At 42.1% G+C, this 255,760-nt stretch overlaps 3 protein-coding genes across 4 annotated transcripts; 1 reads left to right on the forward strand and 2 right to left on the reverse strand.

Moving 5' to 3' along the window:
* Positions 1-27,739: 27,739 nt before the first annotated feature.
* Positions 27,740-42,275, reverse strand: LOC147892168 (uncharacterized). Its single transcript, XM_087388582.1, has 5 exons — positions 41,946-42,275; positions 38,311-38,388; positions 28,277-28,362; positions 28,083-28,182; positions 27,740-27,850 (listed from the first exon to the last, which is right to left on the reverse strand). The coding sequence occupies exons 1-5, from the start codon at positions 41,973-41,975 to the stop codon at positions 27,740-27,742; spliced, it is 405 nt and encodes a 134-aa protein (XP_087244708.1). The 5' UTR covers positions 41,976-42,275.
* Positions 42,276-82,772: 40,497 nt separating this feature from the next.
* Positions 82,773-212,247, forward strand: LOC147892169 (NAD-dependent malic enzyme 1, mitochondrial-like). 2 transcript variants are annotated; one of them, XR_015542419.1, is made up of 20 exons: positions 82,773-83,045; positions 99,163-99,259; positions 150,703-150,821; positions 178,885-179,052; positions 180,459-180,587; positions 180,817-180,877; positions 190,695-190,798; positions 190,901-190,984; positions 203,040-203,146; positions 208,569-208,680; positions 208,787-208,900; positions 209,034-209,099; positions 209,261-209,333; positions 209,467-209,553; positions 209,666-209,720; positions 209,860-209,931; positions 210,788-210,850; positions 210,948-211,062; positions 211,194-211,392; positions 211,770-212,247. XR_015542419.1 is itself a non-coding variant. In XM_087388050.1 (19 exons), exons 1-19 carry the CDS (start codon positions 82,875-82,877, stop codon positions 211,263-211,265), a joined length of 1,869 nt encoding a protein of 622 aa, XP_087244176.1. In that variant the 5' UTR covers positions 82,773-82,874; the 3' UTR covers positions 211,266-212,247. The 2 variants fall into 2 exon arrangements, 1 of the variants encoding a protein (XP_087244176.1); XM_087388050.1 differs by having other exon boundaries at positions 211,194-212,247.
* Positions 212,248-225,166: 12,919 nt separating this feature from the next.
* Positions 225,167-225,860, reverse strand: LOC147892170 (protein SRC2-like). Its single transcript, XM_087388967.1, has one exon. The coding sequence runs from the start codon at positions 225,812-225,814 to the stop codon at positions 225,263-225,265; it is 552 nt and encodes a 183-aa protein (XP_087245093.1). The 5' UTR covers positions 225,815-225,860; the 3' UTR covers positions 225,167-225,262.
* Between the last annotated feature and the right edge of the window lie 29,900 nt (positions 225,861-255,760).

Consider the following 255,760-nt stretch of genomic DNA (forward strand, 5'->3'; position numbering starts at 1 on the left):
GGGAGAGAAGGAAGGAGTCTCTCATATACACAATGGGGGAATACACACAAATGTGGAGGCTGAAAACAATTTTCCTCTTCTTAGTTGTGTAAGCCAAAAAGAACTCTAGTACAAAGAAATAGAAGAACCCTATATGTGGGTCTCAAACCAAACTCAGCTAACTAAGGTGTCATACTAACTGACCCACGAACTAGAGTACATAAGGATAGCTGTCATCCGGCTATTATTCATGGGCGGTGTACCAACCACATCTGCAACTAACAAGTTGGTGACATAAATGCACAACGGTCACCCTAGCATATCATGAGTGGAGCTCGATATCTCAACACTCCCCCTCGAGCTCAATCCCAATTCCTGCACACCAAGTAGGTCTTTGAACTTGCGTAGCTTCTCTGCGCCTAGTGCCTTTGTGAATATGTCAGCTACCTGATCCTCTGTGCTCACATAAACTAGATCAATAAGACCTAGTAAAACCTTCTTCCACACATAGTGATAATGCACCTCAATGTGCTTTGTTCTAGCATGATAGACTAGGTTATTTACCAGTGTATACTGCTCATGTTATCATAATAAATGTCAACTAACCCATCTCTAGACTAATGCATATCATAAAGTAGCTTATGCAACCAAGCTACCTCACATGCAGCCATTGCTGCACTCCTGTACTCAGCCTCTATGCTCGACAAAGCAACTGTAGGCTGTTTCTTGCTGCTCCAAGTGATTGCAGTACTCCCAAAAGAGAACACATATCCACTGGTAGATCGTCTATCAGAAATACTACCAGCCCAATCAGCATCAGTGTATCCATGCAACTGTATCTGAACCCCAGCCTCATAAAATAGTCCATACTACAATGTGGACTTCACATACCTGGGTATGCATCTAGCCGCATCCAAATGCGGTTTCCTTGGAGCCTGCATAAACTGACTTACCAATCCAATAGCATAGCTCAACAAATCTAGCCTGGTAATAGTCATATAAATCAAACTTCCTACTATGCACCTATACATAGTAGGGTCTTCCAGAAGCTCACCTGCATCTGGGCTCAACTTCACATTCTGCTCCAAAGGAACTGAAATAGGCTTATAGCCTGTCATCCCATATTTGGACAGCATGTCCAATCCATACTGCCTCTGCAAGAGCCGTATCCCACTTGGTGATCTAATCACCTCAATGCCCAAGAAATGACGCAGCTCTCCCAAATCCTTCATCTCAAACTTCTACTTCAATAGCATTTTCACATGAAGGATATCTTCATCACTATCACCACCTGTGATGATCAAATCATCAACATAAATGACAAGTATCATAATACCTTTCTCTGTTTTTCTCACATAAAATGAGAAATCTGCCTTGGAAATCTAAAAGCCAATAGTGACAAGATACTGTCCTATCTTATCAGACCATGCTCTAGGTGCTTGCTTCAAGCCATACAAGGCTTTCTTCAACCTACAAACAAACTCAGGATGAACAGCATAAACATAACCTGGTGGCTGCTCCATAAAGACCTCTTCTTGTAAATCACCATGCAAGAAGGCATTCTTTACATCCATCTAATGTAAAGACCATCCCTTTGATGCAGCCATAGCAATGACTACTCTTACAGTTGCATCCTTGCAACTGAACTGAATGTTTCTTCATAATCAATGCCATATGTTTGTGCATACCCCTTGACAACTAATCTTGCCTTGTATCTGTTCATAGAACCATCTGCATTGTGCTTCACCTTATAAACCCACTTATAACCAATTGCAATCTTGTCTTTAGGCAAAGGCACCAATTCCCATGTAGTATTTGCTTCCAAGGCATCCATTTCTTCATCCATGGCTTTCTCCCATTTTTCTTTTCCCATGGCTTGCTCAAAAGAAGTGGGTTCTAGTTCCTGTATCACTTTGACCATATAGTCATAGTGAATGGCTGTAAATCCATCATATTTCAGCCTATCCACAGGATACCTAGCTCTGGTAGACCTGTGCAGAATAGGCTCACTTCTAGGTGCTCTCAAAACATCCCTAGTCTTCCTTACTCTAGGTGTAACAATAGAAGGAATACCCAACTCATCATCAATGCTATGTTCTGAGCCACTGGATTCACCATCCACATAAGAGTGATGTGCATTCACATCAAACATGGGCTGATCTACCTTCTCTTTTCCTTTTCATGTGAACTTACGAGTAGGAGGGTTATAGCATCTATACCCTTTCTGCTGCAGAGAATAACCAATAAAGATGCACTTCTCAGCTTTTGGATCCAACTTGGACCTCAACTCATCTGGCACATGAAGATAGGCAATGCAACCAAAATTTTTCAAATGAGAAATATCTGGTTTCCTACTAGAATACATCTCCTCTGGCATCATGCCATGTATTGCTGCAGTGGGAGTCCTGTTCATTATGTAAACTATTGTAGCAACTGCTGCAGCCCAATAATAATCTGGTAAGTCTTTTTCATTTAGCATGGCCTGAGATATCTCTCCAATATGCCTGTTTTTCCTTTCTGCAAGTCCATTTTGTTGTTGGGTATGACTGCATGAATATTGCTGCTTTATGCCATGCTCCTGTAGGAACCTTGCAAACTCATTTGAGAGGTACTCTCCCCCTCCATCTGACCTTAGGCATTTTATTTGCAGGCCTGTTTCTTTTTACACCAAAGCTTTAAAAGCTTTGAAATGCCCAAACACTTTACTTTTCTTTTTCATAAAATACACCCAAAATTTTCTGCTATAGTCATCAATAAAAGTGACAAAATAATGGCAGCCTCCAATAGATGCAGCTTTAGTAGTCCACACATCAGAGTGGATTAATTCCAATGGCTTCTTACTCTCTTGAACATGTCTAGGAAATGGTTTCCTTGCCTGTTTTCCAAATTGACAAGCTTCACATACCTTATGCATTTTTGCAACCTTGAATTTAGGCAATCCTGCAACAATATTTTGGGCTTGCATTAACTTAAGTCGCTGTACATTAACATGACGAATGGGTTTCTGCCAAATATCAATATATGCAACTACACCGGTCCCATGTGCAAACGTTGCTGCACTCAATTCAAGCATGTCCGCATCCAATGTAAACATCTTGCCCTTCTTCTTTCCTTTTGCTATCAAGCGACCATTATTTTTCATATCCTCAACAAAGCATCCATGAGGATTAAATCTGACCTGCAAGCCCTGCTCAACCATTTGACCAATAGAAACCAAGTTCTTGGTGATATTCGGGACATGAAATACATCAGACAGGTATTTCTTTTTCCCATCCTGCATAAACAAAGGAATTTCACCAATCTGCACAATAGGATGTGTAGTATCATCACCAGTCTCCACAAATCCTAGTCTTTCCATTTTCCTTGCATCCTGCATCCATTCTGCATGACCTGTCATGTGGTTTGATGCACCTGAGTCAACATACCACAAATCATGGCTTTCTTCTACACTTGTCACAGAATTGGTCATGTGCTACACCATAAATAGATGCTCATTTCTGTCATCACCCTGTCTACTAGAAGATGCATAATTCCCTTGCTGCAATTTTCCATTCATGATGTCATTTTGCTTTTTATAGCAGTCTTTAGCCATATGGACCATTTTACCATAGTAGTAGCATTCAACATTGCTGTTTGCATTTTGGTCTCTCTGCCATCCACCACGACCTCTTTGGCTTCCCTTTCCTCTAGAGTTACCATGCCCTCCTCCATAGGACTGGTCTTCTTGAGTTTGCTGCATATTCTGATTTCTACCATAGCCTCCAGATCGGCTTGCTCTACCTCTACCTCTACCTCTTCCAGCATTTGAGTAGAAGATAGTTTCTTTTGAAGTTCCTCCTGAAGAAGATGCACCACCATTTCTCTGCTCTTCAGAAATTAGAAGAGCAAACAACTCCTCAAAATCAGGAAATTTTTCACGGACGGCAATGGATGTCCAGAACTGTGCATAATCTTTTCTTAGAACATTCAAGGTCACAGAAACTAAATCATCATCTTCCACTGGTGACCCAATGGAAGCAAGTACATCTGCAATTTTCTTCACCTTCATGTGGTAGTCATTGATGCTCATATTTTCTCTCTGCACATTGTGCAACTCCTGCTTGAGATGCATTTTCTTGGCTTGTGTATTTGTGCTGTACATTTTTGCCAAAGTATCCCATGCCTCCTTTGGCATACTTGCCAAAGGAGCATATATTGCCCTCTTGCCACACCGCGAAGGGCGTCTCAATCTGAGACAATGCACTCTTGCACTTTCCGGCTATGCTACCTATAGAGATTTGCTCCCAACCTCCCAAAAGGAAAGCAACACTAGTCCTCTTACCAGGACACCGCGAACTTGGTTTGCTTTCTTGAGCTCCTTACCACGAACCAAGCTCTGATACCATGTGAAGATAGTGGGAGAGAGGGAAGGAATCTCACTTGCAGCTTTCTCACATACACAATGGGGGAATACACACAAAGGTGGAGGCTGAAAATAGTTTTCCTCTTCTTAGTTGTGAAAGCCAAAAGAACTCTAGTACAAAGAAATAGAAGAACCCTATATGTGGGTCTCAAACCAAACTTAGCTAACTAAGGTGGCATACTAACTGAGCCACGAACTAGAGTACATAAGGATAGCTGTCATCCAGCTATTATTCATGGGCGGTGTACCAACCGCATCCATGAGTGGAGCTCGATATCTCAACACTCCCCCTCGAGCTCAATCCCAATTCCTGCACACCAAGTAGGTCTTTGAACTTGCGTAGCTTCTCTGCGCCTAGTGCCTTCGTGAATATGTTAGCTACCTGATCCTTTGTGCTGACATAAACTAGATCAATAAGACCTAGTAAAACCTTCTCCCACACATAGTGATAATGCACCTCAATGTGCTTTGTTCTAGCATGATAGACTAGGTTATTTACCAAGTGTATACTGCTCATGTTATCATAATAAATGACAACTAGCCCATCTGTAGACTGATGCATATCATAAAGTAGCTTATGCAACCAAGCTACCTCACATGCAGCCATTGCTGCACTCTTGTACTCAGCCTCTGTGCTCGACAAAGCAACTGTAGGCTGTTTCTTGCTGCTCCAAGTGATTGCAGTACTCCCAAAAGAGAACACATATCCACTGGTAAGTCTATCAGAAATACTACCAGCCCAATCAGCATCAGTGTATCCATGCAACTGTATATGAACCCCAGCCTCATAAAATAGTCCATACTACAATGTGGACTTCACATACCTGAGTATGCATCTAGTCGCATCCAAATGCAGTTTCCTTGGAGCCTGCATAAACTGACTTACCAATCCAATAGCATAGCTCAACAAATCTGGCCTGGTAATAGTCATATAAATCAAACTTCCTACTATGCACCTATACATAGTAGGGTCTTCCAGAAGCTCACCTGCATCTGGGTTCAACTTCACATTCTGCTCCAAAGGAACTGAAATAGGCTTATAGCCTGTCATCCCATATTTGGACAGCATGTCCAATCCATACTGCCTCTACAAGAGCCGTATCCCACTTGGTGATCTAATCACCTCAATGCCCAAGAAATGACACAGCTCTCCCAAATCCTTCATCTCAAACTTCTACTTCAATAGCATTTTCACATGAAGGATATCTTCATCACTATCACCTGCGATAATCGAATCATCAACATAAATGACAAGCATCATAATACCTTTCTCTGTTTTTCTCACATAAAGTGAGAAATCTGCCTTGGAAATCTAAAAGCCAATAGTGACAAGATATTGTCCTATCTTATCAGACCATGCTCTAGGTGCTTGCTTCAAGCCACACAAGGCTTTCTTCAACCTACAAACAGCATAAACATAACCTGGTGGCTGCTCCATAAAGACCTCTTCTTGCAAATCACCATGCAAGAAGGCATTCTTTACATCCATCTGATGTAAAGACCGTCCCTTTGATGCAGCCATAGCAATGACTACTCTTACGGTTGCATCCTTGCAACCGGACTGAATGTTTCTTCATAATCAATGCCATATGTCTGTGCATACCCCTTGACAACTAATCTTGCCTTGTATCTGTTCATAGAACCATCTGCATTGTGCTTCACCTTATAAACCCACTTATAACCAATTGCAATCTTGTCTTTAGGCAAAGGCACCAATTTCCATGTAGTATTTACTTCCAAGGCATCCATTTCTTCATCCATGGCTTTCTCCCATTTTTCTTTTCCCATGGCTTGCTCAAAAGAAGTGGGTTCTAGTTCCTGTATCACTTTGACCATATAGTCATAGTGAATGGCTGTAAATCCATCATATTTCAGCCTATCCACAGGATACCTAGCTCTGGTAGACCTGTGCAAAATAGGCTCACTTCTAGGTGCTCTCAAAACATCCCTGGTCTTCCTTACTCTAGGTGTAACAATAGAAGGAATACCCAACTCATCATCAATGCTCTGTTCTGAGCCACTGGATTCACCATCCACATAAGAGTGATGTGCATTCACATCAAACATGGGCTAATCTACCTTCTCTTTTCCTTTTCATGTGAACTTATGAGTAGAAGGGTTATAGCATCTATACCCTTTCTGCTGCAGAGAATAACCAATAAAGATGCACTTCTCAGCTTTTGGATCCAACTTGGACCTCAACTCATCTGGCACATGAAGATAGGCAATGCAACCAAAAATTTTCAAATGAGAAATATCTGGTTTCCTACTAGAATACATCTCCTTTGGCATCATGCCATGTATTGCTGCAGTGGGAGTCCTGTTCATTATGTAAACTATTGTAGCAACTGCTTCAGCCCAATAATAATCTGGTAGGTCTTTTTCATTTAGCATGGCCTGAGATATCTCTCCAATATGCCTGTTTTTCCTTTCTGCAAGTCCATTTGTTGTTGGGTATGACTGCATGAATATTGCTGCTTTATGCCATGCTCCTGCAGGAACCTTGCAAACTTATTTGAGAGGTACTCTCCCCCTCCATCTAACCTTAGGCATTTTATTTGCAGGCCTGTTTCTTTTTACACCAAAGCTTTAAAAGCTTTGAAATGCCCAAACACTTTAGTTTTCTTTTTCATAAAATACACCCAAAATTTTCTGCTATAGTCATCAATAAAAGTGACAAAATAATGACAACCTCCAATAGATGCAGCTTTAGTAGTCCACACATCAGAGTGGATTAATTCCAATGGCTTCTTACTCTCTTGAACATGTCTAGGAAATGGTTTCCTTGCCTGTTTTCCAAATTGACAAGCTTCACATACCTTATGCATTTTTGCAACCTTGAATTTAGGCAATCCTGCAACAATATTTTGGGCTTGCATTAACTTAAGTCGTTGTACATTAACATGACCAATGGGTTTATGTAAAATATCAATATATGCAACTACACCGGTCCCATGTGCAAACGTTGCTACACTCAATTCAGGCATGTCCGCATCCAATGTAAACATCCTGCCCTTCTTCTTTCCTTTTGCTATCAAGCGACCATTATTTTTCATATCCTCAACAAAGCATCCATGAGGATTAAATCTGACCTGCAAGCCCTGCTCAACCGTTTGACCAACAAAAACCAAGTTCTTGGTGATATTCGGGACATGAAATACATCAGACAGGTATTTCTTTTTCCCATCCTGCATAGACAAAGGAATTTCACCAATCTACACAATAGGATGTGTGATATCATCACCAATCTCCACAAATCCTAGTCTTTCCATTTTCCTTGCATCCTGCATCCATTCTGCATGACCTGTCATGTGCTTTGATGCACCTGAGTCAACATACCACAAATCATGGCTTTCTTCTACACTTGTCACAGAATTGGTCATGTGCTACACCATAAACAGATGCTCATTTCTGTCATCACCCTGTCTACTAGAAGATGCATAATTCCCTTGCTGCAATTTTCCATTCATGATGTCATTTTGCTTTTTATAGCAGTCTTTAGCCATATGGCCCATTTTACCATAGTAGTAGCATTCAACATTGCTGTTTGCATTTTGGTCTCTCTGCCATCCACCACGACCTCTTTGGCTTCCCTTGCCTCTAGAGTTACCATGCCCTCCTCCATAGGACTGGTCTTCTTGAGTTTGCTGCATATTTTGATTTCTACCACAGTCTCCAGATCGGCTTGCTCTACCTCTACCTCTACCTCTTCCAGCATTTGAGTAGAAGATAGTTTCTTTTGAAGTTCCTCCTGAAGAAGATGCACCACCATTTCTCTGCTCTTCAGAAATTAGAAGAGCAAACAACTCCTCAAAATCAGGAAATTTTTCACGGATGGCAATGGATGTCCGGAACTATGCATAATCTTTTCCTAGACCATTCAAGGTCATAGAAACTAAATCATCATCTTCCACTGGTGACCCAATGGAAGCAAGTGCATCTGCAATTTTCTTCACCTTCATGTGGTAGTCATTGATGCTCATATTTTCTCTCTGCACATTGTGCAACTCTTGCTTGAGGTGCATTTTCTTGGCTTGTGTATTTGTGCTGTACATTTTTGCCAAAGTATCCCATGCCTCCTTTGACATACTTGCATCTTGAATATGCACAATCATAGAACCTGAAATATTAATAGATAGCCAGTACATAACTTTTCTGGCTCTCTCATGCCATCCTTTAAATGCGTACAAGTCCTGTTGATTGGGAACATTAGGAAAAACTAGTCCTTCTTTATTTCCTGTAATGAACTCCCAATAGCCTTTTCCCATAAGGAAATTCATCATTCTAAACCTCCATGCTTGGAAGTTGTTCTTGTCAAGCTTTTCAGTGACAATCTGTGAAAGAGAATCAGACGCCATTATAGAACACTGCAAAATATTCTGCCACTGCAAAAAACACAGCTTCTGGCTCACAAGGGCAAATCTGCAAAACTAACGAAAGTGGTATTTGACCACACAGTCACTTCGTAGTGACGATTTTGCATGAACAGGCAATAAGGATGATTTTGTAACTCCCAATATCTCTATAGACAAGCATATGATGCAATTTTTGTGGCAACTTTTCACCGACCTATAGAGCAGTGGTCGCACAGCAAAAATAGGGCCTTTTTCTCAGTGCTTTCAGAGAACTTCCCCCTCCAAAACGGGCCCTGAAATGGCCTCGAATCAGAAAAATAAAGTCACCCGGGGCTATGCCCTTTTCCGCAGCATATATTGCCCTCTTGCCACACCACGAAGGGCGTCTCAATCTGAGACAATGCACTCTTGCACTTTCCGGCTATGCTACCTATAGAGATTTGCTCCCAACCTCCCAAAAGGAAAGTAACACTAGTCCTCTTACCAGGACACCGCGAACTTGGTTTGCTTTCTTGAGCTCCTTACCATGAACCAAGCTCTGATACCATGTGAAGATAGTGGGAGAGAGGGAAGGAGTCTCACTTGTGGCTTTCTCACATACACAATGGGGGAATACACACAAAGGTGGAGGCTGAGAATAGTTTTCCTCTTCTTAGTTGTGAAAGCCAAAAGAACTCTAGTATAAAGAAATAGAAGAACCCTATATGTGGGTCTCAAACCAAACTTAGCTAACTAAGGTGGCATACTAACTGAGCCACGAACTAGAGTACATAAGGATAGCTGTCATCCAGCTATTATTCATGGGCAGTGTACCAACCGCATCTGCAGCTAACAAGTCGATGACATAAATACACAACGGTCACCCTGGCATATCACCAATGGATCTCGATATCTCAACACATACTTGATGTCAAATGGTTTAGAACTATCTACAATGGTCCCAATCCTATAGTCAAGAGAGACAGTAGTGGTTGTTCATCTCCTCAACCTAAAATGGCATAGGAGATACTCACACATAGTATACATAGGAGTTATAAGTCTTTGCTTTTCACGTTGTTCTTTACTGATCATCTAGAATACAATCGGGCTCAAAAACTTCAACTTCATCCACAATTAAAGGTGGTTCTTCATAAATAGGATGCATTGGCAATTCTCCTTTAAAAGGTTTTAAGAGATGAATGTGAAAGGCGTTATGAATTTTCCAATGATTGGGCAATTTCAAACGATAAGTCAAATCATTTATCTTAGAGATAACTTTGAAAGGTCCAGCACCAGCATACAAATGTGTTGATGCCAAATCTTGCATCATAGTCTCATGCTCAAACATCTCGCCTCCCAAAAGAAATCCATCATGTCCTCCATACCCTCGTCCTCCTCTAAAGGATCATTTGGCTCAAAGTGTGGTGGTGGTGCATGCACTACTACACACAGGCCTTATTCTCACGGTTGAGCACTGACATTTAGCACACACAGGGCGCTAATCGTCGGTATGCAAAGCAAGTTTAAAAAGTGTCGCTATATAGTGACACTCGCCAGACTCGTATAAGGTCGTTATATAGCGATGTTTTACAGAGAGTGTTTTTCCCCATACTGACCTTAAACATAGTTTTACCCAATGACAAAAAATTTTTATTTTTATACATGTTTGATCCTTTGAAAGAATAAAAGTACAAGAGCATGTACATCAAGTTTGAAGCTCATATATTCATGTCCAAGTTTGAGATGATGAAAATCAATGAAGAGCATTTACATCAACGGCTTCATCTTGAGCCAAGTCTAGTGCGCCAAACAAGTCTATCTCCAACTCTATACCAAGTTGATCTCCTATATCATCATCGTACTCTGGCATTATACGTTCACCTAAGACTTGACCATCTTCTTCAATAAAGTCGAGTGATTCTTGATGATCGTCATCTTCTTCCTCAATATCATGATCTCCATCTTCCCTCCCATACGATGTCATTATGCACATCTTCCTCTTGGCTCATATTGTGATCTTCATCTTCTTCGCTAGATCCATTTGGATTAATTGGATCCAACATTGGTAGTGGCATCTCCATATCCACATCTCTATCTTCAAAAATTGACTTACTTCATGATGTAACTTGGATCACATACCACCATTTTGGATCAAAACGATCTGGATGAAAAACCAGCTATATTGAAGATGGGTACCAAATGCCATCAATTATATGAAATTATGCTTAAGTACATGTACCAATGGATATTTAAAAATGAAAGATTCAATTAATTAAATCATTTTAGTATGCACTTGCTCACAATGCTCGGGAAGAACAAAGACCGTCGTAAATAGTTCTAAACCATTTTACATCAAGAATGAAAATACCAAATCATCTAAAATCAATTTCATAGATTTTGTGTATGGTCCCACAATAATCCAACTGCGAGGAGAGAAGATTGGTATTCGAAGCACTTGCTCGGCTATCTTGTGTCAAGTTAGCCAGGACTCCACAATCATACGTGACTCTCTTTAAATCAATGTGTTCCACACAAAAATGTCATTGGAATGTCTAGGAGCTCTGGAAATATCAAAGACCCGCACTCTTATCCATAAGATCTGTAACTCCTCTATCAAAGGTGCCATGTACACGGCCTCAAACTCGAACATCACGTGTGCATTGCCCCTAAAAAAAGAATCCATCATGTCCACCATACCCTCATTATCATCTGGCACATCCAGGAGACTATCCTCCTAAAAAAAGTATGAAGGTATATGCACACCGTCCTTATCATGTCTCAAGGTTTCGTGTAGATATAAGATCTTGTCTCAAGATTTCATCTCATGTACGCATGCAATATTAATCCACAAACTCAAATAGCATTGACTTTCCGATGATCCATCACCACGTGCACCACCAATGGTGGGTACTGGTTTGGGCTCCTCCCCATACATCCTCAAGTGGCGCATGACAATATGGCATTGATGTCATACTTCTCGCTTGCAATGAGTGCAATGACAATACAACCTCTCTGTAAGCCACTCTATACTCCTGAGCATTGGGGCATCATCTAACAAGCTTCCACTCGTCCCTTCCATCTGCACACCTCCAAAATCACAACACAAAATGCAAGGAAATCCATTAAGATCCAAAAAATAGCCACCCATGAGCTCCTTCCCTCTCTTCTTAGATCAAGAGTCCTAAATCATCGCTATATAGCAACGCTTTGCCCTGTTTTGTCGCTATATAGTGATGCTTTTAGGGTATAAGTATATAGCGACACTTTTAGGGTATAAGTGTTGCTATATAGCGACACTGAGGGTATAAGTGTCGCTATATAGTGACACTTTTAGGATATAACTATCGCTATATAGTGACACTTTTAGGGTATAAGTGTCACTATATAACGATTGACTAGTGTCGCTATATAGCGATGCTGGGGGACTAAAACTTGAAACCTTGTGCAATGTCATCTTTCACAACTCTATTGAGAGAAAAGCAAAAATCTCTCCTTCCACATTATATTTGGCGACCTCGCTTTCCTCCTCTATTCCCCACACTCCTCACCCCTACCAAGCCCCTCTCCCAACACTTGTACTTCCTCTCCACCCTTCTTCCTCTCTGCTTGTGTGAAAGGAAGTTTTTCAAGAAGGTGTGCTTCTTTAAGCAATGTAGGTTCATTTTTTGTGAGATTTCATTTTGTGAGTGTTGAAGCATGTTTCTCCTTGCATTGCTAAGCCTATGTGCTAATTTTCATGTTTAATTTTCAAAGATTAAGGACAAAAAATGAGATTTGGTGAAATAAAGAAGACTCACCTCCTCTTTTTGGTATTTCTCTTCCTCCTCTTTCCCTTCCTTTCGTGCTTTCTCCTTGTTTGTAGGCTTATGTTTGTCCTCTCAATCCAATCCCTTTGGAAAGTTGCTTCTCCAAACTCCTCCTGCCTCTAACTAGTTATCTAAAAAATGGTATGTTTCCTCTCTTTTGTAGGGCCAGTCCACGAAACACTGAGCGGGACTTTTCTAGGTAAGAAAGTGCTTCCTCTTTTTTCCTTTTTTTATTTCCATTATTTGCATTGGCTTGCAGCTAGTGCTTTAAGCGCTAGCTGCAATGATGGGCATAGGAACCCTTTCTTCCCCTCTCTTCTCTTATTCCCTCTTCTTCCCCTCTTTTCCTCCCTCTTTTCCCCCTCTTTCCCTCCCTCTCTTATTTCCTCTTCTTCCTCTCTTTTCTTCTTTTCCCCTCTTTTTTTTCATTCTCTTTTCCCCTCTCCTTCCTCTTCCTTCTCTTCTTTTCCACTCTCTTATTTCCTCTCTTTCATCCTCTTTTCTCTTCTTTTCATAAGCATATGCATTTGCCTATGCCTATGCCTATGCCTATGCTTATGCTCATATGCTCATATGCTTTTCCCCCCTGTTTTTTCCTTCTCTTTTCCCCTCTTCCTTCCTCTTCCTTCTCTTCTTTTCCCCTCTCTTATTTCCTCTCTTTCATTATCTTTTCTCCTCTTTTCATAAGCATATAGATTTGCCTATGCTTATGCTCATATGCTTATGCTTATGCATGAGCATATGCTCATATGCTCATGCATAAGCATAAGCATATGCTTTCTCTCTTTTTTCCTCTCTTTTCTTCTTTTCCCCTCTCTTTTTTCCTTCTCTTTTTCCCTCTTTCTTTCTCTTCTTTCCCTTCTTTTCCCCTCTCTTATTTCTGCTCTTTCATCCTCTTTTCTCTTCTTTTCATAAGCATATTCTTTTGTCTATGTATCTCCCTCATAAGCTTATGCGTATGCATGAGCATATGCTCATGCATAAGCATAAGCTTCTCTCTTTTTCTATTTTTTCCCCTCTTTTCTTCTTTTCTCCTCTCTTTTCTTATTTTCCCCTCTTCTTTTTCTTCTCTTATTCTTATGCTCTTTTCCCCTCTCTTTTTTCATTCTTTTTTCCCTCTTCCTTCCTCTTCCTTCTCTTCTTTTCCCCTCTCTTATTTCCTCTCTTTCATCCTCTTTCCTCTTCTTTTCATAAGCATATGCATTTGCCTATGCTTATGCTCATATGCTTATGCTTATGCATGAGCATATGCTCATATGCTCATATGCTTTTCCCCTCTCTTTTTTCCTTCTCTTTCCCTCTCTTCCTTTCTCTTCTTTCTCTTCTTTTCCCCTCTCTTATTTCCTCTCTTTCATCCTCTTTTTTGTTATTTTCATAAGCATATGCATTTGCCTATGCTTATGCTCATATGCTTATGCTTATGGTATGAGCATATGCTCATGTGCTCATATGCTTTTCCCCTCTCTTTTTTCCTTCTCTTTTCCCCTCTTCCTTTCTCTTCTTTCTCTTCTTTTACGCTCTCTTATTTCCTCTCTTTCATCCTCTTTTCTCTTCTTTTCATAAGCCTATGCATTTGCCTATGCTTATGCATGAGCATATGCTCATATGCTCATGAATAAGCATAAGCATATGCTTTCTCTCTTTTTCTTTTTTTTCCCCTCTTTTCTTCTTTTCTGTTTTTCTCCTCTCTTTTCTTGTTTTCCCCTCTTCTTTTTCCTTCTCTTATGCTTATGCACTTTTCCCCTCTCTTTTTTCATTCTCTTTTCCCCTCTTCCTTCCTCTTTCTTCTCTTCTTTTCCCCTCTCAGTATTTCCTCTCTTTCATCCTCTTTTCTCTTCTTTTCATAAGCATATGCATATGCTTATGCTCAGTTGCTGCAATGGGTTGCCTTCCCACAGGTAAAGAGGCGAGATGCGCATTCCACATAGGAACAAAGCCGTGGTTTATTGAGATGGAGGCCATGGGAGTGACGGTCGATTGGGCTGAGGTGGCTGCTCACACGGTATAAGTCTACTCCTACTTGTAATCTCACTTTTTAAATTGTTTTATTCTATAAGTTCCAATCTCATTTCCAATTAATATGGTTTCACTCTTAGAGTGCAAGCTTGAATGTCCCATCAGTAGAGGTGAGCGGTGATGATGAGGGATTTGGCTTACATGGCTTCGACGAGGGCCAGGGATGAGGCATAGCTCACGAGGGCCAGGGAACAGGCCAGCACAACCACGACGAGGACGATGATTCGAATGAGGAGTAGCAGTAATAGTATTAGTAGTAGTTTGTATATACTTCCGCATGTATATGCTTCTATATGTTGGATCGTTTGAGCGATTTTGTATCACCCTTTTCGAAAGGGAATTTTGTAACAAATAATGTTGTATATCTTTGACATGTATATGCTTCTGTTGCTCGGCTCGTTTGAGCGATTTTGTATCACCATTTTCACAAGGAAAATTTTGTAACAAACAACATTCTTTTGTAATTACTAAAAAATAAACATTAGTGGGGCAAAACAAGGCTTGCTGTGGCCCTGTTTAGCTCCACTAATGTTTTTTTTTAGCTTCTATTAATCATCGCTATATAGCGACATTTACCAGTGTCGCTATATAATGACGTTTACTAGTGTTGCTATATAGCGACATTTATTACTGTGGCTATATAGTGACACTTATATAGCAATCGTTCTTTTCCGATGCTAATAGCGATGTAAATATCGACCTTTGTGCCCATCAAAAAAAACTTTTGTGTAAAAAAGGTCGGTATTTCCGTCGAAAAAGGGCCTATGCCTTGTAGTGATGTGCTCCTCGCTGCTCTCTTCATCCTATATAATCATGCAAGGTTAGTGTGTGCCATACACACAATATAAATCTTCATGAATTACGCAAATACCATTGGTTTACCAATGATGCACTAGCATGACAACCAATATCCTCTTTTGGTGGCACCTCTCCATACATCTACAAAAGTGGCACATGACAATATGGTGATGATGATGAACCTATCACCTGCAATGCATTGCAAGGACAAGGTAATCTCTTACAAAGCCACTCCACACTCATGGAGGTGTCCCCCATCTGATGAGCTGTCACTACTCATACTCTCTACCTAAATACATCCAAAACCATCCCACTTGAAAGTCAATTCAAGCACCCAAATCCCCCAAAAACCCCCAAACCCCCCTCCAAAATTCTAAATCCTAAACCCTCTTAAACCCCCTTAAACCCCCCCGAAATCCCCTCAAAGTCCCTTAAACCCACCCAAACCCCTTCAAACCTTCCAAATACCCTAACCCTGTTGAGAGTTGTGGTGCCATGAGCATATGTAGAGCTAAGGTATGAGTAAAGGGCAAGCTCCCACATGGCATGGAGGAGATATCCCACACGTGAGCAAGCAAATGGATGTAAGTACCCTCACCTATAAAAGGGAGGTTCATTTGAACTAATATCAATCAAGCACTTTGCACTATCTCAAGATTCTCTTTATGAGTCCAAGCTAACCTATCTTGGAACCTAATTGACTTGAGGTACATATTATGAGCACTCTCTGTAAAGAGAGTGGGAGTGAGGTAAGGAGTCTCACTTGCATCTTTCTCACATACACAATGGGGGAATACACACAAAGGTGGAGGCTGAAAACAGTTTTCCTCTTCTTAGTTGCGAAAGCCAAAAAACTCTCTCTTTTTCAAAAAGGAATAGATGAACCCTATTTGTGGGTCTCAAACCAAACTCAACTAACTTAGGTGGCATACTAACTGAGCCACTAACTAGAGTACATAAAGATAGTTGTCATCCAGCTATCATTCTGAGTGAGAGATATGTTTAGAGGTTCTTAGAGAATTCCGAGAGAAAGAGAGAAAGGATCTAAGATCTTATGGAGATCTAAGCAAGCTTCAAGACCTTTAGCACATGGGTTGGCAACCTAGCTACAAGGTAAGAAGGCTTCTACTACCATCAACAAGGAAGCCTTCTTCAAAGGCCCTCCTTCAAAACTAAAGCTCCTACAAACTCTAACGGCTCCTACATCGACATACTCATAGCAGGCCAGCTGCCTCCCACCATTAGTGTATCCAAAGCCTCTCAGCTCCCAACTGTCAATCTCCAAAGCCTCCAGCCCATCAATTTCATCTGCATCTACTACGAACAGATCTCCTCCCCTAGGCCACTGAAGCATATAGGGAATTGTTGTGCAAATAAGAGAATCCCCCAGACACTCCATCGACTGCAACCTTAAGCCCCTGGTAGCCCGTATGCACCAGGCTCCTACAATAAGCTACACCGCCAAGGAGAAGCTATCTTAGGCTGGGCAAACAAGTAGCAATGGATGCAACAAAATCGTCTGTAGCCAATCACGTACCACGACAAATAGCCAGGCATCATTCCAAGTGGCTCCTATAGTCTGAGCTTCAACACAATTCAGCAAAGCGGCTCCCTAGTCCCGCTCCCAAGCACTCAACGAAGCAACGGATGACCACAGCCCCGTGCACTCATACGGCTCCTAAAGTAACCAAATCAGTGCTCCTTGATGCCCCATAGCTAAAGAAGCGCCAACAACAGCCAGCCACGCAGGCAATCAGCAGAACGGCCGCGCATTGAGCTCCCACGGCTGCAACCTTGGTTTCTAGTGTCGCAGATTCAAGCAACGAGGAAGCGACTTTGGCTTCTTAAATCATGACGCCAAGTACCAGAGAAGCTGGCAGGCAAGGTGTTTCTTCTTAAGAAAGCTAAGAAAGCATTCTAGTGAAAGCCAAAGTTGAAAAAGCTTTGGGACAACATTTTCTCTATCGCTAGCAGGCAGCATGACAGCCATCACAGTTGGGCAAATTTCCAAGCAAAGTAGTTCCTTCTTCGTCCTATCAGCACAGAGGCCCTTATGAAGCATAGTTTGAAATTCTGCATGTGAATCCTTGTGCCACATCATTGAAGGTCCCCTTCTTCACAGAAACTTTGACAAGCCATAACTTGCAATAATCCAGGAGGAATCTGGACACGCTCCAAAAAGAAAAAATGATCATCTTTTTGAGCTCTACATGCTTGTCAGATCAAAATCATTGTTAGCAATTAGACACTGCCAATATTGAAAGAAATCAATTGGTAAGACCTTTGCAACAAATGGAAAAGCAATGCATGAATGCACAAAGCATGCCAAAAGCACGAGTGCATGAGATGACCATAGCATTGAACATGTCATCCACACAGAAAGCATCAAGGCACAACAAAGCATCATGCATCAAGCTACGTCAAGAGAAGAAGTGAACGGAATTGACATGAAGCAATGAAAAGCAAAATTCTTGCCAACCTTGCCTGTATTTTGTAAATCAAGCTTGACCACCTAAGAGTAGCTATGAAAGCACCGAGGGGAGGTATTTACATGTAAAAACCACACTTGACCACCTTAAGTAGCAATGCATGCACTAAGGGGAGGTGATGGATTTGTAACTCACATCTGACCACCTTGCAGTAGCCAAAGGATCATGGCACCAAGGGGAGGTGTTGAGAGTTGTGGTGCCATGAGCACATAATTAAAGGCTAAGATATGGTATAGGAAAGAATTAAAGTAGCCACCCTAGGATGTGGACTACATGATGTTTAGATGTGGATTGAGAATATCCACAAGGAGAGATGTGGATGAGAGGATCCCACATGGTTTAACTATTCTAAAGGACCTCTCTATATAAGAGGCCTATCATGTATGGTTGAGTACACACACACATTGCAAGAGATATAGATTTGCTATCTCCCTCTCATGTCTTATTTAGTGTGCTTTGATCCTCCTTAGTTCTTCTGTTGATCTTGTGCACTAGACTAAGTACGATCTGCACTTTGTCAGAGGTTGCAATTGATAAAATCATCTAATGTTTAGAATTATGTCAAAGCTACTAGGGTTATCCAAAGTATGTTCTTGGGGGTGGGGGGGGGGGGGGGGGGGGGGGACATAAATAAGCAACAAAAGTAAGGTTTGGGGTTTTGGAATTAGGCATCTTTCTCCCATTCTTTCCTCTTCCTCTTTCATTCATCTTTCCTATACCAAAATTCCTCTTTCTCATTAATAAATAATCCGTTAGAGAAGGGTTGGATGTTACATAGTATTGAGAGCTAAAATGGTAGCATTCGGATAGACACATAATATGAATCCCACACTTGTGTGTCATTTCTAATGTTGTGGGGCAAGGATAGATATGTGGTACTAGGTACAAATATGCTTCACTCTGAAGTACCATTGAGATGCCTGGATGGCAACTTTCAGACATTGAGTAATTTGATACATGTGAGCTTTATGATATCAAAGTAGAAAGAACCTTTGGGATTGAGTAGAAATTATACATAAGACTAGTCTATGTGATATTCGAGGACCTTAAGGAGATGAAGTTGAATTATTATCTTGGCCTAGTGAAGTATTGCAAGGTTAATGAAGCTCATATGTGAAGGCATCATTGAGAAGATCATCGTGGAGAATGATTCATATTTATCACAATACTATCAGATTGCAAGTAGCTGATTTCAAAGAAGTATTTGGCTAAGGCAATAACATTCAATGTCTAAGGATTTGCCTAAGGCAATACCATTCAATGTCTAAGGATTTGGCTAAGGCAATAACATTCAATGTCTAAGGATTTGGGCTGAGGCAATAACATTCAATGTCTAAGGATTTTGAAGTGTTTGGCTAAGGCACTAACATTCAATGTCTAAGAATTTTTTGAAGAAGGCTTTGTGTATAAGGCAACAACACTCAATGTATTGGACAATATAGAAGCTCATTATGAAAGAAATGTAACTATACATAATGGCTTCAAAACCATGTCAAACTATAACCATTATGAACATAATGGTGATGTGATCACTAGTATTGAAGACATTTAAATGTTGAAAATTATATTTTTAGAGGAATTGAAGGCATGACAATGCTCAAATTGATAGCATGTTCACTTAAATATAAGGCATATCTTGTGTTAAAAATAACACATAAGGAGACATGTTAAGTCTCAGCACCCACGTGAGAAACTCACATCCAAATACTGATACATGAATGAAACATGGTTAAGGTGGCAAGCGAGTGATGCATGGAGTGGAGCATGCAAGAAGCTCCATTGGAGTGAAGTATGCAAGAAATCGTGCATGGAGTCATGCATGCAAGAAGCGGTGCATGTAACAAGTAGTGCATGGAGTCGTGCACGCAAGAAGTGGTGCGAGGTAGTTGTACAAGCAATATTGTTTATGGCCAAGGTGGCAAAGGATTCTAGTCTAAAGGCAATTCCATATAAGGAGAAGCAAGGAGAAGACCACTTTGAGGCTACAACATCAAAAAGTGATGGATCTACTATGAGTTACTGAACTCAAAAGGATGGGCTAATTCATGCACCTAGCTACAAGTGTGAGTGCATATCAAGAATAGAGAGGATAAGAGTGAAAATTATTGAGCCAAGACACACACTTGTCTATGAGCATGGGCATATACGAAAGCCAAAAAACACAAGAATAGAAAGCCTGTGGCCCAATCCATGCACATGGCTAAGAAAGTCCATGACCAAGGAGCCACTAAATAGTATGGCTCCCTAAAATGCATAACAAAGGAGACTAGAAAATACTAAAGACCAAAGAGCCCATGACCAAAGTCACTCAACTAGGAGGTTCCATAGGAGGGCATTGCTACATCGTATAGAAGTGAAGTTTTAGGGTTTCAAAAGGGAGGATGATGACAAGAATTCTTACAACCACTTGCAACAATTCCTTTGAGTGTGTCATCAATGGGTGCATGATTGAGGTAGACTACATGAATTATTTCCCCTGTACATTGAGAAAGATAGCTCAGTTGATGATATGACTAGTTTCCATTGGAAATTTTTAGAATTGGGATCAAATGTATGAAGCTTTCCTTAATTGATTCCGCTCCAAGAAGTGAATGAGGGAGATTTCTAGATGAAGCTCAACACTTTGAAGTAGAGACAAGGAGACTCTATCCAATATTTTGTCCTAAAGATGAGGGATTTGATGAATCAATTGAGCCACCTACCAAATGACTAGACTATGCATACCAAACAAGTAAGCGAGATGCTCAAGGGACTCCTTTCATGGATGAGCTAGTTGAAGAGATAGTAAATCAACAATGTATCATGTATTGTATGTAACACCCTATAATTTCAAGTCCATTGGATAGGTAGAAAGTATCAACAAAGTTTTAAAATCAAATATGCATAAAACCATAAATGCTCACCACAAAAATTGGGACTAAAAGGTACCCCAACTAGTTTGGTCTTATAACGTGACATATAAGGAAGGTCCATGGTATCCCCCTTACTTTCTTGACATATAAGGAAGGTCCATGGTATACCCCTTACTTTCTTGACATATACGGAAGGTCCATGGTATACCTCTTACTTTCTTGACATATAAGGAAGGTCCATACTCCTTACTTTCTTGGCATTTACAAAAGGTATAGAGTATAAGAAAGGTATAGGGTATAGACATTAATTCTTAACATTTAAGAAAGGTATAGAGTATAAGAATGGTATAGGATATAGACATCAATTCTTGACATTTAAGAAAGGTATAGACCTTACTTTCTTGACATAGGATATAGGGTATAAGAAAGGTATAGAGTATAGGGTATAAGAAAGAAAGGTATAGGGTATGGGTATAGTATAGACCTTACTTTCTTGATATAGGGTATAGGGTATAGACCTTACTTTCTTGACATATAAGTAAGGTCCAAGGTATACCCCTTACTTTTTGACATATAAGAAAGGTATATGGTACAAGGTATACCCCTTTCTTGCATGTAAGGAAGGTACAAGGTGTATCCCTTACTTTCTTGACATATAAGAAAGGTATAGGGTATAAGAAAGCTACAAGGTATACACCTTACTTTCTTAATATATAAGAAAGGTACAAGGTATACCCTTTATGTTTTTGTGTAAGAAAGGTACAATGTATACCCCTTACGCTTTTGTGTAAGAAAGATACAAGGTATACCCCTTACATTTTTGTGTGAGAAAGGTACAAGGTATAACACAATTTAGGTGACATATTAATCACTCTAGATAGCCCTTGAACACAATTTAGGTGAAATAAAATCTATTGAGTAGTGACTATACTATATTCTTCCATGGATTAGCACCAAGAGAAAACCTATTTTGACACTCTATCTAGGAAAAAATAGCAAAAAATATATGATGATTAGAAGGTGATAAATTATAAATTTAAAGAAAATGATAGTTTGTTATCTAACTCTTTCCATGAGATGTTCCCTAAGAATTTTCAAGGACTTTAATAAGGACTTATTAAAATGGTTAACATTGCTCATGCATTCCAAATGGCTAGCTCAGAGATCGAGTGGAGATTGCACAATCCAATTCATCTTGGATTGGAAGCAATGATGTATGCTATGTGGTTTTTAAAGGAAGGATAGAAATTGAAGCAAAATTGTGGTGAATCCAAGCATAGGATAACAAAAAAGTAGAGAAGATAGGAAAGAGAAACAAGCAAGTCCTTTTAGGCTGTCCTTTTAGGCTCAAAGAGTGTAATGACTACTCTAGCATGACTTGAATCCCATAGAGATTTTGGAGCGTGAAATTATTCAAGCAAGGTTTGGAAGAGAATAAGTGGGTGAATGTGATGCAAATTAAAGGTGATATTTGTCTTCTCTAGTGCAATTCCTACCTTCCAAGAGTAAGAAATTCAAATTTATTTCATTTTTTCATACACTAAAAGCATATAGAAATATATATAACCATTAAAATATGCATACACTTAAATATCATTCATTGCATTTGTTCCCTTATTTTATTCCCTTTTATTTTATTTTATCATTATGGGCGATGAACCACAACCACACACTAATGCACTCTATGCATAGCTAATGTAAGAGCGAGAGCATAAGGAAATTCTAGAAACAAAGATCAAGAGTGAGAAGAGAAAGCCTGCATCTAAAGTCAAAAGCATCAAACATTGACACAATCGATATAGAGAGGGGAGGGTGTTGCATGCACAATAACACCTTGGGAGGAAGGGGGTATTGAGAGGACAAGAAGAGGAGGAAGGGAAGAAGAGAAGGTGAGGAGGAAGGAGGAGTAGTAGGAGTCCAAGGAGGTGGAGGCAAAGGAGGAGGAGTAAGGGGAGAAGAGGATGCAAGGAGGAGGAGTAGGAAGGATGAGGGTAAGAAGGAGGAGGACAAGATGCTGAGAAGGGGGAGAGGAATAGGCAACATAGGAGGGGGAAGAGTTGGTGGGGAGAGGAAGCAACACAGGAAGAGGAGGAGAGGAGGCAGCCAAGGGAGGAGAAGGAGGAGGTAGTTTCGAAGCAGGAAAGGAGATGGCTAAGGAGGAGGAGATGCATGAGGAGAGAAGGGGGAGAGGATACCTGAATGGCTGAAGAGGGAATGACCAGCGATGTGAGATCATAGGGAGGCATTATAAAAAAATTCTAGGATTTTCACTTTCATCTTCTCTTGCTCTTTTTCTCTCTTTTATTTTCCATTTTCAATACTTTTCCTATATAAGGTGCACTCATCCCCTCTTTTTCATTTGAGTGTAGTTGAGGACCTCCCACCTATTGCCACATCCAAAAAAGAATTCATGCACTAAGTGAATTCTTTGACCTCAAACTTGTTGCAACTTTTTTAAACTTTCCAAAATCATGCAATAGGTGAATTCCCTCAAAGGTGTTGTAGTAAAAATCACATTTATGAAGAATTTTCAAAAAGCTACCATTTGTTTTTTCTCATGCTTCTTCCAAGGTGTTACACACGCAAGACCTTTTTTCCAAATCACTTAAAATTTTCACTTTTTAATTTTAAAAGCCAAAAAACTTTTTGTCCCTAAGGTTTCTTCCACCAAGGTGCTATGCACAGGACACCTTTTTTTCCAACAATTATATTTTTAAAGAATTTCTTGCTTGCTTAAAGGTGTTACACAAGCATCACCTTTCTTGACATATAATGCATTACGTATTTTCCACTGATCTAAGTCTATGAGCAAAAAATAATTGATCTTTCAAATAACAGTAATGTTCCATAGAATCTTGGAGCCATGTTTACAACATGCCACTCATCAACACTCTTTAGCCTTGTCTTCTCAATATAAAATCACCTTTTGTAAAACCTTATGTTTCCATTTCTTAGTAGCTTGCTCAATATACTTGTTTCGGAAAGGCTAAAACATTCCCTTAGATTATTTTAAAATGTGCCCTTCTAGCTCTCGAATGATGTGTAAACTATAAGAGATGAATATACTTGTTCCAATTTTTGGTTAACTTCTTAATAAGCTAAAACTTTCTAGAATAGAACTTTTAATTACTACTATTGTTCATGAAATTTTGGACAAAATTTTGCATAAACATTTAACTTAGTGCCTAGATTTTGAAATAATGATGTCCAAACTTACTAAAAAATTTAGAGTCTTGGTTAAGCACTATTATTTTGTCAAGCCATGGCCCATGATGTACAAAATTTCCTGATGAACATGTGAGCAATTTACCGAGTTGATAGAGTCTCTTTACAAGGAATAAAGTATCCTTACTAAAGTTCTCCAATATGGTCCAATTCTTATCATTTTGGCCTACTTTAGTGGGTACTCTTGTAACAAAGTCCATCAATATCTGGTTCCAAGATTTAAAAAGAATAGATAAATGCATTATTAGTCCTAGAGACTTCCCCTTGTATCTTTTAACTTTTTGACAACTGATGCACTCTGTAGCAAATCTACCACATCCTTTCTTATGGTTGGCTAAAAAAATTTCCTTACTCTAACCTAAAAATAGAAGTCACATCTCTTTTTTTCATACAAGGGTAGTGATCATTACATGAGTAGTTTGATATATGGTTCCAATTATTCTCTAGCTTAGTCCATATATAAAAAAAGTAAAGTATTTCTGCATCTTTACCCAGGGGATATTTTATGTGAAGAGCTTGGGTAACCATTTGCTTGTTAGGGTGCACTTTTGATGCCTACATCAAGAAGACCCAAACCACCATGTTGTTTCGACAACTTCATCAGCTCCCATGGGATATAGTGCATTCGCCTCTTGTTATCCACTTCCACCCATAAGAAGGCTCACAATAGCCTTTTGATCTCATTCCAGTGCATCTTTTTACCTTGCCGTTCTTAACATATCCAATACATCCATTCTTAATATATCCAATACATCATTGACTATAGAAATTGAGTGTAATATTTTCAATGCACATAAGATAAGTATTGTTCCTCATCATAATTTTATTTAGTGTAGTATGTTCAATGCATATATGATAAGTAACATTCTTTTTTTGAACGAAAGAATGGTTGCTCCATATGATAAGTATGGTTAATGCACATGTAATAAAAAAAATTCTTTTTTCTAGACCAAAGAATGGGTGCTCCATATAGAGAACACTACTAATTCATATCAATCCTCTTTTTGATAATTCTTCTATTTGTCTCTGTAGCTCTTTTTGTTCAATCATGTTTACTTATATGATGCTTTGACCATGATACAATTTTTCCTAGTGATCTATGATCATCATGCCTAATCCAAGTGGAAACTCTTCTAGAAAGGAAATAAATTTTTTAGAAATGAACTTTTTGTGAGTGGGTTTAGTCATAAGATTTGTTGTTGTGGTTGTATTCACCATGTCAAGAAGGTATTACTCCCTTGACTTGAGTATGATTCAACAAAGGACTAGTTACTCTTTCATTTGACTCTTTAAAAATAGTTCTTACTCATCCTTCATAGTTCACATTGATGGGAATATTATTTATTTTAGGATTGGTGTCTTTAAGCATACTCAAACTAATATCAACTCCATATAAGGGCATCGATAAGAATCCAATCTATGCTCATAACGTTTCATTGATATATCTAAAATTTTGACATCTCTATATTGTTCTATTTGGCTTGATAAAATCAACCTTTACTTTATACTGTGAGGGTATGGAGTTTAAGTTCAACTATTTCAATGCCCTTTCCAAAAATAACGTCATGTATACTACTATTTTCATGCATAACAACATGTTCTTTCACATTAATACAACATCATTTTTATAAGAGTATGAACATTATACTTGCCTCCACCACCAAACACATCCACTCTTGTGTTACCCTCTTGATTGGTTGATTCATCCTTGACCATGTGGAACTTTGAAATTGGTCTCTTATTTTTTAATGTTAGTTTATTGTGATATAACATGTTACAACATGGTCACTACCCTTTTGGAATCTTCACTATTTTATTATTCATAGTATTTATCTTTTTTTTCATTAGTTGATTGCTATATAACATGTTACAACATAGTCACTATCTTCTTGGAATCTTGAATATTATGTTTATTCATAGCGTTTATATTTTTCTTACCAAAGCCAAAATTAGGTTTGTAAAAATTACAAACTTTTTGGACCTCTACCTTCTTTTGGAATATTCTTCATTCTTTAATAGTGCATTGTAGTGAGATGGTAGACTTAAGTGTGGATGGAACATGCTAATTTTTTCTTTGATATTTGACTTCAAAATGACTACATATTGTGTTTTTTTATCATTCTCATTGATCTTTACTATTGTCTATAATTGTAACATTAACTTCATATTATTTCTTTCTCTAAATTTCTAAAAGTACCTCATCGTTGCCTAGATCTAGCTTAAACTAAGATAGTAAAAGTGTCCTTTCTAATCAATATTAATGTCCAAGTTTTGGTTATTCACCCTTGAAAATTAATCAATTGATCCCCAAGGGTATGGTGCATGCATTTTCCTTCCCATGTGACATTAAAGTTTAGCTTTAAAAAGCACAAGGTTTTCTAGTAATTTGTTCCATTTGCTAGAGCTTTGTGTCTTAATTTTAGCTTTTACAGCTCTAGGCGTTCTGTGAGCAATGCTCCCTCTCCTTCCTACACTCTTTACCCCTTGCTCCCCTCCCACCCTCTCCTTCTCCCCTCCCATCTTCACCTCCCCCTCCGCACCCACTCACACCCCCTTCCCTTGTTATGCATGCAACACCTCCCCCCCTTGTCCTCCCTTCCCTCATATTCTCTCCACACTCCCTACTCCTCCCCCCCCCTCCTCCCTTCCTCTCCAGCTTCACTACTCTACTCTTCTCCTACCTTAGTCCTTCCTCAATCCCTCCCCTTCCCCCTCCCACCTCTTCCTTCCCCCCCGCCTTCCTCACTCATCTCCTTTTAATAGTCATAGTGAGTGGTAGCTAGAGGTGTCCTCACACAACCAATGTAATGGAAGTTGAATGTGTCATTGCAATTGGTGCAAAAAGGCCAAATTTGCCTCCTTTCAACATATGCGAGAATACTCCTCTACAACCTTAGGGCATTCAACTATGCTCTAGGAGCTTATCACCCAAGTGCTTTGACCTTTCAAATTTATGAATAATACACATTAGCTCCCTTCAAAGCGATTTCAAACTCATAAACCTGACTTGCAGTGCAATCACATGATTGGTATTCCCAATCCAAGGTGTTATAATAACTTTTATGAAGTCGTTTGAAAAAACCGCCTTACCTCTGCATCTCCCATGGATACCTTGTTAGCAAATTCTTACATACCTATCCAATTATTGTGTCCTTATTTAGACTCATATGAAAACATTTAAGCCCACACTTGGAAGCAAGTCCTATAATTTTGCAAGTAAGCACATGGCCATTCTTTAGGCTTCATTGCTCATATAAGTACGACATTTTAATCCAAATCGTGCGCCAAATGTGAGCTCTTTCAAGGATGCTTGGGAAAATCAAATCTCATTTCTTGATCATGATACAAAGAGCCCCTATTTCCACCAATTTCTTTCAAGATGGAGTGTTTACAATACAAGCAATAAAGTGTTGCATCTTTTGCTAGACTATAACCATACGAGCACCTAAAAATCTTCAAATCTCATTAGGGAGTATGTCAAAATACATAAGCAACGTGCGTTCCAAAGTTATTAGTGTCAGGTTTCAACGAGAACACTCCAGTCATAATGCACATGTGCTTGTCATGTTTTGTGTTCAGATGTTAGTTTACCTTGGGTATGAGCTCCAAGATTATATTCTTTTTCATCTTTCAAGGTTCTCATCTCAATCTTTTATGCTAGTCAAATGACTTGCTATGTGTGCCATAGAAATGAAAAGCGATCAAAGTGTTAAAAAGAAGAAACATTAGCTCAAGAATGTTGTTTAGTTCACAATTCTCAAAAAGTTACAACAAAATAGCAAAGATCTTCAGTTCTTAAAATTGAGTGAACAAAATAAGAAAATTTTCTTTGACAACTCTAGTAAGTCATATTTTCATCTTTGTTGAGAAATTGCTCGAAACTCTGATCATTGCTTGGTTCAGTTAGCATCCTTAAAAATTTCATGATAGTATCATCATTACGCAATATCTGTGTCAGCATAGCAAATCAATTTTGTTATATTCTGTCAAAATTTTGTCAAAGGAATGTTATATACATTGGAGCCTCTATAGAATTTAGGAAAATGATATATTAAGTAACGCTTCATTGTGAACGCTAATCCAAGAGGAAAGTTCATCTTTGGTAAAAATCGGTGCACATTAGGGAATGTTGCATGCAAATACTTCTTCAAAATGTGCCGATGAGTGATAAACAAGGGTACCTCTGCTTTTAAAGAGAAAATCCGTCGTCGCTGATAGTTAATCTCTTCTTCAAGCTCCATCAATTGGCCAGCCTCATCCTGTAACATAGCTTCTGATATCCTACAAGAGAATAACATTCCATTCCATTAACGTTTACATCTTTCCTAAAACCTTTATTTCAAAATCTTGCTAGGCATATTCTTCCAGAGATTACCTTTTTTCTTCTTCTAACTGGCTCTCATGTAGCTTTTGTTCTTTAACCCAAAATTGGATCTCCTTTATCATTGTTTCAGCATCCTCCTGACCATGATGATAAAAAATTGCAATATATAGCTCTTTGGAGAATTGAGTATAACGTGACATTTGTGCACTAGAAATATATTAAAGATGGAAAATAGGATCAAGTTCTTCTCCTCTAAGAGGGATCAAGTATATAGATAGTTACATTAGAATTTTGTAGTTTGCAAGAAGTTAATATTCAACCGTTTCAACTTTGCCCAGGGGATTATTGGGCTCCACTTCTCTCAGATATTCTCTCCAAAAGATCAAAGAGATCTTATATTTGTTTAAATCCTTTGATAACTCATTGTAATTGGTGGGATGAGATGATGTACAAGGTTGGTACTCATCGTTGTCGAAGGTCATTACTTCACCCCCGTTTGAATAAGATCAAGGTCTATTTAGTCTTTAGCATGCATTTTACGGGCAGGCTGCAGAGTAGCAAGGCTCTTGAAGACTGGATTGAGCCATTTTTAGCATCTCTTATGACATTTAAATACCATTCAGCCCAAGAGATGGTATTGCCTATTTTAGCCCCATCCCCCCCCCCAAAAAAAAACATTAACACACCACTTATAGCCATTCTTGGACACAATGGGGCACCCAGTCGCATACCGCCGCGTATTCTTGTTACATACATCGCCTCCAATGTACATAGACCTCTTGTTTTGATCCTACCCTATGCAAAATGTCAAACCTTCTTGTTGTGAGGTGTATTGGTAGCAAGTTTTAGGTTGAGTCGTCTACATCCTTCAATGTTGCCAATGTCATAGTGAGAAACTAATACTATTTCTTGTTCCTACGATCAACGCCTTGTCCTCCCTCAAACCATGGAGGAACAAGTATTCTAACCACCTATGACCATGTTTAGATTTGATTACCATCAAAATCGAGCAGAATGCCCAATGCCTCGTCCTTCCTCAACCAAAAAGGGTCTCAATTGCATGGGGGAACATCAAGGATATAGTGTATGTTATTTTGATTAACAACTAGGATAGTTGTATGTGACTGCACTGCTTCACTTACCTCCTTTATGAGATTCACCACCTCCCCTCAAAGGACAAAGCATCATATATAACCCATGTTATTCACATGGCATAATCATTTCCTTGCACTGTTTGCTCACCAAAGGGGCTGTCTGTTGTCCATGTGGTAGCCAATCTGTTGCCAACATGAAACCAACCAAACCCTGTACTAAGGTACTAGAGATCTTGGGTTTGTTTCAACCCGACATAAAATCGGCACCATCCGCATCATGGTTCTTGATTCCTTGAAGAGTGAGATCCTTGTGGATGGTCCACGTTGATGCCCACTTGTAGGAATCCCTCCAACCAACTCTAGGGTGAGTCTATCACCTAGTAGTCTTCCATGGGTAATATCATCTTTCCTTGATTTGCAAGATCCCTTGTCTTCATACACCATAAAGGCTTTGACAGGATCATCATCTAGTCTTTCTAGCATCAAGAATTGGGCTTGCTTGGAGAAGCCTCATTGATTAGCAACTCAAACTTGTCAAAGTCTTTGTCGCTAATCTCAAGAATAATCTTGCAATAGGCATCGAGAGAGTTCCCTTTCTTTGTGTGGAAGGCTTTCACACTCCACTCTCAAACCAACTAATAGCACCTATACAAACACCGGTCCCAAACCAATCTACTCAAATCTCTAGAAAACATAATGAAAACACATACAGTCGAACTTCAGTCTAGTGATGCTTGCCATCAGAGCAAGCCAAGTACCTCCCAAAAGTACCATGGTCTTCCATGCCTCTATGTAACCTTTTAGTCATGGTCCCCCCGGTGAGCTCTTGCTACATCAAGCTCCATCTCCAGGTGTGTTCCCCCATTTCTGCAGGTGGTACTCGACCGGTACTTAGATCCCATGACTGAGCAACCTCCATCCTCCACCACGTAGGCTCAATCTGTGCACTATTGTTCTATGCCTGCTATGAACACCATCACCCCTAGGTCTGCATACTCTATCTCAATGCAACATAACATTGTCACTAAAAAGAATTCCTCGGTTACCATATTGGCAGATGCCGTGTCAGATGGTTCTTCCACTTCTTGTTTTCATCATCAAAAGAGTCCCCCTCCGTCATTCTTGGCATCCTTCATTTTCAACAGCTTTGCTTTGCCAATCTTGCTTTTGGCTATGAAAGCCTTCTCGTCACCATCGTCACTTTTGTCATATAGCTTCATCTCGGCTTCTTCTAGAAGCAATAGTGGACCCAGCTCTTCGAACGTGAGAAAAGATTGCTTGCTCCAGCCAACCCTAACAAAAGCGGCAAAGCGGAATAAAGAAAGGCCTTGAGATTTTACAATGAAAACTCGAATGCCAACTCACTCTTGTACATGAAGACGGAGCTTCCCTATCAGGGGAGTAACTAGCACAGGTTTCCCACACATCTGGTCAGCATCCAGAGCCCTGCCCAACTCCTCCGTCTTAATCCCTAGCCTCAGGTCTAAATCCTCTGAGATTAAGTTATCTGTAGTCCCGGGATAAACCCTGCTCCCGCAAGCAGCAAGTACAAGAATCTATTAGAAAAAATGCCAATCTCTTACCCAAATTGGTTCCTAATCTTGCCCCAAGATAGCAGCAACTCTCTTTCCTCTAGGTTTGTCACTCAACCCAAAATGTCTGGAATTCCTCCAACCATCAAGTTTTGCTGTCCTGGTGGCTTTCTCTGCTCCCTTGGACCTGAGGGTTTTTCGGGGCGCTGGGCAGCCACAGGCCCTTCCTTCCCACACCTGAAACATTTCCCCTCTTTGCAAAAAATGGCTTTCTACTCAGGGAAAACTGGGGTTTACCCTTGCAGGATTTTGGTACTTTGTTTCCCCTCGGCCTATAGAGAGAACAATTCAGATATGGAGAGAATACACACCGATATTCAACCAAACAAATTCATAAATAGAGGTGATTTATAAGTACAAAATATAGCCGAAACTGTGACAACACCATCAGCAAACAGACGCTGAGATAAGCCACCAAGAACAGCCCCTGTTTGCTGATGTAATTGTTGTAGACTTCTTCTAGATCAACACATGTCCTCAAAGGACTTTTGTGGCTCCTCTAATGAGTTTTCTACTTCTCTTCCTGTACACTGCAATCCGGCTCTTCTACAGTGGGTAGGTCTGCCCCTGCATGTGCTTCTTGACTGTCTAGCGACTCCTGCAGAATGACTGCTGTGAGAACCTCTTCTGCTGCATACAAGCACTCTCCTTTGCCAACAATCTGCTCGTCTACACCAAGGAAGAGGATGAAATGCCCAAAGACTGAACTGAAGAATGCTCCCCCAAGGGGGCCTTCTTATCAGGCTGGAACTGCCCATGAAATAGCCAACCGATAGGGCAGACTGGCCGACCAGTCTGTCACCAACCCCGACCCCTCCTACTGCTGACCACAGACCGGTCTATACCATCAGTCTATTGCTTCTTTGCCTGCCTATAAGGCCTGCCCTAGGCAGCCCTTGTTGGCTGCTTCTGTTGCTGGCCTTGCTGCCCACCTGGCAGGTTTGTATATCTGCTGCATTATGACCTGTATATGCTGTCGCAGATCTGCCATGGACCTGCATGTCAGCCGACCTGCTCCAGGCTCTCCCACTGTACCTTTTGTACCAGTTCAGGTGGCTTCTTTCTTGCTGTGTACTGAAGCAGCCTTGTGCCCATCGGCCAGCCATTGCTGCTGGCATGAGTGGCCCATGTGGTTGCCCTAAATTCAATACAAGATCTATGTGCTGCCCATGTGGCAGCCAACTGCGGCCCACATGGAATCCCTAAACCTCCCCTCTCTCTCTCCCCCGCCCCCCCCCCATCATATACAGTAAGTCATCCTCCCCAATGTCCTCCTCATATGGGAGCTCACAAGTGAAGAGATGACCATCATATTCCAACAGAAGGCTCTACGTCGCAGGTCCGTGTTGTGTAATTTTAAGGCTCTTTCGTCTCTCCTGTTCTCTGGCCATATCTTGTTCCAGGAAATCTTGGTTTAAAGCCAATCCCTTTCCCTAGGACGTTTAGATCAAGATAAAGGGGATTTGGGACAATGCATTAAAAGAACACAAAAGGGCGGCTCTTTCTAGAGCAAAGAGAAGACAGGTTCTAGAAGATCAACTTAAGGTTTTGACCTTGGACTTCTCTGAAGAGGGACAATCAAGACTAAGATTGATAAAGGAACATGTTAAGAAGGAATAGTCCATCATGATGCAGGAACAGAATATCTATATAAGAGGAGACAGGTTCTAGAGGATCAGTTTAAGGTTTTGACCTTGGACTGCTCTGAAGAGGGACAATCAAGACTACGATTGATAAAGGAACATGTTAAGAAGGAACAGTCCATCATGATTCAGCAACAGAATATCTATATAAGAGGGTGGTGGCCAGGAAAAGAAGATAGAGCAAATGAGGACATGTTCAGGATTATTAGAAAGAAAACCATGCAGAAAACATAACAGAGCTAAAGATGTAGGGCCGAGTCGTTAATTTTGAGGAGGAGGTTGTGGCCTCCCACTTCAAACAAATTTCTAGGGAACAATAAATTCTGTCCACGAGTAAATGTGTTGCTAATGTCACATGCACCCCTGCACTAGGGTGCATTGTGACACACTCGACTCACCATCAAGTACATATTGTACATCAATAGACCCCTACAGTAGGTTTTTTGTTGTATGCCATGGCCCCATTGTAAGCCCCAGTCCGGGCACGAGTCAGGCACGAGCTACATACATCAGTCTCCGAGCCAGGGTCAGTCAAAGTCCTCTGGTACCTATTGGAGAACTAGTTAGGTTAGTTGGAAGTCAGCCCAGTTTAGTTAGGAACAGTTAGGGCTAGTTTAAGTCATATGGCCAGCCTTTTGCTTCCATTTGAGGGCCTTCCAGCAGCCAAGTGAATACAGCTGGGTCGCCCTTGAGCTGACCAGGTCAGGTCATTTGACCCCACTTGTCAATCCAGGGGCTGCAGGTCAAGCAGTAAGTCGGCCCCCTAGCAGTCTATAAAAGGGGTTTTCCAGCCCCTTCTTTTCAGTTCCAGCCTTTCCCAGGCTCCAGCCCCTTTTGCCATGCCAATCCAGGTCCAGAATCAGCCCTACAGCACCCCCATCGGATCGCAATTCAAGGACTGATCTCCATGCAGCATCTCAGCAGAGTTTGGACAGCAGCAAGCTTAAGGTTTGGCAGTCTGTTCCAGCAAATATATTTCAGTTTACAGTTCAGCACTTCATCTCAGTTCATCTCTCCCAGCTCTCTCAGTCCATTCACATCCCAGTTCAGCTCTCTCACTCGCGCAGTAACTCTGCATGCCCGTGAACAGCACTAGCCTCATCACTAGGCTTGCATGGTGGTCTACATCGATGGTGTGGACAGCATTGAGGTCTTGGTCATTGTTCGGTGCTGCTTCTTAGGTCTTTGGGTCTATTCTAGTGTTCGCAGTGTCTCTTCAGAGTTGCTATGTGGGTATAGGGACCCAATCATTTGTCGACTTGCTTCTCTCTTTACCCTTGTCTCTCTCTCCCCTGTCTGTGGTGCATAACTGAAGACAACTAAAGGGTTAAAGAAGGTCTAGCTAAGATTACACACGATCATTAACCATTGCATGTTACATTGATATCGGAGCTTCGGTGTGTGATCCAGCTTTACTACCGCGAGTGCATGGTTATGTTGACATAAGGAAAGATCACACATCCAAGCACCATGATTAGGAAAGCAGAGAAACTTCCAAGAAGACAAAGACCACTAGAAAAGTACGCTTCTACCAAGCACTCAAGAGATGATGGAGAAGCATAATTGACTCCTCTTGACCCAGCTAGAAGAAAATTAATGGCAGCAGGAAGAAAGCAAAAGACAGCTGGACCAAACTAAGCAGCAATTGGGGAAAAAGGAGGCCGAAAATTCTCAAAAATCCAGGGATGTCTCAGATTTGAAAAAACTCCTCTTGCTGATGTGAAAGGAATAAGAAGGCATGTTAGCCATCGTGCAAGCTAGCTTGCACGTGTCAGCTTCCACACCACCAGCCTCTACACCAGCCAAGGTCACTCCACTCACCGGATCCACTCTGAAATTCACAAAGTACGACAGTAAGTGTGATCACTCAGCTACAGTTCGTTCATCAATTGATCGCACATTTCTCTCTTGCACGAATTCAGGATGAGCAAGATAAAATCCACTTGCAGCCCCTCATCTCACCGTTAAGGCAGTTACTTGGTGGCAAATTGGGCCAGTAGCCATATTGACCCTGTCACAAAGTAACTAATTTGATTAGAAATACATTTGTGCCAGATCTTAAGTCACGTTTTTTGCCTATCCATATATGCTTAGCCTACAAGATGAGTTTCTCGTCTATCCTAGAATGGCTCGCCTGTGTTGTCCTAGTAACAAGGTCATCACATTGGCACAGCAAGAGGGAGTGTCCGAAGACAATAAGCTAAAGCAATTCATCAGAGGTCTGGACTCCAACGTCCGTTTCCCAATACAGACTTTCGACCTGCTTACCTATGAGCAGGCATTGACCCTCGCTCAGAATTGCTGAATGGGGAAAGCCCAAGCAGGTCCAATATCTAAGAAGACCCCAAAAGAGAAAGCAAAGGAGAGCATTACAAGAGGTTACCTACAACCCGTCAAACAGAAACGGTACCAATGCGAAAACAATTGTTCTTTTGCCATCAAATAGCTAGACACAAGAAGAAGAATTGTCCAAAGTGGTTGGCAAGAAGGCTACCACATCACTCGCTTTGAGCGTCGCTTTTGCGGTCGCCGCTCCAGCTCCTCTGACTTCAGCTACAAAAGCAGTCTTGCTTAATTGAACCCAACACCTTCAGTGGTGTTTGAAGGTGAGAAGGAGGGCGACCTCAAACACCAAATAAGGCTCTTATCAGGGCTTATGGTACAGCTAAAGGGCAGCAATTTTATTGTGCCTTTTTATGGGAAGTCCCAAAGATGCCATCTCCCTATAGCTGGCCAAGAAGTTGGGCTACAATCACATACCTCGTTAGCTCGCAAGTTCACGCCCAGTTTACACACACAAATCATCCACAAGGCCACTCAATTCTCATTTTCAGCTCAAAAGACCTCATTTCAGCGGGATTTTCTGATTACACCTTTGCTTGGTTGCGATATGATTTTAGGGATTACATGGTTCCATGAGCATTCGCCTGTTTCAGTGACAGGATACCTTCACCATTATAGAGGGTCTTTCGGAGCCTAGCATCATTCACCAAGGATAGAAGCACTCCAAGGATCCCATTGATTTCATGGACTAAGGCATCCTCAAATGGCCATACATCTGCTGAAAATTCTGGGATGGGTATTACTTGGGATGCAGTTACTGCTAGTCGCACCTTTTTTCCAGAAGATGATGTAGCTCTTTTATTGCCATGCTCTCAGGATCATGTGGCTGATCCTGAGATGGATATGCAGAGTTGACATGTTGTGGCATTGTACAGCATGTACATACTTGTAAATCTGTAAATATGCAGTCATAAATACGATGCCTAACCTACAATGTACAGAGAATGTGTGACTTGAATAAATGGAAAATCATCTGTGCTTATATCCATAAGAAGCAGCCTGACATAGTTGCTTTGCAAGAACATAATCGACATGGTTTTGCTGGCAGCACACGCCATTTTGTGGGCTATGATATTTTCTATGCAGGTGATAATTCCTTTTATGGAGTTGTGGTGCTGGTCAAGCATGAATATCAGCCATTCGTGGTGTTCAATAACCCGCAAGGCAGGTGGATTGTCGTTCAATGTTTACTGTTTGTGGAGGTTTTTGACTTTGCTTTGTTTTATGCCCCACAAAAATAGCAAAGGAGAGCTGCTGTCTGGCAGGAAGTGCGAACCTATCCTTGGAGGCAAAATAACTTCTGTCTGGTGACTTTAATATTGCGTCTCAGCCAGTGAGCAAAACACATATATGCTTGTAGCAGCGGAAAGGATGCAGTGGACAAATTGCTTTCTCAGCATGCACTTGTTGATATGTAGTGCAGCCCATCAGAAGCCCTGTTGGCAGGTCCAGCCCCTTACCTCCATTCCTTTCCAATCTTGAAACGCAATTTTCCTGAAATGATATCCTAGACTGGCTTCCCTTTGCTACTTGTGCATTTCCGGTTCAGTTTATGGTCAACTACTTTTCATGATAGGGATTGGCTAGGGAAGCGCAGTCGGTTACAGCTAGCCAGAAATAGGGTTAGTCTTGTTGCACGTAGAGCTGTTGGGACTACAGGCAGAAAGAAAGAAAGAAAGAAAGTTGCAATAGGATTCGGTGATGGCATTTGTAACAGATTCAATCGGGCACTTGAGGACCTCACTCATCTTTTTATGGACTGCTGTCAATCCAAGAGGTTTGGAATGCTATCAAGAACAACACAGTTTTTTCCCCTTTAAGTTATACCCACAGTCTTTTTTACTTTGTGGGAGTTATCCAAACCCAAATATCTTTTAGGTATCTGTGAAAATCTTGATGCAAGACTTTTTTTCTGATATATTATAAACCCCACAATTTTCTCCCAAAAAAAAAAAGGAAGGAAAAGAAACTCCTCTCAAGGCTCTCTCCTTCTCAGTACATCTCCCTCTCGTATGCTGTACCATACCACTCAGTTTCCAGAAGACACCGTAGCAGTCCTCTACTGTTAGCCTGGTAGGATTCCCACCTATTGGGAGAAGTCAGCCCTTCCTACAAGCTCGGTACTACCTTCACTATGTGAATTCCACTGACTTTTAAGTCATTCTCATCTGAATAGCTCACCTGCACCTAGGCTCTGTTTCTCATAAGGAACCTTTACTGCACCAAGTCTCCAGCTCCACATGCCTCAGGGAGAGCTTAGATAGGCTAGGGTAGGCAGGAGAAGAACAGCCAATGGCTGCAGACTGCACAATAGTGCAAGAGGAACTGGAAGTGAGGGGGAGAACCGCTTGACATGAGAGGTGAGGGGGAGGGCTTAATATAGGGGCAGACCCCTGATCTGGCCGACTGCCAGGTCTGCTGGCCAAGCTGCTCCTAGCTGACTGGCCCTGCAGCCTATAAATGGCCATGTGCAGGGTTTTATCCGAGACAGCCTCCTGCAGCTTCTGCTACACCAAAAGGATTTCTTTTCCCCCAGGTAGGCCTAATATCTTCTGATGGGGCTTACAGGCAGGCTCTGCCCTTAGCAGAATAATTCAGCAACTACATTGTCAGCTGTGTTTTGTAAGCTTCTCCAAACAGTAAGTGGGATTTGAAGCAGTTTCTCTACCACATTTTGATACAGTTGCTAGACGTCTAATGAGATTTCTTGGGACTTCATGAAATTCCCAAGTTGATACCAGACTTTTGAGTGTTTTATGTTAAACCCTCTTCAAATATAGAGCCAATGGCTGAAGAGTCCTACAGAACAACTTTATTACATTTTGCAAAAAAATCAAGATATGAGTTGAAATACAATGATTAGAACATTTGTACACATACAATATCACAGTTTTGATAAAGTTTTAAAAATGATAGTGCAAATATCTATAAACTAAGCTTTGATATTCTTGGGGGAGGACAATTATTAGAAAAATGTTGCAGCCATGGTCAAGACTGTGTCTGCTTGGATAATTCATGCATATTTCAATATATTCTGCTTCTATGCCTGATCTAAGTTTGGAAAGAGTTCAGATTAGTAGTAGTTCTCTTGGAATTGTGTTTTTTTGGCAAGTCTAGCAATATAAAAGAGTTGTAAGACTCATCAGTGATGCTGGTGAAGGGTACTCCACATGCAAGGCACTTTGCCCTCATCGAAGGCATGTTTATTCACTAGAAAGGTGCTAGTCTTTGTAGAAATAGTAGCCTTTAGTTATGTTGTGCACGATGTGCTTTGCTATCACGTATTTTATCTTGCTAACATATCCACACAAGACCCCTCAACACACCCTCCAGGCTTTCATGAAACAGAGAGCTTAGATTGTGTATATATTCAAATCTGATTTAATATTTTGTAGAAGTATCGTGGGCCTAACCTTTAAATAATCTATCACTTTACCAAGAGGATTTGCAGCCTGGCATAGAGACTGGACGATCTCCCTTAGTGTCTTGACCTGTAGCAACATTAAAAGTAGTACTCATTAGACACAAAAAAGCGGCACTCGTTAGAACCTTCATCACTTGAGCAGAGTGAAAGACATGTTAAAAGTGTGCTTCTAGAGCTTTTAACCATAACAAAACTTCTCTCGGCACATATGATCCAATCAGGGTTTGAAAAATATAACCAAACCTGTACATACATGTATTAACACTAACTTGAAAAGTATCGACACGGTCCCTATTTTTTGATAGGTCACATCTCTTGGAGTGTCGCTGACACACCTCTGGGCCTCCAAATGAGGCGGACAAGGGGTCAGGGCACTATAGGTACAGAGCATGGGGTCAGGAAAACTATAGGTAGGGAGTATACCTGGACAGAAAGATTACACATGGTTTGCATCAGGATCGGAAGAATGACTGCACCTGGAAAAGCATCTGGAACAGCCATGATGACATGTGGAAATACAGCAGGTATGGTACACTGCCAGCCAGTAGGCGCCTGCTACAGGAAGACGTTCCAGTAAAACAGGTCGGGTTTTGCAGCAGACCAGGTCGGTTTTCCAGACTGACCGGTCGGCTATTTTGGCAGACTCTAGGTCCCTACATAACCTATGAATAGGTGGCCATTTTGGATCACCCCAACTCAGCAAACTGAAGCCTCTGAAGCCTCTGAAGGTCCCGTGGATTGTATAGAGGGTGGCAGATTCTTTCTTCTGTAGGACTCAGTCGGAGCAGTCTTCCTTAACTGTGATTTTACCCAGCACCATTGACTGGATGTTCGAGCTCATTTAAGAGCAGTTTTTCCCAAGCTTGGTGGATTGAATACATTGAGTACTATTCCTTCTCTATATGCTGTATTATGTGCATGAGTTCAGTGAGTGTTTGCTACTGTGTCCGAGGGAGAACAGTGAGTGTTTCGAGTTTATTCCGCACAGTTAGGGTTGCTGTCCAAACAGTCCCTAAATCTAACATGGTTTCAGAGCCTTGTCAGCGACTCCTGTGATACCCCTCAGGGAGAGAGCCCCTCTAGCGAACGAGGCGACCCCATTTCAGGAAGAAGTAGATTCAGTGTTTGATTCAGACGAACTCCCTAAGTCTTTCACATCCTCATCATGGATGTTCGATATTCAATTCCAAGCTTTGGAGAACCAGGTAAACTTGATGGTTCAAATTTTCCTTTGTAGAAGATGAAAGTTGTGGACACATACATTGGTGCATGGACCATCCTCACGGACATGTACAAATTGAACAGTCACCACCTCACCCGTAAGATGAGGGACTGCCAAGTGGACTTTATATTGCTCATCTTGAATCCGCGCTAATGAAAAATGAGCTACAAACTGATGAATAAATTACAAAATTGCTGAATGGTCACCACATTTACCATCATACTTAACAAAATTTGGAGTGGACCGAGTTAGTGGTGTTACCTTTGTCGATGACAAAGCTATGGCGGAGACGGCTGTTGTGCTCAAACTTGCCTGCATAGCGGCTAGCATCTGTTTATGTTGGAGAAGCATCGCCTCTCGGTCTAGCTTTTGTTGCCTCTCTGCATGGGCGAGCACTACGCATCGCAGTGCCTCCTCATTTTTGCATTCCTCACGCATCAACAAGAGCAGTTTTTTGAAATCTGTGGTTCCTCTTTCTTCTAGCGGATTTTCTGCTTCTTTTACCTTCAAACATTGTTTTGTCTGGTGCAACTATCTTCTGATTTCTTCTAGCTGGGATGAATGTTCTTCGAGTTGAGTTGCTATAGGAGGACTCGATTCTACTCTAGAAGATTTGCCATCACTTCTTGAGCACTTGGCGGAAGCGTATCTTGTTGGTAGTCTTTCTCCTCTTCAAAGTCTTCAAGGTTGAGTCCTTAACCTGACCCTTGCATGGCGCTTGATTGTGTGTCCTTTCCGGATCTCAACACAACCCTACACTTGTGATAGTCAAGCTGGATACAAACCGAAGCTCTAATACCAATGTAACATGCAACGGTAATCTAATCGTGTAATTCACAACAAGACCTTCTTTAAACCTTTAGCGGGGAATTAGCCTTCTTTACCATAGAGAGAGAAAGGAGATGAGGGTAGAGAGAGAATAGAGTCGACAACCGATTGGGTCCCTGTACATACTGAGAGCCCCCTCCCCCAATCAGGGGAGAATTTGCTTTATACTTGGAGAACTGAGAAATACAAAGAACACTCTTCGAGAGAGCACAAAACGCGCTTCTGCAGAGCTCACTATGCACACGTAAAGCAGACCCAAAGACCTGAGAGGCAACACCAACCAATACCGAGACCTTGATGCTGTCCACACTAACAATGTAGGACGCTTCTGCAAGGCAAGGGAGAGGCTTGTGCTGTCCACCGGAATGTAGGGTTACTGCATGAGTGAGAGAGTGAAAGCTAGGAGTGATAGATCTTATAAGAGAGCTGAGAGACTAACTTACATAGCTTGTGTCTGACTGTCCCTGGACAAGGGCTCACAAAGGGGTCACATCATACGACAAAATCTCCTATTAGGGAACTATTACGCACTAAAAAAGGGGATCCCATTCTGGCTCCCAGGGTCTTGAGGCCACGGTCTAGGGATGGGAGAAAAAGTGGCTATACCCATTCTAAACCCGTCCTACACCAATTGGTTTAGGATGGAAGTAAGGAGGACAAGGGGTAAGGGCACTATAGGCAGGGAGCATACCTGGACAGAAAGATTGCACATGAGGTGCTTCAGGATTGGCTGACTGACTGCACCTGGAAAAGCATCTGAAACAGCCGCGCAATCCATCCCCATGTAGACTGCCTCATTGCCTATTCATATAGTTTCCCTCTCTCAGCTCATCTTCCATTCCTCCGCTCACCTCTGTCATCATTGTCTCTCCTCAATCATCCTCCTTCCTTATCTCGCTCTACAGGAGACATCACCAAAGTAACAAACCATTGTAGAGGGACTAGGGGCTATTACCACCATGGCAGAGGGAACACAGGCGGCCACCTAAGCAGAGGTAGATTTTTCCAATCTTATACAAGCCAGCCTCTCAAGATCAACTTCATTCGTTTCTTCGTTACAATGTACCACCTTAATGGCTTTTCCAAGGATGGGGTTGGTACATGTCTTAGGCATGATTGGCGCTCACCATGGTGAGGGATATGATGGAGATACAATACATGACCCTCCATGATGGACTGCATAGGCCTGAATCTAGATCTTGGACACTGTGACACATATGGGACAGTCTCTCAGATTGTGACATACAGCACTACTCCACTTTGTATGGACACAAGTTGAGGAAGTCAACGCACAGGTCACTCTAGAAGGAGATGCATTGACCAGTTTGTCTATAATACAGCAACGTGCAGGTCCTCAAACAGAGCAACTCCCCAAAGTCAAGATACGACGTGCAAATCAAAGACCATGCAATGCTTTCAAAGGCTGAACAAATTACAGGTTAATTTAAGGACACTTCATGTACGTAGTGCCCTGGACCCAATTCCTCTGTACAAGCGGAATTTTGAAAGGAATAGTACAAGTTTGAAAGCCAAATCTTTTAGTAGAAGCGAAAGAGGAAAGAGAGAAAACCTACCGAGCTAGTCGAAGCGGATGAATCGACCATAGTAGACGGTCCTTGGTAAGAGAGAGTGAAAAAGGAATAGGTGAGGTAAGAGGGCACAATGTGGGTAGCAGCTTCAGTCGTAAAGCCTCCCAGAGAGCTAGACTGTGTTGAAGATCAACAGGGAGGTGAGGATGTAGTGGTGCCAACTGAAATGAAAGTGGAAGCTCCTCTGTGCAGTGCCGACTGTGGCAATGGATAAGATCCTCCTAAATCAAACCGGGAGTTATCTGCCATGATCCTCGTCACCCTTTTGTAACCGCAAAGTTAAGACTATGAGATGGCAAGAAGTTGCAGAAGAATCAAACTACAATGGGCTCAAAGCTTGTTAGTTTCTTTGGTCACATGACGGACATTTTCGAATAGCAAACATCGTCAAAATTTTGTACGTCGTTGCACAATTTCGGCTTTTGATTTTGCATGTAATTTTGGCGCTAAGTATGTCCCCCCATACATTGATAAATGTATATACATACGTATGGTTAAGATTGATTCATATGCATCCCATACATCAACTTGGCAAAAAAAAAGAGAGTGATTTCTTGTAGAGAGTCTCGGAAAAAATTCTCACTTTATATGTTGTAAATTCCAAATTTGAAACAAAAAAACTTATATTTTTTAACTTTGTTGTAAAATTTTGGCCTAAATTAAAATGTAATATGGAGCTGACATAAGCCTATACATGCCATATTGTGGCCTTCATGACCACAATACTTGTAGATGACATTTTTGCCATCATCCTTCATCTTCCCTTTTACTTTGACTGCATATACATGTTCTCTTGCACCTACCATGTTTACTTATATTCTCCTCTCCTGGCTTAGAAGCATTGCAATGGTATCATGGAATGAAAGAGCATCAAATTTAAGGTGGAGATTAGTGACCAGCTCACTGTACGTTTGTGACAAGCTCATGAGGAGTATTGCCTTGGCATATGTAGCTTCTACATGAACTCCCCGTTCCTACAACTACTTAACAATGGGTTACATCTTATTAAGATGTGTACCTAAGGACTCTTCGTCTCCCATTTGAAGTCCGAATACCTCCTACTTAAGCATAATTTTTGAATTCTTGACCTTGGGACAAAATTTTGTCTCAAGGATGCTCCAGTTCTGGGCCGCGGCTTTGGTCACGTCCACATGGTGGAAGTATTCAACTCCAACGGCTCAACTTGGAAGGCCATGAGCCTTTTCATTTTTGAGGTCCCAGTGTGCATCTTCTCTAGGCCCTAGTTGTTTGTTGGCTTCATCTCATCCCTTGCCACTACTCCCCACAATCCCTTATCCATAAACAATAATCGAACAAATGAGCAACTTGCTACCTTGCATAAGTCAATGAAATTTAGTTAGAGGTTTTATATTGCAATTTCTGAAGAACTCCTACACATTGTACTAAACACTTGAATTCAAAAATTTTAACTAGCAGAACTACAACCAATACCTTATTTTCCACAACTTGCTCATAAGTTATAGTTATTGAAAACAAACAAGAGATCTCCCTATCCTACTCTTAAACATGCTTGGGCACCCATGATCTTTACAAAGAAAGATTAGCTAAGGGGACGAACCCTTGAGACCTCTAGGACTACCTTACCCCAAAGCCTAGTCCATCTTGCAAAGGAGCATAGCTCCACATATAATTTTCATAATTGAATCTAACATATAATTTTCATAATTGATGTGCAACATGTTTTTAAAATTTACATTTTCTATATACATTATTGAGCTATATGACATTGAAGTGCTATATAGATTTATGTAAAAAATAACCCATGTTTCTACATAACATATATTTTGTGACCCATACGTTTAACCAATCAGATTGCACTATGTAGCATGTGCCATGTTCTATATAGCAAAGATCTTAATGATTGCTAGTATATAAAGCATGCTACATGATGTGTATAAGAGGTTAAGAGAAGTTGAGTGCTATATAGCTCATTAATTATGCTACATAGCACATAGATTATGTTATATAGCATATAAATTATGCTATAGCAAAAACATGAAGACAATTTAAGAGTTATAGCTCGGATGTGCCTCACATTGCAGCCTCATATGGCATACCTTAAAGATAGGTAGTAATATAATTTGCAGTCTACCAACTTCGTGTTGAACTTCAGGACTCTAACTAGAGAGAAGATGAAGGCAACAAGCTAGTTGTGTTGATATGAATGTACTATCAATGGTTCATTATTTAAGAACTTGGTGGCACTAAAGAATAAGAATCATGCTATATTTCAAGCCTATGGTTATTGTAGAAGTAGAGGCATGGGATTTTCCTTTTGAAAAGAGCTCTTAGTAGTTAATTATGTGGCAACAGGTATGGAAATGTACATGGAAAAATGATTTACTATTCCGAGAATATGGACAGAAGCATGGTTGAAATGGTATTGGGTAAACTTGGATAGGATAAAGGGATGGGGTGTGTAGTTCAATCCAACAATACACTTAGTATTTTGTGATAGCTGACTGGATGGTCTAAAGGGTATTGATAGCTTTGAAAAATACCCCAGCCACTACTGCTCACTAAAAAGGTCTTTTCAAGTCACAAAAACATAGACCCCATTGATTAGACATCAACTATGATGCATATTTTAGACTATGAGAAATAAGACGTCTTTCCTTTGTCATGAATGGAAATAATACTTTCTAAGATATTAAGGTACTTGCTCTTCAAATTTGAAGAAAATAAAATTATGGAATAACCTTATGTTGCAGAGTACAACCCATTATTTTCTTATATGTACATATATAAATAATAAGAGACCGTGTTATGATACTTTATAAATTGAAAGAAGGATGGTCGATAGAGGAGGAGGAGTAAGTATAATGCTAGATACTATTAATAGTTTTTGAATGGTGCATGTTATCAAAAGGACATAGATAGAACTGTGTTATGGCAATGAAGCCAACCTACCTCATCAAACATGCATTGTTCTAACACAGTTGTTTGGTGGAATGGTGGCGGGTGAGACAACATACATTTCTAATAGGTATGCAGTGTGATGGAGTTGCTAGAATTCAAGCACATGGTAGATAACTCTAACGAGGGATTTTACTGATAACATAAACTTAATGACTAGTTTGGAGTTTCTCTTCTACATATGTTTTTTAAAAGCAATTAGGAGTATTTTTTATAGATTGAAGCGTTTTTTTCAAGTATTTTGAATGGATGTGTCCCAGATACTTCATAGCTAGTTTATCACAATGAATAGTGGGAGTTTGAGTAGTTTGAGATATACTTAGCACATTATGATTAGTAGGATAACAATTGTATATAGACCTTCTTGTCCTCAGATTCATGTATATAGGTGAGATGGAGTAGTGGAAATTTTGGAATGACAGAAACGTACTTTCTTGAAGGTACCTTCACATATACATGACAATAGAGAGAATGATGTTCAGAATGACAAAGGAAATAGATTATGTTTACTAAGATGGTTATCAAGATGCTTCTGGGTTTTATGGAGAATTTGAGATATGTAATGGTTCATTGAGAATTCAATATGTTTATTGATCTAGCTACCAAGATGCTACTAGGCTTTATGGAGAATTTGAGTATGTAATTTGCTAAGTTTAATGGACAATTTGAGATATGTTATGGAGAATTTGGTAGAATGGTTCATTTGGAATTAATGGATATGTTCCAATTATGTTACATTAGTGTACTACATTGATGTGTATGGGATGATAAATGAATGAAGGTTAACATGGTTAAGACATTTTTCTATCATGGTAGGACTAGTAAGACAATGACTACAAACTATGCCAACTATGCAGTCTGTCATATGTATATGTATACTTTGGAATAGGTTGGTACTTTTGGGAAAAAGACTGATGTGCTATAGTTGGCATGTGTATTTTGATAAGTAGAATGATGTTTTGGATGGAAGATGTAATGTTTCTTGGGATTCACTTGTAGGATGGCTGGAATTAAGGAACTTTGATTGATAGGGTTGTTGGAAGAATGCTGGAATTTCTTAATGATTTGAGATATGTACTGGTCCATTTTATATTTATGATTGTAAGGATGGAAAGAACACTAAAATCTGATTGAATTAGACTATTGGGATCCTTGGAATGGGAAAGATTGCTTTTTTTGCCTACTTGGTACTTATTGGATGAATGTGGGGAGCATTGAGTAGAGGCTAGAATATTTCAGATACAACAGTGTCTTAGAATGATAAATACATACATGAGATGACTCAAAGTAGCATATGTTGATTTCAATATGCTGTTGGGTTTTATGTAGAGTTTGAGATATACAATAGTAGATTTTTTTAATTTAAGGTTAAAGGGATATGTCACCTTGGTGTACCACGTTGATATTAAGATATTTTTTGTCATAGTAGGAGTGGCAAGACGGTAGCTACAAAATGGTTCAACTATGTAGTCTAACATGTCACATTAGTATAGTACATTGATGAAGATGAGATAATAAATGGAGGAAGATCAACCTTTATAGTTTAATATATTTCTATCATAATAGGACTGGTAAAATAGTAGCTATGAACTCGTTCAACTATGTAGTCTGACATATGTATATGCATAGCATGGAATAATTTGGTACTTTTGGAAAGGTCATTGATTTGCCTACACTTGGCAAGTGTATTCAGGTAAGAAGACTAATATTTTGGATGAAATATGGGAGTATTTAGTGGGAATGTAATTAGCTTGAAGGATATATAGGATTAAAGAAATTTGATTTATATCGTTGCTAGACGATTGCTAGAATTTACTGATGAGGAAGCAATATTAGAATTTGGTTGACCTTGACTAGTCGAATCCTTGAATTAGGCAAGATTTCTTTTTTATTACTTGGTACTATTACTTATGAATGTGGGCAGCATTGAGTAGAGAAAAGATAAGCTAGATATGATAGTGTCTTGGTAGGAAACACACACACATGCACACGCATGTGCATGTGCACACACGCATGCAAGCATGCGCACAAACACACACATGCACACAAACACACACGTGCACTTGCATGCACGCGCATGCTCACACATAGTGGCATAGCCTAGGTGTTGCTGTAGTTGCTACTATAGCCCTTGGTTGGTCTACACGAGTAGCCCCTCTAGGGCCTAGCGTCATTGTTGCAAAGCAACAATAGCCCCAAAGGGGGCCTTGCACACAATCACAACACAAGCGCTGTTAAGGTTTGATCCTCATGGGGAGAAGTCTTCAACAAAGCGATGTTGTGGCAGCTTCTGGTTGGGTCCTTCGACGTGGGAATGGGTGGTCATGTGTGATTGGTGCATGTGCAAATACGTTATTGGTGATTGGACTATTGACATAGTGACTGGCCAGTGCATGGAGAGGCACATACATGGCAGTCAGGACTATTCTGGTAGCATATCGTAGCAGCAACAATTGAGGCAGTGACTAGCCTTCCATAAGACGACTAGCTAGTGCATTTCTTCCTTCCTTTTGTCCAAGCTCTCATAGCTCTTTGTCTGGGTCGACATTTCTAGACTCTGTGCCTCAGAGCTCTACTATAGGGTCCGTAGTTGTGTCATCTTGCTTAATGTACCGGCAACAACCCCCGTAGGGATGAGCCGCTAATCAGAATTTTTATTGTGTCATTCACAACAATGAATTTTTCAAATATCTCTTCGCTTAAGTTGTTGTATGTGATCATTGTGATAAAACCGGTTTAGTCGTCTGATTCATTGTGAAATCATCTTGCTTTAAATCATTCTGAATTCATTATTGTGTTGCATGCAAACTATAAGCTCATTACGTGAGTTTACTCTTTAGTGTTTATGGAGTTCACGTATTTCAATTGTTTTGCTCTTAAGGTATTGATTACCAGTATTGAGCATTTTTGTCCAGTTTATAGTTGTCTAGAGAATTTTGTCTATTCCTTGATTCTCCCCATATCAGCTCAAGGGGGGTTTGTTGGAGTTTGATCCTCATGGGGAGAAGTCTTCAACAATGCGATGTTGTGGCAGCTTCTAGTTGGATCCTTCGACGTGGAAATGGGTGGTCATGTGTGATTGGTGCATGCACAAATACGCTATTGGTGATTGGTCTATTGACATAGTGATTGGCCAATGCATAGGCACTTACATGGCGGTCAAGATGGTTCTAGTAGCATATCGTGGCGAGACAACAATTTAGGTAGCGATTGGCATTGCATGCAAACTATAAGCTTGTTACGTGCTTTCAAATCCATCAAGCACCAGCCCCCAAGGGACCTAGCACATAGGCGTGACAGAGAGAACAACCCACAGTTGGGGGCCTTAGAGGTCGCTACAAAAGTAGGAGGGCAAAGGGAGGGAGGGGGAGTAGAGACAGAGAGACACAGAGAGAGAGAGAGAGAGAGAGAGAGAGAGAGAGAGAGAGAGAGAGAGAGAGAGAGAGAGAGAGAGAGAGAGAGGGAGAGAAGGGAGAGAAAGGGTGGCAAGGGGATAGAGGGGTGCGGTGAAGAAGAGAGAGAGTACATGGAGGATGAGAGAAAAGAGAAAGGACATGCAAAGGCAGAAGAGAGAAGAGAGATGAAAGATGAGAGAGATAGCGAAGAGAGTGTGCTCACCACTTTTGTGCATGCGGGCAAAAACATGCTCGCCAAAAACTATCCTCCAAGGGGGAGAACATGGAGCCTCAAGGCAATATTATAGGAGCTTTCCCATTAAAGAGAGGGGAGGTCAAGTTCAAGTCCTTCTTGATTTCCTTTTTTATTTCCTTACCCAATCTAAATAATCCTATTAGGTTAATTGTGAAACATCAAGATAAATTAGCAAGACAGTTGCTAGAGTATCAACACATGTTAAATGATCGTTGACTATGAGGTTGAATAAATAGAAAATGGTGGAATCAAAATAATTCAATATGCAATGCTACTCTCAAAGGTGCTACAAACGACCCTCAAATAGCTTTTCTCTTGTTTGGGTTGGGGTAAGGTGTAATCTTCCCCCACCATATGTCCTTTCCTAGGCTTGCATCACCTCTAAGGCCTTGCCTACTTTTCTGAGTAAGAGTTTGATGTGTAAATCACTAACTTGTAGCCATTTCAAATTGTACTCTTTTCAAGGTGATATAAATGCTTCCATGTACCAAACTTCTTTGCACCTAATCTATTTATGAGCCACTTTACTAGATCCATCTGAGGTGCATTGCATTCAAAACTTCTCCTAGCTACTTCCCCACTTGTGCGTTTGATCTAAATTGCAAATCAAGAAACCCAATTTCGATTTTGAACTAGGGGGCTCACAATGCTTTCTAGGAATTATAGTGTAGCATTCATTCTCTCGAAACATCTAAAATCATGTTTAATCTTAAATTAATAAGAGTTGACATCCACATTATAAATGGTGCTTACATTCCATCTAAACTTCCAACATTGCTTGGGGCTAAAATTCTCTTTAGTTTCAACCAAGAACGAGTCACAGTGACATCTTAATGATGTATTTTACTAACCAATTGTAGTCTTAAAAACGTCTCAATGATGCATCTATTACCACAAGGAACCAATACATAATTATCTAACCAATGCAACCAACACAACTTTTAGTAGGAATTATAAACCAAACACTAAACAAAGCCAAACGCGTTCAAAACCTACATTAGATTGTACCTACATATCTTCTTAGTTTGCAAGAAAGGTCAACATTGTGTCACCAATAAACAATTGCAACGACAATATTTCCCAAAGGTAGTCATAAACCTTTAGGCTTTGCCTATTGAATACTAGTATTTATAACCTAAGAAATTGCTCAATGATTAGACAAAATACCAAAATTGCTATTGGCGAATTGTGATGGATCTCTCCTTAATCATATGTTCTATTACATCTCCATTGATGTGAATAGTTGCAAAGAAACCACAAATAGACCTATTTTTTTTTAAAAATTTACTTCCCAAGAACTAATCCCTTCGCTAGCTCTAATATAAGGTCATCATGCACTCTATCATAACGGCATTACAAATAGACCTATTATTGCTCAAAAAAACACTCCCCAAAAGCATTCACCTTCGTTATCTCTAATATAATGTCCCAAGTGCTCTACTATAATCTTAATCAATTATTATCACCATTGGCTCCTTTCATTATATAGCATACTCTACTATAAGGGAGACATTTGAGAATATTCTCAATATTTCCCTTGTAGCATAATCTACTATATATCCATGTTTCTACCTTCAGTAATTTATTTCTCATGTGATGTATTTAGCATGGAATTTTATACATTGGTCGCTACACTCCTCCATATCTTTGTAGGGAACCCCTTCATCAATCCTCCATTAAATTTTGCCAACAAAGAGCCATGATGGCATGCCTCATTGGTCATATCTATGAAGTCATTCTTCATCATTTCATTTAAATGGATTACTAAACCAAATCTTCTTTTTTTCCACAAAGTTCAAATGTATTAAAGGGCTGCTCAAGCCCAAAAAGAAGACCAAGTACAAAAATATGTAGAATCAAAATGGGACACACGCCCTCTGTCTACGCTGCATATGCAGCTCTGCATATGCAGCAGTGAAGATCACAATTTTAAGTGCACACCAACCAAGAGCAAATTTACACTGACAAACAACTGGGGCCTTAAGAGACAAGACCCATTCCCAAATCTCTGAGGAAACCCTTAGCCTTTATCACTATGGCCATCACTTTGCCATCACAATCCTTGTGATGATTGAAGGCCACACCACCACAAGTATTGTCACGCGGATGTAGGGCCAGCAAGTTGCCAGAGTTGAAGGGATCCGGGCATCCTCCCCCAAAAGCACCATCTTCCAATTCGCACCCAAGAAGAACTTAGCCATGACACTGGATTCATGCACTTCCCTCTTGACTTTGAACCAAATGTCACAAGCAATGGGGTAGTGCCACAGCAAATGACTCACAAACTCCAAAGACTTATTACACAGGGGACACATCAGGGAGACCAAGAGATGTTTTGCCAATTTACCACAAATGGGAAGCCATTGATGGGCCAATTTCCATAGGCAAAATGTGGCTTTACCTGGTACGCAACTCTTTCAAATGGGTTTCAGCCTTTGAGACCACCATGCCTACCACCTGGCCTCTTCGTGCATACCCCATTTTTTATTCAAATCCATGGGGGTCGAGCTATCCTACAGCATCTGTTGATAAGCCATCCTGGCTGTGATTTTCCTGAGGTGGGTCTTGCCTATCACCCATTGGTCCTCTCTCCATTGCCTTGAAGCTACCTTGTTTGTGGGCCACCCCTCCAAAATGCGGTCTAACACCTCTTGAAGAAGATCCTTTTTCCCCCAAGGTCAACGGAATCCACTCCGCTAGTTGCTCTGTAAAGAGCCAATCTGCTGCTTTTGTATCCCATAAATCCATCCACCTGTGCAACCCTTTTTTGGATAGACTCTTGGCTCTTATCACATCATGAAAACCAAACGGCTCATCGTGGAAGACCATGCTCCACCAAATTGACTTGAGGATGCTTGATCGTACCTTAGGCCCCTTTGACCTTTCCACGTGAGGAGCTTCACCCCCTCTTTCCATGCTGACACCAACCCTGCTTCGAGATCTGAGCCAACCACCTTAATCAAAAATCCAAAAATCAACCGATCATATCGAGAGAGATCAATCCAAGAACCCACACATTGACCTTTGCCCTTCTCAATTAAATCCTTAAGAATATCAACCCACAAAGAGCGACCATTAAAGAGATGTGGGAGACTTTTATAGATGAGGGCTTGATTTCTTAGCCTCATGTCTAGAATGCCAAGTCCACCCTAAAGTTTGGGGGACTTGAGGGGCTCCCACAAGATGTGGTGTAGTTTTCTCTTACCTGCATACTCCACCCAAAGGAAGGACCGCAACAACAGGCACTCAAAATTGTCCCAATTCGATTTGGAGAAGTGCCAAATAGTGGCTAGGTAAGTCGAAGTGGTTGATAGAAAATGTTGGATGACTAACACTCTTGCATTCCAGCTTAGCTAGAGACCATACCTTGCCTTTAGCTAGCCCTTGATTCTCTCCATGAACCAATTGAATCTTTGCTTAACTGTGACCCCAATGCCCAGCAAAGCACCCAAGTATTTGACCACTTTGCCTCTCGAGATCAAGTTGACTTGTAGAGAACTCAACCAGGCTAGAGGGGGATCTGGGTTGGGTCTTAGTGAAAAGATTTTAGCCAAGCTACACTGGGAGCCTAAGGATCAACAAAACCTACTATTACATCCATTAGACAAGTTACACTTGATCCTTCCTCAACTGAGCAAGTAATTGTGTGACTAGTTGGTTTCCTAAGGGTAGGGACACTCCCTTGACCTTGCCCGATCGCTTGAGCGAGTACATGCCTACGACCCTCCATTTAGACAGAGAATAGCAGGGGCGTTTCCAATAAAAGTAGAGACCATCCTAATGAAACCATCACCAAAACCCAACCGGTCTAGCATAGCAAGGATAGAGTCGCACCTCACCCTATCATATGCTTTATCAAGGTCAAAGCCAAAAAGAATTAACAGTACTTGCCTAGAGTTCATTGCATGGTCCAAAGCCAGAGAGATATTTAGAATATTATCAAGTATGTCATGGCCTTTCACAAAGCCACTCTACTCCTGATCCACGATCTTTGTGCACACTTCTCTAATCCTGATTTCTGATCCTGATTTGCTAAAGATTTTGCTATCAGCTTGTAGGCAATATTTAGCACTGTTATTGGGCACCAGTTGCCAACTTTGATATGGGTCTGCATTTTTGGGAAGAGCTTGACTAGGCTAACATTAACATCTTCAGATAGGGGGCCTTTGGCCATAGCCATACTGGCCATGTGTCTCATATTGTCACCCCACATGTCCTAAAACTCCTTAAAGAATTCTATCAGGATGCTATCTAGACTTGGAGCCCTGTCATTCTCCATGGTGGCTAGGGCCTCTTCTAGCTCCTTTGTAGTGAAGGGTTTGGCTAATAGACCACACTGATACTCAGAGACTTGGGGATGAATTCCTTCCATCAACTCTGCCACTTTTTGTATGTGCCAATGGTCACTCTGAACAACCTCCTCTCATACGATGGCACTTAGCTCCTTTCTAAACACCTCCGCAACATGCCAGAACTTAGTGACCAAATGACCTTCCTTGTCTAGTACTCTATCCACCAGGTCCCTTTTGTGTTTCTTTTTTTACTTGGGAAAAAAATATAGAGGGTTTGTTGTCCCCGACTGACAGCCATAGCTGTCTACTTCTCACTCTGTCCCATTCTGCCTCTTCATGCTCTCTGCCTCTCTGACCTATAACATTGCCCCAATGGCTTTCTATGCCAAGACCAAGTTATCTCCATCATTCTTCCTATTCTCCCTGAACTAGCGCTCAAATTCCCTCACCCTGACAAAAATTCGGCAAATGGCGACATCCCATTTATCACAAGGGTCAGAGAGGTCGGTCAGTTCATAATAACTTCCTGATCTCTCTACAAAACCTTTTAGCTTCTAAATGACTCTTCTTAAATTTGAAAGGGATATCTAGTGACCTACCCATCGCCATCAGCATGTTAAAGGACTAGAGCAATCAGCAGATGGTCAAAGATGCCCGTGCCCAAGGCCACTTCCCCATGCATTGGGCTCCTTAGCCACCATCCTTCCTCAAAGGCATAGACCATGTCTAATCTGGCAGCCCTGAATTCTTCACCCTTTCATCGATTTGAATAGAAAAACCCTGGCATACCTTCTAGGTCCATATTTGCATAGCCTACAAGGCCTTTGCTCATCTATAGGTGTTCCCATGCATCCCGATCCATGCCTACAATGTGTGGAACTAGATGTGATCTATATGCATCATTATTGGTAAAGTTCCAATCACCCCTAACCAACCAATTTTCACCTTCCATGCATGATTCAAGATGCTCCCAGCAGTTCTCTCTCTTGGGGAGTGTGGGGGCCATATTCAAAAGCTACTTGAAAGACAAACAATATCTAGATGCAAAAACAGCAACAATAGTGCCTTTGTCATCTCGATATAGCTCCTTCAAATTGAGATTACCTTGAATTAGTACTTCCACACCACCCTCACCTCTTGAAAATAATTGGCAAACACTTCGAGCCCTAGCCTCGAGCCCTAGCCTTCGACAATCAAACCACCACTCACATCATCTGAACCACACTTCAATTCTTGAAGTAAAAGAATTTGAGGCCTCAAATTTTCCACCACCGTAAGGCATCCTTTTTGTTTTCCTTTGTCACACTAGCCTCAAATATTCTAAGACATTAGTGCAACCTTGATGCCCTACTGCACCTGCCCGCACCCTGATTATTGAGCCAAGACTTTGTACACATTCTAAAAAATTTAAATCTCTTATCTTTCCCGGTGCTTGCCAACCTAGCCACCTCCTTAATTCTTTTAGAAAGACTTTTGGTTGCTAGCGGGTTGACATGGACCAATTCCATAGGTGTAGTAGACCTTTGCATTGGGATGATTTTGGCAAGTCGTCCTTCTGAGGCTTCTCTTTCAGAAGACACTTCCTGTGATTTGTGTTTGAGAGGTCTTCATCTCGCCATGCAAAGTGCCCGAGGCATCTCTGAGATATGTGAAGCAATAACAATCGAGTCTAGCTCCACCAATTCTTTATCCAAATTAGTGGAGACTTCATGCACCAATGCGATACCTTGCATTGGTTTTTCATTGGAGTCGATTCCTTTTTGCCCCACACCCTCCATTGTTCAGCAGACTGCTTGTTTCCCCCCCCCACCGAACCATGATCACCTTCACTCATGGTTGGTCGAATCAAATGGATTGACTACTTACCATTTGTCTGGATCAGTACATCTTCCTACATGTTAGATTGCGTGGGTGATGCAACCTTGTCCGCTCGAGCCACAGAGCTGTGTTCATTGGCCTCTCCAAACATTCCTTAGCAAAATGTGCCATCTGCTTATAGAATAAACAGGAATCGGGGAAGGAACCAAACCTGACCTATTGGGCAATCGATAAGCCTCTCAAAAATGTGACTTCAATGAAATATGGTACTGACTACATGCAATCCCATAGGATACATGCTCTTTTACGACCAAACGGAGACCTTGCAGTCAGAGGAATGAGAATAACTTTTCCTAGTGTGATTGCAATCCAATCGAGAGAGTCACCCAGCCATGGAGGCAAATTTGGAAAATCCACCCACACCGGGTAGTCATCATATTAAAACTCGTCCAGTGAAAATGAAGCACTCCAGGGGATAACAAGCACTGAAGCACCTGCAACATGTAAGACCTACCCACCATATCATTATGAAGGGTTTTCAACGCAAAGCATGCCAGGAAAAAAACTTTACCAATGAACTGCACCACATAGGTCGATGCAGGAATATCACTTGAAGACGAGGAATTACTGGAGCTCTTTGAAGTTTGGCACCCTTCCAATGAAGAAGAAGTAGGCACTTCCCCTAGCCAGCCACTTAAGCTCAGGTTTGATGTCTTTATCTTTGAGTTCGTATTGAGCCGAATGCTTTTGGTCTACCTGAAACCAACCCCTAGTGGACACTTCTCTTGCACAATGTGCCACTTCTTATGCAAAATATGTTTAGCCTCCTCATTTCTAGCCCGGTAAAGCCCTTCGACAGCTTCTTGGCTGACGCCTCAATGTAGGACATTGATTCGACATCTTCCTTGCCATGTTCCCACCTGTTGGGATCAAGTCTCTTGAGGAATTGCCTTCATCTTGGCTCATAACATTCATTTCCCATCACACACTTAGAACCCTAGGTGTTGCTCCTCCATCTTTTCAAGGAGCTCCTACTCCCATGTGCAAACATTGGGGTAGGTGGCAACCATCATTGGGCTACCTCAGTTCACTCACGTAGACCTAAGATGTCTTCTAACTACTACCAAATCATTAGGTCTTATGTAATACGCTAGTTCCATCTTATCAAATCCTTTTTGGGAACACTTCTTCAACGTAAGGTCTTAAAATTATTATGACTTAGCTAGGAGTCACTCTATAATAAGCAAGTTGCTGTATTGCCTCACATTTTAAAATCCAACTTTGGTCCATAGTAGAGGAAAGTCTCTTAGCAAGCATAATTGCTCTCTTTTATGGACACATTCGTATTTTTCCTTTAAGGCTATTAAATGATTTATTTTGTCTTATTCTTCATTGCTAAGAGAAAAGGTGGGTCACACAATCCCTAGATCTCTTGCATGGATCCACAACTTTTTTCCCTTTAAACTATTGAGATTCTTTTTTTCTTTTTTTCTTTTTTTCTTATTGTTCATTGCCCAAGAGAAAAGATGGATTAGACAACTTTTACCGTCCTCAATAATTTTCTTCCACTATATCTTGTTTAATACTACGGAGGTATTTTTCCATGTTAATGACCAATGTAACAAAATATATTTTTTTGGCGTTGCCCTTACTAACTCATCAAAGTAGCCTTAAGTTTCATCAAGTCTATAGCCAATTTAATGATTTTATGCACATTGCCTTTATTACATTTTATTAAAAGTCTTACCACTAATTATTTATGCACAATATTCCTATTGAAATTCTTACCATTAATCTTGTTGCTTGGGCTTCTCCGAACTAAGGATTGCATCTAATGTTTCCATAGGCAAAAATCCATTTGATAAGACTCCTATTTTAGGGTAGGATGGTGCCCTAAATTAATAAGACTCCAAATCAACAAGGCATTGTTTTGAAGTTTAAACCTTTAGTAGGGCATGTATCCACTAGCCATTTCTTGAAGATAGAATCTCTTAATCTGGGAAACCCCAAATTTGTGCCTTGTTATTGACTATTTGAGCTGAACCTACCATTCCACCATTTGTGCCTTGTTATTGACTATTTGAGCTGAGCCTACCATTCCACCATTTTTCATCTAGGTCTGCTTAGTTAACAAATTATCTTTATCAGAAAGATCAATCTAGCTATTGTCATAAGAACATCCTCTAACTCCTTTGCCATGTGATGTATCACAAAATAGCCCTACCATTTCAAATCACCCATGATTGCTGATGGCCATTGGGTTTCTTTCAATCCCTCCAATAATTCAACTCTCTCTAGTGAGACCTCAGTATCCTCTCAAGAACATGGATAGAACCTACTGAGATGTTAAGAGCCTCTTAAGAGCATATATAAATCCTAGTGAAACTTTGAGTGCACCTTCAAATATCTCTACTCCAATGAAGCTTCCTCCAAAAACTCTGAGCCACTTTGTGTACTTTAACTACCATCTTATAAGTTGTAGCTCCACTTGATCCTCTGATGGAGAGGAGGTCTTATCGGAGAGCAACAAAGAAAGGGAGAACACCGAAAATTGTGGGTGCTAACTCACCCAAATCAAAGTAAGCTCTTATTATGTATGTATGGTACAAAGGGGTATAGACTGGGGCATCGGCCTTTACCCCAACAACCTCCCACTTAAAGGCCAATGTGCCTTTAAGGGAGAAGATGGGCATCCTAATGTCATCCAACACCCATCAATACTCTGCAATGTGCAAACCGTTCTGAGGAAAGACTCTTTGAGAGAAGATCTACAGGGTTCTCATTTGTGTGAACCTTGACAAGTTGGATGCACTTGTCCTCAATCACCTCTCTAATGAAGTGATACTTCACATCAATATGCTTTGTCTTTGCATGGAAGACAGGATTCCCTGCCAACTGGATGGCACTCTGACTATCACAGTGCAAAATTGGAACCTCTCCTGCAATGCTCAAGTCTCCCACTAGACGAGTAAGCCATATTGCTTCCTTACATGCCTCAGTGGCTGCAACATACTCTGCCTCAATGGTAGACAAAGCCGTACATGGCTGCAAATGAGAGAACCATGAAACTGTACCTCCAGTGAATGAGAAAACATATCCTGTAGTAGACCTCCTAGTGTCTACATTCCCTGCAAAATCAGCATCTGCATATCCAACAATAGATGTGTCCTTCCTCCCAAAGAAAATGCACATGTTCTTTGTACCATTCAAGTATCTCGTGATACCTTTCACTGTTGCCCAATGCTTCTTGCCAAGATTTACCATATACCTACTAACAGCTCCCACTGCAAAAGCAATATCTAGATGTGTAGCAACCACGGCATACATCAAGCTTCCTACTACGGATGCATAAGGTATCTTTGCCATTTCATCCTGCTCCTCATCTGACTTAGGGCTGTCCGCTTGGTTGAGTTTCACATATGGAGGCAATGGAGTACTTATGGACTTCCCCCTCTCCATATTGAAATGCTCAAGTACCTTGCTAATGTACTCTTTCTGTGACAAATGAAGGAGTTTCTTGTTCCTATCCCGAACAATCCTCATGCCAAGTATGTGACTGGCATCACCCAAATCCTTCATGTCAAAGGTCTCATGCAACCTTTTATTTAAGGCATCCACATCCAAAGTAGATTTCCCAGCAATAAGCATGTCATCAACATATAAAATCAAAATAAGAAGGCTGCCATGTGATGCCTTCTTTGTGTAGAGGCAATGATCTGTCTCACTCCGTGTGTACCCTTGGGATCGCATAAATGCATCAAACTTATGGTACCACTCCCTAGGAGCCTGCTTTAGCCACTAAAGACTTTTCTAAAGCTTGCATACCAACCATTCTTTGCCCTGCACAACAAACCCCTCTGGCTGTTGCATATAAATGTTCTCATGAAGATCTCCATGTAGAAAAGCTATTTTTACATCTATTTGGACAAGCTCCGTGTCCTCTCTGGCAACCAATGCAAGCACTATATGAAGGGTAGTCATCTTCACCACTGGGGAAAAGATCTCATCAAAGCCAATACCCTTCTCCTGCTTAAAACCCTTGGCTACCAACCTTGCCTTATACTTAGGCAATGCATCTGCTGGAGACATCTTCAGCTTGTAAACCTATTTGCATGGCAATGCATGCTTTCCTTTGGGCAAATAAACCAAATCCCAAGTGGCATTCTTCATCAAAGAATCCATCTCTGATTGCATAGCCTTCTCTCACTTATGCTTGTCATTCCTAGACATAGCATCCTCAAAGCATGAAGGCTCACCACAATCTGTCAACATGACATAATCTAGAGATGGAGCATATTTCTGTGGAGGTCGTGAGACTCTAGTGGAACGTCTCAACACTTGCTCACCATGAGCATCTTGCTGTCCCAACTGGTTTTCCTACATAATCGGAGGTTTTCCACCTAGATGTGGCTCTCCCACCTCACGATCTATGGGCTATCCATGCCCTGCATCATGTGGAACAGGTTGAGCATGCCTCTCATATGGTGGTTGTCCATCCTCTTGAAACACCACTCTGCATATCTCAATAATCTTTTCTGGCTTCTTGTGCATCTTGTCCTCATTAAAGATAATATCATGGCTGCGTACTATCTTCCTGGCCTCTGGATCCCACAATTAGTATCCCATCTCGCTTGAATCACCATATCCAAGAAAAATGCACTTCCTTGACTTTGGATCAAGCTTGTTGCATTTTTCCTTAGGGATATGAACATAAGTTTCACAGCCAAATACACGAAGATGCCCATAAGATGGTGGCTTGCCTGACCAAATCTCTTCTAGCACTTTCCCATCTAGTGCCTTGCTAGGTGATCTATTGATAAGATGTACTGCTGTCTTGATAGACATAGCCCAAAAGCCATGAGGTAGACTGGTATTAGAAAGCATGCTTATAGTCCTTTCTTGAATAGTTCTATTCATCTTCTCAGCAACCCCATTCTGAGAAGGATTCTCAGGAGTAGTCAACTCCTGCTTGATGCCATGTAGCTCACAAAAATTCTTAAATGCATAAGAGGTATACTCTCCTCCATTATCAGTGCACATGCATTTGAGCTTCTTGCCTGACTGATTTTCAGCAAATGCTAAGAACTTTTGAAATGCATCAAAGATATCACTCTTCTTCCGAAGAGGATAGACCCACACTTTCCGTGTAGCATCATTAATGAAAGTAGCAAAGTAAGAAGTATCACCCAATGAGATAGTAGGCATAGGCCCACACACATCACTGTGAACCAACTCCAATGGTTTAAGCCTCTTCTTGCCCAAAGATTTTTTATTTGAAGACCGTGTTTGCTTCCCATACATGCAATGCTCACACATGCTAAAATCTAAAAAATTAAACACAGGAACATACTGCAAACCAGAAAGTATCTTCATTCCTGTCATGCTCATGTGTGTCCCAATCGATGATGCCACAAAGAGATGGATGGTTGCTCGATCACATTGATTACATTATCTCTTATGCCTGACACATTCATTGAGTACAACGTTCCATGCTTGGAACCTCTAGCAATCACAAGTGACCCTTTGCTAATTTTCCATGTGTTGTTGCCAAAAAACACATGATAGCCATCATCATCAAGCTGTCCCATACTTATCAAGCTCTTTTTCATGTTTGGAACATGCCTAACATTCTTGAGTACAAATGTAGAACCATTAGGAAGAGACAAGTGGATATCTCCCACTCCAACAATGTCACATGGATAATCATTTCCAAATCTCACGGTTCCTTTCCTTCCTACATCATAAATGGTAAACCACTCCCTATGTGGAGTGACATGGAAAGATGCTCTTGAGTCTAGTATCTAATTCTTGACAATGCATCATCACTAGTCATAAGAAAAGCATGCTCAAACATAGAGGCATAAAGAATGTCACCCTCATCACTATTGTTACTTATGGCATTCATTTCCTCTATATTGACCGTGGATTTGTCTTCCTTCTTGGGCTGTACATTAGCTTTGCCTTTGCCTTTATCGTTCTTCCATAAGTAGTAATCCTTTTTAAAATGGCCTTTCTTCCCATAATAGAAGCATTCCAAATCCTTTTTGGCATGGGATTTTCCTCTAGATTTGCTTCTAGACTTGCTTGTATTTCTATCGTGGTATTTCCCCCTGGAATATGACCTCCCTCTCACATTGAGAGCACTTGAACTTTTAGTTCCAGCATTGTTCTTTCTATTTACCTCCTGAGTGAGAAGGCTACTCTCAACATCACTACTTGTCATGCCTTCTGCACAAGCTGAATTGTTAATAGCAGTCCTAAAAGTGTCCCAACTTTTAGAAAGGGTGACCAATAAGAACATTGCCTTAACTGAGTCATCAAAGGCAATTTTCTGAGCTGAAAGTTAACTGAAAATTGTGTTAAACTCAGTTAAATGGCTAGACATTGAAGTCCCTTCTTCCATGTGAAGATCTATGCGTTTCTTCAGCCAATACACTTGACAAGCGGCACTCTACTTCTCATAAAGATCATGCAACTTTGTCCACACACCATAGGCACCACCTGCACTATCTTTCACATTGAAATACATCGATTTTGAAAGCGTGAGCATGATTGTGGAACATGTAAGCTCATCCAATTCCTTCCACTCTTCATCATCTTCCCAATCCTCTGGCTTTATGCCTTTGCGTTTTATAGGCTTTACTTGCTTCTTCTGCACCAGAACATTGTAGATTTGCTCCTTCCAATAGGAGAAGTTTGTGCCATCCAACTTCTCAATGTTAAACAATGCATTCTCTAATGCTGAAGCCATCACAATGGATGATAGAACAACCAGGATACCTTGCACCAATGTACCAAACTCAAGCCCAAAAAATATCAACCGCAATGACAATAGCCACACTCTCACTGTCACAAATACATGTTCTGTTGTAAGTGACCTCAGGGCATCCCAAAACTAGCCAATAGCTTTTGCACGGTAGCTCCGATGCAAAAAGTGTAAACAAAAGAAATGTAGCTTGTAGAAAACTCTACAACTTCCCAGTTTAGAGCAAGTCCAAAATCCTTACAGATTTCCTCATACTTGCTGTTGGATACCACCACCTGCAAACTTTTACTGCTGTAATAACACTCTGCAACAATTTTGGCTTGTTTTGAACTGTCAATATCTTCCCAACTGTAACTCGGTTGCCTTTGCTATAAACACAAAAGTTGTAGAGAACAATAGATCTACAAACTTCTAGTTTACTGCAAGTCCAAATTCATTATGGATTTTTTGATATCCACTGCTGAAGGAAGCCCCCTGCTCACTTTTTCTAGCTGTTGTCATAAACTATCAACTGTAAATCATGGGCATACCGGGCATCATAACTTTTTCTCTAGATCTCAAATTGAAAAGCTTTCAAAAACAAGATTGTAGATTGTCCAAAAAACTAAAACTTCTTAGTTCAACTTAGAAGACAATTCCTCATGGATTCTCTGATATTCACTTCTGAAAACAGCCACCTGCTCACTTTTTACTGCTGTCACGACTGCAAACTGCCAATCACCAACTTTTTCTGAAGCATTTGAGGCATAAACTCCAATGAAATAGCCCAACAATTCTAAAAATTATTGTCCAAAAAATTTCCTTAGTGGGAAGAGTATTGCACTCACAAAAAATAATCCCTTCTTGGGATACAAGACAGCTTCAAAAAAAACACTGCTCACTTATGCTCACTTTCTTAGCTAAACAAAGGCTCAGAATGCATCACTTGTAAGCAATCACTTTTAGCCAATCTTTGGCTTGATATGCATCAACTTGAAGGCATAAACCCAACTGAAATCTGAATGTACCAGCCGCCTTTGATCAACTGGAGTCCGCCACAAGCAAAAGACGTTTTTGCTTTCGGGCCCCAAAAAAGCAACTTCCAGTGACTAGAATTGCAGAGCAGTAGGTCGTTTTTGACCGTAGATGGATAATATTCCTTCTCCCCCGCTCAAACAAGGCAATAGATTGCTGGAACAGTCGAGGCAACCTGATATATATGGCTAAAATAGTAAAAACGAGCTAGTATATGTCAAAATACAACTCCCAAGGGTAGCCCACGGGCAGTAGGAGACTCCACACAACAAGCTCGGGCTCTTGGCATAGCAACACTGCAATGCTATAGTCTCCTTATTGGCTTCGCTCAACCAAGCTCTGATACCAGTTAATGGAGAGGAGGTCGGGAGAACACCGAAAATTGTGGGTGCTAACTCACCTAGATCAAGGTAAGCTCTTATTATGTATGTATGGTACAAAGGGGTATAGACTGGGCCATTGGCCTTTACCCCAACATCCTCATGTCTAGAAAACACTTGTATCCTATGGGTTTGAACCACAACAGGATTAAAACCATATTGCACATGTAATCTTCATCCGAGGATTTATTAAATGAGTTTTAATAAAATGTTAATGGAGTTAAATGTAAGGGGGAGAGGGGGAGGCATAAAGATAAAATAAAGCCTAAGAAACATAGAAGGTGTGGAGCATAAAGGAGAGAGCTAATGTTAAGAACTTATGAGAGATAAGGAGGGACTAAAAGGGGTGGTATTAAAGAAGAAAAGTAAGTTAAAAATTATCGAGATAAGGAGGGATTAGAAGGGGTGGTAAAGAGAAGGAATAACTAGTAACGAGATAGGAAGGGATTAGAAAGGGTGGTAAGGGGGGGGCGGGGGGTAATGAAGAGAAAATTAATGGAAAGCCTAGGAAATTCCACGTACGTGAGGTGAGATGTATAATTAACCTGTGAATCTAAGAGAAGACCGCAAATTAGTAGCGCAGTGGAAGAGTGGGAGTAGAGGTGAATTGGTAGCAAGAGTAGTAAGGGTGGATATGTGAATTGCAAGTAAGAGTAGGAGGGGTGAATCGGTAGCACAATCGAATCAAAAGCAAAGGGGCAACAGATGGCAATGGTGGACAAGGGGTAGTAGTTGAAGGCATGAGAGAAGAGGCGAGAAGGGGAGGTATATATAGTATGAGGGAGGTAGTGAGGAGGAGGAGCTATCGTGAGTCCAATAGGAGAGCACCAGAGACTATGTAGGTCAAGCAGATGAGTAGTCGTGGGGGAGGGGAGTCGAACAGTTAGGCGGACCGAGGGGAGGTAGTTAGGGAGTAGTCAGGGGTTGTAGTATAGGGGTTGTGAAGTGGAGAAGGGTAAGAATTAAGGAGTTACAGGGAAGGGGGTGTAAGAATTGTATATGTGTGTGTGTGTGTTTAGATTAAAAAGTCCCATCAATAATTGAGCCATACAATTAATTCCATCAATTGGATAAAAAGTAAAAAAAGGGAAACATATGAGGAAAAAATGTTTAAGACATCTAAGTTGAAAAATGTAACAAATAGAGTTTGCAAAAATTTCGATCAAAATTAAGAATCCTTAAAAATATTGAGTTTGATAAACATAATATTGAAAAAATATGTCGAATCCTCAGGCGATCCAAGTTCCAAGGTCGGGGTCCACTTACCTACCACAATCCAAACAAACTAGGTGTTAGAACATCAAAGTTACATTTGGGTAGACAAGTAATGCCTATTTCCCCCGGCTTGTTATCGTCGCTTTACCTAGGAATATAGACAACCATATCGATTCTTAGATAATTTTTAAAAAAATTAAGCTGCAAGTGTTTAAGTCACAAGTGGATAAGGAGTGAATGAGTGCATGGGTTGAGATAGGATTAGAGGAGGTATGGGATGAGATTCGTGGGCTTACTATGTGGGGTGGTTAAAAAGAGAGTGTAAAGGGGGTTTCACGAGGATAAAATGAAAGAATTATTCATAGTTGGGGAAGCATACATGTGTGTGCGTGTGTGTGTGTGACCCACCCCCAACCCAAAGGGTAAGACCACATGGTGGGGAGTAAGCCCACCATGTGGAACTTACTCCCCACCTACTGACAATAAGTGAATAAAAGTGAATCTGTATGATAAGTGTCAAAATGAAAAAATGATGCCAATAGTAAATGTGCAAACCATTTCTGCAAAATAGATATGAAAGTTAGTAAAAAATAAGGCGGATCACAAAATGAATAGGGATTATGCATGCTAAAGAATTATCCAGTGGATGTGAATTAACTGTATAGCACTAGCCTGACCAAAGGCTAGTTGGGAAATCAAACCATGTGTTTATATTAAAAAGTCCCATCAATAATTGGGCCATACAATTAATTTTATCAATTAAATAAAAAGTAAAAAAAAGGAAAAAATGTTTGAGACATCTAAGTTGAAAAACGTAACAACTAGAGTTTGCAAAAATTTTGATCAAAATTAAGAATTCTTAATAATATTGAGTTTGATAAACATAATATTGAAAAAAGATGTCAAATCCTTAGGCAATCCAAGTTCCAAGGTCGGGGTCCACTTATATGCCACCATCCAAACAAACTAGGTGTTAGAACATCATAGTTACATTTGGGTAGACAGGTAATGCCTGTTTTCCCTGGCTTGTTATCGCTTTACCTACGAATATAGACAACCATATGGATTCTTAGACAAAAAAAATAAAATTTAAGCCACAAGTGAAGTTTAAATCACAATTGGAGAAGGAGTGAATGAGTGCATGGGTTGAGACAGGATTAGAGGAAGTATGGAACGATTAGGTGGCTTGGTGTGTGGGGTGGTTAAAAAGAGAGTGTAAAGGGGGATTTCACGAGGATAAAATGAAATAATTATTCATAGTTGGGAAGTATACATGTGTTTGTGTGTGTGTACATATGCATATATCAAAAGCTTTGAATCTAATGTCTCTATAATTGTCCTTCATAATACGTATTAGTAATTCTCACTTATTAGCTTGATTGAGCAATCCTAAGCTAATTATTTACATATGGCTCACCTTCTATGTTAGTTTAGGCTATATCTCTTGATTCTTTTGCAAAAGCTTTGATGATAAGATTCAATTATGTGCATTGGTAGATTTTTTAATGAGTAATTATTGCTCTCTAGCTGTACTTTAGTTGTGTCAATTGATAATTTTGCAAAAAACTTTGATTATAATATTTAATGGTGTATTGGTACCTTTTCAACAAGTACTCATTGCTCTTCCAATATTGCTAGCTTCTATTTTTGCTTTTTATCACTCTATGTATTTTTCCAATAGGTTTGCAATAGCTAAGATCCTATATTTGTTGCATGTAATTGTTTTAGATCCATGTGTATATTCTCAAAATAAGGCTTTGAAATTCTTTGCTCTTTCTTACAAACCAATTGCCAGCCTTCATCATGACAAGGAAAAGGAGGATGGAGTGAAAGCGGGAAGGCTATCTATCTATCTATCTATGTGTGTGTGTGTGTGTGTATGTGGAACCATACCACAAATTTATGGGCTACTAATATCATGATGCAGAGAACAAAGGAAAGCAAGAGCAAAAGAAAGAGGAATAGGAGAGAGAAGAGAGTGGCACTGCATGGGGTCTAATTTGCCCCCTCTAGATGGTGGCTCTTGCTACCCATCTAGAGCATTTATAATTGATATTCCAAAAGCAATGATCCAATAATAGTACAACCAAAAGCATCCCTCTTAACCAAAGTAAGGGATTACTTTTTACAAATCCACTTGGGCTTGCTTTATCCAAATTTGATTTATGTTCGAAGTCACTTTGGGCTTGCTTCATCCCAAAATGGTTTATGTGACCAAGGAGCAACCGAGAAAATGACTAATTATGACATATATTTTTCCTAAATATAAATTATGTAAAATGACCCTTTAAGTTCAAAGCGCATTTTTAGTACTCTAAAATGCATCAGTTCATTAACATGAAGGTGCAGTTTGCTCAAGATAGCAAGTCTAGGGTTTGAAAAAGGAATGATCATCAATGCCACCCTTGATGGTATGTATTTGCTTAAAGAACTTGTTAGAGTTTCTCCAAAAGCTCACTTTGAGATGTTTTGATATAGATACCACCAATGTTTTCTCTCCTAGTTTGCAATGATATGTTACCAAAAGTAGCATTGTTTCTCTAATATTTAAAAAAATAGCATTATTTCTCAAATGAAATACTCTCTAACATCATTTTGCTTTGTCCTTGAATGCTATGCTAGATTCTTTGCACGTTTGTTAACTAATCATCACTACATATTGTAGTTGGCTTTTGGTTTGTATTTTTGTTTATCGAAGATTTAAAAATAATTATCTATTTGTTAAATAATGAAGATATTACTACTTGTCCAAAAAAATGCAAATCCTCCAATGATTACACTATCACAATATCCATGTAGGATACATAAAGTTCCTTTGCATTAAATCCATCTAGTTTTATACATATGGTGTACCTTTGTTCTTTTTTCATGTGGTTGCTTTGAAATGTGTTGGGGTTACGTTTCACTATCTTAACATAAACGCAACCTATCAATTGCTTGTTCTAACAATGAACCAATAAGTTTTTCATATTACCTTTCATTCCCTAATGGATTTTCATATCCTTTTGTTGATTTTGTGTCCTATTCCATGGGCATGATTGTAATTTTATAATCATGCATATGAGACTTCTTTACAAATTATTATACGCATGTTCTATAACATGTTTTGTGCACACATGCATGTTCCTAAATCCTTCGTATTAAAATCTATAAATAGATCTTTCTATAGCTAGGGTGTTAAAAGTTTCATTACTTCTTATTACTATTAAATTACTTAAGTGCAAAAGTGCAACATTAGTTTCTTCCTATGAACTTTATATTTGTTAGAATCCAAGAGCATGTGCCTAGCGTGCCCCCCGCCAAGACCGCTAGCACCTCACGGAAGTGCACAACCTTCATGGCCACTACGGAGGCTCTGGCATGTGTGTATGGCAGGTCCCCACCCCTGCCATAAGGCACCCTTGCCTAGCCAGCCCTCCAACCTCCACAAAAGGCAAGCTTGGGGGAATTGAAGATAGGAGGGGCAACTTGGACTATTTATGTCCCTTCATCTTCCACACACCTTTGTATGTGGGATAATTCAACCCTTTCTCCTTCTTCTTATCCCCTTTGTCCATGAGAGATTTGCACCTCCAACACCCCCCTCCAATCGATCATGGAGAGAGGTGGCCGGGGATCAGACCCGGGCTCTGATACCATGTTAGAATCCAAGAGCATGTGCCTAGCGTGCCCCCCGCCAAGACCGCTAGCACCTCACGGAAGTGCACAACCTTCATGGCCACTACGGAGGCTCTGGCATGTGTGTATGGCAGGTCCCCACCCCTGCCATAAGGCACCCTTGCCTAGCCAGCCCTCCAACCTCCACAAAAGGCAAGCTTGGGGGAATTGAAGATAGGAGGGGCAACTTGGACTATTTATGTCCCTTCATCTTCCACACACCTTTGTATGTGGGATAATTCAACCCTTTCTCCTTCTTCTTATCCCCTTTGTCCATGAGAGATTTGCACCTCCAACAATATTAGATTGCATCATTTGCATAAGTGTTTGTGTATCCTGGATTCTAAAAATGATTATTGAGTATATTGCACCAACTTTGGGTGCTTTGTTAAGCACATAGATGATTAAGATTATACTATATAAAGGTTTAAAGTTGGTATAAAAACCTCAAAAAAGTGTTGGGTTATTATATCTAGATTTTATTATATTTGGATCTAAAGGTGTTACAAAAACATCAAAAAAGTATTGGGCATATGTACCAAAACACAATTGATGTAGCTATAATGTTCTCTTTAATTTACAAATTTTATTTGTCACCCTCTCTCAACATACTCTTGTGATACACGAATTTGTGCCACTTCATTTAGATACCCATTTAGAATGAATTCTTTATACATAATAATTGCACGCTTTATCTTGGAATAGTTGCCAATGATAACTAAATAGTATAGGTTTTATCTTTTGATAATTGTGAATAAAATTTTTTATTGATTCATTTTTTGCAATTGGTGCATATATCTCCTCATAATATTCTCCATATCATTGTGCAACTCTTTTTGCAACAAGCCTATTGTTATTAAAACTTTTAATTTTTTTCATATTTTTACTTCATATTGTTCCCTATGTCCAATCAATGTCCTTGGAAACTTTGAATGTATTGTTTTGGGTGCCCTTTAACAAATGACAAAATTGTGTTAGCTCACATGTGTATATCAACATAGTCATATGCAAAGAAATGTAGCCATATGACACACAAATGTCTTCATCTCATCTTTTCATTATGAAAATATGTATTGGGATGGCAACTATTTATATAAGCTAGTTCAATAGTGCTATAAACCTATACTATGAATAGGCATGTTATAAGATAGAGGTGAGACAAAGCACACCACAATATAGCTAATTGTACATTGTGTACACTACATTACAATGAAGATAAGATGAATATATACATCATATCCACTAGGGTTGAGGCATGTTCCATGAACTCTTTGGTATCTAGTGTAACAAATAGCATGCTGTACATAATTTACAACTCAATCATTACTTCTTTCTCTCAAGTTGTGGCTAAAAAGTATTGAATCTCTCAAGGGAACATGCTATTGTGAAGATGCTAGCAACCGATTGGGCTTATCCTATTTTTATGAAGCTTAAATGGAGTAACTAAAGAAGCATATGGAACTATCTTGATTGACTTGCAAATGACTTATGTTAGGCCATAAGAGAATTGGTGCTAAGCTACCTAATGATTATTGTTGCTTTTGTTGTCATCCTCCTCTTAAATATAATATTTGCACCTAATTTGAAGTACTTATTATATTATTTTGGAGTGGAGTTGCATCATCTCTAAGACTTGAAGTTTGTTTTGCATGAATGAATATTTTGATCAAATAAATAAAATTTTGGAAGATTGGGTTCCTATTATTGATCACATATAATGAATATTATGATGGAAAGGACAAAATCTTGCTGCATTGGGCTTCTATTGTTTGACCTATGATTGTTTTACCTAAAAATAGAGTATATGTTTGAATTTGTTGAGAAGGGAAATAAGCTACAAAATTTTCTATGGATACTTTAAAACCTTCTTATGTATCTAAGGGAATGTTATTGAATTAATTTGCATTGTCTACTTTGTCACATATGATGTGATTTTTGAAATGTACGTTGTCTTGCTTTTTGAAGTATGATTTCATGTGATAACTGTTTGAAATATTCTATATCCAAACTTTTTTCTCTATATTGAGTCTCCATGTTGAGATTGTGACTCTACATTGAGATTGTGAATAAATTTAGCGGATCTTGATGCTGTACAATTATCTATTACTTCATTCTTCTTCAATATGTAGTATTGGCATTCTTCTTGTAGTGGCACTTAATATGTACCCAATTTTGAGTAGTCAATATCTTGACACTTCAAATGTACCCAACTTTTACATTGGAATATTATCTATCCATGTTTCTTAATTTTTGATTACAACGTTCTTTTCAAAAGCTTACACAACCTAATGTTCCTTATTGTTGAAGGCCTCACAAAAAATGTAATGTGAATAGTGTTGACACCTAGAGATTTATTATCAACTAAAAAGTGCCACTAGTAAGCAAGTAAATCAAAGATCAAATAAGTGCAAATCGCTAGCAAAACCTCAACCAATTCTTGACATCGAGCCAATACACATTCCATTTACTGAGTGCTGCTAGTGATATCAAGAACCATATGGAATCCATCTTTGCTACTAGAGCATAAGTCTCATCATAGTCTTGACCATATTGCTGTGCAAATCCTTTTGCAACTAGTCTGGCTTTGTATCTTTGAATGCTTCCATCTAGATTGTACTTCACTTTAAATACCCATTTGTTTTCTATGGCCTCCTTTCCTAGTGGAAGGTCGCATAATTCCCAAGTATTATTCTTGTACAAAGCATCCATTTCTTCATTCATAAGCAGTTTGCCATTCTGGCTTGTCTACTGCATCTTCGAAGTACACTGGCTCTTCTATAGCCATGATGATAGTCATAAGAGAATAGTTGGTGGTTTCAACCTGAATTGCTTTACCTTTCTGATCATATGTCAATTTGGCTGGTGGTTTTCTTTCCCTAGTAGACCGTCTAAGTTGCTGTGGCCCTACTTGAGGTGCTTCTGGCAATTCTTGCATTTCTTCATCAACCTTTTTTGTAGATGACTGAGTAATCGGTGAGTCTATCTCCTGTGTGTTTCAAGTTTTCCATTCTGATTCCTCATCAAAGATTACATCTCTTGAGATAATGACCTTGTAGTTGATGGGATCATACAACTTGTATGCTTTGCTTTCTTCACTATAACCAACCATGATGCATTTGCATGACTTCGCATCTAATTTCCTGCGATTATCATCATGTATGTGGGCGTATGCTATGCAACCAAATATGCAGAGATGCCCAATGGGTGCCTTGTGTCCACAGTGAATGCTTCATAAGGTGTCATACCCTGTATCAGTTCGATCGAAAGTTGAGTAAGCAAGTAGTTTGTAGTGGCTATTGCTCCTACCCGATACTGATTCAAAAGATGCTTCTCACTAAGCATTGCTCTAGCACTATCTGCTCAAGTACCATTCTGCCTTTCAGCTCTTGATTTGTTGAGGAGTATATGCACAAGTGAATTGTCTTCAAATGCTGTGACTTCTGCAAAAGTTCATGATGCTGAAGACATGTATTCACCTCCTCTATCTGATCTCATGGCTTTGATCTTTCTTCCTGTCTAGTTTTCTACCATGGCTTTGAATTCCTGAAATCTAGAAAAGACTTCAAATTTCTCTTTCAAAAAGTAGACCCAACAATATCTATTGTAGTCGTCAATGAAAGTCAAGTAGTAAATGAACCATTGATGGTGCGGGTTTGGGCATAACCCCATACATCTGTATGTATCAAATCAAGAATACCTTATGCTGCTCGAGATGCTTCTACCAAAATTGGTTAGCTTTTGTTTGCAGAAGCAGCATGCTTCACAAACTTTTCCAAGAAACTATAGCTTTGGAATCCCAATTGCTATATTTGGATTCTTGAGATCTAGTAAGCTCTTGAAATTGACATGACCATATCTCTTGTGCCATTTTGTAAATAGTGTCATCTATTGCAGTTGAGTTGACATGGCATGCAAATCTCGTACTATAGCTAGCATTCTGTACAAGCGTCCTTCCTTAACTCTTTTTCCTACAAATTGAGGGATTAATTTGGCAAACAAATTCTAATGATAAGCTTCAATAGCTAATTTTGCGATCTGAGTTCAGCCTCCCAAACCCCACTTGTCGGCTAGCCATTAGAGAATCTCGAATGAAAATTCTCAACAATAACTTAGTTGACATTCTTTAAAGAGCCTCAAGTTGATGGTAGCTAAGCAAAGCCAAAGGCCGCACCTATTAGTGATTAGAATTTGGTTGTCAAGTTCAAAATAAAAAATTAGACCCTCACAATCATCCTTCAAGTGATAATATCTAGCCATTTGGCCACCAAGGATATAGCTAATTCACCTTTCGATGTGCTGGTCTAGCTGCCTATCTTCAATGCCAAAGGCCTCAGGAAACCTTTAAAGGGTAACCCAAGACACTAAGTATAATTTTCAAGCCTGCACCATCACTTAGGCAGATTAAATCACCGCCTATCAAGGTTTGTGCTAGATGCCTACAAAGAGTTCTATCAATCAAGGCTTCCAATAAGGACATATTTTTGAATCCAAGCTCATAAGTTTAGGTTTGTAAATTAAAGGCTCTATGAACTAATGACCTAGAAGAATCCACACTGACATTGCATCATTCCTTCCCAAAAAAAGGCATGAAGTATACAAGTAAGGTATTTCTAATAGCCAAAAATTCCACGCCCAATATTGCACGAGCTAGAAAAAATGCATGAGTTAGGATTACAAATCTTGCACATACCCAAGTTGGTCATAGCTTCTAACCTTATGCTCATTCAAAGCATGATTAAGTGGTAGGGAACTATTTGCATCAAGACATTGTCACCATTCAAGGACGTTCAACAATGAGTTCAAAAAATTAAGAGTTACACCATTACACTTAGGATCCATAGCAGGATTGAGTATTAAATAGTGGTTTGAATCAAAACTATTCAAAGCTCATAACTTCTATCCTCAATCTCATCAGCGATGTGACTATTGCTTTAACAAAAAGAGATTATAGTAAGTCAAGGCTCATTGTTTATACCATTATTCTCTGAATCATCAGTGGTGTCATTGAATGTTCAAGGGTTTTTAAAAGCGAATGCAAGAATGTTCATAGTGCTTGCTTTTAGGCTCATCAGGAGCACGACTGGGTGTTCAAAGCTATCTATATCGGAAAAAATGTAGATGCTGTCCAAATCGTAGGAGTTGTCTCATCTTCATATTCAAGGTCCATTAAGGACTTATTGGATATTCATAGCTTCTCATTTTGCCAAGATTCTCAAGGGGATTATTTTCTCAATGGGGAGTCCATTAATTAACTCATTATTCCATTTATAGTACTCTTTTTGCATGCTAAGGAAGCCTTATCAAAACTCCATTAATAGGAGGGGCCAAAATAGCTCTAAACTTTATTTTTGCCATTGTTAATGGATCCCATCTTGAAGAGTCACAATGTGAGCATTGAGGGTATAAAAGACACTTGTATTTAGTTGGTCTTCAAAACTCATTGGTTCAAGGCTTATAGTGCCTCTACACCAGCTCACAAAGAATTTGGCATTCATAGACTAGGGTTAGCTTTCCATGGATTCTATAAATTTTTTCCTCCTTGATTATTTCGAGTAGCAAAATGAAAATTCATCCCAACATTGTGTAGCACGTATAATGTGAAGGACATCTCTACCCATGGCTAGAACATAGGGTTACATTCATAGAATTGGATTTTTAGTTTTAGTTCCTGTTCAATTGGAGATCCTATTAGAGAGTAACCCATAAGTCCAAACCTAAGGAGCTAATCCCAAGTAATTTTTTGGGGTCCAGGTCTACAAGTAGCCTTAGCCATGGATTCTTTAATTTTCGTTTTCCTTGACCATTTTGAGTAGCAAAGGAAATGTCACCCCAATATTATGCAACTCGTACATCATTAACATCCCCATCGTTGAATGCATGTAGGTCAATCTTCAAAAAGTGTTCATCAAAGAGGACCGTTTTGCCACCCACAAGGAGGAACATGATTCTCACATGCGATACTCAAACAAGGTTGGAGGAGACTATCACAAGGAGAAGTGCCTACTCAAAAATGGCTTTCCCTCCACTTTGATCCCTTATTTCACGTTGATGGATGATGATAAAAGAAGGTTCAACAGAGATGGGCAAAAAGAAGAGATCCGGTAGGAATGGAGAAGACAAACTATCGTCGGCGAGGAGGAGGGCGCTGGTGAGGAGGAGAGAAGGTAGACAGCCTTCCCTAAACTCCCTATTATCCTAAAAATACCTAACCTAACTATATGGGACAACCCTAACCACACTGACAACCCTACTACACTCCACTAACTAACAACAAGTGCTCTCTCCTAGTATAGAGGTAAAGCAAGCACTTTTGGAGACAAAAGAGAAAGCAAACGATTATGGGCTATTAAAACTCAATTTTTGTAGGGTCATATAAGTGAAACAACTCAATTAAGGTTTTTTGAACTTAAACATATAAATTCACAAAAGAGTTTTAATCCTTCACTATGGCACTACCTCTAACTCTAAGGAGGTAGTGCTAATATTAAAGGAATTGTAGTTCGAGGGAACATTCCCTTGTTCAAAATTGTGATTTTTGAATTATTGTTAAGAAGAAATATCATTAAAAACCACATGCCGAGTCTTTCCAATCATATGGCTTGAGCCATATGTGCCTGCCCCCCCCCCCCCCCGCGGACGGATTTGAGTTGGAAATATTTTGGAGGGATACATGCCAACTCTGACTAGGAAGCAGGTGGCTTTATGTTTGCCCCCGATGTGCCCCCTCCCCCTCCCAACATATGGCTTGAGCCAAATGTCCCCCCCCCTCCCCCCAACATATGGATTGAGCCAAATGTCCCCCCCCCCCCCCCCCCTAAACATGTGTTAGGAGCCACATGTGCCCCCCCCCCTTCCACCTCACCTCAATCCTCATGCTATCAACTCATCTACAAAAGAAAGGAGGTGCAACAGCTTGAAGTCCAAAATCCAAAAGGCATCCAAGGTTTGGGATCTAGTGTCCATGACATATCTAAGACCCAGATCCGATAGATCATTCATAGACGAGGATTTAGTGAGCACTCTAGGCTCAAAACCATGAGTTAATCCTCCAAGTCCAACCCTAAAAACCATTCATGTAAGCCCAAGAATCAGCTAGCACATCAAACATCAATATTTGGAGCCACATCCTCTGACCCAAGGTGCATAGACATGTCCTTTAATCCATGAGCATGGCACATCCTTTTCTTTGAGACCACTACCATGCCATGGGCCAAGGTGTTGTGCCTCATCAAGCCTAACATTATAGACCCCATGACTAAAAATGTAGTGGTAAGATACTAGATTGCACTACAAGTCTAGGGCAGAGATTTGGCTGCGACACATGTATGTTAGGTCCATCATGATTAGTTAAGGACATCCTTGGATTCAATCAAAGACCCATGGGTAAGGATGTGTAGAGCTGGGAGAAGAGGCTAGGTGCATTAATGAATAAGTCAGGTAGAGCCATGCAACATTGATCACCACTTGAATATATGAACATGGGACTCACGGCCTTGTCTTAGTGTCCTAACCCTAGATTTAGTCAACAAAAAGGACTCAAAGACCATTAGCTGAGCACAAAATCTCTATGTAATGGGCCAATCATGTAAGGCTCATGGTACATCAATCAACATTATGTCATACAAATACATGAAATCTCTAGGTAGTAGTTCAACCATTTGATTATTGAGGAAGAGTAAATCATTATCGAGAACAAAAAATTCATAGTTAAAGTTAGTCATTTAACTGAACTACAAAATGTTGTCAATTTCAATCCTAACTTTTTACACTTCTTACTTAGAAACATCAAAATAAGAATCACTATTTTTGGCAACGTAAGCATCAATATAAAAATTGAAATGAACATCCAACTAATGTCAAAATTGAAATAGAAACTTCAAAATAAGATCGCTATTTTTGGCAACGTAAGCATCAATATAAAATTGAAATGAACATCCAACTAACATCAAAATCCTTGCTAGAATAAACCTTTCATAGCATTGAAAAAAACATTGATAAAGCATTGATATAGGGGCTAGAATGCATACACATAATTTTTGGAAGATAAATTGTGGATCATGTGTATAATATGGGTCATTCAAAAAGAATTGGATGTAATTCACCATTTAGTCCAAAGAAGAGTTAGATGATTATTTATCATCCATAGCCAAGTTATGTGCACCTCGTGAATATAAATGCCGATCTCCCAAATCAAAGAAATTGTTAGAGTAGCTCAAAGTATCCTTATTCTAAAAGACGTGTAGGAGACGTATTAGAAGTACTAGCTTCCATGTCCTTTACAAATATGATAAAGCAATTTCATGAAAGAGGGTGGTCATGCTTGTGCCATAGCTTTCTTGCAAAATTAGTATCAATAGAATGGTTGCAAGAAGAGATCGTCTTGCCCCTTCAATGAGCATTATGGTCACCTTTAATAGTAATCTCTCCTCCTCAAGACTCATGGAAACTCTTTTCCTCATCAACTACTGGCTCATCCTCATGTGGATCTTCTTTATGTGCCTCCATGAAAGGTGGGTCAAGGTAAGCATGAATCAAATCTTGCATGACCACATCATCGATGTCTTGTTCATTCAATGCATGCTCTTCTTCATTGCATCCATGCACGGGGATCAGCTCTTTTTTTGGCATGATCCTCCCTTAGACATGCCTAGGATACATTGGCAACTAGGATTCATGGGGACAGTCTTGCATAGTATGCTCACACATTGTGCCTAAAACTATCTCCTCTCCCTATGATGAGATATGGTGGATGAAAAAGTAAATAAATTTAAGCAAACAAAATCTAAGGAAGAGAAAGGAGCATGGACAAACCTCATACGTCCTCATAGAAGGCAAGGGGACATAGAGGTTGGAAGCAACCATATTCTCAAACATGTATCATGGCTATAGTGCATAGTCTAATTATTGCACCTCTGCATCGTTCACAATAACAAGGTGTCCTTTCAATGAAAATACATGCCTCTCATGTGTAGTAGCTCTTCAGAATCCTACGAACACTTGAAGTTATCTACAAAACACAAGACAAAAACATCAATGACTCTATGCACACAACTTAAACACAAAAGGATGGTGTTGAAAAGATATGTGTGAATCGATCATCAAACAATCACTAGACTTTATAACTACAAGTACCGATGCATTGGATTTATAGTTGCAAACACCCATGCACTATGCCCATACAAAAAACACACTTATAGTCGAGACAAAAATACCCTAAGCATTAAAGAAAATGTTGAAATAAGGGTCCCCATAAAAGCATCAATGGAAATTTTCAAAAAGCATAAAAAAAGTTTCTTTAAAATATGCTAACGTCCACATAATTGTCAATAAGAGTTATAAACATTAATGTTTTTTAATGTTTAGGGTTCAAATTCTAGTTTTGTAACATTTGGATGAACATTTTTACTGACATTGAGGGCTCTACAAAGCATCATACCCATATTGGACACATACACATATGGTAGCAGCCCACTAATGCATATTTTGCAAGCTAATGCATGATGAATTGTAAAAACCAAGAAAATGTGCATCCACAACTATGCAAATGATATCCAACCCATATCAAATTTTGTGAGAACATGGATCTTACCCAAATTAAGCCTTCTACAAAGCATCATATCCATTGGAGACTACACTTATGTATAATGCATGATTAAAAACATGGAAAAACTCATGTACCATGCAAATGATCTAAGACCCACATTAAAAATTGGGAGAACATGGATATTCATCACATAATGTTTTTTAATGTTTAGGGTTCAAATTCTAGTTTTGTAACATTTAGATGAACATTTGTACTGAAATTGAGGCCTCTACAAAGCATCATACCCATATTGGACACATACACATATGGTAGAAGCCCACCGATGCATATTTTGTAAGCTAATGCATGATGGATTGTAAAATGTGCATTCCCAACTATGCAAATGATATCGAACCCACATCAAATTTTGTGAGAACATGGATCTTACCCAAATTAAGCCTTCTACAAAGCATCATATCCATTGGAGACTACACTTATGCATAATGCATGATAAAAAACATGGAAAAACTCATGTACCGTGCAAATGATCTAAGACCCACATTAAAAATTGGGAGAACATGGATATTCATCACATTAAGGCCTTTTGGAAGTATCATACCCATTGGACATGTACATGTATGGTAGTTCTAAGCACATGATGCATATTTTTTAACACCTATACATGATGCATTATAAAAAACTCATGCAAATGACATCCGAACCACATAAAATTCGTGAGCACGTGGATATTATTCACATCAATGCCTTTGGAAATTATCATACCCATCAGACACATACACGCATGGTACAAGCACAACTAATGCATATCTTTTAACACTCATGCACAATGCATTGTAAAAATCAAGGAAATACGCATGCCTAGCCATGTAGATGATATACTTAAAGAACGACAAAATCTATTAAAAAGTGAGGCTTTATATATCTAAATGGGATCAAACTTGATAAGAATATTTTTTAAAACCATCTTCTAAGTCATTACCAAGTTTTGTTTCATTTGGCTCAATGTAGCCCAACTTGGCATTGATGCACCCAATTTAGTGCCTAGGCGGGGTATGGATTAAAGAATGACAACATCTATTAAAATTTAAGGCTTTGTATGTATAAATGGGACCAAAATTGGTGGTATTCTTTTTGCACTATCTTTTAAATCATTACCAAGTTTTGTTCCATTTGTATCAATGTCCCCTAACTTGCCCTTAATGCATCCAAATTTGATGCCTAGAATTAAAAAATGATGACATCCATTAAAATGTGAACCCTTCCCCCTCCACACACACATGAATACTTTCCTAACTATGAATTATTCTTTTATGTACCCCCGTGAAATCTTTCCTTTACATTTTCCTTTTAACCACCCCACATACCAAGCCCACTAATCATCATCCCATACCTCCTCTAATCCCTTCTTAACCCATGCACTCATTCGCTCCTTACTCCACTTGTGACTTAAACTTCACTTGTGGCTAAATTGTTTTTTTAACTATCTAAGAATCCATATGGTTGTCCAGATTCCTAGGTAAAGCGATAATAAGCAGGGGAAAACATGCATTACCTATCTACCCAAATGTAACTATGATGTTCTAACACCTAATTTGTTTGGATGGTGGCACGTAAGTGGACCCCGACCTCGGAACCTAGACTGCCTGAGGATTTGACATCTTTTTTCAATATTATGTTTGTCAAACTCAATATTATTAAAACTTCTTAATTTTGATCGAAATTTTTGTGAACTCTAGTTGCATTTTTTAACTTAGATGTCTCAAATATTTTTTCCTTATATGTTTCTCTTTTTTAACCTTTTATCCAATTGATGGAATTAATTGTATGGCTCAATTATTGATGGGACTTTTTAATCTAAACACACACACACACACGTGCGAATAAAATACTTTTTTTGGTGGGGGGGTAAGAAGCACACACATGCACACACACAGACTCTTTTTTTGGGGGGTGAAATGCACGTATATGCGCGTGCGCGCACACACACATACATGCACACCTCATGCACACACCCATATACACAGGCATGCATGCATGCACACACAGAGGCATGCATGCTTGCACATATGCACATGCGTACATGCGCACCGGCATGCCTACCAACTTGCATACATATATCCGTTGGGTTAGCCACCTAGGTATGCACTCAGATGCATGCATTAAAAGAGCCTTTTTAATATACTAACACTTATGAATTCAATCCACATTACTTTGCCTTTCTAATTTGCTTCATTGTTGACATATTTTTGTTACTTTTGCATTAATTTGCTTTGTGTTGATGTAATAGTGTTATTTTGACATTAATCCAATTAAAAAATTGGAGGGCAAAAACAATACAACGGCTCCCATTCCTACCAATACCATTTGTTCACTTTCCATTAATAAAATAATTTCGTGGAATCATGGGAGCCATTTGTTGAAACATAAAATTATCTAATATAGGTTGAGTCGTGACATGCATAATATGAAGACCACATCATGATGTATGATGTATGTCATAGATAAGATGGAGAGACATGCTAGTATTTGTTGTCTTAGCTTAAAGCATAGCATTAGGCATGTATCATTTGGCACGATTTTCATATCTTTTTCATAATATTAATGCCAACAAAGCAATGGTGCAATCATACAATTGGATTTAAATGGTCTTCTTTATTTTCTTGGTCTCATTATCTTGATAATATCATAGTGTCTTTTGGTTATAATGAACACCCAAATGTAATTTCCAATTGAGGGCACCTTCTAATTATCATAATATCTTTTGGTTATAATCAACACCCAAATGTAATTTTCAATTAAGAGGACCTATTTACACAATAGTGTGGGATTTATCACTCAAAGGTTTGGCAATTATTTGTTTTGAGGTTTGATTAATAGATCAAAAGGCAAGTCCATGTAATTGTCATTTCAAAGGTTGTTGCAAATCCAAACAAAAGATCCTATTGTGGGATTCATAAATACTAACCTCTTAAAGCTAAAAAGAATACTAAGGAATATTGCATACACCATCCCTTTTCTTGCATAACGTTTGTATCTTTTAAAACTACAATCCTCTTCTTTTTTTCCACATATACTATCTTTATCTTACATTCAAGACTTTTGCATTCCCATATGAGAGTTAAGTACTCTACTATCATGTTATTGCAAGAGGGTATAATTCACAAACATCAAAAGGACATCCTAATAAGCTGCTCATCCAAATGACCATATAATTACCATTTATCTTATAGCCTAAAGTACTCTTCCATTTATTTTTGTATCCTCAATAGAAGCAACTATGCCACCTTTACTCCCATTATGGAAAAAACATGTTCATGATGAGTTTACCATCATGATAATAAAATTTAAGACATATTCTAGGATGCCACATATGGGTTTAAAGCTTCTACTATGTTTTATGAGAATTCATGCATTATAATCTAAAATGGTAGTTCACATATCATCCTACAACAAACATACGATTATGTTTCAAATGGCTTTTGCCTCAAACTTGTTATACTATTCAAGTACAGACAAATAGCTCTATCAAAAGCCTTGCATTGTGATAATCTATGTCTTGAGTGTAGATCTATTGAAGCCTTTCATCGTGATAATCTATGTTTTGAGTATAGATATAGTGAGGTCAAATGCCTCATATACATAAGTTTGTTAATTCTCAAAAGCTAGCAAAAAACAAACGTGGTCTTTTGGTTGGGTGGGTTATGGACTACCTTTTTCGTGTTAAGACTAGTTTAGAAGCCTTGGATGCTTATCTTTCATGACATAGGTAACAAATGCAAATGTAATGATGACATATCCCTCAAGGATTGTTGTCATGGTTGTAAGCTCATCATAGACCTACATCTTCTTTGATATAAGAAAGAGTGGTGGTGGATAGTGAAGGGACATATTTGCATTCAACAATGAGACCAAGGAGTTGGAGCATTCTTATGTTGTGGGGGTCTTACTATTCAGTTTTGGGTCCAAAAGGCAAGTGTGGTCATTCCAATCAACAATAACTAGCATGGCCTTTTGATGGTTATGACACGCTCTCTTGAATCATGCAAGTGGATTGTAATAGATATAGGAATTGTATATTTGTAAAAGTAAAGGTTGTGGGTTGAGAGTGCTTGTTACCTATGGGAGACAGGGAGGGATAGACGAACTTTTGCTATGGGAGAAAAGGGAGGAATAGATGAGCTTTTGTTTCAACTTTTATAAAGCTTACAAAAAGGTGCTTGCTCAAAAGATGCCCTTGTTTTAAATTTAGCACATATATTTGCAGCAACCTTTACAACAAACTTCAAGCAAGGAGCCCATTGGTAGCACACGGTTTCCTAGTTGCAATGGAATTAGCCACAAGTTTCAAGCTTCATATCTTTGAGGTGACAACCTCAAAAAACTATTTTTAAGTGGAGAATCGTACACATTACCTTTGTCAACATAGGATATCAATGACATCCAATGGCAGGAAGATTGCATTGCTACATTGGGCATTCTTGTACTCAAAGGCACTTAAGTATACATGTGAGTGAATAACTCACTGGAAAAGATGAAGGGTTGGCATTTGGTGGTGGACTTTGCTTAAGGGTAAGTACTCATGCTACATTAGGCATTCCCATACTCAAAGGCAAGTATACATGTGAGTGAATAACTCATTGGAAGAGATGAAGGGTTGGCATTTGGTGGTGGACTTCGCTTAAGGGAAAGTACTCTTTAGCACTTCATTGATATATCCTTATGACTTTGGGAATTATCCTTAGTGGTAAGTTTTTGATAAACTATGCTAGGAGGTAAATACTTATAGTAGTACCTCGTTAACTGATCCTACCCTTCCATAACCACAAGTGCATGCACACGCATATGTCCACATTCACATAAATGTGCTCGAGTGGAGAACCTGATTAAGAGCTAGAGGAGGGCCGATAAAGTGAGCCCCACGTTTATGATTGACCCATTGAACTAGAGCAAGGCAAGGGGTCAATGAATTGAGGTATGGAAAGATGTTATTGTGGTGATGGGCATGCAAGAACAATGTACCGGAAGCAAAATTCATCGAGTAAGTTCACATAGACACAAGACATTTTGGAAGTTTTGCCATGTGGGAAAGAGGCCCTTTTCCATGTAGCATTCAACATCATGAGTTTCTACAGAGAAGGCACCACGTACCTAACCAGGTGCAGCTAGGGGCAAGGGACTGCCGACGACCCCCACCCCAAGCCGACGATCCCTTGCCCCTAGCCGCACCTGGCTAGGCATGTGGGTCTCCTCTGTAGAAACTCATGATGTTGTTGTAATGTGGCAATCTGTCTAAAACTTGCTGTACCTCGGGCTGACGATCCGCTGCCCCTAGCCGCACTTGGCTAGCTACGTGCGTCCTCTGTAGAAACTCATGATGTTGTAATGTGGCAATCTGTCTAAAACTTGCTATGAGAGGCGTGGTAATGTTGACCGGTGTTGCTGTGTTGCATATGAGTGAACCCATGTGAAAGAGAAAGCAAGGCAATAAATGACTCTTGAGAGCCGGAGTAGGCGGTGCCAAGAGTGACTTTGAAGTTTGTGCTTTTGAGTGTGGACTATATAGTCTTCTTCTCTAATGAAGCTCGTATTCTTCGTCTTGCGAGCACCCTCCGGTTCTTTGTAGTCTTGAGTTTGTGGGCGATGGCGAGGCAGCAGCAGCTCCTGCTCTCTCTCCTCCTCCGACCTCGCAAACCCCTCCTTCCCACCTCCTCTCCCGCCTTCCCCCGTCGCCTCCTCTTCAACGAAGCCGCTCGCCCCTCCATTGTTCACAAGCGCAGCACCGATGTGCTCCACGACCCTTGGTTCAACAAGGTCCCCCTCTCTCTCTCTCTCTCTCTCTCTCTCTCTCTCTCTCTCTGCTCCTTGATCGAACTCCTCCTATTCTCTTCACAAGAAGATCGATCTCCCCCGGAAAAACTTTTTGAGCCCATTGTCCGTTTTCGGTTCCGCCTCCATTAGGACTCGCACAGCAAGAATTTTGAATTTCTTTTTGGGTGCTCGCGCCTATCATCATTACCATCACCAACTCTTCTCCCTCCTCCACGATGGCAAATGCAACTTTGCACATTTGTCTATTTGCCTGCAGCTTGCAAACACCTTTGCATCGCAATCGAGATGGGACGCGCAAAACTCGAGGGCTTCAAAAATTAATATTTAATTATGTTTTTCACTCGTCGTTGCTTACGATCATCCAAATGATCGGGAAGATCGCTAGTAATTATCATCGATACTCAATGGATACGTAGATCATTGTCTAAATATATAGCTGCTTCCTTAGTGTGGCATCGTTATTTTTGTCGCCTCCTGAGTGACTATCATATGTTTAGAAACTGCTCTTTTTCCAGATTGTTATAATCAGTCATTATCCGATAGGTAAAGGTTGCAATATTTAGTTTTCTTTCATACAATGAGTGCCAGCGAAAGTTGTTCAAAAACCACAGGATGTAAATACGCTGCTATTTTTGAATGCAAGTAGACAATGCAATCAGTCCTATATAATTATCGCCAAAAGATCAAGCTGATCCAGGAGAAAATACGATGCCAATGCGGCTCATTCGCCAGCCAGTTTGTTTTCTGAAGAACCTACGCTTGGATAAGACAAACATTCCGCAACCTTCTCAGTACCGTGTCGAAATAAAATTCAGGCCGGCGTTTTATTGGGTATGGAAACGTATTGAGCGTTACATGGCAAATCTGTTGCTGATTACATTAGAAGCACTAATTGAATTTCCAACTAGGGGGATGCCATTGCAGGGGCACCAACTTAGGGATTTCAGGGCATTAACAGTTTTTTGCGTGTCTCTAAGTCGCCCAAAGAGCTGGCAAACAAGCACAAATGTCTCTGAAGAGAGAGCAAAACATCAACAGATCCCATTATATTGTCAAATTCAAGAGAGGGCAAAACACCAAGAGATCCAGAGGGCAAAACAAGCAGAAATGTGCTTAAAGAAAGAAAGTATGTCTATTAACGTCTACTAAAAACCGAAGGGTTAAAAAAACCCAGATACAATGAAAGTTAAGGGTGGGGCCACCAAAAAGATGTACCCACCCCCCCCAAGGTTGGTGTCTGAGATTAGAAAATAAATACATTGCGTGTTCTGAGAGAGAGAACCCAAAAGCAAAGGACAAAGAGGGGAGCTCCCTTGTGATCGGCCAACTGATCAGCTATTCAGCCGAGTGATGGGACCTGTGTTTATTGTTTGTGGAACTACTCCATCAGTCGGTTGAGGATAGACAAGATGAGCTTATCCTCTAGATTTGGTGAGGGTTGGCGTCGTTGAGGAAGAAATCAGTAATGGAATGCTGCTGGTGCTTACCATGATGAGTATGTCTTGGTCCCTCCCTCGATCCCATCAAGCAAAAGCTCCCATCTTCATTTCAAACTTAACTTGTCAGTGAAAGGTAATATCTGCAATAAATCGAACTGTAGCAGTTGAAGGCAAGGGCAGGTTGAAAATCATTGCCAATGGCAGAGGGGGGAAGCATCCCTATGAGGTTCTTTATATTTGACTCTTGGTTTCCACCTATTGTCAGTGCATGAAGTTTGCAAGATTGGCAAGGGTGCGGAGTTTAAAGAGGAGTCAATGGCTATTAGGGACAAAGCTACAGGCCGGGTTGTTTGGGAAGGAGCAATTGGCACGACAAAGTCCTTGTACTTTCTTTTTTTAGAAGAGGTACTCATCTTGGTGATTTGTGCCATTCGTGACATGGTGGAGTGGGAGTGAAGCCTCAAAGTTGGAGTGACTCAGATTGGCCAAGAGATCAAGGCATGAGGAGGCCCACATTAGAGTACGGTTGTACCCCTGCTTTGGGAGCAATCTCAATGAGCAGTGGGAAGCAGCCAATTGTAGCTTGTCATCAAGTGAGGCTAAGTACCAGGTTGCTTGTGGAGCTGTGAACAAGATGGTGTGGCTACGAAGGCTACTTGGTATGGAGGCAAGTTTGATGGTAGGTGTGAGCAGCTGCCCGCATTCAAATGTGGTCACATGCATGGATGTTTGGAGGTGAAACGGTTGTATCGTGGTTTGGATGCAAGTCGCACATGCATTTTTGAACAGAGGGAAGCTAGGGAGGCACACTGTTGAAAGCGACTACTGACACTATACTATGGAATCGACTAAAAAAAACTGTCACCTTCTTTTCGTTCGAACGTGAATTCTTCAGATGCTCAGTCAACATACCAGCTTCCTAGGTTGGTTCGACATCCAGGAGCTGAGAGGGGGTGTTAGAATTCTGGGCATCTCCTCTGTACTATAGGGAGTGAGGGCTGATCACCCAGGATAGTAATAGATTCTTCCTGTAGATTATGCAGTTAGTTTGGGGCTATGCCAGTGCATTTAGCGAGGGCATGTAGGCATGGTTAGGGGCTGGAAATAGGGCTGGTTAGGGCCTGGTATAGGGCTGGCTGTTGCCAGCTGGGTGGGGCCAGTCAGGCCAGCCAACCACCCAACCAAAGGGTTGGGTCAGCTGATCTGACCAGGGTCGTGTCAGCCCACGAGACCAGGTTGGGTTAGTCAACCAGCCAACCCAGACGAGGTTGGGTTAAGCTGGCCAGTCAGCAGCCTTCGCCCCTCCTATAAATAGGGCCTGTTTGCCCTTGTTTGTATGATTCAGAAGTGCAGCTTCTACATCTGTTTGGAGTCCTCCAGAGTGCAGTTTTCTACCTCTGTCTGGAGTCCTATAAACAGGGCCTGTTTGCCAAAATTCAGAGGTGCAGTTTTCTACCTCTGTTTGGAGTCCTCCAGAGTGCAGTTCAGCCTTGGGATTGTATCCTCGAATAGTGATTTCCCAGCAGTAAAGAGCAGTGTTTTTCCAGCACTTGTTTCTTGCAGTCCTTTGCAATTTTTTTGTACAGTATATTCTCTCTCTAATCGCAGTACCTTCACTCTCTACTCGTATTCCTGCATCTCTCTTCCATGCGCATACTTCCGTTGCATGCTCTGACAACTAGAAGATAGAGCCGCTTTGATCACCCATTCCCTGCATTCTGCTGCTCGAGTCTTTTTCCTACCCCCACCAAATCCACCCGCCTGCCACCCATTTTGGTCCCTTGCAATCATTGGTATGATGATGAGTGTAAGGCATTGTGCTGTCAATTTAGATTCGAGACCAAGCATCATCTTCCGACTAATGTGGAGACCATGAGAGTATCACCGGTTGTAACATGAGCAGATTGACCAACACAAACTATAACGAGCGATGGCACACTAACTATCCACCCAGCCAATTCTTTGTGTTAGCAAGCTTGAATAATTCCAACGCGTGCTCTTCTTGTATGCCACACACAAAGCCCATAGTTCCCTAGATGATTCTATTCGCCACATGTCACATTTCTAGGACCATCCTTTAGTGCACCATTTACCCTTGTCTCCCTTGGCAGTTACACACTTTTGGTGCACCTACCCCTGACCTTTAGAACCATCTAGTCAGTGCCAATTCTCCCTCACCAAGGACCTTAACATTAATTCCTTAACCACATGAAGCACAATGAAATGAAATACAAAAGTTGGTCCTCTAAAGGAAAATGTCCACTGACCCTTCCGAGGTCATGTTATCTCGGCTTGAGCATAACATTCCTTCCCTCTTCAGGCATCAACGCCCTTAATGATAAAATCTGAGAATGTTCTCCGTATCTGGTATAGAGATTCCCATGTAGCTTCAAATAGAGGCATACCATGCCAATCAACCAACACCATGGGTATCTTCCGATTGCACACTTGCATTGTTCCTTGGTCCAGAATTCTTGTTGGTTTGGGTCTTGCATTATCCTCTATATCCTGAAACAAAACTTCAGGAACAAAGATATCTATTCAGATTCTTATGTTGAAAAAATCCCAATAAAAATGCAAAAACGTCCACACCCTCGATTAGTGAGTCACCCTTGATTACTTAGCACACTCTCATGCAATCAAAGACTTAGACTGAAGGAATTTTGAGAAAAACTTTTTTCCCTTTCCTAAATTCTCTAAAAGACCTATTTTCATCTGCATACGATTTAGCTCTATCCATAGCTTGGCGGATGTTAGCTCTGGCAAGTGCTAGCATCTCTCGCATTTGAACAACATAGTTCGCAGCACTAGGCACTTTCTGAGGTATTCCAATCGTAGTTGGATTTGCTGGTCTATTACCATAGTTCAGCTCGAACGGACTTATTCCTGTAGAGGAATGTTTTCTATCATTGTAGGCAAATTCCACTAGTGGTAACCACTTGTCCCACGTATGTTGCCTCAATGAAACATATGCTCTAAGCATTTTTTCTAAAGTTTGGTTGACTATTTCAGTCCGACCATCCGTTTCAGTATGATCCCCACTACTCATTTCCCATCAGTCATTAGTGCCTCAAACATTGCAGTCTAAAAAGATTGGTAAATTTAACGTCCTTGTCTAACACTATGGATTTGGGTAATCCTTGCAAGCGAAATATATGTTTAATAAACAAATCCACTGCTTGCGGGGCACTAATAGACTCTCTAGTTGAAATGAAGTGAGCCATCTTGGTAAGACGATGAACCACCAGAAGGATAGAATCATATCCACCTTGTGTCGTAGGCAAACCAACTATAAAGTCCTTGGAAATGCTCTGCCATCTACCTAATGGTATTTCCAAGGGCCGTAAAAGGCCAAGTGACTTCACCTGCTCCATAGTTACCAGCCGAAACGGAAACGGAAGAAATGGAGTTTCCGGGCCCCGTCGAAACGGAAACGGAAGAAACGGCAATATGATACAATTTATGTATAAAAATTTATTTTTTATACATAATATAATTATCAATAGAGTGCAAATCATACATAATACAAATTACAATTATCTATACTTGAAGGCTGAAGCTTCAGGCTTCAGCCTTCAAGCATCAATGCATCATTCATGATTCATGCCTCTATGATTCTAAATTCTTGAATGATGCTTCAATAATCTGAAATCAACATGTATCATGAGTCATGACTAACAAGTTTGGCATTACAAGAATCTGAAATTTAGAAGTTTGAAGTACTTAAAAGTTTAAACTTAGCACACAAGTTGAAACTTGAAACTTGAAACTTGAAACTTGAAACTTGAAACTTGAAACTTGAAAGTATTCAATGTCCAGACTCCATAGATGATCATGATTCATGGTCCACAAATTTCATGATCATGATTCATGACTCATGAGTCATGCAAGACTCAAAATAAAAGCACTCATGGATGATATAAAAAAACAGCAGGACTACTGATCATCTGCATCATCCATGGCCTCCTCGTCATCGTCATCCTCTGCGTCCTCAGATAAGTTCGAGGCATCTGTGTCACTGTCTGAAGAAGAATCATCAACATCAGGATCAGGACCATCGGGTGCAACTGAAGTACTAGCACCATCTCCAGATGGTTGAGTGTATGATCGTGTGTGGTGTGCTGGTGCTGACAGCTCCTCATACAACATGGTGTATATGTCCAGCTCCTCCCGTGGGATATCTGGTATGACCTCCATCTTCTCCACGTCCATCTTGTCTACATTCACTTGGCGAGGTTCGGGGCAGCCGGCGGTGAACTCAAGGAGACGGAGGTTGCAATGACAAAACACCAACCGCTTCAATCGAGCCGTGCTCAATCTGTTCCTCTTCTTTGTGTGAAAGAGAGCCCAAGTGCTCTAGTTCCTCTCACAAGGACCGGAACTGCAGTCCTATGAGAGAACACGCATAGCAAGGCGTTTCTGCCATAAGCCAATTAAGCCGAGATAAGTATCAGGAACTTGATATCTTTAAACATATTTGTAGTAGATAAAACTTCAAATTACTTAATGACTAAGCTCCAACTAGTGGCGTTGGAACTTGTCTCTTAGACTCTTACCAAAGTAGGAGTACCGTTGCCATATTTCTCCCACCAGGAGACAGGTTGCAACTGTCTCTCGGAGCCTAGCTGTAGGTCGACCAAAGGAGAGGCTGTGATTGCGGAACAATAGAAGTTCATCCTCCAGTCTTCGTTGCATCTCCAAGTCACGACTCACCACCCGTCCAATTTTGTAGATACTGTTGCATCCCCTCCTCCAACTCGTCATTCTCATATTGCTCTTGACTGCGCCAGAGCGGATGCAATACATGTGCCACCGCATGGATTGGGCGGTGGAACCAATTCCACCGCTTATTCCATATAGCACGGATGGACTCAACCCTAAATCATGCCACAAGAAATTAGAATGCATTATGCATGCAAAATTCATAGACTATAGATAATAGTACATACATAATATATATCTGAAAATTTCAGGCTTCATGATAACAAATTGCCATTTAGTAACTGCAATAATTATACATATTACAAATGTAAAAAGTCTTACTTATCAGGTGATAGGGAAGTGTTTCTGTTGAGGGCCTCTCCAATCTTGTCCATAAACTCGTAGAAGAGCCCTAATGTGCTTCCCTCCATGTCTGTGATGTGAAGCACCGTGTAGATAGGATTAATCGATTTGATTAATGCCTCCGCCTGATTCCACCAAGACTCATCCATGATCATGCGAAAAAATTTGATAGACTTTGCTTGGCCTCTATCATCCCAATCTCCCCACTCTCGAGACACAACCGTGCGCAACAAGCCCTGGCGCACTCGCACAAGCCTCTCCACCACTATGAACATGTAAGCAAACCTTGTGGTTGGAGGTTTCAATAGCTCAAGGTCACTGTAAGCCCGATAGATGCTGAGGACTTTGGGTCTCTTCGTGACAAACTTCACGATACTGCGGGCTGTGGAGAAGATGGCATCAATCCAAGGTATCTTCCCTAGGTCCTCGATCAAAAGATCAAGGCAATGTGAGGCACAGGGTGTCCACACAATCTTAGGGAACTCATCTTCTAACATGGCACCCATTGACACACAATTGCTGCCATTATCTGTCACCACCTGCACCACATACTCAACACCTATCTCCATAATGGCTGCCCGTAAATGCTCCCAAATATACAGCCCTGTAATCACTGTACCTGCAGTGGAAGCGTCTATGGCTCTCAAGAACATGGTTCCCTTGCAAGAAGACACTAAAATATTGTACACATTCCTCTTGCGTGCATCTAACCATCCATCGCATAAGAGTGTGCATCCATATTTTTTCCAAGTCTCTTTCAAGGGCTTCATTTGGTCTTCCACACATTCCCTCTCTCTTCTTAGCTCTCTTGTCCGCAAGGCCTCATATGTAGGCCCTTCCCATTCATACCCAATGCGGCTTACGGCTCTCATGGCCTTCCTCCATCGTGTAGTCTTCGCCACATGAAAGAGTATTGCACATTGTATGAAGAGCTTTGTGAGCTCACTAGTGGCCTCCTTCACTGCTTGCTTTTGCAAGCGTGCTTGAATGCTAGACCTTTGCAGTGACCCTCTTTTCCCCGCACTAGCATCCACACTAATTGATCCATGTGGCAAGGGTGTTCTTGTGGCACTAGGACCTGCGCTCGATGTAGTTGATGCCCCTCTACTTCTCTTTGCAGAACCCAATGTGCTGGCATCATCCAATGGCTCAGTGTCAGCAGCCTCTTCTTCATCTTGCAGCCCTTGTCCTCCACTTTTTGCAGCCAAGGCTGCCATACACGCACGCTTCCATTCTGCTAGGCCACCTTTCACTGCAGTAGGCACGAACTCACAAGGTCCTACATCCTTGCAGGGAACACCTGCTAGATGGTCTTTCACCCGTGTGACAGACCCCGTCTTGCTTATGCCGCAATAGTTGCATCTCCACTTCTTGGAGCCACCGCCTCCTTTATAACTATCCAGGAGGGAGACATGGACCCAATAAGCATCTCTCGGCATTGAGGAGGATGGAGAGGTGAGAAGGAGGATGGAGAGGTCACAAGTGACTCGTGAGAAAGGATGGAAGGTAGACTGTAGAAGGAGGATGGAGAGATAGAGGTAAAAGAGGATGGAGAGGGTGGAGAGGTAGAAGTGAAGGAGAATGGAGAGGAGGAGGATGGAGAGGTAGAAGGTAAGATTAAAGAGAGGATGGAGAGAAGAAGGATGGAGGGATGGAGTCAGGAGAGCAGGCTGCCAAGCTGCAGGCTGCAGCTTGCAGGATGGAGAAGATGGAGCAAAGGATGAAGAGGATGGAGAGAGCTCAGAGAAGGATGGAGGTGAGGGCAGGTCCAAGAGCAAAGGATGGGATGGAGAGAGCTTGAAGGATGCTGAAAGGATGCTGGAAGGAGGCTGAAAGAATGCGGGAGGCGGCGAAAAACGGCAGCGGCGAAATTCTGGAAGAAAACCCAGAAAACCCGTTTTTAGGGTTTCTGGGAAAACAGGAAAAACGAAACGCCGTTTCTTGACGAAACGGCATTTCCGTTTCGCCTTTTCCGTTTCTTCCCACGAAACGTGCGTTTCGTGCAACTATGACCTGCTCTGCCTTACTCACTTGACACAAAAAAGAAGGTGTCACATATTCATGAATATGCTTTTTCATTTTTGGCCGAATATGCTTTTTCATTTTTGGCCAAAAGAAATCTCGGTTCACGAGATCATGTCTTCTCGACACCTGGATGTCCCGCACACAGGCTATCATGGCAATGTCGAATGACCCTCTGCGTGAGATGATTTTGATTATGGACTACTACCTTGCCATTTTGCTTCAACATACCATCTGCTATGGTATATCTTGGATAGGTTTGGCCTTTGTTGGATGCTAGGTCATCCTTTTTCTCGGGTTTAAACACATAAGCCTTAGGCAAAGGATTTGGACGAACTCGTCCACTTTCTGAGTTTCTCTAATCTCGGTCAGAGTACTCTCTAATACCGTGAAACTCATACTATGCATAATGCGTGACAACGCATTAACAACTTTATTTCCGTTTCCTCTTTGGTACCGAATCGTCATATTAAACTCTTGCATGAGTTTTGTCTACCTAGCTTGGTGGCCTCTCAAGTCAGGTTGTTTACAAAAATGTTTTAGAGTATCATGATCTACATCTACATAGAACTTTGAACCATACGAATAATGCCTCCATGTTTTAAAAGCATGGATAACAACGTATAACTCTAATTCATGAGTTGGCCAATTTCGTTGAGAGGGAGAAAGCTTATTGCTTTCACCGGCCCTGAGACCACAACTTGTTTTATGGCATTAAAACTTTCTTGTTGATTCTGTCCTCATATAAAAGGTATTTTATCTGAGGTCAGATCAGCCAATTACGATACTATCTCGGAATATCCTTTGATATGCCTTTGATAAAATTAGACAAATCTCAAGAATGATCGCAAAGCGGTCAAACTCCGAGGGATAGGCCAGGTCAATATCGCAACCACTTTCTTTGGATCCATTTCCACCCCATCAGGTGTAATAATGAATCTCAAATATTCAAATCTTACCATGCACATCACGATTTTCTTTTTATTTACATACATATTGGCTTTTCGCAAAGTACCGAACACTATTCTTAAGTGTTCACGATGTTTAGCAACACTTTTGCTAAAACAAGGATATCGTTAATAAAATGTACTACAAACTTTCCGATATATAGGTGTAGTAAATTGTTCATAAGCATGACGAATGTAGTTGGAGCATTGGTAAGTCCAAACAGCATCACCAAAAACTTGTAATGCCCAAACCTGCTTCTAAAGGCGGTTTTATGCACATCCTCAGCTCTAATTCGGATTTGACGGTAATCCTCAATCCAAGCCATCGGGTACGTGTGCTTAACAGTGATATTGCTTAGTGCTCTGTAATCTATACAGAGACAGAAAGTATCGTCTTTCTTTTTCTTCAATATCACTGGCGAAGCAAAAAGTGAGAAACTAGGCTGAATATGCCCCAGCTTGAGGTATTCTTCCAGTTGCCTTCGCACCTCCTTTTCCTCAGTAAATGTGACCTATATGGAGGCCTATTTATAGTTTTTGTCCCCAAGACAAGTTCCATCTTATGTTGAACATTCGGCTCTGGAGGTAAACCATAAGACAACTCATCCCTAAAACAATCAGATAACTCCTATGCATAATGCAATTTGATGAGTCAACTTGGCCATCTCCCCATCTTTGGTAATATCAGTGCTAGTCGATGGACCATCCATCGACTCTACCGATGCTGTACAAAGAAATAGAAACTTTTCGGGAGTTTTTCGAACTTCCATTACCGAAATTAATGGTCCCTGAGGCAAATCCTCTTTACCTCGCAAGAGACATACATCACATCGTTCATTTTGAACTGATAAATGTGCTTTTTCTAATCAATGGATGGATTCTTCTTAGAATGCCAAGCCATTCCTAGGGCTATATCTGCGTGAGCAATCCAGCTTCTCCGCATAGTCATGAATCCGAAGTTCCAACTGGGTAACCTTTTGGTTCCATACTTTAGTTCATCTTCCATTTGCCATCTTGACCGTATATGCATAGTCAGATGGGCTACTCTTTTATTTCAGCCTCTTTACGAGCTTGGAGTCAATTATATTGTGCGTTGACGTTGAGTCAAACAACACAATGACGTCATGATTCGCCACTTGCCGTTTCATCTTAATTAACTCCGTATCGCTAAAAGCCCTATATCCCATTGCTACGGGCTTAGATAGGATATTATTAGGTGCATTGTTTACTAACTTAGCAACAAGCACACACAATAAAACATGTATCGGCCTCTGAGAAGATCCCGCTAGCTGAATCTGCATCTGGTCGGCTCTAGGACTCGGTATGAGTACCCAAAAAAGATGGGTTTAAGAAGAAGTGGGTTAGTAAAGGGAGGTCTGACAACCTAGTGGCCAAGCCAAGCAGACAAAGCTAGCTAAGACTCATTCTAAACCAAGTACCACCATTGGGGTGAAAAGAAAAGTAACTCCAATGGCAGCCTAGGCTTGGTCGAAATCTTCTTTGACCCCAAAACAAAAAGAGAAGGCAAGCAGAGAAGGCTTGTGCTTTGGACGCCTTCAGCATCATCAGTGGAAAGATTGTCCATGGAACAAGGATTGTCGGATGGCTGAGATGGTGATCGTAGAGTGCGACGTGGAGATGGAGGGAAGTCCCAGAGCTGGCCAGATGCAGACTCAGCTAGCGGGATTTCTCAGAGGTCAGTATCCTGTTTTATTGTGTGTGTCTGTTGCTAAGTGATACCAAATGACATGAATAGATCGACCAACACAAACTATCACGAGCGATGGCACACTAACTATCCACCCAGCTTGCACAAACCCACTTGGTTTGCTCCCTTGGGCATCCTCATAGTTCAAGGCTATGGCGATTGCTTCCTCTAGAGTGTTTGCGTACTTAGCCCGAACATCCATCTTGATTCTATCATTCAGTCTAAAAATAAAATCGTTTACTTGCACCAATTGAGGAAGAGGTTCATGAACCTTCATTACACAATCTCTATATTTATTAGTATATTCAGCCACTGCCAAATTTCTCTACGAAGGTTTCTGTATTGATCCCAAGCTCCGGATGCTTCGTCAGGAGGTAACAAATGTTTTCTAAATTCTTTCTTGAAATCCTCCCAACTAGTGGATGCCACACCATCCCTTTGCTGTTTATCTGCTGCCTCATTAAACATGTGCGTGTCCTCGCATATTTTCTTCATGTCATTCTTGATTCATAAATGGCGAAAACCTCTTCCCATTTGTACATTTAGGCTTCTATGACATTAGAGCTATGGTTAATCATCCGACCATAATACTTTTCTGGCCTATACTTGGCAATATTAGGTATCTTACCCCTCTTAGGCTCGACCGTGTGAACACTGGTTTCAAGCTCCATTGGAGCTTTTCCTTTATCTTCCCGGGATGGTCTTGTAGACATACTGCGGACCATTTTTCTAAGTTTAGATTGCCCTAAGTTTGCTTGCAATTGTTGCTGAGCTAGAATCTGTTGTAAGGCATTCTCTAATAAAGCAATCCTACCTGATAGTGTGTGGACTGTTGGGCACGACACTTGCTGGGTCGGCCGGACTTCCGCTTGAGGCCTCTTCTTCAACCTCCATTTGGATTGGTTGTTAAAAAAAAAAAAGGACACCCTTGCCCAAATGGAATTTCACAAGCTTTGTAAAAGAACTTCTACCATGATCCGAAAATAATTGCAAGAATTGATTTCCAACCGCTGCTACCAAGTCAAACTGAAAGTTGACAATTTGCACCCTCAAAGTATGTGCTAACTGACATATGATTGAATACTGTAAACTGTAACTAGGAGAGATGGTAATTCAAGAGGGAAAACTTTTCACGAACAAATTGAATAAACAGAACTCGAAAATGATAAAGAGCTCCCTGGTATGAACTTTTTGCTCTCTAGGAAAATGACTGTTTTTTTGGTAATCTCCATGTGTTCTCACGCGTGCTTCTACTCTTGCTGATGGACGGATGATTCGTGTGAACGTCATGGAGCAAAGCTGTGGCAGGGAAAACCTTGAAGATGGATCTACATAAGGAGATGGATTGCTACCTCATGAGCAATACTTTGTTGTATCTGCACTCCCCGTCCCTCTTGCTTTCGCTTTAAGCTTCGTGTAAGTGTCTTCCCTACGAGACATGTCTAACCCAAGCGAACGATCTCTACATGAAGGACTTATGGCTCGTTTAGTAGCTCCACTACCACAGCTCGTTGTATCAGGATTTTCACAATCTCATAGACCCATCGGTCTTCCGAAGACTTTAATAAACTTTCTTTCTTTCTTTCTTTCTCAACCCCTTCATCAAAGCCTTTAGCAACCCTTAATATTGAATACCCAGGAGACCCATGCGAATCCCGCAACACTTTGCTTGCAATGTAGACATGCGGGTGTGCCAAACGCCACAGCTCACATAAGAGGTGACGTGGCGGATCTTTCTGTGCATCTAGAGGTGCATGTGATTAAAGTGTCGTCAAAATGACGAATCGGAAGGCACCTTAACTTCCCATACACCTCCACTGCACAGAACTCAATTTCACACTCTTTCGTCCAACAAGCCGTGTGCTCAGAAACCACACCAACCACATTCACCCTTCGTAAATCACCGGCTCTGGTACCAAATAACATGAACAGATCAACCAACACAAACTATCACGGGCAATGGGGCATTAACTACCACCTAGCCAATTCTCTGTGTTAGCAAGCTCGAATGATCACACAAAGTAGATAGTTCCCTAGATGGTTCTATGTCACATTTCTAGGACCATCCTTTAGTGCACCATTTACCCCTCTCTTGGAGTACAATTTTAACTCGGTTTGCCCCTTGGCAATTACACACTTTTGGTGCACCTAGGCCCCTGACCTTTAGAACCATCTAGTCAGTGCCAATTCGCTCTAAGGGAAAATGTCCACTGACCCTTCTGAGGTCATGTTATCTCGGCCTGAGCTTAACAGGTTGGTTTGTTGGAAGACGAGGGATCTCATCCGTTAGAACGAGGAGAAACTATTAAACACATGGTTCAATAGTAACTCCAAGGACTTTTGGGAGAAGTTTATCGGGTAGAGGTCCTTGTCCGTCCTTACTGACCCAGCCATTTGGCTCTCATATGCATGCACACTTTATGACTTCCTTCATTAGCTAACTCCATACCTCTTACAGCTACGTGGTCCTACCTCTTGTTCACTTTTTGCGACCAACATCCAACCTTGAAGTTACACAATGGCCGAGCCAAAGATCATGAGGGGCTAGAGCACATTGCATATGGACAAAGTACCGTAGCCTCGATCTTAGGAAAGCTATTTAAGGCAGCAGTTTGCATTGGTTTGCATCATACTTGGACCCTCAACACCATTGTCTTGATCCATGAGCCCCAAAAACTATAGGATTATTATGATTGGGCAAGTCATGTCCAGGTTTTATGCCTCAGCACTCGATACGTAGATTAGTCAGTTTGCAAATTGCGAAGGATTTAGAGTTGTTGGGTTGGCAAGTTTCTGAGTAGACCATATGACGATGGACCACATCTTCACCTTGAGAGATGTCATGGAGGAGGCCATATTACGGAAGCAGAGGGTTTATTGTTGCATTGTTGATTTCTACAAGGCTTTTGACATAGGCCCACGGGCTTAACTACTCAGGCGTTTATAGGAATTAGGTTACAATTAAAACATCATTTGGGTAGTCATGACACTGTATGAGTGGGTATCATGCAAAATCCAAGATTGGATGGACATAGAAGACTATGGCCACGATTGGGGTCACAAAGGGTTGTCCTTAAACATCGACCTTGTTTGGGTTGTAGAATGATGAGCTTGAGTCATTCATTGCGACACTAGGCCGAGTTGGCTCATCTTTATCTGGATCTCTTGTCTTGATTCTCATGTGTGCAGATGATGTGGCCTTACTCTCTGCCTCTGTGTAGGTCTATGCGACATGTGGATGTACCTTCAGATTTTTGTGAGACACACGATCTGAAGGTCGACCTTGGGAAAACCAAGGCTATGATCTTCAACACGTGGATGGCCGTCCATCGAGAGCTGTTATTGTTGATGAGACACTAGTGAGGTTGTTGCATCTATACATATTGGGAGTGATTCCAATTGCTGCTTCTGCCATGCAGACATGCTGTCCTCCATTGCTGCTGTTTCTATTCCTCTTTTAGATTCAACAAGTCCACCACATAGTTGCAGACAGAAGCCTTTAACTCCCTATGTGTAGTGATTCCTTGTGCTCCTCATATGGAGGCTCATAAGTGTGTCATTGACAGTTTTAAGACCCCCTCTCGATGACTCAACCGTGGGCCAACGCTCGTGTCTGATGAGATGCTCCAACTAATCTATGGGACAAGCCTTGGTAAAAAAGTTGGAGATGTTGTCCCATGTTGGACAGTAAAGCTAACGTAGCTCCATGATCTTGTCCTGAATCAACTCTCCAAGGAAGTGGTTTTGATATGCTTTGTATGTATGGAATACCGGGGTCTCTACAATCGCTATGCAACTCATGTTGTCACACATGATCACCGTCACCTCCTATTGAAGAACTCCCATGTCCTCCAATATCCATTTGAGCCAAATGAACTCACATGCTACTAGACCAGCTTTCCTATAGTTGCTTCTTGCTCAGCCAATATATGGCACCTTGTGTAAGCATGAAGCCGTAACGTGAAGCAAGCAGGCTGCTGAGGTTGTTGACTTCACAAGGCTCTAGTAGAGCCAAGGTCGGTTGAGATCATCTTTGTTGGGTCAGATGCTCATATATCGGGCATGCTCATCTGTACTAGTGACTGTAAATTGGAGCGAAAGAGAACTGCCCCTCCTCTTGGTCCACGTACTCCTTCGGTGGTGTGGGTATCTTACCTATATGTGGACTGCCTTGTGTAAGCATGGAGTATCAGTAGGTCTCTCTTTGGGCCTTGGTGTGTCTTGGTGTACACTATGAGATCCTTCCCAGGATATCTCCCAGAGTGTCTTTGCAAAATTGCCTAGGGAAGACCACAAAGTCCCCTTCAATTCCAAAATGCAAAAGACCAAGCACTAGTGGTCATGCAGCTATGTGTCCCTATTAGGGGGAGGAGGGGACCTCCTATCTTGGATGATGACTCTTCCATCCTTTAGATTGCCCACTTTCCTTTTCTAAACTTTCTTTCTTTCTTTCGGGCTGCATAACCTTCTCGATGCCCTCTTTGTACTGCCTTACTTGCATATGCGCAAGACAGAGAGAAGGGGAGGGGTGAGAGGGAGCAAGACGGAAGAGGGGATCTGTGTCTTGATTGCCCCCCTCTTTTGCACTTGCTTGTCTTTTTCGCTTGTTAGGGAGAGAAAGCCATTGTATGTGTGTCAAAATATGGCCTCGTGGATAAAATGATGTGCTGTATTTTCATATGCCTACTTGGACTTTGGTATGTTTGGAGTGTGACACATCATTTCATATGGAGTTCAAACTGGGTAACTGTTTTAATTTCCTTTTTTATGTGTGTCAAAGTGTGGCAATCTATGAAGCAAAACACGTTTCCTTTTGGGGCTATGCTGTCCAAAGTTAAATCTCATGTCACTTGGATTTGGTTGTAATGTACAAGGTTGCTTTTTTAAGGCCTTTAATAGCTTTTAATTTTGTGAATCAGGGTACTGCATTTCCATTGACTGAGAGAGATAGGTTAGATTTGCGTGGCTTGTTGCCACCTCGAGTCATGACATTTCAGCAACAAATCGACCGTTTTAGTGAGTATCTTCTCTCTTTTCCTTCCCCCCCCCCCCCCCCCCCCCTCAAACATTCATGGAGGGGATGTATATTTTGTCATTGGGATTATATCTCTCTCTCTCTTGCGTGCTTGCTTACTCGTGCCCACACACATGGATATATATGCACGCACATGGATATATATGCCTCTCTCTCTCTCTCTCTCTCTCTCTCTCGTGCACTTGGACGATCTCTCTCACACACACACACACACTCTCTCTCTCTCACACAAACACACACACACACACACACACATTTTTTGGGGTGTAAGGCAGGTATTTCATTTAGAAGAATGTCCATTCATAGCTGTCCAAAATAGACAGCTACTACTCAAAACTAGGCCAGAGGAAGGTCTCCAAGAGAATGAGCATCTTGGAGAGATGGATACAAAGATGTCTGGAAATAGGGAAAAACATCTACTAAAGAGTGCTCATACAATCAAATGGTACGAGCGCGATACAACGACCAAAGAGCCCAATAGTGTCACCAGGAGAAAAAGTGAACATAGTGCATAGAAGCATGTCTACCAAAAGCCAGAGAAAAAGTGAACATAGTGCATAGAAGCATGTCTACCAAAAGCCAGAACTTCTTGCCAAATGAAATCCCAGAACAAACAAGCACGAAGACCTCTTGTCAGTCTGAGGAGAAAATCACATGCAAGAGGATAGGTCCAAAGTAGATGTACCACAATCTCCCATGGATGACAACAAGGCATGCTGAAGAAGCGATACGTCTGGGAGCTAGTAAAAAGTTTCAAGCCAAGGACATTAGGTAATAGGAATCGGACGAAAAATGCATCATCGTCTCTCTCTCACACACTTTTGGTAAAATAGGGACAACTAGCTACAAACATCATAAGATATCATTCTGTGACAAAAAGGTAGGATAATCTAGATCTCATGCATGTAGATAATCATAAAATGATTGTCGTAGAGATGCATGTCTCTCTCTCTCTCTCTCTCTCTCTCTCTCTCTCTCTCTCTCTCTCTCTCTCTCTCTGTGTGTCTATCTCTCTCTCTCTCTCTCTCTCTCTCTCTCTCTCTCTCTCTTCACACAGACTTCGTATTGAGAGTGGTTGAGCAGAGCGGTTACCCAGGGAGAGGCACATATGCACACTGTGTGACATGCAGGAGGTTGAGACAGGGGAGCATTTCATCTTCAGGTGTTCTGTTTACTATGAGATTTGAGGGCGTTTCTACTACCTCTTCAGAGATAGTGGTTGTCCTCTCCTACCCAGACTAGCGATGTTTGGCTGGTTTCATTCATGAGATACTAAGACACCGCGATAGGATACTCCGAGCACGGAGACATGAGCTGACTTCTCCCTCGACTGATACCTCTCAGTATCATGGAGTTCTTTCAGCTAGATCACATAGATCCCCACGAGGCGAGACCTCGACATGATTGTGACCTGGAACCTGTGACGCGACAGCTCAGACAGAGGGTTGACTCATAGATCATACTTGGGGACATCCCCTTCTTGTTTAGGGTCGGAGCCCGACCGACGTGGGTCACAGTGGCCTTGGTTAGATGCAGAGCTACGACCATGAGACGTATCAGGACTGCACCCTTGAGGGGGCGACAACGTTCTATTGCTGACCTCATGCCTCCACTTCCATAGCCTCATCCATCTTGATGTCCTGTTGCTGACGATGATGATGAGGATGGTTATGATGATGCCGACAATGATGCTGAGATTGATGTATATAGTCGGGATATGACTATGTTGTACTTAGGACTTAGTACTGCCATTTTGCATTATTTTGCATTTTGCATTGGTGTGGATGCTCGTTTAGTAGCTCCACTACCACCGCTTGCTGTATCAGGGTTTTCATAGTCTCATAGACCCATCGGTCTTCCGAAAACTTTAATAAACTTTCTTTCTTTCTTTCTTTGTCACACACACACACACACACACACACACACACACACAATATGTGGGTGGGTGTGTGTTTTGGATAGGGGCTAACCCCCTTGATTTGCTTGGTTTGTAATGGTTGAGAGAGGGCCTAAAGGCGCTTGACACGTGTCATTTGGGAGAGTAATCCCATAAGAAATAGTGTGCACATCGGAACCTTGGATATATGGGCAATTGAGACCCTCCAGAACTTATGCCCTCCCAAGATCTTTTGATGGATTTGGAGGATGTGTGACTATGGGACGGGGTTTGGGGACCTCCACACCTAGTGCTCTCGGTGTGGACACGTGACGTTTTTTCATGGCATCAGAGCAGGTGGTTGGTCTTGCGATTTTGGTGGTTGTCGCGCAGTTGATCCGTGGCGGTTGCTGTGCTGTTGTGATTCCTTGCTAGTATTAAGTGTGACTCTGGCGGCGGATTGTTGCGGTTTGTGTCGGCGACATTAATTGCGACTTTGTTGTGGGCTATGTCTTCTTGCACTAGCAGTTGACGGTCTGTGTGTCATGGAGTTTGAGCCACTTTGGGGTGGCTTTGGTTTTCTAACCACCGTGCAGTTTGTCACGTGTCAGTGTGGCTTGTGGGCTGGTCCTTGGTTTGGTCAGTCCACATGTGTTTCAAGGTGTAGAGCCTACATGGGTATTGGATACGGGCTACCCCCTTGGTGTACCCCCTTGTGTGGCTTGGTTTGTACAGGTTGAGAGAGGACATAAACGCGTTTTGTTGACACATGTCATTGGGAGAGTAATCCCATAGGCAATAGTGTGCACATTGGAACCTTGGATATATTTTGTATTGAGACCCTCCAGAGCTTATCCCCTCTCAAGATCTTTTGATGGCTTTGGAGGCTGCGTGGCTATGGGGTGGGGTTTGGGAACCCCGCACTTGGCGCTCTCAGGGTGGACATGTGATGGATTTTTGTATGGAAGCAGCAAGGTTTTACAAAGAGGAAAGCACAGTAGCAGCAGAATCTGTACGGACAACTTGGTAGTACGGCGCTGACAGTACGGACGTACAGAGTCTGTACGGAAATCTGACAGTACGGACTGAAATCTCTGACAGTATGGATGTATTGGATCTCTGACAGTACAAAAACGCACGTGATTTCTGACAGTACGGAACAAAAACGGGACTGTACGGCAGGAGAAACGAGCAGCTGCAGCGAGGGAGCACGTGGGCTGGCGCGGGAATCAAAAAAGGGAGAGGAAGCCTTAAACAAAGAACACGCAGGGTGCTGGCTGCAAGCAGGTCTCCTCCATTGCCTCTCTGCCTCTCTCACACACACCAACCACACACACACACACACCCACACACCCACCCACCCACCCACCCAACTCTATGCTTCAAATCTTTCAGAAAGGGGAGAACAAATTCACTTGGAGACCGTAAGGAGAAACAGAGCGCACTAGAGCAGCTACAGCTCCATACTTCTCAGCCACACACACACACACACACACATCTATGTGTTTGTGCGTGCGTGTGTATGTACACATGTCACACACACACTTTTTTTTGTGAGAAGAAATCTTTATTTCTATAGAATAATTACATTCTTAGCTGCTTCAAAAGCGAAGTAGCTACTACTCAAGAAAAGATCTCAGTATAGGCTGTATACACATCCTGATCAATCAAACGAGTCTGAAAACAATCGTAGAATGATTGTTGCAGAGATCGTTTGAAAAAAAGGAAGGATGAAAAGAGTGGATCACCAAAGACTCTATGATTTCTATCCATCCATAAAGTCCATAGGGTCCAATATCGCACCCATACGAAAAATAAATCAAAACCCTGTCTCTGGGGATGAAATCCAAACAACCAGAAAAATCTGCCAAAAGTAACAGTAGGAAATCGCTGTCGAAGCCTCTGTCTGATGAGAGCAATGAGATCAGAAGTATTTGGACAGGACCAAAAGATGTGGATCACTGATTCAGTAGAGTGCGAGCATCTGTGACAAACTGCTGAAGCAATATGTCTGTGTGCGAGTAACTGTCCAGATGGAAAAATGCCAAGGAGAACTCGCCATAGGAAAAGCTGTTGTCGAAGAGGGACTTTGTAATGCCAAAGGAGACGCAGCCTTTTTCTCCACCACTTCATTGGACGATCCATATGCCAAACAGTATTTGCTCTGTTGGAAATCCAAGGTGGAGGTAATAACACTCTATACAATGATGACACTGTGATATGTGAAAGCTTCAAAGGACGGACATATGAGGAAGGAGAGCGTAAAATCCAATCCTCAAGCCGATGCTGAATTTCTAAATGAGGTACCGGCAAGTACGGTTGGAGCATTGCTGAAATTTTATGCCATAAAGGACGATAATGAGCTCCCAAGCCATATTTGCGAGCAGCCAAAGAAAAGGATAGAATTGTGCCATCATCTTGAAGTACATCTGCCACAGATGAAATGCCTTTGAAGGAGAGAAAATATGAACGTCGGGGTTCGTGGATGGCCAAAGGTGGATGAAATACCTTAGACCAAAAGAGATTCTCTTCCCTCAAAGAGTTGCCCGAGAGAGAGTCCCTGCCTTTCCATTCCAAGTGGGAAAGAATGTGTTTCCAATCAAGAAGCAGAGAAGAGACAAAAGGGCATCCTCTGATCTTGCCTTGGATAGAGCCAAATAAAAATTCCCACTGAGTAGGCTGCCAATTCCCAAAAGCAGATGTATGAAGATGTAATAAGAGAGAGCGAATCATAAAAGCCCAAGGCTGATCTCCTTGTAGAAACTGCATCATCATTTTCCCCCTATGAGCAAGTAAATGCATTTGAATATTTAGAATGTTCAGACCCCCGTGCATCTTTGGAGAACAGAGACGATGCATGGAGAGTAATCTGAGACTTTTCTTGCCATGTTTTGAACGCCAGAAAATTTCCATGATAGCTGACATAAATGAAACCAAATCTGCCTTAGTGAACATAGTAAGAGGCAGATAAAATTGTATGTATGCTATCAAAATGGATTGTGTAATTCGCAGACGAACATGTAATGGCCAAGTTGCAAGCTTCCAATATTCAAGTTTTGCCCTCAACTTTACTAGCACCCAATCAGTTTGTTGTGAACGGGTGAGTCCCCAGCCTAAAGGATAACCAAGATGTCGAATGAATTGAGAAGCAGGGACAATTTCCCCAGGCCACAAAAGGTTGTGCCAGTCCTGTGCATGTAAAGGCAACAATTTTGATTTTTGAAAATTTACCCGAAGGCCAGCAGCCAAACCATATGTAGAAAGAGCATGCATGATCATGGACAGATCAGCCCGATTATTTTTTGGAGTAAAGAATGAATCATCAGCATATGCTTGAGCAATCATGCTGCGACTGCCAAGGATCTCCAAACCGTGCAGCTGGTCAGTGTCCAAGAGGTGATCCAGATATTGAAGCAGTGGATGAGTGGCTATGGCAAAAAGTAAAGCACTCAATGGACATCCTTGTCTGACAGAGCAAGCAAGAGTCCATGATGGAGAAATATCGCCTGAAAGTATGCAGGCAGCTTCACTATCTTGATATAGCCAATTAATGAGTTGCTGCATTTTTGTGCCAAAACCCAAAGCCTGCATAGTCGATGAAATAAAATCCCACTGAACTGTATCAAAAGCTTTGGCAATATCAACTTGCAATAACAAAACATCCTGCTGTGTGTATTTGGCATATTCAATTCCAATGTAGGCATTAGCAATGTTATCGGTGATATGCCTACGCGGGACAAAGCCATATTGCGCAGGATGCAACCCATCATGTAAAAAGCCCTTTAGCCGAGCAACAATCATTTTGGTAGTGACTTTGTAAATTACGGGCATAAGAGTGATAGGTCTCCAGTCTGCCAAAGACTCACAAATTTGTTTTTTAGGAAGGAGTTTAACAAGACCTCTCTTCCATGTGTCTGGCATTTTCTGATGTTGCCATGCAGCATTCACCATAGATAGTAATGGATGCTTCAAAATAGGCCAGTTAGCTAGAAAAAACTCGACTGTCAAGCCATCCCATCCAGGGGATTTCCATCTGCCGCATGATTTGATGGCATCTGACAGTTCCCTCTCAGTAAAAGGTTCCTCCAATTCCAAAGCTTGAGTAGGGGAAATGATTGGAGAAACATTTTGCAACAGTAAATTTCGTGCAAGCAAAACCTGTTGCGAGGGAGGAGCTACAGAGCCAAATTGCTGAGAGAAGTGATGCACACAAACAGAGGCAAGCTGTGACCGTGAAGTAGTCCATGATCCATCAGGCATTAGCACTCTGCAAATTTCTGTTTGGATTCTCCTCTGATGCAAACTCTTGAAAAATTCTTTGGAAGAGCAACCTTTATCTGTGAAGGCTCTTTGTCTTGCTCTAGTCTCCCATTTTGCCAGTTTCCTGTGATCATTTAGTTTAAGACAATGTCTGGCCTGACATAATGTGGTTTGCTCATGCATGGACAACGAACGATGATGACTGAGTTCAGTGAGGTCTTGACAAGTAGACTTGGCCTGAGCAATGGTTTCCCTCAGAGTCTTCATGTAAGACTTGCCATAAGCTCTAATCACCATTTGCATTTTAGAAATAAAAGAAGCCCAGGCATCATCAACATGAGGATGGTTGTTAGATGAAAGACAATGAGCTGCTTCAGTAACCATTGCCTTGAATTCAGCATGTTGCAAATAACTGTTGTTGATGATTAGATGTCGCCTTTGTGGCAATCTATCATTTGGCATCTTATGAAAAGATAACCGCAGCCATAGTGGTGCATGGTCTGAATGCACAAAGGCATAGTCAATCCACATTTTGCATGCGAAATCCCCATTTTGTTGTGGAGCAACACTATACCAACGATCCAGTCGTGCCTTATAAGCGGAAAGAGCATTATGTTGAAAAGTGTAGCCCGGTGACAGAGGCTGCAATTCCTTCCAGAGGTCAACTAGATCCAAATGCAAAAGTAGTTGAGACCAGGCATGCCTTTCAGGAGATAACATATGATCGTGGCTGGAAGTGTTGTCTCCCTGTTGTGGAGCATTATTGAAATCCCCACATATGTAGGCATGAGATCTCCACGGGTATTGTTGCATAGCATCCCAAATTACAGTTCTGTCTCGAGATGACTGAGGTGCATAAACTGAAGCAAATTCAAACACCTCTCCTCTTATAATGCATTGGAGAACAAGCCATCTGCCTTTGTTGTCATTTAATGCAATGACTGGTTGAAGCTCATGTTTGATCAGAAGGACAACCCCTGAGAAAGAGTGCTCCCCAGCATAGAAAATGTCATACCCACAGTAGTGTCCTGTCTTGCCTGCATAAATATGCTGGTTGTGCTCTTGTAATGCCACTATGTCAGGCTGAAATCTGTTGATGTACAGCCACACAGATTTCCATTTCCTACTGTCACATATGCCCTGGACATTAAGTGTAAAAGAGGTGATGTGAGCAGTCATATATACAGATATTTATAGTAATGTAACAACTATGTACAGCAGAAAAATGTATGAGGTCAGCCTTGCATTTCTATCTCAGGGTCGAGGCCTCGCCCCTGAGAAGTAGTCGCCTCAGAAGTGGACAGCAAAGCAGCAACCTCTTCTTCAGGGAAGAGTGTTCTGCTGGCTGTTACTGCAGCCCATGTAATTCCAATTCCTGTGTTGATCTCTGGGGTGTTTCCGCTAGAAGAGGCACCATTCCAAGTGCGGGGGGGTGGAATTCTTCGAGCAGAAATAACCTTTCTTGGGCTCTGCCAGCCATCAGTTGAAGGTTGCTTTCCTTTGGGCAAGGATTGAGTAGCAGGAGATGAGTGTGAAGTAAAATTCGCATTGGTAGCTACTGAATCTTTGCCTTTATCCTGACTCCCAGAATGCTGTTTACTGCTTTTATTTTTGTTGGCAACTGGAGTAGGAGCATCTTTAATGGGCATGTGGACTGGCAATGTGACAGGATGCATTTTATGTTGGTTCAGTGGACACTGTGAAGCCATGTGTCCAAACTTTTTGCATTCAAAACAGGCCCCTGCAAATAAACCCCATTTGAGTTTATAAAATGCACTCCCCATGTTCACATTATTCACCGTGACTGAGTAAGAGTCCGGTGTGGGATTATCAGTATCCCAGAGAATGCAAAATCTGTTTGAATTACCATTTGGCCGTGGTGGGCAGACCACTTTACCTAAAGAGGCTGCAATTTTAGGCAAAAGTGAGGCCATGCATTGGGGAAAATCAACAACTTCAACCCAGACTGGGCATCTGTGTCGGATTAAAGCCTGAAAGTCCCTTGTGGGAGACCACGGCAAGACATGCACCATTTGCTGCCCAAAAAAGAGAGGTGAATGTTCCAAAAGCATTTGTCTGTGGATCTCGTCCACCATGATAACCTCGAAAAAGCCCCTGGCTGCATAATGTACTTTACGAACAAAAGAGCCAGCCAATGTGCGTGTCAGCCAGTTGCCTATTTCTGCAGCAGGTGGCATCCGGCCTGGAAAAAATAAAATGACTGCATTCTTGGCATACTCTCTGACTGGATCCACAATTTCATCGACCTCAACCATGAGGCCAACTGAAGGAACCGAGTCTTTCCACTCTTTTCTCGTATCTGCAAATCCTTCATGCATTACATCATATACTAGTTGAGCCTCAATCGTGTCATGCCTCGGGTCATACTGACCCTCAACCTGCTTTTGTTTCTTGCAGGGAGCCGAACGCTCCTTTTGAAATGTTTTTTCATATGAATACTCTGCCATGACTCGGTAGGAAAAGGAGCTCGAGGATGAAGTACCTGTATAAGGGTGGTAAAAGCCAAAAAAACCAGTCCCAAAGAAAGATCAGAGGAAGCCCGCAAGAGAGAAGAGGAAGTGTAGAACTGGTAAGGAAAGAGCAAAAGGATAGGTAGGAGTTGGCTGAAAAACCAGGTAGGGAAGACTCCGGTTGAAAGCCCCAAAAGTATACAAAAGCTGAACTTGTACGGAAAGGTACAGAATGTACGGACACCGTACGGTGACCGTACAGACGTACGGAAGAGGGTTGGTGCCTGGTTACGGGTGAGAGACGAGATGCTGATGGAAGATGGAACTGAAACGAACTGAAACGAAACGAAGCCTAGAGATGCAGATATCGACGCACACACACGAGGGCTGGAGCGAAATCACGCAGGATGCGTAGGCAGAAACTCGGGGAAGTACCGTACTGACGTACGGCACCTGTACGGCTGCCGTACAGGTGTACGGTCAGACGGGGTAGGCACACACACGAGGGCTGTGGCGATCTGTTCTCCGCTCACGCTCCACGCTCACCAAACTCCACCGTCGATCACACTACACACACACCTCCACACACCACTCACTCACACACACACACACACACATTATCTACACACACACACACACACACACACACACACACACATAGAGATCATGTCACACACACACACATATGTCTGTGTGTGTGTACATACATATATCTATATATAAGTACACACACACACACACACACACACACACACATGTTTTTTAGTGAAGATTTTTGATTGATTACATTACAAGAGTAGCGACCTCAAAAACGAGGCAGCCAAAAGTACATCAACTGAAAATCTCAGTGCATGCTAGATATACATCATGATCTATGCAGTGCGTTTGCAAGCAATCAAAGAAAGATTGCTGCATGTATGTATGTATAGATATACATACATACATGCATACATACGTACATATGTATATGTATAAACACAGACGCGCACACATGTATGCGTGTGCTTGTGCGTGTACATACATACATATACATGTACACGTATCTACACACACACACACACACACACACACACAAGCATATGCACATGTACATGTACGTATGTACACACACACACACGTGTGTGCGTGTGTAGAGTTGGGTGAGACGATGGAGAGCTCTGGAGCCCGTGCAACCTTGGTCAACCCTCCATCCCTCTCTGTTCCCTCACTCGTTTTGCCCGTACAGCCCTTGTCTTCCACCTTGTAGCCTTCATCGCCATCCGTACAGCTCACGTCAGTTGTACGGAATTTCGTACAGCCCCTTCGACCCTTGCAGTTATCTACATAGCCTTCCGTTTAGCCCTTCGTACAACCCTCCGTCCAGGCAGACGTGGTGCAGATGCCAGTACCTGCAAAATCTGTATAGATTTCCCTGCTCGTACAGCCCGTACAGGCTCCCGAAACATCTTTTGTTTTTTCTGCTTCCTTTGTTTCTCCTGCTCGAGTCTTCATTCGACGGGGCGCGGTGCTTTGCCTTCTTCATCCTCTTTCAAATCGGCAAAGCTTGATCTCGCATATGACCCTTCTTCTTCCCTGTAGCTGGATCTTCTGCGTCAGTTATGCTCAGCCTTTGTCACAGATGTTCCTTCATCAGGTTTCTCGTTTGTTTGCTCTTTGGATTCTGCCCTTTTGGTTTCAGGGCTTCGACAGGCTCAATAGTTTGGAGTCTGTCTCTACTTTATGGGCAGGGTTCTTTCTGCTGCTCAACTTCGTCGTTGGGCTGAAGCTGCAATGCGTCCGGATTGTATTTCATCCTTTGTCTTTCTGGGCAAAGGATTTTATTATGCCCACGTTTCTTCGACTGATGTGGTGGAGCGGCTAGTCAGTCGTGCTGGTGTTCCTGGGGCTGGTTTCTTCGCTTATGTGATGCCTTGGGATCCACTTTTCGATCCTTCTGCTGCCCTTCTGACTCACTGTTCAGTTTGGATTACTCTCAAAGCGCTGCCTATGCCTCTTCTTCAACATCTTCCAACTCTTGCAGCTTTTTTGGGAAGGCCTCTTCATGTTCTGAGACAGGAGTTGTTGCAAGCTTCCCGTGATGTTCGCCTTTGCGTTTTGTGGGATATACAGCCCGTGCCATGTACTCTGGATCTTGATTTGGGATTTGCCCATCTATGTGCATCAGGCTGCATTTTGCATCTTTTCCCACTGCATGTTATCGGTGCCGACAGGTTGGTCATTTTGCACGTGATTGCCCTTCTACATCCAGGCCCATTCCTCTTGCTCCTTCTTCAGCTGTCAAGGTTACTCTCCCTTCTCCTCTGGTTTTTGCTATGGCTTCTTTGGAGAAGCCTTCTACTAAGGTAGATAAATCACAGGCAAATCTTTCTCTTGCCGAAGAAGCTCAGGATTGCACCCCTATTGAGCACCATCAGTCTCCTTCTACTCAGGATATGGATGTGCCCCTTGTAAAGGGGATTTTACAGGATGATATGCATGCTCGCTCTCTGGATGCTGCCCCTGCTCTTACTTAGGTTGATCCTCAGAATGAAGCTCAAATGCTAAGTCCTGCTATATCAGATGCAGTTTTTTCGTCGGAAGATACAGATGTTGATTTAGCCTCTCTGCCTTTGATGCCTGTGCTAGAGTCCGGGATGCAAAAGTACCTTTTTTACTAGAATCTTTTCATCCCATGTTACAACAGGTTTTTGACCCTGTGATTCAAAAATTTCGGGTCCCAGCCTATATCAAGAAGAATCACAAGGGCAAAAAACAGCTTGTTTTTATTGATGGTGCGGTTTCATCACTGCATCAGTTTTTACAGAGCAACAATTTGAAGCTGGAGGATGCTGTGTTTGATCCTCCTCCAGTTTGATATGTTATGTTTTACTTGGCTGCCTTATGACTTTTGCTCTGAGGTTTTACTTGTAAATCTTTTCCTTGTACTTATTGGTGGGTTTTTACCTCTTTTGAGGTTTCCCACACATAAATATAAGATTTCACTAAAAAAAAAGAAAAAGAAAAAAAAAAGTGCGCATGTGTAGAGAAAGAAAGAAAAATGTATTACTGTCTTCGGGGGGCCTCACGGGCCTATGAGACAAAGTACAATCACAGTGTAACTCGTACAAGCCACTATGGGCTGAAGCAGAGGGCTCGCTAAGGCCATTTGTTGAGTACTATACTGAACTAAACTCAAAGCTCAAAAGACAAAACTAGTACTCAATTTCATAATCAAAATACATAACCAGGTATGGTGGCTCTCCTATGAGTTGTGAAAATGTATTGTATTTGTGTCTGCCGGGTCGCCTCTCTTTGCGGCGGAGAGAGAGAGAGAGAGAAAGAAAGAAAGAAAGAAAGAAATTTTATTAAAGTCTTTGGAAGACCGATGGGTCTATGAGACTGAAAAACCTGATAAATGAGCTGTGGTAGTGGAGCTACTAAAAGAGCATCCACACCAATGCAGAATGCAAAAAATGCAAAATGGTAGTACTAAGTCTTAAGTACAACATAGTCATGTCGATAGTCGACTATATATCAATCTCAGCATCATCGTCATCATCAACATCATCATAATCATCATCCTCATCATCAGCAGCTAGACATCAGGATGGATGAGGCAGTGGAGGCATGAGGTCATCAATAGAGTGCTGTCGGCCCCTCAAGACAAGGAGGGGATGTCCCCAAGTATGATCTGTGTCTCAACCCTCTGTCTGAGTTGTCGGGTCACGCTCATGTCGAGGTCTTGTCTCGTGGGGGTCTATGTGATCTGGCTGAAAGAACTCCGTGATAAGAGCTGTGAGAGGTATCAGTTGAGGAAGAAGTCTTCTCCTGTCTCCGTGCTCGGAGTATCCTCTCGTGGTGTCTATGCATCTCATGAATGAAACCAGCCAAACACCGCTGGTCTGGGTAGGAGAGGAGACGGGCTAAAACCCCATAACTATCTTTGAAGAGGCAATAGAAACGCCCTCGGATCTCATAGTAAACAGGACACCTGAAGATGAAATGCTCCTCTGTCTCAACCTCTTGCATGTCACACAGTGTGCATATGCGTCTCTCCTTGGGTAACCGCTCTGCTTTGCTGCTCTCGATACGAAGTCTGTGTGAAGAGACCCGGAATTGCCCAAGAGAGATCCTCAGCGAGTGGGGTAGGTGAATCTACGTGTATCCTCGTGGATCAATGAAACCCTCTACTGTGATATGTAAGAAGTGATCTCTATAGAAGCAAAGCTTGACTAGAAGATCACTCGGGCCCAACTAAGTCTGGATTGTGTGTAGCTGTAGTAGATCCTCACGGATAATCTGGTTGACCTCGTGTGATAGGAGGGGAGAGAACGGAGCATCCATGCTGTACTGGAATGGAGGTAGTCTGTGCATGTCGAGCCCTAGCCCCTCAAACCATCTCTGTGCGTGCATACCAGCACCTCTGGTCTCCCTCTTCTGCAAGTACCATAGAAGAGGACAATGCTAGCCATGGTATCCTGCTACGCCCAGAGGTGTAATCCCCATACTCCATGACTCGGTACAGGTATGTGATGTCTTGAAATGCAGCATCTAGCTGTAATGGGGGTGACCCAAACTTCGCCCAAATGATCTGGTGAGGAACGGATGGCTTACCACGGATCATCCGTGATAACATGAGAACCTGTAGCTGCTCCACCCTGACCCACTCTGTATCCGACAAGTCTGGTCCCTAGCATGGACTGCCATACATCCTTCTTGGGTGGACCAAGGAGTCAAAAAGCAACCCTTTGGTCCGTGGATCCTGAAAGTGAGAGCGGAAGCATTGCCTCTCTAGTCTAGCCAATGAAGCATATCCTTTGCTCAGACGTGCATGCATCGCGGGTTTCATAGTGAAGATGGGTCCGGAAAAGACGACCCCAAGATAAGTGTATGATGAAACTACTTTAACAAGGGACCCATCAAATGCGAACTGCTTCTAGCGCATGACGGTTCGAGACGTATTGAAGATCATAACCTTGGTTTTACCCAGGTTGACCTTCAAATCATGAGACTCACAAAAGGGATGTAGTGCGTTAAGGTGTCTCTGGAGCCCCTCTGGTGAGGAAGACAAGAGACCCACGTCATCTGCGTAAAGCAGTATTTGGATCAGCGTGCCCCCCTTGTGTCTGTATCACGGTCTTGAGCTCGTCAATGTAGAGGCCAAACAAGGTAGGTGATAATGGACACCCTTATTTGACCCTGATAGTGCTCATGATCTCGTCTGTCCATCCAGATCCTGTCCGGACTTTGCCTGAAACTCGCTCATAAAGTGCCATGACAGCCCAAATGATCTCCTGGTCGTAACATAAATCTTGTAGGCATCGTATGAGGCAGGCTCTCGGAACCGTGTCAAATGCCTTGTAGAAATCCACAAAGCAACTATAAACCCTTTGCTTCCGTGCCCTCGCCTCCTCGATGATACATTTGAGTGCGAGCATGTGGTCCATGGTCCCATGATCTCGCCTGATACCGGCCTATCTTGCTGCTCTTAGTCCTCGACACTCCTCAAATTTGCTGACCTCAGAATCAAGTACTGATGCATAAATCTTGGACATGACATGTCCAATCATAATAGTCTTGTAGTTCTCTGGGCTCATGGGATCCCCTCCCTTGTGAATGGGTGAGATAATGGTTCGGTGCGTGGAAACCCCAAGCAAACAGCTTCATTGAATAGCTTTGCTAAGATCGGGGCTAGGAGGTTAATCCCATATGCAATGAACTCAGTGCATAGTCCCTCATGTTTTTTCGCTCGGCCATTATGAAGTTTCATTACGGCATCCTTTACTCCCCCCCTAGTGAAGAGGGTGCAGGATGTGGGCTGTGGCATGTGTGATAGGTTAGGGACTGGCTGATTTGGGATATCATAGAGTATGCGTGAATAATCAAACCACACATGAGTGTCAGTGAGTGGTGAGGGGGATCGTCCCTCTAGAAATCTCCGCCAAAAGTCCTTAGAATTGTTACTGAACAGAATGTTCAGCAGCTCCTCCTCGTTCCGGTGCACAAAGTCAAGTTTCTTCTTGCGTACCAGTCGACAGTACTTGCGTAGCGTCTCTGGTTCGCTCGAAAGATTGTTTTTGGTTTTGAATCTGAGATGACGGCATAAAGCCTCACACTCATCATCGTACCAGCTATTACAGGGTACGGTCCTAGGTGGTGGTGGGCGGGTGGAGCGGGTGGTGTGGGGGGAGGCGTGAAGAGCAGCCTCGTGTAGTGAGTTGGTGACTAGGGCAGCACGGTCCTCAATAGGGATATAAAGTCAATGTATGCGAGAAGTATGTATAGACGGCCATAGTAAGTAGGTGAGTGATCACGATCAAAGCATATATCATGGTAGGTGGAGTAAGAACTCAACGAGGTAGAAAGTGCTGTGCGGCGGGGGGTAGAAATGCTAAAGAAAAGATAGGTATGATCAGCCCCTGGAAGGAGAGGTGCTACGGTAAAGTCAGTGATGCGAGATGTGAAGGCAGGGGATCCCATGATGGAGTCCACAGAAGCCTCCCCCATTTGGAAAGCACATGAAGCCACCTGATGCGGGCCATCTGTCAAGACCATTATAAATAATGAGATCATGCATCCTGCCGAGGTCTAATAGGGCCTGCCCATAAGATGTGAACGGTCCTCCTCTGTTAGCCGAAACTCATAACATACCTGCCTCCTCAAGGTCAATGTCTGGCAGTAGAGTGGAATCATCTCTGAAGTCGAGGAGTGGTGCCTGACGAGCGCCTGTCCCTCGCGTTGAAGTCCCCAACTAGGAGGACTTCTCCGCGGCTAGAGAAGTCAACAATGGACTGATAAAGAGTTGCAAATGGGATGTCTCATCCTCCCCTCGAATATCTCTGGCAAAGCAGGAGGTCTCGGGGGGGAAGTAGCAAACTGCAATAAACAGATTCTGGCTGTCCATGTGCCGACGAATCCGGATCTAGAGAAACCTAGAATGTGTATCTCTCTGCTCCACTGAGATGGCCCCCAAAAGTGTGGATCTGTAAAGGGCTGCGACTCCTCTTGACCCTCGAACCCCTCCAGTATCCCTCGTCTCATCTCTATAGGCAAACTCCCATGTATACCCGCTGACTACTGGTAGTGGGCACTCTGGACTCTGATGTGTCTCTGTATAAAAGACTATGTCGTGACCTGTATAGGATTCGAGTTTCTTGGTTCTGACCATGAGGTACCATTACAGTTCCAGATGGTATAGGATAGGGTCTTGGATGTTTGAGTCTCATAGACCCCGCCTTCCTATGCGGGAGGAGAGGTGGGTGTCCGACGGGGGCCTGTAAGGAGTCGTCTATCTCGTACTACCGTCCACTTCCCCTCCTTGCGGGCCTGGTCCCGGTGTTGCAACAGAAAGCACCTCTCCTCAACGTGTAGTGGAGTGAGGTCCTCATCTATGGAGATCGCTGGTTGGTCTCGTAAGGCTGATCTACAACGTAAAGCCGAAAGTTATGCCTGGGCGTCATGGAACCGTATGATAAGGGGCTGCTCTCGGTTGGGGTCTCTCCCAATGCGCCATGCTCTCTCAATCCTGTGCTCAGTCGCCCTTACAGTAGTGGCCACGAAGGCCGTCGCATCTGCCACCATTGGTGTAACCTTAGTGCGTGGGATCCCACATACTCTGATGTTGAGAGCGTTGCTGGCTCTCTACTGCTGCTCTAGGAGGGTAGCTGAAACGGTTACCCTTGCAGGTTCCCGTTTGGTTACATCGACCCATTTGGAAGTCTCCTCGATGGCAGATTGCATGCTTGCGATTTGTGCCTCCACAAGTGGGGTGCTCCCTAGGATTGTATGTATAGTGAGCCCCTGAATAAGATCAGCCTGGTCTTGGATAGCGTGAGACTGCTCGTGTATGAGATGCGCCTGCTCCTGGGTGAAGCGTGTCTGCTCCTGTGCGAAGCGTGACAGCTCCCTCTTGCGCTCTCGGATGCTATGAACCTCCATCAACAAGTTCTCCCAAGCCTCTGATGGGTCAGCTCGGTCCGTGCTCTAGGGGAAACTGAAAGGACTGTGGCATGCAAGTGTGAGGATGAGACTGGAGGCTGGGTGATGACTGGGTGAGATGGGTGCGGTATGGAGATGATAGTGGCCTGGAGGAGGCGATCCCAACAGGGTGTGGGAACATGGGCTGACTGAGAGGCCGAGGGGAGAAAAAGGTCGAGTAGTGTGGAACAGTGTATGACCCCTTCAAAGTAGGTGTCATAATCGGAGAGAGAACTGTAGCGGGAGAGGAAGGGAGAGATAGAAGAGATGGTTTAAGTGACAACCCCTCTATCTTAGGGGAGGGTGGAGCAATCGATGTCATGGGTAGGGGTATATCAGAGCAAGTAGCTGTAACTGTAGAGGTTGTGGATGGAAGTGGAGCTGAAAGTGGAACTGGAGCTGACGCTGAGATTGGCGCTGAAGCTAAGGATGAGGATGTAGCTGAGACCGAAGTTGAGACCGAAGCTGAGGTAGAGGTGGACTCCGCCTTTGCTTTGCTATCAACTCCGAGTCCATTGCGGTTGTAGTGTGTGTTCACATCCTCGAGTTTCAACTGTGTTTGTTTCTTGGCTTTGTTGTCATCTTTCTTGGTGGCTTTATCCGTATCTTTGCCACCTTTCCCCATTTCGTTTGACTGACACCCGTGTTCAGTGCAGGTCTTGGTGCAGGAGCGAGAGAGAAAGAAAGAAAGAAAGAAACTATTATTATTGTCCTCTGGGGGCTTGAAATCGACCCATGGGACCCAATGGAATGTTACAAAAAGTCTCCTTCTTTGAAAAAGGGTGGAGTGGACAGCTAGAGAGAGAGAGAGAGAGAGAGAGAGAGAGAGAGAGTTTATTAAATTCTTTGGAAGACCGATGGGTCTATGAGACTGTGAAAATCCTGACACAAGCGAGTTGTGAGGGTGGAGCTACTAAACAAGCATCCACACCAATGCAGAATGAAAAAAAAGGCAGAATGGTAGTACTAAATACTGAGTACGACATAGTCATGTTGGTGGTCGACTACATATCAGTCACATCATCATCACTAGCATCATCATCATCATCATCATCAAGACATCAGGGGTGGATGAGGCACTGGAAGCATGAAGTCAGCGATAGAGAGTGCTGTTGACCACTCGAGGGTGTGGTCCTGTGACGTCTGCTGGTCATAGCTCTACGCCTAACAAGGGCTTAAGTAACCCATGTCGGCTATGCTCCGACGCGAAACATGGAGGGAATATCCCCAAGTGTAATCGCCCGCCCATCCTCTATCTAAGCTATCGAGTCATTGGCTCTGGGTCCTAATCATGTCGAGGTCTCGTCTCGGGGGAGTCCGGGTGATAGTATCCTCTCGCGGTGCCAGAGTACCTCATGAATGAAGCCTGCCAAGCATCTCTGATCTGGATAGGAGAGGAATCGGGACAAAACCCCATAGCTATCTCTGAATAGGCAGTAGAAACACCCTCAGATCTCATAGTAAATGGGACACCTGAAGATGAAGTGCTCCTCTGTCTCAACCTCCTGGATGTCACATAATGTGCATAAGCGCCTCTCCCTAGGTAGGCGCTTTGCTTTGCCACTCTCGATACGAAGTCTATGTGAAGAGACTTGGAACTGCCCAATAGAGATCCTCAGTGCGTGGTGTAAGTGGATCTGTGTGTATCCTGGTGGGTCAATGAAATCCTCCTCTGTGATATGTAAACAATGATCTCTGTAGGAGCTAAGCTTCACTGGGAGTTCGCTCGGTCCCAACCAGGTCTGGAATGTGTGTAGCTGTAAGAGATCCTCATGGATTACCTGGTTGACATCGAGTGACATAAGGGGAGAAAACGGAGCATCCATACTGTACTGGAAGGGAGGGAGTCTGTCCATGTGGAGCCCCAGTCCCTTAAACCATCTCTAAAAGTCTTTGGAAGACCAAAGGGTCTATGAGACTAAAAAAGACTTGGGGGTTGGAGCCTCTATACAAGCATCAACACCCATGATGAACACACTAAAAAAAAATCTATGATCGTAACGATATCGGTACATAGAGAGAGAATTCTTTGAGCTCATGGAGAAGGTGAGGACTGGTGGCACTATAACGACCATCTGTGGAGGGCTGGTGGAGAAGTCAAGCCTAAGAGGGGGTCAACGATGTGTGAGGTGGTTGTGGTGGCATGAAACCTATAATGGGACGTTGACGATTGTCAGTATTTGTGGTCCGCTGTGGTCTCCTAGCAATGGCCCTACGACGAGCAAGTGCCACTGTCATGCCAATTTGCCATGTCTTTGATCTAGTGAGCATGTAAGGAAGGTATCCTAGTCTGACCTGTTTCTCTACCTACTGGCGAGTCTGACTTGCCTCCTGCTCTAGTCCACGGGCCTGTCATCTCCTTGAAGACAGTTGGTCAGTGCTGTCTGGCTGGAAGAACTCAGTAATCGTAAACTGAGTGGAGTCTGGCTGTATGTCTTGGTCTCACCTCTACAATCTAAGCAAGTGCTCCTTGTGTCTGAAGATGTCATGGATGAAAGTTACCATACACCTCTAATCTGGGTAAGACAAAAGGCTAGATAGGGGTTGGAAACGATGCTTGAAGAGGTAGTGATAGTGGCGACCTTTGATCTCATAGTACATCGGGCATCTGAAAGAAAATGGCTCCTCCAACTCAATTTCCTGATGATCACATAGGGTGTAGATGCGACTTTCTGTGGGTCTGCTCGTCAAGGTTATCTTGGTTTATGCCTCTGCACATTTTTACTTCTTTGTTTCAGAATATACATATGTGGTCCTGCAAGCGTGTAGATGAAAATGTTCTTGAAGATTTACTTGGGATGAATTGGGGAACTAGGTCAGGCGACCAAAAGGGTGATGTGTTTCAATGTCACGCATGTAAAGACAATGTGGTTATTATGTCACGCATGTAAAGACAATGTGGTTATTATACCATTTGTCATGCCAAATGTTGTATTTAGCTTTTCAGTACAAGCGCTGGAAGAACACAAATGGCCGGTGGCTTCCCCTAGACTCTAATGATGAAGACAATATGGGGGTAAGTTTGTCTATTGATGTTGAAGAGGGAGATGTCAAGAATGTGAATGTCACATCGCAATGGACTCTAAGGGATGTGCGAGAACACCTATTAGTCATGGAGGACGGCATTACCTTAAATGGTGGTAAGATCAGCCGTTGTGTGGAGAAGTGCATGCATAGTGCCAATTTCATTCCTCCTGCAACTTTGAAGATTGCTAACAATGTGTCTGACTAGTGTAGCATTTAATTTTTTGTCTGTCAAATCCTAGTTATTGCTTCAAAAGGTGGACAATTAAATTAAAATGTTATTTCTTTTAATGTTTTCTCCTTTTAGTTCATAGTAAATGTTTTTCAAAAAATTTGGGGATTTTATGATTAATTTTAATTTTTAGGGTTTTGATATATATTAAGGGGTAAGAGCCCTTTTTACATCACATTCTCACTTTCACGTTTAGAGAGCCATGGAAACCTTCGTCCTCAACAGTTCCATCAGCTGCTATTTGCCATGGATTCAGCTAGAACTGCGTTCCATGACTTCATCTCATGAACTGCATTTGCAGATCGTGAGGAAGAGCTATTTTTAATGGCCATGCCCGGTGCAATGGTTTGCAGACGGCCATAGCTTGATGATGTCATTGGAGTGATGTATGTTGCATTATGCCAATACACATTCTTCATTCGCAAGGAGGCAAACTTCTCCCCAGCATGCATTTGCTTACCTAAATCCTCATGAATCATAGTAGTGAACTTGCCTATGAATGATTCAATTGGTTCCCACTCCTCGAAGTCCGAAGGGAAAACATCTGCCACCATGAATAAGAGCTCTTAGAAACCAAACACAAAATTTCCAAATGGACTGATTACACTTACAGGTGAAAAAGGTACATAGATAGAAAGGCTCATAGTGTGATGGTATCCTAGATTGATTGAATGATGGAGGAAGCCGCATATCTTTTTCCATGTAAACATGTTGCACTTTTGTGAGCCATCCTTTCTTCCCAAACTTGAAATTCAAGATACTCATGCAAGATGTCACCTCTCTTGCTCTTGGGAAGCTTATGTGGACCTTTGGCCGATCCTTTCATCACTATCCAATCATTTAAGCTGTAGGTGCAAGGGATCCACTCATCCAATGCATTTCTGGTGTTGTGGAAGACACAAGAGGTCACAACATTGCGTGGTCTTGTAGCCTTGCTCCTCACCATGCTTGCAGAGGTTGCAACAGCAAGAATGGGACTCCTACACAGGGCAATGCAGCTCCAATAGAGGCACAAAAGAGGGAGAAGGAGATGGACAGAGCAGTAGCAACAGAGGCACAGGAGAGGGACAGAGTAGCTCCAACAGAGGCACAAAAGAGGGAGAAGGAGAGGTACAGAGCAGCAGCAACAGAGGCACAGGAGAGGGCCAGAGCAGCTCCAACAGAGGCACAGGAGAGGGCTTGAAACACTGCATTGAGCCGTAGTGGGGATGCTCCGAACTCAGCCAGGACTATCTGAGGTGGGATTGAAGGATGACTGCAAATTATCTGTGAAAGAATTAGAACCTGCAACCTCTCAACTTGGTCTCTGATAGGTTTGGTCTCCAACAATGGCATATACCTATTGGTTGGACCAAAGAGTCAAAGAGAAGAGTCTTGGTCTGGGGGTCTCAAAAGTGAGAGTGAAGAATTGTCGCTCGAGTCCTGCCAGTGCGGCGTACCTCTTGCTCAGTTGGGCCTGTAATGCTGATCACATCATGAAGATTGGGTCGGAGAAAAGGACCCTTCAAGTATGTGTAGGATGCAACCACTTCCATGGGCAACCCATCCAAGGTGAAACGTTGTCTGTGCATGGCTGCTTGGGATGTGTTGAAGATCATGACCTTGGTTTTTTCAACTTTGACCTTCAAGTTATGTGTCTCACAGAAGCTATGATGTGTATCCATGTCGCTGGATGTTGAGAGATATGGTGCCATGAGCACATATAGAGCAAAGGTATGCGCAAAGGGAAAGCTGCCACATGGCATGGAGGAGATATCCCACATGTGAGCAAGCAAATGGATGTAAGTACCCTCACCTATAAAAGGGAGGTTCATTTGAAGTAATATCAATCAAGCACTTTGCACTATCTCAAGATTCTCTTTATGAGTCCAAGCTAATCTATCTTGGAACCTAATTGACTTGAGATACATGTCATGAGCACTCTCTTCATCATGTTTCCACACAGGTTTCATCCACCTTAGAGCGCTCCATAGATCCTGAGGCACACATGTTTTGTCATGGTATCAGAGCATAGGTTTAGCTCTCCTAGTTTAGCTCATTAGTGCAGCTACAGCATGCAAGCACCAACGAGCATCGCCATCAATGAAGCCAGCGCAACCCCAGCTCGGATCTAAAGCCAGCATTGGCTCCAAAATAGCCGCTATCTCCTACAAGCTCTTACAGCTGAAGTCATCTACCATCAGCTTGCAACAAACCTCAGCGCACCTCCAACCTTCAAGTTGGATCTCCACGAGATGATAGCCAAACTCTGCGCGACTCAGCCAGCAGCAGCGCTAGTAGGACTTCAGGCACAACGACGCCTTTGCTCCAGACGCCAACCAGCAATGACAACACTGGCTGCAAATTGGACAAGATAGAACGTCGTTTGCCTCTCATGCACACAGCGCTAAGTTCCTTCGACCATCTATTGCTTCAGATCACCTAGCCTCTTCTCTGCAAGCTCGTCTGACTCGCACGCGACCCTGCAACTATGGAGATCATCATCTGCGTCGCCTCCACCGGTTGACATCGTTGATTGACTAAGGCTACTCAGCGCGTCAGTTGATCGTCTACGTACTCAGCAACCAGCAGCCACACAAGCCCCGAAAGCTCTGCGTCTTCTAGAAGACCTCGACCTCGCCAAGCATCCGCAACACATAGCAGCACAGTGCTCCAACATCTAGCCGAGCATCGCATGCAGCTGCGCTAGACATCAAGTCAAAAGGCGATTCTGTGCTATGGATCAGTAGAAGGAGACGCATGATACCTTCCTCTTCCTCGTCGAGCTCGTTGCGACTGCGTCCACACCGCCATCGTCGCTATAGATCAAAACAGACCTCATTTGCATTCTTGCTAAGGTTCACCATAATTTGACACGTGGTAGATAGGTCTTTGACTTAGGTTAGCTCAAAGAAACCCTGGGTTAGATTGGTTTGGTCAGTGCTCTAGTCTATGCCACATGGCAGATAAGCTTGGGTGTGGTTAAATTAAACCATGGTTAAGGCCCATGGTTAGGGGTAGGATTAGTTAAGTGCTACCTAAGCACACAGCCCCTGCCAAGCACAGTTTGGAATTCAGCATGTGAATCCCTGTGCCACATCATCAAAGGCCCTCTTCTTCATAGAAACTTCGACAAGCCATAACCTGCAATCCAGGAAGAATTTGCACATACTGCAAAAAGGAAAAGTGATCGTCTTTTCGAGCTCTACGCGCCTGTCAGATCAGAATCATTGTATGCAATTAGACACTACCAATATTGAAAGAAATCAATTGGTAAGACCTTTGCAACAAATGAAAAAGCAACGCATGAATGCAGAAAGCATGCCAAAAGCACAAGTGCATGAGATGACCATAGCCCGAAACATGGCATCCACACACAAAGCATCAAGGCACATGGAAGAACAAAGCTTCATGCAGGTAGCTACACCAAACAAAGAAGCAAACGAGTCGTCATCAAGCCATGAGCCAAAAGGTGACATCAATGGAATGTATTGAAAACAAAAACCTTGCCAACCTTGCCTATGTTAAGTAGCAATGCATGCACTAAGGGGAGGTGATGGAATGTAACTCACATCTGACCACCTTGCAGTAGCCAAAGGATTATGGCACCAAGGGGAGGTGTTGAGAGATATGGTGCCATGAGCACATATAGAGCAAAGGTATGCGCAAAGGGAAAGCTGCCACATGGCATGGAGGAGATATCCCACATGTGAGCAAGCAAATGGATGTAAGTACCCTCACCTATAAAAGGGAGGTTCATTTGAAGTAATATCAATCAAGCACTTTGCACTATCTCAAGATTCTCTTTATGAGTCCAAGCTAATCTATCTTGGAACCTAATTGACTTGAGATACATTTCATGAGCACTCTCTTCATCATGTTTCCACACAGGTTTCATCCACCTTAGAGCGCTCCATAGATCCTGAGGCACACATGTTTTGTCACTGGAGACCCTTATGTTGAAGAAGAGAGTAAGACTATGTCATCTGCGTGCAGGCTAATCTGAAGCAAGGATTCGGCTAGAGAGCATCTAGACACTCTTTGGGTCCCAATAAAAGGTCTCAAGCTCATCTATGTAAAGGCCGAACAAGGTTGGTAATAATGGAGAACCTTGTTTGACCCCAAGGTGCTCTTCAACTTGTCTGTCCACCCTGCACCTATCCAAACCCTAATTGAGACTCTCTCATAAAGTGCCATGACTGCTTTTTTTAGGTGACAGTAACTAGATGGAGTAACCGGCTGGTTACACTAACCAGACTAACTGGCTCTGGTCTGGTTGGCTCTCAACTGGACCTCTAACCAGATTATATAGATTCTGAAGTAACTGAACTAGACTGAGATTCTTCCTAGTACCTGCAACAATTAATTAAATTTCACCACCATGGTACCCATTAATTGTTAGTGCTTTGCATGCAAATAACACATGGTGGACTAATTCTAGTCATGGTGGGTGTCCCCACTGAACACATGTGCACACATAACAAATATAACAAATATATTTATTCTCTGGTTGACCGAAGTCAACGCTCTTGATTATAATTCAGAGGCTTTGACCAAGGGTCGAGGCCTCTTAATTATAGTCAAGTCTCTCCAACCAAAGTTGGCACATCTTGGTTAACCGTAGTTAACCCTCTTGGCGCATGCCAAGTCTCGTTGACCAAAGTCAACACTCTCTGACCGTAATCAGCTTTGTGGTTCTTTGGTTAACCGCAGTTAACCCTCTTGGTAATAAACCAAGTCTTCCCGACGGAAGTCATGTTTACTTGACCAGAGTCAAGTATCTTTGATCGTAGTCAATTCTCTGACCATTAAAAGAACTCTTTGACCATAATTAACACATATGAAAACTCTTTAATTATGATCAGATAAATGGTCAATTGTACTTTGACTTAGGATATTTACATTGAGGTGACAAATTATGTTCAATGAGTTATCTTTATTTAGTCAAAGTCTTGACTCTGGTCAAAGATACTTAACCATGGTTAAGTAAGCCTAACCCCGGCTAGGAAGATCTAGCTTCGGCCAAGATGGTTAACCACGGTTAACCAAGCAATCAAAGTGCTGACTTCGGTCAGAGAGTGTTATGTGTACTCAAAGACAAATGACAGTTACTTCTTCATGATGCCCCTGATGCCCTCACCGGTGGTCATCGGGGTATCAATGGTACTTTGGAAAAGTTAAAGCACTATTTCTATTGGCCAAAGATGCGGAAGGACGTATACGGCTATGTTCAAAATTGTGAGATATGCCAAAAGGTCAAGGCTTTCCACAAGAAAGCGGCTGGCTTACTTATGCCATTGCCAATACCGGACGGTCCTTTCCAGGACATAGGTATGGACTTAGTGGGACCACTTCTAGCATCCGTAGGTACCCATAACACTCAATGTCTTACTATTGTTTGTCGCTTTAATAAATATTGCATTCTTATTCCCTGCAAATAGACGGCCAGTGCTGAAGATGTAGCTCGTTTGTTCATAAAGTATTGGTATCCCATTGGAGGGTTTCCAAGGACCACATCACATGCGACAGGGACTCCAAATTCACGTCAAATTTTGGCGAGCCTTGTTTGATAATTTTGGTACTAAGCTGCAAATGTCTAGCGCTTTCCATCTACAATTGAATGGAGAGGACGGAAAAGTATAATGGTATGGCGTTTGATACTTTAAAATCATATTGTCATGATGCTCAGGAGAAGTAAGAGCAGTTTCTTCCGCTTGTGCAGGCCATTTAGAACGATACCTATTCTTCAAGTATTGGTTGCACACCTTATGAAGCGGTGTTTGGACGACGGTTTACATCACTCCTCACCCGGATGGTGTCTCCATCTCTTGAAGCCAACAAAACTACCAAATCGAAGGCAGAGATTACGGAGTCCGTGAAAACCCACATCGCCAAAGCTCTTGCATGAAGCGGGTGGGCAACGATGCTCTTATCATTCAAAAGATCAATGATGTCTCAATGAAATTACGCCTTCCGGGCAGTTTGACTATGCCCAATGTGTTCCATGTAGCTTGGAGGAAGCTGTATTTTGTACCTCCTCTTACCAAGATTTTTGACGAGCAGAAACCTGAGGTTCTTGATGAAGCCAAAGTTTTGCAGCCAGAGTAGATCCTTCTTCATAAATTCAAGCATGGGTTAGGATGCAGGATCCGGGAGTTTTACACCAAGTTCGGTGATTGAGGTACCCATGAAGCAGTGTGGTTGGATGAATATTTTTTCCAGGAGTTACCCACAAATTTTGGCGGACTACTTGGAAGCAATGAACCTACCGCCGAGTTAAGGAGGGAATGTCACAAGTGCGTAATAGTTCCCTAATAGGAGATTTTGTCTTATGCTGTGATCCCTTGTCCAGGGGCAGTTAGGCACAAGCTACGTAAGTCAGTATCACAAATATCTGCCTTTCTATCTTTACAGATCACGGGAGTAGCACCTTTCGTTTCCACCCAGCCAATTCTGCCAAGACTTCAAGCAAGAGAGAGAGAGAGCTATATCGAAATCACGTAAATCCTCATTCTTCAATTCTCTCACTAGCCTGGACAGACCCCAAATCCCTAGATAGATCTAGATGCCACATGTCGTCCATATAGGGCCTTCCTAATGCAACATTTCACCCCTCTCTTGGGATGCATTTAATTCCTTGCCCCTAGGCACAATCTTTGCACTAGGCCCTTGGTCTCAGATCTATCTAGTCTGGTGCTATCAGCCCTCACCTAGGACCTTGACATTAATCCCTCCCGATCATTTACATAAAGCGCAAACACATATATTACAAAGATAGATCCTATAAGGGAAATGTCGACTGATTCTTCCGAGGTCATGCTACCTCGGCTAGAGCGTAACATTCCTTCCCTCTTCAGACATCAGCGTCCTCGATGATAAAGTCTGGGAACACTCTCCGCAACTGATATACGGACTCCCAGTTAGCTTCGGATAGAGGCTGACCATGCCATGCAACCAACACCGTGGGTATCTTCCGATTTCGTATTTGCATTGTTCCTCGGTCCAGGATTCTTGTTGGTTTGCGCCTTGCAATATCCTCTATCTCCTGAAACAAAACCACACCTTCGATTAGTGAGTCACCAGTATGTAAAAATTTCTTTAAACGTGAAACATGAAAAACCGGGTGCACCTTACACCCCTGTGGCAATTCTAACTTATAGGCTACACTGCCTATTCTCTTTAGAATTAACCACGGCCCACAGTATCGAGGTGATAACTTAGCACACTCTCCTGAAGTCAACGACTTCGAGTGCGAAGGAATTCTGAGGAAAACTTTTTCTCCTTCTTCAAATACTCTTATAGACCGATTTTCATCCGCATACACCTTGGCTCTATCCATAGCCTGACGGATATTAGCTCTCGCAAGTGCTAGCATCTCCCGCATCTGAACTACAAAGTTCGCGGCACTAGGCACTTTCTGAGGTACTCCAACTATAGTTGGATTAGCTGGTCTATAACCATAGTTCAGTTCAAACGGACTGAACCCAGTAGATGAATGTTTCCTATCATTGTAGGCAAACTCCAACAATGGCAACCACTTGTCCCATGTATGTTGCCTCAACGACACATATGCTCTCAGCATATCCTCTAAAGTCTGGTAGACTCTCTCCGTCTGACCATCCGTCTCAGGATGATCCCCACTACTCATTCCCAACTCAGTCCTTAGTGTCTCAAATACCGCTGTCCAAAAATGACCGGTAAACCTGACATCTCTGTCTGACACTATGGATCTGGGCAATCCATGCAGACGAAATATATGTCTAATAAACAAATCCGCTACTTGCGGGGCACTAATAGACTCTCTAGTCGGAATGAAGTGAGGCATCTTGGTTAGACGATCAACCACCACAAGGATAGAGTTATATCCTCCTTGTGTTGCAGGTAGCCCTACAATAAAGTCCATGGAAATGCTCTCCCACTTACTTAGTGGTATTTCCAAGGGCTGTAAAAGTCCGGGTGGCTTCACCCGCTCGGCCTTACTTACCTGACACGAGAAACATCGTGTCACATATTCATGAATATGCTTTTTCATCTTTGGCCAAAAGAAATCTCGCTTCACGAGATCATATGTCTTCTCGACTCCTGGATGTCCCGCACACGGGCTATCATGGCATTGTCGAATGACTCTCTGCCTGAGATCATTCTGACCAGGTACTACAACCTTGCCATTTCTAACTAGCATACCATCCCTTATGGTATATCTTGGATAAGTTTGGCCTTTTCTGGATGCCAGGTCATCCTTTTCATTTTCCCCGGGTTTTAACACATGAGCCTTAGGCCATAAGCTCTGGACAAACTCGTCCACTTTTTGAGTTTCTCTGATCTCGGTCATTAGAGCACTCTCTAATACCGTGAAACTCAGGTTGTGCATAATGCGAGACAACGCATCAGCAACCTTATTGTCTTTTCCTCTTCGGTACCGAATCGTTAAATTAAACTCCTGCATGAGCTCTGCCCACCTAGCTTGGCGGCCCCTCAAGTCAGGCTGTTTACAGAAATGTTTCAGAGTATCATGATCCACATCCACATAAAACTCTGAACCATACAGATAATGCCTCCATGTTTTCAAAGCATGGATAACAGCATACAACTCTAATTCATGAGTTGGCCAATTCCTTTGAGAGGGAGAAAGCTTCTTGCTTTCAAAGGCTACTGGCCTTCCCTCTTGAAGGAGGACTGCTCCTACCGCAATGCCACTTGCATCGGTTTCTAGGAACAACGGTTTCTGGGGATCAACTATTTTTAACACCGGTCCTGAGACCACAGCTTGTTTTATGGTGTTAAAACTTTCTTGTTGATTCTGTCCCCAAATAAAAGGTACTTTATCTGAGGTCAGATCAGTCAATGGCGATACTATTCCGGAATATCCTTTGATATGCCTTCTATAAAACTGGACAAATCCCAAGAATGATCGCAACGCGGTCAGACTCTGAGGGATTGGCCAAGTTAGTATCGCAGCCACTTTCTTCGGATCCATTTCTACCCCCTGTGGAGTAATTATGAACCCTAGATACTCAAGCCTAACCATACACAGTATAGTTTTCTTTTTATTCACGTAAAGACTGGCTCTCCTCAAAGTACTGAACACTATTCTTAAGTGTTCACAATGCTCGGTAACACTTTTACTGAATATCAAGATATCGTCAATAAAATGTACTACGAACTTTCCGATATACGGACGTAGTAAATCGTTCATAAGCATGACGAAGGTCGCTGGAGCATTGGTAAGTCCGAAGGGCATTACCAAAAACTCATAATGACCAAACCTGCTTCTGAAAGCGGTTTTATGCACATCCTCGGCTCTAATCCGGATCTGATGATAGCCGCACTTAAGATCTATCTTGCTGAAAATCACGGCTCCATGTAATGCGTCTAGCAAATCATCAATCCGAGGCATCGGATACCTGTGCTTAACAGTGATATTATTTAATGCTCTGTAATCTATACAGAGGCGAAACGTATCATCCTTTTTCCTTTTTAATATCACTGGTGAAGCAAAAGGTGAGAAACTTGGTTGAATCTGCCCCAACTTGAGGTATTCTTCCAGTTGCCTACGCACCTCCGCTTCTTCAGTAAAGCTCATTCTATAGGGAGGCCTATTTACAGGTTCTGCCCCCGGGATCAGTTCAATCTTATGCTGAACTTTCCGCTCTGGAGGTAACCCATAAGGTAGTTCATCCCTAAAACATTCAGAGAACTCCTCTGTTATAAGGTTAGCCAGCTTGGCCATCTCATCACTTTGCATAACATCAGTGCTAGCCGAAGACTCATCCACCGACTCTACCGATGCTGTGCAAAGGTATAAAGACTCTACTTCAGCCTTTCTGATTTCCATCACGGAAACCAACGGTCCCTGAGGTATATCTCTTTCACCTCGCAAGACATAAAGCACATCATTCATCTTGAATTGATATACGTGCTTTTTCCAATCAATGGCTGGATTCTTCCTAGAATGCCACGCCATTCCCAGGGCTATATCCGCATGAGCAAGCTTGGTTATTTCAAAATCAAGCTTCTCAGTATAGTCCTGAATCCGAAGCTCCAACTGGGTAACCCTTTGGTCCCATACTTCAGTTGAACTTCCATCAGCCATCCTGACTGTATACGCATAGTCAGATGGACTTGTCTTTAATTTCAGCCTCTTCACGAGCTTGGAGTTAATCACATTGTGAGTTGACGCTGAGTCAAACAACACAATGACATCATGACTGGCCACTTGCCCTTTCATTTTGATTAACTCCGTATCATTGAAGGCTGTATACCCCGTTGCTGCGGGCTTAGATAGGATGTTATCAGGTGCACTCGTCACTAACTTAGTAACAGACACACAGAACAAACTAGGTACTAACCTCTGAGAAGATCCCGCTAGCTGAATCTGCATCTCTTCCGCTCTGGGACTTCCCTGCATCTCCACGTCGCACTCTGAGATCACCATCTCAGCCATCCGACGATCTTTATTACGTGGACAATCTCTCCACTGATGAGGTTGAAGGCAACCAAAGCATAAGCCTTCTCTCCTCGCTTTTTCCCTTTGTTCCGGGTTCAAGGGAGACTTAGACCAAGCCCGGGCTGCCATTGGAGTTACTTTTCTCTTCACTCCAATGGTGGTACTTGGTTTAGGAGTTTCAGCCGGTCTCGCCTACTTGGCTTGACCACTCGGCTGCGAACCACTCCCTCTACTAGCCCACTTCTTCTTAAACCCAGATTTCTTCGGATACCCATACTGGGTTCCGACCTGTGCAAACCCACTTGGCTTGCTGCCCTTGGCATCCTCGTAGTTCAAGGCTATAGCTATTGCATCATCTAGCGTGTTCGCGTACTTAGCCCGAACTTCCATTTTTATTCGGTCATTCAATCCAAATATGAAATCTTTCACTTGGATTGATTGAGGCAGGGGTTCGTCGACCTTCATTACACTCTCTCGAAACTTATCAGTGTATTCTGCCACTGATAAATTTCTCTGACGAAGGTTCCTATATTGATCCCAAGCTCGGGATGCCTCGTCAGGAGGTAAGAAGTGTTTCCTGAACTCTCTTTTAAACCCCTCCCAGGTAGTGGATGCTATGCCATCTTTTTGTTGTTTAATCCACCACCGATCCGCCGCCTCACTAAACATATGGGTGGCCTCGCGGATCTTTTTGATGTCATTTCTGATCTCACAAATGGCGAACGCCTCGTCCCATTTGTGTAACCAGGTCTCAATGACATCGGAGCTACGGTCGTTCATCCGACCAGAATACTTTTCCGGTCTGTAATTAGCAATATTTGGCACTTTAGCCTTCCTAGGCTCGACCGTATGAACACTAGACTCCAGTTCCATTGGAGCCTTTCCCTTCTCTTCTCGAGAAGGTCTGGCAGACATACTCTGTAGCACTCTCCTAAGTTCCGATTGCCCTGCGTTGGCTTGTAATTGCTGCGCTAACAATTGTTGCAAGGCATCTTCCAGCAATGCAATCCTGCCAGATAAAGTGTGAGCTACTGGGCGCGATCCCTGCTGGGTCGGCCGGACTCCTGATTCACCAGGGTCCCTCCTGGAAGCTCCTTCTTCTGCTTCCATTTGTTCAGTAGGTGTTTTGGTTTGGGGTTCTTTTCTCTTTTCTTTTTTTTTATAAATAAAACACCCCTAGAACACTGTAATCAAAAGCTGACACAATTCAGTGTACTAACACTCTGAACCTAATTCCCTATACTAGGGAATACCTGCAATCTGACATGCACACTAATTACGTATTTGACACAAGCATATATATTCAATCCCGCCTTTCCCTATACTAGGGAAATTTCTGCAAATAACTCAAGTATACAGGCATAGTCTCAAGCACAATCTGTCCTTGCTACAGCATCAAATTTTATGCATACTTGTCACTTTTCACGCAAACGGAGCATCAGCAAACCAAATCAGGAAAAAAAACATAAAATTGACAGAAGTGACAAAGAGCCTTCCTGGTCTATGAATTCTGATCGAAATTTGTCTGAAGGAACGAATCGAAGACTGGCACGGGTTGAGGTAGCCAGGTATCCCGAAGCCTGTGATACCAATCGTCAGCCACCACGCTCCTTTGCTCTTCAAAGATCACCACGCCTCCGTTAAACCCACGAAGGGTGTCGTAATATGTGTTTGCGCTCCACGCCTGCACTACGCGACCAGACGCCGTCACATATCCTCGGGTGTCCGTCGTCACGGCACCCCTCTGGTTCGTAGGCCTGTCAATTAGTTACAGGAACCCCAAGTCCTCTCGCAGGCCCTTCAACCCATTACGGGACTCCACGTCATCTCGCCCGTCATTGGTTCCGTGCACGACCAGTCTGCGTTCCTCTCACAAATCTCACCGAAGACCTCCACGTTCCTGCGCCACCTACGAATAGCAAATGTAACCAACTACCGTCCGTCGACGTAGTACCAACTAGCTTCGTTGAATCGCTGCTATCAGCTCGTTCGTTCGTCGACCAGCCAGCCAATACGTTTCTTTCTTCCGCTGACTAGCGTCGATTCGTCTCTCTCCTACCTTCCCAACCTTGGGCTCTGATACCAACTATCACAAATATCTGCCTTTCTATCTTTACAGATCACGGGAGTAGCACCTTTCGTTTCCACCCAGCCAATTCTGCCAAGACTTCAAGCAAGAGAGAGAGAGAGCTATATCGAAATCACGTAAATCCTCATTCTTCAATTCTCTCACTAGCCTGGACAGACCCCAAATCCCTAGATAGATCTAGATGCCACATGTCGTCCATATAGGGCCTTCCTAATGCAACATTTCACCCCTCTCTTGGGATGCATTTAATTCCTTGCCCCTAGGCACAATCTTTGCACTAGGCCCTTGGTCTCAGATCTATCTAGTCTGGTGCTATCAGCCCTCACCTAGGACCTTGACATTAATCCCTCCCGATCATTTACATAAAGCGCAAACACATATATTACAAAGATAGATCCTATAAGGGAAATGTCGACTGATTCTTCCGAGGTCATGCTACCTCGGCTAGAGCGTAACAGTCAGTCTCTCAGCTTTAGGTCAAGTTAGACAGATAAGTGCTTGTTCAGTGGTACCCACTGGAGAACAATAGGGTAGTGTTTCCGTCTTGGGTTTAGAGATAGGTTTAGGTCCAGCCTAGGATAGGAGCCCTTTTGGGGCGGGCCCCTCAGGGCTGGAACAAGTGATGGGGAATGGGAGGGGAAGGGCTGCCTTTATAGGCTACCCTGCACCCCTCCCTAGGCCACCTTTTATGGGGCCTAGGGCTGCCTTTTATGGGGCCAAGGGACCAGCCAACCAGCCAAAATAACCGACTAAAAAGTCGGCCATTTGGGCTGGTTGGCTCAGCCCTCCAGCCCTTTAAACAGGGGCCATCCATGCCCTGTTTTCTCACTCAGCTCCTTCTGCCTTCAACACTCCTACAGCTCCCCTCCAGCCCCTCTTGAGCAACCTGACAATTCCAGAAGTTGGCCTCTGACCCGCCTCAGCTCTTGGCCTCAGTTCAGCCCTCGTGGAAGGTGTCTACGCAGCACATCAGTTGGGGATTCGGGATCAGCAAACGGAGTAAGGTTTGGGGTACTGTTTCAGCAGCTCTTTACAGCTTTCTTTACAGTTTTGCATAGCTCACTTCTCAGCTCTATATTTCAGTCATGTCTCAGCTCTCTTTAGAATCTACTACTCCTAGCTTTTACTCTCTCACTCACGCACTAACCTTGCATCCCGGTGGACATCATTAGCCTCTTCCTTGCCTTGTAGAAGTGCCCTACACTGTGAGTGTGGACAGCATCAAGGTCTCGGTATTGGTCGGCGTCGCTCTCAGGTCTTTGGGTCTGCAATACATGTGCTTAGTGTACTCTTTAGAAGCGCGTTTCCGTGCTCTCTCGAAGAGTGTTAACAATTTGTATTTCTCTGTTCTCCAAGTATAAAGCAAATTCTCCCCGGATTGGGGGAGGGGCCCCTCAGTGTGTACAGGGACCCAATCGGTTGTCAACTCCATTCTCTCTCTATCCTTATCTCCTTTCTCTCTCTATGGTGCATAACGCTAATTCCTTGCTAAAGGTGTAAAGGTCTTGTTGTGATTACACAATCAGATTACCGTTGCATGTTACACTTGTGCACATCCTCAAGTCATACTTGATGGCTTCTTTAAAGGTTCTGGAAGAATTTGTTATCACGTCAATCTTATAGTAGTCTTTAGAAACCCCTCACGAAACCTCTTCTTCTGCAATTCATTGATTCCTTCGAACTTGAGGACTGCCTCCCTATGCTTAGCTATGTTTTTGACTCAAGTATTTCACCCATACTACAATTATCCCATGCTTCCCATGCCCTTTCCAACTCATTTTAAGGTAAACGTTCTTTCGGAAAGCTTGCTCAAACTCAGCTCAATATGTTGGAATCCTATCAGTTTCTTTGAGGCTCATCCTCCGTTTATACGCTTGGTTTTTGAGGGAAAGATTGGCTTTCATGAATTGGTTTTTAGGAGGGGTGTTCTTGAGTTGATGAAAGTCTTCACACTTTTGCAAGAACATGTTTATAGCATCCTTGTTTCTCTCTTCTCCGTTGTATATTGGTGGTTTTAAGTCTTTCAAAATATTCGAGGTTTCTTTAAGGCGAGAAATAGACATCTCAATTTGAGTTGGAGGTTTCCATGATTTTACAATAGGAGTTACTGATTGAGAATTTGATAATAACTTAGAGATGAGTTTGGTTAAAGTTTTTAATGAGTCATTAATCGTCTCTAACCATGTTTATGTATCTCACGTTTGGTTTTCTAGTTTTGTGAATTGTGGGTACAAAATTCTGTAATCACCATAATCCACATCCTCTAAATCGATAGTTTTCTCGTATGTTTCTTTCCCAACAATGGCCTTTTCTTTCCTCGCCCTTTTCTCACTCTCAATAGATATTCTTTCTATCACTGGGCTTGTCATTATCAAAATGAGGATTTTTTAAACTTGAAAGTATAAGGCTTTAGCAAAGAGAGAACAATATGTTATCCACTTTCTCATTCTTGGATTTGTCTTGATCATGCTCTTCGCTTTAATCTAGTAAATTGAATTTGCTCGATTCCCCACAACAGGGTTCTTTCCTTTGAAAATGGCGAGGGTGAAGAGAGAGAATTAAACCTTGGAGAGAAGGAAGCAATGGGTAGAAAAAGAGCCATTTGAAAAGATGAGATGGCTTTTTGGGAGCCTTCGAGAGTGGGGGGGGGGCGGGGGTAAAAATGATAGAAGAGAGTATGACAAGGCTTTTTTCTTGAAGTCCAAACCTTTGATGACGTGGCTTTGTTCAAAAAAGATTTGCCTCTCTGTTATTCATAGCTGTTGTCATGCCATTCCTATGACTTAACCCCCTCATCGCTTGTTTTTCTTCTAGGTTTTCCAAGCTCTGTATTCGGCTGAATGCTAAGGAAGCTTGAACGCTAAGTTCTTTAACGTCTTCTTGTTACTCAACCTTCATGTTTATTTTGACTTTTGTGTAGATGCCAAGCCCATCTTCGGCGTAGAGTTATTAATGATAGATGCCAATCGCTTTTATGAGAATGGGCTATGTTCATGTGGAGATTATGGGTGAGATAAGATATTGGCCATTGCTCCATGCTTTGACACTTTGTCAAGTAGCTTGTACTAGAGGCAGAAAAGAAGCTCCAAGACAGAGATGAATCTGTGTCATAGCCATCGGAGCGCCCTTCACCAAGCTTTCAAAGAGTTGACAAAACTGTAGGCACAAAATCTATACACAAGATGCCTCTTTGTTTTGTGAAAAATTGTCTTTTGGTGCAGATTGACAAATCTGTTTGTCTTCCTCCGAGTGTCTGCTTTGCAATCACTGTGACATGAGGGTGATTAGGGCAGCTTGTGAAGATTCGTGTCAGGTTGTCCGAGTGGTCTAAGCGGCAGAATAGAGATTCTGTGAGAGTTGAGACATGAAGATTAACCTAGCTAAAACCAAGGTAATGGTCTGCATACCAATGAGGTTTATCTTTAGTATGAGGCTTTCACTGTTGCAAGGAACGGTTGGGATAATTCACTAGATGCCAGCTTCTTGTATCTAGCACAACGAGAGGTCCATCAGGTCATCCCAAAATGTTCTTCTACAAGGAGCATTTGCTCTAGTTGAGTGGGGTGGCTTCATCCACACGCCAAGGTAACTACACACCACCTAATCCCATGTAGTACGGCGGATCACCATGGGTTAGCTAAGGACCTCGTTCCACAGATTTCAGATCGAGGCTGGATGTGAGATCGTAGTGACATGGCACTGTAGTGACTTGAGACTCTGCACTTTTTGTGACACATAGGAGGTAGAAAGAGAGGAGTATATTCTCATTTGATGCTCTAAATACTATGAGAGCTAGGAGAGATATTACCGCCTTTTCACTCATGGTTACATGGACATGACTATAGACATCGACTACACGGGCACTTTTCATACACGAGGTCACTCGACTCAGATCTAGACTCATGAGGCACGCCAACTTTCCCTTTTCTTGCTGTTCTTCTCCATCGGAAGGCTACTGGAGGTCACTTTTGGTGTAGCATCCATGTGGAGGTCTGGAAATGGTGTTTACTTGGATGTCTAGCCTCTGGTACTAGATCCTGGTATTGTTAGGTTTGTTATGGGTGGCAAAAGCTTGATCACCAGAGATTGAAGCAATCTGATTTCGGCTTTGAACCTCCTGCAACAAGAAGCTATAATGTTGGGATCAGCCATGCCAACAACCCTCAATGTGGTAGCAAACCCTTGATCTGAACCAGGGTGTCCACTCCGCATGGTGGACACAAGCTGACTCTCTGGCAAAACCTCACCAATGTTGGCCAGCTGCTCTTTGAAATCCTTGCCTTAGTCAAATAGAAATCCATACTTTCTCCTTCATCGATCTTTAAATCATCCAATTGCTTCCGCAAGTATGTAACCTGTGCTTCATTGCAAATCCGATACAAGGAGGCTAACTTATCCCAAGCATCCTTTGAGTACTGTTAGATTTGTTGTGACAGATCATCATCCTCTTAACTGACAATGCAATCAAGGCATGAGCTTGAGCATCTCTAACACCCAATCTGATTTGATCCTAAGTAGGAGGCACTGAGGAAGCAATGGTAGATTATGAGGAGCTAACAATAGTACCATGTCCTGTAGTAGCGGGTGTAGTGGCGACATATGCCTGTGACAGAGTTCTCATTTGAATACCTGCAAGAATATTCCAAAAGTGCTTGTCCACCAACACATGCATAACCACATGGGGTAGTTGGTGTACAAGCTTGTCTTCAAGAGCAAGCATACGGAAAAGATCATGGCCTGCCATTGCAGATAAGGCACAAATACAAAGAACCCAAAGAAAACTAATGGGATCAAATGACAACACTAGGCAATTGCAATGCGTAATTCTAGGCGTGGACACTACCTGTATTTGGAATGATCTGCAAATAAAACCCAAGGCACTAAAGCAAGTGTGCCAGAGAAAGGGAAAGGCAGGCCCAAACTCTTTACAGAAAAGCTCACACAGCAAGTGCAGCAAATACAATAAGTCCTGAGTGATGCAATAGTCCATTGTAGGCCTAGGACAGTTAGCCTAGCCCTACATTAGGACTATGATACTCTTGTAATTTTCACTTTTGTACCTGCTATTGGCGTATTTGTTTGTGTGTTGTAGTCGACGATTGGTCCTGCCTGCTCCAACGGTGATATCAAAGCTTGCGTTTAGGTCAAGCTCATATCCATCTTGAAATGTGCTTTCCATCTTGCTTAGGTTGATCGACATATTCCAAAGGGCTGTTGCCATTTAGAGGAGGTCGACATTCTTGCTATTGTTGGCTGTGGACTAAGTAGTGGTCATCTCTTTTATAAACTGGCTGTTGCCTTTGCTAGTCGATTTGTCTTAGTGATATTTTACCTTGTTTGTGCTCTACGTAGCTGGTTTACTTGGTAACTAAGTTGCACGATTTTACCACAAATTTGGTCGCTTTCACATGTCAGGTTGCCGCCATTGTTTGTTCGCTCTGCCGAGCCCACGCTTCAACAGCTACACTACCGCCATAGCTGAAGCAGCTCATCTGTTACCATCATTTTTGGAGAAGGTCGTCATCAATTTGGGGTTTTTCTTCAAACAATGAGCTCTGCCTCTGTTTGGGCTCAGCCTAGCCTTCAACCAATGTTGCTGCAGCTATCACTCATGTATATACTTGTTTAATCACAAGTTTGGACACCATTACACTTCTACGAACATTGCATTTGCTCAGATCTGCTCAGGCTATCTCATCCGGCTGCTCTTGCCATCTATTTATTTACATAGGCTTCTACTTTGGAACTACTCATCTAGCTGACTAGATTTTGGTGGAGGATTCTTGCAGTAGGTCAAAGCTATGATTGCTTGTTGATCCATTTAAATGTATGGTCAACGGTAGATGACTGTCTTTTGTCTTGGAAATCTGGTGGTCAATTTATTGACCTTGTGCAGAATTGGTGAACAAATTTCGGAGAATTGAGGCGTTTGCTCCATTTTTTTTGGCATTAGAATCTGATATTTGCACTCAGTTGTTGTGCAGCCACTTAGTTTAGATAGTGTTATGTCCATGCATGGACATAACTAGGCTAGTGTTATGGACATCAGGTTAACCTATGGTCCTGAAACCGACCTCTAATCACTCAGAGGGCAGTGGAACTAAACCTTTAATCACTTCAGCACTTATTTACAGCTCACAAAGCATATATCACAACCATTAACCATTGCATGATCACCATTTGGCATTTACCCATTTGTTCACAAACAAAACCACTGAAAAATTTCTTCTCTGAATCTACTACAGGGTTGAGATGGCACTTTCAGCCTCAGCCTTGGTTTCTTTCCACCTCACTCTGAGGGGGTTTTTTATTATCCTCATGATTTCATGATGTATTCCGCTTTGAGCTTGCTCTCGCGGGTTTTTGTTCTTACTTGATAGAAGTCTTTTTCATGAAAAAAAAAAAACCACTGAAAAAGGGATGGAGGCTAGAATGCCTCTGCTCAACAATCATAGACAAGTGCACCCGATTGGCCCCAAACACCGTGGCGCCCCTTTCGGTATTTCTTTATATTTCACAGTGAAATGATTACAAGTTGCATCTGGGAGACCTTCCCTGCAACTGAGCACGCAGCCCCAATTCACTAAGCCTTCGCAAGGTTTTCAAGCATAGAACACCATCACATAAGTGCACTTAACCCATAGGCTCAACCCAAAGGCATTCTCTTTTCCGAGTGCAATTCCATTGGCTGTCCAGATGCAATCACACTGCACCCCAGCTGCACTCTCTTTGAGTGGTTTCCAGATGGCATTCACAAAGCTTTTCAAAGCTCCAAAATAAATCAGCAAAGTACCCAACCAAAGAATGACTCATGTAGCACTGCCTAGGCACCTGTGAGCCAAGAAAGAGGCGGCACACGAGGCCAACCAATAGCTTGTGGCAAAAAGAAATTGCAGCAGCAAAATCACAACTCACCAAGCCCTGAAAACTCGAACCAAGTCCTCAATCGCCAAGAGGACATAGTAGCCAATGCCCAATTGCATTCTCAGCCAAAGAGGAGTGCAAAGGCATGAAGAAAGAGCATTTACAAGAGCCGACCAGCAAGAATTCCACTGAAAAATGCGAAAAGAAGCACTTCTGTCACGAAGAAGTGGGAGTTCTTGGGCTCAAAAGAAGCGTGCTTCAGAGAGGAATGCATTGAGAAGGTTTTGGAGAAGTTTCATCGCTGGAAAGTCCTCCAAAATTGAGAAAAACCAGTCAACCAGCGCGTGGGACCACTCGAAATTCAACAGAAAGTTGTAGCTTTGCAAGAGGAGAGGCCCAGGAGGCGGTAGAAGCAAAAAGGTCGAGAAAAAGCCACTTTTGCAAATTCGACCAGCAAAAGAAGTGCTCAGCTCTGCCCGTTCTACCAAACGCACGGAGGGAAAAGCATATCACTACGAAGGGGAGCAGAGGGGAAGCCATCGGGCCAAACGGAAGTCGAGGAATCCAAACGGGTGAGGAGTTATGAAGAAAAACGGAATTCAGCTGAAGGAGGCTGAAAAACCAGTCCAAAATCTCAACAAAGGGAGAAGATGAGAGAGAAAACCACACATGTGAAGTTTAGAAGGCCCAGGAAGGTCCAGGAATGGCAAAGGAGCATGTAGAAGGCACTAGAGCCACCTAGAACTCTAGGGGGGCCACTGAAGGTACATGGCCCTTTAGGGGGCCCATTAAAAATGCCATATCATCATTTCCCAACTACCACTCTTTTAATTCCTTGGAATGCCTTTGGGCCTAGGGATTAATTACGCTTATGTGCTAGGCACCATGTCGTGTTTAATTAATCATTATTAAGCCCATGCTTGGGCTTTTAAAACCAAAGTTGTCATGGTCTTGTAGTACATTAAAGTACTTAGAATTTCACGTCCCTGTGACAGGTCCTGCGTTTAAAAAAAAAAACACCCTGTGTCCTAACCATAGGACAGTTAGGACACGTGGTACCTTTGGTACACTAAGGGGAGTCTTTGGCTTGAGACACCTAAGACACCCTACATCTATATAAGTGAGAGCCATTGCTCACTTGGGTCATTCTTGAGAGTGGGGCCTTGTGAGAATACCCAGCTAGGTTGAGAGCCCCTCCAGGCCTGTCTCCCTTGGTATGGGATACTTAGCTTTACCTGGGATGGACTACGGTTGGAGGTTGCTTGACCTCTATCTCGGGGGTGATCTTGAGGGATCTATGGTTGGGTGGTGCCGCACCAGCTCATACCACGTGTCCCTCTGTTTGTATTCTGATGTAGGTCTATGTCTGCATAGCTTAGGGGTTGTTTCCCTATGTGATTTGTACGGGAAATACCGCTTTTAGTTTCCTTTTTCCCTTTGTATATACAAGAATAAAAGATATGGTTTGTTCTTTCTTTGTCAAATAAATTCTTGATAATCGTCCTTGTTATCAAAGGCAAATGGTTCTGACAAACATTCCAAGTAATTGATAATTGTCACTTTGCTCTCAATTTTAAGTGTTATTTACGAATTCCTAAATTCAAGTGTCATGGATCTTTTGGCTCTATGTTGAAAAAGATTCTAATCCTAAATGAATGCTTGTAAAATTCTTGAATATAAGAAATGGCATATGGACAAGAGTGTGAAAGTACAGCGGAAATGCAAACAGAACAAGCAAACTGAAACAGCAAGGAAATGCATATGACAACAAATGGAGATGCACCTGAGATGTCTGCATTAACTTGCTGAGAAAGCCTACATGAATTGGTACGCATACAAAAGGGCAGCACGCCCTATTTATAGGTGAGTTCCCTTGTTGGTCGGCCTGCTCAGTCAGGCCGACTGAACTTATGTGCTGGTCAGTCTAACCAGACCCAACTGGGTTGGATTTGGTCGGTTTAACCCAACCAGATTGGTCGGGTCACCCGACCTGGTTGGGTAGCCAAATCTTGCCCCAACCCCGGCTGATAAGGCTGGCCAAATCTGGCCCTTAACAGCTTCCTAAGCAGCCCTAATTCAGGCCATTGTGCAGTCCTCCAACCAACAGTTAACGACTAATGCTAACACCCCCTCTCAGCTCCTGGATGTCGAATCAACCCTAGGGAGCTAGAATGCTCACCGATCAGCTGTTGTGGTGAGGCTTGGTAAACAGGTCCGCTGCGTTGTCCTTTGTCAAACAGCAGGCCCATAGGATATCTGCATCAATAATCTTTTACGGACAAAATGGTGTTGTATCTCGATGCGCTTGGTCCTGGCATGGAACACTGGATTCCTCGCAATCGCTATACATCTTTGTTTGTGCACTTGACGACGGCCAGATTTCTTTGTTGGAACCCAACTTCTCCAAGTAGCCTCCAAAGCTAAACAACCTCGCAAGTTGGTGTCCGATACTAGGTCTGAGTGGATGACAAGGCCACGATAGGCTGCTTCTTATTGCTCCATGCAATGGTTGCGGAACCAAGGTTGAAACTTACCTAGTTGTCGACATTCTCGTGTTTAAATCTCAGCCCCATTCTGAATCACTCCAATCTTGTAGCTGGATCCTGGGCTTCACTCCCATCCTTGTAGCATAAAACAATCCCTGATCCTTTGTAGCCTGTAGATACCGGAGGATCCGCATACCTGCATCCCAATATCTATTCAATGATGTGTGCATGAAGGAAATTAATAGCCCCATTGGAAAGCTGAGGTCCACCCGGGTATTGAGTAGCAAGATGAAGGAGCCAATGAGCTTCCAGTACAATGCTGCTTCCACTTGCTCATAGGGATTAGTCTGGGACAGCTTAGTGTTCGGGTCCATGTGAGACGAGATAGGCTTACAGTTTTCCATGTTGAAAGCTGTCAACAACTCATGAACATGTTGCTGTTGGGACACAAAAAACCCCCTCTGTGTCTGCCATATCTCTAAGACCAAAAAGAAATGGAGAAGACCCAAATCTGTCATCTCAAACTCTTGAGACAACGCAGCCTTTGTCATGGCGATATGCTACATGGCTGCCTGTAAAGATGAGATCAGATCATTATCAACTTCTAGATCATCTTCTGGTACCTTGTCTGCTCAGGGGCTGGAACAATAGCTCGGTCCTCATGATCACCAAGCTCTCCAAGAATCTGGGGTTCCTCATTCATGGAGACTGGAACTTGCTCCTCAAGATCACATCCTTGTCGACTACAATCTCTTTCCTGACAGTGTCATACAACCTATGACCTGTTGACAGAGAATTGTATCCTACAAAGACCAAATTCTGGGATTTGGAGTCCATCTTCCCCCTCTGCTTCTTTGGAATATGAAGATAGGCATCACAGCCAAATACACAGAAGTAAGACACATCTAGCTTCTTACCAAAATATACCTAGAAAGGGGTTACCTCTGGGACAACAGCCATAGGAGAATGGTTAAGGATGTGGACTGCCATCTGTCTCTCCCTCTCCCCAAAGAGATAGGGAAGGTCACGTTGTTCCAGCATTGTCTGTGCCATCTCCACTACCGTCCGGCTCTTCCTCTCCACCACTCCATTTTGGATAGAGTCCCTGTGTTTGCAAGCTCCCTCCTGATGCCTTTCTCCGCACGAACTTTCAAAAGCATGAGATCAAAAGCATGAGGATAAACTTCACCTCCTTTCTTAGCCCAAAGAACTTTCATGGGTAACTTGGATTCCTTCTCTACTAGAGCACACCTTCCCCGGAACCGGGCAAACATTAGATCCTTTGGGCCAGGATATACACCCAGGTGAATCTGTTGAAATCATCAACCAGTAGCATAAAGTAGAGAGCTCCTCCTAAAGTTTTGATCTGCATAGGCCCACAAAGATCTGTGTGAACCATCTCTAGAAATGTTGAAGCCTACTTCGGAAAGGCCTCCGTGTGGTACTTCCCTTGGATGTAGGAACTACAACTTCCTTGCTTGCTACCCACATCGGGCAAACCATCCACCATGTGCTCTCGGAAGGCTTGCTGTAGCACATCCACATTCAGGTGACCGTATCTGAAATGCCATAATTCACCAAGAGGAATATTTGTGATAGAAGATACAGCCGAGAGCTTGTAGATGGCGTTATCCACCTTGCCGTCCCAAACAACCTGGTCAGTGACTTTGTCCCTAATGGCCATAGAATATTCCTCGGACTCTACATGTGTGCCAATTTTACATATAGCATGAACTGATAGTAAATGAAAGCTGAGTGATGGAGCATACAATACTTGGGAGGAATGCTTCCACCATCTACTATCTGGAATGATCTCAAGCTTTCCTTCTCCTTGAACTGAAATTGTGGAATTGTCTCGGATGTGGATGTGGCCCGACTTCCACCAAAGGTCTTTGGACAGCTCACGGAATGGTGTCATGTGCCTTGAAGCACCATGACAAGTATCCATTCCCATGAATCTCCAATGGTCAGAGCAGTCCCCTCTCTTCGTGAAGAAGATGAAACATCCACGCTCTCTATATAACAAAGGACGGACTATTTGCTGCTGCTGCAGAGGAACGGGCACCCTTATCATTAACCTTGTGAGAACATTGCCTCTAACAGTGGACCTTCGTGCCACATTGATTGCATATTCACTCCGCCTTCAAGCCTCTTGCTCTACATCGAATTTCTTCTCGGCGGATGGAGAAGATTTCCACTTCCCCTTTCCTTTTTTGCTCTGCCCTTTGGCCTAAGGGGCAGCCAACGCCTCCGCACCTCGACCCTGGGGAGGATTTTGGAAATCAAGTGAGAGTGTTCAGCTTCCCATTGGTGATGAGAGAGGAGTAAAATGCTGAATATTGGGATAATAGATGGCACAACTGCGTGATGGCCATGCCCTCTGGGGAAATCTCGTTGCTTGCTTGGAGTACCTCCTAGTGAAGTGCATGCAACTTGTTGATATGCTCCCACATGGCTCCTGACTTTGCGAGGTCCAACACTCGTATCGTGAAACTCTCTTTATTGGGGAGACCTTGTTGTGGAGGGATGCCAAATGCTCCCAAATCCTTTGTGCCAGTGTCATGCGCTTGACATGGTTGATTACTTGAGGAGAAAAATGAAAGAGCGTACACGAGCATTTCCCCGATATTATAATTGGGCCAATGTTGTTGCCTTGTTCTGCTCAAGAATGCCAAGGTGCTCTGCATTCGAATCTGGCCTTGCAACTCCCACAAGGAGGAAAGCAGCTAAGTCATAAGACTGTAGGATGGACTCCATCGTAACTTTCCAAATCCCGTAGTTGTTGCCATCTAACTGACGGTCAACATGAAAGGTGGGAAGAACCGGGATGTTGACTTGCTTCTCAGCCATCTCCAACAGACTAGCCATCTCAGAGGGGAGGAGAACTAGCTCTTGTAAAAGGGAGGGGGGTGGGAAAGAAGAAGAGCTAGGGTGGCTGGGGTGAGAAGAGAAGGGAGGCTGGAAGGAGAAGAGGTTGCTACAATGCCTTCTTCAATAAGTTTCGAATCCCTTGCTGTCCGTGCCTGCAACAGTCTTCTTCAAGAAGTTTCGATCATGCTGATTTCTCCTGCATGCAACTTCGCTCTGATGTAGTGATAGTGAACCTCAATGTGCTTCGTGCGAGCATGAAACACAGGATTCTTTGCCACTGCAATAGCACTCTGACTATCAGTGAGAATTGGAGAAGGACCCTCCAATGAAAGATGAAGATCAGGAAATAAACGACGCAGCCAAACACATTCAACTGTCGCTGTGAAAGCTGCCCTGTACTCAGCTTCACATGAAGAGGTAGCCATTGTAGATTGTTTCTTGCTCAACCAAGATTATGAAAGATGCGTTTTACAGCCTACCAATGCATAGTCTTTGGGTTGTGCATATATCTGCTCACCTGAGAAACTGCAAACTGAATATCAGGTCGTGTATTGCAGAGATAAATGAGGCATCCAACAGCCTGACTGTAGAGTGTGACATCAAATGATTCACCTGCTTCATGCATTGTAAGCTTCAGCCCCGGCTCCATGGGAGTAGCTATGGGCTTACAATCCTGCATGTTGAATCTGTCCAAGAGTTTTTGCACATACTTGGATTGAGACATACCGATGCCACTTTGCTCTTGAGTGAACTGGATCCCCAAATAAAAGTGTAGCAGCCCCAAATCTGACATGTCAAAAGTGGTCTGCAATTCAGCTTTAAAATCTGCAATATTATCTTCATTTGACCCTATGAGCAGTAAGTCATCTACATAAAGATTGATGACTAAAATATCCCCCCCATCCTTGTTGATGTAGAGGGTGCTTTCAATTGGACTGTTGTGCAGCCCCTTGCTGGTCAGAAAGGCATGAATCTTTGCATACTATACACGTGGGGCCTGTTTCAGCCCACACAAAGCTTTGTTTAGCTTGCATACCTGAAGTGCATTTCCTGAAATTTCAAAGCCTGGAGGTTGTTTGACATAAACCTCTTCCAACAAGTCTCCATTAAGGAAGGCTGTTTTTATGTCCAACTGATGAACATTCCACTGAAAATTTGCAGCCATTGCTATGACTGACCGGATGGTTGTCATTCTGGATGTAGGAGCAAAAGTCTCCTCATAGTCTATGCCCTTTTTTTGAGCATATCCTTTTGCGACCAGCCTTGCCTTGTACCTGTCAATGGTGCCATCGGGCTTTCTTTTAACTTTGAAAACCCACCGTGTACCTATGCCATGTTTACTTGGTGGCAAATCGACAACTTCCCATGTCTGATTTTTCTGAATGGACTGCAACTCATCGTGCATGGCATTCATCCAATGCACATTATCCTGTGCCTCTTCAAATGTCTCAGGTTCCTCCTCATCAAGAAGAGTACCTGCATAAGCTGATTCAACTGAAAGAGCACCTCCCCCATGCCTTACTGCACTCCGAGTTTTGCCAGGTAATGGAGCATCAATTCTGCTCTCCCTGAGAGTCTGTAACAGCCAATTTGGGACTGTTTTTGCTGCATGTATATCTGCAATTTCTTGCTGAACAACCTCTTCCACGGCTTGTGGAAGTGGTATGACATCCTGTGGCTGAATCGGAGCATGTGGAGGTATCTGAAAATTTTGGTTTTCATCAGATATATCAGAAAAGGAACCCAAGGCAATGGGTAGTAACCCCTCAAAGACATCACCGGAAGAAGAAGGCATATCAAATTCAGCTTGAGTGTGAGCTGAATTCTCTGAAAATATTACATCTCTGCTGACAATGATCTTGCGTGTGATAGGATTGTAGAGATGGTAGCCCTTGCTCTCTGCACTGTACCCAACAAAAATGCATTTGATTGCCTTATCAGACAACTTATGCCGAAACTCAACAGGCACATGAGCATAAGCAAGGCATCCAAAGACACGGAAATGATGCACATAAGGCTTTCTCCCTTGCCAAACTTCATAGGGAGTCTTGGTCTTCAAAGCTTTTGTGGGTGCTCGATTCAAAACATAATTGGCACACATGAGACCTTCAAGCCAAAATTTGTGAGGCAATTTTTTGCTTTTCAGCATACATCTATCCATCTCCATAAGAGTACGATTTTTTCTCTCAGCTTTCCCATTTTGCTGAGGAGTTAGCATCACTGTAAGCTGATGTACAATGCCCTTGTCTTTCAAAAAAGCATCAAAATCTGCAGACAAGTACTCCCTCCTCTATTTGTGCGTAATGTCTGTATCTTGAGTCCGGATTCATTCTCAACCATGGCTGCAAAGTGTTTGAAGACCATGAACACTTCTGATTTGCGTTTCAGCCCATAAACCCAAGTATAGTTGGAGTAGTCATCTATAAAAGTGACAAAGTAAAGATGACCACCCAATGATGGAGTCCTCATGGGACCACAGACATCACTATGGATAAGCTGTAATTTTCGAACAGCTTTAACTGATCCATCCTTCTTAAAAGGAGATCTGTGCATTTTACCAAGAATGCACCCTTCACAGACATGTGGAGGAGGCTTTTCAAGAGGAGGCAATGCATCAACCATGGCATGTTTTTGAAACGTCATAATTCATGTGTCCATATCTCGCGTGCCATAACTCCGCATTCTGCATAGCCGCAGTAGGAGTGGAAACTGCAAGAGCATGTGCTGGTCTTTTCTCATACATGTCAAGCTGAAAAAGACCACGCAACAAAGTGCCAGACAATCTCAAGGCATAGTCATGCTCTCTATCATGGACTGCACACTTGTCATCTTCAAAAATGACTTGAAATCCAGCTCTGTTAAGAGTGGACACTGAAAGTAGATTTTTTGTGATACCAGGCACATACAAGACATCAGAAATTCTGAATGTTGAGCCATCAATGGCTGTAAGTTCAACTTCTCCTTTACCACGAACTGAATAGGAGGAGTTGTTGGCACATGTGACCTTTTTACCAACAGGTGGTGGATGCAGAGATGTGAAGAGACACTTCCTGGAAGTGATATGCTTTGAGGCACCGCTGTCAAAATACCATGTATTATGTGTCTCATTGACAATGAAAGCTGATGCATCCTTGGAAGAATCATAACTGCATGTCAGAAAAGCATAAGTGTCATCATTACAAGTGGCTGTACTATCCCGAGCAGCCAACTGAGAGTCTGAAATGCAAGACAAGAAGGCATAGTCGTGCTCCACAAAGTTGGCTGTAGCTTGCTCATTGTCAGATGCATGAGGAGCTGAATCTGAGACAGCCATACCGGAGCTGTTTTTCTTTTCTTTTGCAAGCCTTTTCTTGCATTCTCCAATGTAGTGACCTGGCTTTTTGCAGTAGTGACATATTCCCTTCTTCTTAGTCTTACCTGCATCACCCTTAGCCTTTTGAGAAGGCTGTCCTGAACCACTGGAAGGCTGATTTGCTGAAGTCTTTGTCTGTCCCTTTACTTTGGGCTTGAATTTTGAGAGCATGGCATGTTCACTTGCTCGTGAAGCCATGTTTTTCCTGGTCTGCTCTTTCTACAACAGAAGTCCTATCAACTCGTGAAAAGTGAGAGGATTTGCACCCCCCCTCAAAGACAAATTCAGTGAGGTATGAAAGCTGAGATAAGACTCAGGAAGAGAATTCAAAGTAGTGGTAATCATCTCTGAATCAGGAATGATCTCATCAATATTCAGCAACTGCTCTCGTAAATCCTGTAGCTTTGTGAGGTGCACTGACATGGAGTCACCCTCTTCCATATGTGTATGAGACAATTCTCTTTTCAAAAAAGACACCCTGGCATCATTCCGAGCTGCATACATGCTCTCTAAAATATCCCATGCTGCCTTTGAGGTCTTACACGACCGGATATGCGGAATGATGAATCTTTTCACTGAAAGAGAAATACACGACAAAGCTAAAGCATCACGTGAATCCCATCTCTTCTGCTCTGGAGTGGTAGGTATAACTGCACCAATAACTTGTGCTGCAGCTGTACCCTGTGCACGACCTCTGCCTCCTCCTTGTTGGGGAGGGGTATTAGGTGCCACATTTGCTGGCCGGAACTCATCCCCACTTACATAGTCCCACAAATTACGAGAAATTAGAATATTGCGTACCATAAAACTCCAGAGGGAGTAGTTGGTACCATCCAGCTTGTCCTCTTGTGAGAGACCATTGAAACCGAAATCATTCTGATTTTGCTGGGCCATGTCTGAGAAAGAAAATACAGCAAATGCAAATCTGAATTCCCTTGCTGGGAATGGAGTGCACAAATACCAAAAAAACACAACCAAAAACTGGCTAAAAATGCAACTCAAATCTTTGTAATGTCTTTGTCAGAAATCCGCCAAAGCATCTAATCTCTCCCAAAACCTGCCAAAAGCGCTTCAAAGCACTCACAAAAAAAGGCAGTGTGAACTGAAACGTGTCAAATTGCTCTCCCAACACAAAAGCCCCAATTTGTGGCTTGAAATTGCAACCAGAAAGGGGCAAATTTACTAAAAGCCCCAAATCTGCAATTTGTGAACAAAAGCCCCAAATTTCAGATTAGATCTACAAAAGCCCCAAATTTCGAGTTGAAATTGAGCCAAATTTCACCCAAATAGCTAATCTCCTGCAAAAGCCCGAATTTCTTGGCCAATCTTTGCAATTTGCTTGCAATGTGTGCCAAAAAATGGACAAAAGCTCCAGGCTTCAAATTAAAATTGAGCACAACTTGGGGCAGTTTGACAAAAGCCCCAAATTTAACAAAATGCCCAATTCACAGAATGTGCTCAAATCTACTCAAAAAAATGCTCTTCAGCCAAACACTTGCTGAATCCCAAATGCATCTGCTCACTTCAAAATCTGCAGAGTGAATCTGCAAAAAGACCCAACAAGAAGAACCTGTACGAAAGAGGAGAGTTGTACGGAACAGTACAGATGTACAGCTGCTGACGCAACTGTACGGCACCTAATCGTACGGATGATGGTACGGACAAGTCGCGTGTAGGACCTGCAAAAAGTACAAACGTATGGCTGTATATCGCTTGTACGGACGGGATGGCATGCTGGTTGTACAGCTACAGGTACAAAATGTGCCGTACGGTAGTATGGCATGACAGTACGGCGCTGCAGACTTGCTGTACGGAATGCAGTACAGGAGCTGTAAGGGAGTTCTGACGACAGATGTACGGAATACAACGCAGGTGTACGGAACAATACTGTGTAGATGTACGGGTTGGCGACGACGACGAATTGTACGGTTGGAACAGGCGCTACAGTTGTACGGCGCTGCAGTTGTACGGACGTACGATGCAGCAAACGGAGACTGTACGGATTTGTTCACGGGCAGTTGTACGGCGGTTTGTACGTACAGTCCAGGATCTGTATGGCGTTGTCGACAAGCTGGGAGCTCGAAGCTTGGGCTGGAGCTGCGTGATGTCGAGAGCTTGGGAGCTGAAGATGGGAGCTAGTGCGGGGGCAAGAGGAGCTGGTCCAAGAGCTTAGTCTGCTCTGATACCAAATGTGAGAATGGGAGAGAGAGAAACAGTGAGAGCAAGAAGCAGGAGAGAGTGAGAGCTGAAAACTTAGTTGCAAATAGATGAGTGTAGTACAATTGAATTGAGTGATGGGTTTTGTCTAAGTGACAAGACCTTATCACTTTTGTAAGATGCTATGTCATCTAAGGTTTGGGAACATGAGTTTGTCTACCTAGGTTGTCGTGTCTTATTTTGTGTGTTCATCTGACTTACTCGTGTTCATGTTAACACTCTTTGATTATGAGAGATAATCAATGAAAGCAAGTGTTTTCTTTCTCTTTGTTGCTTCAGTCTACTCTCTTTTTATCTCAACATTATGAATGTAGGTGTCTTTTGCTAAGTCAGACGCTAATGTGGTTCATGACTTGCTTGATCAACCTTGTGTTAAGTATGAATGGCATTCACTCCTCTATTGTAGTGACCCCAAAGGAGAAACAAATGAGAGAATGCCGTTGATCACCAATTGCACCATGGGATAGTTCAAGAATGAGAAGTGTGATCTCTAGCAATGTATGGGGTGAACATATAGTTCCAAGGACGAAGGCACCAAAACTCTTCAGGAAATGGTTGTCTTGTTGAGGTAGAGGGCCCCATCCTATTGATGATGATGTTGATGAAGCTGATGTTGAAGAGCTTGGGTCCACCCCAAAAGGAGGAGAGACTAGGGAATCTCAAGCAAGGGAGAGTGAGGGAGAGGTGGGTGGTGTGACATTTGGGGAGGAGGGGTGTTAGGTTAGGCAACGAGAATGGGTGGCAAAGGGAGAGGGGGGGACAAGTGGGAAGGAGGGAGGGGAAGAAGGTGGAGGCTTTGCAATAACAAGGGAGGAAGTCATAGGAGGAAAGGAGTGGAGATAGGAGAATTGGTGGTAGAGGCAATGAAAGAAAGGGGAGCCACGGGCTTCGATTTTCAAAAGCGAAGGAATCCTTTGTTGGCTTGGTATCTCTTGCATGCTTGGTAAGTCTTCATGTTGGGTTACACAGTACTGAGTAGATTCCAACTTTAAGAGCCTTGATTGTATGAAGAAGCTGAATTTGGGTTCCTATATTTCCATTGCAAGTAACGATTGTTGGTTTTGGTTCTTAATCGAATAGCGTTTTTGCCCAGCTTGGTCTTGTTATGACATGGGTGGGTTGCACTCGTATGGTCACCAAATCTATCACCTAATGTTCTCATGCTTCTTATTGTAGAAAAGATGATGGGCTGTAAAGTGCTTATATATGTTTCTACAGTGCTTCGATATTCAAAGAAAGTAATTTGATTTATGATTGCGAATTGTTGTCTCAAATTTTCCAAACTGTGGCTGTGCATTAGTGATGGACTTTGAAAGATTGGAGAAAGCTTCTAGAGATGGCCCCTCAGATACAACAGCCCTTGCCAAGTGGAGAATATTGAATCGGCTACATGATAGGAATGAGACTTTATACTATAAGGTAAAGCCTCTGTGGGTATTCTCATTTTGCTGCTAGAGTTTTGTTATTTAGGTGATGATACATATGGTTGATTTTGTTTAGTTTTTATTTTGCCCTTTATGCAAGGGAGGGTTGTTTCGATTAGGGATTATGTAGTATGGTTTGATGACCTTGTGTGCCTTACACTTATCACATTGGGCCCCTTCACCTATTATCTTGTGCCACATCCGGGATTCTCTCTCTCTCTCTCTCTCTCTCTCTCTCTCTCTCAGCCTGCCACACCTCAGCTCCCTCAGCCTCTCTCCCCCCCCACCCTCAGCTCCATCAGCTCCCCCATCAGCTCACACCCGTACCTGCTGCACCCATGTCAGCTCTTGCTTCAACATTGTGTCAGCTCCAAGATCATGGCAAGGCCTGCTCCAACCTGCTTGAGAATCCCTCTCCAAAAAACCCGTCCAAAATCTACTCCAGGCCTGCAGCATTTCCTGTTCAACAGTCACACATTTCCTGAAATTTGACTTGGATCTGATGCTGAGTGCACCATTTGCTGCACCAACCGATACTGATTCTGCTCCCTGACTTCATATTTGCTGCACCGCCTAATGCTGATCTGACCCTCCTGCTGATTATTTGATTTGATTTTGATTGACCTGTGGAGCTGCTGCTGGGATCCACATTGGGTTAGGTGCTGAGCTGGAAATGGCACTGTAGACCAGCTGAATTTGTGGACTGTTTTCCCGGTCAGTCCAACATGGACAGCTCACTGGGACCAATGACTCTAGGTGAGAAAGAGAGGATTTGGGCGAGTGCACAGAAGATCGGTGTGTTAGAAATCGACCAACAGAGGGTACGCACAGCGAAAGGCTGATAGAATAGCCCAAGAGCTCACAGAGTGTGTGTGGGGGGAGTGGAATCACAAACTTCTTAAACTTATGTGCTTCAAATATATGTGTAGACTCATCAATAGACGATGATCCAGCTACATATAGAAGCTACCAACAGCATATATTTCCGTCCAAAACTATGGACACAATACAAAGAGAGATAGATCCAAAGTCCCACCAAAGCGGGGTCCTTTGATCTTACCACCACGTATTGCTACTATTTGCTGGATATCTCTAGACTTGAGTCCGTGTGCTCCACCTCGAGCGTATGTAGACACTCTCCGTCCGTTATCCAAGCTCTTTGTCTGCAGGTCCTGGACACCTTCGTGGGGCTTATGAAAGCCTGTCTGACTGGCCTCCTCCTGCTGCAATCTGCTGCTAAGTTGCTGCTCCTGCTGGATGAATGAATGCCCTGCTTTGGGCTCCTTTTATAGGCCCCAAAATAGCCGACTGGCCATCCCCATTTTGGCTGACTCAGTCTGGCCCTACAACCGACTCAGGATGGCCCCCTAAAAGCGCCCCTTCTGGGGCTCAAAACTAGGGCCCCTTGGCCCACAAAACTAGGGCACTGGCCCTCACATTAAGGGAAGGACCCAGCCCCTGGATCTGCCCTATATAAGGCCCGGTTGGCTGCCTCCAAGCAGCCCAACCAGTCTCTTTCTTTGGCTGACCCATGTGCTGATCTGTCCTGCCTCTGCTGTGCCCTTTCTTGGCTCCCGATCTGTCCACACGTGTGCCCCTTCATCCCATACAGTTCCGTACTTCTGCTGACGCCACCCGTGAGCTCATAGCTGCTTCTCTTGGATATCTGCTGCTGTCCTCTGCTCCGTCTTATGCTCCTGCAGATCAGCCAAGTACCCTTGTCCTCTCTTCTTTCCATTTTGGGCACATGCTGCCCCATGCTCTCCCTTCCCCACACTCTCCTCATTTGGGGGCTTACAGATGTCACCAAGAAAAGTTCTTCGATTGCCACATTAGCTTTGGCTTTTGTGTCACCATCTGAATCTGAGCAGACTCCTTGTTTTTCTGATCCGCCTTCTTCTTTCTGCAATGCTTTGCAAAATGGCCTGGCGTGTCATAATAGAAGCACTTCTTCTTCTGCTTCCTCTTCTTGGAAGTGTCCTCTTCATCTCTAGAGTCATCCTTCTTGGACTTGCCACCGTTAGGCTTGCCCTTTCCTTTGCCAACGCCTTGTCATCGTTGTCGTTGTTGTAGAGCTTCTCCCTAGCTTCCCTTGGAGCAGAAATGGACCCAACTCCTCAAAAGTCAGAGGTTTGGTCCTTTGTCCTACTGTCACAATCGTAATGAATCTTTGAAACTTCGAGGCACCCTCCTCAGTACCATCAAGGCCAACTGGCATGAGTCCACCTTTCGACCAACCGATGCTAGTTGATCCCTTACCACCTTGACCTTTGTCAAAGTGGTCATGTACAGCATCTCCTTCATCCATATCCAAGTTGTAGAGCTGATGCTAAAGAAGCAAGATCCGAGATGTGCTATCTGTCTCATACAGATCCTTCAGAATGGCCCATGCCTCTACTGACGTGTTGGTCATCTGGTCATGTACAGTATCTCCTTCATCCATATCCAAGTTGTAGAGCTGATGCTGAATAAGCAAGATCCGAGATGTGCTATCTGTCTCATACAGATCCTTCAGAATGGCCCACGCCTCTACTGACGTGTCGGTCATCTGGATGTGAGGAAGCACAAAGTCTGCCGTAGTCCCTATGATCAGTGTCAGGACGTGGGCATATTTGTCTTCCTATGCTTCGAGCTCCTCCCCATCTATTGGTATGGGTATCCTCGCTTTGTTGTCCACCACATCCTCGGCTTCGCCTCCGCTCCCATTGTCAGTTTCCATAGTTTTCGAGCCACTAAATGACGCTGGATCTTCACCTTCTAGATAGAATAATTAGTCCCATTTTTCCCGGACTCATCAAAGTTAGGGATGGTGAAGGAAAGAACTCGATTGGGGTAGGAGGAAGGGAGAGAAGGGGCTGAAGAGGCCTCTGCTTCTGAGATCGACATCTTTGCTGCTAAAGCCGGGGGTTGCAGCCAGGTAGGAGAGGTGGAGAGGCACCCGTTGGCGAGGGGGGACTGAGGGCTGGCGAAGCAGGCGGAGAGGTGGCGTGACGAGCTGGCGAGGGGGGCTGAGGGAATGTCGAGGCAGGCTGAGAGGCTGATATGATATGATATGATATGATTGCATTAAAGTCCTCTTGAGACCCTTAGGATCTATGGGACTGGTGACCACTATTAAACTAATCAGTGGTCCATTGCAACTGCTGAAAGAAAAATTCTCCTAAATCTTTCTACATTGTGAATATTTGGTGGACTATTTTTTGTACTAGTCCGAGAATTTTGCTGCGATTAGCTTCCAAACTTGTGGGCTGGCTGTTCCAATACATTCTTCAGATTACATCTATTGTTTCCATGATTCTCCCTGATGTGTGCATATGCTTGACATTGCACGTGCTGCTCATCTTCTATCTCCCCTGTAGGGCAGATTTTGCATATCGCCACCTCTCTTGGGATCTTCTGTCGAATCCATCTACCCTTCTCCACTTCTAGATCATATAAGCTGGTCCTTATTTTGCATATTAAATTCTTTTTGCATATTGTGATGTCCTCCCCAAGCTATTTCTGCATTGCATAACTGTTCATTGGGTTGATTTCCCGTTTGTAGAACTGCCATATTTTCTGTATCATTTTCAGGATCACTAAGTCCCTGATTTCACCTGATTCTTCAAGTATATCAGCCGCCTTTATCCCCATAACTCCATCCACTCCTCCCCATCTTTGTACCAGCCCGTGGTCTTAGTGGCTTCCATTGTTTTGTGTGGTATGCGGTGTGCATACATCTTCTTAACTTTGTTGAGGTATCCTAGATAATGGCATAGTGCTTTACCTTCCAGTGGTATCATACCTGTTTCAGCTAAGAGGATGGAATACGGTGTCTACGTCTTAACTCCCAACTCGCCTACGATAAAGTGTTTATGCACTGGTTCTGTCCTTTTCCAATAAGCCCCGGAGAGCCGGGGCGCCCAGGCTGACATCCGTAGAGAACCACTGTTTGCACAAGCATGGTGTAAAAAAAATTTCATCATCTCCCAATTCCACAAATGTGCCTTTCTGCATTTATTTTGGAAGCTGTACAATGCTTTTAAACCTCCCAGAATGTTTCGTCTCACACATGCATTCCACTTGTAATTATCTATAAAATCTACCCCTATGTATTTGTATGAAGCGACTATTTCTAAAGTCTCCCCTTCGAGTGTGAAATTTATCTATTTATTTTGAGACCCAATCACCATTACTTTGGTTTTTGCTATGTTGACCTGCATTTGTAGAAATTATGTAAGGCATCCGAGTGTACCTGCATATCACTCTTATCTTTTGCAAAGAAGACCACATCAGGTGCATAAATGAGCAACAGTAGTGCGTAACTAGCCACCTGGACTCCTTCTTTGTTGTTTTTTGTCATCCAATCTTCCAACTCGTGACCAAGGAGAGTTGGTGACAAGTTGCATCCCTGCTTGACCCTTGTATCACTACTTATGAGGACCTTTCGTTTGGAATTGGATCGATCTACAAGTGGTTGTCTAGCTCAGTTAGTACCTTCTCGTAGAGTCTGTATGTGATTTCTAGTCTCTCCCATAGTTTTTTACATGGTACCATGTTGAATGCTTTCTTGAGGTCTACAAAACAATAAATGGCCCCTTTTCTATGTTTTGCTCCCTGAGTTGCTGCTCTTATGGCTACTAGATGATCTACCATCGAGTGCTTGGGACAGAACCCCATTTGGATGGTGCTCTGACCCCTGTTGCCTCTGCCCACTTGCTGAGTTTTTGCTGAAGAATGGCTTCCTATAGTTTGGCCATCAGGCTGCTCACCATGATGGTCCTATAGTTTGTTGCCATTTTACTATCAGATATATTCTCCGTCTCTCTCTCTCTCTCACACACACAAACACTCACACTCACACACACTTTTTTTTGTAGTGAAATCTTATATTTTTGTGTGGGAAACCTCAAAAGAGGTAAAAACCCACCAATAAGTACAAGGAATTTTTTTAAAAAAGTAAAGCCTCAGAGCAAAAGTCATGAGGCAGCCAAGTAAAAAGTTACATATCAAGTTGGAGGAGGATCAAACACGGCATCCTCCAGCTTCAAATTGTTGCTCTGTAAAAACTAATGCAGTGATGAAACCACACCATCAATAAAAACAAGCTGTTTTTTGCCCTTGTGATTCTTCTTGATATAGGCTGGTACCCGAAATTTCTGAATCACAGGGTCAAAATCCTATTGTAACATGGGATGAAAAGATTCCAGTAAAAAAGGTACTTCTGCATCCCGAATAGAAGAAGAGTTTGGCGCGCACACACACACACACATTTTTTTTTTTAAAGCGAAAGCTTTGATTGATTATATTACAAGAATAGTCACCTAAAAAAAGAGGTGCTAGAAAATGCATCAATTGAAGATCTCAGTATAAGCCAAATATACATCCTGATCTATTTGGCGAGTCTGCAAGCAATCAAAGAAAGGTTGCTGCAGAGAACGCTTCAAGAAAGCAAACAAAGAAAAATTGGGATCACTAAAGACTTTACAATTGCAGTCTGTCCCTAAAGTCCAAAGTGTCCAATAGCGAACCCAAACAAAGAAAAGATGAAACTCCGGTCGCTGTGGATGAAAACCAAAGAGCCAGAAAAATTTCCCGAAGAGAACAGTTGGGAATCTCGCTCGTAGCCTTTGTCGAAGAGAATCCATAAACTGCCGAGAAGACGGGCAATGCCAGAATAAATGAGGCACCTGAGAAATCAGACACTGATGACATAAAGCAGGAGTAATGTGCCTACGAGCCATCAATTGTCCAGATGGAAAAATTCCGAGAAGCACTCGCCATAAAAAAACCTGTTGCCGAAGTGGAACCTTGTATGCCTAAAGTTGCCATAGTCTCTTCCTCCACCACTTAGCTGACCGATGCATTTGCCAAAGAGAGTTACCCCTTTCTGAAACCTAGGGTTGAGGCAAAAGGATTTTGTATAATGCAGGCATAGTAAGCTAAGATAACCTCATAGGACGAGAGGAGGACCCAAGGGAAGTCAAAGTCCAATCCTCTAATCGATCCTGGATTTCCAAAGGGGGAATCGGAACCATAGGGGAAAGCATACAAGTGATTTGCTGCCACAAAGTACGATAATGAGAACCCAAACCATACTGTGTGGCTGCCAGAGAAAAGGGAAGCATGGAGCCATTATCATGAATAACATCAGCAACAGTATTGATCCCTTTAAAAGAAATAAAGTAGGAACGACGAGGTTTCTGTAAAGCAAGTGGAGGTCGGAAAACTTTTAACCAGTGAATGCTTTCAGCCTGCAAAGAGTTACCTATCAGAGATTGTTGACCATGCCATTCAAGGTGAGACAGAATATGCTTCCAGTCAAGAAGCAAGTTGGAGACCATAGGGCAGCTAGGCAAAGTGCCATCAATGTACCCAAATAAGAAATCCCACTAAGTGGGTTGCCAATGACCAAAAGCAGGAGTACTGATATGTGTGACTAGAGATTGAATTATGAGAGCCCAGGGCTGATCACTTTTCAGTAATTGCAGCAACATTTTCCCTTTGTGAGCTAGGATGTGCACCCGGATATTAGTGACATAACACACACTTTTTTTTAGTGAAACCATATATTTATGTGTGGGAAACCTCAGAAGAGGTGAAAACCCACCATGCAGTACAAAAGTAAAAAGCTTTACAAGTAGGCTCCTGGAAAAAGCTAGGCGGCTAATTGAAAACTAGAAAAGTGAAAATAATCACAAATCACCAGGGGAGGCATCTAGTAGGATATCCACCACTGTGAGATTATTTGCTTGCAAAAACTGTTGTAAAGGAACCACATCTCTATCAATAAAATGAAGGTGTTTTTTACCCTTGTGATTCTTCTTGAGATAAGCAGGCACTCGAAATTTTTGAATCACAGGGTCAAAAACCTGCCGCAACCAGGGATGGAAAGAGTCCAAAGAAAAAGTAGAGGCAGGCACCAGATCCGACATGGATGAGGGAGTAGTATCCAGTCCAAGAGAAGTATCCATTTTAACAACCACAGTCTGAGTAGCTTGCTCTTGCAAATCTACAGTTGGTTCCACAAGGGTATCATGAGCTTGATCTGAAGAAGAAAGATCCACGTGTTTATCTTGCTCTGGCAAATCTACATTCTCATCACGTGCATTACGTACATCTGAAGGAGATATATCCACATGTAACTCAAAAGGTTGTAATTCAAAGACCAGAGAAGGTGAGTGAGACTCCTCTCCTTGAAAATGAGACTGCTGAATTGAAACTAGCTCTGGAGATATTGAGAGAGAAGCTTTCCCTTGAGGATGGACCCGTCGCCATTCCTTCTTGTGTTTATGCTGGTCTAACTTAACCGAATGGAGAGGAGGAGAACTTGAAGGAAAGGCAAACTGCCATGAGATTGAGGTAAGAGCAAGGGGCAGCACCGAGCGAAGTGACCGAGCTGCCTACATTTATAACACGCATTCGGGAAAGAAGCAAACTGCAAAGGAATGCAGAAAGGATGCACCATACCAAAGTCAATATCCAAGCAGGAAGGTATAGGTTGCTCCATATCCCAAAGTATGCAAACACGGATATTTCTGCTCAAAACTAGGAAATCTTGCTTCGGAAGATGCAATACCTTCCCCAGCAAAGCTGCGATAGAGGAAATATGTGGGAGAAGAGGTACCGGCAATGCCTTTAGAGTAACCCATATTGGGCAGTAATGCATGAGGTTCTTTGCCGGTCGAAAAGAGGGTCCCATGGCATAATGTATGCAAAAAAGCTTGCACCATGGACCCCTGCCTGATTGACTAAACTATACACTGTCTCCACATCAACACATTGGGCAAAGTAGAAACCTTTGCCCAAAAAAACAAATGAAGTAATTCGATCAGGACCAACTGCTGCAGAGGACCATGTGCGCAACTGAGAAGGAGAGAGGATACGTCCCATGAAGTAGATGCAAATTCTGAATCTCTTCGCTTTAGAGAGACTCTCAAAAAGCAAAACTGGAGAGAGCCCGATTTAGTAACAAACCTGAATTGACCGTCTCTGAAACTGATTCCTTAAACAGCCGTCTAAGCATATCCCGTTGCAAAGAAGTAGAAGAAACACCGTTATGAAGCTTAGGAGCTTTATCAGGTTGAGAGGATACGGAGAAGGAAGCATGTTTCTTTCTTACGACAAAGGTAGTAGGAATTGACCGAAATAGAAACGGAGTATGGAGACCCAACGAAGTAGACAAGGCGACGGCTAGCGATGAGTTTTCGTGAACAACTGGAGCTTGCAAAGGACATGATAAAAACTGCAACGAAGCAGCTGAAGATTGCGAAGGAGAAGCAAAAAGCTGCAAAGGAACGAAGGTGGGCTGGCGTGAAACAAAGGAAGACGATATGGACGCAGGCAACGAGGGAGAGGAAACATCGAGTTCCATCGCTTACACTCTTTTTTTTTTAAAATAGTGAAATCTTTATATTTCTGTGTGGGAAACCTCAAAAGAGGTAAAAACCCACCAATAAGTACAAGGAAAAAGCTTTTACAAGTAAAACCTTAGAGCAAAAGTCATGAGGTAGCCAAGTAAAAAGTTACATATCAAGCTGGAGGAGAATCAAACACAACATCCTCCAGCTTCAAATTGTTGCTCTGTAAAAACTGATGCAGTGATGAAACCACACCATCAATAAAAACAAGCTGTTTTTTGCCCTTGTGATTCTTCTTGATATAGGCTGGTACCCGAAATTTTTGAATCAAAGGGTCAAAAACCTATTGTAACATGGGATGGAAAGATTCCAGTAAAAAAGGTACTTGTGCATCCCTGACAGAAGAAAACTCTGGCACAGGCATCAAAGGCAGAGAAGCTAGATCAACATTCGTATCTTCTGATAAAAAAGCTACATCTGATGAAGTAGGGCTCAGCATTTGAGCTTCATTCGGAGGATCAATCTGAATAAGAGCAGGGGCAGTATCCTGAGAGAGAGCATGCATATCATCCTGTAAATTGCCCTCTACAAGGACATCCATATCCTGAGTAGAAGGAAACTGATGGTGCTCAACAAGGGTGCAATCCTGAGCTTCTTTAGCAAGAGGAAGATTTCATTGTGATTTATCAACCTTCCTCCAGTAGTGCTTCGGAGCAATAGAGGGCTTCACCAAAGAAGCCATAGAAAACCGGAGGAGAAGGGAGAGTAACCTTGATAGCTGAAGAAGGAGCAGGTGGTATGGGCCTGGATATAGAAGGGCAAGCACGTGCAAAATGGCCAACCTGTCGGCACCGATAACATGCAGTGGGGAAAGATGCAAAATGGAGCCTGATGCGCATCGGATGAGCAAATCCCAAATCAAGATCCAGAGTAGATGGCACGGGCTGCGTCATATCCCACAGAATGCAAAGACGAACATCACGGGAGGCTTGCAAGAAATCTTGTCTCGGAATATGGAGAGGCCTTCCCAAAAAAGCTGCAAGAGTTGGAAGATGCTGAAGAAGAGGCACAGGCAGCGCTTTGAGAGTAATCCAAACCAGACAGTGAGTCAGAAGGATCGAAAAGTGGATCCCAGGGCATAACATAAGCGAAGAAACCCGCTCTAGGAACACCGGCATCATTGACAAGGCGCTCTACCACCTGAGTGGAAGAGCATTGGGCATAGTAAAATCCTTTGCCTAGAAAGACAAAGGAAGAAATACAATCCAAACCCACTGCAACATCAGCCCAATGACGGAGCTGAGCTGAAGATAAAACCCTGCCCATGAAGTAGAGGCAGACTCCAAATTGTTGAGCATGTCGAAGACCAGAGACCAAAAGGGTAGAATCCAAGGAACAAACAAGCGGGAAACTCGATGAAGGAACTTCTGTGACAGAGGTAGAGCACAATTGGCGAAGAAGATCCAGTTGGAGGGAAGAAGAAGGGCCATCAGAATTATCCAGCTTTGCCGATTTGATGAAAGGGGAGGCAGGTAGACCACCATGCTTTCGCCGAAGAAACACACGAGTAGGAGCAGAGGCAGAAGGAGGTGCTGAAGCGGAGAAAACAAAAGAGGGAGGAGGCTGCGCAGGGGACTGTACAGGCTGTACGGTTGACCGTACAGCCTGTATGAAAGGCCATACAGCAGGGACGAAAGGCTGTACGGGGGGGTCCACAGATCACGGCAAACGTATGGGAGGTTGCACGGGAAATTGTACGGGCGGCGGTACGGAAGGTAGCAGACTGCACGGAAGTTGTACGGAAGGCCGTACAGTCGATGGCAGCTATACGGAAGACAGGGTAGGCAGCAGGGTCGTGGCGGGGGACTGTACGGACGGGGACTGCACGGACGGAAACAAGGAGGAAGACGAAGCTGGCTGTGCAGAGGAGGAGATCTCCATCGCTCACACACACTTTTTTTTTTGTGAAACCAAGATCCTTATATTATGAAACATTCATTTACATCTGGGCAGAGCTCAAAAGAGAGCCAAAGCCCTATCCATCAGAAGCATAAAAGAAAAGCTGAATAGAAGAAACATCCAAATCTTCCTCATGTAAGGCATCATATAAAGACTGCCGCAATGCCTAGAACTCATATGGATGCTGAAGGGGAGAATTCAGATATGCTTGATTGCGCTGTAGCCAGAGGGTCCATAAGGCCCAGTATCTGATCTAGTGGAAGAAAAGAGAATACTGTGACAAAGAAGCTGATAGTTTGCCATACATCCAGAAAAACCTGTAGAACCTGTGTGCTGGAAATCTGAGAGATAAGAAATAGGAGATTCTGTCTAGAAGGTCTCTGGAATATGAACAAAACCACAGTAAATGCGGAATACTCTCAGATGTAAGGTGACATCTTGGACAAAGAGGTGAAGCTATCCTTCTTTGAGCCAATTTCACCCCTACTGGAAGAATACCAACAGTACATCGCCATAGAAAGAGTCGTTGCTTCAATGGCATTTTCAACTTCCATATCAATTGCAATCTTCCTTTCCACCAGGCTAATGACTTGTTCAAATGCCATAGAGAATTAGCATGATGGGCAATCCAGGGAGGAGGTAATATCAATCGATAAGCCTGTATAGAAGTCAATAAATTCAAAGGCCTAGAGGATATGCTTGTATTTGAAGACCAAAGGTGCCAATCTTGAAGCCTGTCCCTGACATTCAATGTTGGAATCGGAATCAGAGGGAGTAAGAGATCAGCAATAGCTTTCCAAATAGGTCTATGATGCATCCCCAGATTGTATTGTCGACATGCTACTGGAAAAGTGAGAATATTTCCTTGCATATCTACCACATCATCAATGAACCGGATACCCATTTTCATAAGATTGTAAGCTCTGATGGGTTGTTGAACAGCAAGGGGAGAGGAAAACACAGCACTGCAATGAATACGCTCACACACACACACACACACACTTCACACACTCCCCACACACACACACACACGCGCGCGCGCGCGCACAGCACGCATGAGAGCCGAGAGAACGGGATGCTTGTAGTGACAGGATACACATGGATGTCAACTCACAAGAGGGAGTTGAGGAGAGATAGCGTTCATGAACTTTACGATAGATATCCCTCCCCCCCTCAACTAAGGTGGCATACTAACTGAGCCACGAACTAGAGTAGATAAGGATAGCTATCATCCAGCTATTATTCGTGGGCATAGACCGTCTAGGAGGCGAGGGATCACTACTGGCCGACCTCATGATACAGATATTGCTATAGGTTGATAAGATAGTCCTTATATCATCTTTAGCGGAGGGGTTGCAAAGACATCTGGAGGCTCTAGAGGTGTTTTGCAGAGAGAGAGAGAGAGACCTGACAGTCAACCTTGGAAAGACCAAGGTTATGGTCTTCAACACCTCACATGTAGGGATCCGTCGACTCAGCTTCACTTACCGTGGTCAGCTAGTGTTTAGGAGCAGTCTTCATTTTTATAATGATCCATGCAGCCCAGGCACGACTCACATGGGTGCGGAGTGCTTTGGATCGGTTAGAGAGACGGTGCTTCCAGGCACACTTCTAGGACCCACCGAGGAGGGTCTGGCTTTTCGACACACTAGTGCACCGACTGCCATGTTGAGATATCGAGCTCCACTTGTGATATGCCAGGATGATCGTTGTGCATTTATGTCCCCGACTTGTTAGCTGCAGAGGCGGTTGATACACCGCCCACGAATAATAGCTGGATGACAGCTATCCTTATGTACTCTAGTTCGTGGCTCAGTTAGTATGTCACCTTAGCTAGCTGAGTTTGGTTTGAGACCCACATATAGGGTTCTTCTATTTCTTTGTACTAGAGTTCTTTTGGCTTTCACAACTAAGAAGAGGAAAACTGTTTTCAGCCTCCACCTTTGTGTGTATTCTCCCATTGTGTATGTGAGAAAGTCGCAAGTGAGACTCCTTCTTTCTCTCCCACTATCTTCACATGGTATCAGAGCCTGGTTCGTGGTAAGGAGCTCAAGAAAGCAAACCAAGCTCGCGGTGTCCTGGTAAGAGGACCAGTGTTGCTTTTCTTTTTCGAGTTTGGGAGCAAATCTCTGTAGGTAGCACAATCGGAAAGTACAAGAGTGCATTGTCTCAGATTGAGACGTCCTTCGTGGTGTGGCGAGAGGGTAATATATGTTGCGGGAAGAGGCAAAGCCCTCGGTGACTTTATTTTTTTTATTCGAGGCCATTTCGGGGCCCGTTTTGGTGGTGGAAGATTTTCGCAAGCACTGAGAAAAAGGCCTTGTTTTTGCTGTGCGACCATTGCTCTGCAGGTTGGTGAAAAGTTACCGCAGAAATTGCATCGTATGCCTGTGCGCGTCGTATGCCTGTGCACGGAGATATTGGGGGTTACAGAATCATCCTTATTGCTTGTTGATGCAAAATCGTCACTAGGAAGTGCTTGTGTGGTCAAATACCACTTTCCTGAGTTTTGCAGATTTGCCCTTGTGAGACAGAAGCTGTGTTTTTTGTAGTGACAGAATATTTTGCAGTGTTCTGTAATGGCGTCTGATTCTCTTTCACAGATTGTCACTGAAAAGCTTGACAAGAACAACTTCCAAGCATGGAAGTTTAGAATGACGAATTTTCTTATGGAAAAAGACTATTGGGAGTTCATTACAGGAAATGAAGAAGAATCAGTTCTGCCTAATGTTCCCAATCAACAGGAAATGCAGGCATTTAAAGGATGGCATGAGAGCCAGAAAAGTTATGTACTGGTTTTCTATCAGTATTTCAGATTCTATGATTGTGCATATTCAGGATGCAAGTACGTCAAAGGAGGCATGGGATACTTTGGTAAAAATGTACAGCACAAATACGCAAGCCAGGAAAATGCAGCGCAAGCAGGAGTTGCACAATGTGCAGAGAGAAAATATGAGCATCAATGACTACTACATGAAGGTGAAGAAAATTACAGATACACTTACTTCCATTGGGTCGCCAGTGGAAGATGATGATCTGGTTTCTGTGACCTTGAATGGTCTAGGAAAGGATTATGCACAGTTCCGGACATCCATTGCCGTCCGTGAGAAATTTTCTGATTTTGAGGAGTTGTTTGCTCTTCTAATTTCTGAAGAGCAGAGAAATGGTGGTGCATCTTCTTTAGGAGGAACTTCAAAAGAAACTGTCTTCTACTCAAATGCTGGAAGAAGCAGAGGCAGAGGCAGAGGCAGAGGCAGAGGCAGAGGCAGATGAGGCCATGGTAGAAATCAGAATATGCAGCAAACTCAAGAAAATCAGTCCTTTGGAGGAGGACGTGGTAACTCTAGAGGCAGGGGGAGCCAAAGAGGTCGTGGTGGATTGCAGAGAGGCCAAAATGCAAACAACAATGTTGAATGCTACTATTGTGATAAAATGGGTCATATGGCTAAAGATTGCTACAAAAAGCAGAATGACATTATGAATGAAAAATTGCAACAAGGGAATTATGCATCTTCTAGTAGACATGGTGATGACAGAAATGAGCATCTGTTTATGGTGCATCACATGACCAATTCTGTGACAAGTGCAGAAGAAAGCAATGATGTGTGGTATGTTGACTCAGGTGCGTCAAACCACATGACAGGTCATGCAGAATGAATGTAGGATGCAAGGAAAACGGAAAGATCAGGATTTGTGGAGACTAGTGATGATACTGTACATCCTATTGTGCAGATTGATAAAATTCCTTTGTCTATGCAAGATGGGAAAAAGAAATACTTGTCTTATGGATGCTTTGTTGAGGATATGAAAAATAACGGTCGCTTAAAATAGCAAAAGGAAAGAAGAAGGGCAGGATGTTTACGTTGGATGCGGACATGTCTGAATTGAGTGAAGCAATGTTTGCACATGGGACCGGTGTAGTTGTAGATATTGATATGTGGCATAAACGCATTGGTCATGTTAATGTACAACGACTTAAATCAATGCACGCCCAAAATATTGTTGCAGGATTGCCTAAATTCAAGGTTGCAAAAATGCATAAGGTATGTGAAGCCTGTCAATTTGTAAAACAGGCAAGGAAACCATTTCCTAGGCATGTTCAAGAGAGTAAGAAGCCATTGGAATTAATCCACTCTGATGTGTGGACTACTAAAGCTGCATCTATTGGAGGCTGTTATTATTTTGTCACTTTTATTGATGACTATAGCAGAAAAGTTTGGGTGTATTTTATGAAAAATAAAAGTGAAGTGTTTGGGCATTTCAAAGATTTTAAAGCTATGGTTGAGAAAGAAACAAGCTTGCAAATAAAATGCCTAAGGTCAGATGGAGGGGGAGAGTACCTCTCAAATGAGTTTGCAAGGTTCTTGCAGGAGCATGGCATAAAGCAGTAATATTCATGGAGTCATACCCCACAGCAAAATGGACTTGCAGAAAGAAAAAACATGCATATTGGAGAGGTATCTCGGGTCATGCTAAATGAAAAAACCTATCAGATTATTATTGGGCTGAAGCAGTTGCTACAGCAGTTTACATAATAAACAGGACTCGCAGTGCAGCAATACATGGCATGACGCCAGAGGAGATGTATACTGGTAGGAAATCAGTTATTTCTCATTTGAAAATTTTTTGTTGCATTGCCTATGTTCATGTGCTAGATGAGTTGACGTCCAAGTTGGATCCAAAAGCTGAGAAGTGCATTTTTATTGGATATTCTTTGTAGCAAAAAGGATATAGAGGCTATAACCCCTTTACTCGTAAGTTTACAGTGAGCAGAGATGTTGTTTTTGATGAGATGAGCAGTTGGTATAAACCAGTAAATGTGATTGATGATATAGATGCACAAAATGGTAATGCTGCACAGAATTCACAGCAGCAATCACAAAATATTAGTGGACCTGTAGTGTCCTCTAGTAGTGTTTCACATATTTCGCCATGGACATGCAGATTGAGATCAGGAGAATCTCCTCAAAGCAATGCAGATAGTGGTATGCAGGTATCACGAAAAGGAAAAGAGAAGGTAGATCAGCGCATGTTTGATGTGAATGCAGGTCACTCTTATGTGGATGGTGAATCCAGTGGCTCAGAACAGAGCATTGATGATGAGTTGGATATTCCTTTTGTTGTTACACTTAGAGTAAGGAAGACCAGGGATGTTTTGAGAGCACCTGGAAGTAAGCCTACTTTGCGCAGGTCTACCAGAGCTAGGTATCTTGTGGATAGGCTGAAATATGATGGATTTACAGCCACTCACTATGCCTATATGGTCAAAGTGATACAGGAATCAGAACCCACTTCTTTTGAGCAAGCCATGGGAAAAGAAAAATGGGAGAAAGCCATGGATGAAGAAATAGATGCCTTGGAAGCAAATGCTAGAATTGGTGCCTTTGCCTAAAGACGAGAATGCAATTGGCTGTAAGTGGGTTTATAAGGTGAAGCACAATGCAGATGGTTCTGTGAACAGATACAAGGTAAGATTAGTTGTCAAGGGGTATGCACAGACATATGGCATTGATTATGAAGAAACATTCAGTCCGGTTGCAAGGATGGCAACCGTAAGAGCAGTCATTGCTATGGCTGCATCAAAGGGATGGTCTTTATATCAGATGGATGTAAAGAATGCCTTCTTGCATGGCGATTTGTAAGAAGAGGTCTTTATGGAGCAGTCACCAGGTTACGTTCATGCTATTCATCATGAGTTTGTTTGCAGGTTGAAGAAAGCATTGTATGGCTTGAAGCAAGCACCTAGAGCATGGTCTGACAAGATAGGAGAGTATCTTGTCACTATTGGCTTTCAGATTTTCAAGGCAGATTTCTCACTTTATGTGAGAAAAACAGAGAAAGGTATTATGTTGCTTGTCATTTATGTTGATGATTTGATCATCATAGGTGGTAGTGATGAAGATATTCTTCATGTGAAAATGCTATTGAAGCTGAAGTTTGAGATGAAGGATTTGGGAGAGCTGCGTTATTTCTTGGGCATTTAGGTGATTAGATCACCAAGTGGGATACGGCTCTTGCAGAGGCAGTATGGATTGGATATGCTGTCTAAATATGGGATGACACACTGTAAGCCTATTTCAGTTCCTTTGGAGCAGAATGTGAAGCAGAGCGCAGATGCAGGTGAGGTTGTGGAAGACCCTACTATGTACAGACGCATAGTAGAAAGTTTGATTTATATGACTATTACCAGGCTAGATTTGAGCTATGCTGTTGGATTGGTAAGTCAGTTTATGCAGGCTCGAAGGAAACCACATTTGGATGCAGCTAGACGCATACTCAGGTATGTGAAGTCCACATTGCAGTATGGACTATTTTATTGTGTATGTGAGAAAGCCGCAAGTGAGACTCCTTCCTTCTCTCCCACTATCTTTACACATGTATGTAGCACCCTTCAAGGGGAGTGATCTACCGAGGACAGAGTGGACAAAATTTGAGTAGCTACAGGTGATTCGGAGTAAGCCCTTAGTTCCACATGAGATAGTACAGATAGAGTTCGCCATGACCTCTCTACAGGTTGATGCCATCTTTTAGACAGTGACATTCATCCATAGATCCCTCGTCTTGGGCGGTCTCCCTTGAGGAAAGCTGTGATAGGCTGGACACTCAATAGAGTGTGCTCTAGTCGCTCTCCGTGCCGCAGGTGGTCTCCGTCCCTCTCTTAGTGATCCAAGCTGCCAGCATATTAGCTAGCTCCTCCTCCTCTGTCCTACTGTGTCTTGGAGCTGACTGAAATGCATACAAGTCTGTGACGTGTTGCTGTGCCCTATCAGCCTCTATATGCGGTGGTCTGGTTGCCTCATGCTGCCCTCTATTTGTCATAGTAGAGTCTCCCTGTGTTGGTGCATCTGAAGCAGATAGAGGCTAATGCAGAGCTGGTCATGGAGGTGGATTAGTCGTGAGAGTGCGCCGAAGCCGTTCCCCTCCTGATAGAGGCAATGGTATCGTCCCTTAATCTCATAGTAAGCTGGGCAGGCTCATAGAAAATGCTCCTCTGTCTCAACCACTCCCAATGTGCATAGCATGTAGATCCCTGCGCTCTGGGTATGCCTGGTGCTCTCTCCATCTCAATCCTCAAGTGATGGGATGAAACACGCATTTGGCCAATGGCGATCCTCAGTGCATGTGATACTCCTCTGTCCTCCAGATACTCCGGTCTGATGATGAATCCCTCCTCCGATACCCTCAAGAAGTGGTTGCGATAGATTTGGGACTTGGTGGGGAGCTCTTGATCCCCCCCAAGTCCGAGATGTATGAAGTTGGAGGAGATCCAATTATATGGTACAGTCAATGTCATCTCGCGAGATCGACTCGGGAGATGCGTGCATGTTGTATTGAAAGGGGGGGAGCTCGTCCATCTGAATACCTGTGCGTGGCAAACCATGTGGATATACGTGCATTCCATGCGTATGCTCTACTCTCTGCTAGTGGTTTGGATGACTCCAGGGCCAGCCTCGGTAGTGTCCATCGAGGTAAGTCCTCTTTGAAGATATCCCAGCGGGTTCAGAGATTGAGGAGACACGCCCTCCCCTGCCACCACAGCATGAGACAGCTTGACAGATGCAGATCCGTGACATTTCCGCCGCTCAGAGACGAGCCACCACGTTCCGGGATTTGGTTTCTGAGTCCCAACTCTCAGCCTACTTAAGCTAGTTTCTGATTTATATCTGAATTTGCTCGAGCTATTGAGCTCTGTAGATCAGTTTAGCATTCAGCAAGGGCCCTAGCACACCCTTTGCTCCAGCCCATTGAGGCTTGTATGAGTTTTTCTTTTTAGTGTACTTTGTACTTTGTCCCATAGGCCCACGAGGCCTCCTGCGGACGGTAATACTCTCTCTCTCTCTCTCTCTCTCTCTCTCTCTCCACACACAAACACACACACATACACACATTTTTTTTTTGGTGAGAAACTTTCATCAAGAAGAATGTACATTCATAGCTGCCCCAAAGTGAGACAGCTACTACTACTCATAGTTCTGAGCAGAAGTTGCTTCTCTTTGGTGCAACTTTGAATGTACATTCTCCTTGGTCTTTTTTTCATCTTCTCTATGTACACAAGTTTTTTTTTTTTGGGTGTAATCCATGTGTCTTTATATTACAAAAAGGCTGTCTCCAAAGTGGAGATCAGCAAATACATGATCAAAAGATTTCATTGAAGGACAAGTAGACAATATAATCTAACTAATGAACAAATAGGCAATCATAAAAGGATTGCTTGAGCAACATCTGGAAAAAGAAAAACATACGCGCGTGCCCAATATCCAACCCAAGGAAAAAACAAATTAAAATTCTATCTAGGTGGGTGAATCCCAAACAACCAGAAGCATTTTCCGAAAATAAAACTTGGAAATGTGGTTCTCAAATGCTGGCCCAACAATCCAAGGAAATCACGTGTATGAGAGCAATGCCAAAGAAGGTGAGTGACTGTCTCCCTTGGAGCTAAGCATCTGCGACAAATAGTCGGAGCAATATGTTTGCATGCCATACCTTTTCCAGATGGAAAAACTTCCAATAAAACTTTCCATAGAAACACCACACACACACATGTATGTAAGTATACATGTATGTATATACATATACGTACACGTACATATACACATGCATATACGTATACGTATACATATACATATTATACATATACACATACTTGTATATGTGTGTGTGTGTGTGTGGCGGGTGATGCTGGGGGTTCTTCTGTCTGGGCAGCTCTTGGCACGAAGACATACTGCTCTAGCTATTTGTCATAGATGTTTGGCTCCAAGGGAATTTGTGCCTCATCTCCTTTGGCATTCTCCACTCACTTGTTCTTGGGTCTTCTTCGGCAGCGTTTGAGAGCTAGATTTCCTACTGCTGCCTTTGGGAAGCATTTCTGGCTTTTTGGGAGTCACCCACACAGACCAAAGTTTGACTTGTTCTTGACTCGTTACTGGGCACTCTGGACTCTATGGAAGGATAGAAATCATATAGCCTTTGGTGATCCTACTTTTTTCACTTTTCCTTTTTTCAGATGCTCTCTGCAGCAATCTTGTTTAGAATGTCTGCAAACCAAATACATAGACTAGAATTTATACTTGTCATATATTGAGATCTTCAACTGATGTACTTTTAGGCTCCCCATTCAGGGGCTGCCACTGTGTAATATAAAGAATCGGTAATTTCACAAAATTTTTTTTTTTGGGGGGTGTGTGTGTGAAATTTGGAAGAAACCCTAACCCTAAGTGATTAATATACACATAGATATATGACACACATGTATATTTGACATCATTATCCCTCTCTCTCTCTCTCTCACACACACACACACACACTTTTTTTTTATAGTGAAATCTTTTATTTCTGTGTGGGAAATCCCAAAAAGAGGTAAAAACCCACCAATAAGTACAAAGTAAAAATTTACAAGTAAAGCCTCAGAGCAAAAGTCATGAGGCAGCCAAGTAAAAAGTTACAAGATCAAACTGGAGGAGGATCAAACACAATATCCTCCAGTATTATATTGTTGCTTTGTAAAAATTGATGCAGTGAAGAGACTGCACCATCAGTAAAAACCACCTCTTTTTTGCCCTTGTGATTCTTCTTAATATAAGTTGGAAGTGTGAAATTTTGAATCACAGGGTCAAAAACCTGTTGCAACATAGGATGAAAAGACTCCAGAGAAAAAGAAACATCTGTATCTTGAATAGAAAGAGACTCTGGCACAGTCTTCACAGTCATAAGAACGGGATCAATATCTGTACTCTCTAAAGGAGTATTGGACGAAAGAGCTGCATCAGACAAATCATGAGTCAGCATGTCAGCTTCAGTCGGGATATCAACGTGAGAGAGCATGTGAAGCATCCTGTACGATCCCCTCTGCAAGGGGCACATCCATATCTTGAGGAGAAGAAGGGTGATGATGCACAACAGGGGTACTTTCTTGAGCTTCTTTAGCAAGAGAAAGATTGACCTGAGATTTATCTACCTTCCTCTAGTAGTGCTTCAGAGCAATAGAAGAAGGCATCTCCAATGAAGCCATAGCAGAAACCGGAGAAGGGAGAGTAACCTTGACAGTTGAAGAAGGAGCAGAAGGAGTCCTGGATGTAGAAGGACAATCACGTGCAAAATGACCAACCTGTCGGCACCGATAACATGCAGTGGGAAAAGATGCGAAGTGCAGCCTGATGCGCATCGGATGGGCAAATCCTGAATCAAGATCCAGAGTAGATAGCACGGGCTGCATCATATCCCACACAACGCAAAGGGGAACATCACGGGAAGATTGCAAGAACTCCTGTCGCGGAACATGAAGAGGCTTCCCCAAAAGTGCTGCAAGAGGAGGAAGATGCTGAAGAAGAGGCACAGGCAACGCTTTGAGAGTAATCCAGATCGGACAGACACACACACACACACACACACACACACACACATTTTTTAAAAACAAATAGTGAAATCTTTTATTTCTGCGTGGGAAACCCTAAGAAGAGGTAAAAACCCACCAATCAGTACAAAGGAAAAATTTACAAGTATAACCTCAGAGACAAAAACTCATGAGGTAACCATAGTAAAAAGTTACATATCCGTTGGAGCAGGATCCAACAGGACATGCTCACACACACACACACACACTTTTTTTGGGTGAAATCTTTAATTGATTATATTATATGAGTAGCAACCTCAAAATAAGGTGCTACAATTACATCAACTAAAAATTTCAGTATATGCCAAAAAGACCTCATGATCTATGTAGCGGGTCTGCAAGCAATCAAATAAAGATTGCTGCAGAGAACGCCTAAAAAAACCAAACAGAGAGAAAGTAGGATCACCAAAGACTTTACAATTCCTATATGTCCATAAAGTCCATAGTGCCTAGTAGCAAACCCAAACGAAGAAAAGATAAAACTCCGGTCTGGATGGATGAAACCCAAATAGCCAGAAGAACTTTTCAAACGGAACAGATGGGAATCTCGCTTGCAAGCACTGTCAAAGCAGATAAAAAATCTCACGAGAGCACGGACAATGCCAAAACAAGTGAGGCACAGTCTCCGAAGAAGCAGAACATCTGTGGCAAAGTGCAGGAGCAATGTGTCGATGAGCTTATAGTTGTCGAGATGGAAACACTCCCAAAAGAACTCGCCAAAAGAAAACCTATTGCCGAAGCGGTACTTTATAGGCCTAAAGTTGTAATCTTTTCCTCCACCACTTGGCTAGGCGATGCATTCGCCAAACAGAATCACCTCTCTCTGAAACCCAAGGTTGAGGCAAAAGGATTTTATACAATGCAGGTACAATGATCTGAGATAGCCTCAAAGGAGAAGTCAAAGTCCAATCTTCCAGCCGGTCTTGGAGTTCCAAAGGAGGAATCGGAACAAAAGGCGAAAGCATAGAAGTAATTTATTGCCACAAAGGACGATAATGAGAGCCCAATCCATATGTAGTAGCTACTAGAGAAAAGGGGAGAATAGTACGAGCATAATCTATAACATCAGCAACCGAGGTGATGCTTTTAAACGAGACAAAGTAGGAATGTCGAGGTTCGTGTAAAGCCAAGGGAGGCTGAAAGACTTTCGACCAGTGAATGCTTTTAGCTCTCAAAGAATTCCCAAGCAAAGATTGCCGTCCATTCCATTCCAGATGAGAAAGAACGTGCTTCTAGTCAAGAAGCAAGCGGGAGACAAAAGGGCAGCCATGCAAAGTGCCATGAGTGCAACTATAAAAGAAATCCCAGTGATTGAGTTGCCAATGACCAAACACAAAAATACTGATATGAGTGACCGGAGTCCTAATCATAAGAGCCCAAGGCTGATCATCTTGCAGAAATTGCAGCAACATTTTCTCCCTGTGGGCAAGAATATGCACATGAATATCCGTGATGTTCAATCCACCATGCATCTTGGGAGAACAAATGTGATGCATCGAAAGCAGCCTGAGACTTTTTCTGCCATGTTTGGATCGCCAAAAGATTTCCATAAAGACAGACATGAAAGATGTAAGATCTGCCTTAGTGAACATGATCAATGGCAAGTAAAATTGAATATATGCCACAAGGATGGATTGCACTATTCGAAGACGAACGTGCAAAGGCCAGGTTGCCAGTTTTCAATACTCAAGCTTTTTCCGAAGCTTAGCCAAAACCCAATCAGTTTGTTGTCAGCGAGTGAGTTCCGACCACAAAGGGTAATCAAGATGACGAACAAACTGAGTGGGCGGAATGATATCCCCGGGCCATGATAGACTATGCCAGTCTTTGGAATGCAAAGGGAGCAGCTTAGACTTGTGAAAACTAACATGAAGACCAGCTGCCAAAACCATAAACAGAGAGGGCCTGCATCAAGGCACCAAGATCATGGGGCGTATTCTTCGGGGTAAAGAAAGAATCATCAGCATAAGCTTGAGCAACCATGCTGTGATTAGCATCCAATTCCAAGCCATGAAGTGATCCTGTAGCCACAAGATGATCAATATATTGCGTCATAGGATGAGTAGCAATGGCATACAGTAAAGCACTGAGAGGGTATCCCTGGCGGACCGAACAATGAAGAGTCCACTCATCAGAGATATCCCGAGAAAGAATGCAAGCCGCATTGCTATCTCTGTAAAGCCAGTAAATAACCTGCTGCATTTTTTGTCCAAACCCCAAAGCTCGCATAGTTTGCGAGATGAAATCCCATTGAACTGTGTCAAAGGCTTTTGCAATATCTACCTGCAAGAGTAGAACATCCTGCTGCATGTATTTGGCATATTCAATCCCAATATAAGCATTGGCAATGTTATCTGTGATATGGCGACGTGGAACAAAGCCATTTTGGGAGGGATGTAACCCATCATGCAAATAACCTTCAATCCGATCAACCACCATTTTGGCAATGATCTTGTAAATGACTTGCATGAGCGTGATTAGCCTCCAGTCACCAAGTAAATCACATAGCTGCTTTTTTGGAATCAGCTTGAGAAGACCCTTTTTCTAGGACACAAGCATCTGCTGATTTTGCCATGCTGTATTTACCATTTGCAACAAGGTGAATTTAAGAAGATCTCAGAATGCAAGAAAAAATTCAACAGTGAGACCATCCCATCCTGGAGATTTTTATCTGCCACAGGATCTCAGTGCATCTGACAATTCCCTTTCAGTGAAGGGATGTTCAAGTTCCAAAGCTTGAGCATCGGACAGAATTGGATGAATATGCTGCAAAAGAAGCTGACGTGCAGACACGACCCGAAAAGAAAGAGTATCCACATGCCCAAAATGAGTGGAGAAGTGCTGCACACATAAATGAGCAAGCTCTGAATGAGATGTTGACCAAGAGCCATCAGGCATCCGGATCTGACAGATATTGGTAGCTTGTCTTTTGTAGTGTAATGCCCGTTGTTTGGATCAAGTTTCCCATTTAGCAAGCTTTCTTCGATCATTGGATTGAAGAGAGAATTGAGCCTGGCATAAGAGCATGCTTTTATCTGAAGACAAAGGGCGAAGATGAGCAAGCTCAGTCAAACTCTGATAAGTAAATTTGGCATGTGCTACAGTCTCCCTTGTGGCTTGCATATAGGATTTGTCATAATCTCGAATAATTGCTTGCATCCGAGCAACAAAAGCCTGCCAGGCATAATCCAAACCAATGTGTATCTGACGAGAGAGAGGCTGAATAGCATCAGAGACCAAGGCTTTAAAGTCAGCATGCTCCAGATAACTATTATTAATCAGCAAAAGCCTTCGGCAAGGCAATCTATCAATGGGAAATTCATGTAAGGAAAGCCTCCACCAAAGAGGAGCATGATCCGAATGTGTGAAAGCATGATCAACCCAAATTTGACAAGTAAAGGCATCACAATCCTGTGGATCAATCTGATACCATCTGTCCAAGCGTGGCCGATAAGAAGATTTGGGCATTATGTTGAAAGGTATAGCCCGGAAGCATGGGCTGTAAATCCTTCTAGAGATCAACCAGGCGCAACTGAAGCAAAAAATCAGACCATGCCTATGTTTCAGAAGCCAACATATGAGTGTGGCTTGAGGTGTTGTCACCCGATTGAGGGGCATTATTAAAGTCACCACAAATGAAGGCATGTTGTCGCCATGGATAAGTATGCATGGCAGCCTAGATCAAAGCTCTATCATGAGAAGATTCGGGGGCATAAACCGATGCAAATTCAAAAATTTCCCCTGGAACAAGGCATTGAACAATAATCCATCTACCATGGCGATCATTGAGAGCCACAACAGGTTGAAGGTCGTGCTTTACCAAAAAAGCCACACTAGAAAAGGACTGCTCTCTAGCATAGAAGATATCATAACCAGCAAAATCGCCTATCTGACCAGCATACATATGCTGATTATGCTCTTGCAAAGCAACTATATCAGGCTGCAATTGCCTGATATACATTTAGACCAGTTTCCATTTGTGACCATCACACATTCCCTGTACATTGAGAGTAACACACTTCAAATGATCAAGCATATTTACAGTTATGGGACAGGTATGTACAGTAACTAACGGGCTGTCTACGTTTGCATTTCCACCTCAATGTCCGGGTCTCTGCCTTGGGATGAAGCATTAGCTTGAGGAGAGGACAAAAGTGCAGCAACTTCTTCTTTAGGAAACAGGGTCGGATTTGCTGTCACAGTAGCCCAAGTCAAGCCAACACCAGAGTTTTCAGCAGGTGTTTTCTCATGAGAGGATGTACCACTCCAAGTCCGAGAAGGCAAAGGTCGCGTGGGGGAATCACTTTGCGAGGGGTTTGCCATCCATCAGTCAAAAAATTTTTCCCCTTCCCCTGAGGTGGAGAGGACAAAGGCACAGGAAAAGAAGCATTACCATTTGAGACAGCCGGGGCTTTGCCTTAGTCTTGAACAGAGAAAAACTGTTTGACCCCTTTGTTTTTGACCACAGAAGAGGCATCTGCATTCTTATTCAAAGGCTGAACCATTTCAGCTTGCACTGGCATCCGTGGAGCTCGGGAATGGCATTGTGAAGCCATGTGCCCAAATTGCTTGCATTTAAAGCAAGCACCTGCAAACAGCCCCCATTTGAGCTTGTAAAAGGCACTCCCATTCATAGTAATCGAATATGAAGCTGAAGTGGGATGAGCCATATCCCACAAAATGCAGAAGCGATTCGAATTTCCATTGGGTCGCGGTGGACATACCATCTCACCGAGGGAAGATGCAATTTTAGGTAGAAGAGAAGACAAGCATTGAGGAAAATCCACAACTCCTACCCAAACAGGGCAACGATGCCGAATCAATGCCTGATAATCCCGGGTGGGAGACCAGGGCAGGACATGGACCATCTGCTGGCCATAGAAGAGAGGAGAGTGCTCCAGCAAAACCTGACGGTGCTCCTCATCAGCCATGATGATCTCAAAAAAGCCCCTGGCTGCATAATGAACTTTTTTGACATAAGAACCACCCAGGGTTCGAGTCAACCAATTCCCAACATCTGCTGCAGCAGGCATCTGTCCTGGGAAGAAAATTATAACGGCATCCTTTGCATACTCCTTAACTGGATCAAATATATCATCCACTTCTACCATAATGCCAGTGGTGGGAAGTGGATCTTTCCAACCTTTGCGGGTGTCTTCAAACCCTTCATGCATAACCTGTGAGAATGGGAGAGAGAGAAACAGTGAGAGCAAGAAGCAGGAGAGAGTGAGAGCTGAAAACTTAGTTGCAAATAGATGAGTGTAGTACAACTGAACTGAGTGATGGGTTTTGTCTAAGTGACAAAACCTTATCACTTCACTAACCATAGTTAGTGAACTAACTGTGGTTAGGGGAAAAAACCTCTAAGTGAGGGAAAAGTGCCCCTAACCTACTTATTACATTACATTGGTCGCTGCTAAATTATAGCAATAATTCTAACACCCCCTTGCAGTGCCAATGTCATGTACAAGGAAATGATCAATCACCAAAAGGAGATAAGTTCAGGGCACTGCGAAATGCCTCAAACTTTTCACGTGGAAGTGCTTTGGTGAAAATGTCTGCAACATTGTTATGTATTGACTAACCATAGTTAGTGAACTAACTGTGGTTAGGGGGAAAAACCTCTAAGTGAGGGAAAAGTGCCCCTAACCTACTTATTACATTACATTGGTCACTGCTAAATTATAGCAATAATTCTAACATAACCTCATAAGCAAGTTGAGCCTCAGCAGAGTCACGAAGGGAATCATCTGAATCCATCACCTGTTTTTGTTTCACATAAGTTATAACACATTTTGATAAGTAAAAACGCAGACACAAACACACACACACACACACACACACACACACACACACACACACAGAGTTACATAAAAACTTTTTTAATTAATTTCTTCTTTAATTAATTTACTCATTCTTTAAATGCAACTTTAGCCTATTGGCACATTTCCTTTAAAATTTTGTTAATGCATTAATTTGTTGTGCTTTCCTTTGTGTAATCATTATACTTTTAGATGCTAGAATCTGGAGGGATGTTCTTGTTTCTAGGTAAAGCGATAACAAGCCAAGGGAAACATGCATTACATTTCTACCCAAATTAACCTATATTGTTCTAACATATGGTTTATTTGGATGGTGACAGGTAACCTTATGATGGCCAACACTTATTTACTCATTTTTAATAACCCTACCTGGGTTTTGTTGCAACAATACATTTGAAATTAAACTTAATTTGAGTTCTTAAAGTATTTATTCTCCATATCTGAATTATTTCTAGTTAATGTTGTTAAGCTATTCTATGACTAAATAGATTTTATTGATGGGATTATTAAATCTAAACACACACATTGATCTCCCTGCTAGTCCCTGCTATGCATGATGGAGTTTATGGCTTTCAACCTTGTGAGTGACTATCATGAGATTGAAACTGCACTATGTTGTGTTTTTAAAGGATGAGTTTGGGAATGTTCTCGGATTCATCTAGGTATATGCTTCTGCCGTATTAGCGGACATGCAAATTTCACCTTGTGAAGTTTTCGTCCAAGTTGCGGTCTGCTGGTATTGTGATAATTCTTTCTATCTTAAATGGTGTGTTGCCCTATCAGCTAGATTTAGATTTAGATGCTCGTTGGGGAGAGACTAAAATGAAAACGTTTAGACTTCACAAGCAGTTGTAGCTTGATTGAAGAGATTTTGGACTACCTTTTGATTAGCCTTCTCCTTTAGTGCTAGCCTTCGTCATGGCTAAGTCTGCCCTTCACCTCCGGAGTGTTAACAGAAACTCAGTACGAAGACTTTGTATAAATGGATGCTCAAGTATGTGTGGGTGTGTGGATTTGTATGTGTGAGAGCATATTTTTATACTATGGTCTACACTCACTGTTGGGCGCTGATGACGTCAGTGGGGATGTCATAGTAGCTAGTCCCTGCTATGCATGATGGAGTTTATGCTTTTCAACCTTGTGAGTGACTATCATGAGATTGAAACTGCACTATGTTGTGTTTTTAAAGGATGAGTTTGGGAATGTTCTCGGATTCATCTAGGTATACACACATTGATCTCCCAACTAACCCTTGGTCGGGCTAATATCATACAATCGGTTTTCAGTTTAGTAATGGCTACTCTTTCTTTGATTTCAAACACACGTGCATGCACACGCACACGCACACGCACACGCACACATATATGACATCATTCTGGTCCATTACATCATTTATGCCCTTCGATTATTGTCATTCCGGTCCCTTGTATCATTTAATGCCCTCTTTGACTAATTCAAAGAATATAGTGCCATAATGACTTTCTTTTCTGTTTGGGAGTTTTACCCCTGCTAGTGGCCTCATAATATTCCTTGTGTAATATGTTTCAGATTCTTATCGACAATATAAAGCAGTTTGCTCCAATTGTATATACCCCCACAGTGGGGCTAGTTTGTCAAAATTATAGCGGCTTGTTCAGACGACCTCGTGGTATGTATTTCAGTGCAGCAGATAAAGGAGAAATGATGTCAATGGTGTACAACTGGCCTGCTGACCAGGTAATTTGTTTTTTCTTGTGTGCCTCTTTTTCTGTATAGCACTTTCTATATAGCACTATCATAGCTTTTGAATTAGAATCTCTATATCATCTGTGTGTGATAGACAGTATAAAGTTGTCCCCGAACATATATTGTAATCTTCTTGTGAGCAGTTTTTTTTACAAGATTGAAACTTCCTTGTTTTCAAAGGTTCTAAGTTAGGCAGATTGACGTGCTCATCTTGACAGGCAAAATGATGTTTTCAGTTCACCATAGGGAAACTAGAACTCTAACGGAGCCACGCCTTGCTATTGGTGTGGGCAACTATGAATTCCCATGGCTCAAATGAAAGGATCTACATTTTATAGATAGGGCTGCTAGGGCATAGGGAAAAATAATATGATAAATCTCGAGCCTTGACACATGCTAGAAGAACCCCATTAAAGAGGTCACTGCTGTTCCCCATATGATGATGTCAGGAGGCCTAGATACAAAATCATCCATGGCTTGAGATGCATTTGGGTAAGGATTGTGTGCATTTAGTAACAGCATGTCAATTCGGCTAAATGACATTGATGGTATGAACCTTGGCAATGTTTTTCAGCATGATTCCAGGCGAAATCGTTTAGACTTCACAAGCAGTTGTAGCTTGAATGAAGAGATTTGGACTACTTTTTGGTTAGCCTTCTCCTTTAGTGCTAGCCTTCGTCATGGCTGAGTTTGCCCTTCACCTCCGGAGTGCCGACAGAAACTCAGTACGAAGACTTTGTATGAATGGATGCTCAAGTATGTGTGGGTGTGTGGATTTGTATGTGTGAGAGCATACTTTTATAGTATGGTCTACACCCACTGTTGGCCGCTGATGATGTCAGCGGGGATGTCATAGTAGCTAGTCCCTGCTATGCGTGATGGAGTTTATGGTTTTCAATCTTATGAGTGACTCTCGTGAGATTGAAACTGCACTATGTTGTGTTTTTAGAGGATGAGTTTGGGAATGTTCCTGGATTCATCTAGGTATATGATGCCAGGTGAAGACAAAGCCCATAGAATTTCTCTGGTCTTAACATAAATTATCGGAAAGATTTTTACATCAATCTTTCTTCAGTAGTTTTCTCTTGAAGAGATTTTCTGAATTTTGCTTTCTAAATAGCTCCAGTATAAATTTCCCTTTTCCTTCTGCAAGCAGTTCAGCTCTTCTCTTATTTTCTCGTCAGCAATTATCAGCTTGTATTCTCAAAGTCGGTGGTAGGTGACCTTTTTCTGCATGTACATTGCGAATTGCCTTCATAATAGATGTTACAACTTGATATGATTTGAGGTTTGTAGCCTGCTATCATTAGTGTTTTGAACTATTTGACTGAGGTTTGAAAATGATCCAAACAATATAGTCTGGAATAAGCTGACACAGGATTTGCGGTGCTTGACAGGTGGATATGATTGTGGTAACAGATGGGAGTAGAATTCTTGGGCTGGGGGACCTTGGGGTACAGGGAATTGGGATTCCGATTGGAAAACTCGACTTGTATGTTGCTGCAGCAGGCATAAACCCTCAAAGAGTAAGAGTACCAACTGTTGAAATCTAGCTGTGTTTCTAAACTTTTATTGTTTCTACACTTTTATTATCTTCAACGTAGAGTTATCTTGTCAAGTGGTCTGGTCGTTGCAGTCCTTTCGGAGCATGCATACAAGCTTGTATGCTGTCTACTTGCATGGGTTTGCCATCTTCTGGCATATCATGTTTGCTATATTATTCAGGCTGCAGATTAAACACCATTGTGTGTCCAGGTATTGCCTGTCATGATTGATGTGGGTACAAACAATGAGAAGCTCCGCGAAAATCCTCTTTGTAAGTATGAACTTAGAATTTTATCTTTTGAAAAGCAGACCTAAATACATATTATTTCGAGTGAAAAGTGCAGTTTCAAAGATTGCAGGAGGTTGCATGGTGTAGAGTGGAGATGCATCACTTTTGAGATGCTCAAGGCCCTGCTGTAAAAGGCTTGCATAGAGAGGACTTAGAGCTTACTGACCAGTAGCAAAAGCACTTACGCGCAACTGTGTTTTTGATCATATATGTCGACCATAGTTATCATGAGAAACGTTTCTGTAGGATTCAAAGCCGTTCGTGGCACATTCACATTTAATTTTTTAACAAGTTACTGACTTTTCATAATGCTTCTGGTCCAATGAATGGTGTAGTTTACCTGTGCTTACTGCCAGACCTTGAGTGTTGTCAAGACTCAAGACTCAAGCTTCAAGACCCATCATATTATTGAAGCCTACGTTTTGGACCAACTTCATATGTTGCAATGTTTATGTTTGTTCTTTTTTTCATATTTAGAATAGGGGACACAAAAAAGGGTCTAAAGAGTTCGGAAATGTTTTGAAAGCTTGAAACATTTCACAACTGAGCAAACATGTCCAAGCCCTTTAAAGGCAGGCTTGGTACAGGTTTGCATGCATGTACTCACGCATCGAAGACACAGGGCTAAATTAATAGACAGAGCTCCAAAATACCAAACTTGTGATACATGTACTTTCATCTATCTGCAAGTTGACCAATATATGCACAAAAACATGCCAAATCGATTTAGTGATGTCAAATTACTTCTTTCACATCTCTTCATTCGGGACTAGATCGAAGAGTACACGCCTTGCATGCTTGCAAAGCAACCATAAAGAAAGATAAAACACCATCTTTGTGTTATCTGGGATAAGCTTCTTACAAGAATCACGATAGGATCCGTCTGTTCTGAGAGCATGGAATACATAGAGCTTTTGGGAAAGGCAATATAACTGTGGAGTTTAGAGTGGATCTCACTCGATACGTAGGCGAGAGACACTTGTGCCCTTTGAATGAGGAACCTCATGGATAACTTGCTCTTAAGTAAAAATTATAGCAAATGTTCTTTGTGAGTGATATCCCAATGGTGTAGTTAGTGCCCCTTTTGCGACACGGTTATAGGTTTTGTAAAGACTATTTAAAATCAACAACTGCATATTTCAATGGGTATACATGCACGACGATTTGAGTATGTTTTTGGATTAATCTTTCTTTTATGTGTGTGTGTGTGTGTGTATCTGTCTATCTATTTATCTATCTATATCTATATCTATATCTATGTATCTATGTTTTTGTGTGTGTCTTTGGAAGGACAAAAATCATAGGGTCTTTGGTGATCCACTCCTTTCAACTTTCTCGTTTTTCAAGCACTCTTTGCAGCAATCTTTCTATGATTGGTTGCAAACACAGCACATAGACCATGATGTGTACTTTTCATATATTGAAATCTTCTCTTGATGTTTTTCAGTACATCCCTTTTTGGGATATTTGCTTTGTAATATAAAGCATTCAAAGTTTTCACAAAAAATAAAAAATTGTGTGTGTGTGTGTGTCTGTGTGTGTGTGTGTGTGTGTGTGTGTGTGTGTATAGATAGATAGATAGATAGATAGAGAGAGAGAGAGAGAGAGAGAGAGAGAGAGAGCGAGAGCTTATTAAAGTCTTTGGAAGACCGATGGGTCTATGAGACTGTGAAAAACCTAGTACAAAACGAGCTATGAGGGTGGAGCTACTAAACGGGAAAGAAAGAAAGAAAGAAAGATATATTAGCATCCGCGGGAGGCCTCGCAGGCCTATGGGACAAAAGTGTGGAAACAAAGTAAACTCATATAAGCCACTGTGGGCTGGGGCAAAGGGCTTGCTAAGGTCCTTGCTGAGTATTAGAGAGAGAGAGAGAGAGAGAGAGAGAGAGAGAGAGATTATTAGAGTCTTCGGAAGACCGATGGGTCTATGAGACTATGAAAAACCTGGTACAAACGAGCTGTGGTAGTGGAGCTACTAAACGAGCATCCACACCAATGCAAAATGCAAAAATGCAAAATGGTAGTACTAAGTCCTAAGTACAACATAGTCATGTCGGTGGTTGACTATATATCAATCTCATCATCATCGTCATCATCATCATCATCATCATCGGCAGGACATCAGGGTGGATGAGGCAATGGGAGCATGAAATCGGCGAGAGTGTTGTCCGCCACTCAAAGGTGCAGCCCTAGCACGTTTCCTGTTTCGTAGCTTTGCGTCTAACCATGGCTATTGTGACCCCTGTCGGTCGTGCTCCGACTCTAAATAGGGAGGGGATGTCCTCAAGTGTGATTTGTGTGTCAACCCTGTGTCTGAGCTGTCGGGTCACAGGCTCCGGGTCATGGTCATGTGGAGGCCTTGTCTTGTGGGGGTCCATGTGATGTGGCTGAAAAAACTCCATGATAGAGCTTTGAGAGGGATCAACCAGGGAAAAAGTCTTCTCCTGTCTCCGTGCTCAAAGTATCCTCTCGCGGTGTCTGAGTACCTCATGAATGAAACTTGCCAAACATCGCTGGTCTGGGTAGGAGAGGTATCGGGACAAAATCCCATAGCTAACTCTGAAGAGGCAGTAGAAACGTCCTTGGATCTCATAGTAAACAAGACACCTGAAGATGAAGTGCTCCTCTGTCTCAACCTCCTGCATGTCACACAATGTGCATATGCGCCTCTCCTTGGGTAGTCGTCTGCTCTGCCGCTCTCGATACGAAGTCTATGTGAAGAGACCCGGAACCAAGAGAGATCCTCAGTGAGTGGGTAGGTAAATTTGCGTGTATATTGGTGGGTCAATGAAACCCTACGCTGTGATATGTAAGAAGTGATCTCTGTAGAAGCTAAGCTTCACTGGGAGTTCACTCAGTCCCAACCAGGTCCGAAATGTGTGTAGCTATAATAGATCCTCACGGATAACTTGGTTGACCTCGTGTGATAGGAGGGGAGAAAACGGAGCATCTATGGTGTACTGGAAGGGAGATAGTCTATCTATGTGGAGTCCCAGTCGCTCAAACCATCTCTCTGTGCGTGCATACTAGCACCTCTAGCACCTCTAGTCCCCTCCTGTTGTCATAGAACAGGACAGAGCTAGCCATGGTAACCTGCTACGCCCAGAGGTGTAATCACCATACTCCCTGACTCGGTACAGATACGTGATGACCTGAAATGCAGCATCTAGCTGTAATAGGGGTGACCCAAACTCAGCCTGAATGATCTGGTGAGGAACGGATGGCTTACGATGAATCATCCGTGATAACTAGAGAACCTGTAGCCGCTCCACATAGGCCCACTCTGTATCCGACAAGTCTGGCTCCCAACATGGGCTGCCGTACATCCCTGCTGGACGGACCAAGGAGTCAAAAAGCAACCCCTTGGTCCGTGGATCCTGAAAGTGCGAGCGGAAGCACTGCTTCTCTAGTCTGGCCAATGAAGCATATCCTTTGCTCAAGCGTGCCTGCATCGCAGGTCTCATAGTAAAGATGGCTCCGAAAAAGACAACCCCAAGATAAGTGTATGATGAAACTATCTCAACAGGTGACCCATCAAATGTGAACTGCTCTTGGCGCATGACGGCTCGAGATGTATTGAAGATCATAACCTTGGTTCTACCTAGGTTGACCTTCAAATCGTGAGACTCGCAAAAGGATTGTATTGTGTCAAGGTGTCTCTGGAGCCCCTCTGCTGAGGAGGACAAGAGAGCCACATCATCTGCGTAAAGCAATATCCGGATCAGCGTGCCTACAAGAGAGCATCCTACCCCACCTCCTGTTTGCATCACTATCTCAAGCTCGTCAATGTAGAGACCAAACAAGATAGGTGATAATGGACACCCTTGTTTGACCCCGATAGTGCTCATGATCTCGTATGTCTACTCAGATCTTGCCCGGACTCTGCTTGAAACTCTCTCGTAAAGTGCCATGACAGCCCAAATGATCTCCTGGTCATAACCCAAATCGTGTAGGCACCGTATGAGGCGGGCTCTCGGAACCGTGTCAAATGCCTTGCGGGAATCCACAAAGCAACAATAAACCCTTTGCTTTCGTGCCCTCGCCTCCTCGATGATACATTTGAGCGTGAGAATGTGGTCCATGGTTCCATGATCACGCTGGAATCCGGCTTGTCCTGCTGCTCTAAATCCTCGACACTTCGTAAATCTACTGACCTTGGAATCAAGTACTGATGCATAAATCTTGGACATGACATGTCCAATCATAATGGTCATGTAGTTCTCTGGGCTCATGGGATCCCATGCCTTGTGGATGGGTGAGATAGTGTTAATGGTCAAGGTGCATGGAAACCCCAAATAAACAAACTTCATTAAAGAGCTTTGCTAAGATCGAGGCTAGGAGGTTAATCCCATATGCAATGAACTCAGTGCATAGCTCCTCATGATCCTTCGCTCGGCCGTTACGAAGTTTCATTATGGCATCTTTTACCCCCCCCCGTCCCCTAGTGAAGAGGGGCAGGACGTGGGGTGTGGCATATGTGAGAGGGTTAGGGATTGGCTGATTTGGAATGTCATAAAGTGTGCGTGCAGAATCAAACCAGATTTAAGTGTCAGTGAGTGGTGAGGGGGACCGTCCCTCTAGAAATTTCCGCCAAAAGTCCTTAGAGTTATTACTAAACAAAACGTTCAGTAGCTCCTCCTCATTCCGGCGAACAAAGTCTAGTTTCTTTCTGTGTACCAGTCGACGGTACTCGCGTAGCGTCTTTGGTTCGCTCGGAAGATTGTTTTTGGTTTCGAATTTGAGTTGACGGTGTAAAGCCTTACACTCATCATCGTACCAACTATTACAGGGTACGGTCCCAGGGGGTGGTGGACGGGGGAAGCGGGTGGTGTGGGGGAAAGCGTTAAGGGTAGCCTCGTGTAGTGAGTGGGTGATCAGGGTAGCACGATCCTCTAATAGGGGTATGAAGTGAATATAAGTGAGAAGCATGTACATACGGCTAGAGTAAGTAGGTGAGTGATCGCGGTCAAAGCGTATATCATGGTAGGTGGAGTAAGAACTTAGTGGGGTAGAAGGTGCTGTGTGAGGGGGAGTGAAAATGCTAAAGAAAAGATAGGTATGATTAACCCCTAGAGGGAGAGGTGCTACGGTGAAGTCAGTGATGCGAGATGTGAAAACAGGGGATCCCATGATGTATTTAATAACGATGGAGCCTCCCCCATGTGGAAAGCACGTGAAATCATTTTAGGTGGGCCATTTGTCAAGACCATTATAGATGATGAGATCATGTCATCTTGCCGAGGTCTAATAGGGCCTGCCCATAAGATGTGAATGGACCTCGTCTGTTAGCCGAAACCTGTAGCATACTTGCCTCCTCAAGGTCAATGTCTGGCAGTAGAGTGGAATCATCCCTGAAGTCGAGGAGTGGTACTTGGCGGGCACCTGTTCTTGCATTGAAGTCCCCAACTAGGAGGACTTGTCCACGGCTAGAGAAGTCAACAATGGACTGATAAAGAGCTGCAAATGAAGATGTCTCATCCTCACCTTGAATATCTTTGGCGAAGTGGGAGGTCTCAGGGGGGAAGTATCAAACTGCAACAAACAGATCGCGGCTCCAAATAAACCTGGGATGTGCATCTCTCTGCTCTAGTCTCCAAAAGTGTGGATCTGAAAAGGACTACGACTCCACCTGACCCTCGAACTCCCTGTGTATCCCTCATCTCATCTCTGTCGACAAACTCCCATGTATACCTGCTGACAACTGGTAGTGGGCGCTCTAGACTCTGATGTGTCTATGTATAAAAGGCTATGTCGTGACCTGTATAGGATTCCGAGAAGCTCCGTGGTTCTGACCATAAGGTACCATTACAGTTTAAAATGGTGCAGGATAGGGTCTCGGATATCTGAGTCTCATAGACCCCGCCTATGTAGGTGAGGGGGTTGGTGCCCTACGGGGGCCTGTAAGAAGTCGTCCCTCTCGTACCACTATCCACTTCCCCTCCTTATGGGCGTGATCCCGTTGCTGCAACAAAGAGCATCTCTCCTCAACCTGTAGAGGGGTGAGGTCCTCATCCATGGAGATCGATGTGGCTGATCTCGAAGGACTGACCTGTGTCGTAAAGCTAAAAGTCGTACCTGAGTGTCATGGAACCGATATCAGGGGTCTCTCTTGATTGGGGTCTCTCCCCACCCGCCATGTCCCCTTGATCATGTGCTCAACCACACCCAGAGTAGCGGCCACGAAAGCAATCGCATCTGCCATTGGTGTAGCCTTAGTGCGTGGGATCCCGCGTACTCCGATGTTGAGAGCCTTACTGACTCTTTGTTGCTGCTCCATGAGGGTAGCCGAAACGGTTACCCTTGCGGGTTCTCGTTTGGCCATGTCAACCGATTTGGATGTCTCCTCATAACAGATTGCATGCTCACAATCTGTGCCTCGACAACCGAGGTACTCCACGGGACTATGTGTATGGCTGTGACCTTCTGTCGGAGCTCCGAGATATTCGATCTGAGTCTCTGAATGAGACCAGCCTACTCCCGAATGGCTCGAGCTTGCTCCTGTATGATGCGGCTCTGCTCCTGGTTGAAGTGGACCTTCTCTTGTGCGAAGCGTGTCAGCTCCATCTCGCGCTCACGAAAACTGTGTACCTCCATGGGCAAGGTCTCCCAGTCCTTTGGTGTGTCAGCCTACCCGTGTCCTAGTTGAAATTGTAATGGCTGTGACATGAAAGTATGGGGATGAGCCTGGAAGTTGGGCGGTGACTGGGTGAGCTGGGCGAGGTACGGAGATGATAGTGGAATGGATGAGGCAGTCCCAATGGGATGTGGGAGCGTGGGCTGACTGAGAGGGAGAGGGGAGAGAAAGGTTGAAGTGTAATGCGGAGCAGTGTATGACATCTTCGAAGTAGGTGTCATAAGTAGTGAGAGAGCTGTAACAGGAGAGGAAGGGAAGGAAGCAACCGGCGCCACGGGCATGAGTATGTCATTGATAGTGACAGTAGTTGTAGCTGGGGATGTGGAGGCTGTAGCTGAAACTAGTGTTGAATTGGAAGCTGAAGTCGAAAGTGAGGATGTAGAGGGAGCTGAGACTGGAATTGAGAGTGAAGTGGGTGATGAAGTCGAAGTAGAGATAGAGGGAGCTGAGGCTGGAACTGAGACTGAAGTGGGGGTTGAAGTCGAAGTAGAGATAGAGGCTGAAGATGAGGCTGAGGTGGGCCCCGCCTTTGCTTTGCTGTCAACCCCGAGTCCACTTCGGTTGTAGCGCATGTTCACATCCTCAAGTTTCAGTTGTGTCGATTGCTTTTTTTGGTGGTGGTTGTCGTTTCTTTTGGCTTTGTCCATCTCTTTCTTGGCTTTTCCCATTTCTTTGGACTGATTTGTGTCCCCTTGGTGCAGGTCTTAGTGCACGATCAGGAGCGGGAGCACAGGCTCCCCCCCCATGGGGGGAGGTACACCCAGGGTGGGAGGTGCAGGAGCGGGGCTGCAGGGCGGAGAGCTGCAGGGTGGAGAGGGGAGTTGCAGAGGCGGAAGGGCAACCGGAGGTGGAGAGGCAGCCGAGGGAGCTGAAACGGCGAAGGAAGGAGCTGCCGCGAGGGAGGCTGAGGTGGCAGAGGAGGGAGGGGTTGAGGCAAAGAGGGAGGGAGGGGCTGAGGCGGCGAAGGAGGGAGGGAGGGAGGCGGAGAGCCTAGGCTAAGGGATGGGGAGCCTAGACAGAGGAGCGGAGGGCTAGTGGGAGTGGGTGAGCGGCAGAGCGGGGGCAGCAGAGTTGGGGGGGGGGCTGCGGGGCAGCAGAGCGGGGAGCTGCAGGCTGGGCAGCAGGAGGAGCAGAAGCCAGGGTACGGGTGGGTGGAGTAGGAGCAGAGGGTAGTGAGCAGAAGCGGAGAGAGAGAGAGATTAACATCCTCGGAAGACCTCGCGGGCCTATGGGACAAAGTAAACCTCAAAAAAGATAGCTCATACAAGTCTCATGGGGCTGAAGAAGAAGCAAAAGCAAAGGGTACACTAAGGCCCTTTTTCTGAGTGCTATGCTAAAGTATGGAGCTCAAAAGCTCAAACAAAAAACTTAAATATAAGCTCAAATGTGAGCTGAGGTCTGAGACCTCGCGGGCCTATGGGACAAAGTACACCACAAAAAAGATAGCTCATACAAGCCTCATGGGGCTGAAGCAAAAGCAAAAGCAAAGGGTACACTAAGGCCCTTTTTCTGAGTGCTATGCTAAAGTACGGAGCTCAAAAGCTCAAACAAAAAAACTCAAATATAAGCTCAAATGTGAGCTGAGGTCTGAGACTCAGAAGCCAAAACCCAGCACCATGGTAGCTCTGCGATGTGCTGTGAAGATATCCCGGATCTGCATCTATCGAGCTGTCTTATCTCTAAAGGATTAACAATCTGCATGCCTTTAGTTGTTTGATCTAGAAATTTTGGCACTTTATTATAGAATCTTGGACGCCCTTTTTCAGGCAACGTCAAACTGCCGTTTCAGAATTGCATAAGTCTTTTGAATCCCCGGGAAGACTTCGGCACCTAATGCCAATAATATCCAGGACACATACTGTACCCTTGTAGAGTAGATAATCTTTGCAATATTATAGGTTGTCCAATTAAGCCCATCTTCACCAACCTTTGGTGTGCCACCATTTCCACCCGGCTTCTTAGTGAAATCCCCTTGATATATTGGACCCTCTCTTTAATTGCTTTCCATATTTTGGAACCAATCCATAGAGAATGTGAGGTCAATAGGTATAGGAAGTTTCTAAAGAAAGAGAAGGGTAGGGCACAAGGGAGAGGGTAGGAGGGATTTGGAGCTCAGGGATTTGCAGGAGGATGAAAACTGGGCACTCGCTAGGCTTTCCCCATGGCCATCCTTGTGTAAAATACCTTTCTATCTGCACATTTGTCCTAATCTAGAACAAACAGATGGAAGGCAACGAGCAGAGAAACCTGGATTATACTGAAAATGGAGGAATGGACGAGCGCGTATTTCAGAGACCTGAATGTATTGCAGGACATGAGGAAGTGATTCATGCATGTGAGAATTCTGATTAACGACTTAATGCCAAAGTCATTTGACAGCTTCTTGGAGCAGCCAGCCAAAGAAGCTCAGAACTACACCAAGGAGGCATTCAAATGATTTCAAAATACGATTTTCTAGAGTGATGTTTTGGTGCTGTAATTCTCATTTGACTATCCATTACAGAGCATTCCATTTTGCTACAGCTTCCAGTGACCTGCTTGTGTGCAAGTGAAGAGAGGAAATTCGAGAAAAGTAGAGAGGAAAAAGGTCTACAGGAGGAAAGATAAAAGGGTATGGTGTGGATAAGCACCCTAGACAGGGCAGTGAGGGGAGAGCAGGATCCTGATGCTTCTGGTTTTCTCCAAAAGTTGACGAGTTCTGTAAATAAGTTTGTTATATCATTATTACACCCAGCATCTTTTTAAGGCATTCAAGGCCATATTTGTAATTATTGGGACTCAAGGGCCTTGTTGAGTTTGCTGATTTTTTGGTTTTGTAGCGAAGTGCTGCAAATATTTTTAGTTCTATGTCCAGTTCTTGTGCAAGCTTTTTTGTGTGAGTTTGCATTGAGGTTTCCTTTGTTTTCAGAATTCTAACGGTCTATTAGTGGGTGGGAAACAATCTTGTTTCTAAAAATTATGGCTTGTCACTATTCTGATTTTCAGAATATTGGCAGGGCTCCACGCTTGCAACATAAATGAATGTATGGATTATCTGAATGTTTTAGGATGTGTGAATAATGACTTTCAAAAGCATTCTTTGCTGGTGCTGTGTCTTAAATTGGTTTAGCTGAAAGAGGGCTCTTTTCAACATAGCCATACTAACACATCCCGATCTTGATTCAGATCTGGGCCTGCAACATCCACGATTGGAGGGAGAGGAATATTTGAGTATCATTGATGAATTTATGGAGGCTGTGTATACACGTTGGCCTCATGTAATTGTCCAAGTAAGAAAAACTCCCTGGGGAAACATTTTTTCATGGAATGCACTTCCGTGCCCACATTGCATGCATCCTTGTTCTCATTTGATATGGGAAACATTTTTTCAGTTTGAAGATTTTCAAAGCAAATGGGCATTCGAACTTTTGGAGCGTTATCGGCATACCTGTCGGATGTTTAATGATGACATTCAGGTCTGTCAATATCTATGGCTAGCCAATTCGCACTAAATAAATCTGGATTATATAATGAATTAAATTGGATTGTGTCTCTCCTCAAAGAAGGACTTCTAGAACAGTAAATGGATTATGTAATGTCATCTTTGTCCATATTTCTTCTCTGAAAACCTTAATTAGTAGAAAAGCACAGAAATGATCATTATATCTAACAGGACTCTCCCACTCTGAGGATAGGGATTGAATAAAAAGAAATGAAAGTGACTAGCCCCCATATATCCCATGCATGTAGAAGTGCGTGTGCTGAAACATCTTCTTTTCTTTTGTAAGATTTAGATTATCTATTATAGCCATCTGCTTTACTGATTTTTGTCTATTACTTTGTCGAAATGGACAATCTAAGAACTTGCATGCTCCATCGCATTCAATGTTCAACCCGTGTTCTCTGGATCCATGCACGTCCTAGGTGGAGCTGCTTGGTTTTGCTGATCTAACTGGTTACCTTCTCCTTGACTGGATTTTGTTTGACCACACATATCATCTGTCTCCCATCGGGCACAGAGTGCAAGCGGATCTACTACTTTGTGTTTATGATTTATTTTGTATCTTTTATAGTGCTTCCATGTTTATGTATCCAAGCAGAACTTATGGGAAAACATTTCTAGCTACTTTGTGCTATGAAACTACACCAGGTTTTTTGCTGGTTTACAGATATCCAAGAGTGATACTAGAGCATGCGCTAACAGCCAGTGTCGCGGACTATACAACCAACGTCTTCCTCGATCCATGTGAATGTAAACAATACTTGTTGCACATGACACTTGGAACTTTTCCTAGGTCCCTCGTTACCTTGTCCCCAACCGAGCGCAAGGTGTAGACGATGTCCAGCGAGACATTACTAGGTTGGCTGCAGGTCGAGTTTGTTGTGCCTCATCACAAGGTTGTATCTCTCAACCCATAAACGTTAGGCTTTATACAAGCCATGGTCTCCAAGACGTCATCATCAATTAGGCGGTGACAAGAGAAACATATACTAAATACTAGAAAAGGGCTGGCACCTCATTTACTTCATCAACACATCTTGTAACAATCATAACTTCTACAACCCACACTGGAACAACGATCAAAGGAGGCTCTCGTACACAAGGAAGACTCCAGTCTAACGCAAAATAGGAGCACCACCCTTCTTCCAATCCCAGGGCACTCACAACCTTCTTCCACTACTAAACAACAATAGCTTTTGGACACCTGCACAACAAAACTAGGTCGCTTGTCGTAATCTGACATGTTTTCCCACAGATTTGGGCAGCGGCTTCTTCTGGAAAGTTGTAGATCCCAATTCTAGATTTCCAACAAAAAAAAACAGCTCCTAAATCCGAATTACGGATGAAAAGTTATGAGAAAAATAGTAATTACTACTTTTTTTGGGAGGCGCGCCCTGCTTTTCATACCTGCATTCCTCCATGCCTCCACTGGCCTATCTTCAACTAGTCCCACAATAAACAACTAGTTCCTATCTTCATGCAAATACGTATCTAGTTCTAACCATCAAAACGTAGCTAGTCCCTGCTATGCGTGATGAAGTTTATGGTTTTCAATCTTATGAGTGACTATCGTGAGATTGAAACTGCACTATGTTGTGTTTTTAGAGGATGAGTTTGGGAATGTTCCTGGATTCATCTAGGTATATGTGTAATGTCTCGTTGTTGAAATGTAGGCTCCAGTTGAAGTTGAAGCACATGGGGGCTCATGCAACCATTCATGTTAGTTGCATTTGACTCTGAAATGGACATGAGGCCGGGAGGCTGACCTTGTCAATGAGGTAGTGGATTCTCATCTACATGGCATAGCTTGTCTTGCCAAGCTTTTTGATTTGCTATCGTCTGGCTTCTCTCAAGTGGGGTGACAGACTGTTGTCACTAGTCCGATGGTAGTGATGCAAGTTTGGTCCAGCATTCCACTGTGTCCTACTGATGTACTTACATGCACTATGTTGTGTTTTTAGAGTATGAGTTTGGGAATGTTCCTGGATTCATCTAGGTATGTGGCTGATGTGTAAGCGGCGTTTCACATAAGTCTCTATCTCTGCACTATGCCATCGTTAGACCGACTGAGACTTACAAAAAGATGCCTCCAAACTTCCAATTGGTTTTTTTTTCCCCATGAAAGAGACTTCTAGTAAGTATGAAAGAAGACCGCAAGAGCAAGCTCAAAGTGGAAGTACATCATGCATGGCATGAACAAAAAGGCCACCCAGTACAAACTAGAACGAAACCAAGGAAGAGGTTGAAAGTGCCGCCTCAATCATGCTATGGACTTTGAGAAGAAGGGGAGGCATTCCCTATGGAAGATATCCCTCCTAGCAGAGGCTGCCCGGGAGCAACCCTGCATGGTCATTCATTAGAGTATGTTTGGTGTTAGTCCAAATACTGGCCATGGTATGAGAGGGATGGACTTGAGATCCATCCAATGCCTTTGTGCCTGTGGCTCTCAAGATATGCCATGCTACAATACTCACCAGTATCTCCCAGGAGGTATCCACAAAAGCATGCATTGGTCTGAAAGGGGAGAAAAGAACACCATCCAGAGAGCAATACTTAACTATGTTGTCGAATCAAGATAGCCCAAGAAGAGGCCCTGGAAGAGAAAGCGAAGCCATTGAGCCTTAGATCAAACAGAAGCGTGAAGGAGCAAAGGTACTGAAGATCCTAGTAATCCCCTTTCAAATAACCCTCGCTTGTCTGTAGTTTCATAAGAAATGATGAATCGATTCCTCGACAGACCTGCAAGACGAGGACAAGTATAGTCTGCCCTGAACTTGGACCTTCGCAGGTTCACTGCATTCCCTCCATGAATAGAAAGCCAAAAGAATAGATTGATTTTTCTAACCGTGAGGGATTTGCAGAGTCTCAGTCTCCTCCGAAAGACTCTCTACAAATCAGCAGAAGTATCAAAGTTCTCCCAGTGAGGGGCTCTGGATGGACTCCAACCTTGGCATTACTTACAGATAACGAAGGAAGGGGAGACTCTTCTCTTGATGCCCTGCATCAATTGACTCCCACTCTCCGTGTTCCCACTATAAAAACTTAATGGGGACTTCACCATAGAACCAAATCCTATGGACCCAAGAGAGTAAGACGTGGGTTCGGATCTAGGTGCCACTCTCAGTCCTTGCCATGCTTCACATACCCTATGATCCTAACAGGATGAAAGGGAATGCGCAAGAGAATATCATATGAAGATCTAGACAACTTGCCACGTGATTGAACATCAAAGACCAAGGCATCATCGTGTGCTTCTCGAAAGGCTATAACCTGAAGTGTAATGTATCAAAGACACCATCTCTTGATCACGAACCTCTATTCCTACATTGAATAGATCACGAGCGATGGCACTCAATTGTTCCACCCAGCCTACTCTCGTGGATCACAGATTTTCTTTTAATTCAATTCGTTCCATTGTTTTCCCATGCTTATCCACGAGACCCTCATTTCCCTAGATAGTTCTCCTTGCCAAATGTCATCATTTTAGCCTCTCCACTTGGTGCACCTTTTTACCCCCCTCTTGGGCACATTTAAGACCACTTGCCCCTTGGCATTATTGCACATTTAGGTGCACCTAGGCCTTAGCACTCAGAACTACCTAGTCAATGCCATATCACCCTCACCTAGGACCTTGGCAGTTACTTCTCTTGACCATTTCAATTATGCACATTAACTATTACAAAAGTTGGTCATCTAAGAGAAAATGCCCACCGATCTTTCCGAGGTCATGCTATCTCGGCTAGAGCATAACATTCCTTCCCTCTTCAAGCATCGGCGTCCTCGATGATGAAATCTGGGAACGCTCTCCGTAACTGGTATACGGATTCCCAGGTAGCTTCCGATAGAGGCTGACCATGCCATGCAACCAACACCGTGGGTATCTTCCGATTTCGTATTTGCATTGTTCCTCGGTCCAGGATTCTTGTTGGCTTGCGTCTTGCAATATCCTCTATCTCCTGAAACAAAACCACACCTTCGATTAGTGAGTCACCTGTATGCAAAAATTGCTTTAAGCGCGAAACATGAAAAACCGGGTGCACCTTACACCCCTGTGGCAATTCTAATTTATAGGCTACACTGCCTATTCTCTTTAGAATTAACCACGGCCCACAGTATCGAGGTGATAACTTAGCACACTCTCCTGAAGTCAACGACTTCAAGTGCGAAGGAACTTTGAGAAAAACTTTTTCTCCTTCCTTAAATACTCTTATAGACCGGTTTTCATCCGCATATACCTTGGCTCTATCCATAGCCTGGCGGATATTAGCTCTCGCAAGTGTTAGCATCTCCCGCATCTGAACTACAAAGTTCGCGGCACTAGGCACTTTCTGAGGTACTCCAACTATAGTTGGATTTGCTGGTCTATAACCATAGTTCAGTTCAAACGGACTGAACCCGGTAGAAGAATGTTTCCTATCATTGTAGGCAAACTCCAACAATGGCAACCACTTGTCCCATGTATGTTGCCTCAATGACACATATGCCCTCAGCATGTCCTCTAAAGTCTGGTTGACTCTCTCCGTCTGACCATCCATCTCAGGATGATCCCCACTACTCATTCCCAACTCAGTCCTTAGTGTCTCAAATACCACTGTCCAAAAATGACCGGTAAATCTGACATCTCGGTCTGACACTATGGATCTAGGCAATCCATGCAGACGAAATATATGTCTAATGAACAAATCCGCCACTTGCGGGGCACTAACAGACTCTCTAGTCGGAATGAAGTGAGCCATCTTGGTTAGACGATCAACCACCACAAGGATAGAATCATACCCTCCTTGTGTTGTAGGCAGTCCTACAATAAAGTCTATGGAAATGCTCTCCCACTTACTTGATGGTATCTCCAAGGGCTGTAAAAGTCCGGGTGGCTTCACCTGCTTGGCCTTGCTTACCTGACACGAGAAACACCGTGTCACATATTCATGAATATGCTTTTTCATCTTTGGCCAAAAGAAATCTCGCTTCACGAGATCATATGTCTTCTCGACTCCTGGATGTCCCGCACACGAGCTATCATGGCACTGTCGAATGACTCTTTGCCTGAGATCATTCTGACCAGGTACTACAACCTTGCCATTTCTAACTAGCATACCATCCCTTATGGTATATCTTGCATAAGTTTGGCCTTTTCTGGATGCTAGGTCATCCTTTTCACTTTCCCCGGGTTTTAACACATGAGCCTTAGGCCATAAGCTCTGGACAAACTCGTCCACTTTTTGAGTTTCTCTAATCTCGGTCATTAGAGCACTCTCTAATACCGTGAAACTCAGGTTGTGCATAATGCGAGACAACGCATCAGCAACCTTATTGTCTTTTCCTCTTCGGTACCGAATCGTTAGATTAAACTCCTGCATGAGCTCTGCCCACCTAGCTTGGCGGCCCCTCAAGTCAGGCTGTTTACAAAAATGTTTCAGAGTATCATGATCCACATCCACATAAAACTCTGAACCATACAAATAATGCCTCCATGTTTTTAAAGCATGGATAACAGCATACAACTCTAATTCATGAGTTGGCCAATTCCTTTGAGAGGGAGAAAGCTTCTTGCTTTCAAAGGCTACTGGCCTTCCCTCTTGAACGAGAACTGCTCCTACAGCAATGCCACTTGCATCGGTTTCCAGGAACAACGGTTTGCTTGTTTTATGGTGTTAAAACTTTCTTGTTGATTTTGTCCCCAAATAAAAGGTACTTTATCTGAGGTCAGATCAGTCAATGGCGATACTATTCCGGAATATCCTTTGATATGCCTTCTATAAAACTGGACAAATCCCAAGAATGATTGCAACACGCGGTCAAACTCTGAGGGATTGGCCAAGTTAGTATCGCAGCCACTTTCTTCGGATCCATTTCTACCCCCTGTGGAGTAATTATGAACCCTAAATATTCAAGCCTAACCATACACAGTATAGTTTTCTTCTTATTCACATAAAGACTGGCTTTCCTCAAAGTACTGAACACTATTCTTAAGTGTTCACGATGCTCAGTAACACTTTTACTGAATATTAGGATATCGTTAATAAAATGTACTACGAACTTTCCGATATACGGACGTAGCAAATCGTTCATAAGCATGACGAAGGTCGCTGGAGCATTGGTAAGTCCGAAGGGCATTACCAAAAACTCATAATGACCAAACCTGCTTCTGAAAGCGGTTTTATGCACATCCTCGGCTCTAATCCGGATTTGATGGTAGCCGCACTTAAGATCTATCTTGCTGAAAATCACGGCTCCATGTAATGCATCTAGCAAATCATCAATCCGAGGCATCGGATACCTGTGCTTAACAGTGATATTATTCAATGCTCTGTAATCTATACAGAGGCGAAACGTATCATCCTTTTTTTTCTTTAATATCACTGGCGAAGCAAAAGGTGAGAAACTTGGTTGAATCTGCCCCAACTTGAGGTATTCTTCCAGTTGTCTACGCACCTCCGCCTCTTCAGCAAAACTCATTCTATAGGGAGGTCTATTTACAGGTTCTGCCCCTGGGATCAGTTCAATCTTATGTTGAACTTTCCGCTCTGGAGGTAACCCAGAAGGTAGTTCATCCCTAAAACATTCAGAGAACTCCTCTGTTATAAAATTAGCCAGCTTGGCCATCTCACTACTTTGCGTAACATCAGTGCTAGCCGAAGGACCATCAACCGGCTCTACCGATGCTGTGCAAAGGAATAAAAACTCTACTTGAGCTTTTTTGATTTCCATCACGGAAACCAACGGTCCCTGAGGTATATCTTTTTCACCTCGCAAGACATAAAGCACATCATTCATCTTGAATTGATATACGTGCTTTTTCCAATCAATGGCTGGATTCTTCCTAGAATGCCACGCCATACCCAGGGCTATATCTGCATGAGCAAGCTTGGTCATTTCAAAATCAAGCTTCTCAGCATAGTCCTGAATCCGAAGCTCCAACTAGGTAACCCTTTGGTCCCATACTTCAGTTGAACTTTCATCTGTCATTCTGACTGTATATGCATAGTCAGATGGGCTTGTTTTTAACTTCAGCCTCTTCACGAGCTTGGAGTTAATCACATTGTGAGTTGACGCTGAGTCAAACAACACAATGACATCATGACTGGCCACTTACCCTTTCATTTTAATTAACTCCGTATCATTAAAGGCCGTATACCCCGTTGCTTCGGGCTTAGATAGGATGTTATCAGGTGCACTCGTCACGAACTTAGCAACAGATACACATAACAAACAAGGTACTAACCTCTGAGAAGGTCCCGCCAGTTGCATCTGCATATGTTCCGCATTGGGACTCTCCTGCATTTCCACATCGCATTCAGATATTATCATATTAGCCGTGCGACGGTCTTTATTCAGTGGACAATCCTTCCACTGATGTCGCTGAAGGCAGCCGAAGCACAATCCTTCTTTTCTAGCTTTCTCTTTTTGTTCAGGGGTCAACGAGGACTTTGACCAAGCCCGGGCTGCCATTGGAGTTATTTTCCTTTTCACCCCAACGGTGGTACTTGTTTTTACTGGTCCCTCAACCGGCTTTACCTGCTTGGTTTGGCCACTTGGCTGCGAGACACTTGTCTTTGAAACCCATTTCCTCTGAAATCCCCCTTTTTTCGGGTACTCATACTGAGTCCCTGCCTACACAAATCCACCAGATCTGCCTCTGGCATCCTCATAGTTCAGGGCTACTGCAATAGATTCATCTAATGTAGTCACATATTTAGCCCGAACTTCCATTTTGATTTTGTCGTTCAGTCCATAGATATAGTCTTTTAACTGAACTGACATAGGGAGAGGGTCTGTCATTTTCATGACACATTCCCTGAATTTGTCAGTGTACTCTGCCACTGACAGACTCCTCTGACGAAGATTTCTGTAAGCATCCCAAGCTCGGGAGTCTTCATCAGGTGGGAGAAAGTGTTTCTTGAATTCAGCTTTAAACCCTTCCCAGGTGGTTGGAGCAACTTGATCCTTCTGTTGCTTTATCCACCATCTGTCTGCTGCCTCAATAAACAGGTGTGTGGCCTCACGGATTTTCTTTAGATCTGGTCAATCACCGAGTACCGCTGTCGAAGGATCACCCAGGAACCTTCCGCTCCAATCCAGCCACGGACAGTCAACACCAAACAAAATTGCCCGTCCACCTGGTCCCTTCACGCACAGCCTTCGTCACTTGTCCCTTACTCTCTCAACAAGGCTCTGATACCAACTATCAAAGACACCTTCTCTTGATCACGAACCTCTATTCCTACGTTGAACAGATCACGGGCGATGGCACTCAATTGTTCCACCCAGCCTACTCTCGTGGATCACAGATTTTCTTTTAATTCAATTCGTTCCATTGTTTTTCTATGCTTATCCACGAGACCCTCATTTCCCTAGATAGTTTTCCTTGCCAAATGTCATCATTTTCGCCTCTCCACTTGGTGCACCTTTTTACCTCTTGGGCACATTTAAGACCACTTGCCCCTTGGCATTATTGCACATTTAGGTGCACCTAGGCCTTAGCACTCAGAACTACCTAGTCAATGCCATATCACCCTCACCTAGGACCTTGGCAGTTACTTCTCTTGACCATTTCAATCACGCACATTAACTATTACAAAAGTTGGTCATCTAAGAGAAAATGCCCACCGATCTTTCCGAGGTCTTGCTATCTCGGCTAGAGCATAACATAATGCTTGTCCTCGTGAAAGCCTCCATCCAAGTAGAACAAGCAACGGGCTTGCCATCAGTATCCACCCAATCTTCGGGCAAGGCTCCATCAATCCACTGAATTCTTCCTGCACTGCCTCTGAGGTGGCTTACCATTTGCTGTTTACGATCATCTGGGAAATTTTTTGAAAGCTTTCTGGGATTCTACAGAGGAGGCAGGGCCTCTCTCTCATTTAGACCACTGCATATAATGGGACTTGCCAAGTGGTCTGCCATGCTCATCAAGTAGGCTGCAAATCTATCTCTTCCAGAGAAGTGGGGGGAACTCTCTGAAGAGTATTTTTGAAGCTGTTCCAAGCTTTCAGAATAGCAGCCATAAGAGGAAAGGAGGGAGATTTGGGATGGGCTGAAGTAAAAATCTGCCTAGTACTGTCTACCCGATCTCCACCTCAAGGAGTACAAGATTGTATGCATCGAATAAGAAGTCCTTCCAAGGCTCTTGCCTAAGCTGTCCCCTAACCACAAACTTGCAAAGTAAGGCCTTGCACTTCAAGTCTAGCTCTATGATATTGAGACTCCTTGTGTGGGAAGGATCAAGGTCTCTCAAGCCACGTTGGCTGTAATATCTATTGTGCCATCCAGCCCAGTCCACAAAACGTTCCTTATAGGCCTCATGAGCTGAGCAATGCAATCTCTAGCTGCACTAGCAAGAGTAAACAAACCATGCCGTGGCCAATAAAATTGGATTGACGGCCACCACCCTGGAGGCAAGGTCTAGTTTGGCTAAACTCCAAAAAAGGAGTTTTCTGCTGATGCTCTCCAACAGTGGAGCAAACTGCTATGAAGAAGAGATACTCATACTAACCTGGCATCCTAAATATCTTACGGTCGCACCCCTCTAAATCTAAATAAATCCAAAGTCAGCTTCCCAATCTGGAGTGTCGTTGTCACTAATCCAAAAATCATTGGATTTGTTCCAATTAGTGTGTACACCAGCTTCTGTACAAAACAAATCCAATAAGAGTATGAGGAGTGGCATCCAAAAAAACAGCAGTGTCATTTGCCAACTCACAATCTAGGAGTTCCTCATTCTGTCTCAGGGAAGTCTCAGCCCAAAAATATCCAAACTAATTGCTTTCGCCATAATTTTATAAAAGTGCCCAAGAGAGTGATCAGCATCCATTGTGACAATTTCTGTACAACCCTCCTTTGGAATGAGGTGGATGAGACCCTCTGTGAGTGATTCAAGCATAGCACTAGAATCCCAAACACCCTACAGGCCTGCGGTAATGTGATCCCCAATTTGATCACAATGGGCAATAGAAAAAGATGGTGAAAGCCCATCCGAACACAGGCACGTGCCCTTATGAAGGCCAAGAAGTGCAGTCCTGAATTCCATATTGGTGAAAGGCGCATCTAGTGAGACCCTCATATCTGGTGTCACCAATGATGGAATATGATGGCAAACATGAAACTTGGCATCATCTCCAGCCGCTGGTGTATCCGGATCTGTTGCGAGAAGGGAGGCTTAAAAATCAGTAGCTATATGCAAGACGGACTCGAGATCTATCTGTTATACTCCATCTGAGTCAATAAGTTGTGTGACACTCTCTCTATTATGTCTCGGGTCATGAGTAGAGAAGTAATGCTTATTGCTCTACTACCCATCTGAGTCCAAGAAGACTCTCATGCATGAAAGGCATACTTTGCTCTTTGATCTAACAATGTATGCTGATGAGCCCTTGCTGCAGCAAGGCACTCTTGAATCTGGCCTTTTTCGCTCTTCCCTTTGTAGAGATGCCAATTGCTAGCGAAGACCATTTTCCTGCTTGAGAATCTCATGCATTCTAGTACTCACGACCAAATGAAAAAAATCAGTAATACCTACCACCTGTGAAGGGGACGTTACTCCACCCTGCATATGAGACACCAATCTCTCCTATGAGGCTCTTAAATCATCAAAACCACTGGAAAATGGTCAGAGGTAGACACCCCGGGAGAAATGCATACTGATCCACCTCTATTTAAAGCCCAATCGTCAACATAAAATCTATCAATGCATGCATGGATGGGCATCTGAGCCTTGAGGTCTCCTGTTCGACCATGAGAACAGGAGTGATTGAGACTAAGTGTGAAACTTATCATCCAACCAACACCTCTGCCACTCAATTGAACAGAAAGGCATCCCAGACTGATCTCTCCAAAGAATGAATGACTCCTCTCCACCTCCCTTCTTGTTTGAAGGCAATTACACCATGTTGAAGTTACCTCCAATAACCCATGTATTTGCAATGGGGGGTCAGATGAACTAGGTGGCCAGAAGCTATGGAGGAAGACGGAGAAGCAAGAATGAACGAGGAAAATGCATGGTGCCCCAATCTCGACAACAAAAAGCAAAAGAAGCTAGAAAGCTATGAAAATGAATTGAAAACCTAACAAACAGCTTTTAAGGTTTAATTAGTATAAATATACTTTAATTTATATAAATTAAAAATAACTTTCAACGTTCTAATAAAATCACCCCTCCCAAATAAAAAAAGAACTTTCCAAAACAAATTTCCCAAATAAAAAGAACTTTTAAAAAATTGTAGACCAAAATGCCATTTTGTCTAGAAGTGCCACGTTTCGTAGAAATGTTTCTCCTAGAATATTTTTGTTTGCGTTTTGAATTGACGAAGCACGTTTTTTGGTCACTATGTTGTGATGTGATTGGCATAAACCATGACTTAAATAGAGGTTTTGTAGTCTTTAATTTTCCGACTGTTGTGATCACTTTAGATGCTTTCTCAAATTTTCAGTAGTGACATGTGGTAATGTGTTACATACATGGGCATTACTGCAATGCTAGTATAAGTTGCAATCAAGGCTATAAGACAATGTTATACGAGACATGAAAGGACACAAAGCTCTCTACTTATTTATGTCACGTTGAACTTTATTGGCTCTAATGTTCATGCCGATTATCTAGTGATGGAAGGAATTCATCTTATACTTATTCCCGATTTCATAAATGGAGGTAAAGTTTTCAGCTGATACACCCTAAGGGGGTACATCTCCCTTGTTTTTCCTTTTGCTCAACAAGATGAATTTTCTTTGCAGCCTAAGTGTTGATTTGAAATAACTAGCAAAGACACATCTTAAAGAATGATTATTGAGTAGGTGCCCTTTTACTTTGATAGTCATATCGGTGTCTTTCCTCACTCGACATTTATTTATTTTCTCGTCACGAACACCGGCCTTGGGTAGAGGTGTCCGTTACTGGCCCCACCCCTTAGCTTTCTCGTTTTGTCTCAGTCTCATTGACCTTTGTTCTTTCGTAGACATTAATAACTAACTTCCTTTCTTTCTTTCTTTCTTTCTGAAAGGTTGATGATGTCTGTGAGCACATTTATTGCCTGCAGGGAACTGCTGGTGTAGCAGTGGCAGGACTTCTTGGAGCAGTGAGGGCTCAAGGATTGCCTATGTCAGAATTCGCAAAGCAAAAGATCGTAGTTGTTGGTGCTGGAAGGTGATTTCTTGTATTAAATTATCTTCTTTGTCTTGGATATGAACAGAAGAGTTATTTGTTACCTTGGCTTCCCTTTATTTTATTCAAACTTATGGCGATACCTTTTTGTAGCTATTTTGTGTTATCGAGGTTACTATCTCATAATTAAACTACTCATATAGTTGAACTACTCTTCATTGAACCCAGTTTATAGTGTTAATTGTTTTCTCGTTCTTAACTAGAAGTGCCTTGTGTAGAGGATACTGTTAGATGGCAAGCCATCAAGGAGGACTTCATCAGCTTTCAGAAACATAGTGCCGTCCTTGTTTCCCAACTAATAAGACGTAGCCTTGCTTTACCATTTCAGTATAGATCCTATGAATATACTTGTAAACACTCGTTGGCTTTGGCATTGTTGTCACGCTCACACATACAATAAATTGTAAATCTTGCAGTCTGTGTCCAGGTTGGAAATCGGTAACTGAGATATATCTTAATCTTTCCACATTTCTATATTGGTTTTAGGAAACTAGAAATTGGTAATCTAGCCTAAGGTAAGTCATGCCTCATAACGTATGTCGCTTCATCAGGGTAGAGCTGTCAAATTAATGGCTTTTAAGCAATATTTATAAAGGCCAGTCCTTTTGTAGCTTGTTCCTAAAACATGGGTCAAACACTTGTAGAAGTATTACCACTGGCCTATGGCCATTTGTGTGAGTATGGGCACTGCATGCCTAGAGATCAAATGGTGTGGGCAACCAGTAGACGACAAATAAAAGGGAAGCAAAACAAAACAGCACTATAGATAGACCATGACAAGAAAGTAACCAGCTCAAAAGTGACACAAGGCAGAGTGGATGCATGATCATGGAATCAGTTCACTCCATTCTTTTAGTATGCTTTGTTTTACAATTATGGTGATCTCATAGCCTTCGTGTGCCTTGAATGTGTCTCGACTTGTTTTCCTTTGTTCTCTCTCTGTATTTGTTCATCAGCTTGTTACCTCCATTTCATTGTAGTGTTGACAGCCCAAGGGCCACAAGATTATCGAAGATGATATGAATCACATTTGGAAAAATCCCAATGAGCTGATTAGGGTCAAGGTATGAATTGCCGCCATTTGGGAGATAGGTTTTGTTCTACCAAATGTACATTGTCCACTTTATTTCATGGGGACACATTTGTGTATAGCTTGCGTAGCCTAGAGCCCTCGATACAAGCTTCTCATTGAAAGTGGACAACAGCGTAGGTTGCATGGGGGATTGAATACCCAAGGGGTTTCTTGGCATACCAGGTAGTGAGGGATGGCTATCTTTGTAGACCTGATGACTTGCCATAGGCAATACTCCCTTAGATCATGACCATGGCAGATACAGTCGAGCCTAGAAGCTAACAGATGTGAACTACCATATCATAGATTTCATATTTAGCTCCATAGATAAGGAGTGCTAGCACTTTGGATCTGATGCTAGGCATGGGATGATACTAAGGCACGGCAAGGAGTTGCAAGTGTATTTGGGGCATCATTAGATTATCGATCACAACACTAGCATTTTCACACTTGGTCATTAGCACTAAATGAGAGGGATTTTACTATGCGACACATTTGTTCAAATTTTCAAGAGCTACTCATCAAGGAATGGAGGAAGACATGATCATATTCAAGAGTATTCAAGGTTTGAAGAGCGAGTCATAGATAGAGGATCATGCCTTCTTTAGACCAGTTCCACCCTAGTAGGACTTAACTTTGCACGTATTTCAAAGAATAATAGGACGGATTGTTACCATTCAGTTGATGGCCATGAATGTCAACTCGATTTGACAAGAAAACTGTGTTGTTGATACAGCACCTAGTGGATGTATCACTTATCGCTTGACAATAGAGACTTTTAACCACGAGAGGCTTCTCACTCTCTTTGCCCCCTTCTTGGCCAGCCATTCTTTGTGCCCTTGGGTTGATGTGTTGCTCTTTTGAATATTCATCTCATGCAAATATATAATCTAGTTGATGCTTATTTGTTGGAATATATGAGAGAAGCAGTTTAGCTCTCCCATGGTTCTCAACTACTCATCACGGAGGAATCGGTGGAGTTGAATCCTCAATCTCCTTTTGATCCCAAAAATATTAGCAAGCTCTCTCTCTCTCTCTCTCTCTCTCTCTCTCTCTCTCTCTCAATGTAACAATGACGTGATGCCATCCATGCATGTTCAGTCTCTCCAAAGCCAGTTGTGTGTACCATAGGACTGCTCCAGGACAGTGCAACCTGCTCTAGGTCAGCGCAGACCTGCTTCAAGGCTGTCCTAGGCCTCCATGCACTGTTCCAGGTCAAAGAATCCACCAAGATACTGTTTCGTGGATCCAAATCTTCATCGCGATCTGCACCATAAGCAATAGCCTACATGGGGCGTGCTGAGAAAACAGCTTGAGGTGAAACCAGCAGCAAGAATCAATCAAAAAGAGTGTTTGGAGTTGCCCAATGGCCCCAAGAACAACAAGAATGCTTTATGAATCTGTCTCATCCTGTCTGCAGCTGTCTAATTCTGCACCACCACCAAGTTTCAGAGATTGTATCTTTTGATTGCATCAGAAATTGAAAATGTTGAGCAGATGAATCACTTCTAGTCAAAGAAAACACGTCAGGCATTACAAGCAGAAATTTACTGAGAGAAATTGGGTTATCCAACCAGATTCACTGTAGATACAATATATGAAATATGTTTACTCCCAAGAGATACCCTTTGAGGACTATGCCCCCCCTTACTAAGTACAAGTCCTCAAAAAGGCAAGTGTATGAGGCTATAAACAAAATGCAGGATGAGAATACCTTGTTGATTCAGGAAGTTAAGCAGTTGAAAGACATTGTGAATGGACTGTCAACAATGGAGAATAAAATTGAGACAGGATATGCCAAAGTCCACCAGAAGATAAAGAAGAAAATATCTGATCAGAAAATGTACGTAGAGACAGAACATTAGCAGGTCCAACAAATGCCAACAATAGATGACATCATCAATACTATTGATGATATAGGTAATAATAAATGAGAGTAAAAAGAGCAACAGGAAAAAGCCCTCAACATCAGAATTGTGGGGTAGAGGAGAGTGAAAATGAGGAATTACGCACGCCTTCTAAAAGACCATGCATATATCTACAACAACATGGCAAGGTTCAGAGTGGGAAGAAAAGGAGAGAATCCAAGACAAATAATAGTCAAATTCCAGGATGTACAATCCGACCTCAAATTGCTGAATCATAAGCATCATCTCAAGGCACACTCCATATGGATAAACAAAGATCTTACAAGGAACCAATATGCCCAAAAACTCAAAGAGTTCAAGGTCATTAGGAACGCAAAAAGGAAGGAAAGAATGCCTACATGAAGCATGGGAAAGCTGTCATTATAGGGAAGAGCAAAGAGGAAGAGAAGCATAAATGGGATTTGAGACCCTCAGTATCAAAGTATGGAATGTGAGAGGCTGGACTTTGAACAAGGGCATAGCATTGGAAGATGAATGAAGCATCCAACTTTGTGGCAGAAGACAAGGACTTTGCCTTTGGAGCAACTTGTCTTTGAATTTTTGTTTATTATCACTTGGTCAAATTTTGCGGTTCTCTGCCTGGAGTAGTACTCCAAAAAGAATGCTATGTGTTTTGTATTTTGTAAATCACCTCTGGTCACCATATGATGTAGGCCATGTGATATGTGTTTGGTCTATCCCATTTTTGTAAACCTTGACCCTTGGACACCTTTGCTAGCATGAGATCCTAGACATAGATTTATCCTTGACCACCGTGAGATGGCATGTGTGACCACCATGAGATGGCATGAGAAACTATGTGACTAGATGTATCCTTGACATTGCAAGAGGCAAACCCTTGAGGGGGGTATGTTGGGATAAGTATGGTCAAGGGCTTGCTCTAAGGTGCATGTGTGCATCTAGGGGAGTCACATGTGTGTGTGTGTGTGTGTGTTGTAGAAGCATATCTAGTGCTATGATGTGTCTAGTGTGTGACCTAAGTGATGATGTAAGCACAAAGGTCCCCACATGGGAGATTCCTTTGATTTAGGCCAGTCCCACTGATGTAGGGGCTGATTGCCACTCAGATATACTCATTGTTTTGGAATCATGGGAACATGAGCGGAAGAATCCCCTAAAATTAAGGGATTTTTTAAAACTTCAATATGGAACACCAAAACACATGTAGGAGGGAGAGGATTTGGTGGGATATGATGCTACATCGGCATGGCATTTGAAAAAACAGCCAACGTCATAAAAGAAGACCCACATACTCTTGGGGGAGGACAAAACCAAGTCTTCTAAGAGCATGGTATTATCTTGGCAAGGGACTTCAATGTGAGAACAGGCTCATTGCAAGGCATTATTACAATGAAGGGGAGAGACCCCATCTGGATGGAAGAAATAGAAGAGGATTATGAAGAAAGAAGGGCTGGAAAGAACATCAAGGGATGCCGGGGAAATCACCCAAATGGGGAGGCACCTCCTCACTTCAAGGATTAAGTGTAATTGTGACGATGTGATCATGAGCCTGCATGCAAGGCACACACTTGAGTGCCTCAAGATTGAGGGGTAGACTCTCGAGTCCGATCATAGAGCAATGTCTCTAGGCATCATAGGAACAAAAATGCTGTTAAAAAACAGAGAATGGCTGTGCAACCAAGGCTGGTAATGGAGTACGAAAGGCCCATATTTATGAGGGAAATAGAGACAGAACTATCACAAGGTCAAATGCCACCCATTTCCACCTGCGTGGAAACGGGTCGTGGTCTCCAAATTTTGGGCTGTACCTTCCGTGATATGAGCAAACACATAACAGATTTGTTGCCGATAAGAACCCAAAAATGCTTTGATAAAAGCAAGGGAAGGAGCATTGGAATGCCATGCACGAGGACTAATTTATTACATGGTTGTTGCTAAGCTGAGGATGTTCTTCACCTCCTTCAGTTTAGGTCTTTGTGCATTTGTTTGTCTATACAGTATATGTATGCAGAACATGAGCGATGCTTGCTGATGGGCTTCAAAAATAAGGGCTGAAAAGAGGTCATGCTCTGGTATTCATAGTTTTAAGGTCATTTAAGGTGTATGCATGGACTTTCTTGAAGTTTACTCTCACCTTGCACATGGAACGACCTGAACATCTCCTTCATGTAATTACCTCTTAATATTGATAATGATGACACATCCGTGACTGCTATGACTGTTTTGGCGGATGTGTTCTTAAGGATAAAGAAAACACTCTAGTAAAGTCTGGAGGTTGTTGCTTTCCCATTTCAATTCCAGGTTTATGGGATGTAGATTCTAGAGTGAGTACCAGGTTTTTCTTCCCAAAAGGGCTTAATATCTGAATTCTAAATATTCAAGCTGCATGGAAGATGCCTGTGAGGTTAGTCTTCATGTGGAAGTTCCATTTGATTTTTTGCAGTGCAGGAATAGGGGTCTTGAACTCAGCCAGGCAAGCGATGGCAAGAATGCTGGGTGGTACAAGTGTAGCATATGGTGAAGCAAGCAATCATTTCTGGCTACTTGATAAAAATGTTAGTCTCATTTTGCCTGGATCTACCTATTTTTTGAGTGACATTACATTTGAAGAATTGTTCGTCCATATGGCAATGTGTGATATACTAGTATGATGATTTGTAGGGCCTTGTCACCAAAACACGAGACTATATTGACCCACGGGCAGAGCCTTTTGCGAGATCTGTTCAAGAACTGGATGCTTTAGGCTTGAGAGAGGGAGCTTCAGTTGTTGAAGTGGTACTAGACTTGGACTATCTTTTGAAATTGGAGCGCATCCTTGCAAACAGAGAAAATTCCGGAGACATTCAAGCTTGATAATATCATATAATAGTTGTAGATTATAATAAGTTGTTCTAGTTCACATGGCCAGGTGAAAGCTATTAAGCCTGATGTGCTGCTCGGATTGTCTGGTGTTGGAGGTATTTTTAACCAAGAGGTGTGTCTGCCCTCCAAATTGGCCTTGAAGAATTTATATCATGAGCTTTCCCAGGATATCTGAATCTCTCAACTTCCTGCATAAGCCTTACACATTTTATACTTAATACTGTTGCTAGTCTGCAAGTTAATGGATTCCTCATTTTCTGTTTTCCTTGCCAGGTTCTTGAAGCCATGCGTCATTCCACATCTGCCCGGCCAGCCATCTTTGCAATGTCTAATCCAACAAAAAACGGTATCCTTTTTCCCATGTACCGTCATTGCAAGCTAATCAATGCTTTCATCTTTAAGAGTTCATTTTCAATGATGCTTTCTCATCAATTAATTAAAAAAGGATTAACTGCTTTTGTGACTGCATTTTGTTTCAGCTGAGTGTACTGCTAAGGAAGCTTTTGATCATGTTGGACCTCATATAATTTTTGCCAGTGGGAGCCCTTTTGAAAATGTAGATCTTGGTCTGAACATCTTTCCTTGGAATTTGGCATAAATCTTACCTTCTATCGAGATTTGGCATTCTCAAAAGTGAATATAGGGATGAAAATCTGACACTGATCAATGTCTGTCCAGGGAATGGGAAGATTGGCCATTCAAATCAAGGCAACAATATGTATTTGTTTCCAGGGTTTGCACTTTTCCTATCATGTAGTATTATGTGGTTAACTTTGCAATCGTTAATGTCTGCTCTATGTTGTTGAAAGATAGATGATGTCTCTTGGGCAGGATTGGTCTTTGTTGAAAGATAAATTATGTCTCTTGGGCAGGATTGGTCTAGGAACACTTTTATCTGGAGCACGATTAGTATCTGATGGCATGCTGCAGGCTGCAGCAGAGTGGTATCTGTCTATACCTTGGGATTATGCATTATCTTATTGACGGTTTCAATGGGGCAATATACCAATAGTTATGGACATTTGATATGGATATTACCTCGGAATTTTAATAATCTTGTTTCTCTCTCTATATATATGCATCTCTCTCTCTCTCTCTCTCTCTCTCTCTGTGTATATATATATATATATATATATATATATATATATATTGCAGCAAATGCTTTATGATTTGCCGCCTTTACCTTGACTTGAGACCACTGGTCGTCTCAAAGATTGGGTTCTCCACTCAAAAGATCCTGTTTGTCGATCCTTGCCTCTGGCAGATGTCACACTTTTTTTTAGTGAAGGCCATGATTGTTTATATTACAAGAAAAGACACCTCAAAGCAAAGAGCTAGAAATTACATCAGCTGAAAATCTCTGTATATGCTAAATATACATCGTGATCAATGAAGTGAGTCTACAAGCAGTCAAAAAAAGAATGCGGCAGAGAACGCTTAAAGAAAGCAAACAAAGAAAATGTTGGATCATCAAAGACTTTACAATTCCTGTTTATCCACAAAGTCCAAAGTGCCCAATAATGAACCCAAACAAAGAAAAGATCAAACTCCTGAGTGCACGGATGAAAACCAAAGAGCCAGATGAATTTCCCAAAAGCAAGAGTCGGGAATCTCGTTCTCAACCGCTGTCGAAGAAAATCCAGGAAGTCATGGGAGGACGGGCAAAACACACACACACACATCCTTAAGGAAGTTATATGTTCAAGGTTGAAGCTGTTCATTTTGGCCTGTTTCATCTGATGGATATCTGACATATGGTTCTTATTTTCTTTTTACAATGAATCTGACTTGCTCATGCAGCCTCGCAGCTTACATGAAAGAAGAAGAAGTCCTCAAGGGTGTCATCTTCCCATCTATCTCCTGGTATAACTTGCATGTGTGTTCAATGTCCTTCATGCATATATGGGAGACCTTCGAACTAAAATGACAACTATGCATTCCCTTTACACTGCTGTCTCAGTATCAGGGATATCACAAAAGAAGTTGCTGCAGCAGTTCTTAAAGAAGCAATAGCTGAAGGACTTGCTGAAGGATATCGGGATATAAATGCAAAGGAGTTGGCAGAGATGTCTGAGGTAAATAGTAGTAAAAGTAGCTATTCAGTATAAAGTGTAGCATCGGTGCCTTGAATCATGAGTGGGAAGTCATCTTATTCTGTTATTGCTAATTTGTTCTCTTGTGCTTCGTGCTTCCTTGTAAATTGCAGAATGACATTTTGAAGCATGTGGAAAAAAACATGTGGTTCCCTACTTATTCACCATTAGTCTCTCCAAGGTGACTGCTACTCGGAGGTTACTGCACTGAGGTTACAACACAAATAAGATATTGGTTTGTTTTTGAGGAAGAGAACATGAATGGGAACAGATTCCTGAAAGCATCTACTTAGTGACCTCAAGTCTTACTTGGTTGGTTGACATCTCTCCATTTTTTGAGCTTGTTTATCTGGCTGTGTAAATGTTTTATGAGAATGGATTCCAAAACAAACAGAGGCGGATTGTAATAAGCTTATCAAAGTGTGGTACCAAGGCTCAAATGTTTGCGTGATGTTTGGGTGTACTTGTGCTTATAACATGAAAATACCTATGGGCTATTTCCTTGGTTGTTATGATCTGTACTAACTTTGAATTTGAAGATTCATATCTGATATGGATCCAGATTAAGGAATCTGTTTGGGTGGAAAACACTTCAGAACAGAGTGAAAGTATGAGATTTTAAAGCAAGTGTAAGCTCTACTGAAGTCTTTGAATTGGTTTTATGACAAGTGTTGTCATGCCAATTTCAGGCACCTCTTGATAGACCACCTGAGCTCGTGAAAATCATTCAGCGAACATGATTGAAGACAAGAAAACTGCGATCTGGACTTCAGAGTCCGTTCTTTAGTCGGTGCCTCATATAAAGGCTTTGGAACAATGATGTTAGTGAACGTGATGAAAATGTCACACCTTGATTTTTGAAACACCATGGTGCTGTCATGGCTTACATGAGTGTACATTTGCTGAAAGCATTCATATTGTATTTTTGTGGCAGACGTTATTCAACCTTACTTCCTGTATCAGTATTCTTGCAGCTAAGGTTGTTATGGGTCTTTCATGTGAGAAAAGGCTGCCTAAATAAATCCTGAACATCAAGAGCTTGTGAACCTCATGCTATATGGAAGCTTGTCACGAAAAAAGCCAGGTCTTATAACACATATCAGAGTAGACACCCCTCAAAACATTATCAAGAGGCCTATGGTAGTTCCAAAGGTAATGCTGGTGGGAATGGTGGTGGTAATGTTAGGTGAGGAAAAGAAAAGGGGATTGGTCAAGGCATCTTTCCTAAGATCAACGAAAGTCTCAAAGGACTCGAGCAAATGGGGGCATTCATATGTTTCTGTTTAATATAATGGTTTATGCTTGCATGGGGTAGCTTTTTTTTCCTTACTTTTTGACATTTGTAGTCAAAGTTCATGATTATAGGGTGAATGCTTGTACTACACATATTTGTCGAGCTCTTCTTTGGGCATCAACCTAACTTATAACCCCCCTTGTTACTTCAGTCAGAAGTAGGTGATAAATATCAAGGCATTTCGAGTGCAAGTGTCGTGAAGTCTCATCCAAGTTGATTGATGCCTGTCTTAAAGGTTGCCCCACAGCTACATGATATCAGCTCTGAAGGAAGCAACTTAAACTATTGATGCATTTTCAGTCAATAATCAATGAAATAATTGGTTTTGGAGCCCTCTCTCTTTCATCAATTCATAGTGTTGTAGTACGACATATGTTATCTTGAGCTCATCCCTACATGAAAAACAAACTTTAGAAATTAATTCCCATGAAAATCAATGGAGGTAAGTAAGGGCAGTTTGGATGGAACACCGTGTACCTTGAAGGGAAGTGTATCGGTCAAGTAGCCATTAAGGCAGGTGATCTAGGTTCGAGAGTATTGAAAATGCAAGATTTGAAGTTAAATCACTTTAGTGTAGTTAGTGAGCTATACGTAGAATAGACTTAAATATGCAAAGGCTAGGATATTTAATTTTGGGATTTAGGGTCATATAGCGAAAACTAGTCCTATGTCAAAGAATAAATGTATGTGTATACACACATCTATGCTTACATACACATACATGCATGCATGCTTACATACATGTAGTGTATACGAATGTACATGTATACATAAAAGTGCAACAAAAAAAAGTGTTTTGGGCCTGTGAAATGTTGCGTGACAATTCAGCTAGAAAAATTCAAAAAAAATATAGTTGGTTTGTGACACATTTGGAAAATTGTGCATAGATTGCAGCCTTTTTCGGCGTTTTGTTCAGTGCTGTTTTTTGCTCCAACTTGCCGAGCCTTGCACAAGTGATCCTCTCACACCTCATCTCACCTTCCCTTAACTCTTAGCTAGCATTGCACTCCTATTTGGTGGACATTGTAGCTGAAGCAGTCGGAATAGGACTTTTGGAATGAAAGAGATTTCTTTAAAGAAATACATTCAGGGAAAAATTCTTTAAAAAAAAGCTTTTATGGGTGACAATACCCCTCATAGAATCAAAACCTTTGGGACAATCCCATTACATAGAAATGTTGGTTCAATATGCAGTCCTAGTGATGCTTTATTTATTTTGACAAAGGCTCAAAACCTGTTATCAGCTGGTCCTAGTGATGCTTTATTTATTTTGACAAAGGCTCAAAACCTATTATCAGTTGGTTAAATGACTTGGAACAAAAGCTTGGATCTATGACCTTGCCTTGTTGAAATAAGAAACCCATCTTGTCCTTACCTTCTACAAAAGTAGAATAAACTTTGTAAAGTAATTGTGCCATTGTCTTCTACAAAATTTGAACAAAGAGGATCTACAAATCTTGCAAATGAAGGAGTATGGTTTAAAAGACTTCCTTTAGAGATTGAGATTATTTTTTGTGATCCAATGGCACTTTATTTTGATAGCATGAGCAACAGGTAGCTAGTAGAAAACTCAAATTTTCTAACCAAAACAAAGCATATTTAAGTGCACCATCACTTCATTTGAAAATAAGTTCTCGGTGGGTGACATAGATATTATTCATGTTCCAACACAAGAACAAGATCTTCTCCAAGACACTCTCCCTCAATGAATTCATCTCTCATCTCTCAAAATCATCTTATCATTTTTCAAAACCAGCGAAAAACTTAAGAGAAAAGGATGGTTAAGTTGTACACATACATTTTTCTTCCTTTGCATACTCAAGATACTAACTCAATATTTTCTTCTTCAAACTTTTAAAAAATAAGGAATTTCACCCTTTAATTATCCAATGCAATATAAGAGGTGGTATTGAGAATAGTGTGAGTTGCATCCCCGCACGCTCCTGCCCCAAAAAAGAAGGAAAGAATCTCCAATTAGAAAAGTTGCCCCAAAAAAGAAGGAAAGAATCTCCAATTAGAAAAGTTGAGAAACGATACAAATCAACATTTCAGTGACAATTGCCCAAATCAGAATGTTGACTAGATGCAATTGCCTAGAGTATCTAAAAAAAGTTGCACAAACCAAGGTGGAGGGCTATACATCTCTGTAAAGCTAAATATAGTCCATGCCTTGCAAAGACACTTTCAATCGTCTTCTTAGACTGGGCCTTCCTCCCAAGATGCCCGTAGCGGCCAAATAGTGACAAGGGTAGATTTAGGTTGATTCTACTGCCCTCCATCACTAAATGGCCATACGACCTAGATAGTCTAGGCTATGATGTCGGCAACCATCTCCCAGACTTCGTCCTCTAGAGAGAACTCGAGTATTTGGCAAAGTGGAAGGGACATATTTTTGAATGTTAGGAAATTGACACCCCTTCCATCTATCTTGTCGGTTGGAGGGACCATCTCAATGGGGAAATCATGTCATCCCTCTATCAATCCAAGCTACCATGCCCTAGGTGAAACTGCGTTGGGTACGTTACATTGTAGCCATTGTCCTAAGAGAGCACTTCCAAATCCTTTGAGTTGCTAGAAAACTCTTGTATAAGCAACAAACTATCATCTCAAGGTCACCTACATCACAATTGTGACAAACCCCATCCACCCTTAGCTTCTCCAACTAAGGTTCTATGGGCAACAAACCTCCATGAGGTGCTACCCAAAAGAAATAAGAGAATCCTTGGGTAGAGTCTAGTCTAGAGGCAAGATAGAAATTTGGTAAGATGCCATATTGCGTGTGTTACTCTACCCAATGTCACTTTTGTGGCCCCTAAGCCATCGAATCCCATTGAAGTCATCTACCAATGCAAGTGGTGTAGGAGAAGAAGGGTGTACGTTGGATGGCTAAAGCCCCTAACCTAGGTTCTATTGCACCTTGTGCAAGAGTTTGACCTCCTATAACTGGAAGGCTTACCTAGAATGATTTGTCCTTATTTAAATGGTTTGAGATTCATGGTCTACTATTTGGCCAAGTATTCTAATCCTATACCACTCCAATGAGTCTAAGAACTTGTCATCCCTTAAGCCTTGTTGTGACTCCATCTAGGGTAATCCACTCAAGCCCTTGCTAAAGGATACTAGCTAGGGCTCTATTGCAAGTAGAAGATTTTGAGAGGAACTCCTATCCTAGAGAACTACCTAAACTATTCCGGAGGGTGTATGGCATTCATGGTCCTATCAAGCCTCTCCCACCATGCTTTAGGGATGGCTTGCTCAATCTCTTAAACCACGCTACAAGCTCCTCTTAGGTGGTTGAGTGTGCTCTGAGCCTCTCCTTAGACTACTAGGGGAGCTTACTCCATGCCCTTAATGATCTCATTGGGCCATTGTGTCATTGTAACATACAACCGACCTAGTCTCAAATGTTTGGGTGCTAGAGTAGGGGGCTATTTCTCAAACTCGTCTCGACCCTAGAGGCTAGCACAAATAAGGCTACATAAGAGATATTGTGACACTCTCATCAAAGATTCACATTACTAGTGACCCCTTCACTATGAGAGGGGACTTTGTGAAGATCCATCATTGAGACTGGTGCCATTGGCCTCCTTGTCAGGCATGTTTCCTAGAAGCTCAGTAGGAGCTTCCAAGGCTCATACCCTAGAGCCATCCCCTTTAAAATGAGCTTCCCTACTATAGATATTCTTTGCAACTATCTTCCAAGTGACCTTAGCTTAGGTATTTGGGCCTAGGTATCTTCTAGGTGACCTCTACAACTATCTTCGGTTGACCTTAACTTAAGTATTTTGTGTGCCATCCAAGCCTACACACAAGAAGTTGTGCACCAAGCACCCAAGCTTCCCTATGCATCCCTTGTTAAATATTAAGCAAGAGTCAACCTACCAAGGCATCACTAGAAGGATCCCATTCACAACCCCCCTCTACTATTCTACTAAAATATATAGGCTCACGTGCCATTTATTCTTAGGGAATCTATCAAAACATGAGGTCAATGCCCCATTCTACAACTCCTTGACACATGCTGAAATCGACTGACTTATTCACTTGGTCTTGGTTCTTGATACCAAATAGTACACCTCCAAGGAAAGCTAAAAACTCTCAAGACTCTTGAATGATCCCTTAATGAATAGGGATATATACTCAAAGTCCACAAGCAACTCATCCTCTTCTCAGATCAGGAGGTGCATACCCACCAAGACCAATGCATGCGAATGGAGGATATATCCTAGTGCCTTTGATACAAAAAAGAAAAGGAAAGGAGATAGAAACCTTGATGCACTAAGTGGGAGAGTGAGAGGGTCTTCCCTATGTGACCCTTAATAAGAACCTGGTTGGAGCGCTCCATTCATAAAGGGCAGGGACCCCTCGCACCCACTGTTCAAAAATCCCAACTTCCACATGCTACCCTCCGAAAAAAGCCCAATTTAACCTATCAAAAACCTTCTCAAAATCTAGTAGGAGGATAGTGAGAGGCTAGGGCTCCTCCCATGCCCAATCTACTACCTCCCAAAAAGTGAAGATGTTGTCTATGACGCTCTAGGGAGTGTCCAATAATGTGATTGGCATGCCATTGAGGGATGTTAGCCTAGCCCCTCCTTTTGTAGGATTAGGTAAATCTAGCTTTCGACAAGCAATTCCGAGAGCATCCCCAAACAAAAGGTGTGCTCAAAAAACCCAAATGCAAGGGAGTATGAGTGTGCTCCTAAAAGTAGCAAAAGAACATTGGGGACAACCTATCCTCACTTGAGTATTTCAAGATGGGGAGAACCTTGGAGGCTACTAAGAGTTCCTCATATGTGAAGGGGGACTCTAATTGTGCCATGATGCCTGGGTGACCATAGAGGAAATGTGAGCCCAAACATCTTGCCCTTGGGTTACTAGAGGACATTCAGCCTCCCTCATCCCTTAGTCGCTATAATTGAGACCCTATCACCTTGGTACTGCCCATGATCTAGAAGAGAAGACATGTTTCATAATATCTCCTTGCTCTACCCACCTCGCTTTAGAAGAGTAATAAGAGTACTTGACTCGTCAAAATCCCCATTACCTATAGCTCAAGACAACACTCTTGTATTTGTTTCTAGCCACTACAAAGCCAGCCCGTGCTTCCTTAGTCTCTTGATAGAGGTTGGGTCCCCCCCTGCTCTCTCTCTCTCTCTCTCTCTCTCTCTCTCTCTCTCTCTCCCCCCTCTGTGTGTGTGAGGGTTTGCTTATGTTGCAAGCATGAGGAGAGATTGGAGCTCCATGTTGCTCCTCTACATCGCTGAGATGTCCAACTGTCCCACATCTTGCAAGGGAATGATTGCCGACCGAAATCTATGCATATAATCAATTAGACCTCCTCCTCCTAAACTAGTGAATCTAGAATTCTCAACTTCCATTGCCGTTTTAGATAAATGAAATGGGAGAGTGGTCCAATCCATCTGACAACATCATGCTAGGTAGAATGATAATGGATCCCTGTTATGCATTCCCCATTCACTAATGTAAAATTTATCAAATCTCTCCAAGATCCCATCATGTTAGCACTCTCCAAAGGAGAAATTTAGACTTCGTTGCACTCTAGAGACTTCTCGTCATTCCAAACCCCTAATAACGAAAAAAAAAACTCCCGTACATCTTACTTTGAGGAAGGTATGGTAGAGAAAGAAGTCCCCCTGAGCTTGTCTTTCATGAACTCTAGATTGTTGAAGGCACCTCGAACAATCTTGGAATCCATGTCTGGAAGACTTTGTGAGTTGGCACAAAAGGTCATTCTCTATTACCAGCACATGGGTATATAAATGCTGAGGATCCCTACTTAGGAATCTTCCATCCCTCGAACCCATCCACATTACATGTAGCTCTCCCTAATCATACACCTCCTGGGCCAAAGTCTAGCCCACTAAGATGCCAACACCTATGTTGCATTCTGGGACCAAGTATCCTAGCCTCTTGAAGAAGATGACTTTGTCTACAAATATTGGAAGTTGAGAACATGTGCTCTTGGAGCATGATAATATCCATTGACCATTCTTGTTGCAATATTAGGTGTGGCTAATGACATGCTTTGCACGTTCCAAATCAGTAGTGTCCAACGAGAGCTAGGGTTCATTACTCCTCCCCTAGGGCCACAAAATTGAAGCCTTAGAGTGGACAAGTGGAGCTACCCATTGCTCCGATGGTGCCCCCTTCATGGTCTATGGTAGAAGAACCGAGATCTCCAAGATGATAGGGTACTCTTTCGGTACTTCAATTTAGTCCTAGGTGCTAGAATTCTCATGGTAGTGGTGGCTGGTTTAGGTGGGGCTTACACCCTAGAATTTAAAAGATAGAGTTAAATTTGGGTAAGACATTGGGACAAGACTTGGAGAGATTAGGCTTGGATTGGCATGGGGGAGAGGGGGGTAGTGGGGGGGAGGGTGGAGGGGGCTACACGTGGGAAGGGGGAGAGCTTGAGCTTGTGGGGTGGGGACTTCGGAGGTAAAGGTGGATGGATAAGAAGTGTGATAGCTATTTCATTAACAAAGGGACTGGAATTGCCCATGTGGGAGATGACAAAAAGGAAGGCTTGTGCAAGGGCTTGTTCTGAGCCAAAACAAGTTGGGAAGTAGAGTTGGCACAAACAAGGTCTAATTGTCACATTTCATCCTACATTCAAAATGGAAACCATACTTGCTCTCCTACTTCCTTCATCCAAGATAAAATCTATGAAAGAAAACATTATTGTAGGCACCTTTTGAAAGCTTTTGTTGCAATGCTTGTGAGAGCAAGAAAAGCTAGCTCTATCTCCTAATTTTGCATGAAGGATAATATTTGAGAAAGAACACTTAACCTTACTCTTTCCTTTACCAAAATGAAATCTACTTCCTTCATCCAAGATGAAATCTATGAAAGAAAACATTATAGTAGGCATCTTTTGGAATTCTTTATGAGATTTTCAACCTCATGCATCAGACAAGCATGAAAGCATGGAGCTTGAAGTAGTTGGAAGCAAAAAGGATCACCTATAAAATTCTTATTGCAAGTAGCTAGAAGCAAAAGGGACCACATATAATATTCTTATTGGAATTGGCTCTTAGCTAATCTCTTTGGTGGAAGATTTGTACTTGTTAAAAAGAGGTAAACAAGTTATAGTTATGAATCATTTATTGATTTTGTTAGATGAATAAGTTAATTGATGTTAGTTTGATTTAAAACCTATATTTCAAAAAATTTCCTTAAATGTATAAGCAATTGTCTAGTTTTATCAAACTTACCATATTAAGTATATCTATTACTTATTAGGGGGGGTACGATGGATAATTGAGTTATGATGTTCAAGTATATTGTGGGGGAAGTATGTGAGGTATGGGCACAAGGTCAGTTGGTTTTATGTCATACAAGATACGAAGGTTTTGTCGACCCGTCACGTGAGATAGCATGACATATGCCAATCTTGGGCAAACAATTCATATATGACAATCAATGCCTTGCCTTGTAGTGTTGAGTTCAATCATGGCTTATGTAAGAGTGAATTGAAAACTTTGTCTTGTGGTACCATGCACCTTGCATGTGTGCTTCGAGCGTTTAAGTGTGATAGGATCGCCATCCGAGGAGATGATGGCATGAATCTTTGTCATTATACTTGTTGCTTCGTGCAACTCTAGGGTATGGATAGTTGCTATCACTCCGTTGGTAGATCTATTGTGAAATTGATGTTTTTTATAAGCGTGATTCTAGTTGCAATGGCCACGTGTTGGAACTCATGAAAATTTGGGTCAAGGATGTAATCTTTTAATTCTAGATTGTTATTGGTATTTAATAAGACTTGGTCTGGCATAATATCAGAGGTTGAGAATCGTGATCTTAATCGATCATCATTATGTCATTGCGCATCCTCACTCTTTGTGCCGATGAATTGTAATGCGTCCTCGTTTCATCACGTCGAAGAGATGTTGATTCTTGTTGTGGATGATGTTCAAGAAGCTATTGAACTTTGGATGTTCTAAATGTTGGACTAAGTTTGCCAACTCCCCCTTGATCAATAGTGGATTTAGATCAATGCCCATTATTTTGGAAAAACTTCTCTTTCTTAATATTAGCAAGAGATTTGGGTTACGATAACTAACACTTGGTTTTTTATTAGACAATAAGCAAACATGTGCCAATATGTATCCAAACTTGTTTTTAGCAAAATAAGCGAATTGGGCTGTTTCGACACTCATACCATCAAGATGAATCGGTAGAAATCCAAAGGCAAGTCAAGTGGTAAGCACCCTCTTTGCATAGGATAGCACAAGCAATCTTCCATGTTTGGATATGACGGGAAGAAATTCGGCATACCTAAATCAATCTTTTGACATGCAACAGTTGAAAGAGTTGTGCCTTACCCTACTGCATTGTGATCATAGAAGAAATCATCATTTGGCATCCTCTCATAGCCTCACGATATATTGAAACCATCCTTTGGCATCGTATTGAAATCATTCTCTTGTAGCCTCATGACATCTTAAAACATAGGATTTGCAAGAGAAGCAACAATAGTAGCACACAAGCCAAGGAAGTCTGAGCCATTCAAGGACTAACTATACAATGACATCTTCATAAACTTCTACAACCAAGCTAGCCCGAGTATCAATAGTTGTCGATCCCGAACCTTTCAAAGCAGCTATCCTTGTTTTTGTCCTCTTTCAAAGGCAAGGATCTAGTGATAGAATCGGCACACCCTCCTCCACCATTTGGATTGAATTGCAAGAAGCCTTGGGACATTGTGACAACCCTGCCTATGGCTTGCCCAAAGAATATAAGCTACTAACAGAGCAGACACCTGCTAAGCCGCTTTCATGGAGGAGCTGCTCATGGATTTTCTCATTCGGGGCACTCACATGGCCCATAATATTTTCAAAAGCATTAGGATACTCTCATGTGGCAAAATCTACAGCCAGTGCATAGACACGGGAACGAATCCATCAGCTCACCCAGGAGCTTGATCTAGAGAAGGGCCATGCATTAAGTCTTCAAGCAATCGGGGAAACCCTAGAAGAGGCCTCCAAAAAGGACAGGGCTCTAGCCACATCACTGTAGGATTAGAACGTGGCCATAATGGTCCAAAGTATGATTATGATACTTGGAGATCTCTCCTCAAGTTTTTCCCAAGAATGAAGACTTATGGAATGTTTGAAGATCCATTCATTGAGCCATTGACAGATGTGAAATGTATTGTAGGAGATGTATTGTATGGAAACATTGCTGGATATATAAATAGCTCAATGTATTATAAAGAAAGAACAAATGTTATATTTGTATACATCCCTAAGCTACCACCTTGGGCTCAAAAGTCACAAGGAGATTTGAGTGCCCATGGCTACATTACTGTGCAAACCATAAAGGATATCTCCTTCGGAGATGAGCTACTTCGTGAGTATGAATACTAGTATGGAATTGTTAATGATTGTGTTAAACGATGTGATGCAAAATTTAGTTGCAGATTTGGCTCTGTGTCAATGGTTTTGATTATATTTAGCACAAGAAAGCAATTTAAAAAAAGGTTTTTATCAAGACCATGTCTCTAAGTTTCATGAGCTCTATTGTGATGGAGAGTTTCACGAGCTCTATTGTGATGGAACGGTGTTTTTGAACACCACATTTATATGATGGATGTCAAAGCTCTACCATAATCCTATTGCATATGTCAATACTGCAATTTATCAACATAGAAACATATGCATTTGGCATTAATTTGATACATCTAATATACCAAATAAAAATTGACAGTTGTTGCAAGTTTAATTTTGTTTTTGAACACCACATTTATATGATTGATGTCAAAGCTCTATAACAATCCTATTGCATATATTAATACTACAATTTAATTTACTCTAATGAATCTTCCTAACGCAAAATCTACAAATTGGCTTTTGTTTGTGGTTTTGATGTATATGAAACAACAAACATCTTTCTTTCACTAGCAAATCAACAAATGTTTTGGCTACGGGACAATGTTCACATCTATTAAGGCCTTTTGCCATAGCAACATATGGAAGCTTGTTGCTTGGGTTCTAGGAATTAGGAAAGTATTGTGCATGGTCTAGTCTCCCCCAACATAACTACTTAGGTCCTCAATGGAGCTAATGTTTCAATAAAAAATATCAAATTTTATTTTGACTATATTTTATTTCGTGGGAATTGGGATTTTCCCAAATTCTCTAATATAGTGTTCAATATACAAAAGGATATACATGGCAAAGTATATGCAAACTACTACTACTACTACTACTACTGTTGCTGCTGTTGCTCATTCGAATCATCGTCGTCCTCCTCGTCCTCGTCCTACTAGCCTAATCCCTGGCCCTCATGAGCTATGCCTAATCCCTGGCCCTCGTGAGCTACGCTTGATCCCTAGCCCTCATCACTGCTCACCTCCGCTGATGGGACGCTTGAGCTTTGATTCTAAGAGTGAAACCATATTAATTGGAAATCAGATTGGAACTTAAAGAATAAAACAGTTTAAAAAGTGAGATTACAAGTAGGAGTAGACTTATACCATGCGAGCAGCCACCTCAGCCCAATCGACTGCCGCTCCCATTGCCTCTTGCTCAATAAACCACGGCTTTATTCCTACACAAAACGTGTGTCTCATCTCTGCGTCTGTATGAAGGCGACCCATCGCAGCTTGTTGTGGATCCAATTTACGAGAGTTAGATAAAGTGCATGCAATATGTAGTAAAACAAATAGAACAATACATTAAATGAGAAGTAGACTTACCACGGTTGCCTCAAATACCAACTGTCCACCTGCACCAAAGTGCAAAGTACCTAGTGTTGAGATATCGAGCTCCACTCGTGATATGCCAGGGTGACCGTTGTGCATTTATGTCACCGACTTGTTAGCTGTAGATGCGATTGGTACACCGCCCATGAATAATAGCTGGATGACAGCTATCTTTATGTACTCTAGTTAGTGGCTTAGTTAGTATGCCACCTAGGTTAGCTAAGTTTGGTTTGAGACCCACATATAGGGTTCATCCATTCCTTTTTTACTAAGAGAGAGAATTCTTTTGGCTTTCACAACTAAGAAAAGAAAAACTGTTTTCAACCTCCACCTTTGTGTGTATTCCCCCATTGTGTATGTGAGAAAGCTACAAGTGAGACTCCTTACCTCTCTCCCACTCTCTTCACATGGTATCAGAGCTCGGTTCATGGTAAGGAGCTCAAGGAAGGAAACCAAGTTCACAGAGTCTTGGTAAGAGGATCAATGTTGCTTTCCTTTGCGATTGGCTACACCCAAGCAAATGTTGACCCTTGAATGAAAACATAAAGAGCATGGTCCACACAGATGGTTACTTTTTGAAGAGTTTAGGATTTCATGGTCCAAATGCAAACACCACACTCTATGTGAGCTTTAGTAAAGGTCACTACTTGTGATAGTTTTGTAGATCATGTATTGCTTGCTTGGGAACAACTTAAAGGTTGTGAAAGATATCAAAGAAAAATCAAATGCTTGCTTTGTCATGGTAAATATGGTAAAAGGTGGCTATTGTCTTGGTATAGATATTTTAAGACAATGTAACCAATGTGTGATTCATATTTATCAGGAAAACATATTCGAGACATGTTGGTGTATTAAGATTACAATGATGTAATCACACTCCCATGGAGACAAATTGTGCTCTCAATCCAAGAGGCAATGTTGTACAAAGTCAAGACATGGAGCCTTTTTCTTATAATAACCCCATAGGTAGTTTATTATATACCAGATTCTATTTCAAAACACGAATTGTGTATCCCATAAGCCAATGTAATGCAAGTCCTCATCAATTGGCAAATTGAAATCGTGTGTTCTACATTATTTGAAAGACGCATCCAACTATTGGTTTTGCTACAATAGTGCAAAAAATGCTAGTATGAAACTATAAGCTTACTTAAATGAAAATTTGGGTGGAGAGAAAGATACTTGCAGGTCATTATTAAGAGGATGTTTTATGTTATGTAATGCTATTATTAGTAGAAGAAATGAAGGGTTGTTTTGTAGAGTATATTTTAGCATCACTCGTAGCTAAAGAAATTACATAGCTATAGCAAATTTTTTACAAATTTAGTAGGAGATCTCCAAAGCCACTTTTAAAGAGGTCGTATAGCACTTAATTATGTGTTTTCATACACACCCATACAAAGCATATACTCTCTTACCTTCTCATTGCATTTGAAAGAAGGCACATGAAGGCTCTTCATGAGTCTAATATAGTTCTGGAAATTGAGGACATGGAAGCAAACATCCTCACCAAAGGTCTTCCTGTGCTATGAGGCTTCATCAATGTATTAGTTAGATATGGTAAGATTCTTATGCTTGGGACAGCACACACATCCTCTTATCGCTTCACAAACCTAGTGGCAATGCAACTAATCTTTAGTGACACCTTATCTCCATCCTTTCCTTGAGCAAAACGGGTGGAAAACATTGTCTCTCGTAGGGAATTCAGAATCCTCCCAATGAGACAAATTTTTGAGAAGCATCAATATGGCTTATGTTTGCCAGTTTTGTGAAATGCTCCAAAAGCAAAGCGAAGTACTCCTGATAAGAATGAATGAATTCCAAAAATTTTGGGTAGATCGAGGGATGGTTTTCCCGTGCGTTCGTCGCGAAACAAATCCAGGTCCCAATGGACCCGATGCCGGATAGCAGCTCAGCTCATACTATCCCATCCGGTTTATTATTTCTCAGCTACACCTTCATAACTCCAGATACCTGCGTCAGTTACGGTATCTCCGGTAAGGAATTAACAGTGGTAGCATAACAATGGCGTTGGTACACAACTCGCGTAGTTGTGTCGAGTTGTGTGCTCTTCGGTCTGGGTAAAATCGATGTTGCAAAGGACAGCTGTCAGTTCCATATTCGGGACTACTAGTCCCATATTCGGGGGATCCGTACTAATTCGGATACGAGAAAGGAAGCTGATTCTGGAATTGAGGAGCGTCGTTCATTCGAGAGCCGTGTGGGAAATTGCTTCGATTCCCAGGATCGTCGGCGCAGTACGGCGCAGGTGGTGCCGAGGGGAGGGCTTCCGGTACGAAACGAGCGGAGAAGTTGAGAATACCTTGCGATCGCCCCGAGGGTCGCTTTACGTGGTAGCTGAGAAGCTGCCAATGGCGCGCGTCATCGAGGGCGATTTCCGCAAGAGGCACTGTCACGACACCGATGAGTTTCTCGGCGGAGCGCCCAGGGCAGCAAATTCTTATGAGAAGGAAGGCCGTTGCGAGGTTGAACGCGGCGGGAGGGACGCAGAGTTGAAGATTTGGGTGGTTCCAAGTGGGGTAAGTACCGTGATCTTGGGCGGGGAGCTGCGGACTGTGGCCGGGTGGAGGGGGATGGAGGGGGTTGGGAGTGATCCAAGCGATGGCGTAAGGATGCATTTCGCCAAGTCCGAAAGGTCGGAAGTCGTGCAGATCCTCGGCAGAGTGAAGGCTGAGCTGGAGCTGCATGTCGATGAGAAATTGAGGAGGAGCGTACAGGGCGCGTGTGTGGGTGTATGTGTGGAGTATGTTGTTGTGTGAGATGTGGTGAGGCAATGCAATTTAAGGCGTGCATAAACTAGTGCTTGAAGAATCCATGCATCTTCAGAGAAGCTGTTCGGGAAAGTGCCTCGGTGACGACTTTGGTGCCCACGAGGGGGAACTTCGTTGCTTTTTGGTCTGCCTTAGGTAGCCTTATGAAGACTTTAGTTTTGATGATGCACAAAATTCAAAAGTTTTTTAAGTTTTTATTGTGAATTGTTGATTGGTTCACTTGTGTGTTTTTTGTTTTTTATGATTGATTATCTCCACCCCCCTTCCCTCCCTCTCTCTCCTCCTTTTCTCCTTCATGCACATTGAAGTAGTCTCTCTCTCTCTCTCTCTCTCTCTCTCTCTCTCTCTCTCTCTCTCCTCTCTTTTCCAAGCTACGTATTTGAGGCAGGCCTTTTGAATGCTTTATGAGCATTCATCTTGTTTGGCCTGCCTATGGTGAAAGTTATCGTTTTGAGGTTGTAGTTTTGAGATGAAAAAAATAACATCATTGTTATTATTTATGCTCTCTTATTTCGGCTCTTGCACTTGTAAGTATTGATGATTTGGGGTCCCCTTGTATGACTTCATGATTTGGGATCCCCTTCTATGACTTTTAAGCCATTCGCATTTATTGCTTTGCACACTCTTATTCTCCTTCATCCTTTTCACCTTGAATTTTATGTCCTCTCTGGGCATTTCACCCATGCATACACAAGCCTGATGAATGATAGCTATGAGTGGTTTAGTTTGTGTTTCATGAGGTTCACAACTTGACCATGTTTAATTGTAGTTAGTATGAAGGCTAGTAGGAGATTAGTGTCTAATTAAGAAAATCAGGGTTTAGGTTTTTGTTGTTATGTGGAGGTCCTAAATGCATTTGGCGTTTGCCTCCATGCTCTACCTCCATGCTCTGCTTTTAACAATGATGACAGCTCCTTCCCTTCTCTCCTACAGTCATGTTCTTGGTGGTGGCATGTGGTGTGTCTCCACACTACTTCTTTTCCTCTTCTTGTTGCACGGTGTGTTTTGTGCTTCATTTTTGCTATCCTGCTCTTCAAGGCAGCTCTCTGCAATTTTGGGGGCTTGTTCGCCGAGTCCCTCTTCCTCTGAACATGGCAGCTCTGTGCAAGTTCCTTTCATTTCAATGGATGTAAACCTACGTGGCGGGTCTGAGTAGTTTTCTTTGCTTTGTGTGGGTGCAGGGTATGTGAGGACTCTTTCGTGGATGATTTTTGAGCGATTCCCATCCATGAGTGCTGCATGGTGGTCATGGAAGTTTGCAGGACGTGGTTTTAAGGCTATGGTGATAATGCATCGTTGTAGTTTTTGTTTTGCGATAGGGCATGTTGGCATATTTTATTTTGTTTGTGGACAATTGTGAATAAATGGCTTGGTTTTGTAGGTTTAGCAGATGTGAATCTTCATCAAAACATGCGACCTAGGCTTGCAACATTATTGACATTCTCATTGTGGAAATTCTGTATAAATGGCAGCACTTCTTGCTGACTTAAATGTCTAAATGAAAACTATTTTAGGTAGATTTCATAAGCCCTTTCATCTCACAAGCAACTCTTTGTTGCATGAGACAAAAGGGGCTTTATTGTCATCAAATATGCTCTCGGCCAGCTCATAGCTATGCGGATTCCACCTAGGTAGAGCGTGGAATACGTGTGCTGATAAAAACCTTGTTTCATTTAATATATGAATGTGCCTATATATGTTGGGTTTCAGATCTTTTTCAGAATCGTGTAGTTACACCTATGTATTGTGATGAAGTTTTCTGTTGGGATTCTGATATCCAGATGGTGGACTATGAAGGTTTGGTTGATCTTCGAGATTGTATGCGCTTTCTTATTTGTCTGTCGAGATTGCATGCGCTGTCTTATTTGTCTGCCTTCATACTACTATACACAAATCCTATTGCGACGCTTAAGTACCGACGTTTAGCGTGCATGGGATGCTAATCATCGGTATTAAAACCGGGCTTTGTTAAGGATCGCTATATAGCGACTTTAGAAAAACGTCACTATATAGCGACATTTACCTAAAGTTGTTATATATCGATGCTTATCAAATTGGTAATGGTCGTTATATAGCAACACTGAGAGAGTTTTTTATAGTGACGTATTATACATAGACTTTTTTCCAAACTGACCTTAAAAGATAATTTTTCCCAATGATATTTTTTTTTAAATTTTCATACATGCCTTTTAGAGAATAAAAGTACAAGAGCATGTACATCAAGCCTTTGAAGCTCATATATTCATGTCCAAGTTTGAGATGAAAAAAATCAATGAAGAGCATTTACATCAACGGCTGAGCCAAGTCTAACATGCCAAACAAGTCTATCTCTAACTCTATACCAAGTTGATCTCCTATATATCATCATCATACTCTAGCATCATACATTCACCTAAGAGTACTTGATTATCTTCTTCAATAAAGTGTGGTGATTCTTGATGATCGTCATCTTCTTCCTCAATATTGTGATCTCCATCTTCCTCCCGTACGATATCATTATGCACATCTTCCTCTTGGCTCATATTGTGATCTTCATCTTCTTCGCTAGATCAATCTGGATTAATTAGATCCGGCATTGGTAGTGGCATCTCCATATCCACATCTCTATCTTTAAAAATTTTCTTACTTCGTGGTCTAACTTGGATACCACCATCTTGGATCAGAACGATCCGGATGAAAAACCACCTATATTGAAGATGGGTGCCAAATGCCGTCAATTATATATATGAAATTATGCTTAAGTACATGTATCAATAGATCTTTAAAAATGAAAGCTTTAATTAATTAAATCATTAGTATGCACCTGCTCACAGTGCTTGGGAAGAACAAAAGTATCACTTTTATCCGTCCAAAGTTTGGTGGAGTCTATTGCAAAGAAACCGCTACTGTCTTTTCTCACTGTCGCATGGGGACCATTGTAAATAGTTCAAAACCATTTTATATCAAGAAGGAAAATACTAAATCTTCTGAAATCAACTTCATAGATTTCGCATATGGTTCCACAATAATCACAATAATCCAACTGTGAGGAGAGAAGATTGGTATCCGAAGCACTTGCTCGGCTATCTTGTGTGAAGTTAGCCATGACTCCACAATAATACATGACTCTCTTTGAATCGATGCATTCCACGCGAAAATGTCGTCCATACGATTATAATGCACTGTACTTTTTGTATTGTAAAAGAGCATCATTAAAACAACGAAGATGCATCTATTTTATACCGTATATTACTACAAATAATTACTTAATTACGTCAAGAGGTAAGAAACTTACATGCATCATACTTTCAGATGATAACTCTTGCTCGCGCTCGTTTATTGTCTCTCCATTGCGTTCGGCTTTACGTAGAGCCAGTTATAGCCAATCAAGTGACATGTGAGTAGACAAGCCCGTAGTTTAGACATCCTAGCACCCTCATACAACTGTGTTGATTGCAACTCTTGCATTTTGACCTCAGACTCTGACATCACGTGTACATGTGATGTAGCACCCCTAAAAATAAAATCCATCATGTCCACCATACCCTCATCATCATCTCCTAGACTATAGTCTTGCTCAAAGTGTGAAGGTAAATGCGCACCCTCGCCACCCTCCTCATCCTGTTTCAAGATTTCGTGTAAATATAAGATCTTGTCTCAAGGTTTCATGTCATAATGATATCCAACATTAACCAGGAACTCAAATAGCATTGACTTACCAATGACCCATCACCACGTGCAACACTAACGGTGGGTACCCTCCCCATACATCCACAAGTGGTGCATGATAATATGACGTTGATGTCGTACTTCTCGCTTGCAATGAGTGCAATGACAATACAACCTCTCTGTAAGCCGCTCTGTGCTCTGGGCATTGGCACATCATCTAACGAGCTTCCACTCGTCCTTTCCATCTACACAATTCTAAAATCACAACATGAGCTGCAAGGAAATCTATTAAGATCCAAAAGATAGCCACCCATGAGCTCCTTTTCTCTCTTCTCACAATAAGTGCCCTGAACTGTTGCTATATGGCGACGCTTTGCTCTATTCTGTCATTATATAGTGACGCTTTGCTCTATTCCGATGCTATATAGCAACGCTTTTTGGATATAAGCATTGCTATATAGCGATGCTGGGGGCTTAAACCCGAAACCCCATGCGATGCTTTCTTTAGCATCTCTATTGCGAGAAAAGTAAAAATCTATCCTCCCACCTTATATTCGATGACCTCACTTTCCTCCTCTCTATTCTCCACTCCTCACCCCTACCCAACCCCTCTCCTAACACTTGTGCTCCCTCTCCACCCTTCTCCCTCTTTGCTTGTGTGAAAAGAAGTTTTTCAAGAAGGTGAATCTCTTTAAGCAATATAGGTTTGTTTTTTGTGAGATTTCGTTTTGTAAGTGTTGAAGCATGTTTCTCCTTGTATTGCTAAGGTATGTGCTAGTTTTCATGCTCGATTTTCAGAGGTTAAGGACAAAAAACAAGATTTTCTGAAAGAAAGAAGACTCACCTCTTCTCTTTTTGGTATTTCTCTTCCTCCTCTTTCTCCTTGTTTGTAGGCTTATGCTTGTCTCTTCAATCCAATCCCTTTGAGAAGTTGCTTCTCTAAACTCCTCCTTCCTCTAACTAGTTATTTGAAAAATGGTATGTTTCCTCTCTTTTGTAAGGCCAGCCCACAAAACACTGAGCAAGACTATTCCAGGTAAAAAAGTGCTTCCTCTTTTTTCTTTTTGTTATTTTTGTTATTTGCATTGGCCTGCAGCTAGTGCCTTAAGTGCTAGCTGCAGTGATGGGTGTAGGAACCTTCTCTTCCCCTCTCTTACCCTATTCCCTCTTCTTTCCATCTCTTTCCCTCTTCCTCTTCTTTTTTGCTCTTCTTTTTTCCCTCTTTCAATCTCTTTTCCCCTCTTCTTTTTCCCCCTCTTTCAATCTCTTTTTCCCTCTTCTTTTCCCCCTCTTTCAATCTCTTTTCCTCTCCTTTCCTTCTCTTCTTTTCCCCCTCTTTCAATCTCTTTTCCCCTCTTCTTTTTTCCCCTCTTTCAGCCTCTTTTTCTCTCCTTTCCTTCTCTTCTTTTTCCCCTCTTTCAATCTCTTTTCCCCTCTTCCTTCTCTTATGTTTATGCTCTTTTCCCCTCTTTCATCCCCTCTTTCAATCTCTTTTCCCCTCTTTGCCTATGCTTATTCTCCTTTCCTTCTCTTCTTTTTCCCCTCTTTCAATCTCTTTTCCCCTCTTCCTTCTCTTATGTTTATGCTCTTTTCCCCTCTTCTTTTTTTCCTCTTTCATCCCCTCTTTCAATCTCTTTTCCCCTCTCTTTTCCCCTCTTACATCCCCTCTTTCAATCTCTTTTCCCCTCTTCCAATCTCTTTTTTCCTCTTTGCCTATGCTTATGCTTATCCATGAGCATATGCTCATCTGCTCATGCATAAGCACAAGCTTATGCTTTCTCTCTTTTTCTTTTATGCTCATATGCTCATGCATAAGTATAAGCATATGTTTTCTTTCCTTTTATCTTATGCTAATGCTCTTTTTTCCTTTTCCTTCTCTTATGCTTATGCTTATGCATGAGCATATGTCTCCTTCTCCTTCTCCTCTTTTCCTCTTTTTCTCTCTCTTTCCCCCCCTCTTTCCCCTCTTTCAATCTCTTTTCATAAGCATATGTATTTGCCTATGCTTAAGCTTTCTCTGTTTTTATTTTATGCTCATATGCTCATGCATAAGCATAAGCATATGCTTTCTTTCCTTATCTCTTATGCTTATGCTTATGCATGAGCATATGTCTCCTTCTCCTTCTCTTATGCTTATGCATGTCCTTCTCCTTCTCATTCTCCTTTCCTTCTCTTCCTTTTCCCTCTCTCTTTCTCTTCTTTTCATAAGCATATGCCTATGCCTATGCTTATGCTTATGCATGAGCATATGCTCATATGCTTATGCAAGCATAAGCATATGCTTTCTCAATGTATTCTCTTATGCTTTGTATTCTCATATGCTTTCTCAATGTATTCTCTTGTTTTTTATTTTTTATTTTCGTGTTTGTGTCTACTTAGACATGGGATCACGTGGCACGTCCGACGAGTACGAAAAACCTCGTAGGAGGAGACATCATGATCTTTATTCTCCAGAGGACTTTGATTCCCCTCAGGTGACAACTCAAGGGCCTACCCCTGTGAATTCCCCTAGCCTGACTCCTCTCGGACGTAGCATTGTGACTACCCCTCGGGAAACTCCTTTGCTAGCAGCCCATGGCTTTGTCAAGAGTCCTGACGAGTTTGTGGCACAGATGACTGATGAGGAGGCAACAAGATTCTTCCCTCTTTTACACCGACGGCTGGACCTGTCACCCAGCTATCCCCTCTATCCCCTTCGACTGAGGGGTCATCACCTGGGCGTGCCCATCGTAAGGGAAGGAAGAGTAGGAGGGGTCACTTATGTTGTGCTAACTAGGGAGATGTAGACGAGTTAGCATACTCACATCAATACAGGTCTCCACTTGGTCCCGAGACCCAGTACCAATCAGGTCCCTTGCCCTCTCCTACTCACACTTCCACTCCTCACTCTGAAAGCACTCACACAAATGCCACTCGCTCTGACTCTACTACTACCATGAGTCCTCCTTACCCAGTCGAGGACCTGTCCTATCAAATCACGACTGTCGGAGAGATAAAAGAAGATAAAAAGGGCGCAACAGTGATGGCCACCATGAGGCGGTTGATGAGCCACCACTTCAGGAGCGGCATAGCTACTGATTGGCGGTATCAAGATGACCAAAAGAAGTAGGCGGTAATTGATGAATTGAAAGCAAAATACCCTAACCCCCCAAATTGGGAGTTTAATGAGAATTACATGTGAGAGCGCATGGGTATGGTCTTGAAGCATCATAGATCAACCTTGCATACTTCCATCACAAAGGGGAGGGCTAAACCCAACTGGGCAGATAAAGCTGATTGGAAGTTTTTCAAGAAGCAGAACAGGGACCATCCTGAAATGTTTGAGGGTCAGAGGAGGGCTGCGAGGAGACGGTTGGATGCTGTAGGTGTGAAGAGAGTGAGAGAGAGGTAAGGAGTCTCACTTGCAACTTTCTCACATACACAATGGGGGAATACACACAAAGGTGGAGGTTGAAAATAGTTTTCCTCTTTTTAGTTGTGAAAGCCAAAAGAACTCTCTCTCTTAGTACAAAAGGAACAGATGAACCCTTTATGTGGGTCTCAAACCAAACTCAGCTAACCTGCTCTGGTAGCCCAACCTAGCGTAGGTGATCATATACATCATAATCTAGCCATGATGTGCGATTAGATGGTTGCCATGGGAGAATTTCTCGGTCATCGAAACATGCTAATCTGGGCAGCTTGTGAACTAGATGGCCCCTCATGCAAAGTTATTGTTATTATAGTCAACTAAAGAAAGGAAATATCAAAATAGGACATCATATTAGCATTGATTCGGTTCATCAAGTTGTAATAACAACAATACTTCTCATTCTAAACAATTGTTATTATAGCCTGATACACCAACTGAATGCTAATCTAAGCCTGTGAGCTCGATGGTCCCCCATGCAAAGTCATTGTTATTACATTCTGATTCCGGCTCAATGCTAATCTGAGCCTATGAATTAGATGGTCCCTCATGCACAATCATTGTTATTACAGTCTGATTTTGACTGAATGCTAATCTGAACCTATGAATTAGTTGGTCCCTCATGCACAGTCATTGTCACTAAACAAGCTCGGTGGCTGGTTGGGATTAGTATAGTATTTGGGATTTATATTTTCTCTTGTTTGGGATTTATTGATTGGGATTTATTGAAACAAGCACGGTGGTTTTTTGGAATTTACTAAAGATTATATTTTGTGGGGGATGCAGTTTATCCTAAACCAACAAAAATGCATTTTGTTGCCAGTGCCTACCTCCTCTAGCCTTAACCATCATAAAACTAACCTATCATATTCATCAATGTAATGTGTGGGGAATCTATCGGTACACAGGTCTTCAAAGATGGCAAAGATCTACTGGATTACATCGTTGAGCATGTCAAGATGGCTTGATTTGATAGATTAGAATATGTGAACAATTACATCTTGGATAGCAGGAGAGCAAACTAGTTTAAAAACCCAACAGGTCTCGATTGAAGGAACAACGGCGGAGGAATAGAAATGGAAAGCCATAGAGGCAATGACATTTTTCCTGCCGCTTGTCCTGAGCTTGTAACTACCACAAAGTGGAGATGTAACATCTGCCATGAAGAGTACACGGGTTAGGTATTCGTATGCATAAACATTTAATAGAGGCAATCCTTAAAGACAGATTGGAAAGTGCAAGGGTCCAAGAGTGGAAAGGGTGGTAGCCATTTTGGGTGGTTAGACATCCACAAGTGCTAACACGATTGTGGATGACATAGTCACACGCCACCAGTCTCAACTTGTAATTGAAGAAAAAACAATGGGTCTTGGATTCCCGGGTGATAAATCAATGACTATGGAAAGTTGTTTGCAAAGTGCAAATGCACACAATAGTGGCACAAGACCCCTTGCACAATCAGCAAGTTGCTCAAAAGTCCATATGGCAAGAGGACAATGCAGTAATGAAGCTCATTTGAATGCTCGTGTATGTGTGCATGAACAATCCTTGAAAGCTTCCTTCAAAGCACAACATATCGATGAGAAGGTGCAACAAGATGTGTTTGAAGAAGCTGTTTGTCACACCAGATGTCCGTTGAGCATGGTGCAAAGCCCACATTGGTAAAAAGCCATGGCCTCTATTGCTAAAACTAGCTTGGGCTTCACAATGCCTAGTTATGATGTCATCCGTAACAGCATGTTGGATACATACTACAATAGGATGAGAGGAGATGCAAAAAGTGGTTTACAACGGCATTGAGAAAATGGCTTACACCATCTTATAAGATGGATGGAAGAATGTTAGAAATAGGCCCTTGATCAATGTCATGGTTGTGATGTTCAAAGCAAAGGCTTTTCAACAATCAATTAATACAAACCATGAGGCCAAGACGGGAGAATTCATTGCGGAGCAGTTAAGTAGATGTATTGAAGACATTGGTCCTAACAATGCTAAGAATTGTCGAAAGATTGAAAAAATTATAAATCACAGAAATTGATGTATTTGGGCATCGCCATGCTCGTGCCACTATTTGGACCTAGTCTTGGAGGATTGGTACAAAACACCTAAGCCAATCTTCTTCAAAGTTACTATGGATGAGGCTCGAAAAGTCATGTTATACTTCATAACCATGAGCTATTACTGGGTATATTTAGGAATCACTAGCCCATGAATCATCCGATGGAGCTTCTGAAGCTAGGTGAGACACATTTTGGCACAAACTATATAATGATGGAGCGGTTGTTAAAGCAACAGGCCCTTGTAACCAAGACACTATTCAGTGCAAAAGCCATAGAGTGGATAGTCGAGGCATGCTCAAGCAAATTCTATAATGAAATCATTGACTTAAAGGCACTCATTAATAATCCGGCATTTTGGAAGAGGGTATCTGATGCAGTGGAAGCCATGAACAATTTGGTTTGCAATCCATAGGCTGGATGTGAAAGGGCCAAGCATGGGAAGTGCTTATATGGCTTGGTGGACTATTGAGAGGGATGTTTTGAAGGAAGATGCAAGGCCAGGTGAAGGTGCATACAGTATGGCTAAATGGACCACATTGCAAAAGATGGTGCAAAAATGATGCAATCAAGCACACAACTCTTTGCACTATGCCACCCATATATTAGATCTGCAATGGTGGGAATATCGTATAGAGACAGATGTACAGATTATGCAGTCGTGGCATGATCTTCTTGAACCTTTCTTTGAGGATAGGACAGGGTATCCTTCCATCGTCAAGGAACTCTCAACTTTTCAAAATAGAAAAGACTTTTTGCCTATCCAAGAATCAAAGAATTAAGATATGCCAGCATGGAGATGGTGGGAAGAGTGTGGAGCATCCACACCTCATTTGCAAGCCTTGGCCATGAAGATGTTGTCATAACCTTAAAGCAACTCCTCTAGCAAATGAAACTCGAGTAACTACAAGTTTGTGCATGTTGTCACACAAGGAACCACTTGACCTTGGAAAGATCAGAGAAGCTGGTTTATCTCTATGCGAATGGTAGGGTGTTGGACAATGTGAAGGGGGTGTGCAGTGATGGTGATATGCCAAAGTTCTTCCAGGTTCCTTGCATGATGCCCCTGTGCTTACACACCCTAAACCAAATTCTAGTTACTCAAAAGAAGAGACATTGTTGTAATGTATGGCTATGTCTGATAAATGTTGCAATTGGAGGTAAAATGCAAATGACACATTGCAATTCACACTTCTTTTTTGTCATCAAATGAAATGTTGCAATTATTTTAAAATGCAATTTATTTACAATGCAATTCTTTTGAAATGCAATCCTTTTAAAATGCAATTTATTTTGATATGTAATTCATGATGTTCTATATCGTGTTTGCTATAGGCTGGAGCGATGTGTGCTAGCAGGCTAAGTTGATGAAACTACAAATCTTTCCAAGCACACTTTACATAGGGAGCTTAAACCCCATCAAAGTGTGCATGAAAGACACATAATTTCAGGAATGGCTAATTTGTGACAATTTACATTTCACCAAACATGACAATTTACATTTCACCAAACAAGACAACAGCTTATCGTCATATTATATAAGTTCAAAGTGTACACGAGCTAACTTGTAGATTTTGGGCAAAGTATACATTTGATGCCACAACCAATACGAGCAAAGTATACATGTGCTCAGTTTGTAAAATTTATAGTTACATTTTAGGTGGCCAAAAAATTATAAGTGATGCCCATTTTCCAAAAATTTAAAGAACCAAAAAAACATCCCATTTGACACTTCTACGAGGGTGTGTCAATTTGGAGGTCCACATGAACAATTGCATCGTCAGCAATTGTTTAGCAAAACGGTAAATAGGCCACACATCAGCACCATGACTACAAGGATAGCGAGGATGGAAAGTAGGATGATCAACATGCTTATCCAATGGGTGTACGTCTGAAGAAAATCGATTTGTAAAAACCCAAGCATTAAAATTGTGCAACATTTAAAGTATATCGCAACAATTAAAATACAGCTCTGAAAGTTCTATTTTATAAAAATGAACGCAAATACAAAATATAACATGCTAACTTGTATAATTCATTGCATCATCTACAAAATCCATTAACAAGATTGATATATGTCATTGAACCCATATGGGACCTATAATCTTCGCAACCGAGGATTCGCAAAAAATCTTGCTCCAATGCCAAGAACATCATACAATTCCTTGGCCAAAGGAGCATCACAGGTTGGACATGCACTCTAGATCTTTAACGTATTTGCCAAGCATACCAGGTGAAACCGATGGTGGCATGAGAACGCATAGTATCCGATCATCGTATCAAAGCGATCTTGCCATATTGGACATAAAGGCCCATCATCCACAAAGGTCATACGCATCAGAAGAATGGAGGGTTTTCTGGTAGCCACGCCCATAAAATTAGGATCCAAGTCATGAACATGGCCTCCATCTTCAATGTGTTGGAGTGCGGCTTGTGCATCTCACACTTGCTGAGAATACACATGGGAGATGCGGCATTGCTCCTCATATAAATTTTTGAGGTCTTTCCTCTGTCCAGTCTGTTGGATCATTGATCAGGTGATTCACTTCAGCAAGAAGTCACTCGTTCTCACTCATCACCTGTCAATATTCACACATAGCATCATAGATTATGATGCTTGGAAATGTGAGATCTTCCCACGATGCACTTTGGTTGTGGACCCTCTGCACCATCACCCCCCTCTACACCATCTCCTGCAGCTTCATGCACATTCATAAATAGTTCAGAGCTTGTCATGAAAACTACATAGATGCAAAATATGGCTAATGAGTACACTATGTATGATATAACAGCTATGAGCACAAATGGAACAAAATGGCATGTACTTCACGCACCTGAAGTTGGGCTTCCCATGTTAGCATCACGTTAGAGCAGATCTAACGTGGTGCCAAAATCGAGTGATCGGCATGTTATTGAAGCATTTAATTATAACATACTCATGCAAACTACACCATCTGAGAATTTACCCAACTATTTTGATTGTGGATTGACCATGATCGATTAAATTGTAAAAATAGAATAGGAAAACTTTGTCAAATTGTTTCATTTATTTTAAAGATACATGTCATAGTGATTTTTAAATCCACATGTACAATTCAAGGACATTACAAATTTGGCAATCAAAATTGTGATCATATGGGTCAAGCTCAAAAAGATATAGCTTATGTTCAACAACATGTCTTCATTTCCTCAATGGGTTGCATTGCCACATCCTCATTTACATTGAAACCATGCATTTTTGCCAAAATTGCTCCCATGTCCTTTGGATCAATCTTGTATAGCAAGTTTCCACAATCAACAAAGAGCTTGACTGTAATGTCTCCCTTCACCAAGTTGTCACTAAGAGCTTCTGCAGCATCTATGAGAAAGCTGGAAATTTTCATAAACAGCCAACCAACTGCAAAACAAGCTCATTTTGGTGCCCATGCGCCCTTGGGATTTGCCCACGTGTAGTTTTATTGGCATATAATTTTGGTGCTAACCATGGAAATGCCTTTGGAGGAGCATAACCCGGGTCTTCTGAATATCTACTTTTGGTCCAATCGAGGCTTCTTCCCCAATCAATAATCCCAATTCGGACAGATTTGTCATCCCTTGTGAAGTCCAGCATGTAGTTGGTTGCTTGCAAATTGGTGTGCGCATATATTTGTTCATGAACTACTTTCAAACCAATGGCAATAGCAGTAGCAATGGGCAATCCATGGTGATAGAACAACCTTGCTCGTAACCTGGTGAATGGAGAGTTCCAATCAAAGTGAGGTTCTTCTTTGGGATGTATGGTCTTAACCCATCTCACATATGTCCCGCAATGCTATGGTGGACACATTAGCATATCGTGTACACTTCCACCATTGAAAAACGGACTGATGACCCAGAGCTCTTGGGTGTGTGAGTACCCCAATACTCGACAGACAACTCTATGGACCATTGTCATTGCTGGCTCATTCTTTAGTGCTAGATGAGCATGGGCGTCATCTCTATTACTCTTCTTGCGAACATACCACAATGTTGGCCTAAGACCTGGGACACCCACAACTTGTGTCTTGAATACCTTCCCTTCTCCTCCCTTACACCAGTTCATGCAAAGTCAATGCTTGCAATGGAAAATGTACTATGTCGGAGCACATGTCGGCAAATGCAGTACATAGTTCTATCTATGCTCTCCCCTCAGCCTGTTGGCTGGATCGACATTTTCTTCTAATCCACTAGCCATCTTGGTCATATGGACCAAGGCACTAGCTATTACCTTTCCAAAAAACCCTTTCTCCTTCCTATTTTTGGAATAACATTTGAGGAGTGCAAAGGCATTTTGAAATTTGTTATCAAACTAGATGAGTGTGAGGCTGTAAAGGAAAAGAAAATGGAAAGAGTTACTATTACATTGATGAATGGAGCAATTGATACATCATTGATTGAAGCGAGTTCGAAGTATTTTAGTGTATAGTCAGAGAAACACATATGGTGGTTAGGCTCGTTCCAGGTATGATCATTTTTTGTTTTGAACTTGATTTTGGTCATTGTTTTCAAATCTGTTATAGTAAGACTTTTGTTTTCTATAATCTGGCAGGGGAAGACAGAAGACCATGAAACACTAGATTGGGTGTTTCACCACACGGAAATACCAAGAATAATCAAAAGGCAAGTGCAAGGCAAGAATCTCCATGTTGCAGGAAAAGGTGATTTTCAAGTAGAGTGGCACATGGCTGGGGATCTCAAAACACTTAAGTGCATGTATAACGTTAGTAAAGGAGGCAACTCAAAGTCTCCTTGTCTTTACTACAAAGAATCAGCTCAAGTAATGGATTCAAAATGGTGGAAGAGAGCACCTAATAGAGATAAAGTTGACCCTGACTTCAAGGCCATTCTAGACATTCCACTATGTAATGTTCACATCTGCACATTGCATGGTCTATGTCGTATTATTGATAAATTGGTATTTTTATATATTGGATTTGCTTGGAAACTCCGTCCTGAAAAAAATAGAAAGGATGCTCTTCAAGCATTGGAAAACGTATTATCTGATATAGGTCTGCATGGAGGAGATGTTCAAATCACAAAGGATTTTAAAAAGTCTACAATGGCAAGGAGGTACCAATCAAGCCCTCTATTGGTGGTGTTAAGGCAAGAAGATTCTTGTCTCGACCCAAACACAGTAAGCAAGTAAGGCAAGGTAGAACAGTTTCAAAGATTAATTATGGATTATGGAAGCAAGTCCATAATGTTGTGAAAGATCATGAGGCAGATGGGGAAGCACGAAATAGGAAGGCAGAGGTGTGGAGGTCTCTTGATCAACTCTTCATGTTCTGTGACAAAGTAACATGGACAAAGAGTGATTACAAGAACTTTGAGGAGGCAATTAAGCATTTTGGGAAGTCAATGAAAGACGCGTGGATAGCCTGCAATATAACTCACTACATGGTAAGGTTCTATCTTCTTCTTTTACTTAAGTGTGATCCTCTTTTTTTTATTACTTACTATGCATTCTTATGTCTTACAGCATATCATCTACAACCACCTTCCCTATTTTGTCAAAAAGTATGGATGCCCATCAATTTGGTCTACCCAAGGCATGGAGAAGTCTCACTACATGGCACGTAATGCATTTTTCAGACACACACAACACTATGGAGGGAGTCAGAAGGCAAATAGTCTGAAGGAAGTCTTCCAATGGTTTTACCGAGGCATACTATAGAGGCTGCATGCTAAAAGAAAAGTTGCTAGCTCCAAAATCAAGCTTGCTTTTCTTCTAGCCCAAAAGCAAAGATGAAGACAAAATCTTTCAACGGCAGCAGAGAGACATAGACAATGGAGGGAATCGAAGATATTTAGAAACCATAAATGGACAAGTAAACATGAATAGGACTCATTGTAACTTATTGGTGTTATGTCCACATGTTTTCAAACTCAATCAATAGAATTTTTTTTTGTGGAACAAGTGACTCTTGGTGTTATGCATCAACAAGTATTTCTTTTGTGAAACATATGATCTAAACGTAATACAATTTGTTCACAATTTCAATATATTGTTTGTTTAATATAAAACGACACCACTCTATCTAAATGTACAAATCATTTCATCTTCAACTTATTGTTCATTTATACAAGATCATACCAGACATCAAAGACTTTGAACAAATCAGTTCAACTTCAACATAATGTTTGTGCTATATTTGATGACTAAATCCTATTTCTCCCAGGGCCTGCCAATCAAAACTCTCTTTTTGATCTTGATTGGAGTCTTTTTCTTCTTTATTGGCTTGATGTCGACTGTCTGTTTATCAATGCTTGCCTCTATTGCTTGTCTGGGAGGGGTATCCTTTTCTTCAGCTGTCTCCACCTGTTCTTCTTCTTGGATTGTGTGGCCTGATGCAATCATGGGTGGCTCTCGAAACCTTATGAGCTTGTGTTTTCCATAGCCCTCCAGACATTTGGGCTCCTTAACACCACATGCTAATGCATAAGAAGTGTAAGACAAAAAGTAAGCGGCCCTAGAGGCTTGCTTATTCACATAATCTCCAAATATATCTATGGCAGACAACCTCTCTATCAAAATGATCTTTTCCTTTTGCCACGAAAGATCATGTCCACCTAAAACCCCGGACAAAAATTTTAAGAAGTAAACAATGGCTTCTCCATTGTTGCTCAACTGCCTATGGTAAATCAAGATCTTAGCACTGCCTAGATCATGAATATAATGAGCTAGGCTTGACAGTTTGCGAAACCCAACCGGCCTGCTTCCACTTGATCTCTGGAGGAATGTGTCATCCTCAATTTGTAGCTGCCACATATCAAAAGATTGGAGTGAGACAATACACAACCTACAAAACAAAGTTAAGCAGAAGACAAAGTATTTGATTTGAAGTACCTTCTCATTTTCATCAGCAACAAGTAGTTTAAATATTTATTCCTCTCCCCTCTTGTCCAACCTCTTCTTTAAGCTTTTCCGTGTATAGTGCTGAGAGATTCATAGCTTGCTGTGTGAGCTGGAAGGTAGCTTCATCTTGCTCTTGGAACTTTTCAGCCTCTTTGAAACAAAAAGTAAGGGCCTCTGCAGGATCAAAAATTGTTTCCAAAGCCAGTAGTGAATGGTCATCCTCTATGCCAACCTCCTTGTTAAGCCTTGAAGCCTGGGCAATAAGGGAAATGGCATAGTCCTCCCTCAAATTGAACATACACTCTATATCATGGAGGAAAACATAATCTGTTCCACCAATCAAGACACCTGGAAGCATGGGCACTGCATAGTTGCTGCTCTGAACATGAAAATCTTCAACTGGCTCTACTCCCCTAAGAGTTTTTGTCCTCAGTTGAACAAGGTCAAGAGCAGCCACTTGCAGCCCCTCATCCTGAAGGTTGATATCTTCTTCTTGCTCTACCATTTTTGTTACCAAAGAAACATCCTCTTTTTCCTCTGGTTCAGATGTGTCTTCTTCTTCAGTCTCCTGCCCTTATTCATCAAAAGACTCCTGACTGAAGACAATGTACATAAGGAATGCCATGGTTACCTCAAGCACTCTGCACTTTCTGGTGTGCAAGTTACAGTTGAATTTATATTGATCAGGCAGGCTGTCAAATATTCTGTTCACATGGTACCTCAGCCTGTCAATGGAGACAATATGATTTATATGCACAAAAACCTTTTCTCCTTCACAATTCTTCCTGCCTCTGTCAGTTCTTTGAAGGTATCCCAATGGTCTGAAAGAAAATCTTTGTGATGCTCCAGTACAGAGCTCATTGTGAACTCCATGTTGAAAATATTGTGGTATATGTGGAAGTTACTCTGAGCCTTGCATTTGTGAAGAAACTCAAATAGGAGCAAATCTAGAGACTTGTCCTCTTCTGGTTCCTTTTGTTTTGTGATGGAAGAATCAGCATTCTGCTCCAGTCTCTTCCTTTTGCTTGTTCAAAAATTTATATACTTTGAATTCTATATGCTAACATATGCAATCAGTGAATGCATAGGATATCACCAGATAATTCCTTCATGAGCTCTCATGACTCACCTAGTGATTGCTGTGGTCTAATAATAGCAGCAGAAAAGTCCAGCTTCCTCTTGAAAGGTGGGGCCTGGGAATCAACTGTTCCAAAGCAAAAACATTTCTCATCATCAAGGAAGAATTCCACAGGGCCAAAGATAGCAAAACAATGAGGTAGAAGTGAGAACCAAATCAGACACAGAAATTTGCAGCAAAACACGATGGGGGACCATTTGGAAAACATAAAGCACTCTCCTTGCATTTTGTTGCAAATTCTCCAGTTCTGTTGATATGCATGTCAAATCAAACACTAGGTTCATCTCATTGATTCCTGGACAGTATGATTTGATATGCAAGAGAAAGGCTGGAGCTAAGTGAAGCTTTTCATGAGGAATGTGTCAACAATAGGAATTTGCAGCAAAATGCGATATGGGCTACCTAGAGATGTATAAACCACTCTCCTCGCATTTTGTTGCAAATTTCTAGGTTCTATTCATATCCATCTCCAATCAAATTCCTGGGTGATTTACCACATTCTTGGACAGTATCAATTGAATATGTAACAAGAAGGGTGGAGCTGAGTGAAGACATTTGGACATCAAAAATCCAATGGATGGAAGAAATATATGTCAAAAAACATTGAAAACAATCTAGAATTCTGACCTTTTTTTTCCTTTTCCATGCTGTTGGAGTTGCACTAGTGAATCTCCTGCTCTTTCACTAGCTTGAACTCTGCACTCTAGGTAACCTGGAGATCTGGTTGTGGTAGTACTCTTCAGGCAGGTTGTAGTCTGGATGGAGTGTGCTGGGTAGGAAAGGATTAGAGAGAGAAGGAAAAGGAAGATGCAAGGGTCATGGCAGGGATGAAAGATTGGGAGGTAGGGGAGGGAAGAGTGGTTGTGGAATTGATTATGAAATCATGAATGGCACAAGTTCCAAGGCATAAAGTGTACCTTTCACATGTGCCAAGTTTCAAACTCCAAGAGATCTGGGTCCCATCCACACGTGTGAAAAACGACTACATTCCACACGTGTGGGATTTAGTAGCTGCCTTATTTGTATTTTGCACTTATTTGTGGTATCCTGTCTCAGCCCTCTTGCCGTCCAGTCTCTGCTCTCTTGCCTCCCTACCTCCATACTCTGTAACATCAGCATCCTGACTAGCAGCACAGGTTCATCCCCAGCACAGGGTACTCATCAGTAGCACAGCACACCCACAAATAGATTTCAGGTCAGTATTAATGGGTTCTTCCCTCAGTCTCTGCAATCTTCTTGCCTACCATAGAAACAATCCATCCTGCATGGAAATGCATAGACTCAGTCCATATTTTATTTAGTTGTCAAGATAGAGAAATCACTGTAGGAATGCAGATCTTCAAGTGTGATAATTGCATGTGAGGGTAAAACTGTACTTATGGGTTCTTCCTTTAGTCTATGCACACTTCTTGCCTTCCATAGACTCAATCCATCCTGCATGGACATGCAAACACCTTCAAATGACTGAAGGCATATTCCAACATGCTGCCTCATGAATTTGTAGGAAAACGTGAGGAGAAGGCCTTAGGAATTTCAAACAGCTGAAATCGCATTTTGTTGCAAATATTGAAATGTTGCTTCATCCACCCCTGTCATTCTAGTTTTGTGACTTCCATAGTTATCCATGGCTGTACTCTTCTTACATAAACTCCATTCATACTGTATTTAGTTGTAAAGACAGAGAAATCACTGTAGGAATGCACCAGCATGTCACTTCAGGAATTTGCAGGAAAACGCGATTTGGACCTGTTAGGAATTTCAAACTCCTCGTATCGCGTTTTATTGCAAATTTTTCAATGTTGCTTCATCCACCCCTGTGATTGCCTTTTTGTGTCATACCATGTTCTCCAATACCTTGACTTGAAACGATATAACCCAAGTATTCAATGTGATCTTGAAAGAATAGACTCTTCTCAGGATTGATGTACAATTGATTTTCTTTTAAAAGAGAAAAAGTCAATTTCAAATGTTCCTTGTGATCTTCAGTATTCTTGTTAAAAATCAATATGTCATCAAAGAACACCACTACACAGTCTAAATGCTTTAGAAAGATTCAGTTCATCATTCTACTAAAAGTAGCTGGAGCGTTGGCCAAATTAAACGGCATAATCAAAAACTCGTAATGACCCGTTTGTGTTCTAAAAGCTGTTTTGTAAACATCTTCTTCTGTCATTATAACTTGATAATAACCAGATTTAAGATCAATCTTACTTAAGACTTTAGCTCCTCTCAACTTTTCAAGTAAATCATCCACTCTCAGAATCGGATACCGATTCTTGACAGTGAGTCTAGTAAGTGCTCTATAGTCCACAGACATCCTAAATGTGCCATTTTTCTTTTTCACCAAAAGGACTGGAGCACCATAAGGGGATCTACTTGGTCTAATCAACTTTCTTTCCAGCAATTCTTCTATTTGTCTTTGAATCTCTTTTCGTTCTAAGATGTTTACTCGATAAGGAGCTCTACAAGTAGATGAATTTTTAGGTAAAATCTCTATGCGATGATCTTCAGGTCTAGACTTGGGTAAACCTGGGGTAATTCGTCTAAGAAACAATTCAAAAATTACGAGATTAAATCTTTGAAATTGTCATTCGATTTAATTTGTGCGGTCGTAATCGAATTAACATAAACCAAAAATGATTTTTCACCTTTCCTAAAAGACCTTTTAGCTTGTGTGTGATTCAATAAGGATTTATTTCATTCTTTATTCCCCTTTAAACAAATTCTTATATCCTTGTGTGTGATCTACATTGGTGAGTGTTATAGTCAACGTCAGGATTAAATTGATGTCGCCACAGCATTCCCAAAATTATATCTTTTCCACTTAGAGGAGCCACTAAAAAATTTCTCTTTTCTTTGTATGGATCAATCGCGAGTTCCAAATCTTTCACTTCATTCAAACATTTATATCTAGTTCTAGTAAAAGCTGCTTTAACCTTATACTGTGTTGGTGAAACTTTAAGATTCATTGCTTTTACTAATCGCTCAAAAATGAAATCGTGTGTACTTCCATCATCATGTACTATAACAATTTTCTTCCCATTTATTTTTTCCTTCATTTTTAACAATGCATAAGGAGAAAACTTACCTGATTTACGTGAGTCAAAAGTGTTACCCTTTTGCTTGACTTTGTCGATCATGTTAATCTTTTTTGTTGATGCCTTCTTCTTTTCTGGACAATTATTTTACATAATGCCCCTCTTTTGATAGTTGAATAAGTTCCCTTCTAAAGTCAGGCTTCTTTTCTTCTTTTGATTTGTCGCGATCCTTCGAAGATGTAGTCGATGGCGTAAAGCGAGAATACGGTTTCAATTCTTTCCAAGTAGTTGGTCGTCTTTTACTATTTTTTACCACATTCCACCATGGTGCCACATTGTCAATAAGATGGTTAATAACACATTTAATTTTGTATTTTTCAGGAAACCTTTCACCCTGGAAATAATCATCATGCTGATTTATCCATGCTAAACTAATTTTTGCATCTTTCTTCCCATCATATTTTTGAAATGTAAAAGATTTCCCACTAATTTTATTTTCCTTCTTTTCCCTCAATGCAAATTTAATAGCTCTACGAATCACTCCCTCTCAGATCCTGAAGTACTCTCATCTCTCGCATGTCTCTTCCTTTTCTTATTCTTAGATCTCTCAAGCTCTTTCTCTAATTTCTCTTGTTGATCTCTCTCTTGCAAAAGTTGGTGAACTGCATCAATTTGCTCTTGAATTATTAGAGCTGGTGGAAGATGCTGTGCCATTTTGTGAAAGCAAATAAACTCTCTTACACTCAATAAAACAAAATTTAATCAATCATGTACTTATCTCTTGTATGCTTGCAACCCAAGTTGAGAGCATCCACTAGCATTGCCAATCGTCTTCGCCAAGATTTGCAATACCAACTTTACGATGGTATTAATATGTGAGAGAATGATGCTTAGTGACAAGAGCTTTACGGCTTCTGGATGTTGCCAAATATGACGTTGCTGGAGTAGAAGAGCCTCAAAAAATCAACTTGAAGAAAGCTATCCGTTTGCTCGAGTTATGAGGGAAATAGTGTAAAAATAAGAGGGTAGAAGAGGACTAGAGGCTTGATAAGTTGTTGAGGGCTTGATGACTTATCAGATAATCTCTCCTTCTCTTATAAAAAAGAAACTACACTTATCATCTTCTTCCACGATTTGTGAGCTTTTCTCCCTTGATAGGCACATTTGAACCCGCTCATCCGCTCCACCATAGCTCAAATGAACCGAGGGAATGCATTTGGAGGGTCTAAAAACCCTATAGCTGACTCTGGAGACCAATTTGTCGCCAATTTTTTATGCCATGATCTTCTTCTTCCTCGTGCAACCGTGTCCCTGCATGAGAGTTACGAACAATTATTTTTTTTAGTCGAATCGTTTCTTTGTTGATGGGAGAGGCTTGGAAGGAAGCTTGGAGGGAATTACAATGGAGCAAGGAGATAGAAGAAGGATTGTTTAATCAAAGACATAAGGCCCCCAAAAATTTGACTCACATTTACCACTCTCCAAAGTACTATTGGAGTTCCCTTTTTGAAATCTGAGTCGAAGGCTCCTTCAACTCTCTTCCCAACAATTCTTTCGAGAAGTACCTCTCAATTCTAGGTCCTCGTGGAGCATAGTAAGAGCTCTGATACCACTGAAACATGAATAACAATTCTAACATATATAATAGCACCAAAAATCAAATATGCACGAAAACTCATGAAAAGACAAGAGGCAATCACTAGGTACAATCTCCCCCCTCAAGGTGTGTAGCTCGTGATCCCACACAAGGAGTATTTATAATATTAAAATAAGAGCATGAGCCATTGATACAAAGTCACATATTCATCTCTTGATCATTCCTTTTCCATACTTTTCTCTTGACCATCCTTTTACCATACTTTTCTCTTTGTCACTCCTTTACTCACGTACTCATCCAAAATTACATGCCAAAAGTGGAGGGCTTTTAAGCACTCTCCCTTATCAAAAATGTAATGACATAGCACTAGCATAAAATCATGGCATTTAGCCTTTATTCCCTAGAGCTTGTTTACTCCCATCCATTCATGTCATTTCATGTACGTAATAAGCCAATCCATCATTAGTCAAATACTTAGCGCAATGATATACATCAAATGATTAGCCAATCATGCTAAGTAATGGTCTTTACAAACGACTACCCACCATTAATGTGAGTATTTCTAAATGGCATCACCAATGATATTTATTAATGGCACACATTTAGTTAGGCATCCCTGACTTAAACCAAAGTATTAATTAATAGAACCCCCGCCACGTCTGGTGCGATCCTATAAATACTTTACATCATTTCGAACAAGAGCTTTGAGAAAATACTTTTTCATAATAGACGATGAATTTTGCAAGAATGACAAACAACATAGTGTCATTGAGATTATTATGTGACTACCTACAAAGAACAGATTGCATGAGGCCTATGAGAAGGTTCAAATGCACGTCTCTATGGATGAGTTGCCTTCTACTTATGATGGTGATGTTCTCTTTGAGTTACCAGCTACTTCAGTGAAACATCGCACGAAAGGTACGGAGTCAAAATTTGATGGTCCTGTTTGGAGTGATCCTATTACAACCAATATAGTATTTCCTAATGTGGTTCGTAGAAAGGAATGTGGAGGTCACCTCCATTGTATGAATTCAACTTGTGGTTATAAAAAAAGAATTCTGATAAAGAATGAGATACAATGGGATGTGAGATTGATTATAGTGGCCCCAACAAATGTGTCAATTGAATCATATGGCTCCTTATCATGTATACATTGTGGTCATCCACTAGTTTGCTTAGAGAGATGTTACTGTGAAATGTTACTTTGCATGCTAGAATGTAGAGATGGTGTGAATCTTACTCGTGCTATCATGCACCATGGCCATCATAATCATCTTGTTGGAGATGGTTTTTGACTAGGAGAGCAAAGGATGCCATTAAAACCAAAGTTTCTGAAATGGTGAGGGTTGGTGTGGTGATGTATGCCCTAAACGGGTACAAAATATAATTGTCCAAGACATTATTGTGGAAACTTTATTGTGTTAAAAAGTGCAAGATGGGATTAAGATGTCAGATGTTGAGCTACAAGATTTGCTAAAACAATGTGGACCTTCACTCGACAAAGAAGGTAATTACCATATTGTTTGCCGTTGCATTATTTTATTCAATTATGTTATTGACAATGAATATTGACCGATTTTTTGTCTGTGTGTAGATTATCAAGATGGATTGACGAGGGGCGACGTGACTCTCAACCTTTGTAAGATGGGCTTGATGGAATTTTATACTTGAAAAGATATTGTAGATATAATTATTTCCAAAGTGTAGTGTTTCATGGACAATTGTAACAGTGTTCATTCAGTAGGTGTCATGTATTCAAAATGTCTACCAAGGTTGTGGTTCAGGGGTTGACTTAGTTAATAAAATGAGACTTGGGGGAGAACTGGGTCATTGTTGGGTGTTGTTTGGATTTGTGAAGAGAATGAAAGGTTGGACTACAATGGCTTGTCATGTGTAAAATCCTTTTATTCAAGAGTTGCAAACAATTGCAACTTGTGACTTCAAGGTGGAAGATACTGATGCACAAACTCTATTTTGCGATAATCTCAACAAAGTAATGGTTTTAGAAGGTTTGACCATGCTGAATTCAAAGGGTTCATGGTGGCAGATGAGGTGGGGAGAGTTGTATGCGCCACTTTCAATGGTGGCTCTAACAACATAAATGGAAGGGAAAGAGCAGTCTTGCCTTTTCCATTAGGAGCAAAGTCTTCACTCCCATACAAAGGCATGTATAAAAGTTGGTAGCCAAGAGGAATTTAAAATCCGATGTAGATGTTGGGAGGATGCCTCCATAAAGCAAGCTGCAAAAGTCAAAATGAGAAGCCTAAGGGCATGGTGGAATGCAGGCCATGCAAGTGATTCAAACTTGCCATGGCTTGAAACTTGGTTTGCACAGTGGCATGCTAGGATTTCCCATTGGGGCCAATACATTAGTTTTGTATTTATCTTGAATTGGTTTTTATCATGTTAATAATTTAATTTTGCCATTAAAATATCTCTACAATGCTTGGTTCGCAGAGTATGTTAGATAATGAGAAGTACTTGATACCTCGAACAAATCTAGCAGAGTCTATTCATGGTAGTTGGAGGGCTGGATTGAACCATGTCAAATATGTCGGCCTCTACAATGCCTCTGTTAGTGACCTCTCAAATGCAATTCTACAGAGTTCTAGATACACATCTTTTTTGAAGGGCCAGTTTATCGGAAGTGGGCCAAGCCTAGAGACCTTTAAAAAAAGAAGATCTTCAAAATCTCGGATTGAAATTAGTGCCAAAATAGTTGTTGCTCTAACAAGTAATGTTGCAAAGGAAATGTGTGTTGCATCTGAAGTATGTTTTAATGATGAGGATGACAAGACTGTGCGAAGGATAAGGCCAAAGTTGATGCCTTCAAATATATGTAAAGATGATAGTCGCCGCCCTGAGTACAGTCACATAAATAAGAAAAGAAACTCCATGTCTCCCAAATCTAGTACTAAGTTTGCAACAAAGAGTTTTGAGGATGATAATTCCAAGTGTGTGCAAAAATATGAAGTGCATGATGCAAATTGGGCATTTTGAAGAGTTCTTGTAACAAGCCAAGTCCGTTGCCAGAATTGGCTTGGACACAAGGAGGAATATGTAACAAGCTTGTTAATATAAGGGATCATGAAAACCGACATGGAGTTTTTGCACGATCATTTTTTGGGAGGATTCAAACACCAAGTGGAGTGCACTCCCAAATGATTTGGTTTTGTGGAAATGATGTAACCCACACGTGGAAGCCATCAACTAGCATTACAAGTATTCCAGGATCATAACCAGGAAGGTGGAAGGTTCAATCAGGAACATCCTTGACAAGTGAGAAGATTGCCAGGTTGACAAGCTTAGGGTTTGTCATATTAGGAGTATCAACTACAATGGTCGATGCAAGTGGTGCTTCACCAATTCAAACCCATGATGAAACAATAGTATTGCATTAAAATCGACCTCGGCATTGAGATGGCAAAGCAATCAGATGGCGAAACAAAATCACCAAAGAAATGGAAAATCAAATTTAGATGTCATTGGTCATGAAATGCATTGTTAAGGATGCAACAGTCATGAAGGCCATGGAGCATGCTAAGTTCATTATTTCTACAGAAGGATCAATGCAAAAAGGTATTGAATACAAGGTTGACATTTCTCCATTTCCTTCTTGCAATTGTGAAGACTTCGTTGGACGATCATGCAAATTGGATGCCTATATTCCATGCAAACATATTTATCACATCTTCCTTTCATACCTTGGATTGGATAGCAAAAATAATATGTTTGTTCACCAAGCCACCTTGAGTAAAAAAGAGATCTTCTAGGCATTGTCCCGCATGCCATGAGGTTTAGTTTTTGGAGACTGCACCTTCATGATGTACCCTGTCGGTGTTTGAAAAGAGGCAATGTCTAGACACCTTAACCGTTGCCTCCTCCCTCGTAGAGAGGATCCACGTTGCTTAGACTGAACCTTCATGATGTTGGATACAAAATGAAAAGATATTTATAATAATCCTTTTTGCCATGAAGATTTTGAACCACAAGAATGATGTTTTGGAGTCTTTTGCATTTCTCCTTGTGTAAATTTTTGGTTTATTTCTCTATGATGATTCGACAATCACAAAACTTTAAATATGTCTTTTATGTGATAAATCATGTCTTCATTTGCAATGATGTAGGTTGGAAACTTATTTGAAATAACATGAACTCAACACAACAAATAGCAAAATACCAAACTATGAGTGTAAAATATTTTGATTTAAAATTTGGCTATATTAATTACATTTCCTTTTGTACCTTGGATTGGATATAAAAAATAATATGTTTGTTCACCAAGCACCCTTGAGTAAAAGGGATATTTTCCAAGCATTGTCTCGCATGCGGTGAGCTTCATGAAGGACGACTATAATAATCCTTTTTGCCATGAGGAATTTGAATCACAAGGATAGTGTGCTATTTATTCTCCACTTGATAATTGTTGTAGGACATTTTGAAGGATGATTTTACATCACAAAAGTTTGAACATGTCTTCTATGTGATAAATCATGTCTTCATTTTCAATTACACAGGTTGAAAACTTATTTGAAATAACATGAACTTGTATTGGAATATACAACAAATAGCAAAATAGAAAATATATTGAGTGGATTTGACTTAAAATTGGGCTATATTATTTACATGTTACTTCTATGGCTCGCAAAGATAATATCTTTGGTCACCAAGCTAACTTGAGTACAAAAGAGATCTTCATAGCTTTATCCTGCATGCCTCAAGGCTTGCTTTTTGGAGACTACACACCTTCATGATGTTGAACAAAATTTGTAAGGACTATTATAACAATCCTTTTACCATGGAGATTTTGAACCACCAAAATAGAATTTTTTGGAGTCTTTTTCATTGCTCCTTATGGAAACTTTGGGTTTATTTCTGTACTTGATAATTGTGATGGGACACCTTGTAGGATGATTTTACAATCACAAAACTTTGAATATGTCTTTTATGTGATAAATCATATCTTCATTTGTAGTGATGTAGGTTTACTTGAGCTGACTCATGCTGTCTGAGTCTCTCCAGAACTCAATTCCAAGACAATAGTGCATAAGTCCAAGATCTTTCATGTCGAACTCTGCAACCATTGAGAAATGCATTCTTGACATTGAGTTGATACACATTCCATCTGCTAAGTGTCACTAGTGATATCAAGAACTGTATGGAATCCATCTTTGCTACTGGAACATAAGTCTCATCATAGTCTTGACCATATTGATGTGCAAATCCTTTTGCAACTAGTCTGGCTTTGTATCTTTGAATACTTCCATCTGGATTGTACTTCACTTTGTATACCCATTTGTTTGCTATGGCCTTCTCCTGGTGGAAGGTCGCATAATTCCCAAGTATTATTTTTTGTACAAAGCATCCATTTCTTCATTCACAGAGCAGTTTGCCATTCTGGCTTGTCAACTGCATCTTTGAAGTACAGTGGCTCTTCTGTAGCCATGATGGTAGTCATAAGAGCATAGTTGGGGGTTTCAACCTGAATTACTTTGCCTTTCTAAGCATATGTCAATCTGGCTGGTGTTCTGCTTTCCCTAGTAGACTGTCTTAGCTAATGTGGCTCTACTTGTGGTGTTTCTGGCAATTCTTGCTCTTCTTCATCAACTTGTTATGTAGATGATTCTGAAATCGGTGCGTCTATCTCCAGTGTATTTGAGGTTTTCCATTCTGCTTCCTCATCAAAGATTACATCTTTGGAGATAATGACCTTACGGTTGATGGGATCATAAACTTGTATGCTTTGCTTTCTTCACTATAGCCAACCATGAAGCATTTGCGCAACTTTGCATCCAAGTTCCTACGATGATCATCATGTATGTGGGCATATGCTATGCAACCAAATATGTGAAGATGCCCAATGTGTGGCTTGTGTCCTTCATAAGGTGTTATACCTTGAATCGATTTGGTAGGAAGCCGATTAAGCAAATAGTTTACAGTGGCTATTGCTTCTGCCCAATACTGATTTGGAAGATGCTTCTCGCTAAGCATTGCTCTAGCACTGTCCACTAAAGTACCATTCATCCTTTCAGCTCTTGCATTCTGCTGAGGAGTGCAAAAGTGTTTGGGATGTTGTGAGGAGCCCAGAATGCCCTAAAACTGCCACAGTGCGAATTTAGGCATTTTGGACTCGTGGCAGGTTTAGGGCATTCTGGGCTCCTCACAATGTCCCAAAAACTTTTGCCTTCCATGCCATGGTGAAATTCCTCTAGGATTTGATAGAATTCAAAAGTTGCATTAAAATGAACAGTAACTTCAGTCATAAACATGGAGAATTCACAACAATGCGAGTGTACAAAATGTAGATATATTTTATTTAAAAACATCGCCCCTTAGGCCTCAGATACAAGAATGTGCCTTCAAAGGGCAATGGGTAGTCTAAGTCCTAAGGGTGGGCTCCAAGAGATTCTAGGGCTTCAAGCTTGGGTCCATCCGTAGCCGCTTCGCCAGAGCCATGTCCTTTTCCATGACCGTGACGCGCCTTGCATGGATGGCACACAAGTTGGCGACCTCGAACAAAGCGGTGGTGACTTGCTCTGCAGCTCGCCCCCATAGCTCTTGTGCTGAATCGTACATCATCCTTGTACCCCTGTGCTATCTCTCGTACCACACATTGGAAGGGAGCATGCAGGATCAGGTTGTCGGTGGACTTCTATAGCCGTTATCTGATCTCCCTTAGGACCCTCGCTCTTGGCTTTGCTTTGTATGGCTTCCTACTCTTGGTGGAGGCTGTACAGGTATCCGAACATGGCCAAAGGGAAGGATAAAAGAGTGCCACTATCTTTAATAACATCTCTGACAGTGGAAATTCCTTTTATATTAAGAAAATAAGAGTGTTGAGGCTCCTGCAAAGCCAAGGGAGCAGGAAAAAACCTGTGGATGCTCTCAGCTTGCAAAGAGTTACCCTGTAAAGAGTCTCTTCCATTCCATGCAAAGTGTGAAATAATATGCTTCCAATCTAAAAACATCTAAGAAACCATAGGACAACCTTTGATTTTTCCTTCAATGCAGCCCAAAAGAAAATCCAACTACATGGGTTGCCAAAAATCAAATGCAAGAGTGGTGATGTGAACTAGTAAGGAACGCATCATAGTAGCCCAAGGCTGATCATATTGAAGAAATTGAAGCATCATTTTTCCTTTGTGAGCTAAAATTTCCACATGTATATTAAGAATATTCAACCCTCCATGCAATTTGGGTGAGCATAATCTCTGTACTGGAAGAATCCACAAGCTTTTCTTACCATGCTTTAACCGCCAGAAAATTTCCATAATGGTGGACATGAAGGAATACAAATTCTTCTTAGTGAAAAAAATCAATGGCAGATAAAACTGAATTTAAGCCACCAAGATAGAGTGAACAATGGAAAGATGAACATGCAACGGGGCCAAGTAGCCAACTTCCAACATTCCGGTTTTTTCTTCAATTTAGCAAGAACCCAATCAATCTTTTGCCGACGAGTAATGCTCCAACCTAGAGGATATCCAAGATGACGAATCAACTGAGTTGGTGGAACAATTTTCCCCGACCAGGGCAACCTTTGCCAATCTTTAGAATGCAATGGCAACAAACGAGATTTCTGAAATTAATGTGTAGGCTAGCAACCATTCCATACAAAGAGAAAGCCTGCATTAGCAAAGAAAGATCCCTTGGAGTGTTTTTTGGCATAAAGAATGAATCATATGCATAAGCCTGAGCAACTTGTAAGAATTTCCAACCCATGTAATATATTTATCACCACCAAGTGATCAATATATTGAAGCATTGGATGCATGGCTATAGCATAAAAGATAGCACTGAGAGGGCAACCTTGCCGAATCAACATTCAGGGATCTGATAAGTCTCCATATAAAATGCATGCGGCTTTGCTATCCTGATAAAGCCAAAAGATAACATGTTCCAATTTTTGACCAAATCCCAAAGCCTACATAGTCTAAGCTATAAAGTTTCATTGAATGGTATCAAATGCCTTTGCAATATCTACCTGCAGAATAAGCACATCGTGCTCTGTATACTTGGCATACTCAATCCCAACATAAGCATTGGCAATGTTATCAGTAATATGGCATCGTCAAATAAAGCCATACTGAGCTGGATG

This window comes from Dipteris shenzhenensis, chromosome 17 (assembly GCF_047967505.1).
Source record: "Dipteris shenzhenensis isolate YYH24624 ecotype China chromosome 17, Dip_SZ_1.0, whole genome shotgun sequence".
NCBI classification, from domain to species: Eukaryota; Viridiplantae; Streptophyta; class Polypodiopsida; order Gleicheniales; family Dipteridaceae; genus Dipteris; species Dipteris shenzhenensis.

Coding starts and splice junctions, on each gene's coding strand:
- LOC147892169 (XM_087388050.1), top strand. CDS start 82,875: ATGGCGAGGCAGCAGCAGCTCCTGCTCTCTCTCCTCCTCCGACCTCGC. Junction 99,260..150,702: donor GCAACAAATCGACCGTTTTA/GTGAGTATCTTC, acceptor GCTGTGCATTAG/TGATGGACTTTGAAAGATTG. Junction 209,554..209,665: donor TTTTGAAAATGTAGATCTTG/GTCTGAACATCT, acceptor ATGTCTGTCCAG/GGAATGGGAAGATTGGCCAT.
- LOC147892168 (XM_087388582.1), bottom strand. CDS start 41,975: ATGGTCGATTCATCCGCTTCGACTAGCTCG. Junction 38,389..41,945: donor CATCCGCTTCGACTAGCTCG/GTAGGTTTTCTC, acceptor ATGTTGCTACAG/GTCAAGACACTAAGGGAGAT. Junction 28,183..28,276: donor CAGTTAGAAGAAGAAAAAAG/GTAATCTCTGGA, acceptor ATTCTCTTGTAG/GATATCAGAAGCTATGTTAC.
- LOC147892170 (XM_087388967.1), bottom strand. CDS start 225,814: ATGCAGCTCCAGCTCAGCCTTCACTCTGCCGAGGATCTGCACGACTTC.